Raw genomic sequence first — 288,358 nt, 5'->3', positions numbered from 1 at the left:
GTGTTACATGGGAGCTACGAGGAGCTCCCTCAATCCCCCGCGCGGCCGCATTCTGTACCAGTTGGAGCCTCCGGATGCTCTTCAAGGGGAGCCCCATGTAGAGAGCATTGCAGTAATCCAGGCAGGAAGTGACGAGGGCATGAGTGACTGTACATAACGAGTCCCAGTCCAGGAAAGGGCGCAATTGGCGAATCAGGCGGACCTGATAAAAAGCTCCCCTGGTGACGGCCGTCAAATGGTCTTCTAAAGACAGCCGTGTGTCCAGGAGAACGCCTAAATTGTGCACCGATTCCCTGGGGGCCAACAATTCGCCCCCCACAGTCAGCAATGGGGTAAGCTGACTGTGCCGTGATTCATCTTGCCCCCATCTTTCTCACAGTGTGCTCTACATATAAATTAAATAAGCAGGGTGACAATATACAGCCTTGCCAGACTCCTTTCCCAATTTTGAACCAATCAGTGGTTCCGTGTCTAGTTCTCACTCTGGCTTCTTGACCCGCATACAGGTTTCTCAAGAGACAAATAAGATGGTCTGGTACTCCCATCTCTTTAAGAACTTGCCACAATTTGTTGTGATCCACACAGTCAAAGGCTTTAGCATAGTCAATGAAGCAGTAGATGTTTTTCTGGAATTCCCTAGCTTTCTCCATGATCCAGCGTATGTTGGCAATTTGATCTCTAGTTCCTCCGTCTCTTCAAAATCCTGTCTGTACTTCTGGTTGTCCACATACTGCTAAAGCCTAGCTTGTAGGATTTTAAGCATAACCTTACTAGCATGTGAAATGAGTGCTATGGTGTGATAGTTTGAACATTCTTTGGCATTGTGTTTTTTTGGAATTGGAATGTAAACTGACCTTTTCCAATCCTGTGGCCACTGTTGAGTTTTCCAAATTTGCTGGCAAATTGAGTGTAGCACTTTCACTGCATCGTCTTTTACAATTTTTGAGTAGCTCAGCTGGAATACTGTCATCTCCACTAGCTTTGTTGCTCAGATTTCCTAAGGCCCACTTGACTTCACATTCTAGGATGTCTGACTCGAGGTAAGTGATCACCCCTTCGTGGTTATCAGGGACATTAAGCTCGTTCTTGTATAGTTCTTCTGTATAATTTTGCCACCTCTTCTTAATCTCTTCTGCCTCTGTTATGTCCCTGCCATTTTTGTCCTTTATCATTCCGATCTTTGTATGAAATGTTCCCTTCATATCTCCAATTTTCTTGATGAGATCTCTGGTCCTTCCTATTCTATTGTTTTCTTCTATTTCTTTGCACTGTTCATTTAAGAAGACATTCTTATCTCTTCTAGCTTTCTCTGGAATTCTGCATTCAGTTGGGTGTATCTTTCTCTTTCTCCCTTGCCTTTCGCTTCCCTTTTTTTCTCAGCTATTTGCAAAGCTTCCTGAGACAGCCATTTTGCTTTCTTGCATTTCTTTTTCTTTGGGATGGTTTTAGTTGCTACTTCATGTACAATGTTGCAAACCTCCATCCATACTTTTCAGGTACTCTGTTTATCAGATCTAATTCCTTAAATCTATTTGTCATATCTACTGTATATACATCAGGGGTATGATTTAGTTCATACCTGAGTGGCCTAGTGCTTTTCCCTACTTTCTTCAATTTAAGCCTACATTTTGCAACGAGAAGCTCATGATCTGAGCCACAGTCAGCTCATGATCTTGTTTTTACTTCACTTAAAATTGAATTATTTGTTCTTCTTGTGGTCAAAGGGATTTTTCAACAAATTTCTCCAGGATCATAATTCAAAGGCATTCATTTTATTTCATTCAATCTTTTTGATGGCAAGCTTTCATAATCACATGCTACAAATAGGAAAACCATGGTCTTGTTAGTATTGACAGCATTTCAATATTTCGTCTAAAACTGTCAATACAGTTAACCCAAACCACAGAAATATATTTATTTCATGGTTACAGCCCCCATCCTTGAATATTTTTGTGCCTAGGGCGATAAAATATGTTACTAATGTACTTACTTCTCCCCTATTTGCACTGGGTTGTTGATATAATCTTAATTTGTTAAAAAATATTCAGCAGCAGAGCAACCGAAGAGCAGCTACTTAAAACTAGAAGAAATAAATATTTACTGAAAGCCCTAATAATGGAGCAAAAAACACATAAAGAAAAGGCAAGAGTCTTTGGAAAAGACCTGATGCTTGGAAGAATTGAAGAATCAAATCAAATCAAATCAAATCGAAAAAGAGGGCAATAACTGACAAGTACCTAGAAAACTATCGCTGATTGCACAAGAATTATTTTAAGGGAATTTTAACAAGCAGTTCCTGGCAGACAATCTCGGTAAAATTATGTCTGTTGGAACATGAGGCAGAACCAGCTAAATGAGATAAATTATATGTCAATTGTAGGTCAAATATTAATTTTTTATTTTGATTGATTACAGATACTCCTTCATTTCTAGCCACAACTGAATCCAAAATTTCCTTTGCAAAGAAAGACAGTTAAGTGAGTTTTGCCCCATTTTATAACCTTTTCTTGCTGCAGGTGTTAATCCCTGCAGTTGTTAAGTTAGCAACATGTTTGTTAAGTGAATCTTACTTCTACATTGACTTTGCTAGTCAGAAGACTGCAAAAGGTGATCATATGGCCCCAGGAAACTGCATGTGTCATAAATACATGCCAATTGCCAAGTGTCCAAATTTTGATCACATGACCATAGGGATAAGGGTGAAAATCGGTCATAAGTTTTTTCACTCTCATGGTAATTCCAAATGGAATTCTAAATGAATGGTTGTAAATCAAGGTTTATGTGTAGGTGTCATCAAGTTGGGGTCATCTGCTAGCTACCAAATGGATAGATTTTCTTTGTGATCTTTCCATAACCTGGTTTTTCCAACAGTATGCCCATCGCCACTATACCTGAATCCCTGCACTTTGTTTCTGATCTTCCTATTCCCTTTTCTTCCACCTTTCCCATCACTAGACCCTTCTCCAGAGATTTAGATCTTCGTATAAGGTGTCCAAGGCAAGATACACTTCTTTATTTCACATCAGTAAAACCTGGCTGATACCACCTGACATCACTGTTACTCATTAGAATAGAATAGAATAGAATTTTATTGGCCAAGTGTGATTGGACACACAAGGAATTTGTCTTGGTGCATATGCTCTCAGTGTACATAAAAGAAAAGATACGTTCATCAAGGTACAACATTTACAACACAATTGATGATCAATATATCAATATAAATCATAAGGATTGCCAGCAACAAGTTATAGTCATACAGTCATAAGTGGTAGGAGATTGGTGATGGGAGCTATGAAACGATTAATAGTAGTGCAGATTCAGTAAATAGTCTGACAGTGTTGAGGGAATTATTTGTTTAGCAGAGTGATGGCCTTCGGGAAAAAACTGTTCTTGTGTCTAGTTGTTCTGGTGTGCAGTGCTCTATAGCGTCGTTTTGAGGGTAGGAGTTGAAACAGTTTATGTCCAGGATGCGAGGGATCTGCAAATATTTTCACGGCTCTCTTCTTGATTCGTGCAGTATACAGGTCCTCAATGGAAGGCAAGTTGGTAGCAATTATTTTTTCTGCAGTTCTAATTATCCTCTGAAGTCTGTGTTTTTCTTGTTGGGTTGCAGAACCGAACCAGACAGTTATAGAGGTGCAAATGACAGACTCAATAATTCCTCTGTAGAACTGGATCAGCAGCTCCTTGGGCAGTTTGAGCTTACTGAGTTGGCGCAGAAAGAACATTCTTTGTTGTCCTTTTTTAATGATGTTTTGATGTTAGCTGTCCATTTGAGATCTTGCGATATGATAGAACCCAGAAATTTGAAGGTTTCTACTGTTGATACTGTGTTGTCAAGTATTGTGAGAGGTGGAAGTATGGAAGGGTTTTTCCTAAAGTCTACCACCATTTCTACGGTTTTGAGTGTGTTCAGTTCCAGATTGTTTTGGTTGCACCACAAGGCTAGTCGTTCGACCTCTCGTCTATATGCGGATTCGTCATTGTCTCGAATGAGACCAATCACTGTTGTGTCATCTGCGAACTTCAGTAGCTTAACAAATGGATCATTGGAGATGCAGTCATTGGTATACAGAGAAGAGAAGTGGGAGAGCACACAGCCTTGGGGCGCCCCTGTGCTAATTGTACAGGTATTCGATGTGATCTTGCTTAGCTTCACCTGCTGCTTCCTGTTTGTTAGGAAGCTTGTGATCCACTTACAAGTCTGTTCCGGTACCTGTAGCTGGTTTAGCTTAGTTAGAAGAATGTCTGGAATGATGGTATTGAATGCTGAACTAAAGTCTACAAAAAGGACCCTTGCATAGGTCTTTGGAGACTCAAGATGTTGTAGGATGTAGTGCAGAGCCATATTAACAGCATCATCTGTTGATCTATTTGCTCGGTATGCAAATTGCAAGGGGTCTAAGAGCGGATTCGTGATGGTTTTCAGGTAGGAAAGCACTAGCCTTTCAAAGGTTTTCATGACTACAGATGTTAGAGCAACTGGTCTGTAGTCATTAAATGTCTGCAACTGGTCTGTAGTCATTAAATCCTATCCATTATTGATTGCTACTGTACATTAACTATTTCTTCTTTCATATATTGTCTGCAACCCATCAGATCACATCAGGATGTTAATATCTATTAGATTCCATAAGATATTCCTATAAAATAATCTACTAATGGTGTCAAGAATTAACTGTTTTAAGTTATTTACTGCCAGACATGCTACTGCATGTGAGTTAATGTTTGTCAGAGGAGTTATGCCTCATTTAACATTACCTGTTCTGTTTATCAAGCATTTTCAAGAATATGTTTAGAACATAATTTTAAGAACAATCTTTCAGAACAAGATTACATATGCATTTCTTTATATCTTACCTTGCTGACTTTGGAAGGCCACATAAACATTGTAGGTGGGGGTGGGCAGATGGGGCATGTCCCAAGAGCTTCCAGAGTCTAATTGTTATTACTTTTTCCTTTGCTGTATTGTTTGTGTTATCAGCAATTCACATGCACCGCACCACTGTACAGGAAAATATTTCAGCACCTGGCATTCAGCTGGTATCCTGTCTGAAAGGCTTGAATTGAACAATTCAGCCGACACCTACCATACACTCCTGAGGAGGAAACCTCAAGAAAATGTACAATTGATGGAAGATACACCGTCCACGCATTGAAATAACAAAAATCAGGTTAACGCTGAGGTCCTAGCATTCCCTGGAGAGAAAGAGCCACAGCATAGTGACAGACAAGTAACTCCGCCTCCAGAAGATTTCAGGCTCAGTCCCTGAGCTCCTTGATCAAAAGTGATTCTGGTGGTACAGCTAGGAAACAGTTTTGTGGGTATTCAAAATTTTATTTTGAATATAGCAGCAGGTTGTAAACAATAAAGATGCAGGGTTTGCAAAAATGAGCATCTTCCAACACACCAAGAGAAGGAAGTGGTCCTTTGACCAAAGTTTTTTCCCTGGAATGACCAAATGAATTCTCCACCCAGCTTTGCCCCAGTAGGCATACATTTGATATAGCATCTGAAAGTGGCACTGACATATCTAATGTATGTTCATAGGCAATGCAGCCAGTTCAAATCCCTGCATTATCAATGTTCATGATCCAGATACTTCACTTTGCATAGGCAATTAAATGCAAGACACCACTCTCTGGACATCACACCAAATGTAATATAAGATGTAAGCGATAGTTTGGCATAATAGTTAAGGCACCAGGCTAGGAACCAGGAAACTATGAGTTCTAGTTCTGCCTTAGGCATGAAAGTCAGCTTGAGCCAGTCACTTTGGAGGAGGAAGGAGTTTTAGGTATGTTCACCATCTTGAATTATTTATAAAAATAAAGAGGCGGGAAAATAAATACATAAATTGTGGGTTGGTGGTATGATGGTACTTCCCCTTCTACGTATTTTGTATAGAACTTGAAGGTACTTCTTGGAACAACCTCCTTCATTATTATTCTGAAAATAAGTTTAGAATAGACAATGGAAGAGTGCAGCAATACATATGAAAAGTTAGACTCACACTTTGTTACAGTTCTCTCTGAGAAAATTTTCCTGTCCCCCTCCCCCCACACACACATACATTTCATTTTGGTCTTCAAGTAATGCCCTTCAGACAAAAACAGTGCTCCATGTAGAAGTCTAGCATAACATATTTTTTTTAATTTTGAAGTATCTTTGTGAGATCTCTACTTAAAATCTTTAATCAATATGCCTATTCCATCCAACTGTGCCTGGACATCCTGGTCTGCATAGGGTCAACAGAGATAGATACGGTACTCAGAAAATCCTGAATGGGAGACCCTAAATGCTGGGAAATAATTTATCTGGACAAAGTACACAAATTTTTGTTTGTCTGCCTGCCTGCCTGCCTCCCTTCCCACCTCTCTCTCTCTCACACACACACCTATCTATCATCTATCTATCTTATTCTCAAGACAAGTTATATATTGGCTTCATTGACACATTACTGATAAGTTGTCCTTTCTCAATTAAAAGTGAAATTGAAAAAAAATTCAGTTCTTCCATTGGTTCATTCCATTCCTCTTGGCACTATCCAGCTCAAATCACTTTCCTTGACATTATGTTGACATGATGACTTTTCTAAATCTCCACAGTGGGTTCCTGTTTGTTCCCATGTCTCCTAATTTTGATTATCCCATCATAATCCTCCAGAGTTTCCCTTTCCCATGTTTCTCTATGCTAACAGTGAAATACTTTTCCATAATTCGCCACTCTTAGGATGACATACATCCAGAGTTTATTGCTCCTGCTTTTAGAAAATACTTTGCTTTGTTTCTTGTTGCACTACTCCCAAAGACTTGGAAGATGTCAGCTCTCACCACTAACCCAACCTTTCCCAAGAAGCACCCCATTAACTGCAGTAACAGACCCTGAATTCAAATTAAGTTGCATCTGCTCAGAATCCCAGAATTACAACATTGGAAGTTTCCAGTTAGGCCACCAAGGCCAATCCTTTCTCAGTACAGAAATCTAAATTAAAACTTTTTAAAATGATTAAAATTAGAATTAGAATAACAAAGTTGGAAGGGACCCTGGATGTCTTCTAGTCCAACCCCCTGCCCAGACAGGAAACCCTACACCACTTCAGACAAATGGTTATCCAACATCTTCTTTAAAAATGTCCAGTGTTGGAACATTCACTTCTGCAGGCAAGTTGTTTCACTGATTAATTATTCTAACTGTCAAGAAATTTCTTCTCAGTTCTAAGTTGCTTCTCTCCTTGATTAGTTTCCACCCATTGCTTCTTGCTCTACCCTCAGGTGCTTTGGAGAATAGCTTGATTCCCTCTTCTTTGTGGCAACCCCTGAGATATTGGAACACTGCTATCATGTCTCCCCTAGTCCTTCTTTTCATTAAACTAGACTTACCCAGTTCCTGCAACCGTTCATGTTTTAGCCTCCAGTCCCCTAATCATCTTTGTTGCTCTTCTATGCACTCTTTTTAGAGTCTCAACATCTTTTTTACATCGTGGCAACCAAAACTGAATGCAGTATTCCAAGTGTGGCCTTACCAAGGCATTATAAAATGGTATTAACACTTCATGTGATCTTGATTCTATCCCTCTGTTTATGCAGCCCAGAACTGTGTTGGTTTTTTTGGCAGCTGCTGCACACTGCTGGCTCATATTTAAATGGCTGTCCACTAGAACTCCAAGATGGCACATGTTGGCTGTGTAGCCTCGACTAGAACCCCCCCCCGCCAAAAAAAGGGAAGCTCGCTGTTTCAAAGTAATAGGTTTCATTCTTGATCTGCTCTTACTATAGAAGTAGTTTGTAGTGCTCAATCGAATTCTGCCTTCTTATTACTTAAATTCATTGTAGTCAATTCTTGACAGAACGGAGATCAGAATTTTTGTTGCTAAACAAGATGATTGTTGAGTGAAGTGTGTACCTGATTTTGCAATCTTTTTTGTCATGATTGTAAAGCAATTCGTTGCAGTTGTTAAGTGAATCACATGGTCATAAAGCAAATCCAGCTTCCTCTATTGACTTTGCTTGTCAGAAGCCAATTGAAAAGGTCACAACTGGAGGCTGCAACTGTTATAAATACACGCTGGTTGTTAGGAGCCCGAATTTTCATCATGTGACCATAAGATGCTTTGAGGTGTTGCAAGTAGGAGGAACAGTCTTAAGTCATTGTAAGAGTCTTTGGAGATTCTCAGTCATCCAGGTCATGATGGTCCCAAAGGTGCTTTTTCAAGTGGCAACTGGACTTTCTGGTTTTTCTTTGAAGACGTTTCTCTTCTCATCCAAGAAGCTTCTTCAGCTCTGACAGGATAGTGGGGAATGGCTGAGCTGAAGAAGCTTCTTGGATGAGAAGTGAAATGTCTTCATAGAAAAACCAGAAAGTCCAGTTGCCTCTTGAAAAAGTGTCTTTGGATCATTTTTCAAAGTGCCGTGGTAACTTTGAACAGTTACTAAATGAATGGTTGTAAGTTGAGAACTCCCCGTGTTGCATGTCCTATTCTTTGGGATCCCAAAGGTGCTTTTTCCAAAAGGCAATTGGACTGCCTTGGGGTTTTTTTCCCTTTGAAAATGTTTCACTTCTCACTAGAATATTTTCAATTCTACTCCATTTTCTCATCATTCTACTTAAAGTGTGATTCGGAATAAAGGAGAATAAAGTGAAACAGTTATCTCCTGTCATTTGGAACTTTACTTTTGTTGCTGCAGCTCAAAAGAGCATTTGCCTTTTCTTCAGCTACCTTACATCGATAATCCCCTATTGCTTTTGTTAAGTACTTTTCAAGATCTTTTTTTCACAAGCATCTTTACAAAGCTGAATAATGATAAGTTCTAGTAAGTTTGTGGTGCTTTCTAGCTTTTTCTGAGATGCCAGTGTTAAAATTTAGCTTGGATATGTCCTCTTAAAAGGCAGAAAATATCCATATATATATTGATGGTGCTTTATTAAAAATGGTAAATCATCAACATTATCTTAACCTTTTTTTGATGATGTAGAAGCAGAAAAAACAATTGCTACCAACTTGCCTTCCATTGAGGACCCGTATATTGTGTGAGTCAAAAAGAGAGCTGTGAAAATATTTACAGACCCTTCACATCCTGGACATAAACTATTTCAACTCCTACCCTCAAAACGACGCTATAGAGCACTGCACATCGGAACAACTAGACACAAGAACAGTTTTTTCCCCGAACGCCATCACTCTGCTAAACAAATAATTCCCTTAATACTGTCAAACTATTTACTAAACCTGCACTACTATTAATCTTCTCATCGTTCCCATCACCCATCTCCTTCCGTTTATGACTGTATGACTTTGTTGCTTGTATCCTTACGATTTATATTTAAATTGATTGTTTCCTGATTGCTTATTTGTGACCTCTGACTATCATTAAGTGTTGTACCTTAGAATTCTTGATGAATAACATAACATAACATAACATAACATCAGAGTTGGAAGGGACCTTGGAGGCCTTCTAGTCCAACCCCCTGCCCAGGCAGGAAACCCTACACCATCAGTCAGATGGTTATCCAACATTTTCTTAAAAATTTCCAGTGTTGGAGCATTCACAACTTCTGAAGGCAAGTCGTTCCACTTATTAATTGTTCTTTTCTTTTATGTACGCTGAGAGCATATGCACCAAGACAAATTCCTTGTGTGTCCAATCACACTTCGCCAATAAAAAATTCTATTCTATTCTATTCTATTCTATTCTATTCTATTCTATTCTATTCTATTCTATTCTAATGCTTTCAGTCCTCAAAAAACATGGAAACCTGATTCTGCATCAAATTCTGAATTCTTTCTTTTTGCACCTCCTTTTTGTGTTCCTTGCTTGCTTCTTTCCTCAACCAGACTACACAACCAGATTGCTGATTGGCAACTTATTAAATCAGATTTTGGAGGGTTGGGTTGAGGGGAATTGATCAGTTTCCTTTCAAGAGGGAAAATTCCCCTCCCATTTATGTATTTATTTAGACCAGGAAAAGGACTCTAAGCATCCCTTTTGCATCCTGATATTGCAAAATAACTCCTGATGGAATAATGGCAAAATTTGGACTAAGTGTTTTCTTTATTCACTACCACCACCCAAACTCAAATTAAAGATGATAATGGGAAAGGGGGTGATTTCTGGTAAGTACCATGAACTTACCATGGTAAGTTCATGAACTTGCTTGCTTCCAGGATTGTTGGCCTTTTAGAGGCCTTCTACTCCCAGTCTTTGTTTTATTTTATTTATTTTGTCAGTCATGTATAAGATAACAGATATAAGTATAAACATGGTTATGAATACATGGAATGGATATGAATAAATGGGGACAGTAGGACAGGGACAGTAGGCACATTGATGCGTTTATGCACGCCCCTTACAGACCTCTTAGAAAGGGGTGAGGTCAACAGTAGACAGTCTAAGGTTAAAGTTCTGGGGGTTTGGGGATGAAAACACAGAGACAGGTAGTGCATTCCAGGCATTGACCACTCTGTTGCTGAAATCGTATTTTCTGCAATCGAGTTGGAGCAGTATACCTTAAGCTTATATCTATTGTGTGTTTGTGTATTGTTGCGGTTGAAGCTGAAGTAATCATTGACACGTAGGACGTTGTAGCCGATAATTTTGTGTATACATTCTAAATACATACATATGATACATTCTAAAACTATGTCTGGGCTATAAAATATTATTATTGGTCACACAGTCTGCCAGTTGTTTAGACTGGATTTGGCATTTTTATCCATCCATTAAGTCCTTCCCAAGGACCTGGGATAGACAGCAGTAGATACTTGATGGTGTTGAAAGTATTTGTCAGGAATGCCTCCTTTCAATACTCAAGAAAGAAAAACCCCAACTCCATTGTTTGTAGAGAAAGGTACTTTTACTGAGTAGGAATTGAAAGCAAACAAAATGAAAGCAAGCTCTGAGGTATTTAGCGCGGAATACACATATAAGAAATATGCCTCAAGCCCTCCTCCCTGTAGTCCAATCAGTCTTGTCCAATCCACGTCCCCCCTAGGTAGTACATGGGGTGCATCTTCAGATGGTTTCATCCCTCTGGCATGCTCAGGCCGTTAACCTTGACTGTTATCAGCCTGCTTTCCAACTGCCGCACAAATTTGAAGAAAACTCTCCATTTCTCCTCCAGCACTCCTTACTCTCCCCCCCCCGCCCCGTTACCATGACAGCCGTAGCAAGCAAAGTAATAAATGCACAAATCAGGAGACAGGCTACTCAGAGCAATAAAACAATAAACTTGTAGAGAGCGGAGTCTGACAGTATAGTTGCAGGTTGTAAACTTTTCTAAATAAAGCTGTTTTTTGCAATTGACTGATGGTCATTTTGTTAATACCAATAGTATTCAAGTGGTAACCCAGATGTTTTGGAATTGCACCCAAGGCAGCTATTACCTATTATTACTAGTATACTTTTATCACAGCTATTGGTCAACTCAAGTTGGCTAATTTATATCTCCCTACCTCTTCTAGAGACCTCATCTTATCACCAGAGAATCTTTTTCATCTCTCTAGAATATGAAGAGGCAGAATGAAAGATTCATGTTCACCATCCTTCACCAGAAATTTCATTGTGCTGAGAAACAGACTGGTAGGCAATGCCGCTGTTGTAACAGAGAAGCCCTTTATTCTGTGCATCCCGCCTGCTCAGTAGCATAGAAGGTGCATTCTGGACCAACAACAAATATCTTTTAAAATGTTGCAAAGGCACCTTAGTCAAGGTGGCCAGACAAAAGTGTGAGTCATCATGACCAGACCGGAGATGACTAGGAATGGGTACAGTTGAGGCACCAGCTGTGCAAATATACTCCATCAACTTGGCACAAGCGGGCTTCCTGTTTCAAAAATGGCATCTGGAATCCAGAGCCATTTCATATGGCCAGGCTCCACATGTATAGACCAGTGATGACTCTTCCCTGGTACAAGTAGCTATCGACTAATTACCCAATTAACTCAGAATCAAGTGATAGTTTGATGCCCTCTAATTGCAGTTCTCAAATAACTCATTGCAGAAAGTAACTCAGCCGTTGCAACTGCAGCAAATCTGGCATGTCAGTATGTGCTTCTTATGCTGCAAGTGATCTATGGAACTGCATTTGGATTAGCCCAACTGGAAGAGGCCATGTATGTTTATGTGGCAAAGAATAATTCTTGTTTAGTAATGTAGTTCATTTTTTAATTGATTAAATGAAAACTTTTCTAACCACTTTTCTATTTCCTTTTATCTTTTTTTTTTCTGGGCAAGTGATGTACTTCAAACAAAAACTGGAACTGGGACAGCCTGCTAATTTTAGATTGTAAGAATGAAGATGGCACTGGGTGGGTGCTTTGCTTTTCGGTATCCCAGCAGTATATGTATATGCGTATGTGTACATACATATCCATGTTTCCCTGAAACTACGGCCTTCCCCGAAAGTAAGTCCTAGCTTGATTTTTACACATGAGCCCAATATAAGCCCTACCCCCTCCAAATAAGTCCTAATTAAGACCCCACCCATTCCAGGGTGCATAGGTAAAAATTAGGCTAGTGTGGGGATGGGGGGTGGAGCTGCCCTACTACTTACCTTTGGACAGTTGCAGCCAGTCCTTGCACACCCCGACACCTGCCTTGCTGGCCCAGTTCTTCTGCAGCTCACAAGGCTTTCCCGAAGGCCTCTGCAGCTGATAACAGAGCTCTGGATCAATGTGGAGCTCTGTTATCGGCTGCAGAGGCCTTCAGGAAAGCCTTGCTGGTCTTGTTGGCTGCAGAAGAAGTTCCTGAAGGCCTCTGACAGTGAAAAGGAGGCTGGGGGAGAAGCACACAAGTAAGGTGAGTCAGTGGAAGACACCCCCTCTTGAAAATAAGTCCTGGCGCCTTTTATTCGTGGCAAAAGAAATATAAGACAGGGTCTTATTTTCAGGGAAACACGGTATATACATATACATATCAGAGGTGGGTTTCAGCAGGTTCTGACCAGTTCTAGAGAACTGGTAGCGGAAATTTTAAGTAGTTCGGAGAATCGGTAGTAAAAATTCTGACTGGCCCTGCCCCCATCTATTCTCTGCCTCCCGAATCCCAGCTGATCGGGAGGAAATGGAGATTTTACAGTATCCTTCCCCTGCCACGCCCACAAAGCCATGCCACGCCCACTAAGCCACACCCACAGAACCAGTAGTAAAAAAAATTGAAACCCACCACTGATACAGATATATATATGTGTGTGTGTGTGTGTGTGTGTGTGTGTGTGTGTGTGTGTGTGTGTGTGTGTGTATACATACAAACATATAAAATGGTTATCCAAAGAATGCAGAGCCAAATGGGCCCAGGAATTTGACAGGCACCCAAAATGGTATCCAGAAGTATCTTGGTGTCCAGAAGCACTGAGTTGACTGCCCTTGAGTTATCCCAGTGGTAGTCAACCTGGTCCCTACCGCTACTAGTAGGTGTTCCAGCTTTCATGGTGGGCGGTAGGGGTTTTGTCCGATACTGAAGCACTTTCCTTTTTTTTCAATTTAATTGACTTTTTAAAAAAATTTCATAGCATTATTTAAAAACATTTTCATAAGGTTTTCATAAAATTCCCCGTGACAATTTAAAATTCTGAAAATATACTATTTGTATCGCCTGTGCATAAGTTTAGTTCGCGTTACGTAAATGAAACTAAATGGCACTATAGTGCAACCGCAAACAAAAGAGCCTCATCCCAGAATAGCTTGCGCATCTCCCCCCACACCATCCAGCTGTAACAGACAAGCAGAGCTGGTAGCCAGCACCCCCCCAAAAAAAACTCAATCCACAATGCACGAGAGGCATGCGCAGACAACAATACACAGCACATCACTGTGGAACCGGTGGGCAGTTAGAAAATTTTACTACTAACAGAGATACAAAAGTGGGTGGTAGGTATAAAAAGGTTGACTATCCCTGAGTTATCCTATTATGATTCTAACAAATAGGCCCAGAAAAGTAGGCATCGTGCAGCATGCCCGATGGGCGAAGGGTTGGAGAAAGTTGTTCTGGAGAGTAAACAGACCTGCCTTGCTTTTTATTTTGGTTTAGAAGGAATATTCAGAAACTTGGCAACAAGGTTGCAGCTAATAGATTTCCGATTTCTGGTACGGATTCTCTCACATACAATGGAGTTCCTTTATACTGCAAGAGGGAGCAGGCCGCTTCCTGTTATGAAAACACAGCCAAAAGCCTGACATTCAGAAGGTCTATATGAGCATTGGCTCAAACAACAATACTGATTAAGATCTGCAGGGGAAAAAATGAAGTTAGTATCACACATACACACACACACCCCAACAATGAGAAGGAGCAGCACTTAGAGTGACCCCGAGTCCATGGACTGTCCACAAACATTGTTTACAATAATGGACAATAATTATACCTCTTGAACACCTCTTTGGGGAACTAGGAAAGCCATTTCTCCTAAAAATAAAAACCTGGGACCATACCTCGTACTGTAAAATACAATGACCAGCAAGGTGTATGGGATTTATATGTTTATATTATATTTATATGTTATTATGAAAGCAGACCAGCACTCTGGGGTCATGACTGGCAGGGAAGCTGCTGCTGAATTGGGATTCCATCAACAACCTGTGCACAATATTTCCTGTCATGAGAATCAACAAGAGTAAACTAAAAATAAATTAAAATATGTGTTGGGTAATGCTGTGCCATGTTCGTAAATGGCACTGGCACACTTAAGCACATCAAAAATAAAATTGCTTTACATGAAAATGCCATACCCACATTTCATAAAGCAAGTTCAGTTCCATATGCTGCACACAAAAAAGTAGAAACTAAGATGGGTCAAATGGAAAGAGAAAGTGCTTTCTAAAGTTGATTGGAGCTCCTATCACACTTGGATTTCCATAGCTAAGAATCAGAGCTTTGGAAAGATATTACAGTATCTTTGAAGATGAATATCCAGCCTCAGGATGGAAAACTGTCAGGATATCTGGTGATTTACCATGAATCCACTATGACAGGCCAAGCAAAGCCCCTGAGGACTTTTCTAATCTCATCAAGGGACGGCATTTTAGTGAAATAGACCAAGAAGACTCTTATTTACAGATGGAAATAGAGGTATTTCTTACCATGGTTATACACAAGAGACTATATCAGAGGTCTTCAAACCTGGTCGCTTTAAGACTTGTGGGCTTCAACTCCCAGAATTCTCCAGCCAGCATATCCTAGCTGGCTGGAGAATTCTGGGAGTTGAAATCCACAAGTCTTAAAGCTGCCAAGTTTGAAGACCTCTGGACTATATAGTTATAACAACATTATTTATGGAGTGTCATCCAAACCAGCACTTTTAGATGAAATGCTTTTGGAAAACCCCAAAGAAGCACTCAAAGAAATATTGGCAGGTTTTGGGCTTCAAACATGACACATCATGAGGTTTTTTTTTCTCAAACTAGAACTACATACTACTACAGACATATGTAAATATGTCACATCACTGATGCATGAGTCCTACATTAAAATGTAGAGAGAATTCAGATTGTTATGAGACCTTCAAATGTGTCACAGATTTATTTATTTATGAGTGTCAACTTCTGCTGTCTGCGTGAACTAATCCATGCAGTTTTCTGGGCAAGAATTCCAGATGTAGTTTGCTCTTGCCTGCTTCCTAGGGATGAGAAGGAGTGACTGGTCAAGATCACTGAGTTGGATTTGCACCTAAGGCAGGACTAGAACTCACAGTCTCCTGGTTTCTAGCCTGGTGCCTTAATTACTACACCAGGCCAGCTGTCGTGATTCTTTTTAGAATTAGTTGGGAGGGATAGAGTGTATTAGATATGTGGAAGATTAGATATGTAAAAGAGAGTGGAAATTGGTCTGGACCTCTTTTTCCTTTTTGTGCATACAAGATTTAGCCAGCTAAGCCAATGTACATGTAATTTAACTTAATAAGCTTGTACTGTAGATTCCTCCACATATAAACTGAGAAAAAGTCACTCATTATACTGTAAATCACACTCACCCACAAGTCTTTTACCAGTGGTGGAATTCAAATTTTTTTACTAACGGTTCTGTGGGCATGGCTCGGTGGGTGTGGTGTGGCTTGGTGGGCGTGGCAGGGGAAGGATACTGCAAAATCTCCATTCCCACCCCACTCTGGAGCCAGCCAGAGGTGGCATTTGCCGGTTCTCCGAACTACTCAAAATTTCCGCTACCAGTTCTCCAGAACCTGTCAGAACCTGCTGGATTTCGTCCCTGCCTTTTACCTGTATTCATACTTGTAACTATTGAATTAAAGAGAACAATACAGGTTCCGTACTCTAAAACCTATTAAGGGGAGAAAGAGCCATGGTTGCACACTAGAAATATTTTTCATTAAAAAAAAAATCTTAGCAAAAGGTGGGTTCACAAGTTATTGACCAGATATGACCTCCAGGTGTTGTCAATCTTTATCATAGAATCAATTGGGTTCCCATGGTATTGGGCAGAGTTGCCATTCAGACTTTCCCCAGGTACTGTCTGTCTTACTTGAAAATATCTCAGCTGATTGAAGTCATGAACAAGCCACTGATAAGATGTGCTATCAAGCTATCTTCGGGTATTATCATAATAAATGCTTCTTTAAAAAAGCATTACAAAATGGCAAAATTCCAACATATTTGAAACCCAAAGGCCTGGGAAGAAGAGGTGCTGCCTAAGAATTGCCCAGCTCTGGTAGTAAAATCTGCTGCTATTTCTCTGGTTTCCTGACAAGCTGAAAAATTTAAAATTTTTCTCTGTATATTTTTCTCTGTAATTCTCTTGAAATCTTATTTTGACATTTCATCTTGCTCTGATGAAAGTTTTAAAATTCCAAAGAACCAGCTGTCTCCTGATTGGTCACCAGATGGCAGCACAAAATGATTGCAATCTTACTCTATTGCTCAGTTGCCTTCAGATGCTTGCCTATGCAGTAACATTGGCATATTATTCACTGGGGCTAGTTCTTTTGAAATGTGAATAAAATGAGCAGCAGAAAAAGCTACCCCTGACACTAGGAGCATCTACTGGTATTTTTACTATCAGGAGAAACGTTGATTGGCTGATTGATTGATTATGTGCCATCATTGTTATTGTTGACTCTCAGCAACCATGTAGATTCCCCTCCCAATGATTGCTTTATTGGGGTGAGGGGACAGCATATAAATTTAATAAATAAAAATAAATAAAATACATCAGTCCTTAACCTGGACTTTTAGGTCTTCAAGTGGTGAACCCCACTATAACTGGATCATTTATCTTTTTATCTGTTTGTCTATCTGTAATTTATTTATACAAATGAATAGAGTCACCCAATTCACACACAATGATGCCTTGCTACTGGTCCTCCTCCTCTTTTCTTTCCTTCCATCTCTCCCAACATTGCAGCCTTTCCCAGATAGCTGGGTCTTTGCATAACACATCCAAAGAGCGGTAATCTGAGTCCAGTTGTGGTGGCACAGTGGTTAGAATGCAGTACTGCAGGCTACTTCTGCTAACTGCCGGCTTCCAGCAGTTTGGCAGTTCGAGTCTCACTGCCTTAAGGTTGACTCAGCCTTCCATCTTTCCGAGGTTGATAAAATGAGGACCCAAATTCTTGGGAGCAATATGCTGACCACTTAGAGAGGACTGTGAAGCGGTATATATTTATTTATTTATAAATTTAATAAATAAATGAATAAATAAATAAGTATATATGTCTAAGTGCTATTGCTATTGCTAGTCATTTGTGCCTTATCAGTAGAACGTCACAGCACATAAATTAGATTGCAATCTTAATTCTACAGGACAAAATTTAACCCATTATGGTCCTCTCACCATCGGAAAACCAGACTATTTGAAAAGCACACCATTCTACAAATTTACCAACCACAGTTTAGCCTGAGATGATGTACAAACCCAGTCCAGGTGTTTTATGTCATGTTGTGCTAATCCAATAAATTGAGCTGACCAGGGAAACAAATATTACATTAACTAAGATAACCATGGTATGGTATGGCCAATGTATAGTATAATGGTTAAAATGTTGGACTGGGACTGGGTCAGATTTGATCATAGTAACTATTCTTATATCATATATATCATAGTATCTTATATCATATATATCATAGTAACTTATATCATATATATCATAGTAACTATTCTACAGCTCACCTGTCTGGAACCCACACCACATCTCTGACATTAATACAATTGAACGTGTCCAGAAATATTTTACAAGAAGAGTTCTCCGCTCCTCTGAAAACAACAAAATACCTTACACCACCAGACTTGAAATCCTGGGATTAGAAAATTTAGAACTCCGCCGACTCCGACATGACCTGTGTTTAACGCACAGAATCATCTATTGCAATGTCCTTCCTGTTAAGGACTATTTCAGCTTCAATCACAATAATACAAGAGCAAACAATAGATTTAAACTTAATGTTGACTGCTTCACTCTTGATTGCAGAAAATATGATTTTTGTAACAGAGTTGTCAACGCTTGGAACATGCTGCCTGACTCTTTGGTCTCTTCTCAAACTCCCAAAAGCTTTAACCAAAAACTGTCTACCATTGACCTCACCCTATTCCTAAGAGGACTATAAGGGGTGTGCATAAGAGCATAAAAGTGCCTACCATTCCTGTCCTAATGTTTCCTTTCATTATATCAAATTAATACAATTATTACATACTTTTGCTCATATATATACTTATATGATATTTTGCTGATTAATGTTGATGCTTGTGTATACTGTTGTGACAAAATAAAAAAAACAAAAAAAAAACTAATGGGATGACTAGGGCCAATCATTCTCTCACAGCCTAACAAATCTCATCACCTGGCATTTTGAGGATAAAGTGAGCCATTTTAAATTCTCAAAGGGAAGATAAGATAGCAACCTAATCAATAAAACGAGATAAGTTTTTTCTTCCTTCCTACACCAGCCATTTCTAAAGGCATTCTGTTCCCACTAAAATTGGAAAAAAACTATTTTAAAGCAAGATTTGCATTGTTGGATTCCATGGCCAAATATGGGCTCGTCCATCACCTGCCACATCATGAGGACATGACCCAGCCATTTAAGATATTGCTCATGTGTTGTTCAGCCATCAACTCTATACCCTTATAGCAGGGATGAAATGCGCCCAGTTCTGACCGAATCTCGCGATCCAGTAGTGGTCGTGACCAGTGGTTGGGCGATCCGGTAGTAATGTGCTTTTTCCGCATGTGCAGAAGGTCTGCGTGCACGTGATGTGCAGCGTGCACACTTCTGAGCCGGTAAGGAAGGTAAGTAGCTTTCACCCCTTCCGTATAGGCCTAAATATTTAACATCCCTGTTTGAAAGAACAGCCCGTGGGAACCTGAATCTCACACTGTCCTATTTATTCCTGGGCTCTGTAAGCAGAACTCCCACATTTATATAGTCAAGCAGTTTAAATAAGAACCCATTATATTAAACACATTTGGGGCATCATGTAAGAATGATGTACTTATACGAAGGCTGATTATTTGTGTTTATCATCTATGTATTTTATTACTGTATTTTCTTTCATCTATTTTGTCTTGAGATTAGATCCTGAATTTTACTTTTCTTTTCTTTGATATGGTGATAGGGCTAATCAATTAACTATTCTCCTACTACAGGTAGTCCTCAACGTACAACTACAATTGACTCCCAAATTTCTGTTGTTAAGTGAGACATTTGTTAAGTGAGTTTTGCCCCATTTACAACCTTTCTTGCCACCGTTGTTAAGTGAATCATAGTAGCTGATAAGTTAGTAACAGAGTTTATGTTAGTAACACAGTAGTTAAGTGAATCTAGCTTTCCTTTTGATTTTGCTTGTCAAAAAGTTGCAAAAGGTGATCACATGACCTCGGGACACAGCAACTGTCATAAATATGAACCAATTGCCAAGCATCTGAATTCTGATCACATGATCACGGGGAATGCTACAAAGGTTGTACGTGTGAAAAACAGGCCGTCAGTCACTTTTTTCAGTGTCATCATAACTTTCAACGATCATTAAATGAACTGTTATAGGTCGAGGACTACCTGTACTATTATTTTCATACCCTGACACTCTTTTATCATTCTCTTCTGTGTTGTATAGTATTTTTGTACTGTTTGCTATTTTTGTTTTATTTGGCTTGTACGATTTGAATCCACTTGTCTCTCAGCCCGCTAATTATGCCAATTAGGCAACTTTTTAAAAAAAAAAAACACGTAGCAAACAACCAATTATCCATAGGAAACACCGGTGAATCTCAGTTGTCACGTAAAGTGTGAAAAAAGGATCTGCGTAGTCTACTGAAATGGCATTTGTGTTTTCAGAAGGGAAGCAGAGAGCTCTGAGAAAAAGAACCCAAAACAAACAAGCTAAAAATTATAGTAGGCGCACACAATTGCAACATCTTTTATATGCGAAACATAACTGTGATAATGAGTCACCGGGGAATCTAGTTTTTTGTTTTTTTTTCAAAATATCCCTTCAGTTGAGAATATGGAGTCTTGGCTGTTCTCTATTGGCATCGGGCTGGACTGGATACGGTCTTCTTCTCTTTTTTTTGCCACAAATGAATGCAGAAGCTACCCACAAGGGGAAAAGGAAACCCCTAATGGAGTTCTGAATAGACCTGTGAAAAGGGATAATAAAAGTTGTCCTGGATTTCCTCTCCCAGCAGGTGCTTCCTTTGGCCCTTCTGTTCATTCATAAGATAGGTAGCCACAGGCTGCCAAGATTGTTCTTTCAGCCAAAACCTGGTGCTCTGGCCAGACGGTGAGAGAAAAAGCCCTTTGTTCAGTGGGTCAGTGACAGCCTCCCCACCAACATTAACAGAGAACCTGTTAAAGTGTGAGTGTCAATAACCTGAACAGAACTGAGCCCAATTGGAGTGTTTTCTCCCTTCTTTCAAATATACTGGTATACCTCTTAATGTTGGAGTACATGTGTCAGCGTTCCAGAAAACCCCCTCCTGCAGAAAAGACTCTGAAGCCAACATCTTTCAAAGTTCTTTTACTAGCATAGGTAAACTGGCACAACTGGGGAAACTCCGAATCTGGGGATCCGGGTTTTTCCTCAGTAAGAAAAACTGCAAAACCACCACCCCTTGACCCCTCTGCCGATTACATGCTCCAATCGCCAACCGTCCCATCTCAAGACATCACTCCGACCATTCCTTCTCCAGATGCCTTAGGCTCGGCCTGACCTTGACCGGCAGGAAGAATGTTATTATGTCTAATGGCCCCTTCTACCAAATCCCCCCTCCTACTCTCCCACACATGGGAAAGTGGCAGTGCGGAAGCCTCCAGCATAGTATGGCTTCCAAACCTGACAGCATGTAGAGTAGTTAGTAAACTGCAGTGTATTATGTACTTTGTAGCAGGTAAGAAGGTAAATATTCACTTACCTTCACTACTGGTTCATAAATGTGAACATGTGCGTGCGTGCACTAGCATCGCTCACACGTGCCACTTCCGCACATGCGCAGAACATAAAAAATATGATGTGATGATGTCATTTTGGGCAAACCGCCGCTACCAGTTTGCCCGAACCAGATAGAACTGGCTGAATACCACCACTGCTTTGTAGTTTTAAACACCCAGGGAGGCCTCCAATCATATAATTTCCTCAACAGTGGTTATAAATGTTTGAAGGCACAAGTGTGTGAAGATTAAACTCCTCACTTTATAGACCTTACTTCTAACTGGTCTAGAAACGTGTAGAACTGACAACTCTATGAGGCTTCCCTGCAGAGAGAACCAGCAATTTTGGTGGACTGCCAGCTCTGAACTGGCTCCATCCATCTGGGCAGTTCACTGGTTCTTCATCTGTGCCCTTCACAGACAGCTTCCAACAAGCAGAATCAATGGAAAAGCTAGCAGTAAAACCACAAGTTGTGGCCATTGGATGTCTCACTGAATGACCACATCCCTTAACAGCAGAATTTTGAGTTCCAATTGTAGTTGTTAAGCAAGGACTACCTGTGCAGATCATCCAACAAGATGGCAAGATGTCTACATGCCAAATTCAGAACTATATCTGGACAGGAAAGGCTGAAGATAATCACTTTCCTGGAGATACAATGCTACTATATGCTTCATAAATTTAACTAAATATGGCATATTGGCTACTGGCTTAGGTATTGAAATCATCTGTCAACCCTGACTGAGGCCATTTTGAGGCTTCAGGGCTGCCACAACTGGAGGTAAGGGATAGGGAGGGGGGAAATAGAGATAGCTGGGGTTTGTAGCCAAAACAAAATATTTTCTCTTGGGAACCAAGGACATTTCAGCAGGTGCTTGGAAAGAGGGGACTGAGGTCACCTAGCAACTGGACTGTATCCTGATTGGACCATGTGACTGATTGTTTTGAGAAAGTGAAAAACTTCTACTTTTAATTAGGTGAAAAGCATGGGAACATTTAGAGTTGGTTTTCACCAGCCTGTGCCGATAGCATATCCAAAAAAGGCATTCTTTGAGGAATCTACATGCCATGGAGTTTTGTTTGCTGTGGATATGTTACTTGGAACCTTGACATTAGCACTGCCAGTGAAGGTTGCTCAACCAGGGGTCTTTTCACGGCTTCCTTTAAAGTACTGGGAAACTCTACTGATAAATACTGATCATTGACAAGATACAGTAACAACTCTTAAAAGCCAGGATGGGGAACCATCAAGTCCTCCCAAGTCAAGCAGAGATGGGTTTTCAGGGCTCACTATTTCTACATTGTTAAACCATGTTTACTGAACCACAATTTATTAAATAAATCCCATTGAGATGGATTCTCACAACACCCTGAATCATAAACCATAGTTTATCAACTGCACTAGGTTGATTCACTCATTATGTTAAGCAAAGCTAAACGCTCTTCATAATTTTACACATTTATTCTAATTTATTCTGCATGGTGGAATTGTTTATTCTACATGGCTTAAAGAAATGCTAAACACATTTCCAATTTGCATTTATCTTGGCAATGAAGAAGACTAGAGTTTCTGTCCATGTCAGAAGTGGAGCACTGTAATCAAAACACCTGGTCTCAGCCCTACTTTTGCCATCCTCTTCTCCTACCACTGAACCAGTGGTTGATTATTGGAGATCCAAAACATCCAACAAGGACTTCAGCATCTCATGACTGACCACAAGGGGGGAAGTATGATGTAGTTAACTACTTTGTGTTCCTTCTATCAATCACTCTGCCTGTTTGTTAAAATATTGTTAATCTTAGGTCAGGTTGTCCTGTCTTTCTTTCTGGGTACACATGCATGGACCATATGTTCTTCTCCTGGAAGGATGTAGGCAACTAGATGCTTGGCAGTGCCTGTTCCTCTGATATATTTCCTATAAATAATCTCCTTGCTGTTGTAGTTATAACATCTGCTTCACCAAAAACCTTGTTCAGATTCTGCTTTCAGTAACTTTCACAAGCACATATGGCATGCTTCAACCTCCAACAGAGAGAATAAGGGAAAGCAACGACTGCTGTATTCCCACATTGAAGTTGCACTGAACTGATCTGGCTGCCCTTTACTGAAGTTGCCTATGGTTCATCTTCATTGTGGATTTTGTAGTTCTGATATTATATAATATAATAATCAACTGGGATGCACATCACTTCAAAGCTGCCAACAGAAGATGCAGCCAAAAGCTCCACAGTGAAACATTGTGTAACCTAACTGTGGAGCCCTTCCATTGACAACCCTGCAAGGCTGCATGGAGAGACTGCGCAAGCAGCTCCATAGCAAAAACGCATGTGGCTTTGATGAACCTGCACAGAATATAGAAAGGCCATTCATGACTTAGATCAGGGGTGTCAAACTTGATTTCATTTGAGGGATGCATCAGGGTTGTGTTTGACCTTGGGGGCCAGGGTCAACGTGGCCAGGGTGGGCATGGTCAGTTCAATGTCACTCATGTCGGGTGCGCCTGTGGAGGCCTGAGCACTCTGTTAGCAAAAATGGGCTCCTGAGGTCCGTTTTCGGCTGCAATGGCCTCCTGCAACCCTCTGCCAGTGAAAACGGAGCTCAGGAGGGTTGCACGCAGCCCTCCCAAGCTCCATTTTCACTGACAGAGGCATGGCGGCCTGGTCCTTCACTGTTTTCAGGGCGGTCCTGTGGGTCAGATCTATGCACCCTGCAGGCCTGATCGGATCCCCAGGCCTTGAGTTTGGCTTAGATCAAAGATCTACCGGTAACTACTGAAATGAGTCATAATAACAAATTCCAAAAAGAGTCAGGGAGAAACGGGGGAGAGTGGTTCCTTTGCTGCTGATTTTTTCACCCCATGGAGATCAAAGAACTGACAGTAGAAGCTCTGCGTCCTCTTTTCCTCTTCCAAGGGTCCTTTGCATCTAAAGACACCTTGGTCTGATTGATCAGCATGGCTTGTATAAACAAGTATGGGGAAACATCACTTTTGCAGCAAAGCAAGAAACAACAAGTACAGTTGGGGCAACTGCAAGTGGGTCAGAAAAGCCAAGAGGGCAGCTATTAGAAAAATTGCACAGTTCTGGCCTTCTTCTTGGGATTTTTTTTTTAACCATAACCACCACCCACAGTGGAAGCTGTTTTCCAGGCCTGAGGTATGTTGAGGAGAATGTTGTACATTCATGTCTTCAAGAGTTATGAGTGTCTTGATGCTGGGGCAGGCAGAACAGGGAGATGAATCCTCAGGCATCCTCTCCTGCTTAATCCACATCCAAATAAAAGGACGAGCCCAGCTACCACCTTCCCTGAAGGCCTTCCAACCCCTCCTGAAATACGCTCACTTCCCATTCCTCAGTGAAGCACTGGAGATACCAAAACAGCCACTACCTCTGTTGGCTTGGTTACTAGCTGGCTACAACTAACCTCTTAGCATGATAAGGCAATCTTGAAGTTAAAATAATTACAGGCAGACCTGTTATTTTATTTTGTGTTGAGCATGGTTTCCATCAAACCCATGGACTAGAGCAAAGACTCCCCCACCGTTTGGGCACCAGGGACCGGTTCTGTGGAACCAGGTGTTTCCCTCGACCGGAGGGGGCGTGGTTTTACAGGCTGCCTGCATCCCAGGGCTGGGCTTCACTTGTTTGCATGGCCTGGTTTCTGGCATGCTTCAGCCCAGTGCGGGTCCACAGATGTGGGGGTTAGGGGCCCCTGGACTAGGGTGTTAAGTGTTATAGCCTGGCATACTTGGAGGGTGCCCCAACTAAGCCAATATCTATTGCTTTAATAATTATTGGTATGTGGTTTCTTTTTTCTGTTTTGCAACAGAGAAGGGAATGACGGCCAAACCCAAGAAAGGATGGGGAGGGGTGCATCCATGCAGATGTTCCCCGGGAAGGTGAGATTCCCACACTGGGTAGGAAATGCTCCTTCTTTTGTGGAACCCTGAACTCTGTTTGAGGAAGTTGCAACAAGTCAGTTTCTCAGAGGCAGAGATGAAGGTAGAAGGGAGTTAGGGAGGCCTGGCTATTCTTAGAGACAAGAGGAGGGGAGGCAGAGCAGGGTGAACGGAAAGGGGGAAATTTATTATTGTGAGACTTTTGTTTACTTCATGAACTGAATGAATGAAATGACCTTGTTATTGTCCAAAGCCTGAATGGAGAGCAAGGTGCGAGGTGGGGGGGGAGCAATCCTGTAGGATTGTTAATTCACAATTTCTTCTTTCCTCTTGTTCATATTATTGCCAAAGTGAGAAATGGATCCCTTCCTCCGTCTATCTCAAAGCAGGAAGTTCTTAAGAGACACTTTCCACGATAGTCACAGGGAATGTTGCTATCATCCTGGAAACTCTGGGTTCAAAAGCTCAGCTCATTCTGAAGCCAGCCAAATGTCCCTGGGTGGACACCGTCTGCTTTCATGTTCATCTATTGATCAATAAAATGAAAATCTGATGAAGAAATGCCCCATGGCTCCGTGGGTGAAGCAAGATTAAGAACAGACTAATAACAGATTCTCCCTCTACTCCTCCTCCCCTCCCACCCCCCACTCATCTCATTCCTTCCTTTCCCATCTTTTAGTTAGGGGTTGTGCATTTATCTTTTTTTATTTAGTTTTATTTAGTTAGTTCCTATTGTGTATAGGTTTTGTAAAATTTTATCTCTTTAATATTGTAATATTAAATATAATAATAATAATGTAAATCATAAATAAAATAAAATAAAACAAAACATAAAAAAACAAAACATAAAAAAATAAAATAAAATAGAATAAAGTAAAATAAAAAGAGCCACAGTGGTGCAGTGGTTAGAAAGCAGTACTGCAGGCTGCTTCAGCAGTTTGGCAGTTTGGGTCTCACCGGCTCAAGGTTGACTCAGTCTTCCATCCTTCCGAGGTGGGTAAAATGAGGACCCAGACTGTTGGGAGCAATATGCTGACTCTGCAAACCACTTAGAGAGGGCTGTAAAGCACTGTGAAGCGATATATAAGTCTAAGTACTATTGCTTTAAACAAACAAACAAACAAATAACTCAAAACAAGTTCTCAAAATTCCAAATATGCCCACCTGCTCGGGAAATCAAGGATTAAGCCAATTGCGAATTATATATCCAATATGGTTGCCACTTGCTTAGATAACATTGGTATCTTTTTACTGAAGAAGTTTTACTTTTTATTAGCAGTTTTCTGTAGTTAATGCCATCGTGATCTAGATTCTTAAGTGAAGGCTTAAGAAAAACAGAGTGAGATGACTCCGTATGGCCCATCATTGTTTTACAGTGCTCATGAGATTAGTATACTTTATGTCAATATTACAAAGAGAAAGGTTATCTTTAGCTAGAGGTGTTTGGCCTCAAAATGGCAGGTCTAACTTGCTAATCAAAGTTCCTTTCCTTTTTAATATGTGTTGCATGCATTGCACACATAAATGGGAGATGAAATCTTAATTATCTGGTCATGCATCCAATTCTGAAGCTGGTGACCAGCACTGTGGGTGCCCCTGTCTCTGGTTAATGTCTTTTATGAGTCAGAAACTGTGGTCTTCTAGTAGCATGCCAGGGAATGATTGCTCTCTAAAAATTTGGTGGACCTTGAGCTGCAACAAAATTTGATTTCAGTAAGGCTTGGATCTGAGATTAAAATCAAATAAATATATAGGGAATATAATGCCATAGAAAGTAGAAACAGTGGCTGTTCTCAAAAAAAACTCAGTCAGACCTGGTTAATACAGAGCACCAGAAAAACCGAGGAGTGGACATTGAATTGGAAAGCTGAAACAATTTCTTCTTTCTGGAATGTTAAAAAGGTAAATTTGGCTACGATTACTGGAAGGGCTCTTAAGGTGCAGCAAAACAAGTCCATTGAGAGCTCAGATCTAACATATTGTATTGCCGTAGTCTACAAGCCACAATCTTTCCTAAAATGCCACTGTGATAGACATTAGCTTATCCAGTTCCCAGGGAAAGTCTAATCTGGGAGCCAGATCTGGCTTGCGGGTGCTTAGATCTGGCTGAGGGGCTCACCCTAGAAACAATGACGGACCAACCCATGGGGCCTCTGCCAGCAAAAACAGAGCTCAGGAGGGCAGTGTGGTCTTTTTTCGCTGGCAGAGAGTTGCAGGAGGCCATTCCAGCCGAAAACGGAGCTTTTCACTGGCAGAGCGCTCAGGCCACCACAGGTTCTCCCAACACGAGTGACGTCAAGCTGGCCACACCCACCTTGGCCATGGCCACCCCAGCCCCCTGAGGTCACACACAACCCTGATGCATCCCTCAATTAAATCGAGTTTGACACTTCTGGTCTAAAGGATATAATGTTAGCCTGGATTGTGAGGTCTGCCAAACTCGACATTTTTAAAGAAAAAAGCATCAGTTTTGAAGAAATTATTCGCAGAGAATTTGATTCAGGGACTCATCCAACTCTTTTGGTTTGCAATTTTGTACACAATTGAAACAGTTGTCTTCAACTCCTAGCTGGAATCAAAGATGGCTGAATGACATTTGAGGAGCTCACAAAAGGTAGCCCATATGTGAGTCAATGCAGGAAGCATAAGAAAAGAAAGCAATGCTGCCACTCAGTGGTCTTGCTAAGGAACTGCTGCCTGACCTGTTAAAGACAGTGAAATCTGCAGCCAAAGTCTTGGATAGACTTGGATAGTTATTGGATAAACCAATCCTTCCAGCTTAACTCTTCCCTCCCAAAGCTTTTGAATTTCTAGCCATTCCGATTTTGGTGGGGGAGGGGGGGTCTATGTTTCTTTACCCATAAGAATTCTGTATATCATTCAGTTATATAATGCTAGCCCCCAAATCAATATCCATTTAAAAGAGCTAGAAAATTTAGTAAATTAAGGAGCTGCTAAGCAAAAAAAAAACCTACCCTCAGAGCAAGATTAATTCCAAAGTACTAGTTCCAAACTCTCACACAAGTTGAACAAGGGTGTCCACCCAGTGTCTGTCTGTCGGTCTGTCTGTGTCTCTCCCTCCCTTTCCCTCCTTCAGTCCTAGGAAACAGGCAATGGCAAACCGCTTTTGAAATCTTACCAAGAAAACTTCAGGGGTTTATTCAGGCGGTTGCCAGGAATCAACACTGACTCAAAGGTGCACAAGCACACACACACCCAAATACACAATCATGTGTAAATTTATTTCATGATGAAAGCAAGAATAGAATAGAATAGAATAGAATAGAATAGAATAGAATAGAATAGAATAGAATATTGTCACTTTGAATATACACTAATCGGCATACATTAAAATGAAATTAGGTTGCATACAGCTCTCGAAGAGGTGTTATATACACCTCTAATATAAACATAAACATGACAAGATACATAAATATAAAATTATGCATGTACCCACATATATTATATGACACGGAGAAACATCAAGGCTGAGTTTTTATATTTTGGTAGAACAAAAAATGATTGCTTGTATCTTCAGGCAACCCAGAAACCTAGCTGCATTTGATGGATCAGCCTGGTCCATTGCCCTGGAGTGCCTCTGGAAGTCCCCGAGCAAAATAGGGTAGCTTCTTAATACTTCCACCCAAACAACAACAACAACAAAAGAGGACGCAGCTTTACTTAAAACGGGCATTTGCTAATTTGTACATTCAAATGCAACTTTAGAAGGGCTGGCTTCTAAACCTTGTTCCAGAACATTACATTTAAGGATTCAGACAAATCCTTCAATGGTTTCTGCACTAAAGTATTCAGGAAGCTGTTTATAATTAGCTTTTGAGAAGATAATAGAGAAATGTGATGATATTCATGCAACAGAGTTATTCCTGTTTATTTTAACTCCTGTTTGCTGAGTTAATCCACCTTTTAGGCTCACATGTCATACCAAACTATCCTCACAGCTTCAACTTATTAAAGCATCTGCATATTCTTTTATCTTACATAAGTTGGAAACTCTTCGTGGGTTTCTTCAGATTCCCAGCTAGTCCAGGCATCAGTTGCAGATAGACAGTTTCAGCCACCTTACCGCCTCATGGGTCTTTATCTTTCAGCTAGCCTTGACCTGGATAGACACCTGCTTCTGGCAGCCCTTTAGACAACTGAGGTTGTGATCTAACTCATCAGAAGGATAACATGGTGGGAAAAGATGAGATGGAGGATGCCCTCAAATACAGGGCTTTCCTTTGTCAAGGAAGACACATGGGCCTCCGAAGCAGGGTGTCAAAGCAACCAGCCCAGCAACTGGTATTCAGGGATATTTGTGTCTCTTAACACTAAGGCTACAATTAGTCATTGTGACACATGGCTACTGAAAAACTGAAATGAATTCAATAGACCTGACCTCCCCTGGTTGGGACGATAAGATCCAAACATGAGATCCTGGAAGCTCCAGAGGATGGGTCCCTGAGGTCTGGCCTTCAGAAACAGAAGAGATAAAATTCAGCTGATGTATATTTCAGGGTTGGAGAAGGCCACAAAATGTGCAAAGCAACACTGTCTTCTTTTGCTATTGTGTTCCTTCAGGAACATCATTCCTATTGTTCAGGATATTTAATACAATTAATACAATACAATGAAAGGTGCTGCTAAAAAATTGTGTGGAAAAGGAAAAGGAAACGGAACCCTCAGCTTCATAATCTAAAAACATACTTTTCCAAATGTCATTATCCAAAGGAGAAAAATATTGCTTTGAATGATGTAACACAGAAGCTGAGGTAAACTTAAGGGAATTAATAACGTTGGTGCAAGTTCATATGGAGGGGATGTCATGATAAGCAAGGAAATAATCTGGATGTTAGAAATCTGAGTGTCTAAGCAGAGGTAGATGGATATTTCAATAAAGAACAGGCAATAGGTAAGCTGATCATATGCTAAAATACAAAGATTCTCGCCAGATAGTGGGAACCTCACAAATAAACCTGAACTGGGACTTTCTATTGGGAGTAGGACATCTCCCATAGTGTTAACAGAAAGAAATGAAATTTTGATTGCAGGAAATATATACTATGTTGGATTCAGAGGAACATATCTAGGGACCTGATCGAAACAAGCTTTGACCCAGAAAAACCAAGCCTGAAAGAAGTAACTAGAAAAAAAAAAGGAAATGAAGTAATTAGCTTAGGAAAACAAGCTGAGGAAATAAACAGGAATCAGACATTTAAAGTGAAAGGTTAGCTGAGAGTAAAGGAAAAAGGAGGCAAGTGAGAGGGAGGTTTCTCACGAATCACTCATAAAACAAAACGAGAGAAGGAAAGGATAATGTTGTCAAATTTGGTGACCCAAGGAAGAAAATTCAGACACAAAAGGGATTTAAGGGAGCTGGATAAGTGGACAGGTTTCCACTGTGAGGAGATTCAATTCAAATTGCAGGACTTGAGACATCAGCAAGATTGTTTATGTCAAGATGGTAGCTACAATGGAAGCCCTGTCCCCTTTAACATGCACCACTAGGCATGCCAGAGATGGGGTGAGTCCAAGAGACTGAGGACTAGCTTGATGTATGATTGCTGTCATGATTGGAAAAAGCAATGTTCTAACAATCCAGATTTGGGTCAGGGTCAGGAGGGAGGGGAGAAACAAGAGGAATCAACTAGAGCCAAAAGAAAGATAGAAGAAACAAGATGTTTGCAAGTCAACTAAAATGGACTTTTTGACATTTTAAAGCTAATGGGTTTTGAAAAGCACCCTCTCTGATTGTTGGGTGACAAAGAGTGAGAGAGACAGAAGGACTACATTTTCTTAGCATGCATCTCAGGACTGATTTTTTTTCCATAGCTTCTGCTCTGTAAGATAATTCTCATATTTATATAAATCATGTAGGTCTGTGAGATTGTAAGAGTTCTGCTTTCAGTACTTGCCTTAAGCAGCCATCTTTCATTCTGAAAGCAAGAAATTAAAGTGTGTTATTTATTCATAATCAGAATGTCTTGAATCTTATTTGATCTAGGCAGGTGCCTTTTACTTCTCATCCTGTTGGGGATAGGAAAGAGTAGGAACCTTCAACTGTAGGACTTCCTTCTGGGGTGCAGTTTCTCAAACTCAGGATTAGCCTCAGTAGATATAACGGGCCTTTCTAAAATGCTGGTATAAAGGGCATGGAAGAAGACACACAGAGAAGTAATTCTTCACTCAGTTAAAATCTATTTTTTTTGTACAATTGTTTTAAGTCACAAATAAATAAGAAAGTATCACTCAATAGAAGATTAATAATTGCATTATCAATTAGAGAGTCAGTTAAAGGGCCTATAGAGAAAAACTTAACATACAGGAAATCAAAGCACTCTTACAGCTGAGATGACAAGCTGTCACATATAAAAACTATCAGACACACAAAATAATATTCAGAGAACAAGCTCTTTGGACCATTCTTTTCAATCCTGTGTCCTCCAGCTATGTTGAAATATGTCTTCTGTTTTCTTCAGACTTTTAAATAAACAACTGTCACTGGACTGATGGGAGAGTTGTCTCTATTGCCCTAAAGCATTGTTTCTCAACCTGGCAAGGGGGATGGGGAAATGGTGAAGCAACATAGTAGCCAAAAACAAAAGCACATTTCAGACATATCTCTCTCAAGGTTGTCTCCCAGGGTTACCCACAGCAGCCAAAGGAGAGTGATCTCTCCAACCTGTGAAATTGCTCCATTGGTGAATATGACTGATGACACACCGAGGGGGAAGGAGAGAAACAGGGTCAACCCTGGGTCATAAATTATGTGGGGTCAGAGTTGGCTTCACTTGGAACGTGCAGACATGAAGCTCCTAATAAATAATTAGATGTCTTTTGAAGCTTGGCTGGAGGCTCATGATTTAATTAGGGTATCCATTGAACCCTGACATCTGACAGACACGAACGTACAAACTTTGGTTGGGAAATTATCCTGATTCTCCTCCTGAACTATCTAACATCACATCCCTGGGAAGTTCTAACTCTTCCACCATGGTTTGAGAAGCAGGTGGCAGTCAAGGCTAGGAGAGCCTTTGCACAACATTGTGTTGTGCACCAGTTGCGGCCATTCCTGGATCAGGATTCCCTGCACCCAGTCATTCAGTCCTTAGTCATCTCACAGTTGGACTATTATAATGCGCTCTACATGGGGCCACCCTAGAAGACCATTCAGAAACTACAGCTGGTGCAGAGTGCGGCAGTGCGAGCAGTTTTTTGGGGGGCAACAATGGCCCCTGTAATACCACTGCTCTGTGAACTGCATTGGTTGCTGGCCTACTTCCAGGTGCAATTCAAGGTGTTGGCGATCACCTTTAAAGCCCTTTATGGCATGGGTCCAGGTTACTGTCTCACCCCATTGGAAATGGCCTTCCTCACTTGTGCCAACTTTTGTAAAGACCTAAAGACATGACTCTGCTAATTGGCTGGGGCCCCAATGGAGGAACAGCACACTGGAGGTGGTTGATTGAGTAACAACAGATCCCACTTTCCCCCACTCCACCCCCGCCCTCCCCACCTGTCCTTAGATTTTTAACGTTTGGCTTTTATTTATTTCTGTTTCGATTTATATGATTAGATTTTTATGACTGTGAACTACCCAGAGTTATCCTATGGTGAGATGGGCGGCCAATAAAGGAATAGGTAAAGGTTCCCCTCGCACATATGTGCTAGTCATTCCCAACTCTAGCGGGTGGTGCTCATCTCCGTTTCAAAGCCAAAGAGCCAGCACCGTCCAAAGACATCTCCGTGGTCATGTGGCTGGCATGACTCAATGCCAAAGGTGCATGGAACACTGTTACCTTCCCACCAAAGGTGGTCCCTATTTTTTCTACTTGCATTTTTACATGCTTTCGAACTGCTAGGTTGGCAGAAGCTGGGACAAGTAATGGGAGCTCACCCTGTTATGCAGCAATAGGGATTCGAACCGCTGAACTGCTGATCTTTTGATCGAGAAGCTCAGCGTCTTAGACACTAAGCTCCCAAGTCCCCGGGTGGCCAATAAATTTTATAAATAAATAAAACTGTCTACGGAATTATGGGAGTTGAGGTCTACACATCTTTATCCTGCCAAGATTGGGGGAAAATCTGTCCTAAGCTAAAAACCAACATTCCTATAGTTTGTAACAGGGCTGCAAGTATCTCTTCCGTACAAATACAGCAGTGGGAGGGAGTCTCATCTGAAAGTGTTTTCCAGAGACCTAACAACTACCTGCAGGCAGTCCCTGGAATAACAGGCTTCTGCATAAGGCTGGCTGTTGGTTCTACCTGCAGAGAGTCATTTAAGGAAAGTGACTTTCCCTTTGATTTAAGGCAGATTTTAATGGAAACCGCAATATCTTGGGACTAGGAATCCATATCACCCTCACCCTCCTAAGAGATCGACAGTTGTTGCAGGACAGCTTTTTCAGCCCCAAACTCTTCCCAAAGTACAACTTCATACAATGATCAACATTTATAATAGACAAATACCTTGGGGCCATATCTATGATGCTACAATACCCACAGATCAAGACTGATTCTGGTCTAAGTTACCAATCATGATAGTGCTATTATGAAAAAAGACCAAGCATAATAAATTCTAGAAGGCTTCCCAGAAGGAAAAGCAGATGTAGGATCACCCTAAATTGTCACCACAGAGTCTGTGGTGAAATCCAATTCTTTTTACTACCGGTTCTGTGGGCGTGGCTTGGTGGGCGTGGCAGGGGAAGAATACTGCAAAATCCCCATTCCCTCCCCCCTCCTAGGGGAAGGATATTGCAAAATCTCCATTCCCACCCCACTCTGGGGCCAGCCAGAGGTGGTATTTGCCAGTTCTCCGAACTACTCAAAATTTCTGCTACCAGTTCTCCAGAACCTGTCCGAACCTACTGGATTTCACCCCTGCCGCAGACGTTTTTTATACACGTACCGGTAAATATTCCTTGAGATCTTTAGTGTCTTGCAATACCTAGTGTGGCCACAGGATGTCTCCCTATCTTGCACAAAATATACACACGGGTCCCTTTTAATAACTAATAAAGATAATGCTCGTTATTGTGCAGAAAGTGTTCTTACTTCAGTACAAAAACCTTTAATTCTTTTTTTTTAAAACTATTTATTATACATGTATAATAGTCCGAGGAGGCTCTGCTGAGAGTTATAGCTGCTTCCAGCAACCTTTTCCAATATTTGCTTTCCAAAAATATCAGATAAACAAGCTCCGATCATCCTTCTGGCAGAACAGGAATCTTTGTCCAATGCATTAGGATGGTGCTGGATTTGGGGCAGATCAATGCACAATATCAGAATTTTATAATAAAACGGAGTTCAGTTCAGTAAACTGGATCCATCAGTAGCAAAACTGGAGCGATTGCGCAGGTCATTGAAAGGAGGGGAGAACCGGAAACAGAATCTGGGATAAAGACTTGACTGTAAGGTCCAATGTCATCTGCTCCTTCAGGAATAAAGGGCTTTCCTTCTTGTGCCGTGGCCTTTTGTATCCAGTCAAGGTAGCTGAAGATTGCAGTGTAGACTGTGGGGCTTGCCTCTGGGTCACAGTTACCGCCCCAGCTTGCTATGCCAACCACAAACCATTTCATGTTGCTTCCAGAATCACAGAACAAGGGACTCCCACGCTCCACCTGGTGAAATAAAAGTACATCTGAAATAGCCCAAATTCCTATGCAAAAGACTTTGAAAGGTTCAAAACAATATGTTAATCGTACACAATCAAACGTGTCTTTGTCATATTGATTTTTGCCCCAACAGGCAAATATCAGCTTTCTCCTCCTTTTTTATACCAATCTGTCAAAATTGTAATGAAACTTTACTCAAGTGAAAAATACATTCTCTCCCTATGTATTCTAGTCTCGATTTTAATTTCCATGTCTTACTTCTCCTGGCTTGGATTTTGGATTGTAAACACCAAAAGGGATAGTCTTGTATAATAAAAATGATTTAAAACATAGTTTAATCCTCCAACCACTGCCCTTCCCCTGGTCTTCAATTTTTTCTTTAACTGTCAACTGCCTATTTCTATTTAACAACAATCAAATAATAATAACAATCTCCTGAAACTTCTGAATTCTTCCTCTCCCACACAAAATACACAAGTTCTGTCTGTTGTAGCAAACCTCTTGCTCCCATTTTTTTACTTAAAGCAGGGGTCTCCAACCTTGGTCCCTTTAAGACTTGTGGACTTCAACTCCCAGCTTTGCTGGCTGAGGGACTCTGGGAGTTGAAATCCACAAGTCTTAAAGGGACCAAGGTTGGAGACCCCTTAAAGGGCTAACAAACAAATCAAAGGATAACAAAGATATCAAAGATGAAAGAGAAAAGGGATGGGAAAAGCAGAAGAAACACAAGCAAAGAAAATAACGAGGTGTCTTTTCTCTTTTTCTGAATATCTGGTCTCCGATATTGCGGGCTTCAATTTAATATATCCCTATGCACTAAGGAACAGTTTTAGCTTGATACTTTCCTAAAATATCTTCCCTGAGTGTTTGACAGTTGAATAACAAAAAATAGGCATGAATCTGTTGTGCAAAAGATATTGGGGTCTTCTAGTAGCTCAAGATGAGATTAAACATACCTCACAGTTCTCCTCCATGTTTTCCTTAGAAACCGCACAGAAGACATTCCCAATTAACCCTTGGATTTCTTTGGAACACACGTCTCTGTCAATTAGAGTTACTTCTACCTTCGTTAATATGTGGGTTAATTCCTCAACATTATCTGCAGGCAAAAGGAAAGGGTGAAGGCCAAGTAACAATTTAGAATCAACCAATAATGGATAGAAATCAGCTGCGCAGCGTTTCACAGGGCAGAATATATTAAGAAACGTAACTGTCCTGACACCATAAACAAGGAGCAGCCCTGCCAATTTCATGGAATTATATCAGAGATGCCAGATTTTCTCTCATGTGATAGAAAAGGATCCTGGTCTATATTATGAAGGAAGGGGAGGAAGAATTAGGAATGGGTGCACAGCTTGAAGTGGGTGGGCAGCGTGTTGTTGCCCTAATCCCCTTTTTGTATGGTCCCTGCAGAGCCACAAGACAGTGCTGCTGAAATCAGCCAGTCGGAGAAACTTTCCAACATTTTCTGGAGCAGGGTTTCTCAACCTTAAGATACAACGACCAACTTCCAAATTTCCCCAGCCAGCTTGCTAGTTGCTAGCTGGGGAATTCTGGAAGTTGAGTTCATGCATCAAAGTTGCCAAGGTTGACAAATACTGTTCTAGAAAAAAAAATACGTAAGGAATTAGATTAGATTAACTCATCTGTAATGAGTTAGATTAGATAAAATCATCTGTAGAAATCCTTGAAAACCCCTTAAAATTAAGCTCACTCTTGAAAGTATAAATACATATACATGTCTATAACTGTATCTTATACCAGTTTTCAAAGTAGAGTTAAGGCATAGATTTTCCTTTCATCTTCAAACTGATGTCCCACAGTGGGTGAAGAACCAAAACTGAAAAAATGAACAGCTCTTTCAATTAGATAACAATCCAAAGCACATCTCCAAATTAACTATGAAATACAGGAGCAAAGGTAAAGGTTTTGAAAAGGCCTCCACAACCTCCATATTAGAGACTTTATAAAAATTCCCTTACAATATTTCTAAAATGAAAGTGTTTGGTGCAGAAGGATGGGAAACATTCTAAAACTAAGCAAGGAAGATTCTTAGCTGGCTCCAGGAAAACCTCTTTTTTTTCCCCCACAAAGGAAGGGTTCACACTGCACCTGCCACATAGACAGTTTTCTTATTCTGAATCTGTAAACAAGTGCCAATAAATAATATATATGCATCCAAATTGATTATGGTACTTTCTATGACATGGAGATTATATTAGCTTCTATTCGTTTAGAGATTCATAGAAACATATACCGTATTTTTCGGAGTATAAGACACTCCTTTTTACCCCAAAAAAGAGGGTGAAAATCTGGGTGCGTCTTATAGTCCGAATGTTGTCCCACCCAGCATTTGAAACAGAGGTTCGGAGGCTGAAAAAAAAAGCAAGGTGCAGAATTCACAACCAATGAACCTGTTGCTAAAGTTCACCTCTGGGAACAGCCAATTGGGGGTATTCCGGGAGGCCAATCCACCGGCAATCAGCTCTTTTCTTATTTTCCTCCCAAAAAACTAAAGTGCATCTTATACTCCAGTGCATCTTATAGTCCGAAAAATACGGTATATTAATATCTAGACCATTTATCCAATTAAGTGCAGTATTTGTTTATTGGAGAAAGTCTGCCTTTCCTCCTGTATAAGCGCTCAAATGGCAGCTAGTCCCTATGTGGGCCAATGTCTGATGAGGATCCCCACCACAGTCACGTTCAGGGAAGGGTTCTCTGTCTGACGTTTATTCTATTCTTATTAATTGATGTATTTTAATATGTAACCTATAATGTATGTGAGGAAAGCGGTGGCTCAATGGCTAAGATGCTGAGCTTGTCGATCGAAAGGTGGTCAGTTCACTGGTTCGAATCCCTAGTAACACATTAATGGGGTGAGCTACCATTACTTGTCCCAGCTTCTGCCAACCTAACAGTTCAAAAGCACGTAGAAAAATAGGGACCACCTTTGGCGGGAAGGTAACAGTGTTCCATGTGCCTTTGGCGTTTAGTCATGCCGGCCACATGACCACAGAGATGTCTTCGGACAGCATTGGCTCTTCATCTTTGAAATGGAGATGAGCACTGCCCCCTAGAGTCGGGAACGGCTAGCACATATGTGCGAGGGGAACCTTTACCTTTACCTATAATGTATATACAATTTTTTGAATTCCTGAAACCTTACAAAACCCTATATATTTCCATCATACCATAGTATCAATAAAGGAGACTATTTGTAAGTTCACCATAATATTATGTGCTCTTTCTACATATATTTTGACTGTTGTCCATGAGCTCTATGACTATAGGCTAAATCAATCAATCACAGAACCATACAATTTGACAAGGGTGCCTAATCATTTGTATCTAACTGTACATGAATATATATGCATACTCTTATGTGCTGTACTTACACACACAAATGCATGCACACACACAGCTACAAAAATGGCCTGCCCTAATTAATAGTTGATTGAGGGATCGGTATTAAGGAACTCTTCCCTTTAATCTTGTCTGCAACCTAAGTTGGGAAAGAGAAGAGAAGTTGGCTGTTACTTTACTCCTTTCCCTTTCCTTGGAGTCAGAGATCACACCAATGTTTATTGTTAACCCTCACAGTAGCAATAGTAATTAACCAATGTTTAAAAGAATGGCTGGGGGAGCGGGGAGAGAGATTTTCAAGATCCTATTTCTAGACTGAATTCATTCAGGGAAGGGCCACTGCTCATGAAAACATTTTATTTCCGCTCTTGATTTTTTCTTTTGAAGCTGCTCATTCATCTTCCCTGCTACTATGGACTGTATTTTTTGTAAAGACTCTTTTTACCCCTCTTCCTCTCTAGATAACAAGTGTTTGCTTTTTTCATAATCCCTTAATTTTGAAAGGGGGTGGGATGGCCATCAAGGAGTTCAGTAACCTTTATGTAAATACCACTTTAGCCGGGATGGGGGAAGGAAGTGGGGAGGATATGTGGGAGAGTGAGAAAAGCAATTCAGAATTTCTCCATCTTAATTCTCTTTAGTGTAAGAGGTATAATCTGTACCCAGCTTTCAAGAGTCTGTCACTCTACCCTATAATAATAGAGTGCCAGTAGCTGGTGTGAGTTTCCTAACCTGATCTACTCCAAAAAGTTGACTCAAGGCTAACTAACTTGGTTTCAAGCCAAATTAGAGTAAGAAGTAGGGTGCAATTCTTCTTGCCCTTCCTTTGATTTGGTTTCAAATTTCATGGTTTTGGCCATGAAAAAATGGAAGGCAGAGTTAGAAAGTTTTTCTTATTGGAAAAGACCAAAAAAAAAAAAAAGGAATTTTTTCCCCCAAAGCACAGTGCAGTGGGAGAAGCGAAGTCATCAGTAGCAAAAGTTTAAAAAATCCCATCTTCATTTCTAAAATTCCTCCCTAAATTGAGATTGTAGACAAACTGATAAATTTAGGGGAAGGCCATTTGCCTCATGCTTGTATTAGAAAATGCTGTACCAGCCATTATAGTCTTCCATGTGGCAACCCAGCAGTCGTGCCATATGCTGAGGTCCTGCAACAAGGGCAAGCAAATTGGTGTCGTTTTTTCACTGAAGTTGATGGGAGAATCCAATAAGATCAAAGCAATATTGTTTCTCAGACTGGTACTGTTGAAGTCTTCATGGATGATCACCATGTCCAGCTTCTTTTTCTCTGAAGGCTTCCCATGCAAGATGACCACTATGGGAAGATCTAAAGAACTTGGGAACAAAGATGGAGGCAATTAATGTATTTTCTTGTATTTTGAATTAATGTAATATCTGAAATGTATTCAGACCCTAAGAGCTGGCTTGACGAATCAAAAAATACCATAAGACATACTGTTCAGTTGGGCCAATGCTATATTTAGTGCAAAATATTATAAAGGATGAGTATATATGTTGTTTTGAACCTATACATCAGCTACAAGTTCCCAACTCTTTTTTCAAAATCCCTTGAATTCCCACCTTGGAATGGCCTATGAATTGGTGTACCTGGGACTTTGAACAGAGAAAAAGAGGTCAACCTAAATTGCTTCAAGCAACAAAGTAGAGCAGCCAGGATAATTTGAATTAGCCTGCTGTAGAGGACTGGTGGTGAGAATATGAATAAGATGATGATGATGATGATGATGATGATGATGATGATGATGATGATGATGCTTATATTTATTTTATTTATTTATTTATTAAATTTTTATACCGCCCTTCTCCCAAAGGACTCAGGGCGGTGTACAGCCAAAGATAAAAAGTTGATATACATACAATTTAAAACCAAGATTTAAAACTAAGCAAATTACAAAAGGCCAATATTAAAATTTAAAAATTTAAAAAACCCTAAGACAATAAAAACCCAATTTAAAATTAATAACACTATTATGCCAGTCCCGCTTGAATAAATAGATGTGTTTTCAGCTCACGGCGAAAGGTCCGAAGATCAGGTACTTGGCGTAAGCCAGGGGGAAGTTCATTCCAGAGCGTCGGGGCTCCAACAGAGAAGGCCCTGCTCTTGGGGGCCGCCAGCCGACATTGTTTGGCGGACGGCACCCTGAGAAGACCCTCTCTGTGGGAGCGTACGGGTCGGTGGGAGGCATAAGGTAACAGCAGGCGGTCTTGTAAGTACCCGGGTCCCAAGCCATGGAGCGCTTTAAAGGTGGTGACCAAAATCTTGAAGCGCACCCGAAAGACCACAGGAAGCCAGTGCAAACTGCATAGTAGCGATGTTACATGGGAGCCACGAGTGGCTCCCATTACTACTCGCGCAGCCGCATTCTAGACTAACTGCAGTCTCCGGGTGCACCTCAATGGCAGCCCCATGTAGAGAGCATTGCAATAATCCAACCGAGACGTAACCAGAGCGTGAGTGACCGTGCATAAGGCATCCCGGTCAAGGAAGGGACGCAACTGGCGAACCAAGCGAACTTGGTAAAAGGCCCTCCTGGAGACGGCCGCCAGGTGTTCATCAAAGGACAGCCGTCCATCCAGGAGGATGCCCAAATTGCGTACCACCTCCTTTGGGGCCAATAACTTGCCCCCAACAGTCAGCTGTGGGTGCAACTGACTGTACCGGGGTGCCGGCATCCACAGCCACTCCGTCTTGGAGGGATTGAGCTTGAGTCTGTTTCTCCCCATTCAGACCCGTACGGCTTCCAAACACCGGGACAGCACTTCGACAGCTTTATTGGGGTGGTCCGGGGTGGAAAAGTACAGCTGAGTATCATCAGCGTACAGATGATAACTCACCCCGAAACCACTGATGACCTCCCCCAGCGGCTTCATATAGATGTTGAACAGGAGAGGCGAGAGAATCGACCCCTGAGGCACCCCACCAGTAAGGCGCCTCACGGACGACCTCTGCCCCCCTGTCAACACCGTCTGCGACCGGTCAGAGAGATAGGAGGAGAACCACCGATAAACGGTGCCTCCCACTCCCAATCCCTCCAACCGGCGCAGCAGGATACCATGGTCGATGGTATCAAAAGCCGCCGAGAGATCTAATAGGACCAAGGCAGAAGAGCAACCCCTATCCCTGGCCCTCCAGAGGTCATCTACCAACGCGACCAAAGCCGTCTCTGTGCTATAACCGGGTCGGAAGCCGGACTGGAACAGGTCTAGATAGACAGCTTCATCCAGGTACCGGGGAAGCTGCCATGCAACCACACTCTCTACAACCTTCGCCACAAAGCGAAGGTTGGAGACTAGACGATAATTTCCTAAAATAGCTGGGTCCAGGGAAGGCTTCTTGAGGAGGGGTCTCACCACCACCTCTTTCAAGGCGGCGGGGAAAACCCCTTCCAACAAAGAAGCATTTCTAATCCCCTGGAGCCAGCCTCGTGTCACTTCCTGGGTAGCCAGCACTAACCAGGAAGGACACGGGTCCAGTAAACATGTAGTTGCATGCAACCTCCCCAGCAACCTGTCCATGTCCTCGAGAGCCACAGAATCAAACTCATCCCAAATAACCTCTACAAGACGCGTCTCCATCATCTCGGTTGGATCATTGCAATTTTGGTCCAAACTATCCCGAAGCTGAACGATTTTATCGTATAGATAACCGTTAAACTCCTCAGCTCGTCCTTGTAAAGGGTCATCCCGTCCCTCCTGATGAAGGAGGGAACGGGTCACCCGAAACAAGGCGGCCAGGCGGTTATCTGCCGATGCAATGAGAGTGGAAACGTACGAACGTTTCGCCTCCCTCATTGCCACTAGGTAGGTCTTAGTAAAAGACCTCACTAGTGTCCGATCAACCTCGGAACGGCTAGACCTCCAAGTGCTCATAGGCGTTTCATCTCTCTCAGCTCCTCGGAGAACCAGGGAGCCAATTGAGATCTACGCCGGGTCAGAGGCCGCAAAGGCACGACACGGTCCAAAGCCCCAGCCGCGGCCCGTTCCCAGGCCGCAACTAGTTCTTCAGTCGTGCCATGGGCAAGATCCTCAGGGAACAGCCCAAGCTCCGTCCGGAACCGCTCCAGGTCCATCAGGCACCTGGGACAGAACCAACGCATCGGCTCCGTCTCCCTGCGGTGGTGGGCGGCGGTCCGAAAGTCTAGGCAAAGAAGAAAATGATCTGACCATGACACCGGTTCCATCACTATATCTCCTAATTCCAGATCATTAACCCACTGACCAGAGATAAAAATCAGGTCTAGTGCGCCTCCCACAATGTGTGTAGGGCCATCAGTTAATTGAATCAAGTCCAAGGCCGTCATGGAGGCCTGGAACTCCTGAACCACTGTCGACGACAAGCCGGCCGATGGCAAGTTGAAATTCCCCAAGACCAAAAGTCTGGGAATCTCAACCGCCACCCCAGCAAGCATCTCTAGTAGCTCAGGTAGGGCTGTAGTCACGTAGCAAGGAGCCAGGTACGTGATCAACAGACCCATTTGATTCCGATGGCCCCACTTCACAAGGAGGGATTCACAGCCAGCTATCTGAGGTACAGTGGACTCCCTCGGCTCCAGACTCTCTTTAATCACAACCGCCACCCCCACCCCTACCTTGGGCCCTCGGCTGATGGAATGCACGGAAACCCGGAGGGCACAGTTCAACCAGGGGTACACCCCCCTCTGTGCCCAACCAGGTCTCCGTAATGCCCATAAAGTCCGCGGACTTCCTCTGAATCAGATCACAAATCAGGGGAGCCTTATTAACCACGGACCGGGCATTGCACAGCATCAGCCGAAGACCCAAGCTCTGAGGGTCCTGACCATCCGGGGAACGAGTAAGGACTGAGGGGCCGGAGCACGTGATCGCATTTAGACATCGAACACGTGCTCCCAAAGAACGATACGGCCCCTTGCCTCCGCCATATCTGCCTCTCCCACTTACCGTACAGATGGAATAACACTCTCTGCTCTGCTCATTCCCCTCCCCCCCTGTCTTCGGACCAACTAAAGTAATGCAGTGAGCGCGCACTGGGACTGGACATACCCCCCCCGACGGGTTCCCCCCAACACCCATCACTACCCTCCCCCCCTTAAAAAACCTCTTTAAAAACCCCCAAAGGTTCTTCTTTGACGCATGCCACCTTTCCGGGTCCCAAGACCCCTTGTAGAGGTAGGCCCTCTATAGAGAGGAGGGCCATTCCCGCGAGATGGGGGAATCCCGCAGGCCAAGAAGTTCAGTCGGAGTGTAGCGCATATAACGCAAATCGGCATACAAATGAGTTCATCCCTATTGACCACGATGTTAAAACAGTCCGGATTGAACTGATCTTAAAAGAACCAGCGTTTGATGTCATCAGGATGGCAGCTCCTCCATGGTAGGCCCTCTTCAGGCCAGCATTCTCCACCCTACAACCCACTCCACAAGAAGGGGGAGGGGAGCAGGTCCAGGCAGGCACCGGGGAGTAGTCCTCAACCGGGTCCTACAGATCTTACGACCCTAAGCTGGCAGTCCTGATCGTCAAACCCTCCCTCAAACCCCAGAGTCCAGACGCCAACACAGAATCTGGAATCCAGAGTCCAGGGGGAGGAAGGAAGGGAGACCACTGCAGGAGGAGCACACCAATTCCTATACCTCGCTCCCAGCCTGGTCCATTTGGTCCAAAAGTCCGGACTGTAGGCAAGCAGATAGCAACATAAGGTCCAGGTGGAAAATATACCAAGGGGGAAAGGGCGAAGAGGAGGTAATTAGCCGAATCCACAGCCGAGGGAGCTTCACCGCCGCCATCACCACCCAGAGGCTAATTAGCCCGGATGATGCTGCGGCCATCTTCACCACCCCAGCTGTGGCCTCGGTATCCTCCCCTCCAACACGCTCTCTCCACATGGGGGGACCTTACAGGGGCTGCCTCCTCACCGAATCCGTCGCTGCTGCCCTCCATGCTGGACCGGAGGGCGCCGTCGTCGTTGCAGGCAAAAAGGCCGGGAAAAAATGCTGCTGTGGCAGAGTTCAGCCTCTTCTGCCTCCTCCGCCCCCGCAGCCCTCCACGATGGACCGGAGGGCTCCATACATCATTCCCGGCAAAAAATGCCGGGAAACAACTCCGTTGCGGCGGTTCTCGGCCGAGACGCCGCCCCCTCCAGGCCCTGCGCCAAAATGGCTGCCGCCAGTCACCGTTCACTCCCCTCGGCCTCGTTCTCGGCAGCCGCGGACCCTGAGAGGGCAAAAAACCTCTCCCGCGGCTGCCTGAATGCTCTTATCATTGGGCCTGAGGGGAGAATCGGCCAGGTCGGTGGCCAAGATGTTCCGTCAGCCGGGAGTTGCTCATTCTGCCACTCCGAGATCTCAGCAAGCGGCCATCTTGGACATGCGCAGAAGAAGGATTTATTTATTTACACAAAATGACATTATACACAGCAAATGAGATAACTATGCTGGATTTCGTATCACAGATCACTAGTCGAACACTTCCCAAGCGTTTAGGACTATGTGATGTATCGGCGAATTATGCGAGCAGATCCCAGTAAGATGGCCTTCTACAACTGACCAATGGTGATCTTGTCAGCACCAATTGCTTTTAAGTGCTTGCCTAGGTCTTTAGGCACAGCTCCCAGTGTGCCGAATACCACTGGAACTACCTGCACTGGTTTATGCCAGAGTCTCTGCAATTCGATTCTTATTTTTATTATTATTATTATTATTTACCATGTGGGTGTTCCTGTTCAAAGCTCTATTCCTAATTCATTTTGCTAGTTCTCCTCTGCAGTCAGCTAGCATCCACATCTATTTAGCCTCCTTCAGTTCTCACTCAATTGCTGAGTCTGTGTGACCACTCCTTATTTTCTTGAATATATTGGCATTCCCCTCAAATGTATTAACATCTTTCTTACATCTTCTCTGCGATACTCACAGGTCCTCCTTGAAGCAGTGAGCTGCAGACAGGATCCACCAACTGCTCAGAATTGCTCCTCGGCAAATAACCTTGTCTTTGGTTCGAATGCTGACCTGCCAGGGTAGGGCTTCAGACGTCCTTGCTGGGGTTCCTTCTCTGATTCTTGGTACTGTCCAGGAAGTAGCTCTGAATTTGGAACTCAGGCCACAGGAAGAAATCGGAACGGTAGGCAATATTCTTAATTCTGTTTTAAAAAAGTGGAATTCATTCCTCTCAATTTGTGCCCATTTTCTAAGTGTGAGAAAGTTAAGTGTAAGCTCAGTGGAACTCTATGCCTTAGCCCAAGGGTCTGCAAACTTGGCTCTTTTAAGACTTGTGGACTCCAACTCCCAGAGTTCCTCAGCCAGCTTTGCTCTGGGAGTTGAAGTCCACAAGTCTTAAAAGAGCCAAGTTTGCAGACCCCTGCATTAGCCAGTCCTCTGTGATAATACAGTGTTACGTGGACAGTCCAAAATTATGGTTTTTCTTCTGGGATATATGGAATAAACACATTAAAAAAGGATTCCACCTACTTGTATAAGATACAGTCATTGAAGAGACCAGAAACAGAAGTACGAGCAGCTGCATCTTGCTCTCTTTCTAAAGGGGCCTTCCACGTTTAAATTGAATGCTGAACGAAGAACTTCCTACAAATATCACCGTGTAGCTCAGAAGAAATGTATTTGCCTAGAAGAGGCATGACCCACATTTCCTCTGCCCCATGTGACCTCATGCACTACCTAAATCACCTGTGGTGATATCATAATGGAATCCTGGGGTTTGCCTGGTATTTGCAAGTCCAGCAACAGGGGGGTGAATGTGGGTCCCAAGTTTCTGGTTCTCAAATTTCAAAGGAAACCAGGGTTTGTTTGTTTTTGAATGGTGAAAGGATCAAATGTGGCAGATACCCAAAAAAGGACTGATGTGAGTTTGAGACTGAGGGGTATCTTTGATCTTTGACATGAGTTCTATGGGTTACATTCCAAAAAGTAGAGGCTCGAGGACAGGGGTGTCAAACTTGCATCGTCACATGACATATCGCGACTTTTTCCCCACTTTGCTAAACTGGGTATGGGCGTGGCCAATGGGTGATGTATCCAGCCTGCGGCCTGAGAGTTTGACAGCCCTGCTCTAGGAGAAACAAGTGGGCCGAATCAAGAAAAAAAAATTAATTTTGATTTTACTTATAATTTGGCAGCAATGTTGGGGGGGGTGTTTTCTATATAAAACCTTTCAAAAAATGAAATAATAATTGAATTTAGGATTAATAGAAGCCTTTGATTTAGTAAAAAGATAATGAGTTCGAATTATATCAAATGAGTCAAAAATGTTTTAAATTACATTATGGAAACATTATTAAAGCAAGAAATACTTGGTCAATCCATGTATTTAGCTAAACAGCAGGGATAAGTGACTGTCCCCAACCTGGATTGGACAAACTGGGTAGGAAAACAGGAAAACTAATTACTGCACATCATGCTATTTACCAAAGAAGTGGCATTCACAAATTATACATATCCAGAAATAGTGCTAGTAAAATATGACTCTGGTTGAAATCTGGAATATATTAAAGAAAGAAACTGCAGGAACGATCATAGCAGTTCAAGAACAAATCCTGCAAAGAAATGCCAGCAAAGCCAAAAGGGCCAGTAATATAAAATAAACTAGGAGATAATCTCATTAGTGGCTGTAATAAAACCATTGAACAGAGTGAACAGTTCCAGGGGTTCCAGGGGTCTCCAACCTTGGCAACTTTAAGCCTGGCGGACTTCAACTCCCAGAAAGCCCCAGCCAGCAAAGCTTTCTGGGAGTTGAAATCCTCCAGGCTTAAAGTTGCCAAGGTTGGAGACCCCTGGAACCCCTGGAACAAAGTATGTTCACTCTGTTCAATGATTTTATGCTCTGTTCATACTCATACTTTGTTCTATGATATGCATTAAAATTATCCTCTGGGATTTATGTAGGAAATTTGGCTTTACTGTTCGTAAGAATCACTGGGAACTTGTGCCTAAAAAACTTTTGAAAAATGAAAAAATAAAAATGTTGTGAGATTTCAAAACTGATTAAAAAAAAAAAAACCTGATAGGAACTTAAAACATAATATACTATACATTTCTCTCATAGAAAAGCATGCTAAAAATTAGAGTCCCATTTTAAATCACTCCTGACATTTAATTTTACATACTAGGCATTTGTAATTCCTGCTCTAACCTTAAATTTCTGAGCACTATGGTCTGTTTATCACATACTGAACTTTATCCACATAATACTTTGCACACAAGTCATGGGGATCTTTGAGATATCCCCCAGTCTTGCTTGAGAGGCAATTTATCCTCCCTTCACTTAAAAGCATCGATCTCTCAATGATATTGCAGAGATGCAACAGTAGCATATAATTAAGATTATTTTTGTTGCCATCATCACCCCCAAACTATGATATCTCATTTGTCCTCAGTGAAACTCAAGCTTTTTCCACTGTTGCTCTAGTTGTATTTTTACTTGCTTCACTATTCCCAGCTCCCTAATTAATTGTGGTGTGTGCATGCTTGTGAGTTCTGCTATGAAGAATAAATGCTGAAGAGTGTTATGTAAAAATTGCTTGGTTCGTTTCCAGGTTCCATTAATTAAGCAAGTGTTGGCAGAATTGACAGCCATCTATCCACACCAATCTTCAAGGGCAAACCAAATTCCTGGAGGATAAAGCTATCAATGGCTACTAGATCACAGGGATATTTTCCTCAGTACTGTAAAACTGCTCTCATATCCTGCTGGCAGTCTTCCCAATGATATCTGGTTGGCCAATATGGGAAAAATAATTTTGGATTAAAGAGGCTTTTGATTTAATCCCACGTGCTCTTTGATGTTCTTACTGAACCTTAGATAATAGAATTACTTCTCATATATCTCAGAGAGGGAGGGAGGGAGAGAGATATTTGGTTATGCCGAATCTTGAGATTTGGTTATCTCAAGAAAATTTTATTTATCTCTAAATAAATACACCAGAATGCCCTTTGACAGTGTAGAGAAACCCAGCTAGCACCAGAATGATGTCAAAGAAGAACGCGTGAAAGAAATCTATACCACTATTTTACAAAGGGTGCATTTTCTTGAAAGCAATTGGGACGCCCAAAGGAAAAATCTGAGTGAAAAAGACTGAGTCTACAACTTTCATTGAAAGCAGATAGGTATACACAGATATATTGTGGTTTATATATTACAGCCAGGTATATTCTGGCTAAAGATCATATTGTATTCATAAATGCCAATAATGAGGAAGAAAGGCTCACAATAGGGGGGGAAAAGCCTGGGTTTATATGTTTTTTTTAAAGAAAATAGCAATTATAGGGGATAATATAGATTGGAAGCTCTTAATATGAAGGAAAAGGTTTGACCTTCTCTCCACAAGCTGTTTTCTGAATGAACCCTTTTCTCTAAACTCTAAATTATTGCTATTTGCCACAATTGAGCTAACAAGCAAGCCACCCATCTCTTTGACAGACATAAAGCAAAATGGCATGAAATGGATACTGACATTTTGCCATTCTCTTGCATCTCTTCCTTAATTATTCAGATACTAACGAAGTTGTACACAACAGGAAACTTTTACCAATATGTTACTCCTATGAAGAGAAGGTCTCTAAACCTAGGCCAAAATATACACTTACAGTTGCTCTTTATTGAGAGGAAGAAAAGTGTATAAATCATGCATTCATTGGTATAAGTTAAATAAAGTTACCACCAGAAAAATCAATGAAAAATTGAATTGTAGATCCAATTTGGATATGGCATAAGTTCTATGGGTGGGATAAGCAATTATCACTAAAATGTAAGAAACACAAAATAATAGCTTATTTCACAGAAAATGCTTTGAGTTACCCTAATATCACTCCTATTTGCCTGTTCCACATAATGGAAGTAGTTAAACTGATCAGGAGACCATTATTGATTATAAGAGTTTCCTGTTACAATTCAAATAGACTTCCTGGATTGCTGTGAACCAGAATTCAAGAATAAAACTTGGTTCAAAATTCCATCTTATTAAGAAGATACTCTATTAGTGGTGAGAATGGTACCGAAGAGCTGTTGGCTAGTTGAAGGATGCCCATTTCTTCACTGATAAGAAAACAATCCTTGACACACTGATGTCATTTTTTCCCTTCTTTGATAAACGAAAATCAGGAAAACAAATCATAGACAGTGAGTACAGAAATAGTTACCACAATTACAGTCACCTCTATAAAGGAGCTGAGCACAAAGTGGATACTTTCAATTGCTAACAAATACTCTGGCATTCAAACTTCAGGAAATATCAGTGGGATGAGTAAATATGAATGTGTAGGCAGGTGTCCTGTAAGTTCAGTGAGGCATCAATATCACTTTTATGAAGGCATTCTATGATGGATCTCAAAGTCTCCCTTCAGAACTCGCAATGTCTTTTGTCACAGTTCACTTGCTCCAGTCAGGATAATGTACCATCTCTTGTTTTTCTTGGTACAATGAAAAATATAGAATAGGAATAAAAGAATCTCTTGCCCAGGATTACGTATTCAATGATTTGTTTGGATAAGGTAATTGATGACTTTCAGGAAAATGTGATTAATTTTTGTCACCTTGGGTGTCCAAAGGAATGATGAAATCTTTGATGTGACCATGTGATATCATCTTAAAGACCTATGAATCTGGTGTTATATAAGTGGACAAAGATCAAACCTGCCAATCCAGAAGCAAAGACTGTTGTTATTTGTATTACTTCTTTGTTAGTAAGGGAACATGCTTCCTCTAGATCAGGGGTGTCAAAGTCAAGGCCCATGGGATGCTTAAATCTGGCCCAGGGGCCATCCTGGAAACAGCGAAGGACTGGCCCATGGTGCCTCTGCCAGTGAAAACGGAGCTTGGGAACCCATTTTTGCAGGCAGAGCACTCGGCCCATCACAGGTGCCCCCAACATGAGTGATGTCAAGCTGGCCACGCCCACCCCTGGCCACACCCACCCCATCCCCCAAGATCAAACACAACCCTGATGCAGCCCTCAATGAAATTGAGTTTGACACCCCTGCTCTAGATTCAGGTTGAGGATGGAGTGTCCCACAGCTTGAAGATGATCCATGTCTCTTTTAGTCTCAGAATCAACTTTTGGTGCAAGGCTTTCATTTTGTCCTTCATTCTGCTTAAGATCTCGTCTAGAGACCCCTTACAAGCAGCTTAGTCCCTTTGAAGGTGCCTGATACTGGCAGCCATCATATGACACCTTTGCCTGAGAATTAGGCATTATCCAGACTTGCATCCACCATGAAAGTAGCAGATAGCATGGATTGGGCATCGCTGGCTTTGAACCCCATTGCTCCTCAGATTGTGGCAAGCAAATGCTTTTTTTTCTGTCACAGTGCCATTATTATGGAACAAGCTCTTATTGGAATTAAGGCAGGCACCTACCTTTTTACTATCTGGGAGGTGAGGTCTGCAATTATTACACTTCTCTACAAGTGTTATATATAGGAGGAGGACAGAGAGTGCCACCCAGATCCTTTTGGGAGTGGAAGGAAGGCAGGAAGACAAGTATTTGTTTGTAAGTTTGTATGTAGTTGATTATGGAGTTGAAATGCCAGATACTCTGTCTGAAGGGCACAAGATAATGGCAACTATCAATAAAAGAACACAGCTATAATTTAAGCAAGCCAGAATCTGTTTTTATGTGTTGATTTTAGAATTACTGGCAATAGACAGGCTCCATTTTTTTTTTAATTTAGGGGAAGGTTAGTAAGAAGCTATAGCTCAAGTCACTCATTTTACCCTTTAACCTTATCCAGAATAGAAAAAATTACCCCAATTTTGGGAGGAGTTGGGGTTTTTAAAATGAGTGATGGGAAGCCTTATATCTCTGCAAGACTATGGTTGTCTATAAGACTGGTATTAAGTCTGTAAGACTGGTATAAGACTTGTCTATAAGACTGAGTTGTCTATTAATCTCCCTAAATATCAAAATTTAAAAGCCCTCTCCAGCACTAGAGTGGTATTTTTCATGCACCTGATATTCACATTTGTCAATGGCTATGTTATATAGAGCAGGGGTCACCAACCTTTCGGACCTCAAGGACCACTAAATTCATAATTTTAAATCCTGGGGACCACTAATATGATTTTTTTAAAAAAAGATAAATAGTATTTAGTGCAATATAAAAAAATGGAAATAATTTTTCTGCAGAGCACCAAAATTTGGTCCACTGGTTGGTGACCACTGATATAGAGGGTCTTTCTCCACTGATGAGCTGAAGCGCTACTCAGCCATACTTGAGGTGGCAAAAAATGCAATATTGAATTTTGATGTTCCCATTGTCAAACTCTAACCTGCCTGTATTCTGAATCATTTCTATCACTTGACTTCCCTCCAAGGTTACTGGTGACAAATCCCAATAGATTTTGTACCATTTTATATCTTGGATAGTGTTGAAATGGGGGAGGAGGAATACTACTTTAAATCTGGTAGGGATAGGAATTATTTAAGCTGTCTCACTCATGGTTTGAAATAAGATAAATGTAACATCAGGGGAGGGGACATGGTTGGCAAACGATGTTGCCAAATATGTTTATACTGTGATTGGGAAGAAATGGAGTCAGGCCATGATTCTCTTTAAGGTACCAGAAGCCTCTCCAGTTTTCTCGCAGGAGGCAAATGCAGCAGCCCATTTGAAAATAAAGTTATCCTATATTTGGTTTGGTTAGATCACATTAACATATAATGACTAAGGAGGCAAATTATTCATTACCTCTAAACAAAGAGCACAAAGGTCAAGAAGCCAAAAGCAATGAATAGATCAGTAGCATTTCTAGGCAATACACAAATAAATACAATCTTAAGGCAGGCTGGGCAGGACCTGTTTGAAATGAAGGTCCGACAGCATTACATTTAGCAACCACTATGAGAAATAAGTTTCCTGGTAGGAGAAAACCTCTCTTGATGCTTTGCTAACCCCAAAATCAAATGGTATCAAGATGTGCTAATGAATACAAACTCCAACAGCACTCTTCATCTTAAACAATGATTATTCTAAAGCTGTAATTTGTGATTGCTCCTTGGCAATGAATGCTGTTTTGCCAAAGAGATCCCACTCAGTAGAATACCCACACCCACACCAACCAATATTAGCCAGAAGCAAAGATAGCAGGAGTAAGGTACCAACATCATCATTATACCCGTTCTCCCTTTCATTTCCTTTTCACCAAGTGGCTGGGAAATTATAGATAGTGCTGGTTTCCTTGACAGTGAACAATAGAACAATTCAGAGGTATAATACTCAACACAATACATTCTGTTACTATAGGAACTAGGCATTTCAAGTGGTGGGGGGAATCCAAGAGGGAAGGCAGAGTTACACATTAAGACCTTGCCAATGGCCGACACTGATATGTTTTGCTGATTTCCATCACTGACCAACAGGATGAAAAGCAAATAGCTAGAAGTGATTGTGTGAGTGTGGCTTAAAGGATGTGACCAGTTCACAATTTCACAATTTTTCTTGGTTATAAGAGAGCATTTGGAAGAGAGATGCACCACAAAGATTGAGGCTACATATTTATAGCTATGTGGAGACCTCCAGGAAGGAATATCTGATCTATAGTTACCAAGCTGTGAGCCAAAAGTCAAGTCCCAGACCTGGATTTCATATACAAGATAACAGCACAAAGAACCATTATCTATATTTGCAGCCCTTTTATTGTTATATATTTAATACAGTTTCCCTATTAATTAATACAGTTTCCCTACTAATTCAGACCAATTCTCAGGTCAACAGAATCTACTTTGCTTCTTCTGCATGTGATCCATTCTCACTATTGAGAAACTCTCTCTGTATGTGTGTTGGTGTAAGAGATTGCGACTGGTGAAAGAATTAGGGAACACCTTCTTAAACATGTTTGTATGAAACAAATAGAATAGAATAGAATTTTATTGGCCAAGTGTGATTGGACACACAAGGAATTTGTCTTGGTGCAGATGCTCTCAGTGTACAAATATTTGGGGCATGAAAGAAATCTGTGAATGGAAAACTTCATAAAACTTCAAGCTTTCTTTTTACATTTCAGAATCAAGCTGAGAAATCAATTAAGAAACAATATCAATGTTCTCACATCCCTCACTTTCAGCAAATACCCAATTTCTTGCAACATGTAATAGTTTTTAAGGGTAGTTATAGCTACATAATGTTCCCACTTGAAATTTATTTAGCAGTTGACTTCAAAAAGCATATATAAAATGGTACCACAACCTGGGGCAGAGCTATCAGGCTAATAGCTAGTTGTTAATATTGTATCTCTGGTGCTAATTTATAAAGTGAATTGCAAGATTGGATATTTTGAGTAAAGAAATGGGAGAGGTGTGGAGATACTAACCCTGCCCTTGCCTCCTGTTTCTCAAATTCAATTCATTCCCAGGAAACATTCCCCCCAATAATTTTGCTAATATCCTTTCTTGTTACTTAAACTTGATATGCGTACATTTGCCTTGACTCTTCAGCTTATAGTATTAATGTAAAAGTTATGTTACCTTATATTATAAAAAGTCCCACCAAATCTTATCCACATGGCACTAATGGGATTCTGATGCATACATGTTCAGCAAAATTATAAGTGTGCAAAATTACAGCCTATATGTCACATATGATCATGACCACTTTTGCAAATCTGGCCAATGAACAGAGCCAAAAAATTAAAACTGTTCCTTCTCATTTTAGAGGTTGAGAGAGTGCTTAAGGAGTGAGAATTTCCTTAACATTAATCCTTGCAATAGTTTGTGCATTCATTTGTTTAAAAAATCATACATCTTTTAAACACTGCACCAATGGCTATTGCACATCTGGAGTTTAGCCCTCAACGTGCCATAGAAAGACCATTATAGCCTTCATGGCTTCAGAAATTGCATGTCTCTGATATAAACCATCATGGACTGGGCCACTTCAGATGTTCCTATATTTTTAAGAGTAATCCTTCACAGTTTTAGGAGGTTATTCATCTTCTGAAAAGGCAGAGAGTACTATGTGTAAGCAGAAAATCCTCCTCCCCTGTGCAGATTTTCTAAATGTAATGAATTTATTTCTATTTAAAAATGGTTTTTTTCTCTCTCTAAACTCAAAAGGATATAGTCCAAGGAAGATTGCACAATTAATTTTGCATTACTTGATACTATGCCTTTCCTTGAGAATAAATGCCACTGATTTCATATTTGTGAAAGTTACACTGAAGTCTGCGGTAAAAATCCAAAACACATTTCTTTAAGTTGGACATGTGGTTTAGGGAATGATTGCCCTGTGAGTAAGGATCATCCTTTAATACCAATAGGACAGGAAACCCCTGTGCCTCTGAGTCCACAGTAACCATTAGGGTGCTTGCTTAGGTACTGCTGATGATATGCTTCAGCATAATAGAACTCTGGAGCCTCGCGGATTTCAGTTGTGATGACCCCGCAACTATTCTCTGTCAATGCCTGCCAAAGACAAAAGAAAGAAAGAGAAGGAAAGAATCTTATTAGGAATGTTTACAAGAAGTCATATGAATGATTAATAACAGAACTTTGAACTCGATAAAAAAAGAAAATATGTAACAGTTTAATGGAGAACATGCTTGGCTCTTAATCTAGGGTTAATGTGAACTTGAGCAAATATAGCATGATGGATAGAGAATTAACTTAGGAGTGGGCAACCCAAATTCAAATCCATACTTGTTAGAAGCTCCCTAGATGACATTGGTCTACTCACTGTAGAAAGGGAGACATGCCACTTTATAATAGTCAAAAATCAAGGATTAGTTAATCTGAATAGAATCCTTCAGATTATAAATCTAATCAATATTCCTGAGCCCCAATTTTTGCAGGTGACTAGATACAATTGTAGAAATATGAATATTGTATGTATATATATATATATATATATATATATATATATATATATATATATATATATATATATATATATATATATATATAATTTATATAATTTTGTCATAACAGTATACATAAACATTGTCATAAGTAAAAAACATATCATGAATATATATATATGTATATATATATATGTAAATATAACCCCCCCAAGCACATCCTAGATCTGACCAACCACTGCCTATCCAACACATACTTCATCTATAATGGACAAAAATACAAACAAGTAGAAGGAGCACCCATGGGATCACCCCTCTCACCTGTCATTGCCAATCTCTACATGGAACACTTTGAAACCCAAGCTCTAGAAAAATCTGATCACAAACCCAAACTCTGGCTCAGATATGTAGACGACACCTTCATAATCTGGCCACACGGGAAAGAAAAACTTGACAACTTCCTCACACACCTCAATAGCCTACACCCCAAAATACAGTTCACCATGGAAACAGAAGTTAACAACCAACTTCCTTCCTGGATGTCTTAGTCTACAGAAACCCAATGGCTCCCTAGGACACACCATCTACCAGAAGAAAACACACACAAACCGCTATCTGCACGCACTCACACCACCACCCAGCACAGATCAACTCCGTAGCCAAGACACTCATCTCCAGAACAAAATGCTTAGCTGATGAACAACACCTAAAACCGAACTAGACACTCTCACTAACGTACTAACACACAATGGATTCCAAAGAAATAAGATTACCAAGATAATCCAAAAGAACCCCCCACTAAAATCCAAAACAGAGAACAAGAAAACGGCACAGCCCTCCTCGCATATATAAAAGGCACCACAGACAGAATCAGCAAGATCCTCCACAAACACAACAACAAGACAGCATCCTGCACAAACCAAAAAATATCCACCATCCTAAGAAACCCCAAAGACAAAATTGAGTTAGAAAATCAAGGAGTATATGAAATCCCATGCACCGCCTGCCCCACCACATACATTGGACAAACCAACAGAAGAATAAGTGCACGCATTGAAGAACACAAGAACTCATTCAAAAAAGAGGAACCAACTTCTTCCCTGGTCCAACACTTTAAAGTCACAGGACAAGATATTGACTTTAAAAAGACCAGAACTATCGCCAAAACTGAACACTTTAACAACAGAATAATCAGAGAAGCCATTGAGATAGAAATACGCCCACACAGCATGAACAAACGAGATGATACCTCCCGCCTACCAGCCATTTGAAACCCGCCTTATTGACAAACGAGTCCCTAACACGAGGAATGACACCAGACCCACACTCACGAGGTCCACACAGGATGTCACCACCAGCACAGATCAACTCCGTAGCCAAGACACTCATCTCCAGAACAAAATGCTTAGCTGATGAACAACACCTAAAACCGAACTAGACACTCTCACTAACGTACTAACATCCAATGGATTCCAAAGAAATAAGATTACCAAGCTAATCCAAAAGAACCCCCACTAAAATCCAAGACAGAGAACAAGAAAAGCACAGCCCTCCTCCCATATATAAAAGGCACCACAGACAGAATCAGCAAGATCCTCCACAAACACAACATCAAGACAGCATTCTGCACAAACCAAAAATATCCACCATCCTAAGAAACCCCAAAGACAAAATTGAGTTAGAAAATCAAGGAGTATATGAAATCCCATGCACCGCCTGCCCCACCACATACATTGGACAAACCAACAGAAGAATAAGTGCACGCATTGAAGAACACAAGAACTCATTCAAAAAGAAGGAACCAACTTCTTCCCTGGGCCAACACTTTAAAGTCACAGGACATGATATTGACTTTAAAAGACCAGAACTATCGCCAAAACTGAACACTTTAACAACAGAATAATCAGAGAAGCCATTGAGATAGAAAACGCCCACACAGCATGAACAAACGAGATGATACCTCCCGCCTACCAGCCATTTGAAACCCGCCTTATTGACAAACGAGTCCCTAACACGAGGAATGACACCAGACCCACACTCACGAGGTCCACACAGGATGTCACCACCGCACATCCACCCAGAAAGCAGACCCAAACCCACACTGATCATGAAGCACGACCAAGGACCAGAAGCCAGACCGCAGCTGCAACATTAGCCATTTCAAACCCCTCCAATCCATACATGCAGCAGACTGACACCCACTATGAAGATGTAGCACCACCACAAAGCCAAACAACAGCTATGCAGCTCACCAGCTCAAATCCCCCTGCAACACAGACTAAATTGAGCACAACCAAGCCCCCACCCAAACAGGACACACCCCCAGCCAATCAGAGCACAAAAAAACCTCCATCCAATCAGAGCACAGCCAAGCTCCCACCCAATCAGTTCAAACCCCCACTAGCAGTTAAAAGGAAGAAACAGCTGCGATCACACATTGGTCCCAGAAGCACGAAGGTGAAGCCTGAAGATGACGAATGAGAGTTCGACGAAACGCCGCCAAGACATTTCCAATTTTACGGAGAAAACCCAACAACCAAAGACCTACATATATATATATATATATATATATATATATATATATATATATATATATATATATATATATATATATATATATATATATATATATATATATATATATATATATATGTTTTCTGAGGTTTTCACGGGTGTTTGTATATAGGTCTTTGGTTGTTCGGGTCCACACAGGATGTCCACACAGGATGTCACACAGGATGTCACCACCACACATCCACCCAGAAAGCACACCCAAACCCACACTGATCAGGAAGCACGACCAAGGACCAGAAGCCAGACCGCAGCTGCAACATTAGCCACTTCAAACCCCTCCAATCCATACATGCAGCAGACTGACACCCACTACGAAGATGTAGCACGACCACGAACACGAAGCCAAACAGCAGCAGTGCAGCTCACCAGCTCAAATCCCCCTGCAGCACAGATTAGACTGAGCACAACCAAGCCCCCACCAACACAGGACACACCCCCAGCCAATCAGAGCACAGAAAAACCCCCATCCAATCAGAGCACAGCCAAGCTCCCACCCAATCAGTTCAAACCCCACTAGCAGTTAAAAGGAAGAAACAGCTGCGATCACACATTGCTCCCAGAAGCACGGTTGAAGCCTGAAGATGACGAATGAGACTTCGTCGAAACGCCGCCAAGACACTTCCAATTTTACGGAGAAAACCCGAACAACAAAGACCTATATATATATATATATATATATATATATATATATATATATATATATATATATATATGTAAAGAATATGCATTAGCTATATTCCATTGAGGACCTGTATACTGCACGAATCAAGAAGAGGGCCGTGAAAATATTTGCAGATCCCTCGCATCCTGGACATAAACTGTTTCAACTCCTACCCTCAAAACGACGCTATAGAGCGCTGCACACCAGAACAACTAGACACAAGAACAGTTTTTTCCCGAAGGCCATCACTCTGCTAAACAAATAATTCCCTCAACACTGTCAGACTATTTACTGAATCTGCACTACTACTAATCGTTTCATAGTTCCCATCACCAATTTCTTTCCACTTATGACTGTATGACTATAACTTGTTGCTGGCAATCCTTATGATTTATATTGATATATTGATCATCAATTGTGTTGTAAATGTTGTACCTTGATGAACGTATCTTTTCTTTTATGTACACTGAGAGCATATGCACCAAGACAAATTCCTTGTGTGTCCAATCACACTTGGCCAATAAAATTCTATTCTATTCTATTCTATTCTATTCTAATAATAATTATTAGCTATTATTAGCTAATATTAGCTATATTAATTTGATATAATAAAGGGAACAATAGGACAGGAATGGTAGGCACTTTTGTGCTCTTATGCACGCCCCTTATAGTCAATTCTTTGGACAAATGATCTAAAGACAACAGGAAAAGATGGTTCTGTGATAGCTTTCGTTTACTATAGAAGAATTACAGGCCTTGCAATGGTCTTGCAAAGAGATTTAAGATAAAATGTGGAGAGTATTAATACTTTCCTATCATTTATAATAAAAAATCCTCAGTAAAATATTTTCCTATATTTTGGTTGAATGAAAACTAAAGCATTCATCTCCATAACTTTAGTTTAAATGGAGATATTTTAATAAATGAAATGGGAAAATAATCCTTGGAATGAACTCTCTTATTATCAGTATTTACTTTTCTACATAATTGCTACCATTCACTGCATACTTTTTACCACGACAATTAAAGTAATCTGAAAGAATTCAACATTTTGTTTCTTCAGTCAGATCCTGACAGTCATTTCCACCTTTTCATTTGCAAAAAAACAGGTACCCATGGGGATATTCCTTCAATTTGGAGAAAATATAGAAGTTTCTCACAGCAAGCCCCCTTGAACTGACGTGAGAGAGAAAATGTCAGAGCATTAATACATTGGTACTTTTGTCAATATGCAACATTAAAGGGATTACTTTTCATTCAACCCAATATGCCACTTTACAAAAACAAGAGATGGGGTGATAAGCACCCAAAGGTGTGAGATAATTAGAAAATTGGATATATTCTGGATATGTACAGTATATTTGCTTCCTCTAGAACAAGGGTGTCAAACTCATATTGGCACGGCGGTGTCACATGACACAACAGAACTTTTCCCCCTTCGCTAAAATGGGTGTGGCCAGCACGAGACATATCTGGCCTGTGGGCTAAGAGTTTGACAGCTCTGCTCTAGAAGGAACAGAAAGAGATTCTGCTTGATCACGGGGTTGGATTAGAAGACATCCAAAGTTCCTTCCAACCCTATTATTCTGTAAATTCTGTAAAAATCTGATAACGGCTTTTACCATTAAGATGCACAAATATTAGGGAAACTTTTCCCAGATGGGCATCCTTGAGACATATAAACTTCAACTTTCAGATTCTCAGAACTGCCTACATTGGCAGTCTAGCTTTAATTTTGATACCAATTAAATGTGTTTGTGCTTTTGATGCCAGATTTCAGTGGATCGGGGAAGCAAAAAGTAGAATTTGCTTGAAGCTGGGTTGCTTCTGAGCAACATCTAGAATAATATGATATGGTTTTGGAAAGTTCAAAGTCTCTTCTCCTAGGGACCCATCATTTAAGATTGGAGATGCAACTTGGTCCAGCGTCCAGATCCAGCTGGCAGAAAAGATTCTGTCAGCTTATAATTTTCCTAACAGATAAAAGCCCACAAGTCCCCATGCTGCAGGATCAACTTTCAATCTTAGTTTGCAAATATGTTTTTGGCATCAAATAAAATTGGGAATTTTATTAGATGCCAAGAACATATCAGAGCTAGCTGATTTCCATGCTCTTCCTCACAGGGATCTGCTAGCAAAACAATTACTAAAATATCTGCAATGAATTATGATTTCCATGAGCCATTGAGAACTTCAGACAATTCTTTTATTTACAAAATCAAAGTTCACATTATGCAACTTTTTTCAGCTATCAAAAATTAAGAAGAATCTATAGCACTTGAAGCAGAAATAGTGCCTTTAAACATCTAAACATCACTCTGCTAAACAAATAATTCCCTCAACACTGTCAGACTATTTACTGAATCTGCACTACTATTAATCGTTTCATACTTCCCATCACCAATCTCTGTCCACTTATGACTGTATGACTATAACTTGTTGCTGGCAATCCTTATGATTTATATTGATATATTGACCATCAATTGTGTTGTAAATGTTGTACCTTGATGAACGTATCTTTTCTTTTATGTACACTGAGAGCATATGCACCAAGACAAATTCCTTGTGTGTCCAATCACACTTGGCCAATAAAAATTCTATTCTATCTAGGGTTCTTATTAAACTTGGTGACAGAGAATTTATTTTAAAAATAATTTAAAAGAAAAATAGCATGTTGAAAATTTTTCCATGGGTAAGGTATATGGTTCTTAATTTAGCTATAAGGTAGCCATGGGGTACATGTGGTGGTCTAATTCTCTATTGTACAATAATTTTTCCAGTAGTCTGTAGTTTCACTGGCATTCCACGCTTCTGTTAAATTCCCCTCCACTAAAAAAGGCAAAATCTTGAAAGAATTCCTTCCATTGGATTTTTTCAGCAGTCCTACACTCACTTCTCTAGGTCATCTTCTCTTTGAGAAACTGTTGAAGTTTTCCTCTTTCTTCTACGGTCTGTCTGTCCTCCTAACCTGTCCAAGAATTAAGTTTCTGTTCTCCAAAGCACATCCAGGTGAACCTGTTCTGCTGTGATTTCTCCAAGAAGGGGTGGGAGTGACTATGTCTTCTGAGGAGCATCATTGAGCTACTTGGGTCATTGATCTTACTATCATGAAGCAGCTTTCTTTGTTCTTCACTGAAATTTGTTTATACGTGTATACATATAAAAGTAATAATAATAATAATAATAATAATATTTTAATTTGTATACCGCCCTTCTCCCGAAGGACTCAGGGCAGTGAACAGGCAGATAAAATACAGACATACACAATAGTTAAAACAACCCTTAAAAAACTGATTTAAATTTGCCCAAAAATTAAAATAATATACACCCCCATAAAATTACAAAAATTTAAAAACCCATCAAATTCAATTAAAATTAAAGGTAAAAATCAAGCTAGTCCAGCCATACGAAATAAATAGGTTTTAAGTTCGCGGCGAAAGGTCCTAAGGTCAGGTAGTTGTCGAAGCCGAGGGAAGTTCGTTCCACAGGGTGGAGCCCCACAGAAGGCCCTCCCCTGGGGCCGCCAGTCGACACTGTTTGGCTGACGGCACCCTGAAGAGTCCCTCTCTGTGGGAACGCACCGGATGATGGGAGATAGAGGCCGGCAGTAGGCGGTCCCGTAGATAGCCCGGTCCTAAGCCATGGGCGCTTTAAAGGTGGTAACCAATACCTTGAAGCGCACCCGAAAACAACAGGTAGCCAGTGCAGTCTGCGCAGGATAGGTGTTACGTGGGAGCTCGAACCGCTCCCTCAATAACCCAGCAGCCGCATTCTGGACTAGCTGAAGTCTCCGGTGCTCTTCAAGGGAGCCCCATGTAGAAACATTGCAGTAGTCCAGGCGAGAGGTAACGAGAGCATGAGTGATCGTGCATAAGGCATCCCGGTTCAGGAAGGGACGCAACTGGCGGATCAGGCGAACCTGATAAAAAGCTCTCCTGGAGACGGTCGCCAAATGATCTTCAAAGAACAACCGACCATCCAGGAGCACGCCCAAGTTGCGTACCTTCTCCATCGGGGCCAATGACTCACCCCCGATAGACAGCCGCATCTGCAGCTGACTGAACCAAGGTGCCAGCATCCACAGCCACTCCGTCTTGGAGGGATTAAGTTTGAGCCTGTTTCTCCCCATCCAGACCCGTACGGCTTCCACACACCGGGACAGTACTTTGACAGCTTCACTGGGGTGGCCCGGGGTGGAAAAGTACAGCTGAATGTCATCAGCGTACAGTTGGTATCTCACCCCAAAGCCACTGATGATCTCACCCAGCGGCTTCATATAGATGTTGAACAGGAGGGGTGAGAGAATCGACCCCTGCGGCACCCCACACGAGGCACCTTGGAGTCGATCTCTGCCCCCCTGTCAACACCGTCTGCGTCCGATCAGAGAGGTAGGAGGAGAACCGCCGATAAACGGTGCCCCCCACTCCCAACCCCTCCAACCGGCGCAGCAGGATACCATGGTCGATGGTATCAAAAGCCGCTGAGAGGTCTAATAGGACCAGGGCAGAGGAGATCATCCACCAGTGTGACCAAAGCTGTCTCCGTACTGTATCCGGGCCGGAAGCCGGACTGGAACGGGTCTAGATAGACAGCTTCATCCAGGTACTGGGGTAGCTGACATGCCGCCACACTCTCTACAACCTTCGCCGTGGCGAAGATTGGAGACTGGCGGTAATTCCCTAAAACAGCTGGGTCCAGGAAGGCTTCTTGAGGAGGGTCTCACCACCGCCTCTTTCAAGGCAGCGGAAAGACCCCTCCGCAAAGAAGCATTTGTAATCCCTGGAGCCAGCCTCGTGTCACCTCCTGAGTAGCCAGTACTAACCAGGAGGCACGGATCCAGTAAACATGTGGTGGCATTCAGCCTACCCAGCAACCTGTCCATGTCCTCGGAGTCACAGGATCAAAATCATCCCAAACCACCTCAACAAGACGGGTCTCGAACCTCGCCTGGATCTACCCAATTTTGATCCAATCCGTCCCGAAGCTGAACGATTTTATCGTATAGATAACCGTTAAACTCCTCGGCACGCCCTTGTAGGGGGTCCTCCCGCCCCTCCTGTTGAAGGAGAGAGCGGGTCACCCGAAACAGGGCGGCCGGGCGGTTATCTGCCGACGCAATGAGGGAGGAAACGTAGGAACGTTTTGCATCTCTCAATGCCACTAGGTAGGTCCTGCTATAGGACCTAACTAGTGTCCGGTCAGCCTCAGAACGGCTGGATCTCCAGACACTCTCTAGGCGTCTTCTCCGGCGTTTCATCTCCCTCAGCTCCTCGGAGAACCAAGGAGCTGGTTGAGACCGACGCCGGGTCAGAGGCCGCAAAGGCACGACACGGTCCAAAGCTCCAGCCGCGGCCTGTTCCCAGGCCGCAACTAGTTCTTCAGTCGTGTCATGGGCCAGGTGCTCGGGAAACGGCCCAAGCTCCGTCAGGAACCTCTCCGGGTCCATCAGGCGCCTGGGACGGAACCAGCGCATTGGTTCCATCTCCCTGCGGTGGTGGGTAGTGGTCAGAAAGTTTAGACGAAGGAGAAAATGATCTGACCATGACAAAGGTTCGACAACTAAATCATTTAAAACCAGATCATTCAACCACTGGCCAGAGATAAAAATCAAGTCTAGGGTGCCTTCCCCCGACGTGGGTAGGGCCGTCAATTAATTGAATCAGGTCCATGGCCGTCATGGAAGCCATGAACTCCTGAGTCGCCGAGGATGCCACGCCGGCTGATGGCAAATTGAAATCCCCCATGACCAACAGTAGGGGTTTCAACTGCCAACCCGGCCAGCAACTCCAACAGCTCAGGCAGGGCTGTTGTCACGCAGCAAGGAGCCAGGTACGTGATCAGCAAGCCCACCTGAGTCCTACGACCCCACTTCATATAGAGGGATTCACACCCAGCTATCTGAGGCACAGTGGTTTCCCTCGGTTCAAGACTCTCCTTAATAATAACCGCCACCCCGCCACCCCTATCTGGGCCCTCAGCTGATGGAATGCTCGGAAACCTGGCGGGCACATCTCCACTAGGGGAACCCCCCCTTCGGTGCCCAACCAGGTCTCCGTAATGCCCATAAGGTCCACGGTCCCTTCCTGAATAAGATCTGAGATCAGGGGGCTTTATTAACCGCGGACCTGGCATTACATAACATCAGCCGAAGGCCCAAGTCCCGAGTACTCTGGCCACTCGGGTCACGGGAAAATCCTGGGGAGCAGGAGCACGCAATCGCTCGTAAACAGCGAGAGCGAACCCCCGAAACCTGATGTGCCCCCCCTTCTGTCAAAGTGCTGAATATACTTTTTTTTTTTTGAATTTGTGCAGAGAGAATGTGCTTCAGTGACTGTTTAAGGGCCGTGTTCCCAGAATTCTGCTATCTTACAATTTTAAGCTCTTCATCTGAACCTAATTTATCCTTCAATGCTTACAGGTACTGCCTCTTTGGCAGAAATGGTTTTCTTTTGTGGCATGATCTCCTCATGAGGGCTGTTAGATCACCTCTTAGGCTCTTGTTTTTCTCACTAAATAGGGCCAGCCCTTTGAGAAGTTCTTTACATTTTTTTTAAGCAGCTTCGTATGTACCTCAGAGGCACTCCTTTAGTATACTGGAGGAAAGGAACAAAACCAGTGGAAGAGGGAGAGACAGGGAGAGAGAGAGAGACGTGAAGAATGCACTGTGCCTTTCCAAGAGAACTTGGCATCGGTAGAACTCTCTCATCCATGCTAGCTATGGAACAGCAATGACTTGGCAAGAGTCGAAGAAGCAGATGTCAGCCTCATCTGGTTGCCTCGACTCCAGTTGTTTGTTTAAAATGAACAGCAAAACCAAGCTAGCATGGGGATCTTGGTGCCCAGGGAGAAAGGAAATGCACTAACCCCTTCTGGTCAGTTCTTTTTCCTCTGGCTTGAATAAATGTGATGTAGCCATGGAGGAAAAAAATACTCCAGGAATCGAAGCTTAAACAAAGAAGATTAAGGTACACTTGAATGCAAGCTTCTGAGAAGGTATCGGCACTTAGCCAACGTGATGGTATGTGGGAGACCTTGTTATGACCTTGGGAGACACACACACACACACACACACACACACACACACACACCTACAGCCAGGACAACAAAGGGAACAAAGTCCACAGATGAGGGAAAAGCATGGGAAACATTTCAGAAGGGATCCTGTCTAGTTTCCCAAGAAGCTAAAAAGAGAGGATGAGAGAAATATTTTCAGTCTGGCAAGATTCTGTTTAATGGTTTCTTATAATAAAGTTAGTGCTCCTGGTTGTGCTCCTTGTCTGGATGAGCACAATTTGACTGACCTCAAAAAAGGTAAGCAGAGTTAAATCTGGTTAATGGTTGAATGGAGGATCACTCCAGAAAATCCCAGTGATATAAATTAAAGTGGAGGACTGAGGGAAAAATCCCTTCCAAAGGCAAAAGAAGCCCCTTTTCTACTGTTGACCAGAAACTGCATGGGAATGCCAAAGGAATGGAGTTCATCTTGAGAATCATTATGGTTATCTGATGGTATGAAGCAGATATGGTCTTTTAGCACATTCCAGAGCTGAGGTATTCAGTCTCTGGAGGTACTAATTGGCGCCTTTTTACACAAACTGGAGCCATTAGTTTAGATACCAGTGACTTCAGAGCAACAGGGTCCTGAAAGAAAACCTGCTGTGAGGTATGAAAAGGGGAAGCAAATGGTTCAAGTTACACGTACACTACAAAGCAAGAGAGGGATTCCATTTTTAGTTAGCCCTGTGTCTAACTGCTTCAGTTGACAGAATAACACAATGAACACTTCTCTTCCCTGTGCATCCCATGTTATAACTGCTTCAATTTAAGCAAAGGAATAAAAGCTATTGTTATTCTCTCCATTTCCACACTTCGCAGAGCATGCACCTATCAAGACCAGATGCAAAATAATTTTCACCACCCCAATGGCCAGAGTTTCCCTTGATGGACTGCAAAACAATTTAAAATATTAAAAGTACCAATACTAAAACTGTAAAAAGAAGCACAATGCATTTATAAATAATACAAAACAAAAGATGCAAATAAAAATTTACATAAACCATTATTCCAGGTTAAATTAGGGACTAAAAATCAAAAATAGTTAGTTGGGAATAAGTACCATTTAACTGCAGAAGAGGATAAAGTACTTTTACAGGCAGGATTGTAGAATGATGGAAACATTTGTAGAGAAAGGACATATTCAGAATTGACTACTAAAAAGTGAGGTATGAAAAGCTATAGACCAGCTGTCAAGCAGAAAGCACTACCAAATTGTTTGAAGCTGTATGAGAAGAGGTAGCTAAAGTATTAACAGTTCTGTGCCAAGAGGTAGCTATGGAACAAAACAGTGTGGCCTAGATATTAGGGGAAAATGGTTTGTATATTTGTGCGGAAGAAAAAAAGATACAAGAGAACAGATAAATGACTAAGAATTTGTAAATCATTATATAAACAGCTTATTGAAGATCTTACAAAGAACAATGGAGAGAAAAATATTAAATGAATACATAGGTTTCAAAAAAGGGGCATGAGATCAGTTGGCCGCCATAAGATAGAGGTTTATCCATGCTTCATTGAACTCAGCAATGCCTTTGAATGTTTAGATCATGCTACAGTGAATAGTTTAAAGCTAATGGTTATGCTAAAACACTTGAAAAGGCTGAATGCTCCCTTGAGATGATGATAAGCAGGAAAAAAATCACACACTTTTTGTGGTTGATGCCTCTATACTAAACTACTAAATCTGAACTTTATTCTGAATGTGTTAGAAAGAGACTCCAGTTATGTCACAAAAGGTGGCATTTTACGCTGTTTGCCATTATATAGTATTCTGCTATGGAAAAGTCAGTACATGCCACACGGAAACAGGCGTATCTATGAAACCAGAAAGTCAGCTCCATGAACACAAACCATGGTCAAAGATTGAACAGATGCATTTGCACGACACATTAAACTGATTAGTAGTAACGTGGTTGGTTTCTTTGTAACTCAGCACGTTAAGCAAATGAAACTGTATAGGCTAGTCTCTGGGTTGGTGTAATATATGATTTATTTATTAGAAACATGTTCTGTTTAGTTCAGTTAGTAACTTAGGGCAAGTTACAATTTGCAGAAATAAAAAAGCAAGACATTAAAAATACAATAGAGTGTTATAAACACTATTTCTTATTTCTATTACATTATCATGTATCAAGAACAGCATTGACCAAGGTCGACCCACACATATCTCATTCAACAGAAATTTCAGCACCATATGAGACAACAAAAGTCCCATACGTGTCTGTTGGGCTCTGCTTTCTTTTCTTTTGTAGCTACACTTTTAATTCTTTGGTTGAGTGTTTTCATTACAAAGCAGTGTTGCTTTTTAAAAATGAGCTTGACTTCTGATTTGCCACTGTTACCTTCTGGGATATTTCTTCAATTCTCCAATCGAGCCTGCCATCCCAGAATTTCCTGCCGGATTCATATTCCAGTGCTAACCAGAAAGCTCAATCTTTTGACACCAATCAAGATTAGCTAGGTCCTCTTTCCTAGCTGACATTTAAAGTTGGTATAGTAAAAACTCCAGCCTATAGCAGAGGCACTTCAAGAATTTGACTCATCAGAATGACAAAGCAAGCACTATTCAATGGAAAGTCTGCTCTTGGCATATGTCATGGCACACACACAAAAAAGGGGGGAGATTGCGTTGTAATGTTACAATGCTTATTTCATCATGTACCTCCGCTTTCTCCCCTCCCCATGCTAGTGACTAGAAGTCAAACCTTTAATATACCATTTGGTGCAAATAGGCTATCTTTTCAATCTGAACATCCACTGCACCAAATTTATGTTACTGACCATCTTTTACATTATTTGAGTAATTGTGTACTTACATCTATTGCATCAATTTTATGTCATTTCAATATGTAAATAAACAGGCACACATAAAGCATCATTTATGTAATTATACCCATGAAGTAAATTGATATATATTATATCTGTCTATATTTTGTCTGTCTTGAAAAAAAACAAAAACAAATTTAGTCCATTATACAAGGAGTTGTAATTTAAATAACATTTTGTCCATTGCATTGACCATCTGAAGAAGCAGGCATTTCCTGTACTATTTATTATTGCTGACTACTAATAAATGGCATAAGCAGATACAGTATTTGAATATGCAGCCAATCATCGTCTAGCCTTCTTTGCCAGGTTTAAAGTCTCTCACTGAGGGGAGAAAGCAACTGATAGCCAATGATGGGCAAATCAGTCTCTTTATGGCTATTTATGGGCTGTGTCATTTTCAACCTGAAATTAATTCTATTGAATTCCCACTGTAATGGGGAATTTAAAAAAGGATTCGGCATATCTGTACATGAATATGTTACTTCTATATCTATTTTCTCACTGGAAATATATTTCTTAGCATATTTTAGCTACATATACAAATTTGTGAATACATTTAAGACAAAAATACAAAAACTTCCAGAATATTTCTTAAATTAAGAACTGCACCATAAAATTAAACAAATACAGTAAATGCAAATTTTAGATCTGGTAGTTCTAACCTCACAGAACAAGATAGTTCACATCATAATTTACAAAGACCAAATTCTGTGAGATCCTCATTAATGGGTACCAAAGATAAAAACCACAGACTGATTACAGAGATACACCACTCACTTTTTTTTACTTGATCAAATAACTTGCTTTTTGGATACAGGAAAGGGCAGAAGCATGTATCATTTAAAACAGAGGTCCCCAACCAGGCTATGTGAGCAGCGGGCCAGCACGCATGCATATGCACACACAGGTCAACTTGTATAAGTCGAGCTGTGCACAGATGAGTGTGCAGGATGACCCACTGTTTGCACATTGAGTTGTGCGCCCACCTGCCACTTGCCAGGCTCAGCTCCCCCCTTCCTCCACCCCCGGGCCATCAAGCCACAAAACTTGGGGACCACTGATTTAAAATGAAATGTGGGAAAGGGGAAATTAGGCAAAACAAGTAAGCTACAATCAATATTACCCAGGTTGAATTGCCTATTTCACTCTAGGACCAATCTCAGTGGACCATGTTTTTAATGTCTGTTTGCTGAAGAAAGTATCTCTGATTGGAATAAACTGCACTACCTCTTTTAAAAAAAATTCAAAACACTCAAGCTTGAATATCAATCTAAAGATATTTCATTGTTTATTAAGGGCCCATCAATACATGTTTCTTTAAGTGAATTGGATATCATAGTAGGGAAAGCCTGAAAGCATTTGGTCTGGTCCTTAAACTACAACCCTTCTCAGATCACAATAGTTACCAGGCCAAGTCAGAGCCTTCCTCTCACTGGCCTTCTATTGCAAACTGAAGTGCTCTATAGCAAAAGAAATTGGGTCTGACTGAGTGTGACACGTTGCATACACATCAATATGTGTGAGAAGAAGGGTTGCTCTGCAGAGGCACTTGCCAACAAACTCACTTTTGGTGCCATCTGCTCTAAAGAGAGCCAGCACCTGTTCGGAGCAGCTGCCGATTGCAAAACGTAGGTAAGAGAAAAATCAGGCTCATTCTCGACTTGGCCGGCTGCAGGTAACACATGGCCCTCACCAACGGGAATGCCAACTGTTCCCTTTAAAGCATGTCCTAATTAGGAAACGGAAAGCATTGTGAAATCTCAAAACTGTTCAGTTATATGATCACAGGAAGTTTCCAGAAACAGGAAGTTTCTTCCCTCTCCTTTAATGTCAGGTTCAGTTGAGTCATCAAAGTATTGGAGTATTCTAAAGGTGGGGGTGAGATGGGAAATGAAATGAACAGTCTAATTTTTCTCTCTCCATCTTTTAACAGAGCTTGGCTTAACCTGGGGATGAATGACTACTCACATCACTTGTCATGTAGACTGACTGCAGGAATCATGAGCCATCAGGAACCCATCAGGAAGGCATCAGCTTAGAAAAATCTGTCCTGATCTACGCCTCTTTTTTTTTCCTCCTTTGGGGGCAGCTTCCCTCATTATTGTTCTTTTTCAGCCATTAAAACATAACACGTTCCCCACGCTTTTCATTTATAAGCAGCTCCCTTGCATCATTTGATAGTTTTTCTAGATATTAAAAATAGGATCTCCTCACGTCAAAGACAACATTTCTACAACCTTTTAGAAGGCTAGGTTTAAACAAAAACATTTACCTAGCACAACCAAATACCTCAATTTCTGAAAGGACACAAAAGGCTTTTTTACCACCTAAAAAACCTAGACGAACAAGAATATAAAAAGTATCCTGCTGTATTAAATCAAGGATTCAAGTGAATCCCTCAAAGGACTCCTGCCCTTTAGAAGCACCATAATGAGATTGCTTGTTTACAAGCCATAGCTTTTTTAAACTTACTGCATCATCCAATAAGTAGACTTCGATAGTTCACCAAAGAACATCCCTTGATTTTGTTTTTAGGAATGCTCTTTAGGTTAGTTGTGACTAGAAGGAACCTGTGGATGACATGATAAGTTTAAAATAAACAGATGGATTTTTCCCCAACTGCACAGCTCCACATGAAACATCTGATGACCAACAGCCCATTCATAATCCCTAGCCATACCTTGATATTTTTCTTTCCCTTTATTACTGTAAAAAAGCAGAAAGAGGATAGAAAGAAAATAGTCTGTCTCTGCAAAGTGTTATCCTTACTGTTGTTACCTATTAACATTTAGTCTCATTCTCACATTCCACTTAACCTGCTATGAAGATGCTCACCAACTATTCCATTCCCAGCCTGCTGTAGTGGAAGCCTGAACTTGTCTGTAGTTGTCCACTGTTAAAATTGTGCTTTCCTCTTTATCCTGCACAACACATGCTAAATAGATGATCAACACTTTCATTATAGGGCAGGTGATAATATACTCCAAGGCAGGGATCTGGCAAGTTCCTAGTGGCTAACATTTACTATGAACATGACTTGCTTGCTCCATCTAGTCATTTGAAGCTAACCTCTATGGTTTGGACTGAGGAAGAGATCACATACCTGGCTTATATAGTGGATAGTTTGTTTTTGACACAGAAATATCAATCTAGTGGAAGATTAGCACAATGTAGTATTCTGCTGACACAGGATGATAGGTCTACACATTAATATTAACATACGTAGAGATGGGGAAACTGCCTGGTGATGTCATAATATGCACATACATAATCTCAGAGATCCAGTAATGTTGGCAACAACCCTGTAGACAGAAACTCTTACAAAGTCCTTCAGTTTTGCTGTTCTTCTTTCAATTTGCAACTATTTTTGATTTATTGCCTTCTCTGAGAAAATAGATGGGCATAAGAACAAGTAAAGTAAAGTAAAGGGATTGAGGAAGCAAAGGAGTGCCAGCCACTGTCAGACAAATGAGAAAGTTCACAGGTAGGAAGTTAGAGCTTCCCTTAGTTTAAGAGCCCCCTACCACTCAAGCCATCAATTCATTCTCTCAGTGATCCTCTTCCTTGAGAAGAATTGAAATTATAAGCCAGTTTATGTTGTAATGTATAACAGTATAAAAATGTTTGCACCAGGCTTCAAAACAATTACCTGAGAGCAAAGGACAAAAGCAATACCACAATAAAACAAAGCCATTTAAAAAGAGTTTTACTGATGAGACAGAACAACCAGGTCTGGAACACAAAATTTCAGATGGCCCCAGCTACTCTAATTCAGTTTTTTATAGTCCAGACCTGATAGCATTAGAAAAGGTGTGTGTATGGAAATCAGTGTAGCAGGAACCTTTCTCTTCACACAGGTTCCTCTCCTCCCCTCCCCTCCCCCTGTCCATTCATATGAGCCTGAAAGTCCCAAAGTTTGCACTATAAGGTCCTGACTATTTCTTTGCTTCTAACCACAGGACCGCATAGCTCTGCCCAACATTGTTTATGCTTTTCAAGCCAATTCCATTATTTCACTAGGACTCCCTGGTATACATGAAAAAGGTTTCCCTTCACTGAAGTGTACAGGCAATATAACAGCAGGGAGGGACAGAAAGAAATCTCCTTATTTTGCAATAGGAATTGAGCCTAACATACTGTCATGAAAAAAAAAAAGTAAACCGACTTTGAGTTCTATAGTTTCATATATCAAGACATAGTAAAAAATTATCTGGTCCTTAGCAGTTCTTAAAAGTGGGTAAATACAACCTCAGATGGACAACAACACATGAAATATAACACAATGTCATCATTTATTTTACAAAAAGAAAGACAAAATGGATTTTAACAGATTCAATGGATATTTTTCTAACCACTTTCCCCTTTCTTTTTATCTTTTTTCTTGGGCAAGTGATGTACTTACTTCAAACAAAAACTTGGACTGGGACAGCCTGCCTAGTTTAGTTTGTAAGAATAAAGATGGCACTGGGTGGTGCTTTGCTTTTCAGTTTCCCAGCTGCTAATATATATATACAAACATATCCAAAAAATGCACAGCCATACGGGTTCAGGAATTTGACAGACACCTGGAAAGATATCTTGGTGTTTAGAACCACTGAGTTGCTCTGACTTATCAAAAAGCTTGAATTTTGTTTCATCTGTCCAAAGAACAATCTCCCAAAAGCCTTGTGACTTATCAACATGGATTTTAGCAAACCTCAATCTAGGTTTTTGTGCTGGCTTTCAGAAGCCTAATCTTCCTGGGTCTTCTACCATGGAGGCAGTTCAACAGTAAGGGATGGTGGACTTGATAACAATAACAATATTTCTTGATCTTAGAGGTCAGCTAGGATCTCTTCTCCAGCATTCAAGCAGGGGTGAAATGCTTCTGGTTCAGTCCGGTTCGTCCGAACCGGTACTAAAAAAGGCTATTGGTTCACCGAACCGGTAGTAAAAATTGTAAAAAAAAGTTCTGACGATTAGGTGAGCGATGCCCAATTGTCTAAACTTTTTCTTACTTTTTAAGCATTTTTTTACTACCGGTTTTCCAGAACCAGCAGTAAAAATGCTTTAAAAAAAAAAAAAGGCTCCGATGGTCATAGCTGTGCTGCGTGATCATCAGAGCCTTTTTTTAGCTTTTAAAAGCATTTTTTTACAACCTATTTGCCCGAATAGGTTGTAAAAAAATGCTTTTAAAAGGTTAAAAAAAAGATTGCGCGCCACAGCTGATCACACACACCCCGTGCGCTGTTCTACTTACCTCATGCCTCCTTTTGGTGTGAACTGTGTGCGTGTGCACATGCACGTTGTAGTTGGTGCATGGTGTGCAGTGGGCATGCACATGCACATGCAGCCAGTGAACCGGTAGTAAACCAGTTCAAATTTCACCAGCATTCAAGTTTTCATTCCATTCAGTATGGTGTCAATTTTCCTCTTGTGGCCATGTCCAGGGTGGGTGGCCACAATCCCATATATCTTAAACCTTTTAATAATCATGGTCACAGCAACATGAAGCTCTTTGGAAGTAGTTTTCAAGCCTTTACCTTCACAAATCAATACTTTATTTATGTATTATTTATTTGTTTGTTTGTTTATACAATGAAGAGCAGCTACAATCTAGAACTAAGGAAAAATTTCCTGACAATTAAAACAATTAAACAATTATCCTATCTACTTGTGTCAGTTTCAGTTCATTTCCATGGGAAATTGGGATTCTCTGGAGTAAAGTGTTGTGAGGGAAATGCCCGCTTATATTAGGAACCAAAGGAATTTGAGGAAGATGCAACAAAGGGTTGTTGTTGTTGTTTTGTATGCACACCATAGAGATGACTAGGCTCCTCATCAGAAAACAGAAACCCCAAACCAACAAGGTTATAAGTTACATATTCTCTGAAACAGTATATAAGGCTTGCAAAAGCATGATAAACCTGGTTCTGCCAGTGGGCCTAGGGAACTCTGAGAGGGATGGAGCCCATTAATAATGATAATATTGAACTGTAATATTGAACTGCAAACTAGGGCATACAAAACTTTTGCCAGACCAATTCTTGAATACAGCTCATCTGTCTGGAACCCACAGCATATCAGACATTAATACAATTGAACGAGTCCAGAAATATTTTACAAGAAGAGTCCTCCACTCCTCTGCTTGCAACAAAATACCTTATGCCGTCAGACTTGAAATTTTGGCCTTAGGTAACTTAGAACTTTGCCGTCTTCAGTCTGACCTAAGCATAGTACATAAAATCATCTGTTACAATGTCCTACCAGCCAATGAATACTTCAGCTTCAGCCAAAACAATACAAGAGCACACGATACAAACTCATGGTAAACCGATCCAAACTAGACTGCAGAAAATATGACTTCAGTAACTGAGTTGTCAAGGCCTGGAATGCACTACCTGACTTTGTGGTTTCTTCCTCAAATCCCCAAAGCTTTATTTTTTATTTATTTTATTTATTTTATTAAATTTTTATACCGCCCTTCCCCCGAAGGACTCAGGGCGGTGTACAGCCGAAATAAAATACAGAGTATATACAATTAAAAGAAATTAAAATAAACTATTACTAAATGGCCGGTAATTAAAAGATTTAAAAATTTAAAATATTACTAAAACCCCAATTTAAAAACCACTATTTATGCCAGTCCTGCTTGAATGAATAAATATGTTTTTAGCTCACGACGAAAGGTCCGAAGATCAGGCACTTGACGTAAGCCAGGGGGGAGTTCATTCCAGAGCGTCGGTGCTCCCACAGAGAAGGCCCTACTCCTGGGGGCCACCAGCTGACATTGTTTGGCGGACGGCACCCTGAGAAGGCCCTCTCTGTGGGAGCGTACGGGTCGATGGGAGGCATAAGGTAACAGCAGGCGGTCTCGTAAGTACCCGGGTCCTAAGCCATGGAGCGCTTTAAAGGTGGTAACCAGGATCTTGAAGCGCACCCAAAAGACTACAGGAAGCCAGTGCAGACTACGGAGCAGTGGTGTTACATGGGAGCCACGAGCGGCTCCCATTACCACTCGCGCAGCTGCATTCTGGACTAACTGCAGCCTCCGGGTGCACCTCAAGGGCAGCCCCATGTAGAGAGCATTGCAATAATCCAGCCGAGACGTAACCAGAGCGTGAGTGACTGTGCATAAGGCATCCCGGTCAAGGAAGGGACGCAACTGGCAAACCAAGCGAACTTGGTAAAAGGCCCTCCTGGTGATGGCCGCCAGATGTTCATCAAAGGACAGCCGACCATCCAGGAGGACGCCCAAGTTGCGAACCACCTCCTTTGGGGCCACTAACTCGCCCCCAACAGTCAGCTGCGGGAGCAGCTGACTGTACCGGGGTGCCGGCATCCACAGCCACTCCATCTTGGAGGGATTGAGCTTGAGTCTGTTTCTCCCCATCCAGACCCGTACGGCTTCCAGGCACCGGGACAGCACTTCGACCGCTTTATTGGGGTGGTCCGGGGTGGAAAAGTACAGCTGAGTATCATCAGCGTACAGATGATAACTCACCCCGAAACCACTGATGACCTCACCCAGCGGCTACATATAGATGTTGAACAGGGTAGGCGAGAGAATCGACCCCTGAGGTACCCCACAAGTGAGGCACCTCGAGGACGACCTCTGCCCCCCTGTCAACACCGTCTGCGACCGGTCGGAGAGATAGGAGGAGAACCACCGATAAACGGTGCCTCCCACTCCCAATCCCTCCAACCGGCGCAGCAGGATACCATGGTCGATGGTATCAAAAGCCGCTGAGAGATCTAATAGGACCAAGGCAGAGGAACAACCCCTGTCCCTGGCCCTCCAGAGGTCATCCACCAACGCGACCAAAGCCGTCTCCGTGCTGTAACCGGGTCAGAAGCCGGACTGGAACGGGTCTAGATAGACAGATAGATTTAACCAAAGACTATCTACTATAGACCTCACCCCATTCCTAAGAGGTCTGTAAGGGGTGTGCATAAGCGCACCAGCGTGTCTACTGTCCCTGTCCTAATGTTTTCTTTTATTCGTATCCTTTACATGTATTTATAATTATGTTTAGACTTGTAAACATAATTATAAAATAATTATACATGCTTGATGAAATAAATAAATAAATACATAAATAATAATTAAATAAATAAATAAATAAATAAATAAATAAAATGTCTTGTGTGATTGGCTGTCACTGGGGCAGGAGGTGGGGAGTGGGGGGTGAATTTATTACATTAATTTATTTGATTTATTAGTTTTACTGTTTCTAAATGTGGTTTTTATATTCTGTAAGCTGCCTTGAGTTGCCATAAGCAAATAGGCGGCAATATTAAATAAATAAATAAATAAATAAATAAATTAAAAAAAAAAAAATTATAGCATAGCCTTTAAAGCTGGAATGTAGCATCTGATAAGAACGATCAGGTGACCCTAAATTCTGTGTTTTTAAGGAGGCTCTAAGCCCACCTTTTCTAATAACACCTTCTTATATAAACAATGTTCTTTCACACCAAGAAAAAAATGACAACTTGGTTTCTTTTCTCTATCTCGTTCACTTCCAGGGTCACCGGGCAGTTTCGTTTTGCTTGGTCTTTCTGCTGTGCAATTCAAAATCCCTCACAGCAATCAGGAAGGTAGGAATGGAATACTTGCCCCTCACTTCAAACTTGTACAGGGTTAAGGTGGGAAGGGTCACAGTGATGAGGCAATTTGTGCTACCAGCAATAGGGTAAGGGTTTGATTTGTTTTTTCTATTTATTTATTTTTTTAAATATAGAAAAATGAACTGAGCAGAGGAAAGGGAGTCTTTCTGTTACAAGGAAGAACCTTTGGTTTATTTTTAAAAAAGATGGCAGAGTGCTAAATATTGCCTCTTCTAATGTTTCAGCTGAATTGAAAGATGCTTCCCCACCAGGCTGTTACAATTTAACTTCTGCTGGCATCTCTATTTCCAAGAGGAAGACAAGCAGGAAGTTGAATGCTCCACAGCTGAGAACACGCAGATTTGGAAGCAGCAGGCTGGACCAGATGGAAGAGTGATTACTGACGCTGAAAAGTTATCGTCTTTCAAAAAATCTTGGCATTTGAAATGACAGGATGGGAAAAAAAATAAATGAAAAAGAGAACATAAAAGTGGGTTAGGCTTGTTGCTGGAAAGTTTTCTTATCACACTCCCTTCCAACAGCGTGAAGCTGAGAAAAGTTCCTCTACTTAAAAACAGGCCATGGCAATAAAGCACCCTTTCTCTAAACTGGTTTCCTCTCTGAGCAGCGTTTTCTATCCTGCTGTGGTCTGGAAGTACTGGACTACAATCTCCATTATGGCTGTCTGGAGATGATGAGAGTTGCAATTCAGGACCCTGGAGAAGCAGCAGGCTCATATGTTTTTTAGCCCCTCCTCACCCATTCCTGCATTTCAGGCAGCTTCTAAATATAACACAAATCCAGGTGTGTGGTGTTTTTTTTTTTAATGTAACTGGTGACACTAAAACCAGAGTAAAACAACAAATTACAATAGATCAATATGGGATCTAAAAATCCCCATATTGAATCATCTCAACATATATATTTTCTCATAAAGCAAGGCTTTTCACAAAGTTGAAGAAGAGCAAACCAAGCAATTGCTACCGAAGAAGTTCTTGAAAGTTGAAGCATAAGCGGAAGACATCAATGGAGAGAAATCACAATGTAATAAGGCCTTTAATCATGCGGCAACTGAAAAGATGGGGTACCAAATCTAGACTGCAAAAATCCAGATAGATAATTACTGTTTTCTGTATTTTTTTGCTCCCACCTTGTTGCTTGGATTTCTGAAATGCAGATATAGTAACCATACTCTTATTTATTCCATACCCACAGGTTTCACTGGCATCAACTCAGTGCTTAAAAGTACATGAAGGTTTGTGATATCTAAATATTACAGAATTTGCTTCCTCTAATTTGCTGATAAGGAAACACTTTCTCTCCCAACAAGGGAAGTAAGGCCAACAACAACAACAACAGTGAAAGCCTACATAAACACACAGAGAACATGGAAGTATTACATATACATGGATATCTAAGGATATGAGTCACTCTGGGAAATTTGGATAAAATAAGTGACGTAACAGTCACACAGTTGCCAATTCCAAATAAATTAAAGCCTTTGATTTGATATATAAACATTTGTGCCAGTTGTTCACACTGGCACACTGTTCTTTCAGCCTTGCATCTTCAGATCTAGTCTACTACATGTCAAATATGAGGTATCAGAAGAGGGAAATTTCTAGAGAGTATGGGTAAGTAGGAAGCATGCTGAGGTGTTTTGTTTTTTTTTCATTCTATCATCACTATCACATTCCAGAACTGTCTATATCACAAACCTTGGCCAGCAATAATCATGGGCATATAATTTTCCTGGCAATTCTCATTTCCTAGGCTTTTAATCATGGTATCACTATAGACATTTTTTCTTGGCTGAAATTTCCAAAAAACAAGTAATGGAGTAAACAAAGGTTCCTCCAATTTTATTCTGAGACTCAACAACTTAACCCTCTCATACACCAATAAATCTAAGAGTGTGATGAATGTCAGCGTTAGCAGATAAAAAGAAAATCCTGTATCTTGGAGATGTACCACTTACACCAAGGACAAACATTGTTAATGGGCACAAATGAAAGAATTTTCCCAGGCAATTTAACTGGATTCAGAGCAAGGTAACCTAAACCATAGTTAAAGAAATGCCACCTGATAAATACACGTCCTTGGGATAGGGGTGACTAATCAGAGATTGAAGTATTTGCTGTGTAATGGTGAATAGATTGCTGTGGCATTGTGCCAAAGAATAAAACATTTCAGGAGAAGATGACAAGAAATTCTTGTTTAACAGTAAATGGAATTAGCAAAGGGAGACACAGGGAGTAGAAGCTTAAGAGGACAGAAATAACATCAGACCCTGAGAATTAATTTCCCTGAGATGTCTTGTAATGCAGAAAAAGCCAGTTTGTTTTCACAGTAGGTTTCAGGTTAAATGCTATTTAATGAACTAGTGAAAGCAAAGCTTTCAAAGCTTCAGAATTCTGTAAGCCTACCTAGATAGCCCACTTGATAATGCAAACTAAATAACTGAAATATCCAAGAATTGTCAATTATATGAAGCTTTCATTGTTTAAAAAAAAAGCCTCTGTGATAAGATATTAATTTCTATTCTCATTTTCAACTAAGAGATACTTACAGATCAAGGAGAGCTGCTAGCCCACTTGCATGTACAAAGGAAGGGCCTTGTATCATGTTTGATTACTGGGCCACCTAGCTTGGCATTGTCGATACTGATTGGTAAACATTCACCAAGGTATCAGGCAAGAATCCTGCCTGATTTTATCTGGATATTCCAAGGACTGACTGCATGCAACTTCAAAGGAGGTCTGAAAAGACAAACCTTATTTTTTAGCTACCTCTACAACCATTTAGGACCATGCTTTTAAAAAAGAAAGCAAGAGATAAAGAACTAAGAGAAGGGGGGGGGTAGGAATGCTAGTGTTGTTGCTAGAGGAGACAGAGGAGAGGAAGAACAGAGACAAAAGCACAATGGAGGGAATAACATCTGAGATCCTGTGGCCAGATGCAGCTGATGTCTGCAGTAGCTGTGAGATACCAACAACCCTCAACAGCTTTATGGTGTTTCTGCTATAAGCCAACCTGAGCAGAAGGACAAATATAATTTATCAAAAGCTTTAAGCCCAGCAGGACTTCTTGTTGACAATAGGAAGAAAGACAACACAAGGCATTATGTGACTGAACTAAAGAAGAAAATCTATTGCAAAGAAACCCACAGTAAAATACCTCCTAACCCAGCAATAGCAATGTGTGTGGAATGAAATATAAACATTAAAACGTCAGAATAGGACAGCATAGCTTTAATGGAAAAACAAAACCACAGACTGGTAATTGAACTTCTTTTCCCTACTGGTATTGCTCACCAGTGACTGTTTTAAAGAAACATCAAGTCACACATATAAGCATTGATACAGTATCAAACTCCTGCATCAGCCATTCCAACTTTATGTGGAACCTGAAGATGTCTGAGGCATTATTTAAACTCCATCTATTTATCCATGCTTCCTCTAAAGGTCATTTTTAAAAACATTATAAATGAATAAGAAGGTTCTATTGCTGCCATCCGAAACGTGAGGTAAATTCCATTTCAAAACACTGTTTAAGGGAGAGATAGCGCAGAAAGGAGAATGGATTGCTTAGGTACAGTTTGCAACTCTTTCCTCTCTGCAGATGCCCCTAGTAGTGTTGGGGAAACTGGCAGGAAGTCAGAAGTCGTGGTCACATGAAATTCTCACTTAATGACCCATGCAGTCCTCATTTAACAATGCTGAGAATGCCAGAACTGCTGCTGACACAGGACAATTAATCAGTGGAACAGTTTGCTGTCAGAAGTTGTGGGTGCTTCATCACTGGAGGTTTTTAAGAAGAGACTGGACAGTCACTTGTCTGAGATGATATAGGATCTCCTGCTTGAGCAGGGGGCTCGACTAGAAGACCTCCAAGGTCCCTTTCAGCTGTATGCTGATTGATTTAATTGCTTCACTTTGTGATGGAAATTTGAGCGCCAATAACATTAAGGGAGTTTACTTGTACACATAAAACTAGTTGCATTTTGCTATCTGTGCTATTGAGTTCATACCAACTGAGTTACGCCATTTATTTTACCTTGCATAAGTAGCCTTATTCCCTGTAGGACACACAGAAAGAAGGCTAAGCTGTTAGCTCAGAGTTTACAATCAGAACAACAAAGTACAGGCTAATGCCCAAACAGTGGTACTATGCCTATTTTCTATATAAATCAAAATCTGCATTTCATTAATTAATCACTGGAAAGAAAAGGCACTTCTCTGAAAAAAAGAGTCTATGGATGATTACCCTTAATACAGATAATATGCAAATGATGCCAACAGCCTGCAAGATAGATGGGGCTGAGAGAGAGTGACTGGCCCAAACCTACCTCTTGAAATTTCATGACTGAAGGTGGATTGAACCTGGGTCACCCCAGTTGCCAGCCAATATTTCATTACCCACACTTTTTCTTTATAAAATTTCTAACTTAATGTTTCAAAGCAAAGCAGTCCCTTGCACTGCCCTCTGAAGAGTCTGCTGCACTGTAGCTGCAGGAAGAAAAAAATAATAGGATGAATCAAAGCAGCATATATCCAGATGATGCAATATGGCAACAGTCTCTAGAAGAAAGTGATGCTGGATGCTGCCAAGTTTCAAATTAGCTCCCTGCTTCATTAAAAACAGCAGTGCTGTTGACAAATTAACCCCACGTCTTACCACCCACATCATCCAGTGGAGGCAGAGAAGCCCAACAATTGTTTATTTCTGCTGCCTCCTGCTATTTTTTCTTCTTCTGAATTTTTTTGCCTTCTGAAAAGAATTTAGGAGGGCTGAGGACTCCTGTTAACATTAATTCCGAGGTAACAGCTAATATTCCGACTGTAACTGAGATCTTTTGTTGCTGTATATCAGATGTGTACACATTTTCCAAGCCATAGTCTGGCTTTGATCTCTAAGTATTGTATTGATCATGCAATACAAAATTTAGCGTTATGCCATGCAATTTAACATTAGCATTTGATTACATTAATGAAAGCAACATGATTTTCCCTCAAGCACTGATGGCAACTTTTAGAGGGTATCTGCGGGCTTGTCCCAAACCTCTCCACAGACTGCAGTTGTTGTGCTGCCGTGTGTGCCAGCAGCCAAAAAAGCTAATACAATCCTTGGTTGTATAAACATAGGCATAGAATCAAAATAAAGTATTATTACTGCTTTATAAATTCTTAGTGAGACCACACCTGGAATACTGGATCCAGTTTTGGTCACATTACAAAAAAAGATGGTGAGACTTTGGAAAAACTGTGAAGAAGAATAACTAAGATCATTAAGGGCCTGGAGACAAAAGCATAAGAAGAATGGATGCATTAATTGGGTATGGCCAGTCTAGAGAAAAGAAGTACTAGAGATAACAGTATTCCAATATTTGAGGCACTGCCACAAAGAAGATGGGGTCGACTTATTTTCCAGAGCACCAGAAGGCGAGACAAGAAACAATGAAACTATTGAAGGAGAAAAGCAACTTGGAATTAAGGAGAAACTTCCTAATAGTGAGGACAATTAACCAGCAGAATAGCTTGCTATCAGAAATTGTAGGTGCTTCATCACTGGAGGTTTTTAAGAAAAGACTGGACAGCCACCTGTCTGAAAAGGTATAGGGTCTCCTGCTTGAGCAGGGGTTGGACTAGAAGACCGCGAAGGTCCCTTCCAGATCTATTCTGATTGATTGGTTGGTTGGTTGGTTCTAAAATACCAGTTGCATAGGTGGTCTGTAAATAGTCTGGAAGAGTTTCCGAACCTCCCACTCACCTCAGTATATACATATCTAGATACACATCCATCATGCTGTTCTCTTCCAAAGTATTATGCATAGCCCAGAAATGGAGTAAGTAATAGAAAACAACAGGCATTAAAGATATGTGATAAGAAAAGAAAATATACACACACTCAGGAAACAAAAGGAGTAAAAGTACAGAGAGGAGAGAAGGGGGGGGCAGAAAAAAGATAGAAAAATGTTACTTCTGACTTTCTTTAATAAGATACAGATGTCAAAGTCTTTTCATTCATGAAGATTGTCAATTTTTCCACCTCTAATTCTCCAGCTTCACAATTTATTCTACCACAATTTATTCAATTTGTTGGTATTTGTAGATCTTCCACCTTTGAGCTTATACAAGTCTTGCTATATTTAGCATACATAAAAAAGAGTCCCATAACATTTTTCTATTTGTTTATTCATTAACTTCAAAAGAAAAGCATCTGGTTTCAATTGTATATTCACTTTTAAAATCTTTTGAATCAAAATACTTTATATACATGACCCCAATATTATGTAGCTTTTTTTTTTGAAAAAAATTATTTATTTTTAAACATAAAATTAAAAAAACCTCATCAAATCAATTCCATTACAACATGCTGTAAGGGTGTTAACATATCTTCCTGTGCATTCATAAAATAATAATCTCTTCCATACATATATCTTATACTCATTTTTCCTAACATATCTTTCCATTTAACCAATTATAGAATAAATCCCATATTTTATAATATTGTTTATCTTCTTGTTCTCTAATTTCAAATGTTAATTTACTCATCTCTGCACATTCCAACATTTTTCGAATTATTTCATCTTGCAAAGGTAACTTTTCATTTTTCCAATTTTTTGCAAATACAATCCTAGCTGCTATAGTAATATTCATAATCGAATATTTTATATCTCTAGTATATATCTCCGGTATAATTCCCAACAGAAAGATTTCTGGCTTAAAGTCAATATGCTTTTTAATCATTTTTTCCAGCCACGTATGTATTTTAGTCCAATATCTTTTAGCTTCAATGCATGTCCACCACATGTGGTAATATGATCCAGGTATCTGATGATATTTCCATGTAGCTTTGTTACATGTCCATCCACCAAAGATGAAAAAATGTTCCCTCAGTTTGATTACATTTCCTACAAGTATTTGAAATTTCTTATATATTTCTGACAATTTCTCAGGTATCCTTTAGATTGTAATTCAGTATAACCCTTTCTTCCACATACTCTCCCATATGTCCAACTATATATCACACTTATTTGTAATATAAATTTACATTTTTTAAAATTGCTGATTTTATCATTCAATCTTTAACTTGTTCGGCCTCTATTTCCATTTTCAATAGAAGTTTGTATACTTCTTAGGAATAATATGGCCATTGTTGCTACACAGCTCTACAACTTTTTCAATTTCATCTTTTTCAAATTCATAATTATCTGAGCATAAGAAAACCAGCGGCATGTAAAATCTTCCAACTCCAAGTTTTCTTTTTATGTTAAAGCTTCTTTGGGAAAAATGCAGCATAAGTTAATCTTTTTTGTTTAACTATCAATTCCCTTCTAAAAAAGACTTCTAGGGGTGACAACTATAAAGAGATTTTAGGAGACATTTTTGCCTTATACCTGTTCCAAATTCTCAATATGGTACGTCTAATAAAATTGATTTTAAAACCTACATTCACTTGAACTTTGTTGCAGCACAAATAACTGTGCCATCCTAACTTTAAATCATGCTCTTCCAGTTCTGCTGACCTCCTATTTTTTAAAGTCACCCATTCTTTCATCCAAACTAAACCACAAGTTTCAAAACACAATTTTAAATTTGACAATCTTAAACCACCACCCCCTTTCTTTAGCATTGTGCAGGAGTTTGTATTTAATTCTCAGTTTCTTGCCTTGCCAAACAAATTTAGAAATACCTTTTTGCCATTGATTATATGGTACCTCAGTCATCAGGTTCTGTCTCAATAAAAATAACATTATAGGTTATTTTTATTTATTTATTTTAATTATAGGAATTCTTCCCAACAATAATTGTAATTTTCCCATTTCAGTATAACCTTTTTTAACTTCATTTCATAACTTCACAAAATTATTTTGCAACAACATTCAATTCATATTAGTCAAAATAACACCCAATTATTTAATTGTCCCCAAATTTAAAACCACATTTCTTCGTTAGAGCATCTTGATTTCGTGTAGTCATATTTTTAACCAACATCTTTGATTTCTGTTTATTAATCTTAAAACCCGCTAACCGACTAATTCAAAATATTACAATTTTTTCATCAAGGATTCATTCCCTTGCAAAGGGTTCTGTAAAATCTAAACCAAATTGTCAGGAAAAGTTCTCAATTTTAAAATCTCATTTTTAACTTTTAGACCTATTATCTGCTCATCTTGTCTAATAAAAAACTTCAAGAACCAAAATAAATAAAAAAGGGGACTGGATTTTCTTGGTTTTTTTTTCTCTTGAAAATATTTTGCTTCATATCTAAAAAAATTCTTCAGTTCTAATTGAATGGTGGAGAATGGTAGGTTCAGTTAGAACTGTAGAAACTTCTTTGATGGGAAGCGAAGTGTTTTCAAGGGAAATAAAATCCAAGAAAGTCCAGTTGCCTTCTGGAAAACCACCTTTGGGACAATCATGACCTGGATGAATGAGAATGTCGATAGATATAACATATGAATGAGTCAGATGACAGTGAAATAGGTGGCAAGTAAATAAATAAATAAGAATATAGTCACTATGATTTGTAGATTTGCCTGTTCTATAAAGCAGATCATTATAGCTTATTTTTATAACTGAAATAAATCTCTGTTTAGAGAAGTGGTTTGATTATGATGTTGGCTTAGAAACCAGGAGACTATGAGTTCAACTAAGTGACTTTGGGCCACTCACTCTCACTCATAGGGTTGTTGTTGTGGGGAAAATAGAAGGAGGAAGATGTGTTGGATATGTTCACCACCTTGAGCTATTTGTAAAAATAATAAAGTGGGGTGCAAATAAATAAATGATAAGTTATGTAAAAACCTTTTCTACAACATTCCAGGTGGGACTCTTTCAGATTTATCTCAAGGGGTCAAGGTTTGGTGGGATGTTGTTGTTGTTGTTTTGTATTTTATTCATTGAATTTGTTTTCTGCCCATCTCACCACAAGGCAATCCCATTGATGTAGCCCAGAAGGCATAATGCATTTACCAAGTTGACATATTCATCATTTTTATGCTGCATGTTTTTCCAAGAATTGGGTAACTTGAGAAAAATAAAATAAAAGAGGATAATGACAATATGATTTATTCCATTTTTATTCAAACAAATAAACCCTTTGGGTTTTGCCTCCCATAAAACTTTCTTCCTGTTTGTAATAGAGTTTTAGTTGGTAGACAGATGATATTTCAACTGAACGATGCAAAGGAGTATGCTTTGGGGGGAAACAAACGTAAGAACTTTAAAAAATCTGATGGCAGACAAGACAATAGGCAATGTTATTTTTATCTGATGAAATAAATAAGTCTAATAAAATGAAGTAATAAAAATATGGTGAGATGGAGAGACAAAGAATTCTGCAAACCATGGGGTTCATCATGTTGCCCAGAGAGCCAACCCATCTTCCTCATCCCGATCAGACTTGGAACATGGGAATGACCTTGACAGAATACTCCTTTTTAATGCTTGAATGGAGGCTCAGTCCATCATTGATGAACAAATCAATAACAGCAAAGTTTCACACACACACCTTTCAAAATGGTAGAGATGAGATGTTTTCAAGGGCTCCAAAGTTCCTTTATCAATGCCTCCTTGAACTGAATAGCAAGATTAAAACATAGTACTCCTTCTGATAAATTTTTGTTAGTGCTGGCAGTGAATACAAACAAAGGCTTGTGATCTCTAGCATCCACCCTGCAAACCATAAAGAATAGATGTAGAAATATAAAGATGGCAGCTTTATAGGCAACTCAAAGGGATGAAAATGAGACTTTCATACCCAATTGAATTGCACCTATATGTCACATTCTCTTCTTTTTGATGGGCTGGAGTTAAAGCAAAAGGAATGCTAGATTACATTCCCATTATCCCTTCAAATTCATTTTTGTTGCCTTGCAACATAAAAACTGTATGAGGAAAGCAGAAAATATATTAATATTTGAAGGAATTTTACAATTTATTTTTATTTATTAGAGAGTCCTGTCCTACCATTCCTAATGATTTTGCATGATTCAAAACATTTTGTAACAATTTAAAGCTGTGATACAATATAAATAATACATTTAGTAAAAAGGAAATAATGTAAAAGAAGAAAAAATTATCAAGATAAAAACCACTATCAAAGGATCTGCATGTAGTAGACAAAGTCCTGTTGAAATAAAATGGCTCCCCACAACTTACAAAACAGACATGGGGTCATCTGTCAGTCATACCTATATTCTTTGTGGAAGACAGAACTTCTGATGAGGCGAGGAAAGCTAGTGGCTGCATTTTCTCTGCTCCATGCTGATAGCAGAGTATCCCAGCCTTAAAGACAGCCTGAAAAGAATGCGCCAGTTCTGGAAAAATAGTACTAATAGTAATAGGTGCCTTGCATGCAATCCCAAAACAACTGGAGCACCACTTGAACACCATCGACATTGACAAAATCATCATTAGGTCAATCGTTAAAGGCAGTTTTACTCAGAACAGCTTACATCCTACAATGATACCTTTAATACCATCAAACAACAATATCTTCATAGGGTGGGACTCAATAGGTGGATAAAAAGGCTACATCCAGTTTAAACATCTGACTGACTGTGCAATGAACTATCAAGCCCCAGAGAAAGCAGGATATTCAGGCTGTTCAAATAAGTATAAAGAGATATTGCAAGCTTAAAAATCTGACCTACTAACAGTCAAGAGAAATTAGTGGGAGTTAAAAATAGAAAGAAATTCAAGATGGGCTGGACTCATGACTGATGACATATTTGACCCCTCCCTCAGGCTCAGCCTAGTCATCTCAGCCTACATGAACCATAATAGTAACAACTAAAGAACTGGCTTGCATATTGGAGAATAAGACCACTCAGCACAATCCTTCTCCCCTCATTGTGTAACATCTTGTCTCTCTTTTTATTTTTCATTAAACTAGAAAAAAAATCCAACTAAAAATATATACCCATACAAACTTGGCAAGTTAGAAAAGTGAGAAAAATTATTTAGAAGAATACTGCAGAAAAATAGGTCATTTCATTTCATTTCATTCATTTCATTTATTTGATTTTTATACCGCCCTTCTCCCGAAGGACTCAGGGCGGTGTACAGGCAAATAAAAAACAGACAAGACAATATTCTATAAAATGCAAGATTAAAAAACTTATTATAATTTGCCTAAAAATTTAAAATATATAGAAATTAAAACCCCGTTTAAAATTAATAATAAAAACTATAAAATCCATAAAATTTAAGACAGCCCCGCGCAAATAAAAAGATGTGTCTTCAGTTTGCGGCGAAAGGTCCGAAGGTCAGGTATTTGGCGTAAACCCGGGGGAAGTTCGTTCCAGGTCCCTTTTTTCAGAGGAAATATTAGTACAAATTCTCACCTAGAACTCTCGATGGTTTTTTAATGGAAATATTTTGGTACAAAGTATATTATGATAACATACTTCATGAGTCAGGCAATGCACAGGAATGCACAGGAGCTGCAAACAGAGAAGCCTTTTCCTATGTAGGCCCCCTTATAGTGTAAATCTTCCTGCTTTCAGCCAGTTCTTTATCTCCATGGCACCAAAACTGTTCCAAGAAATGTCATTTTGGAATATCTGTGGTCTGTTCCCTTCATGACTGTAAAAGAAGCAGGTTTTTTTTTTCATAATTATGCTATCAAAGCAAGTTTTGCAGTAGAACCTATTTATATCTCTGTGGGGCTTGAAAATTTGATTCATCCCTGTTCCAAAATAGTAAACATCTGGGAATTTACATTTATGGATAGTCCCTGCCCAGAACAAATACAGGTAGTCTTTGAAATACAACCATTCATTTAGTGACCATTTGAAGTTGCAATGGGACTGAAAAAAGTGACGTATGATCAGTGGTGGGATTCAAGTAGTTTAACAACCGGTTCTCTACCCTAATGATTTCTTCCAACAACCAGTTTGCCAAACTGCTCAGAAAGTTAACAATCGGTTCTCCCGAAGTGGTGTGAACTGGCTGAATCCCACTACTGCTTATGACCATTTTTCACACCTACAACCACTGCAGCATCCCCATGGTCACATAATCAAAAATCAGATGCTTGGCAATCGTCAGGTATTTACGACGTTGCAGTGTCTGGGGTCATGTGATCATGTTTTGAAATCTGCTGAGAAGCAAAGTCAATGGGGAAGCCAGATTCACTTAAGAACCATGTTACTAAATTAACAACTGCAGTGACTCACTTATATGGGGGTCAGGAGTTGTCCAACTTGTTTTACGACGATTATTTTAATCACTCATGAACTTGCACTTTCAGTTATAGTTTTGCATGTGGTTGACCAACTAAACTTATTTTATTTTTAAAACCCAGCTTTTATAAAACAAATAGGTAGAAGATTCTTATATTCTTATATCATATTATAAACTGTCAGCTTAGATCAAGTACTGAAAGAAGTAACCAAAAGCAACTACTAAACATTGCAACTATAGAACCTACAACTTAATAATTATCTACACATTGTAACTCAGTTTGTTCTCTGGATGTGTCCTAGATTTCATCTATACTGACATCTACTATAGTTCCTGTTCCAAATCCGTATGTCCTTCTGGAGGATGGCTGATACTGAGCTGTCTTTCCATCACATTGTCGCAAACCTTCCAAACATGGACTGACTCAATACTCGCTTCCAATGTTTGCTGCTGCTTTGGCAGTGCAGAATTGAACAATACAGGTGGAAGTTAAAATGCTGCTAACTTTGAGAGAGAAAGTGAGTGAGTGAGTGAGTGAATGAGTGAGTGTGTGTGTGTGTGTGTGTGTGTGTGTGTGTGTGTGAAATCTCTGCTTGCACATGCAGTATTTGAGAAAGCAAGGTAAGTTACATCTTCTCTTCTCCCCCTTTCTCCATCTCATTTGCAAAGTGAGATGCTCAGCAACCCACCTTCCAGGCTGCAGTAAACAGAGAAAGAATAATTTGTAAACGACATTGTGCCCAAAATATAAAAGTACCTATAAATACCAAACAATATCATATTTCTTTCCCACCTATTTAGATATAGCCTGGCATGCTTGCATGAGTCTCTGCAGTGCATCTGCCCTTTGTCTGTGTAGTATTATGGTCCAGATTTTGCAGGATATATAAACTAGGAATGATGGGGAAAAGTCCTGCATCCTTGAACTTTCTGCTATCTTTTTTCTTATTCTGGGTTTCTATAAATACATAATACAGACTGCAAGGAGAGGGGGAAAAGCAAAACAGACCTTTCAATTCTTTAAAGGTGTCCCTAAGTTTTTTCTCTTTCTAGCAGATTTGGTAGGTCTATTCCTCTATTGCTCTCTCTTTTCCCTCTTTTAAATTCTGGCTGACTTTCATCACTGAAACCTGATGCAGAGAGTTACTTTGTATTCTAAAGGCGTTATTTTAAGAAGAAACAATGCAAATTTTGATTTGGATGGCAGATGGCTGGCAGTTCACTGCTTGGCAGTGCAACATGTATTCTGTGTTAGAAAGTCAGAGCAGCAGGTAGTGCAGCTCCATTTGAAACAATCACAGATGCTAGGAAAGGAGCGGGGGAGGGGCACAAGCTGGTCAGGAAATTAAGAACAGTAGTCAGACTCACAGGGGGAAAGAGAGAGACCATCATTAACTGAAAGTTTCTTTTTTCAATCAGCACTTTCTTTTTTTAAAAAAAAAGTGCATGCACACACAAAAGTGAACAGAGTGGTGGAAATCAGACCTCCTTTGAGTTCAATGGCTGGCAAGTTGTTTCTAGAAATCTGAAGTCTATGCGCATTCAGGCAGCCTTGCTTTTAAAAGGGTGGTATTAGCACCAGGGATGGAAATGTTTGGGACAATTCATAGATAAATAATGAGGATCAATTTGGAAATGTTCCTGTGATCTATTCCTCTCTGAAGGCCCTTTCTTACTGAACACAGAACATAGAATAACAGAGTTCTTCTATTCCAACCCCAGAGGTCTTCTAGTCCAACCCTTGCTCAAGCAGGACGCTCAATACCATTTCAGACAAATGGCTGCCCAATTTCTTCTTTAAAAATCTCCGGTGATGGAGCAGCCACAACTTCTGAAGGACAGCCATTCCACTGGCTAATTGTTCTCACTGTTAGGAATTCAGTTGCATTATATGTCTGGACAGATCCAAAGTAAATCTGTTTTGCGACAGAGATTCCCAGGTGTTTTTGAAGTACAGCACTACAAATGATGTGAGATTGAAGATGGCAGAGCTTTAGGAAGTGGATAACACTTCTCACCATGTGCTGCATATACTCCCACCAGCCTTGAAGATCTCTGAGGGAAGTTCCTGGAAGCTACTTTTCATGTATAATTTTGATTTTTAGGGAAGAATGTGGTTAAGACACTGGACAACTTGATGGTAGCAGATTGGAAGTGTGCAAATACCAAAAGCACAATTTGGTTTTGAAGCCATCTTGATTCAATAGGATCCAATTTAAAATGAGAATAATTTAAATACCTCCGGAATCAAGGTTAAATAGATCTTTTGAAAAGAATGCAGGTGGATGGAAAAATTTCCATTGGCAATGGGAGTCAATTTATATATTTCTTCTGTAAATATTTAAATGTAAATTCATTTCTGTGGTAAGTTCACTTATCTGGCAGTGATTTGATTGAATTTCCTCACAAATGCAGGAAAAGATATGATCAACTTTCATGCAGATTCCAGATTGATGGAAGATGTTCGTGGATGAAGAAAATACACCGTCCAAAAGAGACTATGACTCATTTCTGAGACCCTGCTACTTGCACCTAAATTAACCCTATTTTAACTAGTTAATTGCACTATCCCTTCCAAATACTGATAAATTGACAGGCATTGCAAATCACATTTTTCTCACTACAAAGTTTTTTCAATATTCAAGCTAGGGAACACATTTGGAATTGCAATCTTTGTGTTTTTAGATCTGGAGAGGAGTAAGATAGCTTCTCAGACCATTTTTTTCCTGAATGCTAAGTACTAATAATACTTAGGGTACTTCTGATTAATATTTTCAAGCTAAACTCTCCTTCTTGAATATTAAGAACGATTTACCTAAATCATTCACTAAAATGATTTTTTTAAAACCCACCCCCCATTATTTGATGATTTGTTTGATGAAAAATTCAGCTGAACTTGAATTTTTGTGCCTTTTTTGCGCCATTTTAATTAATCACAATGGCAATATTCTCATATTGTGGCTGTTGGATGCCAAATATTTTGTGGGAATATATTCTGGACATATTGTGGGAATTAAATAGATATTTTCTGTTCCATTGCCATTGCACTGGCATAAAAATTAAGACAACTATGGAATCTGATTAGGATGCTGTAAATTGCTATAGAAGTCTGGTTTTTAAATCCATTTTTGAGTGAGAAATGAGAAAAAAGGTTTGCAGTGGATCAGGGGTGTCAAACTCACGTTGTCACGGTGGTATCACAATGGACTTTTTCCCCCTTCGCTAAACCGGTCATGGGTGTGGCCAGAGCATGATGCATCCGGCCCACGGCATGGAAGTTTCAGCCCTGGCGTAGATGAAGAAGTAGAAGCTACTATACTGTACTTGTTTGGAGCCCCTCAGCTATTTCCTAATGCTATTTCCATTGGGGAAGCCTGATGATTATTTGTTGATATTTTTACAATGTAGCTACCAAAACCAACCATTTTTTGCAATAAAAGTGTATGCATGTAATAAATTAACACTGATTAGTTTCAAAGTCCAATGAAATTAATTTCTTTCTAGTGGTAATATCCTACTTTCATCAGAAATACTTTAGAAGTATTTTTTAAGAAAATAGGAAACATTTATTAGCCCTTGTGTCTCAATCATGCCCATGGACAATGTCAGAGACCCTTCAGAATTTCAGATAAATATTCTCCATTAGAAGACATTGGAGACATTAGGAATTGAATCTGTGGCAATTTCTAAGAAAAGTGTTTTGTGGAGCCATTGGTATTCGCTGAGCTTCACTACCTGACTTGGTAACATTATCAGTGGTACTAATTGTGATATTTGCTGTTTATATACAGTAGCTTTCCCAGCCATTGTTTGCTGTGAAATAAGTTTTTTTCCTTGGTAGTTCCTTGATTAGGGTATTGTTTTCTGTTTGATTGTCTGGTGCTAATCCCTATATATCTAGGTGTTGTCTGCTGGAGACAATGTGTTCTGGTCTTCTTTGTTTCCTTCTTACCTTTTTTATTGTCCGTTTTCAATAATGTGTAAATGTGGTTTATTTATGGTTGATTGGTCTGAATGCCAAGTTTCTGGGAAGTCCATAGTGTTTTTGGATTTGACTTGGTCTAGGATATGCACAATTTCCCAACTGTAACTATGGTTGAGTCTATGTGTGGTTAAGGAGATTTCAGCCTGTCTTCTTACCACTAGTTGGTATTCATAAATGTACTCTGCTAGTCTTTTGCTCGTCTGTCCTGTATAGTGGCTGTTACATTCCTTACACTGTGGGTTGTAAATTTTTCCTGGTTTTTCCCCAACTTTTTTAACTATTGGATCTTTTGGTTTACTTAAGTTGTATTGCCATCTGGTTGTAATACTCTGCCGTTTGTTTCTGAGATGTTTTAATGTATGGCAGTGTTATCCCTTTCATAGTTTGTACTGGTTGTGCTGTAGTGAGTTGAGTGGTGAAGTTGCATGGGTATTCATTTCATTGGAAGGTATGTATAGGTTTTTATCAATCATGTTGTAAATGTATTAGTTTCTGAGGAAATCATACATGTAGAATTCAGAGCTTTTAAATGTTAAGGTATAAACCTTAATTGTTGTCTTTTAGGACTGGGTATATCTTAGTAATGGTTATTAGACTCTAGAGCTCAAAACAGCTGATTCCAGAATTATAAATACCAGCAATTGCCACACTGAGATATGCAGTTCAGTTAACAAAGCCTGAATATCTCAAATCTAGAGATTTGTAGGATTTATTTCTTGGCTCGGCCATCAAAGGATATTTGAACAGGGAAAAGCCCAGGAATTCCATTGCCAAATCAGTAATGAGCGATCTGGTTTTCTCCAGCTGTTTAGGGCTACAAGTTCTACATGCTGCCTGGAGTTAGTAGGGTATAAATTCTAAACATATATGGGTACCAGTTTGCATACCAAGCACAAATGGAGCATGGTAACTATTATTTCATATATATTGTATATATAGTACATGCATTCCCATCTAGAGGTAAGCAATATTATGCAAAATATAAAAAGGGAAAAAGCAGTAAAGCCAATAAAATTAAGGGCAGAAGATTAAAAAAAAAGAAAGAACATGAAGACTAGCTGAAACAATTCACACCAAGATAATTCACTGTAGCTGTTCTTACCTCTCAGTCCTTTTCTTGCCAATCCATTCACTTCTTCCACTCTTAATTTGATCTTCATTTTTTCATCATATATGATTAATTCACCTCAGTTGCTCACTTCTCTTGCAATTGTAATTAATTCAGCACTCATTTGTTATTGACACTATTTCTTCTTGTTTCATTACACAAGCATGCGAATTCACACTATACTGTATTTATCTTTATGTTTACTCTGGCATATCTACCTCTCAATTCATATAACAGAGTAGACAAAATCATACAATGTCATTTTTGCTTCCTTTAACAAACATTGATCATGCATTAGCCATAAGCATCCTACCAATATTTGCACATCTTAAGCATTCTCTATCCGTTTTCAAAATTTTAATAAATAATATTTTACCTATGTATATAAATTCAAATGTTTGATTCTATTTTTGTCAGTTATGTGCAATTTACAAATTGTTCACTCTATTTTCCTACTGTCAGTATCACACAACCTAGTTAGCATTCATTGTTAAATTCACAGTCAGTATGAAGTATTTGAACATCCAGGTTCTCTGCACACAACTGTATTTATGTATGTTCATGTTGTCAACCAATATATTTTTAATATCGTTACAAACATTTTTGAATTTTATTTATAAATACATTAAATAAATCACTTGTCCCCTATTTTTTGCTAATGGAGGTCTCATATACTTTCACTTTTTTTCTTCCAAATCCAATTTTTTCTCAAGAGCTACTTCTTACACCGCCAAATAATGGCCTGTCACCACATGCAGAACTTTCTCCTCCCTTGACTCCTTCACTAATTCTCCTAATCTTTAATCAGAAATAATCACAGTCATCCATTTCAATTCACTCATTTGCCATAAGAACATATTAATATTTTTCCCATGAATCATCTTTATTCAGAATATTGCACAATTTTTCCAAAGTGCAATAATGATCCTTCAATTGTTATTATTTACTGGAGATGCAATTGTCACAAACATATGGATTCTTTCTTTCAAGCATGCCCACATCTACCTAGATTACATCAATTCAAATTTTCTGAGACATGTTATAGCGGTTTCATGATAAGTAACCTAACTTACACCTTCAGTTCCCTAGATACACATTAGTCAACTCATCCTACAAGATGAGACTACCTTCATTCACATCAATCACTCCTTTCTCAGTTCTTAGTTCCACTCAGCCTATTTAAATTTCTCTCTTTTACTTCATTTGCTAATACATTCTAATTATCATGCACTCTTCCTATATTATAAATGGTAGCATTATGCTGCTGCCCATCGTGGTTTTAATCAAATAAAGCCTTCAATAACTTTTATTTTGTCTTAAATGTTCAGTGTTATATATAAATAAATAACAGAATACAGAAAAGGGAGGGAGGGAGGGAGGGAGGGAGGGAGGGAGGGAGGGAGGGAGGAAGGAAGGAAGGAAGGAAGGAAGGAAGGAAGGAAGGAAGGAAGGAAGGAAGGAAGGAAGGAAGGAAAGAAGAATCTCCAGCTCAGTCCAGTCTGTAAACTTGTAGATGTTAAATGAGTATAATTTTCGGAAGCCTCAGCTACAACACTTACAGTATATTGGCAGAGGCTGCCCTAACTATTATCTTTGCAAAGTATTGTTTGAAATGTGTGGGTCAGGTGAGGGAAGCAGGCTAATGATACAATATCTGTTGCTCCCAAGCTCTGTAGTGTCACCCTCTAAGGAGTGGTTCTCTCCTTCAAGTTTCTGTTTATAAGGAAACATTCTTTTGCCTTTTCAGTTTGAAGGAGTCGATTATGACTTTAACTTTTAAAAACTTTTAAAAACTACTTTTATTGTCAGCTATCATGGGCAGAAAGAGAGATATACACTGTGTAAATAAGGACGTGGAGAAGGTTACAGATAGGGCTATGGTTCAACAATGAAATTTTTGCAAAAACGTTCTTAACATTTCATGGAACCCAGTTAAAAATGTAATACAGGTAGCCCTTGACTTACAATCACAATTGAGCCCAAAATTTCTGTTGCTAAGTGAGACATTTGTTAAGTGAATTTTGTCCCATTTTATGACTTTTCTTGTCACAGTTGTTAAGTAAATCACTGAAGTTGCTAAGTTAATAACATGGTTGTTAAGAGAAGCTGGCTTTCCCACTGACTTTGCTTATCAGGAGGCCACAAAAGGTAATCACATGAGTCCAGGACATTGCAACAGTCATAAATATGAATCAGTACCAAGCATCTGAATTTTGATCACATGACCATGGGGATGCTGACATGGTCATAAGTGTGAAAAATATTCATAAGTCACTTTTTTCAGTGCCGTAATTTTGAACTGTCACTAAATGAACTGTTGTAAATCAAGGACTACCTGTAGTAACTTTAAGGGTTGTAGTTAGTTACTTCATATATTCAGAAGCATTTTAAAAATATTTGTAAGTATATAATTTGATTATAGAAAAACATAGTTTTTCTCTGCCATTTGGGGAGACAGGAGAAATTGTTTTTTAAAAAAAAGTTCAGAAAAAAATCTAGGAAAGGAATACTCCCATTCCTGTAGGCCCTTCTGTATTATTCTGTCATTTTCAATGGCTCTTTCTTGACATGTATTGTAATATGCACAATTTCTTGGTTTTCAGAAGGAACACTAAGGAAAATGAAGAAAAAGACTGTCACCATACAGCTGCTTTGGGTAGTTAGAATTAATAAGACAATCTTGCCCAGAATGCACTTTTCTATGACTGACATGATATCTAGCTATTGTTACCACACCGGATTATTGCTTGACCCATGGTGGCAGTTTAGATACTGTATATATGAAGGCTGATGCTGCAAATTGGATCCCGTTAATATAAAAATTATTTTGAAGAGATGCTGAACTCTACATTTTTGTTTCTTTTCCTAGACTATTTTCTTGCCATAGTTTTGTCTATCATTTTGCTGCTAATGCCTTTCCCACACATAGCTAGAAAATCAGGACTATTAAAATGACTGTGCTAAGTATACGGTATTGGCATGGAAACTGTATCTTGGCTCTGCAGAACACTTCTCTTATTCACTTATGTTTCTTGTTCCCCACACCTATAATTACAGTCTTCTGATCATGACATCACAGTTAATTACCATAGGAATGACTGATGAGAGAAGGAGGGAAAATTCTGATCCTCCAAACAATTATTCCAGTGTGGTTCTTCCTGCCTCCCACCAAGGTCAGGATAGTCAATATTATTCAGAATACAGCAGGTTTGTAAAACTAGCCTCACTACATTGCTGAGTTGGAAATTGATTCAAAGAAATGAGACCGCTCCACAAAATGTGGTTGTGGATAATGTTTTGCTTCCAAGCAGTTATTGAATTTACTACTGGGATTAGAAAACCAAGTTTCGAGTTTATTGGGCCACATGAATGTAATCACAATGGCTTATTAAACAGATCATTGTAAAAAAAATGAGAGCACAGATGTGCTAATTGGACTTTTGCAATTAGCGTGTCCCTACAAATACAGCTTATATATGTGTACAGTTTAAAATATTTAATTAAGGACAGACAATTGAACAATGGCTAAAGCAATATAAAAGCACAAAACTTTAAATGAGTATAGGATGACTTTCCATACAGAGAGGTTTTTCTTCCTGCTACAGTACATGGACCATTTCATTTGAGGTAGAAAGCAGAAAACTCCCATTCAGCTCAGTTTTAACCTGCCAATAATAAAGCTGAACTGCAAAACCATTTACATATTCTGTAAAAAGTACACAGATTTACGAGATAGTAGCTGCAGCCCAGATATGCTGTAAAAGAAAGATAATTAAGAGAAGGAGAGAAAGAAAAATATCTATGCAATTAACTGCTGCCTATCCACCCCAGGTCCTCAGTATAGGCCCTGGCACCTCTCCCCATCCCTGGAGTTTGGTCCATGTTTTGATTCACAGACTGCATCATGTTTGTACCAGATGGCCCAGAGTTAATGAACACAAACTCATCTCTTTTGTTCACCAGGGAAATGTGCAATACTGTACAAACTGATTCATACATGATGGCTAAAAATATCAGAATATTTTAGGAAGCATTTTAACTGCTAAAAGGTGCTGCTTGAGAGGAAAGAGTTAAAAAGGACATGGTGTGCTTATGCAACATGTTCACATTGTGGCTACGCTGGAGAGCTGGCTTTTGATTAGTTTTTGTTTAACAGCAGCCTCAGATGAAGTGCTCAAATCTGAAAAACCTGCCTGAACATGTGCCATACCATAATAGGGATCATATGGACCACTGGCTGTGTTGGCTGAGGATGATGGAACTCATACTCCAGCACATCTGACAGCAGCAGGTTGAGAAGGCTGCCATAGAAGGAAAATTCTCACTGATGCTTCAGGATTTTAAACATACTGATATTTATCTAATTCAACTTCGAGATAGGAAAGCCTTATTGTTTAAAATTTATTCCATAAAAGAATCAAACTATATTGGCAGATCCATAGGAGGTCCATTTCAACTCAAGCTACAAAGATCTGAGCAGTTATGACAAATTTTATAATAATCCCCATAGTGAAAAGTGGGAGGAAAGATAGACACACCATGTTCTGTTAATTTCCTCCACTTTTAGTTTAATACTAGCTATTTTTTTTTACAAATATATCTTTGAGATATGACGCATTTTCCCAAAGTCCCCAATCAAGATGGACAAGATGGACTATGAATGTGCCCAGGTTATAAACTTTCGCTTGCAGCTATTTTACTGGCATACGGCAAGAGTCCTCTCACTAGAAATAAAACAATAGAAGAAGATTAAATTAAATTATTAAACAATAAAATACCCTATCCCACCAGACTTGAAATCCTAGGCTTAGAAAACTTGGAACTCCGTCGCCTTCGACAAGACCTAAGTTTAACTCACAGAATCATCTATTGTAATGTCCTTCCTGTTAAAGACTACTTCAGCTTTAATTGCAATAATACTAGAGCAACTAATAGATTTAAACTTAATGTCAACTGCTTTAATCTAGATTGCAAAAAATATGACTTCTGTAACAGAATCATCAGTGCTTGGAATACTTTACCTGACTCTGTGGTCTCTTCTCATAATCCTAAAAGCTTTAACCAAAAACTTTCTACTATTGACCTCACTCCATTCTTAAGAGGACCATAAGGGGCGTGCATAAGCGCACAAACGTGCCTACCGTTCCTGTCCTATTGTTTTTTTCTTTTCTTCTTCCTATATATATATATATATGCTTATACCTCCTTATATTTACTCATATATGTGTTTATATACTATATAATCTTTTTTTTGTATGATACCTGACAAAATAAATAAATAAATAAATAAGAGTTTATATCAAGCAAGTCATGTTGCATGATTTTTTTAACACCCACATTTTTTTAACACCCACAAGCAATATACAAGGCTTCATCAATCCCTTCCAAATGCCCTGATGAAAAATAGCAATGTTCTTTCTTGCCACTTCAAGGATAAAAACACACAAAACAGTTGATCAGGGTAAAAAAAGAAGCCCACAGAAGCTCCAAAGCCCTGACTATCTCAACTCCAGCCATTATGCATCATGGCTTCCTAACTGCAACTGTCATTTTCCTAAAACATTCATTATGGACCAGTTGAAGCTTCTGGTTAGTCTTCAAGGTCAATACGTTCTAGAGCTCTTTGGAGCAGTCCAATTGGAAAATAACTAAAGTGTAAGTGAGCATAAATGGGGCCTCCCAGCCCAGGAATGAGTGCAACCACCACAGAAGATGGATCTATGCAAAACCACCTCCTAGCCAAGGATTCCACTGGCAAGAGCCATGAGTCCAGGAGGGCCTCTTAGCTTTCTGGAATTTTAAGACCTGACTGTTGCCCTGGGTTTGGCCAGGATGGGGGCTGAGCAAGAGCATTGTACATGGTGTAGAAGTGCTATGATGCTTGGTTGTATGCAATGATTTTAATTTTCCTGAGTATTGTGATTTTGGTATGTTGTGATGAGCCTCCCAGAATTACGTTGCATAGATGAACAGCATATAAATCTTCTAAATGGATAAATTAATGAAAAGGAGCATAAGGTACTACTTTACACAAAGTTTGGAGCAGTAAAATGTCATTAAGCAGTTTTCTTAACTCTACAACACAGATACTGCAGAAAAAATAATGTAATAAGACTAGAGATTAAGACTGTGAAATAAGAAGCCTCTCATTCAAATCTTCCCATAGGCATTAATTCTAGTGGAAGGTCTGAGAACATGCTGCCTTTTCTCATTAGCTTACAATCAAAGTAACATCCCTAGAGTATTAGAGAATAAAGCATGATGATGCATATTACATATTATCCCTAATAGTTAGATTTCTTTAAATCATTTGTTTTATAGCTTCATGCTATCGAGCAGAAAGGCTGGTCATAGTAAATGAGTTACCATAGCATGATCCAGGTTCCATCTGCTAAGGAATGTCAGGTATTAGTAGGGTTCAGAAAGAGACCCTTCTCTGAAATGACACTATCCCCTAGACTATCACCCCTCTGGGGTGATTGGCCGTGCTTCATTGGCCTTGACTTGGATCTGTGCTCAAGCTTACTGTAGGTCCTGACTGTGTGTTGATGGAGCCATTTTCTTGGCTGTATCAAATGACCGACTAATGCAATTTTTGTAATTTTTCTGGTCTTTTATGTCTTGGAGGAAAGATTGTATATACTTTTATATACTTTTTAATATTATTAGCTGTCCATAATCATGTACTTGAGATGGGTGGCCATATAAATCTAATAATAAATGAATACAGAAATACAGAAAAATATTAATAACCTACGGCATGTTTCTTCCAGAAGGTCATAGCATCCCATGTTGCATGAATGTGAACCTTATAAAAGTGAATGGCCTAAAATTATAGAAAGGCATATTTAAAATAGGGTCTCACTAATCCTATTTCAAAACCCTATTACATTATTCCAAATTCATGTATTTCTTTCATAGATCATTAAAGCTTTGCACTTGTCATACGAATCCTGATGGCTTACATGGGGATAAAAACAATTTTTAAACAATATTACTTTAAACAAAAAGAAAACCAGCCCCCATCCCACCCATATACCCAATACCTAGGAGTGTGCTGCACAAACATTAAAACAGCCAAACACAATATTCAATTTGATTCTTGGCAATGTGGTACTAAAAGAAGGTTTGCTAATATTCGGAGAGAAGAGATTAGTTGGAACTGGGCAGCTGGGCTTCACAGCTGCCAGAATCACACCAATAAGCAGCCTGTGCCAAATCAATATACAAAATATAGGAAAAGCACATTCTTCCTTTCCCTCCATCAGGAGGAAGTCATGCCAGGCAAATACTACTCTGAAGTGTCTTTTTCAGATCTATAGACAATGCTGAAAACAACACACAACATGGAATTTAGTTTATCTTCTTGAGGAATATTCCCCAATGCAAAAATAAAAAAAAAGCAAAGCATTTCCATTATTTCTGTTTGAAATAATTTTGCAAGCAAGAAAGGAGAGCCTACTAAGAGCTCAAAAGACACGGTAAAATTACCGTTATCACTAACTAGAAAATGTTATCCAGATATCTGTGTCAGTATCTATTTCTCTTTTTCCCTATCTCTATATAAAGTCACACGTATCTTCAATATCTCATTGTGCAGATTAAACAATTTTAAGCTACAACATTGGAATTACAGATGAAGCTGTTCGAGTTAGATTTGCCAGAGTTGGCTGCTGGAGGATATAAACAGAAAATTAACCCATATGTGAAATGGACTGGAGCGGACTAGCATGCTTCATGTAATGGAGAATGTATGTATTAACACTTTGTTTCTCAAACCATCTCATTTTATCAGCTTGCTCATGGGAGGAGGGGAGAAATTTATCTAATAGACCATCCTTATACTGTATGTACTTTTTAAATACATTTTCATTTTCCCTCTCATTCTAGTTAGTTGAATTTACTGGCTCCATATTCTGCTTTTCTCTCAGGAGATGGTTCCTAATCAGGTGGTTCTCTTGGATTGACAGCTTCTGCTAAAACAGCTGGGGGGAACTCCAGCTATGAGTGCTCCAATGCCTATTACACTGTTCCTATAGTGGAAAACACTATCAAGTTTCACTCATACTTTTATCATTTCTCAAATGGACTTCCCTAGGACTAGCCCTGAAATCACTCTAAAGCTGGGGCAGAATGCAACTGTCTATATAATAATGGAAACATCTCAATATTGCCATATAACACTTGTACCCCACAGCACACGTTGACTACTGGTTAATTTCTGGATACACTGAAGGGGCTGATAACAACAACATGGCTTGGGACAATGGGATATGAATCTATTTATTTCAAGAAGAATCTGCCCATCCCTGATAGAAAGTCTTTCCCCTCTCTGTGGTCCAGCGAGAAGGAACTTGAACCTGAGCATTCTCTGCCAGAACTCCCGTTATGCTGAATTTCCTTCCCATGAAATAAGATCTTCCTTATTAATATTTAGAAGATTTAGATTTAAAGGATTTGTGAAAGATATGGTGGATGTATGAGCCTAGGAGGAATATGGGCTTTCCTAATTATGATTTTGGTAAGCAACTGAGATTTGTTTCTTGACCAAAGCAATAGAAAAGCATACACACTGAATAAACAAATGCAATATTGATATTTCATTATTATATTGGTATTATTTATATTGGGTCTTGCCTGATTCAAATTTATCAAGCTGGTAAATTCATCTATATTGGACATATAGAATTAGAAATACACTGCTAGTTGAAAAATGAGTCCTAAAGAAATGTTTACAGAATCCTGAGTGGAGGAATGGACGTATAGATCACATCACTGCAAATTGGAGTTTAAATCATGTTCAAAATCTTACTGCTAGAATCTAAAGCCCAAAACCACTTGGGACCAAATTATCTTCCCTGTTATAAAACTGAGTGATGGCTATAAAATTGATTTTTGGAGGCAGCTTTCCTGATTATGAATATAACATTGAATTATGAATGTAATTTAATATAACTTATTATGAATACTTGATAACTTACAATTACATGTTCATTTATCATTTATCATATATCAATTACCGGTACATCTTTGGAATCTTCTCTCTCTCACACACCTGGTATTTAGGAAATTTCAACTTTGTACTGCCTTAAACACCTGCTAAAATATATCTCTTTCCTGAGGGTTTCTTTATATGCATGCTAAATATGTAGTTTGTTTCTTAAATAATTTATAAATGATGATTACTTACTTCTTCCTCCATTTTCATTATTTCATATTTATGTATAGCATTTTAATTGAAGTTTTCTAATATCAATATGTTTGTTTTAATTATTTTAATTTCTTATACGCTGTCTTTGAGAAAATAGGAAGCCATTATAAATTCCTTAAAGAAATAAATATTTAAAAGAAAATACAGGAAATATAGTGCTCAATCCATGTCATATCTTGCTATGCTTCTTTAACCACAATCATGAAAATAAAGTTATGTATTATCTATTTAGCAAATCAAAGATGATACAGTTTCATAAAGGCACGATGCCATTTATTTATTTATACTCATGATATATCTACATCTTTAAAATATGAATTATTACAACTGTCTCACCATGTATTATTAAATAGATGAAATATGATATATATGCTTTGATGGTAAGCTCTAAAATGATGATTTTACTATTTGAAATTTCCTCTGTATTTGTTTTCATATTGAAATTCTTGTAGCTGCCTTCTTTTCCTAAATATAAGTAACTGCAAGAACAAGGATGTATATAGTACAGTGGTGGGCTAATGACCTCTTTTTCAAACATTTTTAAAATAAGAATGTCATTTGTTTGTTTTTTGAAAAATTTTCTTTTTCAAGCATGATTGTCCCAGAGTAACGTTGAGCAAGTTATTTTTTAATCCAAACCAACATTCAACAAGGTGGCAACTACAGAGCCTATGCATCTGTTCCACTCTAAAATGGCAATGGCAACTCACCCATCCTCATACATTGGCAGAATGTGCTACAGCACACACTTATTCATTAAGATATAAAAGATGCTGTCCCTGAATTATTTTCAGATGAAATATTCTAATTCCATACTGTTCTACACAGGATCTATTGCAGTACAAACTGACATGTAGTATCTGTCTGCATTCAGCAGGAAAAAAAGTATTGGTTCAAAGAAGTACAGTACAAATGTATTATCAATGTACATATTGGAGAAATTGCCTTTAAGAAAGCATAATGTAGGGGAAGCTATGCACTAACATGGTACAGGTAGTCCTCGACTTATGACCACAACCGAGCCCGAAATTTCTGTTGTTAAGTGAGTCATTTGTTAAGTGAGTTTTGCCCCGTGTTGTGACTTTTCTTGCCACGGTTGTTAAGTGAATCACTGCAGTTTATAAGTTAGTAACCTGGTTAATAAGTGAATCTGGCTTCCCCATTGACTTTGCTAGTCAGAAGGTCGCAAAAGGGGATCATATGACTCTAGGACACAGCAAAGATCATAAATATGAACTAGTTTGCCAAGCATCTGAATTTTGATCACATAAACATGGGGATGCTGCAAAGGTTGTAACTATGAAAAACAGTCATAAGTCACATTTTTCAGTGCTGTTATAACTTTGAACGATCACTAAACGAACTGTTGTAATTTGAGGACTACCAGTATATCTGCTCTACTAGGCCCATGGGGTACAAAGGTATTGCCTTTGAGGATGACCAGGATGCTGTAAATGGTAGAAAATGTGGCAACTTTTATGCTTATGGACTTATAATAGTGACCATCGATCACTGGGAACACATGCCAGTCTTGCTCATGTAATGTGGTCATACTGCAAAAACCACTACTGGTTGGTTTATGGATCACTGTACATCAGAATAGAAGTCTCTTTCCTCTGCATATTTTCTAATTTAAATGTCCCTTTCTTTTTCATTTGAAGGAAATTACATGTACGTCTTGATGCTGTAGTTGAACTGTTAGACTGGGCTACTATGACTCATTAGACAGATGTAATCTATGCCCTTCCACAAGTTCTATTCAGTGTAGTTTACACAAAGAATCTGTGCTGAGCAGAGTGTATTTTTAAAAGCCAGCAATGCAAAAAAGCCACTAGTGGATCTTATAAAGAATCAAAAGATGAAACTAAACATCAAATTAACATCCTCCTCCACTTCCTCCTCCTCCAAGGTCTATAGACATTTCCCAAAGCAAATATATAGCTGTGATGGCAGAAATTTCCCTCCCTGGAAAAAAGGGAGGGATAGATTAAGAATGGAATGCTAGTTCCATTCCATCTTTCTTCTTCTTGGAAGAATTCGAAGTACTTTTATTATAAGTACCGTGTTTCCCCGAAAAAAAAGACCCTGTCATATTTTTTTGAACCCTAAAATAAGTGCTTGGCCTTATTGCCATGCACTCAAAAGCTCAAAAGCATTTTTTTTATTGGCCAAGTATGATTGGACACACAAGGAATTTGTCTTGGTGCATATGCTTTCAGTGTACATAAAAGAAAAGATACATTCATCAAGAATTCTACGGTACAACACTTAATGATAGTCGTAGGGTACAAATAAGCAATCAGGAAACAATCAATTGGGCTTATTATCAGTGGATGTCTTATTTTGGAGGAAACAGGGTACCTTTATTTTGTTTTTAGCTACATGAGACTACCTGGAAATTAAATGCGTCTGTTTTATTTTCATTTCTGATTTTAGTGGTTTATATTGGTTTACAGCACTGATAAATCAAGCATAAATTCAGCTGCTTGCTTTGAAAGGGGGCAAGAAAGGTACACATGCCTTAGGTTGTCCAGCTTGGCCTTCCCATAGCAAATTCTAAGCCCATTTGTGGAGGAATTGAACTTTGAATGAAGCTGGAGAGGGAAAACAGTTGCCCGACCCTGGAAAGTAGAAAGCTCAAGAAAGATTCAGAACAAACTCTTCCTTGACTTAGTTGTTCTTAAAGGAGTCAGAGAAAGTTTTGGACAGGCTTTCAAGACTGTGTTAATATACCCTACGACAATAAAGTAGTGACCCACCTGAAATCCCTGCTTCTCTGTCTTTTGACCTTCCCTACCTTGAAGAGTTGACACCATGGCTTTGTAGTGGACAGGGTTACCAACCAGCAGGGCAGCAAGAACTCAGGAGAAAATCCATCAAAGAGTCTGATTTGGAGGAATCTTAAGTTCAAATAGCCTTTGAAAGCTACATTTGGGTCCCAACCTCATGACACTGCAAATGTATCTGCCTGTAGCAGAAGGAAACAATTTTAAGAAGCTTTTTCACATATTTCCCTTCTGCAAGGCCATTTTGCCTAAATTCTCCAGGGTATCTCTGTACTTCTCTATCCCATCTACATTCTGTTCACAAATAGGATCTCCCCTCTTCATTTTCTTTTCCCCAACTCCCTGTTCTTGGGATTTATTCTCTCCTCTCAATTTCCTGTCTACCTAATATAGCTCTCTAGTTTAAAGTCTTATTAGTATTGCATTAGAAGCACAAAGACTAGCACTGTCATAACAAAGAGACAGAGAGCTTGTAGGCCCACTTTGCAAAGGGATTAAGAGAGAAGCAAGGTACCTTGTTGCATACTAATGATGCTTAAATAATGCTATTCTAGCACCCTTGTGGCTATGTTAACAGTATGTATGCTGCACAATAAGCAAGGAATGCAATTTGCATACATATAACACGTTAAGATAATGGGCAAATGTACAATTCAGCCAAACAACTTTGCCATAAACAATACTATGTCAGAGACGAAAAGCTCTCTTTGTTTCATTTTGTTCACTTCCTTCTTTCCACTTACTATATTTTTACTTATGGATTAAATGAGATTTTTCACAAATTTCTCTGATTCCAGCTAAAGAAATAACATTGCCAATATGTTTCACATCAATAGTTTGAGAGGGATTTTTTTTCTTGAAAATATGTACTGTTTTGTGGGTTAATTATGATGTGTCAGGGTTAAAATTTGCCATTTTTTAAAAGTAATACTATGCGAAAAGAATTAAAAAAAATCCTTGCATATCTTTTGTGTGTATGGAAGCTCTCAGAATAAGAATGATAAGAGGCCATCTGGATCATTTACAATTAAGGGAATCCCACAGATGTGGAAGAAATTGCTGCACTGTTTCTTGATTCACTGATACATTCATTCAAAGATTTAATGCCCCTCCTTTCAGAACAATGTTTTTCAAGGTCAAGTACAACAAAAAATAATGCAATGTTTTTAAAAAAGAAAAAGAAATCAACAATTAAAATCAGACACCCCTACATAAGTATCAGTGTTCAATAATGTACTAACTAAATTAAATATGGTATCTAAGTAAACAGGAAAATCTTTGAGGCCTGCCTGAAAATATGTACTAGTCAATAAATGTGTCCATTTTTAAATGTTAAACAAAACAAAACACTGAGGATAAAGACAATATGGTCATTTTAAAAATTTGAAGGAGCCATTTAAATTATGAAGTCCAACTACCTGCTCATTGCTAAACTTTCCAATGAAGGCATCTCTGACAGATGATTGTCTACCTTTTCATATCAAGGGAAGAGGAGCCCACCACTGATAAATTACTATTATGAATGGTTTTTTCAAAAAACCATTCATCAGAATCTCATTTCCTGTAACTTATATTCATTATTCTATGTCCTGCCACTATGAAACAATAGTCTACAATAGTCTTAAAGACCTTCTGCTGTGCAACTATTTGAGAGCTATTACATGCTCATTTATCAGCTTCTAGTCCCTCAACTAAATATTTTCACTTGGTTTGTATTAAGGTTAGATCAAAGATGACTTATGTCAACTGTGCCTCCTCCCACCCTCTGAAGGAGAAAATTGTTAACAGTGCAGGTAAGGAAGGATCATGTTTGTCAGTTTTTCTCCAGACAGGTGTCAAAGTAATTAAAGACTCCCATCACTACTGCTACATGACTTTTGGAAAGACAGTTATAACAGAAACAGGAAAGACAGATATATCCATATCTTTTAATCTTAGTCATTGCAAATTAATAGACAGGTAAGCAAATAGTTGAAGTGTTGATGAATAAATTGTAGCTATAGTCAAAAGAAGAGGCAGGTAATACTATGCTGCAGTGATTGAACAAGCAAAAATAAAGAACCTTAATTTCAGCAGGATGCTTTCGGCTAAGTTCTTGGAATGTGTGTGGGGTGGGGGGGGGACTGTCAACTCAGATGCATCTCTTGGCATATCTGAGTCAAAATAGCAATAATCTTGGAATTGCTGCTTAAAAATTTCTTATTAGCCTGAAAATAAAGCTTTTCCCTCTCTCTAGTTTGACTTTGAGTTAATTTCATCTAATGCCAGAAATGAATAAAATACTGCTACTAAAGTTTCAGTTTCCCCTTGTTGATCCCATTGTCCCATTTCATTAAAGAACAGGTAGTGAAGTCTTTTATTTGCCTTCCTCTAATGTCCGGGAATGGCAAACAACCTTGTCTTGTTGGAAGACAATGGCTCCCAGCTCCTGATAAAAATGCTTTTGCTCCCCGCAGCATGACCAGTAACAATCTGCACTGTGTTTTAGAAAATATTATCTTCGTGTTCTCTTTGGCTAAGTGGTCAACTATAGGCACCAATAAAAATATACCCTTTTTTCATTACTCACTTATTTTAATCCAGATGCTTTGTACATGTCAGCCCTTCAAGGTAGACCCGACTAAAAGAACCAAATCATGTAAATCAATATTGTTTGTGTGTTTAAATTTATTGGCTGCCCAATTCCAGTGTACCTCAGGTGGCATACAAAACTAAAAACCTCATAATAACAGCAAGAAAAATCAAATCAATAGGCAGCCAAAACTAAAATATTCTACTAAAATCGACAAAACAAAACAGGGGTCATTAAACAATGACAAACATCAGTCCAGGATGTGGGTTTTTTTTATTATAAACATATAGTAATAGAATCTTGAAAGTCTGAATATATGTCTCCCTCCTTCCTTTTATCATCATGTGAACTAGGAGGGGGCTAAGATATACCTTATAATTTTACATCAGATTCAAATTTTTTAAATCTAACCTGTAGCTCTTCCTCCTATTCCTCAAGACTTCTATAGTACAGTAGTGTTGTGGTCCATCAACAGCCTATGGAGCTGGCAATGGAGTCGGACAGCGATGAGGCTGAGGTGAGGCCAGGGCCAGCGGGAAGTAGAGGTGCAGACTCCAGAGCCTCCAGAGACTGATAGTACTGAGGCAGAGGAACAGGAGGAGCCTGTTCCTAATGCACGCCTGAGAAGAGCTGCCAGAAGGCAAGAGCAGCTCAGGCAAAAAGGACAACTCGAGAGTAGGGCCAAGATATGATTGGTCCCTCCCATAAGGCTTAAAACAAACCAGCACCGGTGTTTGAGCTTTGCCGGAAAACAACGTTGGTAGCTTCATCTTCTGCTTCGTCTATGTCTTGCCTTTATTTTTGTGACTTATGAACGTTTGCCAAGAAAGGCCTTTGGCAGTTTGACTAATTGGACCAAGGTTTGAGAGAGAACTGAGAAATTTGTGTTGGGAGGCATTTGTTTTAATTTGAGTTGAATGACACTGGTAATGAAGTAATTCTCAGCTGTTCGAATAAAGTTTGTCTGTTTTTTCACGGACTGAGTTTCTTATTACTTACTTGGGCCTGGTTCACAACAAGTATTACTTGCATGGACTTCTGAGCAAATGTAGATACTTCAAGTTGCAACTTTTTTCTTTCTGTTGTTTCCACTTCAATAAACTGAACCTCAGGGATGCATTAATACAAGATGTGGTCATGGGCATCAATTTGGAAAAGGAAAGTAGGTACGAAGTGTGGATCTATGAAGAGTCATAAGCCTTAAAATTCAGTATGACCGTGGAGTTGGGGGAGGGGTGGCGGCGCAGCAACAGGAAATGGATATACTGTATTTCCAGACTCTGCTTGCAAGCATCCCATTGGCAGACAACTATGAGAAACAAAATGCTGAACTAAGATGCACTTGCCCTGAAGTACGCTACATCATGTTTACAACAAAAAAATATATCGGGAGAAAACAAAGTACTACATTAGACCAAGAGAAGCTAAAAATAATAGAATCACTGTTGAAAGAGATCTTGGACATCATCTAATCCAACCCACTGTTCAGTGAAGGATTGCCTGCTTGCGCAACATCTCTGATGGAATCATATTATTGTAATATTTGTGATAAATCAACATATCAAAATACCAGAAATGTCAACTTCTAAGGAAGAAATGGCAAACCTTTGCAAAAAGCAGTACCAATGACAGACAGAATGATTAGCTGGCAAGTAGATCAGCTGTTCCTAATTCCTCTCTTGACAAGGAGAGGACTGGAGATCACACACAAGTGTTCAACAGTTGCTCCTTGTGAGACACAAGACACTGGTTTCTGGCATGTTTAAAGCTCTGGGGAGAAAAAGGGAGTGGCCATTTTGCTCAAATCACATCATTGCCTAATACTGGATTTGCATATTTTCTTTTCTAATCACTTTTGAAAATTGCTTATTACCGTAACTGCTTTTCAGCTATTAGGAACCTTTGGGTCAAGAGGTTTTACAGGTCAGTTTCCTTCAATATGTAGCAAAGGAAATTTTAAATACATATTTAAAAACTTCTTTAAAATCTTGGGGAATAAACAGCAATTACAACTTTGATCAAAGTTGTTTATATTTGCGATGATGAAGGGTAATAACGTTTATATATATTCTATTTTTTTGTGTGTGTGTATTAATTTTTATTGTAAATATTAGTCTTTAATAAAATTGATTAAAAAAACAAAAATTGCATAAAGTCAGAAATTAATTGCTTTCTATAACTATTGAATTGCATTTTTAAAGCCATCTCCTTCAAAAATAATAGAATGACTGAAAGAGAAACTCAGGTATACTTGTTTTCAATAGGCTATTTTTTATAATGGCGGGGGGGGGGGGAGAGGAACACTCATTGATTTTTCTAGATGCAGTTTGATGAGATTTAGTTGGAAGCCCATTAACTGGGCAGTTCCAGTTTATTCAGAGCTGTTGTTCCACAGCAGGACCAGGCTTAACAAAAAAAGAGCCTTTTTATTTCCTTGAAACCACGCCTTTTCTGCTTACTGTTCTTTTAAAATTTCTGTAATTCTTTCTTAGAAATTTGCATCTCATCCATTTCTTTCTTTCATCATGTGTACATCCTGGGGAGGAAGCTGTAATAAGCATACATGCTGGCAATGTTGTTTGGTTGTGGGGTGGGGTGCAGTCGGGTGGAGAGGGGAGGGGTAAGAAGGAGTGGGGAAGGGAAAGAGGAATGGAAATGTAAGCTGGTTCTCTAATTTGAAGGAAAGGTATCTCCATTTATGCTGGTGGATTAATTTAAAACAGGTAGTGAAATGCTTTAATGGATAACACCAAGAGTTTAAAATGTATGAGACATAGCTGTTTAAAAGTAGAGGAAGGAAGACTGAAAACAGTGCAAAATGGTAGTTTTTTATTTTCATCACACCAATGGTGACCTTTAATCAAGTTATCTTTGTCGGTCAATTGTAGGCAATCTGGTAACTCCAAATCTGTTGAACTACAGTGGCCAGAATCCTGGCATGCTAATCAGGGCTTCTGAAAGTTACAGTCCAATCTAGACAATTCCAATTATTTTCCTCCTAGATTCTTTCTCTTTTTTGTAAAGTATTAAAACTTCTAAAAGTTGCTAAAAGATTTCCAGATTTGTTGATATGGTTTTCGGTCTCTATACCTCACCAAGGAAAGCTTTCTTCTAAGAAATGCAGAACCCTTTCAACAAATAAGGAGCAAGAGGTTGACAGATTAGCAGGAATGCATCTATCTTGCATGTATAAAGCAACATATTCATATTAACTTTAACATATTCAGTTAGCATTGTCAAGCTCAGTTTACATGGACAAGATCCTAAATTTGTTCAGTCACTTCCAACTCCCCATTTCAATTCTTAGCTATCCTACCTACCTTTAGCAAACATTTCTGTCTCACTCAAGACAAAAAAAAATGCTGTGCCAAAACATTATTTCAATGAAAACAATGCTCCTATTCACCAACAGTGGAGAAAACCCAGGAATTTTTTTTTCTTTTCGTTTTTAAAGCAAGTGCCAATACTTTTATCACCTCCCGACTAAAGGCCAACTTAAAATTATCTTGGTTTCTTAATTATGCTACATAAAGACAAAAAAAAAATCTAGAAACATCATTAAGCGGAGTAGTCACTAAGCAAAACAGCAAGACGTATGATCTTACTTCAGCTTTTCTTTGCTTTGCAGACCTGCAAATGTTGCAAATGTGAGGGCTGGTTGCTAAGTTTTCATCACCATCCTAATTGCAAATGATCATTAAATGAGTCAGTCATTAAATGAAGACTGGCTATATCAGCCTGGTTAATACTATCAGCAAGCTGTACTATAGACACTGAAAAACTTAGGGATGGCTTGAGCTAAAAAAATCTGGCTGAGGAGAGAGGCAGATCCACAGTAGACCGATGCTTTATGCTTCAGCATGGGTGTCAAATTCGCGGCATCACATTGCTGTCACATGGAACTGTAAAAGGGCTGGGATTGGATAAATTCAACAATGAATATAGATTAAGCTTTGCAAACAGAAGTGTTTATTTTCGGTTGATTATAGCATAAATGTGTATTCTACATTCAGACATCAGCAGATGATAACATCAGAATCAAACTATCTATTGGAAACAGAAGGAAGTGAAATCTAATCGAAAATTTTCAGATGCTGACTATAAAACAGAACATGACTTATTAGTGTCATATGTAGAAATTAAACTTAAAAAAATTAAGGAGACCAGGTGAGCCTGTAAAATTTGGCTCAGAAGACATTATCAAAATGTGTTAACATATGGAACACTTCAATATACTTATGCAAGAAATTTGAGAAATTATGGAAAGAGGAAACGGCCAGTATGAAAATGAACTGGAAAAAATATTCTAAAATTTCAAAGAGGAAAAAAAATCAAAGTGTTTTTCAAAATATACTATCATAAAGACTAGAGAAAGACGGATGAGGAAAGCCTTGGGCAACAACAAGAAGGATATATAAGAACTATACAGACTTTGAGCATGAAACAAGAGTAATAATTCATTCAGCTGATTACCACAGTGATATCAAACTAAACAAAGAGAAACTTTTACCAGCTAAAAGATCTGGCCTCACAGGGTTCCATTCTATGTTTCGCTCTCTCATCCTGATGTTGCAAATAAAGTGTAACCACCCTTTTCTCAGTTTTATGTTACAGCAACAGGATAGGTGTTCAGGATAAACTTTGTATTCCTATCCTTCCCTCTTTTCAGTTTGCTAACTTCAATCCTGGCATTACTTCCTTTTCCAGCTTCATCCTTCCCTCCTTCTTTAGATCCGCAGAGGCCAGGAGATTTTCATTCTCCTCCTTTCTTCATTTGTTTTTTGACATGTTTCTCTCTCTTCAAAGGCACTATTACCAGTACTTCTTATCTTGGCTGGGGTGGGTAGGTGGGGGCTGTTAATGTACATTTTTGTTTACCAGTCTATATCTCTTCTGCCTTCATAGCATGGGCACAACAGGGAAGTGGGGACTTTAATTTCTTTAATGGACTCCAGGCAAGAGAAAACCCTCTATATCTTCATCAGTAGCTTCTCTCACTCCAATACCTTTCCCCTCTAATCTTGAGTAGCGCCATCTTTACCTTTCTTTGGGTAGTAGAAAAACCATTCCCCCCTCCACAACCCCTATCAGAATCAGCTGATTGCTGGTGCAGAAAACAGACTGCAGGACAAGTCCATAAGGTTGAACATATGAGGGCTAGGGAACTGATTTCACAAGGAAGTAATGTATTAAAAGCATTGAAACAGCCATAAAATGGAGAAGGTCCAAGCCTGAAGAAATGCTTACTGAACTGTTTAAAGCTGAAAGAGAAAAGGTTACTAAAAAGTTAACAGTTCTCTCAGCTAATATGGAAATATTTGCCTAGACTCTAGAGACTGACAAGGATCAGAACACCTATATAAGAGATGCATGTGAATCTGCCTTGTATAGATCCATTATACTTAGTCCCCACATAACAAAAGCAAGACTTTTCTTCTGTAGCTCACATTCAAATGTTAATACTAATAGGTGGTTCATGAATCTGTTTATTCTTCTAAGGATGCTTTGCAGCGAACAGTGAATTATCGTAAGAATGATGGGATTAGAAAAGATGGCATTTGAAATCAAAATTGGAAGCCAGAACACAAACAATTTGAAATATAAAATTTCCACTTGATTCAATTAACTGAAAGTAAACAACCACGTAGATATTATTAAAGTAAATATAGAAATCTGAAATCATATCAAATATTAAAATAAAAGTAATGTTGACCAGCAGGTCAACGAATTTATCGCTGATGGTGACAAACTATTAGATCATTTCATTTTCTTCAGCTCAAGAATAGATAGATGGACAGTGTGCTGGAAGCCTAGGTCCTTAAGAATGCTTCTGTGTTAATACAAATATGGAAATAAACTTTTCCCCCCAGTGGTAATGTAGGACTGAAAGTTGGACACTGTAAGCAAAAAGTTTAAGGTAACTACTTTTGAATTAGGTATTTCAAGAATCTAAAAGATTCTCAATCTAAAAGATTACTAAGAGAATCACAGACTATGAAAGAACCACTCAGTTGATCCTAGATGAAATAAAAATCAACTGCTCTCTTGAAGCAATGATCAACCATTAGAAACTCATATACTTTGGGCATATGATGTGAGAAGCTATTGAGAAAATAACTGATTGAGAGAAGTAGAAGCAGAAGACAATAAATTAAGTAGATGGATGGAATCTGATATCACTGAAATATCCTTGGAACAGATATAAATTATCACTGGAGAACAACTGAAATAATGGGCCTTTCTTCATACAGACACAAAGGATGGGGCTCAGCTGAATTACATCTAAGTGTTAAATATTCCCCCAACAATTTTTAGTCTTAAAAAACATCTTGATAGCATAGTGTTGTAAAATTGCCACACACACAATACAGTGAACATTAAAATGATTACAGAACTGGAGGTGGAAAGATAAAAATCATAAAAATGTATAAATGAAATCCAACTTTTTTTGTTTTCTGGCAGAACAGAACCTTTCAGTGGAACAATTCTCATCTGTTCCCTAAAGCTTCATTGTTTTGTAAGATTTGAAGACTGCAAAGAAGCTCAGGCTGTTGTATGCCAGAATGCTAGAAGTATTAAGATTGAGGGTTTTTTATACTTATATTTAAATATTTCTAATTTTACAAATAAAACACCATCAGAATCTATATGTATGTGTGGGTGTATATATGTACATATATGTGTGGAGAGAAGATCAAAAGAGAACCAAGTTTAGAATTTAATCTGGTCCAGGTGCAGAATAGCCCTCTTGGTTGCGCAATTGTCATAGCAATTCTGATGACAGCTGTGCTGTAAATGGAAGTTAATTATAATATCTGAGGCCTGTCATCTGCATTTCCGTTATTTGAACTGGCAGGAGGAAAGGCCCCACTTGCAACTGCATCTGAATCCTAAACAGTTCAAAAGGAAATGTGGCAAGATGTTAGACAAAAGAAGTTCCCTGCTTGCATTTCTCTGTGGGACTCCTGTTCTTTGGCAACATCCACTTCCAAAGGTCAAACTAATGGTATTGACCCAGGGAGAAGGGAAGGGGCTCTTAGTGACACAGCAAGGCAAGTAGGGTATACAGCTGGCAATTCAACACACCTCCGGGTGTTGTCCTTTCTTCTTCTTAATGGGTTCTGAGCTAAGAGTTGATAGGGAACAATGCTTGGTGGCTTTTTTTTTTCTTCTTCCTCCCAAAGATGCATCCAATGGACATGGTTTTTAGGCTGGTTACTATGGTAACCATAGCTAATTCTGCAGCATATTCAAGGTGTCATATGGAAGAAGATAAATGTGTTGCATGTAAGGGTGGATGCAGAAATGAGAAGAGGGAGGCTGAGTAGATCAGATTCAGGATTATACATTCTCAGGAGCAAGGAGCAAGGAGAAGGAGCAAGTCTTGTTAAAGTGCTCCATTTCTGTCTTCTTTATAAATTTCACCCTGCCAACACAACAAACTTACCAATATTTTTAAAGAAATGTAGTTTTCTCAACAGGACATGTGCAGTCTCTCTTTATAAAAGAAAGGAATTCTTTTAGTTAATTCAATGTAAGTCTATCATGTTATTTTTAGAAAAAAGAGGGGAAATGCCAGTCTCTTTCATAGAAATATACTGTTTAGAATTTATTTCTGTTCAAAAATTAATAATATGTGAAACCAAATTTTCTTCTCTACTTTTAGGAACATTTCTTTCACTATTGTATATTACTTATTGTATATTATTCTTTAGTGTACAGTTATTTATGAGAACCTTGCCTAATTGTCTAATTTTAAAACTGCAACTATAGTGGTTTGATGTTGGGGCATCAGGCTAGAAACTGAGAGACCCGTGAGTTCTACATGGAGGGAAGCACGCAGTACGATTCTGTCTTAAGCCTAGTTCTCTTCAACATCTTCATAAATGGTTTAGATGAAGGCTAGAAAAGGAACTCATCAAAGCGGCAGACAAACCAAGCTTGGAGGAATAGTCAACACTTTAGAAGACAGGCTCAAGATTCCAGAACAATCTTGACAGACTTGAATCTTGGGCCTAATCCAACAAAATGCAATTCAGTGGTAAGAAAAGAAAGGTTTTACACTTAGGCAAGAAAAACCAAATGCATGGGTATAGAATAGGTGGTACCCAACAGCAGTAACTATGAGAGATCTAGGAATCCTAGTAGACAACCAGTTAGGTATAAACCAGCAATGTGCTACAGCTGCAGTCCTAAGCTGCATCAACAGAGGGGTAATATCAAGATCACGCAAAGTATTAGTACAACTCTATGCTTCTTTGGTAACACCACACTTGGAATATTATGTCCAGTTTTGGTCACCATAATACAAAAAAAAAAGACATTGAGACTCAAAAAAGAGTGCAGAGAAAAGCACAAAGATGATTGGGGGCAACATATGAGGAAAGGTTGCAGGAACTGGATAGGTGTAGTCTAACGAAGAAAAGGACTATGGGTAACATGATAGCAGTCTTCTAATATTAGTAAATATTAGTCTTCTAATATTTAAGGGCTGTCACAAAGAAGACGGAGATGACACTTCTCCAACACACTTGAGGACAAGACAAGAAGTAACAGATGGAAATTTATCAAAGAGAGATCCAACTTAGAACTACCGGTAAGCAGAAATTTCCTGTCAGTAAGATACAATCAGCGAAATAGCTTGCCTTTGGAAGTTGTGGATGCTCCATTTTTTTTTTTTTTAATTTGCATTTATATCCCGCCCTTCTCCGAAGACTCAGGGCGGCTTACACTATGTTAGCAATAGTCTTCATTCTATTTGTGTATATATATATTTGTATATATATATATATATATATATATATATATATATATATATATATATATATATATATATATATATATATATATATATATATATATATATATATTATATATATATATTTGTATATATATATATTTGTATTATTGTAGGTTTTTAAGAAAAGGTTGGACAGCCATTTGTCCGGAATTGTATAGGTCTCCTGCCTGAGTAGGGGATTGGACTAGAAGACCTACAAGGTCCATTTCAACTCAGTTATTCTGTTGTTCTTGTTCCATCTTAGACATAAAGCTACTTGGGTAATCTTGGGCCAGTCACTACCTCCCAGCCCTAGAAAAATGGCAACAGCAAACAACTTTTAAAAAAACCTTGCCAAGAAAACTGTGATGAGATGTCCAGGCAGTCATCAGAAGTTAACACTGACTTGAATGAAATAAACCAAGTTCTGCCTTGATCAAAATTCTTAATTTCCATACTATTTCTTGGAGCTGGCAAGTCAGTCACAACAGTATTTCTTATTTTTGCAGTAACAAAATGCCATTGAGTAAAGTGGATGTTTATTTGCTGCTTAAGTTGACATCCAACACCAATTTAAACATGTGGAAGCGCTATTAATGAAGTTGGAGTGGTGGATGATCTGTCAAAATATAATTAACTGAAATAGTTTAAAAAAGAAGTTATACCAACACGAAGAATAGGGAATGCAACACCTAATGCCATTGTAGAATGTAATACAAATACAAAGTGCAGAGATGTTAAACCAAGGATACAGTCCACAAAATGTCCTGACCATTCTGTTGTCCCAAAATTTGGGTCTTAGCCTGGCGCTAAAGCCGATGAAGACAACCAGACATGAGGTGCAGGATTGATTTCCTTCTGTTGAAGTACTTCAGCAAAACGGGTCCCGGCCAAAAAATGCCAGTACACAGAACAAAGGATTCAACAAGGATTTTTTAAGGGTGGGATAAAGAACCTGTCTAATAGGTTTTTTGAAAGTTATCAAAAGCGTATTCTATCAGCTCCACGCCATCCCTATTTCTAAGTCTTAACTAATAACCACTTCAAAAGTTACCTGATAAGTATTCTATTGGCTCTACTTCAACCCTATTCCTAAAAGTTAACTAATAGGCATCCTAGAAGACTTTTAGTAAGTCTTCTATTGGCTCTGTCTTAGCTCTTGTTTCCTACTTTCAGGGCCCCACTTGTCCACACTCCCTCTTCTTCCTTTATCTTTGTTATGCAGGCTTTGCAGATATACATCTCCTCCCTTCCTTCTGAGTTCATGCCATAACCTTGCATTTTTACAGCAAATAGCCCATCAATTCAAACCCCAATCAATTATAGCACTTGAATCCTGACTTATCCTAATCATGTATTTGGATTGGGAATTTTTATCTTTTTGTGATCTACTTGCAATGTATTTTTCTGTTGGCAATAGTTAGCTATTAGACCATAAACACCTATGAATTGATCATTGTTGCAATATGCTGTGCATCTTTTACACATAGCAGCAATCCTGATAGAACATTGCAAAATTAGTCCATCTCTGAACCTTTTAGAAAGACTATATTGAAAAGGCTGGAAAATGCAATTTTTTCCTCCCTATGTATAAAGAGAAGCACAAGTGTATGTGAGAATTTTTCCTCTGTTTGGTGCTTTTTGGAGAGAAGCCAAGCTTTTGGAATATAACAAATTATTTTTTGTATAGTAGACCCACAACTGTTCTAGAAAAAATAGGAATGTCTCTATGTTCCCTGCCTACCTGCAAGTGATAACTAGAATTCAGAAGCAAAAGATGGCTGCAGATCAACACTGCTTAATGGCTAAGTGACTGTGATGCTGGAGTGTGGAGCGTGTTAGAGACAGGACTGACATTTTTGAGCTTACAGCGTATTTGTTTTAGAAAAGAGAAGACACAAGTCCATAAGAGAATGGTGTGTGATAGCCAGAAGGAACACTAATTTGTTATGGGGTAAAAAAAAGAAGAAGAAGAAGTAGAGTCAGCTGAGAGCTATTTTAAGAATAAGCAGTCTAAAGTCTGAGGATAAGTAAAGAGAGAGAGAGAAAAGCAAGTGTTTATACCATGAACTGGGAGGCTAAGAAAATACTGCACAGTGTGTAAAGGGCCTGTAAAAGTAAATACATTTTGGAGAGAATGGGGAAAAAATTCTACTGCTCTTAGAGGAATAGAGTTGGAAACAAATCCAGAGACTGTTTGTGAGCTGGACTCACTCTGTTTTGCAAATGATGAAGAATTACTGAACATGTGTGTAAATAAATTAATAGATCTATAGAAAATAAATAGGATGCAGAATAAATTAGACATAAGAGTATGATTAAGTTGATACATAAATAAAACCTAAACACTACCAGTGAAACAACAAACAAAATATTTCACACAGGCAAAACATATGTAATTATGTGCCTGCTTTCCTTTGTAGGAATGATCCAAAACAATTATGTGGCAAATTCATACTCTCCAGAGTTTTCTAAAGGCAAGAGGCTGGCAGCATAACTCTGTAGAGACCCCTATTTCCAGACCTAGGAAAAATTACATCAATGAGGGAAAATACCCACATAAAGCTTATTTTATTTAACCATATAAAATGATTGGCAGTTCCCCATTGTGCTTTTACATCTACCAAACAACAACTAAATAAAATAACTGTCTAAAGAAATTGCTCGCGGAATATTACAGGCTGAATATACATAAAAGTTATTTTAAAACAGCTGGATTACAGAGAGATAACGTGATTTGAATTAAATATCTAAAGCTTAAATCCTATACTGCCAATCCCCAGGACAAAATTATTTCAATCTCAATAAGACTTCTTTTCTGAATTGTAGTCCCTATTATTTAAATTCGATAGACACAACTGATAATGTAAAAAATTATATGAATAATTCTCAGTGATCTGACCTTTTAAAAGCTTCTTGCATTTGTCTGGAGAAACTAAGATGTGAAACATTAAGCTATATTGAGAAAAAGAGATGTGAAGAAAGGATATGATTAGAATGCCTGGAACTACTTCAACTTTTCTATTCCTCAAAACATCTTAATTCTTTCCATTTAAATGGTCAAAACCTACCCATAAAAATTTATTTATGAAAAACTAGCACATCAAGAATGAAACAACCAGAAAGAAAAGAGGGAAAAGTATGGAAAAACAAAAAAATTTATTGGTCCTGATTAAAGGACCAATACCCCGCATGTTGTCAAGATCACAGATGACATTATAACCAGTGGTGGGATGCTGATGGTTAAGACCGGTTTGGGCGAACTGATAGTTCTGACCAGCGACTGGGCCCGCCCACCCTGCCGCTATCACATCCTGTATAATTGCTGGTTTTTTATGCTGTGCACAAGCATGGAAGGCGCGCACTCACATTTTCGGTTCTGGCTGAACCGGTTGTTACAGTATGTGACGCCCACCTCTGCTTATAACAGTCAGTCACAAGATTGACTTCTTTCTCCAAGTTGACAGACCAAAACAGACAGACAATGATAGCATGATAGGCTGTGGGCTAAGCCCAGGATGAAGTAGAGAAGAGTTGCTGGCATGAAACCTCAGTTATGTAAGGGCTAAAGCGAGATTCAAGTTTGCTAGTTTGTAAAGTGTAAACTTAATACGCTTTACTTTTCACAGAATATTGCTGACAATCTGTAAGAATACAGATAGCAAGCCTTCCCCCATTTTTAAAAAAACTTCCTTTCAATATATAACAGAAAAGATTTTCTGGGGCAAGAAAAAAAAACCAGACATTTTTCAACTTTAAACCCATCTCCCAAAAACTGCACATAAAACTAGAAGAAAGAAAACAATATAAATTAATGAGAACCATCCTTAGTCCTCTTGGGAGGGGGAATGAATAATAATGATACAGGTATTCCTTAGAATAAAGTTTATAGTTCACTGGAAAGTAATGAGGAGACTTTGGGAAAGGACATTAATATAGTAGCAGACCACCATTTTTTTTCAAGCCTCTACCTGCTGCTATCTCTGCTGTTTCAGATATAATCAATATATTCAGGGTAAATACAAAAACTAAAAGTATATTAATTTTAGAGTTTATTGTGTCACTTGACTTGATTTATACAACTGTATGTGAGCTTGATTTGGAAATATCCTACATTTCTAGCTATGTAAATATAAATTATTTTATACTACTTCACAAAATAAAATTGTTTGCAAGTGAATAAACAACTCAAGCTTGCAATTATGAGAGTTACATGCACTGTCTTCCATTCTTCTTTTCTTTATATCTAACTGATGTGAAATCATTAGCCAACAAATCTCCCTGCTGATATTTTATTTTGCTCGCTATCGCTTGCAGAAAGAGAACTCAAAGGTAGTGATGTCAGTCATTACATATTTTATAAAGAGTCTCCAGCTATTAGCTATTCAAACAGACAGCAAACAATACTGGAAGATATTCACGGTTCTGAATGGAGTTCTCCTCATTATGAATGATAGCATGAAAAAGTACAGCAATGCCAAAACAATATCTGATATAAATACACTGACCTTAACAGTGAGATTGGAAATAAAATAGGTAGCTAATCTTCAAGGAGTCGAAAAAAAACCTCTTCTCAGCAAAGTACAGGCTAATGCAAACCTGGGCATTTTACAGCCTGTGGGCACAGGTGGTCCTAATCTGATCCATGGCATTGATGGCAGAGAGTGGGCATCAGCCGCATCAATTGCAGGACAGCATTGGCAGGTGGGGTGTAGAGCAATGTCAGCATTGGGGCATCGGGGCAGCATTGGCAGAGGACAGCAGCTTCGGAGGCAGAGTGTTGGCAGTGGTGGGTGGGGCAGCAGCAATCCTCCACAATAGTCCCAGGTTCTCATCTAACCCTTTTAGAAAATAATTGCCCATCCCTGGGCTAATGGCTACAAAACTGATAAAGGTAGTGGATGGCACACAACTAGTAGTTTAACAACCATTTAAAGTTATGAAGGCATTAAAGGCTGCTTTACAGTCTGTCAAGCACTTCCTGCCATCATAAAACATGTGAAGCTTTGTGGCTTTGTGTTCATGAAGTGTTTGTGATCTTGGGTGCTTGGCAACATTGCATATTATAATTGATTGCCAAGTGCTCTATGGTCATGTGATCATCATTTGCAATCTTCCCTGCCAGCTTCCCCAGAAAGTCAATGTGAAGCTGACAGGGAAGGTTGCAAGCTGCTACCACATGCTAAAAAATCCCTTCTCCTCCATGCCGGGCAGGAGAAGTCCTTTGTTGAGCTGCACGATCCCCATCATCTCATCTCTCTAGCTCAGTGCATGAGTTCCCTTCTGAACATAGAGAGAGAGGAACCTGTGCGCTGTAGTGGAGAAACAAAGTAACAATCTTCGTGATCCCTGCCTCATTTCTCCAACCCAGCATATGAGTTCACCTTCATGCATGAAGAGGAGCATGCCGTTTTTCAGCAGGCAGCTGTTTCACTCTACCTGCTTAACAACTGCAACAGGGAGAGCAGGGACTGAAGTCATTGAGGGAAGCGGTCACATGGATGTCTTTCTTAATTACCTTACCTGAGACTCCGGTTCCAATTGTAGACATAAGTTAAGAGGATAAGTTGTAATGGCTTTTCTCAGTCTGAATGTTGTAAGGTGACCTGGAAGCACTTTAAGTTTATCCTTACCTTTTGGTAATCATTTTTAGATTTCAAGGCAGACTCCATTTGTTCTGGGGTGAATGTATAGATGGCAGACCGATATTGTGTCCCAGCATCATTTCCCTGCCGCATTCCTAAAAATAAAAATAAAGGAAGGGATAGAATGTTTAGTTACAGAACTCCAGTGTAGTTCAATAATAATAACAGTGGAATGCCAGAACTCCAGAGTAATGGATCCTATAAGATAGAAATCCATATGACTTAGAACTTCTTCTAGAAACCCCCTGTGTCCCCTCCCCATGGTCTTACTTCCTGCTTTGGGCCAGAGCCTTATGACTTCCAGTTGATACTATATCTCCTCCAGGGGTCCCCTCAAATGGTGTTCACTCATACCTTCTTGTGTGAGAAGGAAACTTTCATAACCTGTAATGTTTTTCTGGTGATTAAAGGATAAACATGCAAAAAGCAAAAAAAAAATATAGTTCAGTCATCTTTCTATGTAATATATAAACATGTGAGTAGAGAATTTAGTCCTTTTTTCTTCTTCTGGGAGGCAGACTAATCTCAAAGACGATACACAAAATCAAATTTTATTATTAAAACAATAAAGCAAACCTGAAATAAAATCAGTTTTAATACCTAAAATGCAAATGTAAGGTTTTGAAGGAGATAAATTCAGAACTGATTAGATCATGATTAGCCATTTGGTTAAAATTACAACAGAAAATGCAATTCTACAGCAGATCACAAACCGATAATCTTCAGATAGAAATATTATTGTTACATGAAGATTCTACCAAAAGAGATAGGGTTTGGGAAGGAGAGTTGGCTCTTGGCCTCCCTATCCTAGTGGAGGCTGTGTGGCACCTTCCTGGAAGTGGGTGCCATTTTGCAGCAGCCACAATTCATTCCATCTGCTTCCAAAATGGTATCCTCTTCTGGGATGGCACCACACAGTCTCCACTGGGCAGGAAGGCCACATGGTAGAGCAACTGCTTCCCAAAGACCTACCCAAAAAATAAGTGACGGAGCCATGATGGGAGGGGTGAGGAGGAGAGTGTGAAACCACTAGGTCAGGAAGCTCAAGGCTTCCAGAGATCCACCTGCCTCTGTGAGGTGGGGCGGCTTGAGTAAGAGTGATTGTCCCAATGTCATCCACCAAGCTTTCATGCCTAAGGGAGACCTAGATCTCATAGTCTTCTGGTTTCTAGACTATACCACTACATCAAACTACTACAGGTAGTCCTCAACTTATGACTAAAATTGAATCCAAAATTTCTGTTGTTAAGTGAGACACTTGTTAAGTGAGTTTTGTCCCATTTTACAACTTTTCTTGCCACAGTTGTTAAATGAATCACTACAGTTGATAAGTTAGTAACCTGGCTGTTAAGTGAATTTAGCTTCCCCATTGAGTTTGCTTGTCAGAAGGTTACAAAAGGTGATCACATGACCCTGCGACACTGCAACCATCATAAATATGAGTCAGTTGCCAAGCATCGGAATTTTGATCACATGATCATGGGGATGCTGCAACAGTCGTAAGTGTGAAGAGCAGTCATAAGTCACTTTTTTCAGTGCTGTTGCAACTTTGGATGCTCACTAACAAAATGTTGTAGGTCAAGGACTACCTGTATTACAATTTAAACCATTATTAAGGGGCATGCATAAGTGAACCTGCATGCCTACCGTCCCTGTCCTAATATTCCTTTTTACTTACTCTTTTCATTATCCAAATTATGTTTATACTTTTACCTGTTATCTTATATATGATTGACAAAAATAAATAAAAATAATAAAAAATTAAAATTGAGCATTAACATCAAAAGCAGAACAGCTCTGATTACTAAACCATAACAAATAGGAAGAATAAAATGTTTTTCAGTTATCCTGGAAATCATTTGGGATTTCACACAGCTCCTCATACCCTGTATTTTAAAATCTTAGAAGAGTTTTCCACAGAGAAGCAAATGGATATTTTGAGTACTATTGGGACTAGTATAACTATTATGCAAATTATACTGGTAAAATTAGTACGGATATTAAACTGTTTAACATGACAAGCTATTTGTCATTTAGGTATCATGCAAATATCATAGTAACATTAACATGATATCAAATAAATATTTTTAAATAGAATTGGTCTTAAATAGCTGGGCCTTTTAAAAGTATAGACAAGAAAGCAGAAAACTGTGAACTAAAGATGCTGTACAAATCTGAATTATCTGAAATTTAATAGTGAAACTGAGGTACTGATACGTACTGAGACCATGATATATACTATGAAGCCTTCAACCTAATGAAAGGAAACTGTATGAAGAAACCAAGTAGATTTTTACTACTGTATTATAGGAAGCAGATTTGTTGATAACCTGTTACTGTGCACTGACCCATGTAGAATAAGTGTTAAGTTCGGGAAGTAACGAGGCTGGAGACCAGGGTAGTGACAACAGCTCTTTAATATAGGGTGAACCCAGCAACAGGCTGGGGCAAAAACCTCTCCTTTTATACAGTTCTGCTGGAGGCTTCGTCCAATCAGCAACGTGCTGATTTCCCGCTCAAATATTTAAAGGCACAACTGTTAATACATAACACTCCTCCCCTCCCAGAAAACACTTGGTCTTATTTACATATTTATTCACATGTTATTTTTCGACGTAGTCACGCAAATAACCTGGGCGTCTCCTAGTTCTTTCTGACCTGCGGTTCAGTTCTGGGTGGTGTTTTGAGCTGGTCGGAGGGGCTGTTTCTCCTCCCAGCTCTTTCTCTGGGCCATCGGGCTCTGGATTATTGGCCGACTCTTTTCTTGGCCATCCGGCCTTGGATTAATTTTGGAATTTTCCTTGCTGTTTCCCTCGGGGACCTGATGGCGTCGCTGGAACTCTGGGACCTCAGCTAAGTCTTGCGCCTCCCGGGTCATTGTCAGCTGTGGATTCAAAGTGGTATTGGTCATTACCTGTCTCTGTTGGTTTGGTTTGGTCAGTTATTCGTTTCCTTAACTGATCTATGTGGCGCCGCCACATTCGGTTGTCTGGTAGCTCTACCACGTCGATTTTGGCCCTGTTACTTTTGTTACTTGTCCTGCGACCAACTAGGGCCGTCCCCATAGTTTCGGGCCCACACCCGTCGCCTATGCTCATTTCCTTGTTTTTCTAGCTCCCCTTGTAACCCTCGGGTGTGTAATGGGGTTCAAGCGTCAAGTGGGCACCGGAGTTTCCGTCCCATTAGCAATTCGGCTGGGCTTTTCCCAGTGGCTGTGCTTGGGGTTCTGTGCTGGACGGCTAGGAAAAAGTCTATTTTTGTTTGCCAGTCACCTGGCTTGAGCCTGGACAATGCCTCCTTAGCGCTCCGGACGGAACGCTCTGCAAGGCCATTCGTCGCAGGGTGGAAAGGTGCAGAGAGGGCATGTCGGATGCCTTCCTCTGCCAGGTACTCTTCAAACTGGGCTGCCGTGAATTGGGGCCCATTGTCGGACACCAGAGTGTCCGGCAACCCGTGAGTTGCGAATAGGTGGCGCAGGGTTGCGATTACTGCTTCGGCTGTGGTGGACTTCATAAGTATGATCTCTAACCATTTGGAAAATGCGTCCACCACCACTAGGAACGTTTGGCCGTGAAAGGGGCCAGCAAAGTCAATGTGGATTCTTGACCAAGGCCCTTGGGGCTTTTCCCATTCTCTGACTGGGGCTGTTGGGGGTAGCGGTCTGGACTCTTGGCAAGCTTGGCATTCCCCTACCCTCCCAGCAATCTCTGCGTCCATGAGTGGCCACCATACATAGCTTCTAGCTAACCCCTTCATCCTTACGATGCCTGGGTGACCCTCGTGGAGGAGGTCCAATACCTTGCCCCTTAACTTAACAGGAATTATTACACGATCACCCCATAACAGGCACCCCCCTTGAGCCGAGAGCTCATCACGTTTCTTAACAAATTCTTTGAACCGTTCGCCCGGCGCAGCGGGCCACCCTCTCTGTACCCAACCGAGTACAGTCCTTAACACAATGTCCCGGTATGATGCCCGAGCCACTTCCTTTGATGTGACTGGGCCAGAGTCCAACGAGTCAATAAGGAGGATGGGTGTCCCGGGTGGGGTCTTGATCGCCCCTGGCAGTGGGCATCGGCTCAATGCGTCTGCATGCCCCACTTCTTTCCCCGGTCGATGCTGCAGCTTGTATGAGTAAGCGGCTAAAAATATAGTCCATCGAGTCAAACGTGGCGAAAGTGCCACAGGCGTTGGCCGGTCGCCAGCCAGTAATCCCAGTAACGGTCTGTGGTCAGTCACGATTTCAAAATTCCGCCCAAAGACATACTCATGGAATTTTTTGACCCCTGATACAATGGCTAATGCTTCTTTGTCTAATTGGCTGTAGTTCCTCTCTGGGGAGGACATCGTTCTAGAGTAGAACGCTATAGGGGCTTCTGTGCCGTTTGAAGTCTATGGCTGAGTACAGCCCCACCCCATAAGGGGACGATCGCAAACCAGCACTAGGGGTAGTGAGTCGTGATATTGGATGAGCAGGCTATCACTTGAGAGCAGGTTCTTTACTGCTTCAAAAGCCCTATTTTCTGACTTTCCCCAAGACCAAACAGTATTTTTCCCTAAGAGCCTATGCAGCGGTTCCATAGCAGTTGCTTTGTTCTTTAAAAGACCGCGTAAAATTAACCAATCCCAGGAATGCCTGCAGCTCTGCTTTGTTTTTGGGCGCTGGAGCCTTCCTAATTGCCTTAACTTTGCTCTCAGTAGGGTGAATTCCTTTCTTGTCTATCCGGTAGCCCAAGAAATCGACCGATTCGACCCTATCTGACATTTATTTGTCTTGACTTTTAATCCGGCTGTCCGGAAAATGCTCAAGACCTTTCTTAACCGCTCCCCAATTCCTCCATGTTTTCCCTGAAATTAGGACATCATCAGTAGGGAACTACCCTGGGAGCCCTTGCAGTAGTCGTTCCATCAGGTTTTGGAACAGCCCTGGTGCCACACTAACCCCAAATTGCAATCGGTGCACTTGAATGCCCCCTGTGCGTCACAATCGTTTGGGCTTCGGCTGTGCGGGCGTCTACTGGCAGTTGTTGGTAGGCTTGGGCCAAGTCTAACTTTGCAAAGACTTGCCCTTGCCCCAAGAGTGCAATAAATGTTGCACTACGGAACCGGGCAGCTTTTCTGTAAGGCTTTGTTAAGCGTCGCCTTGTAGTCAGCGCAAATTCTAATTGACCCGTCCGATTTGATGGGGTGACGATTGGCGTCTCCCACTTTGCGTGATCGACTGGCACCAAAACCCCTGATTTATGAGCTTGTCCAGCTCCTTATCAATTTTGGTTTTAGGGCAAAGGACTCTCCTCGCCTTAAGCCTAATGGGGGCTACCTGGGGTCTAAGTTGAAGGAAATAGGGGTCCCCTTGTACTTGCCCAGGCAGTCCTTGAAGACATCTTGAACTCGTTAAAGAGAATGTCTTTCAAATTGCAGTCACTTCTGTAGATGCCAGTCACTCCCATGCCCAGGGCACGAAACCAGTCTAGTCCCAACAGACTGGGCAGAGTTCCTTCGACGATCGTGATGGGCAGGGTCTTTTGTGAGGGCCGTACTCGACTCGGACGGAGGTGGTCCCTCGAACAGGGATGCGATTCCCTGGTAGTCGTGCACTCGTAGCCGCTGTGCTTGCAGATGGCGCTTGACGGACGGCAGCGACTTCGCCAGGGTGTCCCAGGACATGATGGTGATCGCTGATCCCGTGTCCACTTCAAGCCTGCACCGTACTCCCTCGATCTTGGGCTTTGTGAAAATCTTCTTTTCCACTTTGGTTGAGGCGCGGCCTATAATGACAGTCGTTTGGTTAGACTTCGCGCCTTTCTTGTTTGAACCAATCGCGGGCCGCCTTTCCGGTTCCGCGTTTTGATTGGCCGATTTGAATTTTCGGCGGAAGGTTGGGCGCTCTGCAAACCTGAGCTAAGTGTCCTTTCTTCCCACACCGCCGGCATGTTGCGTCTTTAAACCTGCAGCGTTGGCGCTGATGCTGCCCTCCGCAGCTTCCGCACTCGTCACGGTCCTCAGTGTCGCGTTTCTCGGTCCGGCAGACCCCTTCCTCATCCTCGCCCTCACCTTCGGATTCGGACTGAATCTCCTCCTGGTGTACTGGCGTTGGCTTTGCGCTCGCCTTGGATTGAAGAGGCTTTTGCAGAGTCTCTGCTGCTTTAGTAGACATTTCGTGTGCTCTGGCCTCGTCCAGAGCGGTGGCTAGTGTCAGGTTGCTCCTGGCTAGCAGTCGTCGCCGTAGGCGGATGTCCTTGACCCCTCGGATGAGTTGCTCGAGTAGCACTTCGTCTAAGTCTCGGTATCCGCAGTCCTTGAAGACATCTTGAACTCGTTAAAGAGAATGTCTTTCAAATTGCAGTCACTTCTGTAGATGCCAGTCACTCCCATGCCCAGGGCACGAAACCAGTCTAGTCCCAACAGACTGGGCAGAGTTCCTTCGACGATCGTGATGGGCAGGGTCTTTTGTGAGGGCCGTACTCGACTCGGACGGAGGTGGTCCCTCGAACAGGGATGCGATTCCCTGGTAGTCGTGCACTCGTAGCCGCTGTGCTTGCAGATGGCGCTCACACGGACGGCAGCGACTTCGCCAGGGTGTCCCAGGACATGATGGTGATCGCTGATCCGTGTCTACTTCAAGCCTGCACCGTACTCCCTCGATCTTGGGCTTTGTGAAAATCTTCTTTTCCACTTTGGTTGGTAGCGGCCTATAATGACAGTCGTTTGGTTAGACTTCGCGCCTTTCTTGTTTGAACCAATCGCGGGCCGCCTTTCCGGTTCCGCGTTTTGATTGGCCGATTTGAATTTTCGGCGGGAAGGTTGGGCTGCTCTGCAAACCTGAGCTAAGTGTCCTTTCTTCCCACATGTTGCGTCTTTAAACCTGCAGCGTTGGCGCTGATGCTGCCCTCCGCAGCTTCCGCTCGTCACGGTCCTCAGTGTCGCGTTTCTCGGTCCGGCAGACCCCTTCCTCATCCTCGCCCTCACCTTCGGATTCGGACTGAATCTCCTCCTGGTGTACTGGCGTTGGCTTTGCGCTCGCCTTGGATTGAAGAGGCTTTTGCAGGGTCTCTGCTGCTTTAGTAGACATTTCGTGTGCTCTGGCCTCGTCCAGAGCGGTGGCTAGTGTCAGGTTGCTCCTGGCTAGCAGTCGTCGCCGTAGGCGGATGTCCTTGACCCCTCGGATGAGTTGCTCGAGTAGCACTTCGTCTAAGTCTCGGTATCCGCAGTCCTTGGACGCTCTTCTTAAAGCGGCCATGTAGTCACCGATGGACTCGCCCTCCATCTGTCTACGTTCTCCGAATTCAAACCGCTGCACGTATTTGGACGGCGTCGGTGCGAAATGGTTCTTCAGCAAAGTCTGCAGAGTCGGCCATGATACCGATTGTATCGGCGTTGGCTCTGCCAGGGCTTCCGCAATCTCGATTACCTCCGGCCCGCAATGGCTTAGGAAGTAAGCCCGCTTTGCGGTTATCAGGGATCCTGTAGTTCGTTGGCTTCTAGAAAGCTTTCAAACGGGTCATATATGTTCCCCATTTCTCCTTGCCCGGGTTGTACGGTGCGGGTGGCGTGTTTGCCATTTCCGCGTTTCTGCCCTGAGTTTGCTGGGTTCGGGACTAGCGTGCTTCAGCTCGGTTCTGGTTCTCCTTAGCCTCGAAATCCCACCTTCGTCGCCAATGTTAAGTTCGGGAAGTAACGAGGCTGGAGACCAGGGTAGTGACAACAGCTCTTTAATATAGGGTGAACCCAGCAACAGGCTGGGGCAAAAACCTCTCCTTTTATACAGTTCTGCTGGAGGCTTCGTCCAATCAGCAACGTGCTGATTTCCCGCTCAAATATTTAAAGGCACAACTGTTAATACATAACAATAAGACTCTCATAATTTATTTAGTGTTCTCATTATTGTCAAGAGTTAAGTATTTCAATGTAGGGAGTTTACTCCAGTGTTGATTTTTGTATATTTTTTTCTGATTTAAAACTTTTATGCTATTTCCTAAGTCTATGGAAGAGAATGAGTTCTCTTCCTCTTCTCTTGTCCTTCCTGATTTTCACTTATGAAATACCTAGTTCTCTCATCTTTCTTCTGTATGTGTCTCTCCCTTGTGCTTATATTTTATTGTTTGTGGTTAGGCTAGTTATTCCTGATATATGGCATCCTGTCCTTTTATTAAAACTGTAAAATAAAGCTGAATATTGGCAAAAGAGATAGTTACCTCTTAATCAAAGCCACCAGAAACATGCAAAATATGTTTCGCAAGTCAAAAAGAATTACTAAATTTTGGTACAACTCAGAGGAATGCAAAAACCATATTACACTGCAATAAAGTTTGCATCTAGATGAATTTATTTTAATCTGTCAATCTCTCTGTTGAGGTTATGGAATTCTCATTTTTTTTCTCCTTTCTAGTATTAAGGTGTAATGATATTTTGAGTGTCACACCTGTAGCATTTCTAATTTCCTTCCCATAAGTGACAAGAGCTAATGGTTCTTTTTTCTAGTCTTTCATTCCCAAAGGAAATTATACTAATAACGGAGACAAATTACTACTTTCTGAAACTCTCTTTGGTGTGGTGTAGTGAAACTGTAAAGGGCAGCTCATAGTTTCTTAGATTGTAAAAAACAGAGCTTTGATTTACATTTTCTACATCTGCCATTTGCTTTCTAATATATTGATCCACCATTTTCTTTCTCCACCCCAATCAATACCTGCTGAGTTAAGACTAATAAAAACTCCTTTCCTGCAGCTCCTCATATTATTATCTAGCAAAAGTTATCTATATTGTGTTGCCCTGGTTTGATCTCATCACTCACTATAACGATTATGTGAACAAAGCTTAAGAGTTGCCAAGGGAAAAGAAAACTGAAAAGAAGGTCATAGTATGAAAATCAGCTAGTATGGTAAAGCCATTTGTATGGCCAATGCAACTCAGAGGAATGCAAAAACCATATTACACTGCAATAAAGTTTGCATCTAGATGAATTTATTTTAATCTGTCAATCTCTCTGTTGAGGTTATGGAATTCTCATTTTTTTCTCCTTTCTAGTATTAAGGTGTAATGATATTTTGAGTGTCACACCTGTAGCATTTCTAATTTCCTTCCCATAAGTGACAAGAGCTAATGGTTCTTTTTTCTAGTCTTTCATTCCCAAAGGAAATTATACTAATAATGGAGACAAATTACTACTTTCTGAAACTCTCTTTGGTGTGGTGTAGTGAAACTATAAAGGGCAGCTCATAGTTTCTTAGATTGTAAAAAACAGAGCTTTGATTTACATTTTCTACATCTGCCATTTGCTTTCTAATATATTGATCCACCATTTTCTTTCTCCACCCCAATCAATACCTGCTGAGTTAAGACTAATAAAAACTCCTTTCCTGCAGCTCCTCATACTATTATCTAGCAAAAGTTATCTATATTGTGTTGCCCTGGTTTGATCTCATCACTCACTATAACGATTATGTGAACAAAGCTTAAGAGTTGCCAAGGGAAAAGAAAACTGAAAAGAAGGTCATAGTATGAAAATCAGCTAGTATGGTAAAGCCATTTGTATGGCCAATGCAACACAGAGATGAACCGCCCTTCAACAGCCAATGGTTGCTGTTTTGATTGCTGGATGTATACAATGGATTTTATAATTTCTTCAACAGGACTTGTTATTGAACATAATGGAACATAATAGATTTAATAACAGGACTAACAACAGTAAATTACCAAGGTGTGAAAATAGACCCAAACCTCTCCAAAACTTGCTAGTCTATTTTGTAAGCTGCCCAGAGTTGCTTCATTAGTGAGATGGATGGCATGTATATTTAATAAAATAAATAAATCCTATGATAGTCCAGATTAGAAACCACAGGAAGACTATAACTCTACTTTATTGAAATAAGCCCGGGGTGTCAAACTCAAGGCCCGTGGGCCAGATTCAGCCTGTGGGGTGGTTAAATCCGGCCCGTGGCCCATTTTCAGCCTCCCTGGCCTCATGCAGCACTCTGCTGGCCAAAAACGAGCCATGTGGAGGGCTCCCGAAGTCCCCATGCGGCCCATTTTTGGCCTTCCCTAACTCCAGCAGCACTCTGCCGGCCAGTTTTGAGAGGCCTCCGCGCGGCCCGTTTTTGGCTGGGAGAGTGCTGCTGGAGGCCATGGAGGGCAAAACGAGGTTCAGGGGGTTTTGGCTGGTAAAGTGCTTCAAGAGGCATGCATCCCATCTTCCCCCCCACTCCCGCCGGCCCACAGAGGAGAACTACAATACTGATCCAGCCCTCAAAGAAATCTAGTTTGACACCCCTGAAATAAGCTATAGGAAAAGAATTTTGTAAGTCTGCTTGTATTGTATTTCCCTCCCTCTTATTTCCCATTGAGTCAGAGAAAAGTATCCTAACAGCATATCCTTACCCAGAATCTAAAATAGCACTTCTCTTTTATTGTTCCTGAAACAATTTAAGAATATTCCCTTCAAAGCCATTCCTATGGCTTTTGCAGAATTGTTGTGATGCCTATCAATTTTAGCTGATAGCTTACTTCGTCTTTTTAATATAATTTTTCAATTTTTTTTTACTCATTGAATGTAATCTTTCAAAGTTCCTGTAGCATAGGGAGACTACCAGAAGACTGGAAAAGAGCTGATGTGGTTCCTATTATTATTTTTATTTTTTTATTTATTTGATTTATTTGATTTTTATACCGCCCTTCTCCCGAAGGACTCAGGGCGGTGTACAGGCAAAAGTAAAAACAGACAATACAATATACAGTTTAAAATGCAAGTTAAAAAACTTATTATAATTGGCCTAAAACTTTAAAATGTATAAAAAACTAAAACCCCATTTAAAAATTAGTAGTAGAAAATTTAAAATCAATAAAATTTAAGATTTAAGCCAGCCCCGCGCGAATGAAAAGATATGTCTTCAGTTCGCGGCGAAAGGTCCGAAGGTCAGGTATTTGGCGTAAACCCGGGGGAAGCTCGTTCCAGAGTGTGGGAGCCCCCACAGAGAAGGACCTTCCCCTGGGGGCCGCCAGCTGACATTGCTTGGCGGACGGCACCCTGAGAAGTCCCTCTCTGTGAGAGCGTACGGGTCGGTGGGAGGCATGTGGTAACAGCAGGCGGTCCTATCTACAAAAGGGGAGAAAATGGATTCAGGAAATTATTGGCCAATCAGCTTGATCAATATCTGGGAATATCCTGGAAAAGATAATCAAGAGGCAGATTTGTGAGCATCTAAAAATGAACAAGATGATTATCAGAAGGCAGCATGGGTTTGTTAAAAACAGATCATGCCAGATAAATCTTTTTTTTTTTCTTTTAGTGGATTAGTAGATCAGGAAAATGTTGTAGACAGTATAATTGGACTTCAGTAAAGCATTTGACAAAGTAGACTACAGCCTGCTTCTTGCTAAGTAGAACAAAGTGGAATAGACAGTGCCATTGCCGGATGGATTCACAGTTGGCTGACCAACTATACCAGCATACAGTCCTCAATGGAACTATATTTACATGAAGGGAAACATGCAATGTCTCTCAGAATTGCGTTCCTCAAGGCAGCGTTCTCGGACCAACACTCTTCATACTGTACATAAATGATCTCTATGACCATATCTCAAGTTATTGTGTTCTCTTTGCTGACGATGTTAAACTACTTAACACCACCAACAATACAACTACCCTTCAAAAAGACCTTGACTTTGTATTCGATTGGTCTAAAACTTGGCAACTCCAAATCTCAACCAGCAAATGCTCAGTCTTACATATTGGAAAAAAGAACCCAAACACTAAGTATAAGCTTGATGGACATTACCTTACTGATGACCCCCACCCTGTAAAAGACCTTGGAGTTTTCATATCAAATGATCTAAGTGCCAAAGCCCATTGCAACTACATAGCAAAAAAGACTCTAAGAGTTGTAAACCTAATTTTGTGTAGCTTCTTTTCCAAAAACACTACACTACTAACCAGAGCATATAAAACATTTGCTAGACCAATTCTTGAATACAGCTCGCCTGTCTGGAACCCATACCACATCTCTGACATTAATACAATTGAACGAGTCCAGAAATATTTTACAAGAAGAGTTCTCTGCTCCTCTGAAAACAACAAAATACCTTATACCACCAGACTTGAAATCCTGGGATTAGAATATTTAGAACTCCGCCGACTCCGACATGACTTGTGTTTAACACACAGAATCATCTATTGCAATGTCCTTCCTGTTAAAAACTACTTCAGCTTCAATTGCAATAATACAAGAGCAAACAATAGATTCAAACTTAATGTTAACCGCTTCAATCTTGATTGCAGAAAATGTGACTTTTATAACAGAGTTGTTAACGCTTGGAACACACTACCTGACTCTGTGGTCTCTTCTCAAACTCCCAAAAGCTTTAACCAAAAACTGTCTATCATTGACCTCACCCCATTCCTAAGAGGACTATAAGGGGCATGCACAAGTGCACAAAAGTGCCTACCGTTCCTGTCCTATTGTTTTCTTTCATTATATGTGCTTGTATATAATGTTGTGACAAAATAAATAAATAAATAAAAAATAAGAATTCTGTTTTGGGCCCAAAACTCTTCAACATTCATAAATCATCTAGAGGAAAGTAGAAAAGAGGAACATCAAAAATTTCAGACAACATCTGAAAGATGTTACCTGGAGGAAACTGTTTATCTAGACCCGTGCCAGTCCGGCTTCAGGCCTGGGTACAGCACAGAGATGGCTTTGGTCGCGTTGGTTGATGATCTCTGGAGGGCACGGGACAGAGGTTGTTCCTCTGTTCTTGCCCTGTTAGATCTATCAGCGGCGTTTGATACCATCGACCATGGTATCCTGCTGCGGCGGTTGGAGGGCTTGGGAGTGGGAGGCACCGTTTTGCGGTGGTTCTCCTCCTACCTCTCCGACTGCTCGCAGACGGTGTTGACAGGGGGGCAGAGATCGGCTCCTAGGCAACTCACTTGTGGGGTGCCGCAGGGGTCGATTCTCTCGCCCCTCTTGTTCAACATCTATATGAAGCCGCTGGGAGAGATCATCCGTGGTTTCGGGGTGAGCTGTCAGCTGTATGCTGATGACACTCAATTATACATCTCCACCCCGAACCACCCCAACGAAGCCGTCGATGTGATGACTCAGGGTCTTGAGGCCGTTCGGGTCTGGATGGGAAAACAGGCTCCGACTCAACCCATCCAAGACGGAGTGGCTGTGGATGCCGGCATCCCGGCACAGTCAGCTTACTCCATCGCTGACTGTGGGGAGCGAATCGTTAGCCCCCAGGGAATCGGTGTGCAATTTAGGCGTTCTCCTGGATGCACGGCTGTCTTTAGAAGACCATCTGACAGCCGTCGCCAGGGGAGCTTTTCATCATGTTCACCTGATTCGCCAATTGCGCCCTTTCCTGGACCGGGATGCGTTATGCACGGTCACTTATGCCCTCGTCACTTCCCGTCTGGATTACTGCAATGCTCTCTACATGGGGCTTCCCTTAAGGAGCACCCGGAGGCTCCAACTGGTGCAGAATGCGGCCGCGCGGGGGATTGAGGGAGCTCCTCGTAGCTCCCATGTAACACCTCTCCTGCATAGGCTGCACTGGTTGCCGGTGGTCTTCTGGGTGCGCTTCAAGGTGTTGGTTATCACCTTTAAAGCGCTCCATGGCATTGGACCGGGATATTTACGGGACCGCCTGCTGCCGACAGTTACCTCCCATTGTCCGATACGTCCAGTGCGCGCCCACAGGGAGGGTCTTCTTAGGGTGCCGTCAGCTAGTCAATGTCGGCTGGCGGCGCCCAGGGGAAGGGTGTTCTCTGTGGGGGGCCCGGCTGTATGGAATGAGCTGCCAGTGGGACTCCATCTCCTCCCTGATCTCCGGACCTTTAAGCGCGAGCTCAAGACTTTCTTTTTTCACCAAGCGGGGCTGCCCTGATTGATTTTAGTATGGGGATTTTAGTGGGTTTTTTATAGGGTTTTACCTAGGTTTTAGTTTTGATAAATTTTAGCTAATATTTTAATGTTACAGCGATTGAATCAGTTTTTAAAATTTGATAGTGTATTTTAAATTTTTGGGGATTCTTGTTGTTTTATTGGCTGTACACCGCCCTGAGTCTTCGGAGAAGGGCAGTATAAAAATATGAATGAATGAATGAATGAATGAATGAATAAATAAATAAATAAATAAATAAATAAATAAACAAACAAACATCAAGCTGGGGGAAATTGCTAACACTTCAGAACATAGACTGAAGATTCAGAAGTATCTTGAAAGACTTGAGCAATGGGTCCTATCCAAGAAGATGCAGTTCAGTGGTAAGAAAAGTACGGCCCCACACTTGGGCAGGAAAAAACAAATGCATAGGTATAAAATAGGCAGTACCTGACTCAATAGTTAAGCCAACTGTGAGTTGGACCTATGTGTTCTGGTGAACTGCCACTTATGGGTGAATCAGCAACGTGCTGCAACTGCCAAAAATGCCGAAGCATCTTTGGGACTGCCACTGTCATAGCCTGCATCAACAGAGGGATAGCATCTAAAAGTGATAACTGTTGTGACCCAGGTTTCTGGACCCGGACTCCTGGACTCGGATGATTCAGAAAGTGAGGGAGAAGACCTGGCAAGCCCTGCTTCTCTTTTTTTATTTATTAGATTTATAAACCGCCCTTCTCCCGAAGGACTCAGGGCGGTGAGCCCTTTCCCTCCCTGGCACCCACTCAAAGGGAGGAGGAGGGGCCGGCAAGACCTGATTCTCTGGAGCCTTCTTCTGATTTTGCAACGCCCCAAGAACAGTTTTGGAGTGATGCAAGACTGCGCAGGCATGACCGGCGCGCGCAGCAGAAGCAGCGTTGGGATAAAGCCAAGTCATAATTGTCATGCAGTGACATCTGCAGAGACTATAAATAAGAGGCGGGACTTCCTGGTTTTTTGTCTTGGACAAAGCAATGAATTTGCGCGGGCAAACTGTATCAATGGAGGGAAGAATATATTCGTGAGTAATTCTGGCCTTATCTATAATTTCCTCGTTATCTCAAGAAATTTGGCAGGCCCGTGGGTAGACGTGGCCAGGACATCTATATATGTAAATAAAAGGAGAAAAGAAGGCCTCTGACTGACTCTTTGCTGGGAGTATTGGGGGGAGGGAAACAGAACAGATAACACTGTTTTATACCACATTAGTGAGGCCACATCTGGAATACAAATCCAGTTCTGATCACCATGAGACAAAAAGACGGTGAGACCCTAGAAAGTATGCAGAGAAGAGCAACAAAGGTGATAAGGAATCTGGAGGCAAAATCATATGATGAACAGGGACCTAGGTATATCTAGTCTTTTGAAGAGAAGAATTGGGAATGGCATGAGAGCTGTCTTCCAGTATTTGAGGGACTGTCACAGACAAGAGGAGATCAACTTATTCTCCAAAACACCAAAGGATAGGGAAGAAGTAGTGGGTAGAAGATTGCTAAAAAGAGATCTAACCTAGAACTAAGGAGAAATTTCCTAAAAGTAAGATCAGTTAATCAATAGAATGGCTTGCCTCCCAGAGTTGTTTGTGCTCCATTGCTGGAAGTTTTCAAGAAAAAACTAGACAACCATTTGATCAGAATGGCATAAGGTCTCCTGCCTTGGATAAGGGACTGGACTACAATACCTCTAAGGTCCCTTCCCACCCTATGATTCTATGTTCTAGGATTATGTCAGTCCCACTTGGTAGACCAGACCATGAAATCAATTCCATAGGAAGTCTAAAAATACTTTTATTGAGATCAGCTGTTCTGTAATATCAGAGGCCATGGCTTCTCACTAGCCATAAACTGAAATATTGGTTGAAACAAGAAATTATGTTTTGTGTGACCTTGTTTGTCAAGTCTGCAGATAGTACTTATCTCAGTATTCCTCTGTATCCATAGAGAAGAACAGGTAGTCTTCCTTGATGGACTATCTCTGCAGGACTACTTATGAGCTAGATTTGAGACGCCAACAACCACACCCCATCACACAATCACATTTTGGGCACTCGGCAATTGGCCCATATGTATGGCTGCTTGCAGCATCCTGAAGTCACGACTGATTTACAATGTTTTTTTGGTAAATATCATAAAATTGGTGTAGTAACATGGTGACATGATGACTAGCTTAACGACTGGCACAACTGTAATTCTGTGCTCAATAATGGTCGTAAGTCAAGTACTACATCTAGAGATGGTCTTGAGGGATGGTCCTAAGGGAAATATGCTGCAAACTTTGGAAAAACATGAACTTCATTTGTAAAACAGGAAGGTACGAAAAGAAAATGAAAATTGTCTTGCCCTCTCTTTGGTAAAAGAGGGAGGGAAACAGAAACTTGACAGGCTTTCAAGATTCTTTTATTATTGCTTATAACAACAAAGTAACTCCCAGCATTTATTGCGCTATTTGCTCACTGATCTGGTATACATTAAAGAGCTGATAGTATCAGTTTAACTTTGGGGAGAAATTGTATCTGCTTAGCAATACCTCTGATCTAAAAGCAAAATGTCTAAGATTCATTTATAATTCTAGAATTAAAAGAGTCAGCAACAGGGAGTGGGAAGGATCTCTCTCTGCCTAGAGAGCCAATGTCTATTAAGGGATGCTTGCATAATACATCAAGCAACAAAATTAGACAAACCCATTACACCTGATAGAGTGTGAGAACCTGACCTATGTAGTTAATAATGCAGAGTATCATACAAATCCATAAAACTGGGTTGACCAAACCGTGGTACACTTAGACACAATGAACTAGATGGATGAGTTGCTTTCATACAATATTTATTTATTTATTTTTATTTATTAATCATATTTATATACCGCCCTATCTCCCAAGGGACTCAGGGCGGTTTACAGGCACTAAAAACAGATAAATAGAATATAAATACAATATAAAACATTTAAAAAACTTATTCTAAAGCCCGTCCAATTAAAAATAGAAATAAAACCCAATTTAAAACCCAAAATTTAAAATCTAGCTCAGTCCTGCACAATTAAATAAGTATGTTTTAAGCCCGCGGCGGAAGGTCCGAAGGTCCAGCTGACGAAGTCCGGGGGTAGATCGTTCAGAGGGTGGGAGCCCCCACAGAGAAGGCCCTTCCTGGGCGCCGCCAGACGACATTGCCTCGCTGACGGCACCCTGAGGAGACCCTCTCTGTGAGAGCGCACGGGACGGTGGGAGGTATTCGGTCGCAGTAGGCGGTCCCGTAAATAACCCGGCCCAATGCCATGGAGCGCTTTAAAGGTGGTCACCAAAACCTTGAAGCGCACCCGGAAGGCCACAGGAAGCCAGTGCAGTCTGCGCAGGATAGGTGTCATATGGGAGCCACGAGGGGCTCCATCTATCACCCGCGCAGCTGCATTCTGGACTAACTGTAGCCTCCGGATGCCCCTCAAGGGGAGCCCCATGTAGAGAGCATTGCAGTAATCCAGGCGAGACGTCACGAGTGCGTGAGTAACCGTGGCTTCCTAATGCTATTTTTTTTACTTATGCACTGAATCACTCAAACTGGCCTAGATTACAGCCTACTAAGGATTAAGACTTCTACAAAATTCATAGAAGTGTCTTATGTTATCATTAAGGCAAGTTATTACCGCATTACATTTATAGGATGGTAGAGGTAATAGGGAAGAAAATGCTGTTTCAGGAAAAAAGGAGAAAGAGAAAATCAGGTTTGACCTCTTGTAACTAATTAGACATGAAATCAAAGATTAAAAGCCTACTAATAATCCATGTAGCATTTATGCAGCATGTAAATCAAACTGACCAAAGGAATGCAGTGTTCACAAACTGCCATGAATAATGCATAAATAACGAAGGGGCTTATTTTGTACTGGATGCAATCACTGTATCACATCTCTCCCCAATTCCCTGGTTAGCAAAAATGTGAAAACCAGGTCAGATTATTATAAAAACCTTCTGAAAAACCAAAATTATCCTGGAGCTTATTGGTTACACTAGCTGAGTTTTATTTTATGGACTACAGGCAACTATTTTATTTCCTGCTTGAAATGACGAGATGTATAATGCTCAGAATTCAAAACCTGTCTTGGTAAAAGAAGCTTTGACCTTGTGTTCAATGTACAAAATAAAAATGTCACTTGCCTTATGTGATAAAATGTGTTGGAAATTGGGGAGAGATAATAGCAGCTTTTGATGGGCTTCACCTGGTATAGAACCTGGCTATGCAGAACATTTCCTAAAAAGTGCTAGTGATTTAGTTTGACTAAAATGCATGACTGTGCCATGCAGCATGGAGGGAACAACAGATGATGAATAGTAGCAGGACAGAATAGAGGAAATAAAATAATGAAGAACATCCTGGAGGAAGTGCAAGAAGAGAAAGGGCAGAGCAGTGTATCTGACAAAGATGGAAGCAAAGGATAGGGGACAAAGTGCAGGTGAATTAGGGAGAAAGGAGACATGTGGAAACAAAAACCTTACATGAGGCATATCGGGTCACTCAAGTCCTGTCACCTCTAGGTGGACTATTGCAATGTGCTCTATATGGGGCTACCCTTGAAGGGTATCTGGAAGCTTCAGATGGTACAAAATGCAGTGGCACATGCAGTTATCTGTGCCCTTAGAATGGCACATGGCTAGTCTGTTTCCAGGTCCAATTCAAGCTACTAGTTTTGACCTTTAAAATCCTTCTTCATGGACCAGGTTATTTTGAGAAACTGTTGCTTCCTGATTACTTCAACCTGTTTCAGGTTCTGTCTGCTAATGAACTATATTTGGAGGGACCCCAAAGGGGGGGCTCTGCTGCAGTTGTGCCTGAATTGTGGAACATTATTCCTCCCACTCCTGAGGTGAGACCTACCCTTCTTCAACATCTTTCCAGAAGTCTCTTAAAATTTGATTATATAACAGGCTTGGGAGTCTTGTGGAAATGGGATTGGAGAGGTGGCTTCATTGTGTGTAACATCTATGTTCTTTTTACCCTTTTTAAAGCCTTTTTAAAATAATGGTAATATTTATGCTTTAATTTTGGAGTGGTTTTGTAATTATTGTTTGTATGTTTTTATCATACACCATCAGAATCAAATTCTGTAAGATGGGTGATAAGTATTAATATGATAAATAAATAGTATCAGTGCTACAGGCAAAAGATGGAAGAGTTCGAAGGCTGGGTTCAAATATTAAGACAAACTCTAGACTTGAATTTGTAGAACCTTCCCTATGTTACTTAATATAGTACCTTACTTGTTAAATGATGGCTTAACACAATGGCATGGTTCATACAAGATGTTAAGATAATGATTGGGTTCCTATTACATATTGAACAAATACAAATCAGTGAACCCTATTTTAACGTGCTGTTAATGTGCTAGCACAGGAGCTTCCCTAATGGTCATTTTTCATACAGTTTGCAGCTGCTTAATTGTCTAGATCCAAATATTGTATAAAATTGTTCTTTAAATTTTTACTTTGAAATTCCATAGACATGGGACAAGACTGATGATTAAGGACAATTTCTTCCCTATTGCCTGTTTATTTTGTGAGGTTTTTAATTACGGCTTGCTTATTTCTTTTGCCCAATGAATGTTTCCCAACACAAATACATGTACATAAATACAGACAAATAACTTTAGAGAATAATTTGTGGAAACATCATTTGCCGGCAAGGAAATTAGGGAATGGAATTAGAACTTCCAACTCACTCTCCTGTTGATTTTATAGATGCTTCTCATAATTTTTAGTCTATTTAAGGCCTTTAATTTTCAGTTAGATTTGCTGAGCGGGGAAAAAAGAAAGTCCTATCCTCCCACTTCCCTACAAATAGTTGTCTTTTGAAAAAAAGCTTTTATGTCCTACTTGTAAGCTTCTCAAAAGCCTCCATTTGACCACTGTGCAAAAAAAACAGTGCAGGGATATCTTTTGTCTGACCCAGAATGGCTCCTTTACAGCTGAAGCAGAAAAGAATATGTCATGTCAATAAATCTTGGTAAATAGGAAGTACCATCCCAATAACTGAATTTACTCCACTTCTGCAAAGGACCTCTGCTACTGAGGTCTGGATTTCCTATATATCTTTTTTCAAAGTTCTGGAGGAGCCATCTTGAACAATTTATACAATGATCCTTTATGTAATGACCCATTTGACATTATAAAAGTAGGTTTATCACAAAACATGCAATGTTGGTTTAGGCTTGCTTTCACATTTGTATATGGGTACAGCTGTCCTCCTTCTCTAAGTAGATACATCTGCTCATTAGAAAAACAATGTAATTTCTAGTGTCTAATTCTAATTATTTGCAGATGATAGATTCCTTGTGCAGCCTCCATAAAGGGCTCAGCTTTCCCCACTCAATGACTAATAACCAGGGCCTTTAGGTAACAAGAACCAACGCAGTAAAGACCTGATACAAATTTGTGTCCATTTCTGTGTGTATTGAATGTGGCAGTTACATCTCAATAAGAAGAATGAGGAATCTTCTGATCTACAGCCTTGTAGTATTTGATATTAGCATCCTAAATTAAGCAGTTTCATGCACTTGACTTGGTTTACAAAATCCTGTAGTCTTCTGCAGTGATAATTTATTACCACAGATGCCAAAGGCACTCAAACAGCTGGGAAGTACCTATTCCTCCCTGACTCTCTTTTTGTTTGTGGTCATGTGTCAAATGAAACCTTTGTTGATGGGGAAGGTACCAGAGCTGCATCCTATTTGGGCAGAAAATAACCGCTCATCAAAACAACATCCTATGCTCGCGCTCGCTGCACTGGTGATCCTGACCCAAAGTGAAAAAGAAACAGCACAGCATGAAATACTCCTATCTAAAAATACAGGACAGGCAATGGATCCCTGGAAGGAAGATCAGCAGTTTGCAGAAAAGATATAGGGAAGGGAAGGGATTCCAAAATGAACAAGGAGAAAGACAGACAAGGAAAGAGGTGGCAAAAAAAATGGTATTTTGCTTAAATGCTTTGATTCCTAAGTCCCTAATTCACTTCTCTATACTTCAGTGATCTTCTTAACACTTTACAGTGACAGAAACTGCATTTCTCTCTCTGTTCAATGACAGCTAAATAAAGCATATCATATATTTAAAAGCTCCCCAAAACTTTAGGATCAGATACTGCGTTTGATATTTTGAGAACATCATGGATACTCTCATAAAATGGTTACTGAAGGAAGCTTAAATTTTTCCCAAAGCCTGAATTTCCCCTTAAATTTTCCTCAATCATGGAACTGGAAGGGATTTTGGAGGTCTTTTAGTCAGGGGTAGGCTGCTGGAGGTTTGCAGGGGGTTGGGAGAATCTCTAGCTAAGATTCTGTGCAGTTCAGAGAACCCGCAAATCTCCCATCCAGGAGTTCCCACATGGCCCATTTTGGATGCAGGTAAGTGCAGGGTGCGTGCAGAGGCTCAGGGAGGGCGAAAACCAGGCCTACTGGAAGTTCAGGAAGGGCAGAAATGGGCCTGTTTCAGCCACCAGAGGGCCTCCAGAGCCTAGGGAGGCCATTTTCGTGCTCCTGAAGGCTCAAAGAAAGCCTCCAGTGCCCGGGGAGGGCAAAAACGCCTCCCCCCCCCATGGTGCAGGAGGCCGACTAGGCCATGCCCACCATGGCCACACCCATCCAGCAACCAGGCAGAGAAACCCTTGATAACATTTTTGAAGCCCACCCCTGCTTCTAGTCCAACCCTCTGCCCAAAGCAGACCTTATTGCGTGCTGGACAATATTTTCTTGAAGACCTCCAGTGATGCACAACTCTGGGAGGCAAGCTGTTCCATTGATTAAATTATTCTTATAGTCAGAAAATTTCTTCTTAGCTCCAGATTAGATCTCTCTTTAATGTGAGTTGGTATGTGCACACTGTTATACATGCAATTTACAGGTTTGCAATATAGTCAACAGGAAATAAGCCTCTTAAAAAAAGAATGATCCAAAAGGCTGAAACTATATTTCTCTCTTATGTTTCAATATTGTATTTGAAAGAGAAGATGGCTGGAGAAGTATTTCAATGAAAGATCCTGACATATCTCAAACTTCTGCAGGAGAAAGATGTCACACCCTCATGTTTTCTTAAAGGATGGTCCAGTAGTAGCCTGTCAGTGACACTTATAAATTGGGCTTGCAAATAAAAAAATATTCAAATTTTCTGAATACAATCACCCCAATCTAAATATTGGAATATTTTTTGAAATGTATCAAGAAGAACCACTGGAAAACAGGATTGTGGGGCTAATTGTGATTCTGCTGCTACCGAATACCTCTCACCGACCCGTGCGCTCTCACAGAGAGGGACTCCTCAGGGTGCCGTCGGCGCGACAGTGTCGTCTGGCGACGCCCAGGGGAAGGGCCTTCTCTGTGGGGGCTCCCGCCCTCTGGAACGAACTCCCCCCAGGACTCCGTCAACTTCCGGACCTCCGAACCTTTCGTCGCGAGCTTAAAACTCACCTATTCATCTGCGCTGGACTGGGTTAGTTTTTTAAACTTATGGGTTTTTTTAATGGGTTTTATTTTAAATTTTTAACCGTGGCCAATTCAATAAGTTTTTTAATTATATTTTAATCGTATGTATATTGTATTATTTTGTATTTTTACCAGGCTGTGAACCGCCCTGAGTCCTTCGGGAGAAGGGCGGTATAAAAATTTAAATAATAAATAAATAAAATAAATAAAACCATTGCTGACCAATTACATACAATGGCAGAGTATAGATGAAGGTTGTAGAGCTCTAATCTCTCTCTAAATATATTTAATGATTTATATTAACAATATAAATTCCTGAATATTATTATATGTTAAGTTACTTCAAAATCTCTCAAGAGGTTTTTCTGGGATTTTGCAAGAATTCAGCATTTTCACATGAAATTGTGAAATGAAATATGTGAAACAGAACTGTGATATTCTAGTCCTGCCTTCTGCATGAAAGCTGGCTGGGCAACTTTGGCCTGGTCACTCTCTTTCAGTTCAACTCATCTCACATGGTTATTGTTGTGGGGAAAAATAGAGGAAGAAGTAGTATTAGGTATGTTGACTGCCTGGAGTTATTTATGAAATAATAATAAAAACAGGATAAAAATAACTGTTATATTAAATCTCACACAATGTTGGAGATTTAGCCATAAATGTATGATCATGCCATCATGAAATCATATGACAATATTTACCCTTCGTAAAGGTGCCAAACTAAAACATTTTCTTGCTTCTGTCATGCTAATGGCATTTTTATTTATTTATTTATTTATTTATTTATTTTTGTCGCATAGTATATATAAGCATAAGCATGAAACAACTATACAGCACATAAGCATATGTATGAGTATGAGTATGTAATAACTATATTAATTGGATATAACGAAGGACAACAATAGGATAGGAACGGTAGGCACGTTTGTGCTCTTATGCACGCCCCTTACAGACCTCTTAGGAATGGGGTGAGGTCAATGGTAGATAGTTTTTGGTTGAAGCTTTTGGGATTTTGGGAAGAGACATATTATATAGAAGACATACTATATTATAGACATATTATATACAACCTGCAGAAACCTTCAAGGTGTCTTATATTATATTATATAATAGTATATAATAGAAGCACGAAGCTGATAACACCAGCCTGAAGATGACAAATGAAACTTCATCGAAATGTCGCCAAGACACTTCCAATTTTACGCGGGAGAAAACCCAAATAACCAAAGACCTACATACAAACACCCGCGAAAACCTCAGAAAACATTATATAATATAATATATACATATATATTATTTATATATTATATATTATATAATATAATATATAACATATTATATTATAGGCATATTATATACAACCTGCAGACACCTTCAAGGAAGAACTTGTTACAGCAAAATACTTATTAAAATCAGTATTTTGCATATATTTTTATTTAAATATTTTTTTCTCAGCGTAAAAGTTACTGCAAAAATTTTTTTGAAATAGACCAAACTCACAGAGCAACATTATAATTGAAATGATCAACTGTATATATTTAGGAAGAAGATCTTTAACTTGAAAGGCGAGAGATTGCACTAAGGAAAAAAGCATAATAATCCAAAGGTGAGAAGAATTTCTATTGTCTTATAAGTCTCTCTGTGGGAATTTTCACAGCAGAGACATCTATTGAGAGCCGTGGGGAGGAGGGAGGCTTGTGAAATTCTAGTTCCTCGTGCTTCCCATCCCATCAATAAATGCGTGCAATCATACTCTTGAGCTGTGGTGTGATTTCAAGGTTCATCTCTTCCAAGCAGCTCAAACACTAATTATCCCAGCTGTAATTAGTAAGATAATTAAATACTGGCTCACTCATCACTCTACCTTGTGTCGGGTCATGACTCTCCCAGAAGACCTTGAGCAGTTTCTCAAAGCTGATGGTTTCTGGCTGAAATACCACTCGCACAACTTCAGTGTGGCCAGTTTTGCCTTCAATGAAACAATAAGAAACAAAAATATTAATCACTAAAACCAATACCAAAAAAATGGATTTATTATTCCCCAGTATGTTAAACAAGTAAAAATATGTGAACAGAAAAAGACTGGTGATTAACAGTTGTAAGCCATGCCACTTTTTCTGGTAGTTTCAGAAATGGCAATGCTTTATTCCATTAGGAAACTGTGCTTTTTTTGCAGCTATGCAGGGCATGGCAATAAAGTCATGAGATCACATGGGTGACCGGGAGGCTCAGGAGGAGATGGCAAGAGACAGTTTCAACTCATTTTTGTACTAGCTCTGTCTTTACTTTTTAGGGAGTGGGTGAGTTCATTTTTGAAAAGAAAATTGATATGTTACATCTAGGATATAACTCTAGATTAACTCATGTTTGCTAGTTTCTTCTAAAGCAGGGGTGTCAAACTCAAGGCCCGTGGGGCCACCCTGGAAACAGTTAAGGACAAGCCCATGGTGCCTCTGCCATCAAAAACGGAGCTTGGAAGGGCTACACACGGCACTCATGAACTCCATTTTCACTGGCAGAGGGTTGCAGGACGCCATCCCAGCTGAAAACAGAGCTCGTGAGAGCCACGCCCCGAGCTCTGTTTTCACTGGCAGAGGGTTGCAGGAGGTTGTTGCAGATGAAAATGGAGCAAGGGAACCCGTTTTCACTGGCAGAGCACTTGGACCACCATAGGCACCCCCGACATAAATAATGTCATGCTGGCCACGCCCACCCCTGCCATGTCCACCCCGGCCCTCCAAAGTCAAACACTACCCCAATGTGGCCCTCAATGAAATCGAGTTTGACATCCCTGTTCTAAAGTAATAATAAATAAACAGAAAAGCATTCTGCCAAATTTTCTGAAACTGGACTTTCTTGTTTTTCTTTTGAAGATGTTTCACTTCTCATCCAAGAAGTTTCTTCAGCTCTGATAGGATAGTGGGGAAGAGAGCTGAAGAAAAGAGAAGCGAAACGTCTTCAAAAGAAAAAAAAGGAAGTCCGTTTGCCTCCTGAAAAAGCACTTTTGGGACAACCACAACCTGGATGACTGAGAATCTCTACAGACTTTTCTTAGCACAATTTTCTCTATTTCTGAAAGTGGCATATAAAGAGTTAGTAGTGACAGGCGTCTGAAGGTTGTCCATCCCTGCCAACTCACTGCAGGGCAGTTGAGCTGGAGAAAATTGCTAGAGGACATTTAATAAGAATCATATATCATAGTTTGTGGGCAGAAACAGCTTTATTGGTTTAATATTTGTTCTTATTACTATCAAAGTGCTTTCCATTTTAACAGCTGCCTGGTATTCATATTATTTTAGCAAAGTTTCTTTTAACCTCTATTGCTTTTTGCTTTTAGCTTGGCCTCACTATTCTCAGCTGTATCACCTCTGATTAAAGAAGTAGGCTATGAAAACAAATGTACTTTTATTTATAACATTATAATGTCATAAATTAAAAAATAGCATTGTTATGCTATTTCTGATGGAATAACACTGATATAAACTTCAAATAAAGTAATACAGGTTTCCTTGGCCAATTTCAGTGGTAATGAGAGAAAGAGGAAAATGATATTTAGAGGATGCATTAAACAGAGGATTGCGGCAACATCCAAGAACATAAGCCTTTGGCTGTACAAACAGCACAAGCTTTTGGCAGGGAAATTATTCTTTAGCACTATGTTTGGCCATGTCAAATGTCAACACAAAAATTAGGAAACATTTGACAGAGCCCTAACTATCCATACCTATAATAATGACCTGTCTTTTCAAATGCCCTAGTGCTTCTCTATTAACACTTAAAATGAATCTCCTGCCGTGCCCAGTTCTACCCTTTACTGTATTGTCACTTTTTCGGTGCTAAAAAAAAATCACTGATTTTTCAGTCACCTAGCCATGTGCTGACTGTGGCATTCAAAATAATGAACAGGCTTCCTTCTCCATTTAGATTCATTCCAAACAATATCATTTTGATGCAGTGTTATGTTTTGACATATATGGCAGTGGTGAAATCCTACCAGTTCGCACCGGTTTGGGTGAACCGGTAATGATAAAAGCTACCGGTTCAATGAACTGGTACTAAAAAAAAAGCTACTGGATGGTCCAAACCAGTATTTCCGATGATCAGCTGTGCCGCGCGATTTAAAATCGCTAGAAAACAGGAAATCCTGCTTTCTAGTGAATCTAAATCACACAGCACAGCTGTTCCCCCCTCATTGTCCTTCTTACTTCCCAATCCTCCTTTTTTTATGCGAAATGTGCATTTGCCGTGTACTATGCATGCCTGCACAATGTGTGTTTCACACGCACTGCACAGCATGTGCTTGGCACACACTGCGCATGCGCGGGCAGCAAACCGGGAGCAAACCGGGGAGGATTTCACCACTGATATATGGTATAGTATAAGTTGCTCTGTAAAAAGTCTCAAATGTCTTCTCCTGGTACAAACAATTAAAGGATCTCAAACTACAAGACTGGCTGAAAAATTGCCCAAGTCTTTTAACAACAGAACAGTTGTGGACAACCTAAGGCTAATTTCCAGCTCAGCTTAGAACATACCTAACAGGAGGTAAACATAAAAATGCTACTATAAAATGCAGCATATAATAAATGTCAAATGTATCCTTCAAGATAAAATGTAACGATGATAGATTCCTGGATGTGAGATAGACGGTACTATGTTATAGTGATTTTGGATATAAGAGCACGATTTATTAATACAAACTACCTTCTACTGGACTAGATCACTTTTTTTTAGTTCATGTGAGAATGTCTCCTCTAATCAGCCACAAAATAAGGAATAATTCTATTACCTAGAATTGTTTGCAATGCAGAGTAATTTTTATTTTCTGGTTTAAAAATAATTACAAATTAATCCCTTGTTTTCATTTACTTAACAACTATTTATTTATTTCAGTTTATATGACCATCCATTTAAAATTCATGACCTTATTTATTTAATACATTTACATTACCACCCATTTTCTAACCAACTTTGAGCAAGCTCCAATCAAAAGTTAAAATTATAAATAATATCATATTAAAAATATAAAACTAAACAGATTAAAATATTAAAACTTTGGAGGGCTGAAAGCAATTAAAAACTAAAAATTAAGAACTATATACTGGTAAAACAATATTTTTTTAAAAAAAATACACATACACAATTAGCAGCTAAGGTTAAAAAAAGCCACTAACAGCAAATTAACACAACTACTGCCTAAGCTCACCATGTTATCTTGATCTTCAAGTCCAGTGACAAATTCATGTCTTTAAGTCTTGCAAAAAAAAGGCAGCAGGGTTGGGGCCAATCTAGTCTCTGATTGAGATGATGGTCAAAAGAGTGGGCAGCATGATTGAAAAGGCTCTACACCCAAAAAATTAACAATTATAAGTTCTAAAAGGACATATTACTTGTACTACAAAGTAGAACTGAGATATGATAGAATTGTTAAAAAATACTAAATATTCTGTCTTTCTCCTTAAGCAGAAGCAAAATCAAGAGCAAAATCAAATCAAGAACTCTAGATAATTCTTCCTCATGGAATAATGTACAGTAGTAACTATGGAACAGTTTTTCAACATGTAAAATAACCATAACAATATAAAACAAGTCCTAAGATGTTTCATCTTAAATGGTTTCCTGATATAATACAATAGGACTTTGTGCATATGAAGATGGCATGGTTTCTCAATGCTTTATGTTTTGTAATTAATCCATTTTCAGTTCATCCCTGAGTATACAGTATACTATGGTAGGATTATTTGTTCAAATAATGTGTACTTGAAATGAATCATACATAAGTATTTATTTTTCTGATGTGGTAACACACACAATTTGTTATATGAGTGTTATAATACAGGATTACCCAACCAAATGTCATGCTCCCCTTGATCAAATTTTAAAAACACAAGAATATAAAACCCTGTTCAATTAATCCATAGCCTCATCGTCTATGCAGATTATCAATTACATTAACTTTCAGTTTGCACAGATTCTCAATGTGCACCTTTGGGATAAACATAGGATCATCTAATCCAACCTTCCATGGCCAACTAGGAAATGCGCACAAACCTGAAACAGAGCAGTAGCAGTAACATTGTTTCTTCCCAACAACAATATTACAACACATTGTGTATGAATTGGAATTTCAAATTTCTATCAGTTTTAGTGGCCACTGATAATATTATCTTCCTCAAACAGGATTTTATCCTCCTTTCAATTTTTTGACAATCATTCAAATTTAATGCCATTATCCCAACAGCTGGTAATAAATTCTAGTATATATGATGGATATGAAAGTGTTTCATTTTATTAGTCCTGAATTCCTCTGAATGTAGTTTCAGTGAATGGTCTCGAGTTCTAACATTAGGAAAGAGGTAGAAAATATACCTGTCTCAATACTATTTATGATTTTGTACATACCATATCTTCTTTATCCTTTGGTTTGAAGCTAAAAAAAAAAAGCTAATGCAGTTGCCTTCCTTCATAAAGGAGTTCCACCACTTCCCTAATATTTTTTTATTATTTGTTTCACTCTTCATAGCACTGCAGTAATCATTAAGATGTAGTCAGTAGAACTATCCATAATCTAACATATGTGCCTCTCACACATATTTAATGGCACTGCTATAGTGACAATCCCATTTTCAATTCTCTTCCTAATGATTGTGGTCATAGAATTTTTCTTGTTTATTTGTTTCTTTATTCCATTTTTATAGCAGCTGTATGCTGGATTGATTAATTAGTTAGCCCATTTATATACTCATATCTCAGCCAATAGTTTAGCCCACAATATTTTCAATGAATTTTTACTCTAAGTACTATTTTCTGGTCAGCCACTGAGCTGTTCATTAATGCATAAGTGAAATCTGACTTTTTTTGTTGACATAGAAAGTAACACTGTGAAACTCATTACAGTAGCACATAATAAGGTTTGGCCTGATTTAGTAAGCCCTGCCTTCCTGAAATGTACTATTTGCTGTATCCACATTCTAAAACATACAATCTTCTTCCATAGATTTGCAAAATATTAAGTCATATTCAAACTGAAAATTATAGGGATTGGGCATGTGATCAGAGATCAGAAAAGTTATAGCAAAACCAGACTTTATGTGTTGGAACTATTCAGTGTGTTTATTTTAGAGGTCATATTTGATGACACAACAATTAAATACAAAAGTACTACAAAGAATTTGAACTTCATGGCCAGAAACAGATACAAAAATTTCATTCAGGAGTGTCTCAAAACTTTTTGATTGAATAGAAACAATGGGTAAACTTTTGAACTAACCCTGCAAAATGTGACATGATGTGAATTCCAGATGGTATAATCTGTGTATAGAAGATACACACATTAAGAAGGACTGGGGTGACATGATAGGAGTGTTCCAATATCTCAGGGGTTGCCACAAAGAAGAGGAAGTCAAGCTATTCTCCAAAGCACCTAAGGGCAGGACAAGAAGCAACGGGTGGAAACTAATCATAGAGAGAAGCAACCTAGAACTAAGGAGAAAATTCCTGACAGTTAGAAAAATTAATCAATGGAATAACTTGCCTCCAGAAGTTGTAAATGCTCCAACACTGGAAGTTTCTTTTCTATTCTATTCTATTCTATTCTAGATACAGTGTTATGTATTTTATGTATATGTATTTTTTCAGGTAATGTAATGTAATGTAATGTAATGTAATGTAATGTAATGTAATGTAATGTAATATAATATAATATAATATAATATAATATAATATAATATAATATAATATAATATAATATAATATAATATAATATAATATAATATAATATAATATAATAACAGAGTTGGAAGGGACCTTGGAGGTCTTCTAGTCCAACCCCCTGCCCAGGCAGGAACCCCTACACCATCTCAGTCAGATGGTTATCCAACATTTTCTTAAAAATTTCCAGTGTTGGAGCATTCACAACTTCTGCAGGCAAGTCGTTCCACTTATTAATTGTTCTAACTGTCAGGAAATTTCTCCTTAGTTCTAAGTTGCTTCTTTCCTTGATCAGTTTCCACCCATTGCTTCTTGTTCTACCCTCAGGTGCTTTGGAGAACAGTTTGACTCTCTTCTTTGTGGCAACCCCTGAGATATTGGAACACTGCTATCATATCTCCCTAGTCCTTCTTTTCATTAAACTAGACATACCCAGTTCCTGCAACCGTTCTTCATATGTTTTAGCCTCCAGTCCCCTAATCATCTTTGTTGCTCTTCTCTGCACTCTTTCTAGAGTCTCAACATCTTTTTTACATCGTGGCGACCAAAACTGGATGCAATATTCCAAGTGTGGCCTTACCAAGGCATTATAAAGTGGTACTAACACTTCACGTGATCTTGATTCTATCCCTCTGTTTATGCAGCCCAGAACTGTGTTGGCTTTTTTAGCAGCTGCTGCACACTGCTGGCTCATATCTAAATGGTTATCCACTAGGACTCCAAGATCCCTCTCACAGGTACTACTATTGAGCAAGGTACCACATATACGGTACCTGTGCATTTTGTTTTTTTTGCCTAAATGTAGAACCTTACTTTTTTCACTGTTGAATTTCATTTTGTTAGATAGCGCCCAATGTTCAAGTCTGTCAAGATCTTTCTGTAACTTGAGCCTATCTTCTGGAGTGTTGGCTATTCCTGCCAGCTTGGTGTCATCTGCAAATTTGATGAGTTCCCCATCTATCTCCTCGTCCAAGTCATTGATGAAGATGTTGAAGAGTACTGGGCCTAAAACAGAGCCTTGGGGTACTCCACTGCATATTTCCCTCCATGTGGATGTAGTTCCATTGAGGACTACACGTTGAGTGCGGTTGGTCAGCCAGTTACGAATCCATCTGGTGGTGGTGCTGTCTAACCCACATTTTTCTACTTTATCTAGTAGTAGGTTATGGTCTACTTTATCAAATGCTTTACTGAAGTCCAAGTAAATTATATTGACAGCATTCCTCTGGTCTACTAATTTTGCCATTTTGTCAAAGAATGCGATAAGATTAGTCTGGCATGATCTGTTTTTGACAAACCCATGTTGGCTTTTGGTTATTACTTTGTTTGCTTCTAGGTGTTCAGTGATTCATTGTTTGATTATCTTTTCCAGAATCTTCCCCAGTATTGAGGTAAGGCTGATAGGTCTGTAGTTTCCTGGATCTGTTTTTTTTTTCCTTTTTTGAAGATGGGAACTACATCAGCTCTTTTCCAGTCCTCTGGCAGCTCCCCTGTGCTCCAGGATTTTTGAAAGATATAGTTCAGTGGTTCTGAGATCACATCTGCCAGTTCCTTCAGAACCTTGGGGTGTAATCCATCCGGTCTTGGTGATTTGAACTCTTCTAGGGTAGACAGGTGTTCACTTACCATTTTCTTCCCTATTTTAACTTGTGTTTCTAATCTGTTTTTGTAGTGCTGTTTTTGATAGGTTGGATTGTTTTTTCCTTTTGTGTAAAGACAGATGCAAAAAATGAATTAAGTAGATTTCTCCCTGTTGCTTGTCATCTTCTTGCCATTTTTTCCCAGCAATGGGCCAATTGTTTCCTTTTTTCTTGTTTTTAACATGTTGGAAGAAGCTTTTTTTGTTATTTTTTACTTTTGTCGCTAGCCTTTGTTCATTGTGAGCCTTAGCTTTCCTCACTTCATCTTTACAGGCTCGGGCTATTTGCTGATATTCTGCCTTAGTTATTTGCCCCTCTTTCCACTTTTTATACTTGTCCTTTTTGTCTTTCAATTTGTCAGATAGTTCTTTGTGCATCCATGCTGATTTCTTTTGAGATCTATTATTTTTCTTCTTCATTGGTATTCATTGGTATATAGGTACTTCCATAGTAATAGCTCCTAACATTATAAATCAAAATAACAGTATACCTATTTTACTTTTGCTTCTAGACTGCATTGTACGACAGTGCTTCCCACCATCCAATAAAATAAATGAAGCAGGACTCTTGTAAAATAAAACCTTCATCTGAAAACACCTTTGGAGTTTATGGTGAAGCAACCACTGAGACCATAATAAAAAATTAGTTCTGAAATGCTGCAGAACATCTTATTGTTGGTGGACACACCACTGTTTTTATATTAAATGTAACTTTTAGCATAAAAATAGAAACAAACGCTGCCCAACAAGTAGTCTAAATGTGAAGCAGGGAAGCAAAACAAAAATATTTGTTTTGGCATGTCTTTTGCCTTTAAGACAAGGAAAATGAATGTAATAATTGTATACACTGCTAGGAAAGTGGTGGGAATGTGCATAAAAATGTGGTCATAACCACGGGTTCTATTTAAGTGACATTAATGTTTGCGTTAAAGGCCAGGTTAGGGACAGGCCATCATAGAGAAAAACTATGTGATTGCTAAGAATCAACATAGTAACATTATCAATGGCACATTATCAATACATCAAAAAATCCATATCCAGTTACTTTTTATTTTTATGTCATAATTTACTTATTTTAAAAGACTATAGAGAAGAAAGTATCAGGCTAAATTTGGAATTGCTGGAATTTCTTTCCCCAGTAATTTAAGTGGAAATTCCCTCCTAAATTAGCACTCTCGGGTTTTCTTTTAGTTTTTTTCATCCACTTATTATCTCTTTTTTTCAGCTTAGTTCTGGCACTCCAGTTCGTGTTTGACCCCCTATTGAAAATACATCTTTAACTTCACACCTGTAATATATAATATCCTTAATTTATTTATTTAAATAAGACAAAGACTCTTTTTCAATTTGCCAGTGTTTGCTTCTATGCTAAATATCAGAAGGCATCCTAAAGTAAAGAAAAATTGACCCAGTAATGTAACTTCCATAAAAAGCTAATAATTATATCAACATAACCATGCATATGCATATCAGTTTCATTTCATGTGCAGATAACATGCAAACCTATCAGAGTGTTACTCTGTAACTCAGAGTGTTATCATACATGTTACTATGGACCAGTACAAAAGGGAGCGTTGGCTTACCTGAACGTCCCTTCTTGGAGAGGGGAAAACGGCCGTCAGGACTGGGTTATTTCTTCTCGTTGTTGATTGGACCGAGTCTTTTAAATTGAAGTTTGTGGTCCCCGCCTCCTCTTGTTTCCCTCCAGCTTTTTCGGCGAGGATTCAACTGTAGGCCGGCAAGTCTCGCTGAAATGATAGAGAATTAGTGCCCTCCCGCCCCTGAACCCCGCATTGATAGACGCCATGGGTGGGGCTGACGGCCGTTTTCCCCTCTCCAAGAAGGGACGTTCAGGTAAGCCAACGCTCCCTTCTCCCAGTCGGGGAAAACGGCCGTCAGGACTGGGATATACCAAAGCCCCCATGTCTTACCGGGAGGGTAGATGGCGGCTAGTCATTGTTGAGAAAGAACCGTCTGCAGGACCCGCCTGCCAAACGCCGCGTCTGCTGAGGCGTAGGAGTCCACCCGATAGTGTCGAATGAACGAAGAAGGGTTGGACCACGTCGCCGCTCTGCAGATCTCTCGATGAGGCCTGGGCTCCCAGGCGGCAAGAGGCTGCACTTCTGGTAGAGTGTGCTGTAATCTTATGGAACCGCAGAGATTGGCTCTCATATGCTGTGGCAATTATGCCCTAATCCACCTGGCCAGAACCGACTTGGTCACCTTCTGACCCAGAGACAGTGGTTGAACGACACGAAAAGGGCCTCTGTTTTACGGAAGGATGATGTCCGCTCAATGTATATCTTCAATGCCTCCACGTCCAGAGTATGCCACAGTCTCTCTAAGTGATGTCTAGGAGATGGACAGAAATTAGGTAGAACGACTTCCTGCATCCTATGGAATTGGCTGTTAACCTTCGGGAGGAAGGTAGGGTCTAGACGTAGTACCACTCTGTCCTTGAAGAAGGTGCAGAGATCCTGCCTAATTGATAAAGCCGATAATTCCGAGATTCTGCGGGCTGAGGTGATGGCTATCAGAAAAACCACCTTCAGTGACAGAATACGTAGAGACGAGTCTCTAAGAGGTTCAAACGGTGCCTTAGTAAGAGCATTGAGTACAGCATTTAATCGCCAGGATGGAAAGCGGTGAACCACGGGAGGGCTGACGTTGTTAGCACCCCGGAAGAATTGTTGAATGAGCGGCTCCTTGGAAAGGGATATAAGTGAACCACATCTCAAGACTGACGAGATCGCCGCTACCTGTCTCTTGAGTGTATTGGTCGCCAGTCCCAAATCGAGACCTCGCTGCAGAAATGCTAAAATGTCTAAGACAGAAGCTGAGGAAGTCACAATACCCTGAGGTGCGCACCACCTTTCAAATGTGCGCCACGTGGCCTCGTAAATCCTCTTGGTAGAGTCTCTGCGAGAAGCTAGCATAGTGGGGATGACCTGACCTGGAACCTTTGCTCTAATCAAGACGCTCCGCTCAGTCTCCACACGGCTAGGCGTAGCCATTGTGGTTCGGGGTGTCGAACTGGTCCCTGGAGCAGAGACACCTGGTTGTCCGGGATCCTCCACGGTTCCCGAACTGACAGAGTCAACAGGTCTGCGAACCAGGGTCTCCTGGGCCAGAATGGGGCGACCAGAATCAGTTCTGACTTTTCCAAGAGAAGCTTGCGTACTACTCTGGGAATCAGTGGGATTGGTGGAAAGGCATAAAGCAGGTCCTGAGGCCATCTGCTGCGCAGAGCATCCACTGATTCCGCTCCCCGAGAGGGAAACCTTGAGAAAAACCGAGGCACTTGATTGTTGGTCTCGGAGGAGAATAAGTCCACCTGAGGGAGTCCGAAGCGGGAACACAGCTCCCGGAAATTCTCTGGGGACAAGGACCATTCCGATTGGTCGATAGTTTGGCGGCTGAGGGAGTCCGCTGTACAATTGTCCGTCCCCGCAATGTGTTCCGCCTTCAAAGAGCGCAGGTGGGATTCGGCCCAATGCCCTAGGGTGAGGGTTTCCGTCATCAGCGAGCGAGAATGAGTGCCCCCCCATCTGTTTATGTGCGCCTTTGCCGTCACGTTGTCCGTTAGGATAAGGACGTCTCTGCCCCGGATGACATCCTCGAAGGCTAGCAGAGCCAGACGGATGGCGCGCAGCTCTAGGAAATTGATGCCGTGATGGACTTCTGAGAGTGACCACTTGCCTTGAGCTAGGTGTTGGTTTAAATGTGCTCCCCAGCCCGAGAGACTGGCATCCGTGGTGATCACGTCTCTCACAGGTTCCCTGAAGACCGAACCTCTGGTCATCACCTCTGGATTCCACCAGTCTAAAGAGTCGATCACCTCCCGCGGGAGACTCACCCGCCGCTTGGATGAACTGCACCGTTTCCTCTGATGTGGTAAGAGGAACCACTGAAGTGGCCGACTGTGGAGGCGAGACCACGGAACAATATCGTATGACGACACCATCTTCCCCAGGAGTTGGGAGAGTCGATCCAAGGGGACCGACCGAGAAAGCCTAGAGCTGCTAGCTAATTCGGCTAAGCTGACCTGACGTTCAGGCGACAGAAAAACCATCGAACTAAGGGAATCGATCTGTGCACCCAAGTGTACTATGGAGGTAGAGGGGGTGAGATGGCTTTTATCCCAGTTAATCGAGAACCCGTGAGACTGAAGTGCTTCAATGGTTAAAGATATATCTCTATAGGCCGTATCCTGGGAAGCTGACAGAATGAGAATATCATCTAGGTAGGCCTGGAGTCTAACCGGAAACCTCCGAATGTGGGCCATAAGAACTGTCATGATCTTTGTGAAGACCCTGGGGGCCGAGGACAACCCGAAGGGTAAGGCCCGGTATTGATAGTGAGAGCCATTGAAGCAGAACCGTAAGAATTTACGGTGATCTCGTCTAATGGGAATATGTAAGTAAGCTTCCGTTAAATCAATAGAGGCCATGAAATCACCCTGTCTAATGCACTCCAATATGGAGCATGTGAGTGCATTTTAAAACGGTGGTATACAATGTATTTGTTAAGGGCCTTGAGGTCTAGAATAGCTCTCCAGCCCCCCGACGGCTTGCTTACGACGAAGAGTCTGGAATAGAATCCCTGTTTAAGTTGATCGGGGGGAACCAATTGAATGGCCCGAATGGCCAACAGATGATTAACGGCAGACTCCACCTGAGAAGAGCCAGAGCTGCGACGAGAAACAGGACAGGGAACGAAAACCGTCGGGGGGGTGGAAAGGAATTCCAGAGCTAGGCCGTGTCTAATGGTATCCTTGACCCACCGGTCTGAAGTGGAAAGGTCCCATTGGGTGGCAAAAAGAGCCAGCCGGCCCCCAATGGGAAGGTCTGCTGCGGGACTACTTGAAGCGGTTGTACTGCTTGCCCCTCCCCCCTCGGAATGGTCTACGGCCCGAGAATTTGACCCCTGATCTAACCTGATCGGCCCGTTGGGAGTTTCCTCTGTACGATGGGAACCTTCGTCGAAACCCCGACCCTCCGGATTCCTGGCCACGAAAGGAAGAGGTAGACGAAGATGGTGATGGTGAGGGACGAAAATAAGGTTGGTGCCGAAGTTCTCCCCGTCGGGATAGAGAGGGCAAAATCTTCTTCTTGTCCTTGGTCTCTATTAAGATTGGGTCTAGAGATGCACCGAATAAGTTCGTGCCCGCATAGGGAGAGGAGGCCAGTCGCCATTTATTTCTGGTGTCCGCTCGCCAGTGACGGAGCCATAAAAGTCTGCGCGATGTCACTGTAGACCCAATGGCCTTGGCCGAAAAACGGGCTGCGTTCAGAGTTGAATCCGCGGAAAACTCTAAGGCTGCGATGACCTTGTTAAGGTCTTGATGGGCTCTCACGTCAGAGGATGGTAACCGACCTTGAAGTTGCCTGAGCCACATGATAGATGCTCTATTGAAGAATGAGGAAGCCATGGAGGACCTGACCGACCAGGCTGAGGCCTGATGGGATTTGACCAAAGATTGGTCAGCCCTTTTGTCCTCCGGACGGAGAGCCTCGTTCTCTGGGCCAGTGACATGAGAGGATGCCGTTAATGCCACTACTGGTGCATCCACGGTGGGGATTTGCAGGATATTTTCAAGATCTGGAGCGCAATTATAAAACTTTTTGTCCGTGGTATTGGGACTGGCTCCCGAACCCGGATTCGACCACTGACGCTGGACCACGTCAACAAACATCTTGGGAGCGGGAATCGTCTCTGCAGGCACCGTGGGCTCCACAAAGAGGTTGGATGAAGTGCTTGGTAGGGAAGGGGGGTTAGCTGGGGAAACTGGGACCCCACCTAGCCCCGTGGTAGCTAGGGCCTTGAATAGAAGCGAACGAAACAGGTGGGGCTTAAAGAGTCCCACAAATGAAGGCTGGTCAGGTCCCAGCCCCTCGTCTTCTGACAAGGCCTCCCCAGTATCCTCTTCCTCTGACACCGAGGCCTGGCTGCCCTCCTCTGATGAGTTTTCACATTGAGAACTGAACAAAGCTGGTGCTAAATTAGAGGATTCTTTCTTTTTGTCCCTCTTACTGGACTTGGCATAAGTAGAGGACTTATTTTGCTGTTGAAAGGATTGAGCCAACTCCTGACGTATGGCCTGTTGGATCATCAGACTAAACGAGTCAGGCAGTTGAAAAACTGGTATCTGGGGCAACCTGGCATCTGGTTGGGCCAAGGGAACACCCCCCCCCTGGGGCCCCCCTATCACTTGGGGCTCCCTAGACGGTTGAGCTTGCGAGGGACCTGGGGAAATTGAAAGTTCCATCTCAGAAAGGGTACGGAACAAAGGGGTAGTTGCAGCCTGAGTTGAAGGCAAGGGGGAAAGCCTGTCTGGAGACCAGGATCCAGACCCTTGGATGGGCTGGGATAAGACATCCGGGCCTTGAGGTTCAGGAAGGGCCCCAGCCTTTTGTTTTCTCCCTTGTTTTGGAGAAGGGGAACGATGAACCTTCCTTGAGGCCTTGGTGAAAACCCTTTCTAGGGCCCTGTGCCGCCTCTCCTCAGCTCTTGCCCCCTTCTTGGTCTTTGCCCTTGTTACCTTTCTCCCCCTGGAAGGGGAAACTTGGAGGGCTGTAGATGGACCCTCCCCTGGGTCCTCCCGAACAATCTCCTCCTGGGTGGGAGCCGGCAAGGCGGTCTGAGAAATAATGGCGTCCGCCATTTTGGAAGGGGCCTTTCCCGCCAATTTAATGCTGCTTCGGCCTACTCACAGTTTCCCTGGAGCGCCTTGAGGCCTGCTGCTGCTTGAGACTTCGACGGTCCCACCGAATTCTCTCTCTCTCTCTCTCTCTCTCTCTCTCTCTCTCTCTCTCTCTCTCTCTCTCTCTCTCTCTCTCTCTCTCTGGCCGGTATCCAGCGGCCGCCTGATGCTAGCCCAAACGCCCGAAAAAGAAGGCCGTCGCTGAATTCTCCCGCGTCTACCCGAGGCCTTCACGCAAAAAAAAAAAAAAAAAAAAATATTTCCAGAAGCAAGGCCAGATGATACCGCTCGCCTCCCGGCTTTTGAGTCCTGCCGCGGTTGCGAGCGAGACGGGGAAGTCGAGAGAGAGAGAGGAAGGTCGAAGGAGGCTGGAACGACAACGAGCGCTTCTGGGGCGACGCCCGTGAGCCGCTCGTGTCAGCCAGATATTTTCGGCCGCTCTGTGCGCCTCTGGGACGAAACCCGTGAGCGCCGTCGGCTCTGGCTAGCTGGCGAAGTCGCCCGGGCGGCCTCTGTGGGTTCGGGAGCAGATCCCTGCTCTCCGCTCTCCACCAGTTCAATTCAAGCAAAAATAAAAAATAAAAATAAAAATAAAAATACAAATAAAATTCTAAAGGAGGCACTGGGAGAAAAAGGAAAAACCTAAACTCCAACTAAATCTAACTGACCACAAACATAAACCTTCTAAACTAGAATAAACTAGCCTGAGGTACCAAAAAACGCTCCGGTCCTAACAAAAACCGAGTCGAAAAAGCTGGAGGGAAACAAGAGGAGGCGGGGACCACAAACTTCAATTTAAAAGACTCGGTCCAATCAACAACGAGAAGAAATAACCCAGTCCTGACGGCCGTTTTCCCCGACTGGGAGAAAGTATGGGGGAGACTTGTTTGTGATTTGCCAATATCTCTTGAAGTTAAACACTTTAAGCCTTTGGCATCTGCGGATGTTTGTAGAGCTTTTAGAGGCAAAATGGATGCTTTAGGTTTTGGACTCTCCCCTAAACATGGTCCTTTGACTTACCTCACTTTTGAATTGTGGACCTCACGTTCCTCAAAAAGCAAAAACCTGCATGAAAATCAATAGCTGCATGAAAAAACTGACCTTATGAAGTGGATCTCCAACAGAATACAGTAATGTGGATTCCTCCTCTTTAAAGAGTTCTAGTTAGTCATGCCCTCTTGCAAGATATTCTACCATATTCCAATTTACTTCCTTTTTCTACCTTCCACTGTCAATGATTGATCAGGATTTTGTGATCGTAAAATATAGGTAAAGGTAAAGGTTCCCCTCGCACATATGTGCTAGCCGTTGCCGACTCTAGGGGGCGGTGCTCATCTCCGTTTCAAAGCCGAAGAGCCAGCGCTGTCCAAAGATGTCTCCATGGTCATGTGGTCGGCATGACTCAATGCCAAAGGTGCACGGAAGACTGTTACCTTCCCACCAAAGGTGGTCCCTATTTTTTCTACTTGCATTTTTACATGCTTTCGAAACTGCTAGGTTGGCAGAAGCTGGGACAAGTAACGGGAGTTCACCGCGTTACACGGCAGCACTAGGGATTCGAACCGCCGAGCTGCCAACCTTTCGATCAACAAGCTCAATGTCCTAGCCCCTGAGCCACTGCATCCCTCTTGCAAAATATACTTAACTCTAATTACCTGTTTGGAGGCTTCCTTTTTCTTTCTTTCTTTCTTTATTAAATTTATATGCTCCTGATTTCACTCTCCCAAACGAATTTGGTTGGCATCCCTCATAATTATTTATAAATTATGTAAAATTACATATAATTATTTTTTTCCAAAATATGTCTGCATTTTTCAAGCCCTTACCCTGTTGCAGATCTATCATGCATGTTTGGCTACATAAGGATCATCGATCAGAAAATGAATTTGTATTAGTTCATAGTATAACAACTTCAAAGTTATCATAAATCAAAGCACTCATTAATATGTACAAAGATAAAATGTAGTCCTAATTCTTGCTGCAAGATTTCCTGCTCACTGAGGACTAGAATATTATCAAGAATATAAATGAAAAATTATATTTTATACCTTTTTCCTCTCAAAGACTGTTAATCACTAGCAAATGATCAAACAGCAGCTTCTGTATTTCTGTTGGGACTCGACCCAAATTTAAACTCCCAAGTTTAACAGATAAAATACTGTATACATCAATCATTAAGCCTTTAAATAAATCTTCTCAGGGTTTTTTGTGATAAACCTTTTAGAAGTCATTAATTCCCATCCCTTTCTTAATGAATTGCTATGCTCATATTTAACTTCAGGAATCCACATAAAATAAATTATTACTGATGATTAATTATGCTGTAAGGGACCAATAAGACTAAGTTAGTTTTGAGCATACAGGGAATTAATTAAATCTGGCTTTGGTAAACAGTTTGCGATTTACCTGCCCCTTTTCTAGAATAGAAGATTGCTTCCCACACCCTGCTATAATCTTTCCTTTTTGTGAACACGAGGCAGATGGACATCATCCTCAATGGTGATTGCTTGTCTTTTTGGAATTTCATATTCACTATATTTTCACATTCACATTTAGAAAGGTTCTAAACTAGAAACATCACTAGGTATGAATTCAATTCACACAAAAACTGCCTTCATCCATATTAATTTTCTCTCTTGCGATCAAGGTCACTAGTCATTGGGGGAGAAAAGGAAATGAAATGCTCATGGGGAAACAGCTGCTCTTATTTTTGAAGTGCAAAGTCTGCAGTGGTACAGGGAAAAGAATTGGAGAAAGGTATGCTTCTGCATCTGTTCATCAAAAGGATGGGTTTTGTTATTGTTTTGCTTAAAACAAGACAGCAAAAACTGCTATGAACCAAACCTTTGTGAACTCAAGCAACCAATCATGCAGGATGTGTGAGCTAATTGACAATCAAGGGGTGGCACCACTCATCACTGCAGTGATGATGAGAAGAATGATATGTTGGTCCCTTGCCAAAGGGATTTCTGAGGACAGGAAGTTTTTCCTACGTTCATTTGGTCAATAATAATGTTTCTTGCAAATTTATTTACAATAATTCTTGCAAAAAGAATCAAGATGTTTACTATGGGCTGAATGTATTATACCAGGGGTCTCCAACCTTGACAACTTTAAACCTGGTGGACTTCAACTCACAGAATTCCCCAGTGGATGAGCTTTGCTGGCTGGGGAAATCTGGGAGTTGAAGTCCACAAGTCTTAAAGTTGCCAAGGTTGGAGACCCCTGTATTATACCATGCACTAATTCCAGAGCAAAAGGAGTAAGCTGTGAAAGAGATTAGCCTTCACAAACACAGTGATGCACAGTGCCTCCAAATGTGATTGTGTGAGGATCGTAAGACTTCAGGCCCTCTTATAACCTCTTAAAAACTTCAGCAGAATTCAGACAAACAAAAGTTTCAAAAGGAGCAATAAAGATGATTGGGAATCAGAAATTAAATCCTATGGGGGGAAAAAAGATTGAAGGAACATTGTAATGATCATCATCATCTTTGTCATTTGGACTTATATTCACATGCAGGTGCCTTCCTTCTTTTTAACTCCAGAACAGCAAACTTATATTGGGCTGAGGGATAGTAATGGGCAAAAACTTACCCGGGGAATATCTATGGCAGATTGGAGACCAGTTTGGTGGAGCAGTTAAAGCTAGAAATTGGGAGACTGGAAATTCTAGTTTTGCCTACACAAAGCCACTTGTGTGATCTTGGACTAGCCACTTTCTCTCAGCCATAGGAAGGAGGCAATGGCCAACCAATTCTGAAAAATATTTCCAAGAACACTGCAGGGACTTGTCAAGGCAGCCTCTGAGAATCAGTCATGACTGGATGGGGAACAGGGACAGACACAGATTAAAACCTGGGTTTCCTCATAGTAGCTCATCAGTGTAATGATATCCCATTAGCTCTCAGAGTATAACTTTGAAAAGACAACACTGTGGATGTGAAGAATTGAATAATACTCTTCAAACAGAATGAAATGCAAAATTAGTGAGGAACTTTGTCCATTATTCTGAAGTTCAGGACATAAAACGTTGCATTTGATTTATAGGAAAGCAAATTTCATTTGAATGTGAACATTCCTATACAATATAGTGGTTTAGACTCAATGGCCTAAATATCCCTTTCTTACTCCATATGAAATATGTTTCTAATACAGGCAGCATTTGGTCCAATTTAAATCATTATACAGCAGGAAAAATAGCTAGTTCTTTAAGAGGAAATAAAACAGAAGTCTTGCAGGATGCAAACAAGACTGCAGAACCTGAGACAAAAGCAAAGAGTTACAATAATTAATAGGCAATCCATTGCCCTGTGAGCATATATCCACAGTTCAATGAATTGGAAATTATTAGCTTATTGAGATGCATTGAATGAGTACTTTCCAGACTTAAGGATCTGTCAGCTTTGGAAGCCATACTAGGCCGGAAGCTTCCGTGCTGCCAGTTTCTCATGTTTGGGAAAAGTAGGAAAGGGGATTTAGTAGGGGGGTGGTCATTAGACATAAAACATTCTTCCTGCCGGTCAAGGAGACTTCCTGCATCTGGCGAAGGAGTGATCAGAGTGCTGTCTCGAGATGGGAAGGTTGGCGATTGGAACATGTGATCGACTGAGGAGTCAGGGGATGGTCTTGAGGGTTTTGATTTACTGAGGAAAAACCCAGATCTCTCAGATTCAGATTTTCCCAGATGTGCCAGTTTACCTATCCTAGTAAAGGAACTTTGAAAGTTGCTTGCTTTGGAGTTTTTACTTGGAGTAGGGGGTTTTCTGGAACGCTGACAGGATCATCCTTAAAAATCAAATAGCTGCTGCCATGAAATACATTCATATAAGCATTAGTTAGGTTACCAACTAAAATGGATTTATTTAAAAAGAGACTGGTATAAATACAATGATTATCCTTGCTCATTGTGCACACTTGCTCACAGATAATACTCACTTTGAAGTTCTAGAATAAAAGAAATAGCCAGATTTCCAGATTTGTTAAAATTTCAACTTCAGGAATTATCTAGGCAGCATGGCACTTACAGAAAAGTCATGATACAATGCATTCTGTTCAGTTCAGAAAGTTCAGCTGTATATACTTTATGGAAATTGATATTGGAACAGAATCATTGGAAGGCTTTTCAGCCACAATTAACATTTGATACTTCTTTGGAAAGGAAAGACAATTAATTTCTTATTTTGCCATTTCAGTGAGCAAATACTGTCTTAAGCCAACTGGGAAATCCAATACAAAGAAATAAAACTTATAGGAAATATTTTTTGTTTGTTTTGTTTTGTTTTTTTTTGGGATGAAATGGAATGGGTGGCAAACAAAATAAATAAACAAATAAATAGCTTGTTGGCTTATGCTTTATTCTGTACTATTAGCAGTACTACTAGTAGTACTATTCTATACCACTTGTGTAAGCCAGAGAAACATGAGTGGATGGACCAAAATGCCAATATCTGATCAGACTTGGCAATGATTGCCCAATAGTCAATCCTTTGCCCACCACATAACATCTTGAATAAGGTAGTGTTTTCCATGGCAGTTAATGTGATGACCCCCATACATTTGAGCCAGAGTTTAACTGGTATTATCTTCTCGAAGATGAGTTCTGTCTTGTTGGACTTCCCTCATCCTGTTATGAAGGGGAACTGAAATTTAACAAAACAAACTTATGCCAAACATAAATATTGCAAATAATGCTGGCATATTGACGGTTTTTTTAATTATGTTTCATGAAAGAAAATAAAATGTAAAAGAACAGGTTTACTTATCTTACCTAAATGTATGCATTATGTTTAGGAACTTATGATTTCTTCAAAATATACACAGAAAAAGACCTTTGAAATCCCAAGAATTCACACATGGAGTTTATCTTTCTTATTTACATGAAACTAGGATAAATACAGAATTCACTATGAAGGCCCGCTAATTTGAAAATAACTGAAAATCATTATCTTAAAGTGAGAGAAAATGCATTCAGCCATATGGAGCTTTTGTTCTTTGGGAATAAGGTAAAGGTAAAGGTTCCCCTCGCACATACGTGCTAGTCGTTGCCGACTCTAGGGGGCAGTGCTCATCTCCGTTTCAAAGCCGAAGAGCCAGCGCTGTCCAAAGACGTCTCTGTGGTCATGTGGCTGGCATGACTCAACGCCAAAGGCGCACGGAATGCTGTTACCTTCCCACCAAAGGTGGTCCCTATTTTTTCTACTTGCATTTTTACGTGCTTTCGAAACTGCTAGGTTGGCAGAAGCTGGTACAAGTAACGGAGCTGACTCCATTACACAGCAGCACTAGGGATTCGAATTGCTGAGCTGCCGACCTTTCGATTGACAAGCTCAACGTCCTAGCCCCTGAGCCACCGCGTGCCCTCTTTGGGAATAGTGGCATATAAATGGTGGATATAATATTACAAACAGTAATTACTGGAACATCATGATTTCAGGGAAACAGGATATGTCCTATAAACATCATTATTGCTATTATTATTGCTCCTTTTTGATGGGTCATTAAACGAACCTGAACTTTGACTTTGAGATAGGAGAGGATGAGGGAGAAAACAAAGTATTAGTTTAACCAAACAAAACACTACAAATAATGAGAAAGATGTAAGCAATCTATATCAACTGTGGCCCTTTGTAAATTTGCATTTAATAGCAGTATTGATCATTCAAGATGCTCAGCAATGGTCATTTCTTCTTTCAGTACTAAGATTCAGGATATACCATTATATTTGGCTACTGGACCATTCCTATTCTTTTTATTCATCTCCATAGTAAATATGCATCTTTATTAAAATGTTTGATCCATTGCCGTGTTCAATGGGAAATTTAAAAAAACCAAATAATATTCAGATTAAAGTGGCTAGGCAAGCAAAATAATTAGCAGCCTAAAATTCAATTAATAAATAAAGCATATCATTTACTCAGAGAGCAGCATCAGGATTTTAGTCCTGGTATCATCATCTAGACCTATATGGTTGCTAAGGAACTTACACAGGGCAATAGTGGCAGAAAACAGCAGCAGAAATCTCTGGGTAGTTTGCATTATATCCACAAATATTTCCGTACAATTCAAATAGATTGCTGAAAAAATGTACTTCAGGGAACCAAGGATAAATTTGTGACTTATTACAAATTTTCGGGCTGAATATCAGTTCAGAAGGATCTTAAGCATGATATAAACCTTCCTTTTCTATTTGAGTCTGATCCAGAGGTGAAACGTTCCCAGTTCGGACTGGATTGGCTGATCCGATAGCGATGGCGGCGGCTGGTTCAGAGAACCGGTAGCAATAATCCCTTCCCCCTCATGCCCACCCAATCGCCCGGTCACCTGCTTGCCTGCTTGCTGCTTCTTTTAAAAAATGCTTTAAAAGATAAAAAAAAGACTCTGACAATCACAGCTGAGCCATGTTTTGTAAAAAATGCTTTTAAAAGTAAAAAACAAATTGCACATCACAGCTGATCATCCCCCCCCCCAGGCTATTCTACCCCATGCCTCCTTTTGGCGTGCACTGTGTGTGTGCACACCTTGCATTTGATGCGTGGTGCTCACTGCACATGCGCAGCCAGCAAACCAGTAGTAAACCAGTTCAGATTTCACCACTGGTCTGATCTATCTAATTTAGAAATAACCTCCCCCTTTAAGCCTGATAACTATCCATCCTAAGTCTAGGAAGACAAAGTAATGCTAATGATTAGGGGTTCAAAATTGTCCCAAGTGAATGGAACCTTAGAACATAGTTATTCTCCTAAGCCTACAATACATATTGTAGGGCAATGACAGAAAAAATTAAGCAAGTTGTCTTTCAAAGTATCTGTCCCCTTACTAATCTTTTAGTTAAAAAGAATATTTCCAAGGAATCAAAGTGTTCAGGATAGAAACTATTAGCAGTGAATGCTTTCTTATCGAACCACTTCCCTTGTTTACAATAATAAAATAATGGAAAATGAGAACTGCTATTATTCTATACTGTGCTACCTAAGATTCTTTCAAAGCATAGAGACTACTTTGAAAAACTGACCTGTATCTCTTTCAGCCCATGTGAACTAAGTCAACCATAGGTAAGTGACAAAATGATATAAGCCTAACAAGCAGAAGATTTTGGAATGAGCAAGGCTGCACTCTATACAGAAACTTTCCATATTAAAATCCTAGTATCCTGATCTTTTCAGAGAACCTGTAAGACAAATAGTCACAAATCTAACAGAAATCCATTTCCTTCACAATGAAAAAGTATGCTTCAACAAAAAAAGCATCAACTGTTATACTGCTGGAAGACTTCAGGCCTGTAATCCTCAGAGTTTGTTCTCACATCTAGTAGGCATCATTAGTAATGACAGAAAACAGGGATAATGTTTATAGTTTTATTATGCAGCTAAAGCATCTTAAAAAACTAGGCACATCTGTCAAGGTGAAATAATATCTCAGTTATATTAATAGGACAGTTATCTTTCTTCCCCTTCTAGCTATATCTACTGGTACATCAGATAGTTGGATATTTTAGTGCTAAAAATTACTACATACAAGATGAATGAAACTAGAAGAAATATTATGAACATCTCTTTTTACGAAGTATATTCAGAAAGACATAATTAACAAAAGATTGCTATGTATTTTCTTTAGAAAAAAGAGAAGTGATATGGAATCATAGAATCATGGGGCCATCAATTCCAATCCCCTACCAAGTGCAGAACTCCACAGAAGTTTTAATGTATTTTTCCTATAATTTTATTGCTCTTTGTTTTTAGTGTTACATGCTGAATAAAATAGAACTCGGAATATACATTTTTAATAAATGAACAACAATCAACAAACTCTCAGACAATGAACAGGATAGAAGTGTGCATGAAATTATAATAGTAAAGAATCACTTCTCAGCTGTCTCAAAATTTTAAAATTGAAGGAAACTTTTTTAAAAAGCTAATTCTGAAACAAGCGTAATTTCTTAAACAAAACTGTAGGTATCATGGCAACAAATCTAAAAATAGGCATTTTTTACTGCCCTTAATTTTCAAAGATCATCCACGCATATTAAAAAACAAAGTGACAGCTGCTGAGGAAAAAACATTACAGGGTCCTCAAATACAAACTAAAGGACTTTTAGGGTACGGTATCTAAATAAGAAATAATGTTCAAAACTCATTTTCCTCCATATAATTATATTTTGAAAGGCTATCCAAAATTTCAGATAATTACTTGGTTACATATTTTGAATCAGAAATATAATGTAAAATATTTTGATCAATTATTTATTATTTATTTATTTTATTAGATTTTTATACCACCCTTCTCCCGAAGGACTCAGGGCGGTGTACAGCCAAATAATAAAACCACACAATATACAAATTAAAACAGAAACTTAAAACCAAGCATATTACATAGATGGCCGAAATTTAAAACAATCAATTTAAAACCCTAAAATTCAAAAATAGCCCCAATTAAAATTTAGTAAACTTTTAAGCCAGTCTCGCTTGAATAAATAAAGGCGTTTTCAGCTCACGGCGAAAGGTCAGGTAATTGGCGTAAACCAGGGGGAAGTTCGTTCCAAAGAGTAGGAGCTCCAACAGAGAAGGCCCTTCCCCTGGGGGCCGCCAGCCGACATTGCTTGGCGGACGGCACCCTGAGAAGACCCTCTCTGTGTGAGCATACGGGTCAGTGGGAGGCATAAGGTAACAGCAGGTGGTCCCATAAGTACCCAGGCCCTAAGCCATGGTGCGCTTTAAAGGTGGTAACCAAGATCTTAAAGCGCACCCGAAAGACCACAGGAAGCCAGTGCAGACTGCGCAGGAGTGGTGTTACATGGGAGCAACGTGTGGCTCCCTCTATTACCCGCGCAGCTGCATTCTGAACTAGCTGAAGCCTCCGGGTGCACTTCAAGGGCAGCCCCATGTAGAGAGCATTGCAATAATCCAAACGAGAAGTGACAAGAGCGTGAGTGACCGTGCATAAGGCATCCCGGTCAAGGAAGGGGTGCAACTGGCGGACCAAGCGTACTTGGTAAAAGGCCCTCCTGGAGACGGCCGCCAAATGATCTTCAAACGACAGCCGTCCATCCAGGAGAACACCCAAGTTGCGCACCCTTTCCATTGGGGCCAATGACTCGCCCCCAACAGTCAGCTGCGGTTGCAGCTGACTGTACCGGGGTGCCGGCATCCACAGCCACTCCGTCTTGGAGGGATTGAGCTTGAGTCTGTTTCTCCCCATCCAGACCCGTACGGCTTCCAAGCATCGGGACAGCACTTCGACAGCTTCGTTGTTCGTTCGTTGTAGTTGTAGTTCAAGCAAACTACATGGGATGAAGACAGAAGCTAACAACTACCACAAAGCAGTTGTTGAATCAACAAGTTTTTCTTTCCATCAGGCCTCAGTTCCACGATATATGTGCCAATCTGAAATCACTTTTGAATACACTGATAAATAAAAAGTTGTTCTGAACATCTGTAAGCAAACTATAAAGAGATATTTCATAATGAATGAACATCATGAATTTTATATAATACTAGCCAAACAAATGTGCATTTGTCTATTGAGTCAAAGGCACTGGAAATAGCCCAAAACATTTATCCATTACAAATATCTTTTCAAACATCCATCTGTAAGAAAATTTACAGAGATATAAAAATAATTTTCTATCAGGGTATTTATCTTCAAAGTCAGAGCAATTTGATTATGATTTTAGCTCAGAGCAACATGGTTTGTATTTTGCTAACATAAAAGGTGATAATCATTCTTAAAAGCGTAATACATAATTCACAAAGATTTGCTTTTACATTCTGCTACTAAAATACTATAATCCACAAGAAGTCAAGTAATCTGTGAAAGAGTTCAAATTGCTGTGGATGTAATTTGATGCACAACGAATCTTAAGAGAGTTTTGCAGTGTTTGGTAATAAAATATCTCATCATGAGATAAGGCACATTCTGCAATAATACTCCATTGCACCAAATGGCTATGTTTGCATGAGCTGCAATATTATATTATGAGGTCCCTTGCTACTTTGTGGCCAGGAGCAAGTTGAATTGGACACAAGTTTCCAAACATTCCACAGACTTTTAAAATCGAGTTTTTAACATTACACTATTACATTAATGCAAATACTGTTGATGTAACTGATTACAAAACCTACAAAGATCCTTAGGATCTGCAGAAAGCACTGCATTGGGGTATACAATATTGTATCATCATCAAAGAACCCACAAAGAAATCACATTCTGACTAACAAGAGATAATGCAGATATTACCTTCAGTTTTATTTTCATGGGGAAGAAGTGAACTTAGAAGGCTGTTAAAAGAGCAAAAGGAACTGTCATAAAGGAATATAAAATTCCTTTATTCTTAATTGTACAGAAACTTGGTTAGCCCAAAATGAAAAATACAAGCAGAAAACAGCAAATCTAGATCATAGTCTTACTTTTGCTTTCAAGGAAACAGGGAAAACCAAGGGCTGCAGCTTTGCCCACCAGGTCAAGGAATGTATTATCATTTTAAGATCCTGATTAGTGTTAGGAAACAACATTTGGATAACTACTTGCAAGAAAAAATAGCTTTCTTCGGTGATGGCATGGGGATAGGAAAAGCAATAGCTTCAAAGGGGCAATAGATTTATTTAAAGTGGGTGTAAAATCAAAGAAATCTCAAAGGAAAAAAATCTATTTCAATGGGTACAAGATTAATTCATTTCAGAGGATAATTAGTACTGCAGAAAAAACAATTGCTACCAAACTGCCTTCCATTGAGGACCTGTATACTGCACGAATCAAAAAGAGGCTGTTAAAATATTTACAGATCCTTCACATTTGGACATAAATTGTTTCAACTCCTACCCTCAAAACGACGCTATAGAGCACTGCACACCAGAACAACTAGACACAAGAACAGTTTTTTCCTGAACGCCATCACTCTGCTAAACAAATAATTCCCTCAACACTGTCAAACTATTTACTAAATCTGCACTACTATTAATCTTCTCATTGTTCCCATCACCCATCTCCTTCCACTTATGACTATAACTTTGTTGCTTGTATCCTTATGATTTATACTGATATTGATTGTTTCCTGATTGCTTATTTGTAGCCTATGACTATTATTAAGTGTTGCAAGTGTTGTACCTTGATGAAGGTATCTTTTCTTTTATGTACACTGAGAGCATATGCACCAAGACAAATACCTTGTGTGTCCAATCACACTTGGCCAATAAAAATTCTATTCTATTCTATTCTATTCTATTTCAAAGGGGGAAATAACAACATTGTTTCAATGACCACAAATCAAACGATGTTTCCAAAATTTGCACCATCTGTGGTCCTAATAGGTTTTTTTTAAAACTAGTGGCTATTTTGGAGTCAGAACATATAAGAGAGCCCATGAGATGATTATCCTGATGATTGCTTGTGGTTTTTATCCCATATATTAATTATATATTTATTTTTATGTCGGTGTTATGCTGTTTTTTAAACTGTTTGCTGTTAGGCAGAGTCATAATGTTGAGATGGGAGGCCATATAAATTGAAACAAATAAAACAGCCCAGTTCAATTTAAAAAGTAAATTTTTAAATGGAATGGTGGAAAGTTTGTGCTTGGTTGTTGTTTTTTTAATTTTTATTCTCACTATACATTGTTTTTACAAATTTATTCAGGTATTTAAGTTGTCCACTTAAAAATATTTTGTAAACACAATATTTCTTTCCTTTTTTCTTTCCTTCATTCTGTTCTTGAAAAATATGCTAATATACAGTCCTCAAGAAAAAAAATATTGGACAATGACTGTCAGTAAACCAGGCAGGAAACAGGACTAGATGAACAAATTCTACTTTATTGTAAGGCTACTTTAACAGAATATTGCAAGTCTGTTGGCACAAATATCCCAACACCATTTTTATCTGCTTGATCCATTAGGGTTGGTCCTTCCCACTTTTTTTTTTTTATGAAGTGGGCTCCTGCATCTCTCGTCCGATTGGTCCCTAGACAGCATCAGTTCCCCTTGTTCTTCAAAGACATCCACACAATCAATTACAAGGACTGAATGCATAATATGTACAATCCTGCTACACTGGATATTATAAATAATGTAGTTTGCATAAGAAGGAGGATACTGATTCAGTCAATCATATTGACCTGTAGGACTGTCGAAGTTTTACAGAGAAGGAAACATGAAGCACAAATAAAATAGGTAGAAAACAATTTCATAAATTTATATGCTAATAACTTCATCTGTATAGATTCCTCTTAACCTCTTGCATGTTATTTTCTTTCTTGACTTCCTGAATGTTTGTTTCTTCTATTAATTTTGTCAGTAAGAAATATCTAATCCATAAAAATATGAACCTTACCTGAACAGACTTCTTCATATGTGGGATTTGGGGTATATCCTCCTGCATAACCTACTTGAGTAGAGTAGACTCCTTTCTGCTCCCAGAATTTCTTCTCTGCTCCCCAGAAACAGCCCATCCCTGCAATAAACATAAACAATTATAATACGAATGAAGCTGAGTAGTTTACATTATATATAGAATAAAATAGAATTCTTTACTGGCCAAGTGTGGCTGTATACACTAGGAATTTGTCTCCCGTGCATAAGCTCTCAGTGTACATGCGAGCAATAAATCATGATCATAATCATAAATACAATCATACATCATAAGATAAAACCACTCAGTGATAGTCATAGGATACTAAATAAAACAATCAACATAAATCATTAGATACAAACAAGTTATATATCAAATATATAAATGATATAATAATGCATTTATTCTTAATAGCATATAGTGATACTGTTCATTTTGTCTCACTAGAGATTTTTATATCAGTGTATTAAAAGGTATGTGTGCTCTCTTTGTGTTTACTGAACAAACAAAAATAAAATATTTATGACAATTTAACTATAGACCCCTGTTTTAGGAAAACAATGATATTTGGCTTTCCCTTTCAACTAAATTAAAATGTTACTATTATGGTATTTCAAAGATTTCAATAAAAAATAATATCTTGACCCACATGATGCAGATGAAAATGTTCTTTGAACATCAAGTAATTCGTGGCAAAACTCTTTTTCTGAAAAAGCACCCATATATTCAGTAAAATGTCTTTTCCTCTTTTTTATTGCCTGACAAACTCACTCTTTCCTTTGTAATTCACAAAAGCTCATGCTCTTTAGTAATGTTAGTGTTTAACACAAATAACTTAGGCTAGTTAAAGACATGACAGTTAAACAACATGTAAAAATTGACCAGTATTAACCTAGATGTTTGTACCTTAGGGTATTATACAAATTTGATTAGCTTATTATCTAACATACTGAAATGAAATAAAATACATTTATTCCATTATCAATGGAATTTGATAATGTGGTAATTTGACAACTCTACATTTAAATTTGATTTCTGGATTGAAATATGAAGCTAACTGAATCGGAAAAATTTAAAACGCTTCTCATAAACTCAAATATTAAACGTGCTGATACTCCCTAATTTTAGATGCTGCACTTTATCAAAAATTGCAGAACCTTTAGTGAAAAGACCACATCCATATAACACCTTTAGGGTAGGTTAAAAGGCAATCATACATATTTTTACAGCATAATTTTCTTTTAGTTGATTAGCAAACTGTCAAAACACAGTAATCTGTATTAATGGCAAACATTCATTTAATGTTCTGCTTCCTGGCATCTGCAATCTTTAGAGGTGGCAGAACAATAATTAACTAAATTAGAGCTCATGCAGGAAGGAGGTGGGAAAGCCCTCTCAGCCTAGTCAATTCATGTATGCAAATAATATATAAAGTGCATACCAAAATGAAGTATTTATTCACTGACATGACCAGTCTGCAGGTATAAGTTGGCAAATAACCTTCTTATAAATGATCTTGTAGCCTCAGAAATCATTCTATGAAATTGAAATCTCCTAAATGGTACTAAATTAGCAGCAAGCAGAAATAAGAGCCTTTCTGAATCCATATTGCATTGACAGATGCCTGGTTTTCCCCAAAAATAAGACCGGGTTTTATTTTTTTTTGGGCCCCAAAATAAGCACTAGGGCTTATTTTCAGGGGGGGTCCTAGTTTCCTCCCATGTACGGGAGGCCCACATCTTCTGTTTGCTCGCTGCGGGGCAGAAGGCCATGCAATGTGCTAGTGCCACCACCATGAGGGAGGAGGGGTGGAGTTGCCCCACATGCCCTGCACCAGCTTACCCTCAGGGCCCCTCCAGCCAGCCCACCCATGCCCTCACCTAATGGTCACGGCATCAAGACACCACTCAGCTTCCTGCTCCATTCCAGCCACAAGCAAACAGAAGTGAGCTGGCAGCCATGAAGGCTCTTCCTCCACATGATTACTGGTGCTGCCGCCATGAGGCAGGTGTCAGGGTGTGGATGGCATGACTGTGGGGGCCCTGAGGCAAGCCAGTACAGGGCATGTGGGGCAGTTCCACCACCACCCTGCCTCACCTCTTGGCCGCGGCACGGTGAGCAACCAGGCAGAAAGCCTGGGCAACCAAATGTGCAGGGTATTAAGTAGGGCTTATTTGGGAAGTAGGACACACTGCAGCTTACTTTCAGGATAAGTCTTATTTTCAGGGAAATAGGGTATTAACATTTTTGGGCTAGAAAATATATACCAACAAGGAAAATTCATAAAACGTACCAAAAACAGCTTCATTTAGTAACCATTAAAATTATCTTGAATGTTCTCCCAAACAAAACTTGTGTCAACATTTTGCAAGATATCCGTTTCTCCCTAATCTGATTTAAAGTCTTGAGAAGATCCTAAAAACTGGGAAGTGCAGAATTCTTTGGGATAACCAAATAGCATTAAAACATACTAGCATTTAAAAAATCTGCAGTTGGAATTGAAGAGATTGCATTTTCTTTGTGGATTTGTGGATCAAATGAGAAACTGTCCAAAGGAACTAGAAACTGATTATTGACATTTGCATTGTTGAAACAGAATCATTATGTTGTCATTTGATATAATTGTTATCATGCTGAAATGTTTCATGGCAATTAATGCTTTGATGGGTCATTTATTTATTTATTTATTTATTTATTTATTTATTTATTTATTTATTTATTTATTTTTCACATTTTTATACCGCCCTTCTCCGAAGACTCAGGGCGGTGTACAGCAAATAAAACACAAATACAAAATTTTTTAAAACACAATATATAATTAAAAATCTAATTCCATGAGCTGAATATTTAAAATACATGGATAAAATTATGAAATAAAATAACCCCCTTTAAAAACCCTCGATTAAAATTTATCATTAGGCCAGCCCTGCTTGATGAAAAAAGAAAGTCTTAAGCTCGCGCTTGAAGGTCCGAAGATCAGGGAGTAGGCGTAGCCCCACAGGTAGTTCATTCCACAGGGCAGGAGCCCCGACAGAGAACGCTCTTCCCCTGGGGGCCGCCAGCCGACATTGTTTGGCCGACGGCACCCTAAGGAGGCCCTCCCTGTGAGAGCGCACAGGTCGATGGGAGGCTACTGGTGGCAGCAGGTGCTCCCGTAAATATCCTGGTCCCATGTCATGGAGTGCTTTAAAGGTGATGATCAAAACCTTGAATCGCACCTGGAAGACCACCGGCAACCAATGCAGCCTGCACAGGAGATGTGTTATATGGGAGCTACGAGATGCTCCCTCTATCCCCCGCGTGGCCGCATTTTGCACCAGTTGGTGCTCTTCAAGGGGAGCCCCATGTAGAGAGCATTGCAGTAATCCAGGCGGAAAGTAACAAGGGCATGGGTAACTGTGCATAGAGAGTCCCGATCCAGGAAGGGGCGCAACTGGCGAATCAGGCGAACCTGATAAAAAGCTCCCCTGGCGACGGCCGTCAAATGATCTTCTAAAGACAGCCGTAAATCCAGGAGAACGCCTAAGTTGCGCACTGATTCCCTGGGGGCCAACGATTCGCCCCCCCACAGTCAGCGATGGAATCATCTGCTACTAAATCCTATTTTTTCAGACCACAAAGCCTCCCAAGATTGGGCCACTGAAATATGAAATGGCATGAATTCTTTTTTACAATGTAAATTTTAAAAAAACAGGTGCATTATTCTTCAGACTTTAAAGCACTCTTTTTTCCTATTCCTTCCACCTAATAAGCAACCCTGCCCACTCTTATGACAACAGTAACTGGCAGGATGACTCCTGATGGCCATGATGCCAGTAGCTATAAAAGTAAAATAAAATTAAAATAACAACACTATGATCCCTAGACAAAGTAAATCACTCATCTCTTTTACATAAAAGGAATCACTGACCAAATATTTTTGCAGTGCTAAATATAGGAAACAGTGTCTTCTGTATGTGTATAAATACTGAACAAAATATAGTTTATATGCAGACCATTATTTTCAGTTAACACAAGGCAGCTTCACACCTTCCTATTTCCATCATTAATATCAAAGTGCAATAACATCTTAAAGTTAAGCTCTTAAATTTCATTAACAGTGGAGAAAGTTTTTTCATGTGAAATACAGGATACTACCTATCTTTATTTTTATTCTCCAATTTTAGACAGATTTTTTTTCTTCGACATGTTTCAGTCCAAGTCCTGTCAAGAAATGAATCAGGACACCTCTGCTACCTCCTGTCATTTTCAACATTTTTCTTAGAAACACAGTTAATAGAATAAAGCCAAAACTGTCATCAAATAGATCACAAAGCAATGGAGTTTTTTTGAATCTTCAGAAACCAATTTCAAACTAAAGGGATGTTCTCTGACCAGCTCTTATCTATGTTACTAGTATAGAAGTACTAAAAACAAAATTTCAGTAGTCTAAAAATAATTCCCTGACCTTCGGACCTTCAGACGTGAACTGAAGACTCTATTATTTCAGCGCGCGGGACTAGCCTAAGAACAAAAATGTTTTAAACAAATTTTAATGGGGGTTTTATTGGTTCTTATTGTTTTAGTGATCAGGCCTTGATAATATTTAGTTTTAATCTGGGTTTTAAAAGTCTATTTATTATATTGTTTTATATTGTTTTAATATGCCTGTGAACCGCCCTGAGTCCTATGGGAGATGGTGCGGTATATAAGTTTAATAAATAAATAAATAAATAAATAAATAAATTATACAACCAGAATAAATCTAGCAATGGATAAAAGTAAAACTGTGCAATTATGTCCTGTATCTTGAAACCATTCAGTTTCCAGTTTACTTGTTGATTGAAATTAGAGGAATTGTTATTTTCATATAATCATCTTCATGACTGTAGAAGGTGTCATACATTCTAAATTCTTCCATACTTCTTATGTGAACTGGAACTCATGAAAAGCAGATGGTATTTATGTTTCTTGTTTAATATGGTCCATATTCTAGAGCAACATAATTTAAAACAATCATAGACTCTAGAGACTCCAGATAGGAACGTGAGAGCCTAGGTCAATTATTGTCCCTATCTATCAGATACAAATATTAGAATTAAAAGGTTTTGAAGTTGGGATACTCAGAAAGTATGACATGGTTAATTTTCTCCATGGACTCCAAAGTTTTCTCTTGCTGACATGTATGTCTGGACACAAAATTCTGCCTTGTTTAACAGACAATGGCCAAAGAGAACATATGATAATAGATCACACAACTGGAATAATCATTATTTATTTATTCGTTGAATTTATTTACATATACCATTATCAATACAGGAAGAGTTACTTGGGCATATAAGAATTGCTCCCCTTTTAACTTCTACATGATCTTGTTGCCCCTTCTTTCCTTCCTTCCTTCCTTCCTTCCTTCCTTCCTTCCTTCCTTCCTTCCTTCCTTCCTTCCTTCCTTCTTTCCTTCCTTCCTTCCTTTCTCTTTGAATGAGAGTTCACTTGTAGCAACTGCCTGAACAAGTCCCTGCAGTTTTCTTGGCAACATTTTTGTAAGTGGTTTATGTCAGTGTATTCATGAACTGGAATAGCCATAACAACAAGTCCCAACAATGGGAACTGTTTGGTGACTGAGACACAGGATTTGCTGTGAGCCATGTGAGATGGCTCAGAGCCTGGGCGTGGCTTGGCTTAACTGTTCTGGGTATATAAGAGTTTGTCTTTGCTTGATTGCTTCTACTTCTTGTCCTTGTAATTGTTAATTCTTCTTCTCTCTACCACGTTGCAAGAGCTGCATGGGTATTGTAAATATGCATCATGTTTTATACTATTGTATATAAAGAAGTTTCTTCTATAAATGAATCCTGCTGAATTATTTACTTGTGTGCTGGCTGGATAGCTACAGACTCTGACACTTTGTACTGCCTCCTTCCTAGGGAGAGTGACTTGGGCCAAAACGGCCCAAGTGGTTTGTACAGCCTCCTTCCTAGAAAGAGATTGAATGGCCCAAAATCATTCAGCTGGCTTTATGGCTAAGGCAGAACTAGAACTCAGGGTCCCCTAATGTCTAGCTTGGTGCCTTAACTATTATACCAAACTAGCTCTTATTATTTATTTATTCTTTTATTTATTTATTCAATTTCTATAGCTGCCCATCTGAATCCAATTTTTCTTTAGTGCTCAATATATTATGCACAAGAAATTAACCATAAAAAATAAGGTACATTGTATTAAATTCTGAGCTAAGTGCCAGAATTTCTACTATTCGTTGCTTTAAAAAACAAAACAAAAAGAAAAACTACTAAAAATATTATAAATATTTAATTTCTAACTTTCCCTTTGTTGTACTTGACAGATATATAATATCTCTAAACATTTAAATGTTTGTACATTTATTAATTCAGTTCTTTCATCAGTTCTTTTTTCCCTTAATCGCCATATTCTGAATACTTATAATTTACCTGTGGTATAAGTATGGAAATAGTTCTTGCTTGAATGAGGTAAAACTTCTGCTAGAAGTTTTGCCATTGCTACATATTCTCTAACTTTTAAGTTCTCAATCTATTTAAGTTTAAATTCTGAATTATCATCAATAACTCTTTTCTAAGTTTATCCCTGCAGCTATGAATATTTATTTAGTAAATTGTGATATTTTTGTTAGTATATTTAAGAATTATGCCTAGTAAAAAGAATGTGGTTTCATTTCAAATATGATTTCTAAAATTCTCTGAATAATGATATGTATTTCTTTCAAATACTTTGGAGGGGGCTTACCATATATAGTAAAATATATATATGGTGTGTGTATGTATGTGTGTGTGTGTGTGTGTGTGTGTGTGTGTGTGTGTGTATATGTTTTCTGAGGTTTTCGCGGGTGTTTGTATGTAGGTCTTTGGTTATTCGGGTTTTCTCCTGTGTAAAATTGGAAGTGTCTTGGCGACGTTTCAACAAATTTTATATACATATATATATATATATATATACATACATACATATATATATATATACACATATATATACATATATATATATACATACATATATATATATATATACATACATATATATATACATACATACATATATATATATATTAATAGTAAAATGTTCCTTATGTCTCATGGCATTTCCAGCATTTATTATTTTATGACTTAGCAATTATTGATGGGGTTGTATACCATATGTAAAACATTTTATATTAGTTTCCCCTTAAATGTTAAATTGTACCCTATGACCATCATTTGTGTTGTAAGTGTTGTACCTTGATGAAGGTATCTTTTCTTTTATGTACTCTGAGAGCATATGCACCAAGACAAATTCCTTGTGTGTCCAATCACACCTGGCCAATAAAATTCTATTCTTTTCTTTTCTTTTCTATTCTATTCTATTCTAAATAGTAACATGGGGTAAATTTTATAAATTTGTTCCATAATTCTTCCCATTATTGTGTTATGACTATTTCTTTAAAAATTTGGCATCCATTTTATCACACTTAAAAAAAAGAAAGTGCTCGGTTTCCATGTCCCAAAGGTGATTTTCCAAAAGGCAACTGGATTTTCTTGGTTTTTTCTTTGAAAATGTTTCACTTCTCATCCAAGAAGCTTCTTCAGTTCTAAATGCTGGTGGAAAATCATTAGAACTGAAGATGCTTCTTGAATGAGAAGCAAAATGTTTTTGCTTCTAAAACCAAGATAAAAACCAAGAAAATCCAGTTGCTTTTTGGAAAACAACATTTGGGATAACCATGACCTGGATGATTGAGAATCTCTATAGATATTCTATCTCCATGTCATATCTGAGTGACAGTTCAACTAAACAACCTATTAGATGGTTTTGAATCTGTATGAACATTTCAAATTAAAATTAATCAGATTGACCCCAACTACACAAAGCACTGGGAAGTTGGCGTTGATTGGGTTTTTTGGTATCAAGCCTTCAAAGATTTTTATTATTTAGCTTACCAAATATATAAGGAATTGTACATTATAAATGCATTCAACTATTTCAGAAACTAATGTTTTATTATTAAAACTACATTATCTTTTATGTATTTTCTATAAATTATGTAGAATATATTCAGTCTAATTTCTGAGGTAGTCGTCAACTTACAACAGTTCATTTAGTGACCGTTCAGTTACAATGGTACTGAAAAAAGTGATGTAGGACCATTTTTCACACTCATGACCATTGCAGCATCCCCAGGGTCACGTGATTTACATTCAGATGACAACTGACTCACATTTATGATGGTGGCAGTGTCCCGGGGTCATGTGATCTCCTTTTGTGACCTGATAAGCAAAGTCAATGAAGAAGCCAGATTTACTTAATAACTGTTACTAATTTAACAACAGCAGTGATTCACTTAACAAATGTGGCAAAAAAAGTTGTAAAATGGGGCAAAATTCACTTAACAAATTTTTTCATTTACGGTAGCAACATAAATTCTGGGCTCAGTTGTGGTCGTAAGTTGAGGACTACCTGTATAGTAATATCATTCTATTCTAAATTTTTTTATAAAGGAAGGATGCGTACAATTACCCCAGACATAGATGCACTATGCATATTAGGGGCCGGTTTAGCTCACGCTGGTAAAGCCTGTTATTAAGAACACAGTAGCCTGCAATTACTGCAGGTTCGAGCCCGGCCCAAGGTTGACTCAGCCTTCCATCCTTTATAAGGTAGGTAAAATGAGGACCCAGATTGTTGGGGGGGCAATAAGTTGACTTTGTAAAAATATACAAATAGAATGAGACTATTGCCTTATACACTGTAAGCCGCCCTGAGTCTTCGGAGAAGGGCGGGGTATAAATGTAAACAAAAAAAAAAAAAATTATATTTACGGGAGCTTGGACTGATTGAGATGGAGGATTTAATGGAGATAAAAGATCAAATGCTTAAGATGGGTGGAACATACGCGGAAACATCAACCCCAGAAGAAGAAAAAGGGGCTATTGGAGGGCAAGACTCTAAAGGGTTAAAGAGGAAAGAAATATCACCTGTGTTGGTTGAACAGAAGAAAAGTCGTGAGGATACAGTAGGAGAAGAAGCAGATAAGAGTCTTGGAAAATACGAAGCCGAATGCGGGAGAGAGCCATCACTATCTTTTTTCTTGAGTGATGAATTTAAATAGACAGCCCGAAAGAAGTGGCCCGGACATTGGCACGTCCCCTCTCCCCCATTCTCTTTATAGAGGCGAAACCGATGAGGATGTGGGGGAAGAAGATTGTTTGTATTTTATTGTTTGTCTTGTTTTTTGTTTTTTTTTTGGTTTTCTTATCGTTTTTTATATGTTAAATGTTGGTTATATGGGAGTTTAATGTTGGGTTGTGGGCACAGAAAGGAAGATGCGGGGATAGGATTGAAAAATTTATATTTTAAATGGGAGTCATAAAAATAATGTCATGGAATGTGAAGGGTACAGGGAATCAGATTAAAAGAAGAAGATTGGAACTTAAGATTAAAAGAGATTTACCAGATATTTTATTTCTACAAGAAACCCATCAGAAATCTGAAGATTCAAATAGAATGTATATAAAAGGTATGCAAATATATGAAAAAGCATTTGGAACTTCAAAAGCTAGAGGAGTTGCAACACTGATATCAGATAGGGTGTATTTTGAAAACATCAGGTAATTTTGGATGAAGATGGAAGATATGTAATAATTGTTGGAAATCTTAATGAGGAAAAAGTGACACTTGTTAATTTATATTTACGAATGAACACAAAGAGAATTTCTTGAAAAAATAACAAAAATTTTGGAGAATGAAAGTGTAGGGAAAGTAATTGTGGCTGGGGATTTTAATTTAATCAGAGATAAAATAGACAGTACTAACCCCACCCGCTGTGGAGGAGCAAATAAAATGGGGATTTTAAATACGTGGATGCTTCGAAACGGCGTGGTGGATGTGTGGAGAGGTCAAAGGAATTGAAAGAGTATATACTTTTTTCTCTAAGATATATAATACATATTCTAGAATTGATTATATTTTTCTTTCTAAAGATTTGTTGAATAATGTGGATAAGGTAGATGTGGGAATTTTTAAAGATTCTGATCATGCAGAAGTTATGGTGGATTTAGATTTTAATTTTGAGAAAAAAAGAAGCTATTGGAGATATGAGGAGAAACTGTATAAAAATGAAAAGGATAAAAAATGGATACTTAAAAAATTGGAGGAAAGTTGGAGATTAAATGATAACGGGGAGGTTAAATTTGAAATTGTTTGGGATGCGATGAAAGCGGTGTTTAGAGGGGAGAGTATTAAATTATCAAGTAGGAAATATAAAAATTATAAAATTAAAATGGAAAGAGATAAAAACCAGATTAAAGAATTGGAAAATCAATTTTTGCTTACTAAAGAAAAAAAAATTCTTCAGGAGCTTAATATGTTAAGAAATAAAATGATAGAAGAGGATACAGAGTTAGTAAAAAGAAATTTGAGATATTTAAATAGGAATTTTTTTGAATTTAGTAACAGAAATTCTAAGTTATTGGCAAAGATGGCGAAAAATAAAAGAGAGAAGAGAGAAATTGGAGCTTTGATAGATGACAGAGGTATAAGATGTTATAAAAAATTAGAGAAATGTGAAGTGGTTAGAAATTTTTTTCAGAATCTATATTCAAAGAAACCAATTAATCGGGGAAAATTGCAAAGCTATTTAGAAAAGTATGTGGTGAAAATTGATCAAACATATAAGGAATTGATGGAAGAAGATATAACACAAGATGAGATTAATGGAATAATACAAAAATTAAAATTAGGGAAAGCTCCAGGTGAGGATGGATTACCTGTTGAGTTTTATAAAGAATTTAAAGAATTAATAATACCAAGATTGCAAAAATTATTCAATGGAATATTATATGGTGGGGAAGTACCTTCGTCATGGAATAGAATGGTGATATCCCTAATTCCTAAACCAGATAAAGATTTAGAAAGGATTGAGTCCTATCGGCCCATTTCTTTAATTAATCAGGATGCAAAGATATTTACTGCTATTATAAGTAATAGATTAAATAGATTTATAGATAGATATATAAGTTACAACCAAGTAGGTTTCGTGAAGGGTAGATACATGAGTGATATTGTTAGAAGAGTATTAAATATTATAGATGTAGCTGAACATAACGGTGATAAAATTGGTATAGTATCATTGGATATTTTTAAAGCTTTTGATTCCGTACAGTGGGAAACTATTAAAGTAATTGTGGAGGCTTTAGGCTTTGGTAATAAGTTTATACATGTTATTTCAAAATTGTATCAAAAAAGCAGTGCAAGAGTGAAAGTGAATGGAATATTAACTGAAGAGATAAAATTAGAAGCAGGTACGAGACAAGGATGTCCCTTGTCCCCAACATTATTTTTATTGGCTATGGAAATTTTGACAAAAATGATAGAAAAAGATGAAGAATTAGAAGGATATAAGGGGTATAAGATAAATTTGTATGCAGATGATACTTTAATTATTTTGAAAAATGTAGAGAAAGACCTGAAAAAGATATATAAGCATTTGATAGAATTTGAGGAAATGACAGGATTGAAAGTAAACTGGTCAAAGTCAGAATTATTGATGGATAGTAATGGTAATGAGTCTGAGAATATGCAAGAGCAATTTGGGATAAGGATTAAAAACACATTGAAATATTTGGGTATAGTGCTTTCACTCAAGGTTAAAGAATTGAAAAAACTTAATTATGATGTGGTGATTAATGAAATTGAGAAGAAGATAGATAAATATAAAATGTTAAAGTTGTCTTGGTTTGGTAGAATTGCAATGTGTAAGATGATGTTGCTACCCAAGTTCAACTTTTTATTCGAGATGCTACCACTAAATTTGACAGAGAAAGATATTGAAGGATATCAGAAAAAACTGGATAAATTTTGTAATGGTGGCAAAAGACCTAGATTAGTGAAGAAAATGTGGTATCAAAATCAAAAGGAAGGTGGATTAGGAATCCCCAAATTATTTAATTATTACTGTGCGTATGGTATCCGGATAGTGGTAAAAATATTTAAAGGTGAAGATAACTATTGGAGACTTAGAGTTAAGGGATATAGAAATTTGGATCAAGGTGGTTTTTAGATAAAGCAAACTAAAATGTGTAATTAGAAGTTATTGGTTAAAGGGATTAAGTAAAATGTGGAATAAATTTGTTAAAATTTTAATTCCGGATATAATCTTTTTGGGGGAGACAATTGGAAATTGGCCGATTAAAAATAATATAAAACGTAATGAAGTGATTAAAGAGGAAAATATAGAAATTATTAGAGATTGGATAAAAGTTATGGAAAATGAAAGGAGGAATAAAGAAATTATTGAAAAATTAGGGTTAAGTTGGTTTGAAAAAATACAGATAGAAAAATGGACAAAAAAATTAAGGGAAAATTATTCGATAAATAGATGTGAAACTGAATTTGAATATTTAGTATCTCGGATTATGAAAGATGAAATTGGGCTAAAGGGACTCGTTAGTAGGGTTTATAAGATTATAAATTCTGATGAAAAATTACAAAGAGTGATGAGGACAAATTGGGAAAAAGATCTTAATATTGAAATACCAGAGTCAGATTGGAATGTGAATTGGAATAGTAGAATTATGAGAACTTTATCTATAAGGATTAAAGAGCATAATTATAAAGTTGTTTGGAAATGGTATTTGACTCCAGTAAGATTGTCACAAATGGATAAAAAAATTAGTAAAAAATGTTGGAGATGTGAGATGGAATTGGGGACTTATGAACATATGTGGTATAAATGTGATAAGGTTAAAAAGTTTTGGCAACAATTGGAGAAAATGATATTTGAAATGATGGAGAAAGTAATAATATTGAGAGTGGAAACTATATTATTGTTGGTAATTAAGGAAATAGAATTAACAAAATATGAAAAAGAATTGATTAGAATTATGATTATAATAGGTAGAATTATAATAGCTAGATATTGGAAATTAGATGTGATTTTTAGAATAGAAGAGTGGAATTCTGAAATGTGGAAATTAGCCTTAAATGATAAAATGACATGTGATATTAAAATTAGAAGTGGTGTGTATAAAGAAGATATTTTCTGGAAGACTTGGAAACCATTCGTGGACTATGCGCTTGGAAAATTGGACGCTTCGGTACCTGTACCTCGAGAACGTGGATTTTGGCAATCATGAGGATATATCCGAAGACCCAAATCTTCCTTTTTTTTATGTATAGCACAAGGGTGTAATAATGTATTTTCTTTTTTGTTTGTTGGAAAAAAGTAATAAAAAATTTAAAAAAAAAAATGTGGCAAAAAAAGTTCTAAAATGGGGCAAAATTCACTTAACAAATTTTTTCATTTACGGTAGCAACATAAATTCTGGGCTCAGTTGTGGTCGTAAGTTGAGGACTACCTGTATAGTAATATCATTCTATTCTGTATTGCTGATCTCTATATTTATTTTGTCTTAAACTCTTTATATCCCTGTTATCTCTCAAGAACTATATTCCTTTTTTATAGGGTTCAACTATATATAATGGGATATGGGAATGACCTGGGGGTGGGGAGGGAAGACATGCTTCCTGGCAAACAGTCAATTAAGTGAGGCAGGAAACCTTAATATCTTATGAGATATTAGAGAAAAAGAAAGAAATAATGGATCAATCAGTTAAAAGTGGTGGCAGGAAGTTTGTACTTCCAGACTTGCAAGATTCTGTAAACATAGTTCATCCAGATGTGTTTCCTGCCTGGTTTACCTGGAAGGTTTTATACTTCCTTTCTTTTTTAATTTTTGTTTTTTATTTCTGTTCTGTCAACGTCTTTACTTTTTCTTTGGCTTTTCTGCTTGTTTTTTCCTGCTTTGACTGTTCTCCTTTTCTACTTTTGGCCCCAGCTGAGAGAAATAGCTACCAAAACTTTTAGTTCCCACCAGGTCTGAGGGAGGAAGAAGACTGTAGAGGCAAATATCCAGGCAAATATCTCAAACCCCCACTCCTCTCTTCTCCTCAACCCCACCTAAATGCTGTTTGATTGGCAGCTGCTGGTTCATCCTGATACTCAGGAAGGGAAGGAAGCACTACAGGACAGGCATTTGTAATCTGCTCAGGCAATCTGTGCTTTCCCAGACCACTCTGTGGTGTCATAACATGAGCTATCAACCTAAATAGTTAATTAATAATCTGCTTATTCCTATGATAATGCACATGACACCAAAAATAGTACGATGGCACATAAAAATAGTTGACAGCTAAAGCTCAGGAGATTCTTTCAGTGTTGTCTAAGTAATATCAAAAATATTCTTTCTCCAAAAAAACCCACCAAACTCAACACTATTGTGTCAAATCCCAGCAATTTTATTTTATTTATTTATTGAATTTGTTTGCTGCCCACCGCACCATAAGGTGAAAATAAGAATCTGCTTTTTAAAGCAAGAGTTATATTTTACTTTCCTGAGGGACCAAGGACATTTTTATGGTAATTAATCAAAGGCTCATGTTCCAAAGATTATGGTAAGATTAATTGACATGAAGACATATCGCAATAATTCAGAAATGATTCAGTACTTCAGAATACTTGTCTCCTTGTTATGCACTATAAAATGAAATAAACCAAATTCTTATCTTTACATTTTACCTTTTGTCAAGAGCTAAATAGGAAGTACATAGCACCATCCCACAAAATAACTGTGTAAAATAGTTTAGTCTGAGAGCAGTGATTTCCCCAAGTTGTGCAGTGAACTTGTATTGATTAGTTTCCTCATTTATTTTTCATACCAAAGTTTGAACTGTAGCTTGCCAAATATCAAGGTGGAAGATCCTATCAAGCTTTAGCCCCACTATGAATAATAGCAGACGTCTGTGTACTTGTTTGTAATTTGGGGGAGTGGGAGCATGATGCACCGATTCTCTTTTAATTCTGCTCAATGTGTTTTGCTTTGTTGTATCTCACCCAAAGTCTTATGATTGTGGCAATGAACAATATTGTAAATAAATATATAATAAGTCTCTCATAATTACAACTAATGGTTAGCACCTACTTGGAATTAGATAAGGGTCAATGAAATTGAAGGGGAATTGAACCTAGTCCACTGGTGACTATGTAGGGATTCTAACCTGATTCCTCTTCTAATTCTGCCCACAACTTCTGCCACTCTTTCTCCTATAAACATAATCTTAATTCTCTACAAATTAGATATTTAAAAGTTCCATTCAACTGTCGAGTTATTCCATAAGCCTTATCATAACTAAATTCTTTACAAGACTATAAATTACCATTAAGATAATAAAACACAAATCCCTTTTGAGAAACAGCTAAATCAGTGCAAAGCATTGACTAAAAATCCTTAATCATAAAAGTATATTAGATTTCTATTGGTTTCTAAGAACCATATTTATATTTGTACCCTGTAATGTTTAAAATGGCTTCTGGCTAAACACAATAATAATCAATATCTTTTGCCATTCCCTTCTAAAAAAATTAAGTAGGCACAATAGTGAATGTATTCTTTATTGCAATGCAGTAAGTTTGAGCTTTAATCTATTAGTATGAATCCTTTATTTAATTTTGTGCGTGTCTACCTTCAGATCAGTTTTTACTCCTGGTTACTGCATGGAGATGTCCCTCAGTTTTCTTGGCAACATTTCAGAAGCAGTTTGCCATTTCTTGCTTCCCAGGCCTAGGAAAGGGTGGCTGCCCTAAGTTGCCCAGCTAGCTTTGTGCCCAAGGCAGGCCTAGAACTCAGTCTCCCAGTTTCTAACCATTATACCAAACTGGCTCCCTCATTCCATATCGCAATCTTCACTCATTTTTCATACCGGGTACAATACCCATATCCGTGTGTATTGGAGGGATCTTTCTATTAACAAATCAAAAGACTAGACTGGATATTGAAAATTTGAATTCATCCATACCTGGATAAGTTATCATTTTAAAAAGAGATAATAGTGATAAACAGTTTTTCGAAGCAAAAATTATTCATTAATATTAATAATAGAAAAACAGCATAATTTAATATAAATCTAGTCAGAAATAAAGTCTCAATATTAGACAAATTGAACTTACCAAATATTGCCATGTGCATTCTCTCTGGAAAGGGTTCAACCATACTGTTCCCATTCACATGATGTTTATCTGAAATCAAAGCAACATTACCTTATCAAATAGAAAAGTTTGTTTGACTTATATGGCTCATTTTATATACCTGGGGATCTTCAATTGGGCAGGGCCCATTCACCAACTGTACCTATTTGTTTTTTGTTTTGCGTTTTACCTTGGCTAAATATTTGAGATGGATCATCATATAAATTGAGACAATACATACGTACCATAATTCTAGCTGGCTCATAAAGCAGCAAATAAAAATATAACAGAAAATCTAAAACTAACATTGAAAACAACTCTCAATTTCCTAAAACAATATCCCTCTATATATAAACAGCTTCCCCTAACTTGAAGTTGGGAATCGAACCAGCTTTTCAAGATTTTCTAGCGAACTAATAGGATGATCTCAGTTTTCCACAGGGCAGGGATTGCTACCAATCTCATGTTTATTCTCTACTATATATTTCTGCCACGAATCTCACTCACATTATCAGAGATCTATTATTGATTTTTAAAATTTATATTGCTGCTATTATTCTGTTCAAAATGGGTATCCAAAAAATAAGATATTCTGTAATTCTACATTAATATACTGCATGTAAATTCTATTTAATTTAATGGGTCTTACTTTTAAATACAATTACATAGAACCGATCAATCTCACAATTAAAAAATGAACAAAACCACAAGATAATATTCCCAAAGTAGCAGCAATTAATCAAAAGTTCAAATAAATTGGCCTTAAATTACCACCTAAAAATGGAAGGACTGATTATGTGCCATCAAGTCATTTTCAAGTCTTAGCAACCACATACAGTAGGTATCAGTTTTTTTTCCTTCTAAAATGGAAGGAACCAAACTGATATTTTAAACAAATGCCATTCCATCGAGTATCTTCTGATCAGAAAGGTGAAATATAAATCAATCAAATAAATAACTACAGATTAGACAGGCCTTTACAAGAGGAAGTGACCAAAAAGAAAGGCTTTTGAAGTTTAACCAAGTCACTGTAATATGAGAAATCCCATTCTGTATAGTATCTTGTTCCATATAAGTTATTAAATGAGCCCATTATTTGCAATAGCCATTTTTTTTAATGGAAACAGGAAGTAAAGGCTGTTTTCTGGCAAGAAAAGTTATAAATTGTGAAGTCATGTGATTGCACGACTCTGCAAATGGCCATGAATGCAGAATAACAGAGTCAGAAGGAAGCTTGGAGATCATCTAGTCTACCCTGTGCTCAAGCAAGAGACTGAACATCACTACTGATAAACGACTGTTCAGTCACTTCTTAAAAGCCTCCAGTGATGGAGCACTCACAACTTCTGGGGGCAAGCCATCAGTTTTTTTTTGTCCTATCCTCTAGTGCTTTGAAAAATAGATTGAACCCTTCCTCACTGTGACGATCTCTCAAATATTGGATCTTTTATGTCACTCTTAATCCTTCTCTTCATCAGATTTCCTGCCACCATTCTTCATATGTTGTAGCCTCCGGCTCCCTAATCTTTGTTGTTCCTTGTTGCAAATTATAAGAATGTTTTCACTACCTTGCATATTGCAAAGAGGAAGAAGGCTATATTCAGGAAGCCATGTTCCAGAGCATAGGAGCCACTACAGAGAAGAGCTGCCATTCACCCAATTACTTTAGGAGGCTCTCTCAAGATGTTCAGACTAGATAAGCAGAATCAGCCCCGTTGAGCCCAGTACCTGATGTACCAAAATATTATGTCGGAAAGGGCTTTGAAGATAAAAACCAGCACTTTGAATTAGACTTAAAAGCATATTAATATCCAATGTAATGATCTTGTAATTGATACTAGCTGTAATTGTGAACTTATCTGGCCAGTTATCCAGTTATCTAGCCACTGCATTCTGAAGTTTCAATTTCTAAGGCATCTTCAAAGACCATGGAGAATGCACTGCAGCATGGCAATTAAGGCTTGAGTAAGCTGATAGTGGAGCAGAAAGGGTTGCACTGGCATGCCAACTATTCCTGGGTAAAGACCTCCTTGGGCACAACTTTCACCTGTTTAAATAGGAACCACAAAGATCCGGATGAGCTCCAACTCACAAAGCAAATTCTTTGTCCATATCTAGAGTGACTATCAGCATCCCTTTTATCAGATCACTCTAATATGAATTGACGGAAAACAACTTGGTCTTGATAAAAATTAATCTGAACTGATTAAATCAAAATCCTGGATCCATCCAGATCCTGACAGATACTAATTCAACCTTTCCAGGGCAGCTCTGGTTTGGCCCATGATGGCAAAATATAGTTAAGTGTCATCAATATATTGAACTGACAAATGACCTTTTCCACCAGCTTCATACACTGTAAATATTAGATAACATAAGGAAAAGATCTCTGTAGCATATCACACTAAATTAAAGCAATCAGAAATGTAAGTGCTGCTTATCCACAATTCAGATAAAAGCAAAACTACTCTCAAGCAATGCCCCCCAATCGCCCCCCTTGCCAATGATTCAGCAAAATACCATGAGCGATGATATGAAATGTCACCAAAAAGTCCAAAGAGACTAAGAGTGTCTCTATATTCAACTATATTTCAACAAAGGTCATCCACTACAGCTAACAATGTCATTTTTGCCCCATGATTTGAGGATGAATTCAGAAATACAGATAATCTGTTTTTTCTCGGACCTTCAATAACTGGGTTCCACCAAGGTAGGTAGCATTGTTCACACTTTCAAAAAAGCATTGACAGTCTCCTTATCTAGCCACTCACACCCTACTGGCTGTCCAAAAAAGCTGGAGAGATATGGATTCAGTTCACAGGTATCAGGGTTCATACCACACCTAAACCTATTCATTTATTTGAACCCTACAATAATGAAAGGAATCTCAATAATACATGCCACAATATAAAAAAGATGTTGAGATTCAGAGTGCAGAGAAGAGCAACAAAGATGATTAGGGGAGAAGGACTAGGGGTGACATGATAGTAGTGTTCCAATATTTCAGGGGCTGCCACAAAGAAGTGGGAGTCAAACTATTCTCCAAAGCACCTGAGGGTAGGACAAGAAGCAATGGGTGAAAACTAATCAAGGAGAGAAGCAACTTAGAACTAAAGAGAAATTTCCTGACAGTTAGAACAATTAATCAGTGGAACAACTTGCTTCCAGAAGATGTAACTGCTCCAACACTGGAAGTTTTTAAGAAGAGATTGGATAACCATTTGTCTGAAGTGGTGTAGGGTTTTCTGCCTAAGCAGGGAGTTGGACCTCCAAGGTCCCTTTCAACTCTATTATTCTATTGTATTCTGTTCCATTCCATTCTGTCCCATTCCACCTTGTTCATCACAGTGGACTCTGTCCAATTGGTAGAGGAAATTCAAGCAACTTTATTTACCAAGAAACCCACAAATTCATCCATCATGCTTGAAGGAGCTTTGTCTTACCCATCTTTTCTTAAAAGAGTTTCAATAACTCTGAATAAGGTTTTCAGGAAAGAGTATGCAGATGCAATAAGTGGAGAAGAACGATCTCATCATGTGGATGACATAATGATGCAAATGATGAATTTCCATCAATTATGTCACTGCAATGAAGTGCTATTTGACTGAACAGACTTTAGGGAATTACAGATATCCTGTGCCTCACTTAGTTCTGCCAAACCAGAACTATATTATAATTTATAATTATAATATATAAATCTATTCTGACCATATTTATATATCATGCTAAGCTGCCTGGCAGACCTGGCATTCAGAATAGCTTTCATTTCATATCTTAGTACTCTTCAGCCAGCTTGATAGTGATGGACACTGCAGTAAAATACAGGTAATCCTCGACTTACAACAGTTCCTTTAGTGACTGTTTAAAGTTACAACGGCACTGAAAAATTTAAAACAGTAGTGAAAAAAGTGACTTTCAACTGTTGTTTTTTTTTTTCGGAATTAAAACCTCTGCAGCAGCCCCACAATCATGTGATCAAAATTCAGATGCTTAGTAACTGGTTCATCTTTATGACCTTTGTTATGTCCCATGTGATTATTTTTGTGACCTTCTGACAAGCAAAGTCAATGGGGTAGCCAGATTCACGTAACAACCAGGTTAGTAACATATCAACTGCAGTGATTCACCTAACAACTGTGGCAAGAAAGGTCGTAAAATGGGGAAAAACTCACTTAACAACTATATCACTTATGTTGGGCTCAATTGTGATCATAAGTTGAGGACGACTTGTATGTTTGGAGATACAGGAATATATTTTTTGTTTCTTACTATTTTGAAGATAATATGAAACTTACACATTTGAACTGAATATAACAACATATTTTTCTGGCCACTGCAGCTCTTCACTTTTAATGAAAGAGATAAATATACCATGGCTATTAGGCTATTATACCATAGCTGTTAAGCTATTCATGTTTTTTACCATGTATAATTAATATTTCTTTCCCAGATACGTGGTCTTTACAATAAACTATTCTACTTCTAAAATACTTTCAGTTACGCTTATTGGAATAAAATTCACATCTACATTTCAAAACCAATTTCTCGTGTTATTCCTATATGTCTTAAAAAGATTAATGGTTCTCCCTCCTTTCTTTAAACCACTATCCATTAAGTCACAGAATTAAAATGCACAACAGCTCCAAGATGCTACATTGTTAAATACATATATTTCCATGCTGGTACCTTTTGTTTGGAGTAAGCAATGTTATAAATAATACAGAGCAGAATTAAGAAATAAAAAGCCCAAGATATTGAAGCTGTGACATAAGAAAAGGAAACAGTGATAAATTCAAATTATACCAATACTATTCATTTTACCTCTCCATAGCTTGCTTCTCTTGCAAACCATTTCTGCACAAGAGTCATACATTGCCTTTTCTTCTTTAAACCTTTCACCTTTTTTGAGGATCTCATAGATTCCGTACAACCTTTATCCTCTTCTCCATCTATTCATTCTTCATTCATACTGTATATTTTTTGTGTGATTCAATTCTCTTATATGACTAAGCTATCTCAACATACTTCTTTCACAATGGTCATTCACTTTTGCACTCAGTGTACATTCATTCAGCACGCATTCATTCTCAACTCTTTCTTTTCTCATTTTCTCATACAGACTTGTTTTAACCAATTCCCACTGCATTCAGCTTGCTTTTATGCTTCTTCTGACATACCCAGTTTTCATTTCCATTTAATTAAGTAAGAAGAAGCATACTGTTATACACAGGCTTTTCTCTTTTTTCAACATTCTACTCAACATAATATCTATTACCATTCTACACAGCTTGCATTTCCTAAAAAATTCCTCATTCATCTTCAGTTGTCTGTAAAATTGTATCAAAGTATATAAATTCACCTATTTATTATAGTTTGGGGTTTCAGTGGGCTTTATTTATTTAGTCAGATTTATATATTGTCTATTCATATAACTTTATTTGCATTATAAACTGATGGAGACTTCCTCCCATTTTCTCTGTCAATTCCCAGTAAAATGAAATGGATTTTTAATTACACACCTAGTTGCATTATACTATTTATATAACATTTACTGTAAAGCATGTCAGTGTGTGAGAGAGTTCATGAATTAAAATAGGCATAGCAACAAGGTCAGCCAATGGGGGCTGTTTGGTAGTTCAGACAGTGAGGAGGCTGGGTGTGGCTCAGCTCAACTGTTCTGTATATAGAAGCCTTTTATCTATGCTGAACTGGCCTGTGTTTGCACCTACTTACAATCTCTCCTCTCACCACATTGGAAAAACCAACATGGGTATTGTATATATGCCTTATGTGTTATTATGTATATAAAGAAGTTCTGAATCCTGCTGAATTGTCTGATTGTGTATGCTGCAACAAACTCTGACAGGTTATGAGCCCAAAGCACACAGAAAGACTGAACTATAATTAAGCCAAGGAACTGCCTGTGTTAATAGAGAAACACAAGACAGAGAAGACTTGTAGGATGGCGGTTGTTGAATTTAAGGAGAGCTCTCTGCCTCGTTTGGGACAGAATGAACGTTGTACTTACCTGAACATTCTTTTTATGTGCGCTGCATGAGAGTCCAAAGAATGGGTGTTAACTTTGTCTGATTGGCCAGAGACTGAGTTAAGAATTGTTTAGTCACACCTCCTGCTCCTTGCTGGGCTTCAGTTTCTTTTGCGAAGGCTTGGTCCTGGAGAGGCGTTAGCTGTGAATGAAATCTACCCACTCCAGAGAACTGGATCCGTACGGACCCAAGGAGAGGTTGGAATCTCACGCAGCGTACATAGAAAGAACATTCAGGTAAGTACAATGTTCATTCTCCTGTGCACTGCTTAGAGAGTCAAAAAAATGGGATATACCCAAGCTAAGTATCCCTAGGGCGGGACACAAATGGGTCCAGGATCCAGTCAACTGGAAGCACCTGCTGCAGCACCCTCCTGCCAAACGCTGATGCAAATTTATCAAGCTTGTAGTTCCTAATGAAAGATGAGGGTGAGGTCCAGGTAGCAGCTCTATAGATTTCCAGGATGGAGGCTTGAGTAACCCAGGCCACCGTGGTAGCCATGCTCCGGATTGAGTGCGCCATAATATGGCCAGGCTGAGGCCTGATGTTCATAGGCCAATGCTATGCATACTTTGAACCAGCAACTGATCGTGGTTAGAGTCACCTTGGATCCCATGGATCTGGGCTGAAATGATACAAATAAAGATTTGGCTTTCCGGAAGGAAGCCATTCTGGTGATGTACTTGCGCAGAGCTCTGCGAACATCTAAGGTGTGCCAACGTCATTCTCTGGGATGTGTGGGGTTTGGACAAAAATTAGGTAGAATAACCTCCTGGGCCTGATGGAACCTGGTGTTGATTTTGGGAACAAACGTTGGATCCAATTGTAGTATGACTCTATCAGAATGAAATGTACATAAGTCCTTGCGAACAAAAAGGGCTGCCATTTCTGAAATCTGTCGAGCAGACGTTATCGCAATTAGAAAGGCAACTTTAAATGTCAAGATTTTAAGGCTAGTGGACCCCAACGGTTCGAATGGCAGGGAAGTCAATGCCTGCAACACCAGAGACAGATCCCACCATGGGTATCTATGGATTGGTGGGGGTCGTAATTTGGATGCCCTCTTTAAGAAACTACGGACCCTCAGGTAGTGGAAAAGGGTCGGATTGCCGTTGCTAAGTAAGACGGTAGCCAAGGCTGCTACCTGTCTGCAGAGAGTGTTGGTGGCAAGTCCTTTATCCAAACCTTCTTGGAGAAAATCCAATATGTCTGGGACAGATGCTGATGTGGGAACCAGTCCAGCCTTGGTACACCAACAATAAAAAGAGGCCCATGTGGATTCATAGATGTGGTTTGTGGACGGACAGTGTGAAGCCTGAATGGTAGAGATGATTTTTTAAGAAAAATGGTCCTTCCTTAGGATCTCCCTTTCAAATGCCAGATGGCCTTCTGGAGCCACTGGGGCTCCGGGTGGGGGATGGCCCCCTAGCTAAGGGAGATCCTGTCTGGAAGTATTTTCCAAGATGGAGATTTGGATAGATTCACTAGATCTGCAAACCTGACCCATCTTGACCAGTGAGGTGCCATGAGAAGGACCTCTGAACCCTCCCTTAGGATCTTGCGAATGACCCTCGGGATAAGGGGAAGTGGAGGAAATGTATATAAGAGGCCCTGGGGCCAAGGGCAGCAGAGCACGTTGGTCCCCTTGGCTCCTGGCATCTGAAACCAGGAATAGAACCGCAGAAGCTGTGAGTTCTCTGGACTGGCAAATAGGTCCACCGAAGGAAGTCCGAATATTGTTGACAGTTGGAAGAAGAGGTCTGGATGCAGTTTCCATTCTGTAGGGTCTATGGTGGACCTGCTTAACCAGTCCGCCGTGGTGGTGGAGACCCCGGAGATGTGTTCAGCCTGGAGAGAGAACAGATGTTTCTCCGCCCACAGTCGCAGGTCCGCAGCTTCGCGCATCAGAGTCCTGGAGTGGGTGCCCCCCTGACAGTTCACGTGCGCTTTGGTGGTAACATTGTCCGTCAACAAGAGCACATGGTTGCCCGACAACGGCTGTTGGAAGTGTCAAAGCGCCAGATGTGCTGCTCTCAATTCCAGCCAATTGATGTCATTTCATAGGTCCTCTGCGGTCCAACAACCCTGGATCACACTGCAATTCAGGTGAGCACCCCAACCAAAGAAGCTGGCATCTGTGGTCAGAACTAGCCAGGATGGCTCTATAAAGAGGCACTCCTTCTTCATGGCAGCTGATGTCCACCACCGCAAGGATCTGATTATCTTTTGAGGTACCTTGATTCTTGTGTTGGAGTTGCTGAGACTGGCTTTTTGAGATGGTAGAAGTAGCAACTGGAGGAGTTGAGAATGTAATCTCACCCAAGGTACTATTGCAAGGCAGGAGATCATTTTTCCCAGTAATTGGGAATGAAGAAGCAGTGGTACTCACTGGAGTGCCTTGACCCGTTTGACAGTGTACTGAATACTCATTAAACGGTCTGGAGAGAGAAAGACTGGACATCTCAGAGTGTTGATCCTCGCTCCCAAATTGATCAGATTGGTGGAGGGAGTCATGTGGCTGTTCTCCAGGTTCATGGTGAAACCGTGTTCATGAAGGATTTGAAGTGTAATGTGAAGGTCTCGTCTCATTTGCTGAGGAGATGCCAACTGTATCAATATGTCATCTAGGTCGCTAGAACATCTGGCGGCCGTCACCAGGAGGGCCTTTTACCAAGTTCGCTTGGTTCACCAGTTGCGTCCCTTCCTTGACCGGGAGGCCTTATGCACAGTCACTCACGCTCTGGTTACGTCTCGGCTGGATTATTGCAATGCTCTCTACATGGGGCTGCCCTTGAGGTGCACCCGGAGGCTGCAGTTAGTTCAGAATGCAGCTGCGCGAGTGGTAATGGGAGCCGCTCGTGGCTCCCACATAACACCACTGCTCCGTAGTCTGCACTGGCTTCCTGTAGTCTTTCGGGTGCGCTTCAAGATCCTGGTTACCACCTTTAAAGCGCTCCATGGCTTAGGACCCGGGTACTTACGAGACCGCCTGCTGTTACCTTATGCCTCCCATCGACCCGTGCGGCTCTCACAGAGGGCCTTCTCAGGGTGCCGTCCGCCAAACAATGTCGGCTGGCGGCCCCAGGAGTAGGGCCTTCTCTGTGGGAGCACCACGCCTGGAACGAACTCCCCTGGCTTACGCCAAGTGCCTGATCTTCGGACCTTTCGTCGTGAGCTAAAAACATATTTATTCATTCAAGCAGGACTGGCATAAATAGTTGATTTTAAATTGAGGTTTTAGTAATATTTTAAATTTTTAAATCTTTTAAATTACCGGCCGTTTAGTAATAGTTTATTTTAATTTCTTTTAATTGTATATATTCTGTATTTTATTCCGGCTGTACACTGCCCTGAGTCCTTCGGGAGAAGGGCGGTATAAAAATTTAATAAAATAAATAAATAAATAAAATAAATAGGTAATATTGATTCTACCCCACAACTCCTAACAGTTTGGTAAAGGTCCATGGGGCTGAAGAGAGGCCGAAGGGCAGGGCCTCGTATTGGAAGTGGGTTCCTGCATAGCAGAACCTGAGGAATTGTCTGTGAGATGGTCTGATTGGAATGTGGAGGTATGCCTCCTTGAGATTGATCAAAGTTAAGAGACTGTTGGGACAGTTAGGAATAAAACACAGACGCACTAATCCATGTACAGCAGCTGAGAATGGTGTAGCTGAGAGGCAGAATGCAGTCTTACAAACAATGAAGGACTCACTGCTGGAGGATTCGGGTATGAGCAGGTCATATTGGGGTGAAGTCATGTTAATTGCTAATTATTTAATTAATAGACTGTGGAGTTCCTCTATTAATGATACTCCTTATGTAGTGCTATACAGGAGGAAGCCATCTCTGGCACATTTAATGGTTTTTGGAAGCAATGCCTGGGTGCATATTCCAAAAGCAATCAGGAGAAAAGGTCACTAAAACTCTTCTGGCAAGAATATTGGTTGGAATTTTTATTAGGTAGTGTCCATGTCTGTTGGCTTTCAGTAATTGTTGACACTCTCTCTTAATTATTAAAACATCCAAAAATGGAAGTTTTCTTCTTCCATTATAAAATGAATAGTTAGGTGAATACTATTCAAATGCTGCAGAAATTTATTGAATTCTTGAGCCTGAAAAATTATTCTCATTTAGTTTGACCCCAAAGCATATAATAACTTTTATTTTTAATTCCATTCACTTTCCTGGATGCGCCTTCTTTAGCCCTCTATACCCATTTCAGATTTTTTAAAAATTTTCATTGAAAACATTCTGCATTTTTCACGCCTATTTTAATCTTAGCTGTTCCTTGCTCTGTTTGACTAGTTAATATACAACTTTTTCCCTCTATATGCAGATACAATCTTTCGCATTGACTATATTCTCCTACTTGGCATTTTTTCCCCTCATCCACAGCCTCTTTCACATCATCATTCAAGCAAGCATCTTGTTTTATAATTCCCATTAACATAACTACACACTTCAATAGCACTTTATAATGCAATTCTTTTTACTGTGTTTGAAGCAGCTTTCACATCTTTTTTACATATGACTACTTTCCATTTATTCTGTACAGAATTAATTTATCTTGTAATTCTTTTTGTACAAGAATAGTACTTTCTCTTCCAGAATTTTTTTTTCTTTTTAGTTTAGTTTAGTTTTTTCTACTAGTTTTTTCCCTTCTTTCACTTTTTCCCAAGATCCATTCCTGATATTACCAAAAAGTTCTATCCCTCATCTGGAACCTCTTATCATCCATATGAGAAAGAATATAGAGGTTCCCATGTTCTATTTTTCATCAGAAAGAATCAATCATGCTTTCAACTAATTCATCTGCCATGTAATGCAACATGAACAGACTGATGCTTAAATCACATAACTACAAAGCCATTACTACAAATGCAAAGTTCACTAAAGGACAGCACTTGGCACCTTGATCCCATGGTCAATCTAGTGCTATCGATGTTTGGTCTAGTGGTTAAGGCACCAGGCTAAAAACTGCGAGACTGTGAGTTCTAATTCTGCCATAGCCATGAAAGATGGCTGGGTGACTTTGGACCAGTCACTCACTTTCACCTCAACTCACCTCACAGGGTTCTTGTTCTTGGGAAAACTGGAGCAGGAAGGAATATTAGATATATTCGCTGCCTTGAGCTGTATATAAATAATAAAGGCAGGATATAAAGTAAATAAATAAACCAAAATAAAATAATAAATAATAAAGGTGGGAACAAATGAAAGCCCTTTCACATTTACTTGTGGAGTTACAAAACACAGTCTGAGAACTCCTATGTTAATTTGTGTTCTTTAAATTTATTTCTCTTAGGTTTGAATCATGTTAATAGGATGTGGTTAATGGCAATTTAACTAAACCAAACAAAGTTTATCCTTTGTCCCCTTTGCTATTTATCCTGGTTCGTGAAGTGTTGAATAGAAATATTTGACAAGATAAGAAGATAATGGGGCAAAAAATTAAAAATGAGAGTTTTACATTCAGAGCTTTAATGGATTATTTGGTTATGATCTTACAAGACTCTCGGAAAGGTTTTGAATTTTTGATGAAACTACCTTGCTTAGCAATGGTCTCAATCGCAGTCATAACCTCAATAATACCTGTACTTTTTGACCATATTTCCTCATCAAATAACTGCTAGCCCCTTTCTGGCTTTATTTCTCACCACGATTCCATGTAAACATTTTTCACTGCTATGAGCGAACATCAGTATAAATCTGTAAGCCAGTGGGTTACCTTTCAGCCTTTGTATAAATGCTAACCGATTTCAGCGTTATCATCAGATAGGTAATAATTTATCTGTCTTAAAATGTCAGGAAAAAATGTTCCAAATGCACACTGCACATATAGCAACAGCACTAAGCATTCTCACAATATGGTTGAGAAAGAACTAATGACATGCCAAGAAAAGAAAAAAGAAAAGGAAGTTGTGTCCACTTACTATTGCTGCTTTCCAGCTGAGTACTTTTCCTCCCAACAAAAGTCTCTAGACAACTTCTGTCTAGATAGAAAATGGTAGCCATCTTATAATCACAGTTCCAATAATTGTCCAAATAGCTTCACAAAGGCCTTTGAACTTTGCTTTTCAAAACATCAGCCCTTCATGCAACTGCACATGATATTAAAGGAAAATTGTGGGAAAGGGAGCTATTTAAATTTTTAAAAACTAATGTTCTCCATTTGGCAGCTGGCCCATTATTATTTTTATCAAGATAAATCCAGTAAATCACAAACAAATATGATTTTTGTCTCCAAATAATTCATTGGTATTTTTTAAAAAAAATCACTGGTAAAACATGGCTTGTTGAATAACCACTCTTTATGGCTCTTTCTTTGCACTAAGCCATAAAGCATGGTTTTAAAACCACAGATTTACACAACATGCTAAGCCAAAACAAAATGTGTTTTTTTTAATGATGTGGCTAAGTATGAGATGTGAATGTATCCAGCCTTTAAGCATTTTACCAATATTTAAATACTAAGGGCAAACAGAAATACAAAGAACATAATCTGAATCTGCAGCTTCTCTAGAACTAAATTACAAGATTAAATTAAATTGAACTACAACCAAGAGCTACCCTTAGAACTGAGATAGTTTCAGAGCACTTCAAGCAGTAAAAGCAGCAGCCACCTTTCCATTTGGAAATGGGGTCCCAAGCAAAGAGTTATATTTGCAGCTATTGTACTTTTCAGGGAGAAATAATATAAAGTAAAGAATGAGAAAACTTCCAGACCAACCAGGTGACTTTTCACCTAGTTAGATGGAGACTTATGAAAAACAACACGGTTTCAATTTATACTTCAGAACAAATTATCTTTAGGTATTAAAAGTGACAGTGACAAAGGGCACTGTGGTAAGTTTGAGCAATTTGTTCATATAGTTAATGTAGCACAATCTGACACCTCACATGCAATTGGATCTATTACAGCAAGAGTACTGACTGCATACTGATCAATATTACAAAATATGATGTATTTCAGCACAGTATTTCTTCAGATTATTCCAAAATTCATTTTAGAATGAGTTGAAGATATACCCAAATTCCTTCTGGATTTGTTTCTTTGTTTGAAAGCAGCTAACAAAACCAAAGAAAAATAACTTACAATATATTACTATCAGTGGGAAAATTAAGTGTGGAATAAAATAGCCAATACACTTTCAAATTACAGGTACTCGGTTTTTGGAAATCAAGAATACTTTCACAACATTACAGTCCATATGTTTATACTTCAAACAGTACACAACTAATCAGCCTCTACTGCACATTTTCCTGTTTTCATCTATTATTTTTATTTTCTCCTATACCATTTATTTTCTAGACAGAAGATACAAAACGAAAAGGAGCTATATAGATGTAGCTGAGAAGCAATTGTCTGTTACCTCCAATCACACGGTAGCCCAGACTCTTATCCGATTATTTTCTCCAGTCATGCGTTCATAAATCCAGGGCAGCTAGAGAAAAGTTTCTCATGAACATAGCACCATCTGTCACAATGTAAGACTTCAGAAAGTTTTTGGAAAGAAATCTGAAGGCCAAAGGCCTTCATTACTAAGGCCTACATTACTAAGGCATGATGTGGTTTAGTTTATGGCTTAGCCACGTGTACTGCAAACTCAGCAGCAGTGATTTATTCAGTAAGTCATAAAGAAACTAACATGGCATAGCATGATGTGCAAACACAGAATATTGTGGTGTTATAAAGGCATATAAACTCATAATTTATCTTCATTTATTTTTAATTCTTTAATTTTGATTTCTTTTCACAAAACAGATAATAAGGATAGACATAGTGTCCCTTCAGCCATTACTGGATTGCAGTTCCCAAACCTTCCCCATTGTCCAAGACATCCAGGATGATGAGCATGAAAGTTTGAAAGTATCCAGAAGACCACAGCTTACACTAGGTAAAATGTTTGAAATAACGAATTACAAATAAATTATATTATACAACTGAAAAAATAAATACCGAATCTCTATTTTTAAAAAGAGGCAATCAGGGCATATTACAGTATTAGATCACGGTCAGTCCATACTTGTACTACAGCTGGAGGTCGAAGTGGCAGAAAATAGGGCTTGTCTTATGAAATCAAATAAGTTCATAGCAGGGATGTGATCTATGATGAGGGATTTCCCTCATTAAACCAATATTAGGCTATCACCTGCTGACATTTGATGATTACCTCTGTACAAATGAGGACAAAAACATTCATATTTTGTCATCTGGATCACCTGTTGGCTGCATTATTATTTTAGAACTTGCACCCATATTTTCACTATATTGATAATATAGCACAAAAGTTGTGACCCACTTCTTCCCCAGTGACATATCTCACAAGACGCCATTGTTCAGATGTCAGTAGCTGAAAGCAATGTGCAGGCTGTGAATACCCTACATATACACACTGGGGCCCAACTACGCACACCTTGATGGCAGATTATCTGTCTAGAGGTTATATTAAAGTTTCATTCAACTGCCAGTCAACAGATGAGTCGCAATGGTTCACTGCTTCTCCTACATTTCTGTCCCTGCCCCCACTGCCTCCTGACAGTGACAAATGAGCAGAAGGAATGCTCAGATAAGCTTCATGGTAACAGGCCTGTCCTTTACAACATGTTTTAGACTAACCTCACCAGACTTAATCACTACAGATACCCTGCAGTGTTTCCAACATGGAGGAGTTCTTTGCAGCATTGAAGTTCAGCATATCAAATCTCTTTTTAATACAGTGGAATTTCTGCTTCTCACAACTGCTTTCAGAGGGTAGACTGAAGCTTGCATTGATCCATTAGCTCTGGGCAGTGTTATCTTCTGTTTATTTGTACGTCACTTTTCCATAAGAAGCCCAATGATTCATATCAACAACAGGAAAGTATGGATAATAAAATATAGAAACACACAAAACCTCTACTTTTGTCAGTCACAAGACTTTGTGACAGAGATTATCTTCTGGTTTTGGAAGACTGTATGCAAATATAATTACATTGTAACAGAACAGCAACTTCATCTATTAACTTCACAAAATTAAATATTTACTATTTATCAACTTTTTAAACATTTTCTTTTCATTTGGAAGAAAAATGTCTTTTATATCACTCCGCTATAAAAACACTTTTCAAAAGATATTTGTTGTGCCGAAGGCATTATAAAATTATGTATAGATGGTACACATCTCCAGATAAATTCGCTAATATGTATAAATGATTTCCAAATATTTGTTATAAAATTGTTTTTTATAACCTCAGAAGATGTCGGAAATCATTTGTTATATTTTTGTTTTCCTTTCTTTTTATATCTTTCTGCGTTCAGTTTCTTTCTCTATTCTCTTTCTGACTTCTCTTTCTTTTTTCTTTCTTTTTGATTTTGTGTATGTGTGTGAGAGAGAGAGAGAGAAAGAGAGAGAGAGAGAGAGAGAGAGAGATATTTGAAAATAATAACCAATATTCTTATATCTGCTTTATCTAACAAACATTTTCTTTTAATAAGGAAATGTTCAAGTCTACAAATTCAATATGTCCTGCTCTGGATAACTTAGATGTGACTGGTTTCATTAAAAGCCCATTAAACTAGGCATTCTCCGGTGCTCTTTAGAGGGTATCCTCTAAATTTCTGGGAGAATTTCTGTAATTTCTGGGAGAATCTACAGTAGCTTTGTTTTCTCTACCAATGGCAATCATTTAAAAGTCAGTTTCTCAGCAGTTAGTAAATATACTTCATCCAGTTAAACATTTGCCTGACATCACATAACTTTCTCAAGGTATTTATTAAAAATCCTGATGTAGCAGAATGTAGCTAGCAAAATCTCTATCAGATGTTGCCAGATATTGATTAGAAGTTTACCAGATAAAACATTACCTGTAAATCTAACTACTGCGTCAAAAGGAGGTACTTCACTTGACCACCAGGCTGGCTTAACCACTATGGGCTGGTTTTGCTGGGAGTGCACATATAACAATGATGATTAAACAATGATAGTTAAATAATTTAAACAGATCTAAAACAGAGGCAATTCAGCCTGCTTCCCTTGAGTCATATACAACTTTCAGGATGACTGTACAGGGCCCACATGTACTTCTGGCAAAGGCCATCTGCTCTTTCCCTGCAAATTGATTTGGAAAGAGAAGGTATCAGAGAGATCATGGCTATTGGCTATCTCAAATTATTTTGGGTTCTGGCCCAGGCCCATGCACCATGTTGCTTTTGACATACCCACCAAAATTATTTACCTGTCATTCTGATCCATTCTCCATGCAAAATCTAGGTGAGTTAATGTTATGTAAAATCATAACTATGTTCTGTTAAAACGATGTTCAAATATTAAAATTTCTTCCAGACTTGCCCAAGTTCTAATTGTCAGTATGCAGATCTTCAGCATATCTCTCTCAGTTTCAGTGAGGCAGTAAACAACTATCTGGCTGCATTATAAACTATAATACCTGGACTCATACCACATAATAATCCAAAACCAGAAAACTATCTTGTAGCTAAGAGCAATACGTGAACCTAATCTTGACTCTTTTTATTTTACACAGCTATACATCTGTCTAATGGCCTGGAACACATTTTCCTCTCCCTATTTGCTTAACAATATAAAGGCAGGTTGTTCCTAATCTTAGAAAGATTTAACACATGTACATATTAAATTACTGCCATCAAACACAGAAAAGGCAGATGGGCAGCATTATTCTTTACCCTCCTCTCTTTTGGGAGAAGAATCCATTAAGGCAGATATTAAGATAAAACAGAACAACTCTCATCTTGAAAAGAACTCAGTCCACAAGGTAGCTCCTTAGAGTATGGAAATCTGACTTGGAATCCAAACTCATTTCTTGGAACTTTATCTGCTCTTCAAGCTACCATGCATGTAGATTTTCTTTATAATTATACATAAAGTACTATTTATAGAAAAGTGGCAGAACCAACGAATAGAAAATAATGGACAACTAGCTAGAATAATAATTATAGTACCGTAGTGCATGAATTTAAGACGACCCTCACCCTGTCAAAGATCTTGGAGTTCTCATATCAAATGACCTAAATGCCAAAGCCCACTGCAACTATATAGCAAAAAAGGCTCTAAAAGTAATAAACCTAATTTTACGCAGCTTCTTTTCCAAAAATTCTACACTACAAACTAGAGCATACAAAACATTTGCCAGACCTATTCTTGAATAGTGCTCATCAGTCTGGAACCCACACCACATCTCTGACATAAATACAATAGAACGCGTCCAGAAATATTTTACTAGAAGAGTTCTTCACTCCTCCGAAAACAACAAAATACCTTATACCACCAGGCTTGAAATCCTGGGATTAGAAAACTTACAACTCCGTCGACTTCGACATGACCTGTGTTTAACACACAAAATCATCTCTAGCAATATCCTTCCTGTAAATGACTACTTCAGCTTCAATCGCAATATTACAAGAACAAAAAATAGATTCAAGCTTAATGTCAACCGCTTCAAACTTGACTGCAGAAAATATGACTTCTGCAACAGAGTTGTTAATGCTTGGAACTCATTACCTGACTCCATAGTCTCTACTCAAAATCCCAAAATCTCCAACCAAAAACTGTCTACTATTGACCTCACCCCATTCCTAAAAGGACTATAAGGGGCGTGCATAAGAGCACAATAGTGCCTACCGTTCCTGTCCTATTGTTCCGTTTATTATATCTAATTAATATAGCTAATGCATATTCTTTACTTATATATATATATTTTTGTATGACTATAACTTGTTGCTGGCAATCCTTATGATTTATATTGATATATTGATCATCAATTGTGTTGTAAATGTTGTACCTTGATGAACATATCTTTTCTTTTATGTACACTGAGAGCATATGCACCAAGACAAATTCCTTGTGTGTCCAATCACACTTGGCCAATAAAAATTCTATTCTATTCTATTCTATTCTATTCTATTCTATTCTATATATTTTTTTCATGATATGTTTTTTTACTTATGACAATGTTTATGTATACTGTTATGACAAAATTAAATTACCGTATATACTCAAATATAAGCCGATCCGAGTATAAGCCGAGGTCCCCAATTTTACCCCAAAAAACTGGGGTAAACTGGGGACTCGAGTATAAGCCGAGGGAAGGAAATGAGGCAGCTACCGGTCAGGGAAAGCCTCCCTCCCTCAGCCGAGAAGGCTGGCGGCTCCCGCCCGCCTCTCACTGCACCGGCAGGGCTTCCCGCTAATGCAAAAGCCCGCCAAGTTTGCACCATCCGGTATAATGTGAAAAAGAAAAGAAAAAACTCGAGATAAGTCAGAGATACTCGAGTATAAGCCGAGGGGACGTTTTTCAGCACAAAAAACATGCTGAAAAACTCGGCTTATACTCGAGTATATACGGTAAATTAAATATTCATAGAATTAATTTTAACATACCAAAAGCCTTAATTTTACTACACTGTGGGAACATAAAATATTTCATTCTGTCTCCAAATGCATATGTTTTGATGTAAATCACATTGCTTTTTTGGAACTTGCCTTCAAAAATATAAAACTAAGATCAATGTATTTTTCTTTTTTTCTAGAAGGATTGGTAGTATTAATTTATAATTTTCTTAAAATGCTCTTGAAAATTTTCTGATCCGAAAAAAAAAAGATTATGCTCTTTTCTTTCGAACTAAATAACACACTTCTATATTAAATACAGATTTCCATTATTACTGACCTAGTAAGCCTATTGTCATTTTGGCTATCAGCAACTCAATAAGTAATTATCATTCACCTTAGGCTGTTCCAGTCCATTAGACCAATACTGATGACTCAGGAGAAGAGAAGAGAATAAATGAAGAGCAGAGCACTGATTAAAGATCAAGGAAGAACCATAGCAATGGGAGGGAGAGGGCGAGGTTAGGTAGCAAATTTGGTTGCTGCAATATTCTAATTCTTGGATATGTTTGCTGGAAGTCTGTGTAACAATGAATATTAAATACTTTTGCTTCTCACATTTGAAAGAAGTATCAGCAGATCTGAATAAATGGGATACTTAAAAAAATAAGTCTTGGTATAATACCGTAAGAATACTGTTCCAGTCCTACACTCTTACATAATATAGTTGCTGTAAGAACCTTATCAGTAAAGAAAAGCCCAGGATTAATATAAATATTCCTTAGTCTGCATGACAGAGCAAATGGTGATGCCCTCCAAGCTATCACATGGTGTGCGTTAATACTATCACATATTAAGGTTTTTATTTTATTTTATTTTGTCACAACAGTATACATAAGTATCAACATAAAACAACATATCATATATATTTATATATATAAATATATATATATAAATATATATTATATATATATATATATATGTATGTATATATACATATACATACATATATATACATTTATATACATTTATATACATTTATATATATGTGTGTGTGTGTGTGTGTGTGTGTGTGTGTGTGTAACATATAAAATATATGTATAAGCATACATATATTTTTCATCATATGCTGCACTGTCACTATCTACCAGCAACCATATTTTAACATGAAATACTGGCAAAGAATAGGTATTGTAAGGAGAGGTCAGGGACAGGTTTGCAGATGGCTTTCTCATGTGAATGCAGGAGGCTACATTAATAGAATTCTCTGTCATGTGAAAATGATTATATGGAAGGAGATTTCAGGTAACAATAGCCTCAGATAGACGGTTCCAATTTAGAAGAGAAAAATACTCCACAACACAGTTCACATGGAATACGTTTTTCAAAAATTCCCATAGTTTAACCGCAGTATACAATCCATACACATGACATTACTTCTGCTGCTGCTGCTGCTACTACTACTGCCTAAACACCCAGCAACTCTGGACAGTTCACAAATGAAGGTTCTTCGCACAGGCTTTCTGCTAGGACAGAAATAAATCCAGCAAAAGTAAGATAGAGAGTATATAGGATGCTGCATTTATTGATGACCCGCTTAAACAATGGCACAATTTATGACCATAATTCCAGGCTCAATTACAGTCATAAATCGAGAATTACCTATATTATCGAACTCATAATTGGGAAACACTGATGGAAGGGTTTTTTTAAAACCAAGTTTCTTTTTAAGTAAAGTTTTCAATCCAAAATTAAGACTGATCTGTTATTTTTAAACTGTACTGTGCACTTTTTCTTAAAAAGGGAAAGAGGTGAAGTCACACATTTAAATTAAGTTGCTTGGTATTTTTCTTTTGTTACACATAAAAGTTGAAAATGTAATTTTTCTCTCAGATCAGAACCTATATGAGGATGCAGCATGACTATATAGATAATGCAGCAAGACTCCTAAACATTTAATAGACAATCCTGCAGAAATAAAAGGCAAAATGGTTCAGAAGAGAATTAGGAATTAATAAATATAATTACAGCAATATTCCCAGCAATATTCATTGGACCCTATTTGAATCAAGATCGCAAAATAGACAGAATTTGGGAATTTCTACAGGCTGCTATTAGTGTTACTGTTTAGTTTCATCTTAGAAACTGAAAGCAGAGCAATTCAAAAATTGGAGAACAAGGATTGGATTACCGTATATACTCGAGTATAAGCCGAGTTTTTCAGCACGTTTTTTGTGCTGAAAAACGTCCCCTCGGCTTATACTCGAGTATATACGGCTTATACTCGAGTTTGTTTTTTTTTCGTTTTTTTCACATTATACCGGCCGGCGCGAACTTGGCGGGCTTTTGCTTTAGCGCGGGGAAGCCCTGCCGGTGCAGTGAGAGGGCGGGGCGGGGGAGCCGCCAGCCTTCTCGGCCGAGGGAGGGAGGGTTTCGCCGACCGGTAGGTGCCTCATTTCCCACCCTCGGCTTATACTCGAGTCCCCAGTTTACCCCAGTTTTTGGGGTAAAATTGGGGACCTCGGCTTATACTCGGATCGGCTTATATTCGAGTATATACGGTAGTTCTTTTTACATCAGTTGCTATGCTTGAATATAATAGTTTGCAGTAATTATATCAAAAATAGTTTATTTGTTCGCACAGTGATTCAAACCCTAATTGGTGCCATTGAAAATAGCTAACCAGTAAGCAAAAGCCACAATTTTACTATTACAACTTTGGCTTTTTAATGGAACTGCCTTGATGTATTTTCCAGGTGACACATAAAAGAATTTTGAGATATTGAGATATTGAGCTATGAACATTGCACAATTAGCTACGTTTTGGAAAATTCCCATAGTTTAACCGCAGTATACAATCCATACACATGACATTACTTCTGCTGCTGCTGCTGCTACTACTACTGCCTAAACACCCAGCAACTCTGGACAGTTCACAAATGAAGGTTCTTACAGGCTTTCTGCTAGGACAGAAATAAATCCAGCAAAAGTAAGATAGAGAGTATAGGATGCTGCATTTATTGATGACCCAAACAATGGCACAATTTATGACCATAATTCCAGGCTCAATTACAGTCATAAATGGGGCAAAACCCACTTAACAAATGTGGCAAAACAGTCATAAATGGGGCAAAACCCACTTAACAAATGTGGCAAAACAGTCATAAATGGGGCAAAACCCACTTAACAAATTTCTCACTTAGCAACATAAATTCTGGGCTGAGTTGTGGTCATAAATCAAGGACGACCTGTATAGTATAGCTTTATCTCATATTTTAAGCAAAATAAGTAACAATTTAAAGTTAAAAACAAACCACCTATTTTAATTTGGACAATTTAGCCTCTAGCTTGTGGCTTTGTAAATGCATTTTAGAAAAGCAGGTCTGAGATATTTGAATTACAAATGATGATGGAATTTAGAATCTTTCTTGGGAGGTATGGCACAAGCATCTGAAGCAGCACTTGCCAGACTTTTAAGCATCAATGCAGCAGAAAACCAAACGATTTCTGCAAAAGGAACATTCACACATTATTCTTTCATTAATTAGGCAGAATTTTAGGAAGAGATTAATTCTTTATGTTCTTTGCAGATTAGAACATAAAAGTGAATAAGATATGCTGAATATAAAATAATTCTAAGACAGGTGAATGTTTAGATAATAAAATATTAATATTTACATAATTTTATCAGCATCAGATTACTAATTGAATTCATACAATATATTAAACCAAAACATACTATGGCTGGGACATTGTGGTTTTTTAATTTATTTATTCATTTGCCCATTTTTCACACTTATGACCATTTTTCACACTTATGACCATTTTTCACACTTATGACCATTTTTCACACTTATGACCATTTTTCACACTTATGACCATTTTTCACACTTATGACCATTTTTCACACTTATGACCATTTTTCACACTTATGACCATTGTCCCATCCCCATGGTCACATGCAGGGGTGGGATTCAGCCTGTTTGGACCAGTTCAGGCGAACCAGTAGTTACAACCAGCGGCTGGGCCCACCCACCCACCCCGGCACTATCCAGTCTTATACAATCACCATGTTTTTGATACAGTGCTCATGTGCTCAAGGTGCACGCGCACGAGCGAAGCAATCGTGTGTGCGCACGCTCTCACATTTTTGATTCTGGACAAACCGGTTGTTAAATTATGTGAAGCTCGCCTCTGGTCACATGATTTACATTCAGATGTTTGACAGCTGGCTCATATTTATGATGGTTGCAGTGTCCCACCTATTGTGACCTTCTGACAAGCAAAGTCAATGGAGAAGCCAGAGTCACTTAACAACTGTGTTACTAATTTAACAATTGCAGTGATCCACTTAACAAATGTGGCAAAAACAGTCATAAAATGGGGCAAAACCCACTTAACAAATTTCTCACTTAGCAACATAAATTCTGGGCTGAGTTGTGGTCATAAATCAAGGACGACCTGTATAGTATAGCTTTATCTCATATTTTAAGCAAAATAAGTAACAATTTAAAGTTAAAAACAAACCACCTATTTTAATTTGGACAATTTAGCCTCTAGCTTGTGGCTTTGTAAATGCATTTTAGAAAAGCAGGTCTGAGATATTTGAATTACAAATGATGATGGAATTTAGAATCTTTCTTGGGAGGTATGGCACAAGCATCTGAAGCAGCACTTGCCAGACTTTTAAGCATCAATGCAGCAGAAAACCAAACGATTTCTGCAAAAGGAACATTTCACAGAATAATTTATTTGCTATGGCAAAGCTGTATGTTGTATAATTTTCCGCTGTTGCTATGGAAACTCATTTTAGTGTTGCAGTGATTCAAACCCTAATTGGTGCCATTGAAAATAGCTAACCAGTAAGCAAAAGCCACAATTTTACTATTACAACTTTGGCTTTTTAATGGAACTGCCTTGATGTATTTTCCAGGTGACACATAAAAGAATTTTGAGATATTGAGATATTGAGCTATGAACATTGCACAATTAGCTACGTTTTGGAAAATTCCTCTGCATGACACCTATGGTAGCAATATAACAGCAGATATATTGCTCTTAATGCCCACCAAGTTCCCCAATAAATGTGACTTAAAAAAGAAAAAAAAATGTAAAAGTAGTGTTTTGCAAACCATCAGATTAAAACCCAACATCCATTCACAACAAGTATCCCATGGGTACTTTTAGAGTCTCATATACAGAACTTGAGAAAACAACTGGTAGGCTACTTATTCAGATCTGCTAATAACTCTTTCAAATGTGAAAAGCAAATATTATTACTTAAGGCTCAGGAGGCATTTTTTAACTGATAGGAAACAGATAAGGAAAATGGGATATTCAGAAGTGTAACATGGCTTTGCATGAAAAGGTCCATAATATATTGCTGAGACCTTTAGTTACAAGGACCAGGATAAGACTGAAAAGACCTCCAATTATAGTGTGTGAAGATGTTCATGTGCATGCAGTTGGAGGAGAGGTTATATATGTGTGTAAATGTAAATACATGACCACATTTGTATCTATGAGGCTATGTGTGTATATGTGTTTTGGAGGGAAATTATAAGACGATTTATGCTCACTCATATCTGTAGTGAGAAAAAGCCTGATGTGGTACCATTGTACTTCAAATGTTTGCTTATTTCTATCATCTTTGCACACCCTTCAGTTCAGGAAACAGTGTAAGTATTATAGGAATGCTACCATATAAGGTATGCTATGGAATGCTACCATATAAGGTATGCTATGGAATGCTACCATATAAGGTATGCTATGGAATGCTACCATATAAGGTATGCTATGGAATGCTACCATATAAGGTATGCTATGGAATGCTACCATATAAGGTATGCTATGGAATGCTACCATATAAGGTATGCTATGGAATGCTACCATATAAGGTATGCTATGGAATGCTACCATATAAGGTATGCTATGGAATGCTACCATATAAGGTATGCTATGGAATGCTACCATATAAGGTATGCTATGGAATGCTACCTTATATGGTTTTAAGGTATAACAATATAATCTTAAAAGCCTGTCAGAGTTCCCCTCTGCACATAACCTCTGAAAACTTCATAACTGGGGGTATTTTAAATTTCTTTATTTTCTTTTTCTTTTTCCAGAACTGAGTTGTCTCTTACTTTACAATAACTGTCTTTGCAAACTTGTTTCAGGATATCCACACATACATCTTTTTTTATCTTCCAAGCATTTCAGCACAAGTTCAGGGTCTGGAATTTTTGTTTTTGTTTTTCAGATCAACTATTGGTCGGGACAGGAATTAACTGACCAGCTTGTACCAAAGGTGTTTTTTCAAGAGGCAATTGAACTTTCTGTTTTTTCTTTTGCCAGATATGGCTAGTTTGATGATTGCAAATAAATCTAAGGAAAATGGGATATTCAGAAGTGTAACATGGCTTTGCATGAAAAGGTCCATAATATATTGCTGAGACCTTTAGTTACAAGGACCAGGATAAGACTGAAAAGACCTCCAATTATAGTGTGTGAAGATGTTCATGTGCATGCAGTTGGAGGAGAGGTTATATATGTGTAAATGTAAATACATGACCACATTTGTATCTATGAGGCTATGTGTGTATATGTGTTTTGAGGAAATTATAAGACGATTTATGCTCACTCATATCTGTACTGAGAAAAAGCCTGATGTGGTACCATTGTACTTCAAATGTTTGCTTATTTCTATCATCTTTGCAGTGTCCCACCTATTGTGACCTTCTGACAAGCAAAGTCAATGGAGAAGCCAGAGTCACTTAACAACTGTGTTACTAATTTAACAATTGCAGTGATCCACTTAACAAATGTGGCAAAAACAGTCATAAAATGGGGCAAAACCCACTTAACAAATTTCTCACTTAGCAACATAAATTCTGGGCTGAGTTGTGGTCATAAATCAAGGACGACCTGTATAGTATAGCTTTATCTCATATTTTAAGCAAAATAAGTAACAATTTAAAGTTAAAAACAAACCATCTATTTTAATTTGGACAATTTAGCCTCTAGCTTGTGGCTTTGTAAATGCATTTTAGAAAAGCAGGTCTGAGATATTTGAATTACAAATGATGATGGAATTTAGAATCTTTCTTGGGAGGTATGGCACAAGCATCTGAAGCAGCACTTGCCAGACTTTTAAGCATCAATGCAGCAGAAAACCAAACGATTTCTGCAAAAGGAACATTTCACAGAATAATTTATTTGCTATGGCAAAGCTGTATGTTGTATAATTTTCCGCTGTTGCTATGGAAACTCATTTTAGTGTTGCAGTGATTGTTAATAAGGATTTGTAGTTATATTATTTTCATCATAGGACACCACATCGTTATAGATAGAACCATGGTTTTCTTTGACAATAGCACAGATCAAACCCTTATTGCAAAATATTAAATTGTATTACAAGAAAACAAATAAGCTCAGAGAGCACCAAAGACCCCTTAAATCCTACCAGTTTTCCTGTCATTTTAAAATCATTGTTACCAGAAACAGTTTTCATGTTTTCTGGTTCCTTAAAGTCCATAAATATCCTTAATTCTTGCAAGATTCTGGTATGAACAATAGACTGATTATGTAAGATCTTCCCTTCAGAGGAACATAACTTGAAGGCACAGGATGCCTTGGCTGCTCTGTGTAAGTAGAAAAGGGTTTCAGGTCACCTCATGGAACATTCACACATTATTCTTTCATTAATTAGGCAGAATTTTAGGAAGAGATTAATTCTTTATGTTCTTTGCAGATTAGAACATAAAAGTGAATAAGATATGCTGAATATAAAATAATTCTAAGACAGGTGAATGTTTAGATAATAAAATATTAATATTTACATAATTTTATCAGCATCAGATTACTAATTGGATTCATACAATATATATATATTCATACAATATATTAAACCAAAACATACTATGGCTGGGACATTGTGGTTTTTTTTAATTTATTTACATTTATATCCCGCCCTTCTCCGAAGACTCAGGGCGGCTTACAGTGTATAAGGCAATAGTCTCATTCTATTTGTATATTTACAAAGTCAACTTATTGCCCCCCCAACAATCTGGGTCCTCATTTTACCTACCTTATAAAGGATGGAAGGCTGAGTCAACCTCGGGCCGGGCTTGAACCTGCAGTAATTGCAGGCTACTGTGTTCTAATAACAGGCTTACCAGCCTAAGCTATTACGGCCCTTCATGGTTTATATACCATGAAGTACAGTTTAATGAAAGTTGACCTCATGATGCAATTGGTTTTAATAAATTAATTTATTTATTCATTTGCCCATTTTTCACAAGGAAACTCTGGGTAGCATGTAATAAAACCAGTAGTTAAAACATATCACAAAGACCGCTTAATAAAAGTAAATGAGCCTATTCCAGGCCCATTCTTGATCACCATCGGAAAAATCCATCCCTATGATAAAATCCCATAGGGCAGAGTCATGCAGCTATTGGCTGTTTTTCTTTTGCCAGATATGGCTAGTTTGATGATTGCAAATAAATCTAAGGAAAAATGGGATATTCAGAAGTGTAACATGGCTTTGCATGAAAAAGGTCCATAATATATTGCTGAGACCTTTAGTTACAAGGACCAGGATAAGACTGAAAAAGACCTCCAATTATAGTGTGTGTGAAGATGTTCATGTGCATGCAGTTGGAGGAGAGAGGTTATATATGTGTGTAAATGTAAATACATGACCACATTTGTATCTATGAGGCTATGTGTGTATATGTGTTTTGGAGGGAAATTATAAGACGATTTATGCTCACTCATATCTGTAGTGAGAAAAAGCCTGATGTGGTACCATTGTACTTCAAATGTTTGCTTATTTCTATCATCTTTGCACACCCTTCAGTTCAGGAAACAGTGTAAGTATTATAGGAATGCTACCATATAAGGTATGCTATGGAATGCTACCTTATATGGTTTTAAGGCAGGGGTGTCCAAATTGTTACCTGAGCCTGATGTCATGAGCCAAGAGAAAGTGATTGATCCAAAGTCAACCAGCCAGTTTCATGCCTGCAGCAAGACTAGAACTCTTAAGTCTCCTGGTTTCTAGCCAATGCTTTCATCACTACCCCAAACTAGCTCTCATATCGACACATACTATACCATCTTAATATGACTACATGTAGACTTCTCAAAATTGAAGTAAAATACCCACATTCTTACATATTGCTTAACCTTTCTTCTAATGATTCCAGAACTCTGAGGTCATTGCAATTGGAATTAAACTGAAACTAGGATCCTGAAAAAAATTATATAAAATGTTGAACATTCTCTGTGTATTTATACCATTTGCTCTGTGCATGTATGCCAAATGAAACTGCCTAAGATCATAAAATACTAAGCTAAGAGGAACAGAATCCTGCTGTAGGTGGATTCTGTAGGGCTAACCTGTCAAAGTTGGGTTATAATTCAAGTGACCTAGGAAAATGAAGGACAGCTCTATGTGGATTTGGAAAGATTTATTTTATTTTATTTTATTTTATTTTTCACATTTATATACCGCCCTATCTCCCTAGGGACTCAGGGCGGTTCACAGGCACTTAAAAATACATATAAATACAAACTAAAATAACAAGTAAAAAACTTATTCCATAGCCGAATTGTTAAAACCATATAAATAATAAAAATAAATAAATAAATAATAAATATAAATAATAAAACCCATTTAAAACCAATAAATTTAAAATCTAATCCAGTCCCGCGCAGATGAATAAGTGTGTTTTAAGCTCGCGACGGAAGGTTCGGAGGTCCGGAAGTTGACGAAGTCCTGGAGGGAGTTCGTTCCAGAGGTGGGAGCCCCACAGAAGGCCCTTCCCTGGGTGCCGCCAGACGGCACTGCCTAGCTGACGGCACCCTGAGGAGTCCCTCTCTGTGAGAGCGCACGGGTCGGTGAGAGGTATTCGGTAGCAGTAGGCGGTCCCGTAAATAACCCGGCCCTATGCCATGGAGCGCTTTAAAGATTGTCACCAAAACCTTGAAGCGCACCCGGAAGGCCACAGGTAGCCAGTGCAGTCTGCGCAGGATAGGTGTCACGCGGGAGCCACGAGGGCTCCCTCTATCACCCCGCAGCCGCATTCTGGACTAACTGAAGCCTCGGATGCCCCTCAAGGGAGCCCCATGTAGAGAGCATTGCAGTAATCCAGGCGAGGCGTCACGAGGCGTGGTGACCGTGCATAAGGCATCCCGGTCTAGAAAGGCGCAACTGGCGCACCAGGCGAACCTGGTGGAAAGCTCTCCTGGAGCGGCCGTCAAATGATCTTCAAAGACAGCCGTTCATCCAGGAGGGCGCCCAGGTTGCGCACCCTCTCCATCGGGGCCAATGACTCGCCCCAACAGTCAGCCGTGGACTCAGCTGACTGTGCGGGATGCCGGCATCCACAGCCACTCTGTCTTGGAGGGATTGAGCTTGAGCCTGTTTCTCCCCATCCAGACCCGTACGGCTTCCAAACACCGGGACAGCACTTCGATAGCTTCATTGGGGTGGCCCGGTGTGGAAAAGTACAGCTGGGTATCATCAGCGTACAGCTGGTACCTCACACCGAAGCCACTGATGATCTCACCCAGCGGCTTCATATAGATGTTGAACAGAAGGGGCGAGAGAATCGACCCCTGCGGCACCCCACAAGTGAGGCGCCTCGGGGCCGACCTCTGCCCCCCTGTCAACACCGTCTGCGACCGGTCGGAGAGATAGGAGGAGAACCACCGATAAATGGTGCCTCCCACTCCCAATCCCTCCAACCGGCGCAGCAGGATACCATGGTCGATGGTATCAAAAGCCGCTGAGAGGTCTAATAGGACCAGGGCAGAGGAACAACCCCTATCCCTGGCCCTCCAGAGATCATCCACCAACGCGACCAAAGCCGTCTCAGTGCTGTAGCCGGGCTGGAAACCGGACTGGAGCAGGTCTAGATAGACAGTTTCATCCAGGTGCAGAAACTGATATGCCACCATACTCTCTACAACCTTCGCCGCGGCGGGTTGGAGACCGACGATAATTACCTAAAACAGCGGGTCCAGGGAGGGCTTCTTGAGGAGGGGCCTCACCACCGCCTCTTTCAAGGCGGCCGGAAAGACTCCCTCCAACAAGGAGGCACTCATAATCGCCTGGAGCCAGCCTCGTGTCACCTCCTGAGTGGCCAGCACCAGCCAGGAGGGGCACGGGTCCAGTAAACACGTGGTGGCATTCAACCTACCCAACAACCTGTCCATGTCCTCGGGAGCCACAGGGTCAAACTCATCCCAGACAATATCACCAAGACCACCCTCAGATGCCCCATCTGAATCGCCGCAATTTTGGTCCAGACCGTCCCGAAGCTGAACGATTTTATCGTATAGATAACCGTTAAACTCCTCAGCACGTCCCTGCAACAGGTCATCCCGCTCCCCCTGGTGAAGGAGGGAAAGGGTCACCCGAAACAGGGCGGCTGGGCGGTTATTTCAGCAATATACAAGAAGCGAAGTATTTCAGATTAAAATAATCTGAAATCAATGGTTTATGTGAGACTGCAGAGGCTTCCTTCATTGTTGAAAGGGTGCAGATATGTTTTCTAAGATGATGCAGTTTAGTAGTTTTATTGTATTTGTTTTATTTTAATAAGAAAGGAATTTAATTTTTTTTAATAAAATCAGAATAAAATAAACTTCCCCATCACTGTAATGAAAATTTGGAGGCATTTGTTCTGGAGATGATTCCTCCAGTATGTCTTTCTTTGGTACTATCTGATTTTTGTCCTCACAGTTTGAGACCTGGTATGTGGCAGTGACAGATGGGCAGCAACTCCTCCGTACAGCAAAATTATCATCGACTCCGCAAAAAATTAAAAGCTGTGCGGTGTCTGTGGCGTCTGTGCTCTCATCGCATGCTATCGAGTAAAAATCAAAAGCACAAGCTTTCTCTCTCAGCTGAAGTTTCAGGTTAGCTGACAAGTCCTCGATTCTCCGCACCACTGTATTTCTGGGTAAGGTCACGTTGTTGAAATCCTGCACTTCTTCCCGGCACATTACTTCTGTGACTTTGATGAGGCACTGCTTTATGAAATCACCGTCTGAGAACGGTTTGCCATGCTGGGCAATAAGTTTTGCGACTTCATAGCTTGCTGCTGTGGCGTTTTCCTGTATTTTGTTAGCACGAAATAAAAACTGTTGTTGAGCTTGCAGGCTAGCTGCCATTTGCTTGAATTTCTGTGCTCGTTTGGCACCTGTGTACGATGCGTAGCTCTGATGCTTGGTCTCATAGTGCCGATGGACATTATACTCTTTCATCACGGCAACATCTTCATTGCAAATCAAACAGACACACTTTCCGTTGATTTCTTTAAAGAAATATTCATTTTCCACCGTGTTTGAAATCTTCTACACTCACTTGCTATCTTGCGTTTCTTCGGTGCTGCCATTTCTGGTGACTCGTGGTAAATAGACTATATCAGAGGCCTGAAAACCTGGGACATTACAATACAGATGGATACAGTCAGTCTACTAAAAAGCAACAATATGTGGATATCATCTTCATTTAAGGGGGGAAAATGTTTCATATTCATTCATCTTGGCAGGGTGTCAAACTTGGTCCCTTAAGACTTGTGGACTTCAACTCCCAGAGTCCTCAGCCAGCAAAGCTGGCTGAGGAACTCTGGAACTGAAATCCACAAGTCTTAAAAGACAAGTTTGGACACCAATCTTAACTTTGTTTTGTATTTGGTATGAACTTGAAACTCCCTTCGTTATTCCCTGCCCAAGGGGTGGAGGCGCGAGGAGCCTCACCAGGCGGCCCGAGGAAGGCGAGGACAGAGCTGCTGGGCCGGGCACGGCCAGCAGCCTCTTTCGCGCTTGCCGCCGCCTCCCCCCTCCCTTCGTTATTCCCTGCCCGAGGAAGGCGAGGACAGAGCTGCTGGGCCGGGCACGCCAGCAGCCTCTTCGCGCTGCCGCCGCCCTCCCTTCGTTATTCCCTGCCGGAGGAGGGGGAGGACAGAGCTGCTGGGCCGGGCACGGCCAGCAGCCTCTTTCGCGCTTGCCGCCGCCTCCCCCCCCCCTTCGTTATTCCCTGCCCGAGGAAGGCGAGGACAGAGCTGCTGGGCCGGGCACGCCAGCAGCCTCTTCGCGCTGCCGCCCCCTCCCTTCGTTATTCCCTGCCCGAGGAAGGCGAGACAGAGCTGCTGGGCGGGCACGGCCAGCAGCCTCTTCGCTTGCCGCCTCCCCCTCCCTTCGCTATTCCCTGCCCGAGGAAGGCGAGGACAGAGCTGCTGGGCCGGGCACGCCAGCAGCCTCTTCCCTGCGCCGCCGCCTCCCCTCCGTTATTCCCTGCCCGAGGAAGGCGAGGACAGAGCTGCTGGGCCGGGCACGGCCAGCAGCCTCTTCGCGCTGCCGCCGCCTCCCCCCTCGTTATTCCCTGCCCGAGGAAGGCGAGGACAGAGCTGCTGGGCCGGGCACGCCAGCAGCCTCTTCGCGCTGCCGCCACCTCCCTTCGTTATTCCCTGCCCGAGGAAGGCGAGACAGAACCCTCCTCACCTGTTTCTCGATGGCGGCCCGAGGAAGGCGAGGGTAGAACTGCTGGGCCGGGCACGCCAGCAGCCTCTTCGCGCCGCCGCCTCCCCTCCCAATCCCTCCAACCGGGCGCAGCAGGATACCATGGTCGATGGTATCAAAAGCCGCTGAGAGGTCTAATAGGACCAGGGCAGAGGAACAACCTGTCCATGTCCTCGGGAGCCACAGGGTCAAACTCATCCCAGACAATATCACCAAGACCACCCTCAGACGCCCCATCTGAATCGCCGCAATTTTGGTCCAGACCGTCCCGAAGCTGAACGATTTTATCGTATAGATAACCGTTAAACTCCTCAGCACGTCCCTGCAACGGGTCATCCCGCTCCCCCTGGTGAAGGAGGGAACGGGTCACCCGAAACAGGGCGACTGGGTGGTTATTTCAGCAATATACAAGAAGCGAAGTATTTCAGATTAAAATAATCTGAAATCAATGGTTTATGTGAGACTGCAGAGGCTTCCTTCATTGTTGAAAGGGTGCAGATATGTTTTCTAAGATGATGCAGTTTAGTAGTTTTATTGTATCACAGCTAAGGAATTTACATTTGTCGATTGTGAGATTTATATAATGTATCAATAATTACACTCATGTTGTGGTATAGTGATCCCTGTTCACTGCTTCTCCAATTTCAAAATGGTTTAAAAGAGCCAAGGACCTTCATAAAATAGTTTATATTTTCTAAGATGATGCAGTTTAGTAGTTTTATGGTATCACAGCTAAGGAATTTACATTTGTCGATTGTGAGATTTATATAATGTATCAATAATTACACTCATGTTGTGGTATAGTGATCCCTGTTCACTGCTTCTCCAATTTCAAAATGGTTTAAAAGAGCCAAGGACCTTCATAAAATAGTTTATATTTTCTAAGATGATGCAGTTTAGTAGTTTTATTGTATCACAGCTAAGGAATTTACATTTGTCGATTGTGAGATTTATATAATGTATCAATAATTACACTCATGTTGTGGTATAGTGATCCCTGTTCACTGCTTCTCCAATTTCAAAATGGTTTAAAAGAGCCAAGGACCTTCATAAAATAGTTTATATTTTCTAAGATGATGCAGTTTAGTAGTTTTATTGTATTTGTTTTATTTTATTTTATTTTATTTTCACATTTATATACCGCCCTATCTCCCTAGGGAGATAGGGCGGTTCACAGGCACTTGAAAATACATATAAATACAAACTAAAATAACAAGTAAAAACTTATTCCATAGCCGAATTGTTAAAACCATATAAATTTGCTGCGGGCCAAAAAAAACTGACCCGCGGGCCGCAGTTGGCCCGCGGGCCGTAGTTTGGACACCCCTGTTTTAAGGTATAACAATATAATCTTAAAAGCCTGTCAGAGTTCCCCTCTGCACATAACCTCTGAAAACTTCATAACTGGGGGTATTTTAAATTTCTTTATTTTCTTTTACACAAGATCTTTTTGGATCTCTGAATGATCTAAAAATTGGTAAAATCTTCCTGCGCAACTAAATTTCATATTCATCAGAATTGTTACTAAGGGCTGTGAACCTTTGGCTTCAGAGGTGTAAGCAGCCTTAAAGACCCAAGCATTCTTTCTGGCTAAACTACAAATGTGGTAGCATGACTACATAAAATTACTAGTGTGGTATTGTGGGAGTTTTTGGGTTGTTTTTTTTCAGGCTGGAAATATATAAGAAAAGCATAGCATACAATGGAAAATGGAAAATGGAAAATGAAACTTTTCAGCTGCATATCCAAAACTCTTGAAAATGGAAGATTCTATTCCTATTTACATACATAGGAGGCTTCACACTTCCTGCATCATTGTCCATCCAGTGCAGCCTTTAGCCACCAAATGCAGTTTCCAAGAGTTCGTTAACAGCAGTATTGGACTGGCTTTAAGATTTGAAAGAGTGCCAACAACTGTCTTCTTAGTATCTTGTCTCCACAGCCTAGCTGCCTTCTTACTGGAGTATTAATGATAGTAGGTGGATGAGAAGCGGGACACACGTCTTACCTTTCAAACTCTGTTGATTTCCTCACCATTGTGTCCAGGGAAACACGCTGTAAAAGAAAGCCTTCTCATGAGTTCGAGAAGTTTGACTGAACTCGTGAGAAGGCTTTCTTTTACAGACCTAGTTGACAAAGGACCCTGTTTGACTTATGAACAAATCAGGCATTGGCAAAAAAAATTGAACAGACTATAATTAATATGCTTCTAAAATATCTATTATTATTATTTGGCTTCTGCAAAGACCAACTACATATTGTAGTAGGCCTGGTCTTGAAATGTAAGTCTGGAGAGTGAAGGGAATTTCAGATAAAGAAGTAAAGGCAGAAGAGCGTACTAAACTGTTCCTGTATCCATTATTTATTTATTTATTTTATTTATTTTATTTTATTTTATTTTATTTTATTTTATTTTATTTTATTTTATTTTATTTTATTTTATTTTATTTTATTTTATTTTATTTTATTTTATTTTATTTTATTTTATTTTATTTTATTTTATTTTATTTTCTTTACACAAGATCTTTTTGGATCTCTGAATGATCTAAAAATTGGTAAAATCTTCCTGCGCAACTAAATTTCATATTCATCAGAATTGTTACTAAGGGCTGTGAACCTTTGGCTTCAGAGGTATAAGCAGCCTTAAAGACCCAAGCATTCTTTCTGGCTAAACTACAAATGTGGTAGCATGACTACATAAAATTACTAGTGTGGTGTTGTGAGGGTTTTTTGGGGTTTTTTTTTCAGGCTGGAAATATATAAGAAAAGCATAGCATACAATGGAAAATGGAAAATGAAACTTTTCAGCTGCATATCCAAAACTCTTGAAAATGGAAGATTCTATTCCTATTTACATACATAGGAGGCTTCACACTTCCTGCATCATTGTCCATCCAGTGCAGCCTTTAGCCACCAAATGCAGTTTCCAAGAGTTTGTTAACAGCAGTATTGGACTGGCTTTAAGATTTGAAAGAGTGCCAACAACTGTCTTCTTAGTATCTTGTCTCCACAGCCTAGCTGCCTTCTTACTGGAGTATTAATGATAGTAGGTGGATGAGAAGCGGGACACACGTCTTACCTTTCAAACTCTGTTGATTTCCTCACCATTGTGTCCAGGGAAACACGCTGTAAAAGAGTGAGTTCGAGAAGTTTGACTGAACTCGTGAGAAGGCTTTCTTTTACAGCGTGTTTCCCTGGACACAACGGCGAGGAATGTGACAAAGCTGGAAAGGTAAGATGTGTGTCCCGCTTCTCACCCGCCCTACCTGCCACCCCCAAATTGCATCCCTAAAGGGGGCAAGTGGCTAAGTGAGGGGCAGGAGCCCTGTCATGCCCAGCGAGGGGGGGGGAGAAGAGATGGCAATGGGAGCCACGTCTTGTTCCATGTGTCTCGCTTCTACCCTGCCACACCTGCCACCTCTCTCGATAAAGAGACGGCGGAGAAGGGAAGCAGCTGTTGTCATTGGGTGGGGTGGGACATGTTGAGCCGCTCGGCCAGTGCAAAGAACAGTTAGGGGAGGCAATAGCAGCGAAAGGACATCCAACCCCATCCTCGCCACCTCATGCACCCCCAAAATAATAAGATTCCCCGATAATAAGGCCAAGCCCTTATTTTGGGGGGGGGTCCAAAGAAAATAAGGCCACCTTATTTTCGGGGAAACACGGTAGTGATTTTACACTCCAATGTTTGATTAACTAAAGGCAGAATTTTCAAGGTAGTTTTCATTTTTTTTGTGAAACAATGGAACATATTAGAAAAGGAAACTGCTATTTTATTTAATTCATTGTAATACTAGTTGCCTTATTGTATTTGTGCCTTAATAGTTGAATGTTTCCATGCTTCACGTTAGACATAATTCAACTCCACCTGTCAGAATATCCTTTCTATGTCCTCTGTTGTTTACTGCTTATTTTCATCCAGTCTGCAGGGCAAGATCTCTTGCTTTTGTTTGTTGGATTGTTTATAATTTGTTATGGTATAAAGATGCTGCTTGCTTAGGTTTGTTTGAATATGCTTAGCTTTATATTTTGGGAAAGCATTGACCTTTACGTGTCTTTTTAGCAGTTGTGGGAGATAACAATTTTATTTATCCATTATGACAACAAGTTTTGCTTTTCTGAAGCTGGAACTCTGAAGACAAGTGGTATAGAAAGTTTGATGTATCTGAGAGATGTTCATTGATGCTGATGTATGCATGTAGTTTAGTGTTACAGTCCTTGAATCATTTATATTGGACTATGCAGAAGTTTGCTTTATCCTGCCATGACAAAAGAAATACTATTTGCACAGGAGACATTCAGCTATTATGACAATTTTTTTTATTTTGTCACAACAGTATACACAAGCATCAACATAAAACAACAACACATCATATAAGCATATATATAAGCAAAAGTATGCAATAACTATATTAATTTGATATAATGAAAGGAAACAATAGGACAGGAACGGTAGGCACTTTTGTGCTCTTATGCACGCCCCTTATAGTCCTTTTAGGAATGGGGTGAGGTCAATAGTAGACAGTTTTTGGTTGAAGTTTTTGGGATTTTGAGAAGAGACCACAGAGTCAGGTAGTGTGTTCCAAGCATTAACAACTCTGTTACAAAAGTCATATTTTCTGCAATCAAGATTGAAGCGGTTAACATTAAGTTTAAATCTATTGTTTGCTCTTGTATTATTGCGATTGAAGCTGAAGTAGTCTTTAACAGGAAGGGCATTGCAATAGATGATTCTCTGTGTTAAACACAGGTCTTGTCGGAGTCGGCAGAGTTCTAAATTTTCTAATCCCAGGATTATGTTAAATGCTAGTTGATAATTTGTGGATCACCCCTGGCATAACTGAATCATTAAGTGTTAAAATGTACTGTGGAAACTAACAAAGAGACAAGCCAATGACTGCCTAGATTTCTTGTGAATAAGCAAAGTATCACTTTCAGCATGTGCTTTGTAAATTAGATTTCCTATCAGTTTCCTGCAGTTCCTCAAACAGTTCTGTCCCCAGCCTTTCAACTACATAGAAACTTGCTGATTCAGAACAAGAAATAAACAAATTAAGATAAGAAGAGAGCCATTCTGAACTGGTGACTTGAGATGAAGGTGAGTGCCAGCTGAGCTTCTACTCTTATTATAATGAAATGATCTTTTGCGCCACTGCCAGAATGCAATTAAAAGATTAACTGGACACTTCATTGTAAGGAAGGCAACCAGGGGCTAAGAAAACTTGGGGCATGAGAATTAAGAGAAAAGAGACAGAAGAGAGTTCAATAATCTTGAGAGGATGAAAAGGAAAGGAAAAGAAAATGGCCAATACAGGCAAAGCAAAAGTATTTGTTGTTAGCTCTTGTGATAACCTAAACAGAGGTTCTGTCATTAAGTACGGTGAAACTTTTTGTATGTATCTTTTTAAAGAAAAATTACTTGTATCCCATACCATTTGTACTTATAGTATTATTGTTAAATAATGTATTTAATGTTCATGATCGGCTGATCGACTGAGTAAATGAAAAGTGGATGATGAAAATAATTCACAAGAGCACACCTTAGTATAAAAACTGATTTATTGTGCACTGCTGATAGTGCCGTCTTTGCAAAGAAGCTCAGAAAAAGTGGACTACCTAGTTAGTTGTTGCAAGATCACACAGACTGATTACAAAGTACAGTATGACAACATTAGCAACAATGGTGTATTGGAATATTTCAAGAAATACCATTTGCTTGCAAGCAAGAACTGGTGGAATCACAGAATAGATAAAGAAACAGAAAATGAAGAAGCTAAAATGCTCTGAGACTTTAAAGTACAGACAGAGAAGCACCTGCTAATAACACTCCTCTCTTTACAACTGTTGATAAGAAAGACAGACATGTTTGCATAGTGGATGTGGCAGTATCTGGACACAGAAGACTAGAAGAGAAAGAACTGGAAAAAAATAATAAAAGCCAAAATCATGAAAATAGAAGTAAAACTATAGTGGCAAAAGAAAGCAAAGATAGTACCAATAATGATAGGTACCTTCACTGCAATCCCAAAACATTTAGAGCAGTGCTTCTCAATCTTTTCTTCACCATGAACCCCCTTTAAATACCTTTTGTGGGCAGAGATCATGGACATGAAACCCCAAGACTTAATTCAAGATTTAAATCATAACATTTCTTCAAGACTTTGTGCATCCCCTCGGACATCGCAGCCCCCCAGCCTTCCACAAACCACTGATTGGAATCACTGTTCTAGAACATCATTTGCATACCATCAACACTGATAAAATCACTATTAATCAATTGCAAAAGACATCTTAACTTGAAACAGCTTACAACCTGTGATAATATCTTTAACACCATCAAATATCATCCCCCTATCCCAGTCCTTGGGAAGGAAGGACTTGATAAATAGATAAAAATGCCATTTTAAATATCTGTCTGTCTATGTAAAGAGTTATTGTTGTTGTTGCTGCTGCTGCTGTTGTTATATTTTTATACCAAAAGAAGCAATTATATCACTTTTGACCAAATAATTTTAGAAAGGAAGGTGGGTCAGATTCACCTGATGATATATAAACTGATTTGACAATTCTGTATTTACTTAGTTTTTCACTGCCAGTTTTCTGGCAGATGTAAGACATACAAGTCATATATGAATGTAGCTTTCCACAAGGTTAGATCAAATGTTTTAATAAGAACAGAAGTGTTAACAGGGACAATTCACAAAGGCTCTTCAGAAAAGTTCAAGTTTCAAGGACCTTTTTTCTCCTTGGATGAACAATGCAGTACATTTTTAAAGAGGAAAATGAGTTTGGTTCACAGAAAATAATGTTAATGCCTAGGTTAAACCATTGTGTTAATTATATGGAGGTCATTTGGAGAAAATTGCTACCAAACATAGTGAAAAGATTTTATATTCTTGCAGAAATAGTGATCATCTGTTTCTATGGAAACAAGATAAAAGCTTTTTAATGGAGGTCTACAAAAGGTTAACACTGAGAAATTTTGCAACATTCGTTTTTTAAAAAACAAAACAAACAACAATATAAAGCAATTTTTAATGTTGGGAGTAATCTCTCTTTAGTAAAATAAGAATCTTGTTTAGCTTATTGTGGCCAACATTACAATAACTAATTGTTGTTTCACAATATTTAGATCTTCACTCCAAAAATGTTTCATTCTTGCATAATTTCTACAGCACTTTTGAGAGGGATAGGGACACTGTCTCATTATTCTATTCTTAACATACATAAAAGCTGTGTAAATGAGACATCAGAAATAAATTGCAAGTTTTGATTCTTGGATACATAATCCAAAAGATAATAGTATGGGGAGGAAGGAGAAAAATCCAATAATGAGATGTTTAAGTAGAAAAGTCCAGCAGTCATAAATATGCACCTGAATATAACTGGAAAATTGATGCTTCCTATTGGTTAGTAGCTGGAGGGAGTTGCATCCAATCACATGATAGCCTATTGTTACTTTGCGCCCTTGAGATAAACTCAATAATAGCAGTTAGCTGCCAATTACCTAACTCTCAGACATGCATGAGAGTATGCTGTTAGAAGCAGAACTGCAGAACAAGACAAATTCTCAGCCCCTTTATCTAATATTGAGCAAAGAAAAACTCAGTTTTGTGAGTTTGGGCTGGTAAACATATTTGGAATTTGGACTGGCATGATGTAGATATTCTCAGTAAGGGCTGAGCTGATAGGTATTGGCAACTATATAATACAATTTATCAGAAGATTAGCTGATGATGTCTTCTCCCACTCATGTCCTATGTTCTCTGGTACTTCAGCTTACCGTTGCTTTTTCTGGTCTGTAGCCACATATTCAAACAAGGCCCCTGACTAATAACAATGTCACCACAAAATAAGTATCATCCAATGAAAAAGAAAATAGCTGTAATGTTACCAACATTGCACAAGTTATTTAAGTTCCTTGTGGTAGCACTTATATATTGTATCAGCATTATGTGCTTGATTTATCAGCTCAGAGTCACTTAGGTGAGATGGGTGGTAGAAAAGTGACAAAGGAATAAATAATGCATCTAGTGGAGAACTACCACTTTTCCCAAAGAAAAAATAATAGAATGAAAAAGCATACAATTTAAGGTCAGTAGTGGACAAAGCATGATGTTTTTCACCAGAAATCGTTTGAATCTTAGAGGCTGCTCATCAGGTAGAATGAGGGGAGTCCTGCCAGCAGGCTATTCACTCCATGGGATGATTCAGGGTGCAGAATTCACAGAGAACAGAGGAGGCTAATGGTGCAGTAACCAAAGTGCTCATTTTACCTTCTGCTGTCCAAATGCTTGCTGGCATTTGTGCACATAGGCACTTAAGTAGATAGCCAGACAGGCAGGATGAATAAATACACTGGTAGGAGCACTTAGGAGCACTTCAAAGTATAGTGCTAGCCTCCAACAACTAGCTGTCTTTATTCACCCAAATACTTTTGAGCATAAAGTAGACTTTAACCATTCCTTGGAAATAGGGAATGCTACCAATAGTTTATTAAGGAACAAATACTACGGTCCTTGCCTGGTTAGAAGAAAGGAGATTTCAGTTTGACCATAGGAAAATCGAAAAAGGACTCAAGTTATAGGGTAAGAAAACAAGGGACTTAGTTGGGACAAACAAGGAGAATGCACAGTAACTGGGCCTAAACAAAAGAAAAGTATGGAAGGGAAGGAAATTATTTATGACAGTGTAAGAGAAAGATAGGATTGGAGTTAGGGTTCACAGTCATAACCAGCCTGCTGAAATTCTGTGGTATAAATCCTGCATATGCTTATTATCTATGTTGTATGGGGTTACATATTTTTCGGTTTCAGCTGACTAGGAATTGTAGACTGGATCAGATTAGAGAAGAATGAAGGGGGCTAGCAAAAGATTGGCCTAGACTGCAATATTTAATCAGAAACAGGAGGTAAAGTTCAGTGGGTGCTCAACATTTGCTCATCAAACGAGTGAGATCTCAAGTGGTTTACTTGAGATTCTGTCTTAAGCCCTATGTTCTTCAATGTTTGTATTAATTACTTGAATAAATAAGTAGAGAAAATTTGCTGATGACCCAAAACTGGGATAGCAATATGGGATCATTCTGTGGGCATATCACACTTCAAAAGATCCAGGCACTAAATGGATTAAAGGACAATTATCTGATCTGTCCATCTGTGCAGGCAAATGAAGTCCAGCAAAATTAAACACCAAGAAACTTATCAGGAGGTGAGTATCCCTTCTCAGGCAGTTTTTCCCCCCTTTCTCAGGCAGTTTCCATTTTGCCTTTAACTTTTGGGATTTGTGTTTTCAACTCTGAGGCTGATAGAAACCAGAGTGAGGGCAGAAAATTACAAATGAAGTAAGGATCCAGATATATTTGAAATAAAATTTTGGAATTTATTATGGAGAGTCCTTCCCCTGAGAAAATATTTTTGTTTTGAATTTTAAAAAATGTAAAAAGATTATTTTAAAAATTGGACATTTTGGGGAACTAAAGATTACAATTAAAGGAATACAACACCTAAACTCAATTTAATGAAATGAAATATTCTACATTGGACATAATGGATATTTTTGAAAAAAAATTACTCAGAATATTAATAGTGTCAACAGAGATATCTGACTCTATGTAGAGACGGTGTCTAAAAGATGTTATGGAAGAGGAACAGGTTTTACCTGTCAAGTTCAGGTCTGAGTTGAAAGTGGATTTACAAATGACAGGTTAAAAGAATGACATGGAAAACTATGTTACACTGGACATACAAAAACTGGCTGATTTTGTAATAATTAAAGGAATATATAAACAATAAATCAAGAGAATGACTTGGATAATTTTTCCATATTCAATTTACAAAAAAGGATTGTTAAAATTTTGAAAACTGTTTTGAGAAGGGACCAAGAAAAATGGGGGAAAATCAAGTTCTGCAATATTTTAATGGACGAAATGTTAACCCTGAATCTGACCTGGCCGAAGCCATCTTGGAGCTTCAGTGTTGCTACACTGGAGCAAGGGATGGGGGGAGGGTTTAGAGATAGCTGGGGTTGTGTAGTCAAAATAAAATACTTTTCCCTGGAAACGAAGGACATTCTCACACCTGGCCGGAGGAAGGAGGGTGATGTCATCAGACCTGCGGACATTGCCATGATTCTAAAGATTGTTAGGAGTAAAAGAAAAGAATATAAAGATGATTTAATTGATCAAGATTAACATAGATATATTGCTATTTCTGGTAATCGTTAATGGACTTTCACTGATGCCAGGACTGAAATGCAGACAGGTTCCAAGTGCCCAAAACATGGTCACAAGACCAGTAGGATGGCCACTGCAACTTTGAAATAGTGTTGTAAGTACCTTCTGGGGGTCCATCAGAATTTTGAATGATTGCTAAGTGAATTATCATAAACTGAGGACTACCTGTGGTAAAAATTCAAATAACTAATTAATATTAGTTGAAAACTATCATGAATCTGCTGTTAGACCCCTTGCAATTTGCATACCGAGCAAATAGATCAATAGATGATGCTGTTAATATGGCTCTGCACTACATCTTACAACATTGAATCTCCAAAGACCTATGCAAGGGTCCTCTTTGTAGACTTTAGTTCAGCATTCAATACCATCATTCCAGACAGTCTTCTAACTAAGCTAAACCAGCTACAAGTACCTGAACAGACTTGTAAGTGGATCACAAGCTTCCTAACAAACAGGAAGCAGCAGGTAAAGCTAAGCGGGATCACTTCAGATAGCTGTACAATTAGCACACACCCCCCCCCAAGGCTGTGTGCTCTCCCCAATTCTCTTCTCTCTGTATACCAATGACTGCATCTCCAACGATCCATCTGTTAAACTACTGAAGTTCGCAGATGATACAACAGTGATTGGTCTCATTCGAGACAATGACGAATCCACATATAGACGTGAGGTCGAGTGACTAGCCTTGCGGTGCGACCGTAACAATCTGGAACTGAACACACTCAAAACTGTAGAAATAGTGGTAGACTTTAGAAGAAACCCTTCCATACTTCCACCTCTCACAATACTTGACAACACAGTATCAACAGTAGAAACCTTCAAATTTCTAGGTTCTATTATATCGCAAGATCTAAAATGGACAGTTAACATCAAAAACATCATCAAAAAAGGACAACAAAGACTGTTCTTTCTGCGCCAACTCAGAAAGCTCAAACTGCCCAAGGAGCTACTGATCCAGTTCTACAGAGGAATTATTGAGTCTGTCATTTGCACCTCTATAACTGTCTGGTTTGGTTCTGCAACCCTACAAGAAAGACACAGACTTCAGAGGATAATTAGAACTGCAGAAAAAATAATTGCTACCAATTTGCCTTTCATTGAGGACCTGTATACTGCACAAATCAAGAAGAGGGCCGTGAAAATATTTACAGATCCCTCACATCCTGGACATAAACTGTTTCAACTCCTACCATCAAAACAACACTATAGAGCATTGCACACCTGTATGACTGTAACTTTTTGTTGCTATCATTAAGGGTTAAATTGCAACCTATGACCATCATTTGTGCTGTAAATGTTGCACCTTTGATAAAGTTTTTTTTTCTTTTTCTTTTATGTACACTGAGAGCATATGCACCAAAACAAATTCCTTGTGTGTCCAATCACACTTGGCCAATAAATTCTATTCTATTCTATTCTATTCTATTCTATTCTATTCTATTCTATTCTATATAGAGACTAAATAAGGCTGGTTACTTGCTGATAAAAGCGAACCATATCATTAAACAGCAAACAGAACAATATAACACCTTATTTTTTTTATTTTATATCATACACAGTGGAATCAGTTACAGTATTTAGGATAGAAAGCTTCTTAATTGACTAGCACTGTACTGACTATTCAGCACCATTCCCCTTCAAGAAAATGAAACCATGTTTTCAAAACTGAATTACCTCAAAGAGGAAGAAAAACACCAGTAAAAAAGTTGGGAAGTTATTTTTTAGCATAAAAAATATGAATGCATCAGAAAATAAATCAGGATTTACTGAAATAACTATAGTGTAAATACAGTGAAAGATCATTCATTTTTTTTCCTTCCAAAAATGGCCAGCAGACCTTGAATACAAATGTCTATGATGAAACAATAGTTTTCAAAAAGCATACAGCATGCCTATCTTGCTCCCTATAATTATGCAAGAACATAAACAAAAGCACACTAGGAACAGAATAGTAACACATAACTGCATCTCATCAGGGAGGTAACATAATTGCTCTAGGTCAGTTCAAGGGGAAAAGCATAGGGGAAGAAGCCACTACAGTGCCTTTGTTTTGCAAAGCTCAGAATACTTAAATGTGATTTTCCCCTGCAACCTTGGTAATAAACGCACGAGACAAAGATGATTAACAGAAATATATTATTAGAAGGGCATTCAGATTCACAATGCAGAAACAGGTCCAAAGTGGCACATGATTTTTCTTTTAATGGGCAGTGACAACAGAGAAATAGGGATTTGTTTAATTCTCTTTTAACTAAAGAAAATATGGTAACAACTTATTATCTCTCAGTAAAGAAAAAACACATCAAATGGAAAAACGGTCTCAAATTTTCAGTACTTAACTTGAGGAATTTGGGCTAAAAGCTATAAAGATATTTTAACTCTTAATTCCATATTTAGAATTGAAGGGAAATTGCTTTCCAAAGAAGAAAAGTTGAAGGCCTGCTTTAAAGAACTTGACATAGTAGTATGAGTATGCTACTTATCTTTTTCTAATCTTAATCCATTATCATTTACATTCTAAATAATTTGGATTTTATATTATATAAATGATCCCTTTCTTCCATACTCCTCTGCTCACACACTGGGACCTGTTTCAGTGGCATTTTTATCTTTTATCACACAGCTTTTTTAGATTATCTTGCAAGCCATGGCCTGTTTATTACAGGTAGTTGTTTACTGATCACAACTGGAACCAGCAGCTGTGCATTAAATGAAGCAGTCACTGTGGGAAATAATATTATTTAATATATATATTATTAAATATATAATAATACTATATATATAATAAATAATATTGACCAACAGAGTGGTCAGCGCCTGGAATGTTATACCTAACTCCGTTGTTACATCCTCAAATCCCCACAGCTTCAACCTTAAACTGTCTACCGTGGACCTCACCTCATTCCTAAGAGGTCCATAAAGGGGGCCTGCATAAGCGCACCAGCATGCTTACCGTCCCTGTCCTACTGTCCCCATTTATTTGTACTCATTTCCTATGTTCATGTCCATGTTTATACTTATACCTGTTATTTTGTACTTGTTTGACAAACAAACAAACAAACAAACAAACAAACAAATAAATAAATAAATAAATATGCCAACAATAGAGCTTTCCTTTTCCTCATTCCCCCATCCTTTTCAATGCTTACTTACCAAGACAGTGGAATAATTATCAAGAAAGGAAGTAATGTTTATATCATCATTTATTGGAAAAGAAAATGTGTGTGAAAAACAGGCGAGAAAAAAAGGTGTTTTTTTTCTTTTTTTCTCCCTTGTAGAGGGGAGAGATTGAAGAACACAAATGGAAAGAGGGGAGAAACAATAAATGATTTCTGTAGGCAATCTCTCCTATGCCTGACTTGTTTCCTCCCATCCCCTTACAAAGCACAGAAAGGAATTACAAGAGAGTAAGCAGGCACACAATGGGAAATGCATCGGATTGTTTCAGTAGCATGCTTGCAGCCGGCAGCTCCCAGCTCCAAACACACTTCTATATTACTAATATTAAAGAATTAAAATTCAGTAGTTTTAGTTAATGATTTGGATGGAGTTAGCAAATTAAAGCTTTAATTATATTAAATGTTAATAAAGGTCAAGTTATCCAGTGAGATCCAGGACTTTAAACAAAAGAGAAATTAATTCCATTTTAAGATATATGAAGCAGACATGCAGTATGTAGCTAAGCAAAATCATGTACCTTCATGTCTGAAAAAAACAATCCTGGAGGATGTGAAAACAACATGTATGGTTCACATGAGTGACAGATTTGATTATTTTGGATCCAGATTTGGGAGTAACCCATAGTTACAAACATTACAGTTGACATATAAAACTCCTAAGATCTTGTGGCCAAGATATCTTGGCAATAGTCTCTTGTGTGAAGCTAAATTATTTCCAATCAGCTGGGGAGACCCTCTTAATTGTATATTTCATATATGACAGTTGAAGACCTGGACATTCAAATAGAGGTTAAAATGCTTCTGTTCAGAAATTCTGCTGCTTCCTTGACACAAAAGATCCACTAAAACTGATCCCAGTATCTTCTTAGAAAGCCATATACACTTCTTTAAATAATTATTTTGCAATACAGGTGTGTTGAATTTCAATTCTGAGCATGAATAAATGAACTAGAAATCAAAAGAAATATGAACATTTACTTTCTTTTGAACAAAAGATTTAATTAGAGCAATAATTAAAGCAGTAACACCCCAAATTAAGTTCAGTGGAAATGAACTTCAGTTAATATTAAGCCAGCTTTAACTGACAATCATATGTGGGGGGAAGAGGAAACAGTTGGAGTTCCTAAACTCATGCTGAAAATCAAGCAACTAAAATTATAAAATTATATTTGCAATTATTGGGGGGAATCATTATCAAACTGCTGATTAGCACTCAGTTTGTAATCAGCTACTAATGTGTTTCCTCAAAAATAAGACCCAATCAGAAAATAAGCCCTAGCACAGTTTTTAAGGAAGTTATAAGCCCTGCCCCCAAATAAGCCCTAGTTAAGATCGTCAGCCAGACGGATGCATTTAGTAATATATTTTCCCCAAACTAAAACCTAACTACATAATAAGCCCTAAAGTGTCTTTTGGAAGAAAAATTAATATAAGACCCAGTCTTATTGTCGGGGGAAAACAGCATTTCCAATACAAATATAACCAGCAGCAAGGTAGATAGTCAGTTACAATGGTGGTGACTGCACCATTGGAAGACCTGAAAGACCAGGTTAAGGATAGGAAATAATATACACTAGGAATCCAAAATAACTTGAAAGTACATAATCTATCCAGATTTCTCTCACAACAAATACTATTAACCCAAATACCCTCCACTTGCATATTTAGATCCTGTTTCCTAAATGAAAAACTTTTAACATTTTCTCTACTAAATTTGTTATTTTTGGCTTTTTTTCCTAATAGATTCAAAAATAACTAATTCCCATTTTTTTAAAATGTTAACAACTATTTTTCTAATTTTTAATTTCATTTTGATCTTCTAAGAATTAGCTATTCCATAACCCTTTGGCCTATCTACCAAAAACATTGAGATACTATTTTGCAAGATGCTTTGTTTGCATTATATTTTTTCTTCTATTTGCTGTAATCTTAATGCAATCTTAAATATGAACACTGGTTACCAAGAAACTACATGGAAGTAATTATTAAATTTCTTTCTCTAGGAAAAAAAACTAATTGCTATGTATCATTGCTGTACACCATGTTAAACCATTGGTTTCTTAAAATAAGCTAAAATAGCTGACATACAAATCATGCTATGCCACAAACCATGTTTTAAGAACAATAGCTGTTAACACAAAAATGATTTTCATTTTTTTACCATGATAAATGAGTTCAGTCACTCACACCTTCCACTTATATGTACAGTGACCATATTTCCTTGAAAAAATAAAGGATAAACCTGAAAAAGAGCAAAACTGAAAGAAGTTCATAAGGATTAAAAAATATTCATGTTTATACATTATAAAGAGCAAAATAAAGAAAAACTTTACCAAAAAAACCCATATTCTAATAAAATATCTAAAATCTAAATAGTATATGTAAGTTTATTTTAAAAATATAATTCAGTTTCCATATTTTTCACACGAATGTGGTGGTGAAGGTGATAGTTTGGAAGGAGAAAGTTAAATGACCAAAAAAAGGACAAAAATGAATATTTGAACAATAAATAAATTTAAAGGACAGATTTCTGAAATAAAGGACTGTACTTTATAATAAAGGACATATAGTCACTGCACTTATGTCACATATTCCCAATTAAAAATAGTATATCACCAATTCCTACTCTGATTGTTTAAATGTATGATTGTTTAAATGACTATATATTCCCTAAAATGGATACATATGAAGAAAAGTAATAGAAGGATGGGTTCAGTTCTTCTGCAGTATAGATAGTTCTCAATTTATGACCACAATCTCAGTTGTTAAACAAAGATCCCATTAAGTGAGGTGCCCACATGACTGCTTTGTTCTATGACTGCAATCCGAGAATTCCTGGTTGTGGTCATTAAGTGATCTGGGTTGTTAAGAAGATGGAGCAAAAGCATTGCCTGTGGGGAGGCAATCTCAGTTCTATGTGGAGCCAAGATTCCCTCCCAGCATGTAGCTCTTTCGTCCTCTTTCAGCTCTGAGAGTCCCTCTTGGAGGGCAACCTTTCACTCTTCTTTTAGCTCCAAGATTTTCTCCCAGCAGGCAGCTCTTTTGACCATGCCTCAGAGAGGAAAGGGAATTCTCTTGGTAGTTGACAGCAGTTTGCAACCTTCCCTGCTGCTTCTCCATTGACTGTCTGGGGAGGCCTACAGAGAAGACTGCAAATGGTGACCACATGATTACAGGAAAAGAGGAAACCAGTTATAAGTGCAAACATTTTGCCAAGAGCCTGGATTATGATCATCTGACCTCAGGTGGAGATGTAAGATTGTGCGACAGCAGAAGTGCCAAGGTCTTTCCGAGGCCGTTGTAATTCCAGAACATCATTAAACAGTCATAAATCAAAGATTACTTATATGACAGTAAATCTCTTTAAATGAGTTATCTGATTCTCCATAAGACAACAGGAACAGGGCTATAGCTAAAGGAAAAAGTTATCAAGAATTTTATAAAATTTAAGACTGCAAACTGGCACTAACAATCACAACACAATTTCTTTATTATTGGCAATAAAACTAGCAATGCTCCTCAGGAAAACATACGATGGAATGTTAGATCTAACAGAATAGCATGGAAATCTACCAAATTTAAAGTTAAAAAATTCCTGAATATACAGAGAAATCACTGAGGAAGTCTCTAAAGCACAGATGTCAAACTCACAGCACCACGTTGCTGTCACGTGACATATCGCGATGTTTTTTTCCCTTCACGGAGCTGGAGTGTGCATGGCTTGCGTTGTGACGCATCTGGCCTGCAGGCCACCAGTTTGACACCCCTGCTCTAAAGGCATAAAAGAACACTTAACAACAATGAAAACAAGATTTCCTCCTTCTTGGACAGATCATACAGGTAGCCTTTGACTTACGACCACAATTGAGCTCAAAATTTCTATTGTTATGTGAGACATTTTTAAAGTGAATTTTGTCCCATTTTACTACCTTTCTTGCCACCGTTAAGTGAATCACTGCAGTTGTTACATTAGTATTATAGTTGTGAAGTGAATCTGACTTCTCCATTGACTTTGCTTGTCAGAAGGTCACAAAAGGTGATTGATTACATGAATACCTCAACCATCATAAATACGAGTCTGTTGCCAAAAGTCTGAATTTTGATCACATGACCATGGGGATGCTGCAATAATCGTAAGTGTGAAAAATTGTCATAAGTCACTTTTTCAGTGCCACTGTAACTTTGAACAGTCACTAAATGAACTGTTGCAAATCAAGGACCACATGTGTCCCAGTCTTTTAGAAAGTCACAGCAAACCTTAAAAAGACTTATATTGGTACCAGAAAAGCTGACTTCCACAAGCTTTGATGGAAAAGAAACAAATACCTGCCAAGATGAAAAATAAATAATAAATACTGTGAAGAAAATCATATTTTATATCCTGATCATGCTATTGAACAATAGATTAAAAAGAAGAAAAAGATAAACTACAAAAGATAAATTACACAAGTTCTATATAGAAGAAAAGAAAAATGGAGTCATAAAATGTTCTTTCTTGTTATAACTTTTCTAAATGATTAACTAGTATAAGATAATTCAAATTCTAAATAAGCCATAGAATCAAATATATGTTGCTAGTAATAGAAATATAGAGATATACAGCATTTTTGAGTGATTTTGACTCCATAAATCATATTTTAACACCAATGCGTGTGAGGTTAAACCAGGGGTGAAATGTAAAATTTGTTACTACTGGTTCTGTGAGCGTGATTTGGTGTGTGTGCATGGGGGTGGGGGGTAATGTGACTGGGTGGGCATGGCCAACCTTCTTTTTTTTTTAAGCATTTTTTCTACAACCTTTTCGGCCAAAGTGGTTGTAAAAAAATGCTTTTCAAAGCCTCTGATGATCAGGCACCTCAGCTGGGATCGCCAGAGAAGCCTTTTAAAAGCATTTTTTTCTACAACCTCTTCAGCCAAAGAGCAGGCAATCCCAAACCAGGAGCATTTCACCCCGACTAGGAGCATGTCCACCCTATCTGATCTGGGTTAAAAAAATCTTATTTTAAGATTAAAACTGTAAATTTGAAAGTATATTAGTACATTTCCTTATCTATAGCACCTCTGTTTTGTTTGGCGTGTCAAAGAATTCCACAGTCTGTAATGAGGAGGTGAAGGGAAGACTGTGACTGCCAACTGTATATTGAGAATATCTCGGCCCAAATCTCGAAATTTCTTTTCTAAAAATACTGACATGATATGAGATTGTGTCATAGCCACCAGCATCACCTTTTGTGGCCAATCCTTATCAACTTCTGTGGTGGAAGCAAAATCAAAGAAAAACTGTTACCAAAGCTTTGCCATAATTAACTTCTGCTATTTGAATAACTGATAATTGAACTTGGACTCCTCATCATACCAAGTTGAAATTGAAGCCTTCAATTTCAACTTGGTACGATGAGGAGTCCAAGTTCAATTATCAGTTATCTCTCCTGGCCTTCCACAAAGTTATCTCTCCTGGCCTTCCACAAAGAAGTCAAACTTGGCTCTGTGGCCTTGTATGGAGGGCACAGAGGACCATGCAACTGTTGACTGACTTCATGATTTCCCCACCACCACCATTTTTATCTTTTTGAAATTTTATTAAAAAAATTAAACCTTAATTTTAATATTTTAATGTGAATTTCATACATTGTTTATCTACACCACCCAGAGCCCCTCTCTGAGGAAGATGGGCAGGTTAGAAATATGATAGATAGATAGATAGATAGATAGATAGATAGATAGATAGATAGATAGATAGATAGATAGATAGATGATAGATAGATAGATAGATAAATAGATAGATAGATAAAATGTCCATTTTAAAAAGCATTTATTTTTAAAATAAGTGATGTTTAAATTAATCTTATAAATCCTCTTAATCTTTAGGAAAGAATAATTTTTTTTAAATTGATCACTCTGAATAACTCCCAAGTCATGTATATAGTTTTACATCTTCACTAAAGCCATATAATGTCTTCCAGCTCATTAAAAACCATATAGAGCTGTGATGTCATTAAATAAAACCATTATAAAATGTAATTTTAATTTAATTTCCCTTGTGGAATGTATATAATAGGAGGAAGGTTTTAAAAGGTGTGAAAACGCACCCGGAGAAAAAAGCCTCCTGATAAAATTTAATTAACTCTTTCATATTTCAACTAGATTTCAAGATCAGATTATTTTTTCGTCATGTTTTCCTTCCTCCTTTATTATGCAGCCAAAGAAACCTGGGATACATTCTTGCCAAAAGGAGGCAGTCCTCAGACTTCACAAAACAATTCTATTCATTTATTCAGCTATAACTCTATGTTCAGTGTTCTTATCTGTGCATAATTGTATATAGAATTTAGGTCTAAACCATTAATTATAATTACTTTCTGCTAAAATATCAGCAATTGAATGCCTATTTGCTCCACAATGGAGACAACAATATCAGAGAATTGCCGAAGTTGTCTGTGTTATCCATGAGACTTAATCTTGTGATCATGCAAAAGTTTACTGTACATTCTTCTTCTTGTGCCATATCCGTCATCGGACATTGGCGATCATGTTGGCAATCCTATTTTTGTCAACAGTCGCATGAAAAAGTGCTACTAAGTTTTGTCTAAACCAGTTCCTTAAGTTTTGAAGCCATTATGTTCTTCTTCTGCCTGGACATTGTTTGCCTTCAATCTTTGCCTAGAGGATTAAGTGAAGGATGTCATATTTTTCTGGGTGTTGCATCACATGTCCAAAATATTCTAACTTTTGCTTTTTCATGGCTTTGATGATTTCCCTTTGCTTTCCCAGGCAGCTTTTCACCTCCTTGTTTGTGATTTTGTTAACCCAACTTATATGTAACAGCTGTCTGTCAGAGACCAACTCTCTACTCTGTAGAGCAGGATAGAAAAGTTGTAACATGTGACAAGCCTGATTTTCAGTTTTAGGCTTATGTCGTGACTGCAGAAGACCTTTTTCATTTTGAAAAATGCTGTTCAAGCTTTCTCTATCCTTGTCTTTACTTCACTGATAATGTCCCAGCTTTCATGTAAATTAAAACCGAGGTATATGGTCCTTTCAACTTTTTCTAGTGATATTCCTTCCGAATTTATCAGTGGCAAATTAATGGGTTATTTACTGACAACCATGATCTTGGTTTTTGCGTTGTTAAACTTCAAGCCATATTTTTCAGTTATTTCTGAGACTCTGTTGATGAGGAGCTAAAGGTCTTCATGCTTACTGGCAAGCAGAACTGTATCATCAGCATATCTTAAATTGTTGATCTGAACATCATTTGAGGCCGACATCAATGTTTTCCAGTGCTTCATTGAAAACTGACATACTGTACATACTCTGTTACAAATTAACTGACTGAAATTATTCCATTGCAAACAACATCAATGAGGGCTACATGTGGTTTTCACTTAACCATCCTAATTAGGAGTAGAATTTTTATTGCTAAGCGAGCCATGTTAGACTATGATGACTGTACTACTTAGCCACTGAAGTTCTGGTAGATCTGGTTATGATTGTTATGCCAGGATTGCATATCATTGGGAGAGGACCTCATACTTCATGTTCATCTCTGCCTCAATTTTCCTCACCTGGCAGAGATTGTGGGATACAGCCAAATGGGAGGAATTGAAGTGCATTCTGGGATCATAAATGTAGGCACACTACCAAATGCCCAAAATTTGACCAGGGGCTTGCAGCAACGTCCGTAACTTTGAAATCCAGTCATAAATATGATTCATTCAGTGCCTTTGTAACTTCAAATGACTGCTGAACAAATCTTCTTAAGTAAGGTATTCATGAATTGAAAATTCAAAAGGCTTCACAAACTTAAGTACCATTGTACTTAGAAATTTTCACCAGTTGGATGCCTATTGTATTCCCACAACACCCTTGTCAATTTTCTTAAGCTAGGTAACAGTCAAGGACCTAAGTTTAGATGATGCAACATATCAGAGAATTTACAATTAATTCTAATCTGAAGCCATAATTATAAAACCAAATACAGACTCTACAGTCCATTACACTCTCCACTACTAATAGGCATACGATTATGAATTATCAGAGGTCATATTTTGTTCCTTTGTTGTCCTCCAAAACTCTCAGTACTTCCACAATAAATCTTGACAGAACTTTCATTAATTCTCTGCACCTGAATGCAGGAAATTAAAGGTCATAGTGCATGCTCCTTAATTAAACCCAATTACTTCGTATTTTTCCTTCCAAATATACATCCTCCTCTTGTGGAAACATTTTTAAAAAGAATATAAATTCTCAATCCCTATTTTCTAAGTCCACATTCAATGGGAGGTTCAGCACAGAAATTTCAGATAATTTCCCCTGTAGCAACTACAAAATGGTATTTTATAATCTTCAAAACACTGTGAACCTGCTTTTGAATTTCATGATCATGATCATTAATAGAGCTAAATATGTCCCTGAAATGCCTTTGGTAAAAGACTCTAGATTGCATTAATTAATCATTTAATTTTCTTTTGATTTCTCTTCTCCCATGGGCAATTCCTACACTTCAAAGGCATCTACATTATACAAGTTATGACTACAATTCATAGGGAACACCACAAAATGTGATACAGAAACACAGAAAGGCAGATGGAATCTATTAGGATTGTGTAATTATAACAATTCTGCTATTTTGAGTTATGATTTTAAAATGAACTCTAATTTATAGCCAATCTTAGTGCAACATATCATATAAATTTCAAACAGTCAATTAAGGACATCTAAAGTAATTAATCTTTAGAACTTAGTCCATTAGTTAATTAATCAATTAGGAGTTTCCAAAGTACTCAGAATACCAAGTGTAAAAATAGCTGAATACATAGGACTAATTTGTAATTTGTTTGTTTTTAAAGGAAAAAAAAGAAGCATTAAATAACTCAGATGCATCAATCTACTATTAAATTAACAAAGAATGTTTTAGATGTTTATCTAAATGGTTTCACTCCATAGAAGAATAATAGCTGCAGGCCATAAAGATTCAGTTTGGTCTAGTACAGGGGTCAACAACCTTGAACACTCAAAGAGCCACAAAGGTCCTAACCGGAAGCTCCCCTGTTCAATTCTGGAGCAGACCAGTAGTCCGGTTCCCCCACCATAGAGTCTCCTCCTAGCGTGGAGTCATTTTCCCTCTACTTGCCCTAACCAAAAGCCCTATCAATTGTGGAGCCAACCAGTGACAGGGAGCCACAGCAGAGGGATGAAAGAGCCACATGCGGCTCCAGAGCCGCGGGTTGCTGACCCCTGGTCTAGCACTTAAAGACACCAGGCTAGAAAACAGGAGAAAATGAGTTCAAGTCCTGCCTTAGCCGTAAAAGACAGCTGGGTAACTTTAGGTCAATCATTCTCTCTCAGCCCAATTTCATCTCATGGGGTTGTTGTTGTGAAGGAGGAGGAGGCAGGCATTTTGGATGTGTTTGCCATCTTGTGTTATTTGTAAAACTTAAAGGTGGGATACATATTAAATACATAAAAATAAACCCCATCTTTTATATAATTAAATCTACCCATTTGTGGGTTTTTTGGAACTCTTTTCTGATCTGGATAGATGGCTACTGCCAGGGGTGGGAGTCAGCCAGTTTGGACCGGTTCCAGCGAACTGGATGTTAATTTTAATTGTTTGCCAAACCAGTAGTTGCAAGGACTGGCTGACCCCCCCACCCCACCCCATCCCTCCCAGGAGTCTCCATGCAGCCTGTTTTGGACACCAGGTAAGTGCAGGACCCATGAGTAGGCTGCTAAAATTTTTCCCCACCCCTGGCTACTGCAGAGAGGTCTTGCAGCAATTGGCTATCTTGTTTGGATTTGGAAGCTAAGCAAATCTTTTTAATAGTTGGATAGCAGATGATCAGGGAATACCAGGCTGTAGGCTAGACTTATGATCTGATCTACTAGGCTGTAGACTAGATTTGTGATCTGATTTATGATCTGGTCAGTCCTTGGCTATGTTTTTGCTGTTATAAGTGAGATCTTCCTCCTCCTTGTACCAATAATATAGTCAAATTGATTTCTATATATCCCATCTGGTGATGTACAGGTCTATAAAGATTATTTCAGTTGCTTTAAGATTGTATTAGCAATGAAGTAATAATTGGCCCACCCTCCGCTCCCACTGGGTGGGCCTTCTCAGGGTGCCGTCGACCAAACAATGTCAGTTGGCGGCCCCCAGGGGGAGAGCCTTCTCTGTGGTGGCACCGCCCTTTGGAATCAGCTGCCTCCGGGGTTGCGCCAACTCCCTGACCTCCGGACCTTCAAACGTGAACTTAAGACCTTATTATTTCATTGTGCGGGACTGGCCTAAGCATAAATTAAATCGAAATTTTAACTGGGTTTTATGTCGGTCTATGACCGTTTTAGTTTGATTTGGCCCATTAAATATTTGGTTTTAATTCTGTTTTTAAATTTGCTGTTTGTATTCTGTGTTTTTAATATGGCTGTAAACCGCCCTGAGTCCTTCGGGAGAAGGGCGGTATAGAAATTAAATTATAAATAAAATAAATAAATTGGATTGGCAGAAAGTTATTCTTTTGCTTCATTTGTTTCCCAAATAACATAGTTCAAGCATAGTGTTTTCCTTCTTGCTGTTTCCAACTTAGACATCCCAATCGCCACACACAAGCAGCACAGTTCTTCAGCCAATTCCAAACTGGACTTGATTACTGAAGTTCTCTTCATCAATAGTTTGCAGATACTTGGCTAAACATATGAAAGAGTTGTCTGCATAGTCTAAATAGGATTTAATCATTAATTGCATTGTACCCAAATATCATTTTTGCTATAACTTTCCTGGCTATGAAAGCAATACTGTTCCTTCTTCATTTTTCATATCCTGAGCAGTACAATAATCCTGTTTACAAACATTTATTTAACAATGATATGGAAATATGACAGGATTGAAAAGGGTGCTTCATTAAATACTTCTAGCCATTTAAAGTATTACACTACTTCTCTCCCGGTCATGTGACTGCAATCTCAGACAAGATGGGCAACCTCTTCACACTTATGACCAATTGCCAATTGCCCTGTGACCATGTAATCAACACTGCAATCTTCTCTGCCAGCTTCCCTAGAAAGTCAATGGCAGGGAAGGTTGCAAGGAGGGAAGGTGAGATTCCCTCACATCTCTGGGGGCTGGCTGAAAGAGCTGCCTGCAAAGGAAAGCTGTACTGCTTCAGTGAAGAGCAGAAACAGAGCTGAAATACTTCTGTTCCTACACTTTGCCAAAGGAATTGCCTTTTGTGAATATGAGCTGAACTCTTCTGGTGGGGTACAGGAATGGAACAGAAATCTTCAGCATTTCAACTCCATTTCTATACCGCACTGAAAAGTTCTGTTCCAGAGAGCTGAAAACCTTCAGCAGGCAACTCTTTCAGAAAGCTGAAATCTAAGAAAAAAGAAAGGCAACATGGTAAGAGCACAGGCAAGTAATGGAAACCCTTTGGTCAGGAGCTGAAAATCCTGCTTGGATTTCAGCAAGGAAGACTTTCAGTTTCTGAACAGAGAAACAGCATAGTAAGGAGTGTAAAATGCAGGAATTGCAATAATTGAGAGAAACAGTCACATGGGCATCTTGCCTAATGACTGTTTCGCTCAATCGCCAAAATTCTGTTCCCAATTGTGGTTGCAAGAACTACCTGTTGACTAAAAATGTCCAATTCCATTCCAATTTGGTGGTATCACTGTATAGTTTATTTGTTTCATCTTTATTGTGTTGAACTTTCACGTGTTTCATGTTCCCTGCCTTTGAAGGTTTTCTGCATGGCAACAGTGGCAACCAGGGGTCCTTAAGACTTCAATCAAGCCAAAAGATTCTCAGCTGAGGGGCCTCTCATCTGGTACTAACATCATCATTTACTTTTTCTTGTCTATTGTATATGGTTTTCTGGTTAAATACAGGAAAAAATTACCATTGTGACAGTGCCCCATTGTCACTAAGTGATCATCTAGCTCTAGCATTGCTATTGCCTGATAGGTGTTTGTTTCATTTGGGCAACTGGGATGACCTTTGTGTCTTGGGTGACTCTAGTAGGAGCATATATTTTTGCCATGCATTCCCAACATTCTTCATTTATGGGATGACTATTCATAAATAGGCAAAGCCTTTAAATGATTTTTCTAATAAGAGGAAGACTAAACTGAGTTATATTTATAGTGTAAAACTCTTAACTATTTATATAAAATAAATCCCATTTTGAGGCATGAAAAAAATCCAAAAATACTCTAATCCAATAACAGCATTTTTCAGGGAGACTGCATTCAATTTTGTGGGTCACATCTTATAAGAAACATGTAATAATGTTTAAAATGTTTAATAAAATTGTCATTTCTTTATTTTACCAACTCATTAATCCAATAAAAATATATTTTAAGATAATATGCAAAATTCCTTATATTATTTCACTGGTAATTCAAGACAAGGGAGAAAGTATATAGCTATTGCAATTAGCAGCCATTCATAACCCCAATGAAGAGTGAATTCCTCATAAAATGTTCAGATACATCTATCAACCAAATTAGTTATCAAGGTAATGTTTCAATGGACAGATGGGATGATAAATCTAGTCTGTAACTTGAGACTTCCGCTTGGCGCCACCTTTCTCGCTGGGTGCTAATTTATGGCACTCCGCACTGGATATGGTAAAAGCCGGTGTAAACAGCTACGAACAGCTGTTCCCGACTCAATTTTCCCTCTCTGGTTGAGAGAGCAGGGGAAAGAGCAGGGGGGAGAGTGGTAGATTCCCCTAGGGGCTTTGTTTTTGTTATGCAAAGTCCCGAAAGGTCGAGTCCAATTGAATTCCTCCTATCTCCAGTATCCAGCGCGTCTCCTGCAAAAGCAGGAAAAGAGGAAGGTGTCCAAGTTCTGCTAACAATTGATTTCTTTTTGTGGATTCCTATAAGCAGACGGAAGAAGCATGAGTGAACAATTACTGGTTTGCAAGTATTGTTGATTTTCTGACTTCCTCCTTTTCTTAAAGAGAGAAAAAAAAATTTTTTTCCTTTTTTTAAAATGGCGTTTCAGACTAACTGCAAATAGACCGATAGCCTTGCTGCGAAATCGAAACTGAATGGAGACTTCATCTTATTGTGTTGGATTGTGGATTGTTGGATTATATTACGCTGTTTAAGTATTTCATAAGGGGATTTTCAGCAAGAACTTTGTCATGAAGGTTCTTTCAGAAGAATAGATTCGTGACTTTATACAGGATTACACAGAAAGAATGTATTTAATTATTCAAAAATACGAACTGATAAAAATGGGGACTTTTTGGATCAAGGCTTGGAGGAAATTAACCAGTGTGATCAGGACTTAAATGCAATGGAAGAGATACAAACAAAAGTGGATAAATATGAAGATTTGATCGTGAATAAACAAGTTGATGTAAAGAAGTTTCCTTTAAATAGTTTGGATGAAATGTCAGAATTTGTGTTACAGGAGGCTGTCTCCCGAACTGAAAAAACTTACAGGCTTAATGCTTTTCAAGAATTCTCTCTTTGGACTGATGGAATATATGGTAGTAATTTGTGGATTTTTGGACATAAGGAATTATTAGGCAATATTGTGACTGACTTTTCAAAAGGAGTAATGAAGGAAAGACAGAGATTAATGCATCAAAAAAAATGGCAAGAGACAAAAGTATTATCCTTGAAACGAGGTTGTTTTGAATTATTAACAGACAAAAATATTACTGTCCCTGAAAGACAATATGTGAGGAAGATCTGGAAGAAATGGGTTGATTATATGTTTTATATCTATCATAAAAGACTAGGTATTTGGATTTATACTGGATTTTGACGAGGAAGGACTAAATTTGAATAGCTACTGTAATTCTCGATATTGAAACTTTATAATGTGTTGTATTGTATTTTGAATAGAATATTTTTGAAAGAGTTTATGTAAGAAAGACTTGGGGGGAAAACTATATGGTTATAGAAGCTATAAGGGAGATATTCTTTGAATTGGATTGGATTTTTATGCTTTAGTTGGTTTTAAATACTTTAGGATTAATCTCTTCTATTGATTTATATATTTTGTTACTGTTAATTGTTATTTTTTTTTTCTCCTGAAGGATTTAGTTATGTTAGGAGGAAGTCAGAGCTAGAGAGGGAAAATTGGTATAATAGTTTTGGGGGAAAATTTTCTTAGCATATGTTTGTTTTATTTTTAACTATACCTTGTGCTTCATCCGGGAAGTCAGGGGGGAGGGGGGAGGGATTAGCGAATGGAGGGGGGTTGGGGGGAAAGGGGAGGGAAAAAAAATTTTTTTGTAAAACGTTTTGAATTAAAAAAAAATCTAGTCTGTAACTTTTCTTGAACAAGTTTCTGAAAAGAAAAAAAATAAATGTATGATAAGTAAAAATAATAAATTATTATTTACAAAGACCAGTGGGGTTTTATTGTTTCTATAAAAGCACATTTTTATCAAACTTTTGTTATCAAAATAGGGATTATGTGCCATCAAATTATCATTAATTCTTATTTATTTATTTATTTTTATTTATTTATTTATTCGTACTTTTATACCGCCCTATCTCCCTAGGGACTCAGGGCGGTGTACAGCCATATAAAAAACACATAAATATACAAAGTAAAACATTCATCTAAAAAACTTATTATAAAGGCCAAATATTTAAAATAAACATATAAATAATAAAACCCAATTTAAAACCAAATCTAAAATTTAGACATTTAAAAATTTAAAACCCTAGTCCAGTCCTGCGCAGATGAATAGATGTGTCTTAAGCTCGCGGCGGAAGGTCCGAAGGTCAGGAAGTTGACGAAGTCCTGGGGGAAGCTCGTTCCAGAGGGTGGGAGCCCCCACAGAAAAGGCCCTTCCCCTGGGCGTCGCCAGTCGGCACTGCCTGGCCGACGGCACCCTGAGGAGTCCCTCCCTGTGAGAGCGCACGGGTCGGTGGGAGGCATTCGGTGGCAGCAGACGGTCCCGTAAGTAACCCGGCCCTATGCCATGGAGCGCTTTGAAGATCATTACCAAAACCTTGAAGCGCACCCGGAAAACCACAGGTAGCCAGTGCAGTCTGCGCAGGAGGGGTGTTACATGGGAGCCACGAGGGGCTCCCTCTATCACCCGCGCAGCTGCATTCTGAACTACCTGGAGTCTCCGGGTGCTCCTCAAGGGGAGCCCCATGTAGAGAGCATTGCAGTAGTCCAGACGAGATGTCTTAATGACCACATAGATTTTCTCTATGATATGTCTCTAAGCTGGTTCTTCAGGTCTTCCAACAGTGCGCTTATCACAACTGTAATAGTCCATCCAACTTGCTGATGGGACTATAATGTTTTCATAATGTGTCTAATGTAGGATAATTTGAGCCTGGCCATTTGTGCCTTGAAGAACTCTGAGTTGAGTTTGTTTGTATACCAGCACCATGTATTTTTTTTGTAATTGAAAGATAAAAGTAAAATTAAAAAATGCAGGTTCATGGCTGTAAATTCCATTATTTTAACTATACTTTATGGAACAAGTGTTACCTCATATTTTCTGAAGTGTCCAACATTCAGCTCTTTTTAATCAGTCCCAATTCTGATATTTTAACATCACCTGCCTAATTTTATGCACCTCTATTATATACTCTTATGTGCTAGTTTCCTAACGTAAACTGTAAATATTGATGATGTTGGTTTTCCTTCTTTGAACTTGATTTCCAAGTTTTAATTAATCTCTGATTTCATTCTATTAAATGAGTCTTACACAAATCTTAATCATTGTTTTTTCCAAGCATTATAGAGAATAAGTATTAGGAAAAAATAATTTCCTTGTAAAGTATATGGGAGTTTAAAAATAATTTTCAGCCAATATCCTGTTGCTATTTTTGCCTTGTATAATGGTTTTCCACTTACTCTAAGCCAAAATTGGGGCATTCCTACTGAAGAAAGCAACACTTGTTAATCATAAAAATGTTTTACAGGTAAATTATTTTAAAAATGAGAATAGAGTAGAATAGAACAGAAAATATTCAGATATATGTTTGCTTTCATTCTCAAGTATTTAAGCTTGCAAATAAATCTTGAATAATGTGTATGACTCACTTTGTTGTTAAATGTTCATGACAAATGAATCAAACAGCTTTGCACCTGGAACCAATTTTGATTAAAATTTTAGTTCCTGATCCTAGTCCAACACTGCTGGACCACACTGGCTCTGTAGTATCACTATCATGCAGAGTTCAAGTTTATTTATAAGTGGTCTACATATTTAGAATAAGATATACTCAGAAATATTGAATTTAAGAAGATTGATTCTGATATTGGAGACCAGCGCATTCTACTGTAAAATCCATTATAAGCACTTAATTTAGAGTATATCAAAGCTGACGGTTAAGATTAAGAAGTTATCACTTCTATAGCAATTTGAAGCATAATTCTTTTCACTCTTGTTCCAAGCCACTTCCACAAAATACCTACTTTCCAATCATTTTGAGGGAAGATTGATCTACTTTCTCATATCTTCTTTTGTTTCCACAGTTATTCCTTCATATTTTTTTTTACTTTTTTCTTTCCATCACAATCTTTTTCACAAGATGTGTACTTGACAATGTCTGTCACACATTCCAATCCTCTTATCCTCCTTATCTTCTCAATCTTTCATAACAAATAATAAACTTAGTCTTTCATAATAAACGCCATTTCTCTGCTATGCATATAAATGAATATTCTCATGCTTAAAATACATTTTCAAAACATGCCCTTTTCTAAACAAATATTTAGCAAACAATCAATTGAATTTATTCTTGGGTCTCCAAATGGCCTAGTTAATTTTTCTATATTCTCTTTGACTTATTTAAATTGCTTGTATGCTGCCCATTTCCTCTGTTTGTAGGAAGCCAATATCCATTTATGTATGTTACTTCATGAAATAACTTTTAATTCCAGATTTGTATTGGAAATGTTTTACTATTTTCCCCCAAAACTCATCCTTTGTTCTCTTATTAACACTATAGGAGTATAACTATATTAATGCTCTAGGACCATCATTTTTTTTCCATTTCATTGGAAAAAAGTTGCCCAGAGTAGCCCCACAACTCTTCTGTTTGCTCAACTATTGTTATAGTGAATCGACTGCATGAAATATTACTTCCCTAAAAAAATAGGGTTTGTTTGGTGATAGTTTTTAATAAGATTTTACCTTGATTCATTACAGCTTTTGAGATAATTTCTACAAACATGTTTTTCCATATTATTAATTCTTTAGTATAGTACATTATATCACAATTGGTGCTGTTATACAATGTTATACATTGTATTATTGTTTTTTATCTGTAGCTATTAACTTTAATTTTTATAATAAAATAGTTAACATGACAGAAAGTTATCATATATATAAATTAAGTCTAGAAATAATTGTCATCCTGAATTAAATAAAACAAAAGCATCCAAGACTATTGTACTGTTCAGGATATGTTCTAAGACCCAGTTTGATCAAGCAGTTAAGGCAACAGGCTAGGAACTAGGAGACTGTGAGTCCTAGTCCTACCTTAGGCACAAAGCTAACTGGGTGATGTTGGCTAGTCACTCTACCTTAGCTCTAGGAAGCAAGCAATAGCAAACCATTCCGAAATGTGCCAAGAAAATTGCAGAGATTAGTTCAGGCAGTCGGCAGGACTGACTCAAAGACACCAAAAACAAAAAATGTCCTGGGATATAGACAAAACTTAGTTATAATGAAACCCTTTTCACAAATGATCTATAATGTTTATATCTGGCAATGCTAAACTAAACTAAATATAGAGGGGAAGTAGATTAAAAATTACATTTAAATTTAATTAAAAATGAAAAATAAAATACTTCTTTAAATAATAGAATATCGTTCAAGTATTATAAATATCTTTTTCTATATTAAAAATTAAAACTCAAATACAGGTTTTGCATGGGGTCTGAGGACTACATCAAAGGCATTTGAGGTCACATACTAGGCTCAGGCTGCAAACTGTGCATTCCTAATTTTGTAAATTTTGTAATTTATATAGGTTATAAAGGTTATATATTCCAAAAATTAAGGAGAAAATGACTAATAATTGTATCCAGATAGTACATTAACAAAGCTAGCAATGATACTTTCTATTAGAATAAATTATTCCTCTTTTATGTTTTGAAAATAGTTTTTAAATATACATGTTTATTGAGAGTTAAGTCCCATTCAGTACAGCTTGCTTCCTGACAAACTTAGATAGATTATTAGAGCTTAAATATTCAAAAACTTTGGGGGGCGTGGCCATGACCGTGGTGGGATAAGGACCTTTCCTTCACTTCACAGGGCTTATTAATGAAGATTTATGAGAATTTATGCCGTTTGGAATGCACTGTTATGGACGAAAGTTAATAAATCATGAACTGAAAGTGTTAACAGCCCAGCAGATTGAATTTAAAACTGGTAGGTCATTTGAAACGGCTTGAATTAAGGAGTTTCTACAGCGTGGATTGACCGAGCCGGCAGACAGGATAAGTTGGAATAAATTACTGTGTTCTGTTTTTTCAAAATTAACTATCTTGTTCTGTGTTAAAAAATTTTTATTTTACTGCTGAGGCTAAGTGAAGGACTGAATTTGATAATGAGAAGATTTTTTTGAGCCTTCGGAAGTTCAGCCAAGAAGAATTTATCTGCTTTGCTGTCGTGGAGGAAAAATGGCGCTGATTAATGTTAGCTGTGAAGTTTTGTGTTTCTTTGTGGAGTAATAAATCATGAACTGAAAGTGTTAACAGCCCAGCAGATTGAATTTAAAACTGGTAGGTCATCTGAAACGGCTTGAATTAAGGAGTTTCTACAGCGTGGGTTGACGAAGCCGGCAGACAAGATAAGTAAGTTGGAATAAATTGCTGTGTTTTGTTTTCCAAAATTAACTATCCTGTTCTGTGTTAAAAATTTTTCTATTGCTGAGGCTAAGTGAAGGACTGAATTTGATAATGAGAAGATTTTTTTTTTGAGCCTTCGGAAGTTCAGCCAAGAAGAATTTAATTGAAGAGAAGAGAAACTGATTTTTATTGGATTGTTTGGTAGTAAGAGGATTTTACTGAGCTAATTTTTCTTTATTTTTTTCTCTGGAGAGCAAATTAATAGCTTGTTTATATTACACAAAAAAAAAAAAAGGATTTTGCTTCGTTTAAGTTGGTTTGTTTTCCTTTCTGCTTTGCTGCCGTGGAGGAAAAATGGCGCTGTTTAATGTTAGCTGTGAAGTTTTGTGTTTCTTTGTGGAGAATCCTTGAACTTGAGAGATAACAGTGCAAATAAGCCGCTTCGCTTCAATTAAAAGACAGTCGTCCTTTGATCTTCACTAAGACCCTCTGTAAAATTGGTTTGGAATCCTAGTTTGGGAAATTTTTTGGTTTTTTTCAAAATGACTCAACAACTTTCAGAAACGCAGCAACTTGCTGCAGCTTTAAATAAAATTGGGGAAAAAATAGCAGGACTATCAGAGCGTATAGATAATTTGACATTGAAACTGACATCTGAAATGCAGAATTTAAAGCAAGAGATGAATGAAAACTTTGCAAAACAAAAGAGGAAATGATAATGATTAAAGATGAAATGGAGCAGATGCATGTGCATGAAGTAAAAGTAGATCGGCAAATTGGTAAAATATTTTATAAAATGAGCAGCAAGATAAGAGAATCTGTCTTTTGGAAGAAGAGATGAGGAAATATAATTTAGTTATCAGAGGAATCTCAGAAGAAAAGGAGGATAAATTGAAACAGCGGGTTTTGAAATGGATTAATGATTTGGATACGCAACTTACGTTCACAATAGCAGACCTGGCAAGTGTTTTTAGAATTGGATATAGAAGGCAAAATGGTTCTAACAGAAATGTGCTTGTCAGGTTCGCAAATCTTGGTGATAAGTTGGAAGTTATGGCCAAGGTGAGAGAGTTGGGAGATGCTTTGAAGTTCGAAGGGAAGACTATTCAAGTCTTCCCGGATATATCAAGAGAAGAAAGGGCATGGAGATTTTTTTTAAAACCAATCACAAAAGTTTTGAGGGATAATGGAATTAAATACAATTGGAGGCCACCACAACAATTGAAATTTTTTTATAAAGGAAGGATGCGTACAATCACCCCAGATATAGATGCATTATTATATTTACGGGAGCTTGGACTGATTGAGATGGAGGATTTAATGGAGATAAAAGATCAAATGCTTCAGATGGGTGGAACATACGGAAACATCAATCCCAGAAGAAGAAAAAGGGGCTATTGGAGGCAAGACTCAAAGGGTTAAAGAGGAAAGAAATATCACCTGTGTTGGTTGAACAGAAGAAGAGTCGTGAGGATACAGTAAGAGAAGAAGCAGATAAGAGTCTTGGAAAATCTGAAGCTGAATGCGGTCATCGTTATCTTTTTTTGAGTGATGAATTTAAATAGACAGCCCGAAGAAGTGGCCGGGCATTGGCACGTCCCTCTCCCCATTCTCTTTATAGAGGCGAAATCGATGAGGATGTGGGGAAGAAGATTGTTTGTACTTTATTGTTTGTTTGTTTTTGCTTTTTTCTGTTTTCTTATTGTTGTTTATATGTTAAATATGGTAGTTTAATGTCGGTGGTGGGCACAGAAAGGAAGATGCGGGGATAGGATTAAAAAATTTATATTTTAAATGGGAGTTATAAAAATAATGTCATGGAATGTGAAGGGTACAGCGAACCAGATTAAAAGAAGAAGATTGGAGCTTAAGATTAAAAGGGATTTGCCAGACATTTTATTTTTACAAGAAACCCATCAGAAATCTGAAGATTCAAATAGAATGTATATAAAAGGTATGCAAATATATGAAAAAGCATTTGGATCTTCAAAAGCTAGAGGAGTTGCAACACTGATATCAGATAGGGTGTACTTTGAAAAACATAAGGTAATTTTGGATGAAGATGGAAGATATGTAATAATTGTTGGAAATCTTAATGAGGAAAAAGTGACACTTGTTAATTTATATTTACCGAATGAAAACAAAGAGAATTTCTTGAAAAATAACAAAAATTTTGGAGAATGAAAGTGTAGGGAAAGTAATTGTGGCTGGGGATTTTAATTTAATCAGAGATAAAATAGATAGTACTAATCCCACCCGCTGTGGAGGAGCAAATAAAATGGGGATTTTAAATATGTGGATGCTTCGAAATGGCGTGGTTGATGTGTGGAGAGAGGTTAAAGGAATTGAGAGAGTATACACTTTTTTTTCTAAGATATATAATACATATTCTAGAATTGATTATATTTTTCTTTCTAAAGATTTGTTGAATAATGTGGATAAGGTAGATGTGGGAATTTTTAAAGATTCTGATCATGCAGAAGTTATGGTGGACTTAGATTTTAATTTTGAGAAAAAAAGAAGCTATTGGAGATATGACGAGAAATTGTATAAAAATGAAAAGGATAAAAAATGGATACTTAAAAAACTGGAGGAAAGTTGGAGATTAAATGATAACGGGGAGGTTAAATTTGAAATTGTTTGGGATGCGATGAAAGCGGTGTTTAGAGGGGAGAGTATTAAATTATCAAGTAGGAAATATAAAAATTATAAAATTAAAATGGAAAGAGATAAAAATCAGATTAAAGAATTGGAAAATCAATTTTTGCTTACTAAAGAAAAAAAATTCTTCAGGAGCTTAATATGTTAAGAAATAAAATGATAGAAGAAGATACAGAGTTAGTAAAAAGAAATTTGAGATTTTAAAATAGGAATTTTTTTGAATTTAGTAATAGAAATTCTAAATTATTGGCAAAGATGGCGAAAGATAAAAGAGAGAAGAGAGAAATTGGAGTTTTGATAGATGATAGAGGTATAAGATGTTATAAAAAATTAGAGAAATGTGAAGTGGTTAGAAATTTTTTTCAGAAACTATATTCAAAGAAACCAATTAATCGGGGAAAATTGCAAAGCTATTTAGAAAAGTATGTGGTGAAAATTGATCAAACATATAAGGAATTGATGGAAGAAGATATAACACAAGATGAGATTAATGGAATAATACAAAAATTAAAATTAGGGAAAGCTCCAGGTGAGGATGGATTACCTATTGAGTTTTATAAAGAATTTAAAGAATTAATAATACCAAGATTGCAAAAATTATTTAATGGAATATTACATGGTGGGGAAGTACCTTCGTCATGGAATAGAACGGTGATATCCCTAATTCCTAAACCAGATAAAGATTTAGAAAGGATTGAGTCCTATCGGCCCATTTCTTTAATTAATCAGGATGCAAAGATATTTACTGCTATTATAAGTAATAGATTAAATAGATTTATAGATAGATATATAAGTTATAATCAAGTAGGCTTTGTGAAGGGTAGATACATGAGTGATATTGTTAGAAGAGTATTAAATATTATAGATGTAGCTGAATATAATGGTGATAAAATTGGTATAGTATCATTGGATATTTTTAAAGCTTTTGATTCTGTACAATGGGAAACAATTAAAGTAATTGTGGAGGCTTTAGGCTTTGGTAATAAGTTTATACATGTTATTTCAAAATTATACCAAAAGAGCAGTGCAAGAGTGAAGGTGAATGGAATATTAACTGAAGAGATAAAATTAGAAGCTGGTACGAGACAAGGATGTCCCTGTCCCCAACATTATTTTTATTGGCTATGGAAATATTGACAAAATGATAGAAAAGATGAAGAATTAGAAGGATATAAGGGTATAAGATAAATTTGTATGGATGATACTTTAATTATTTTGAAAATGTAGAGAAAGATTTGAAAAGATATATAAGCATTTGATAGAATTTGAAGAAATGACAGGATTGAAAGTAAATTGGTCAAAGTCAGAATTATTGATGGATAGTAATGGTAATGAGTCTGAGAATATGCAAGAGCAATTTGGGATAAGGATTAAAACACATTGAAATATTTGGGTATAGTGCTTTCACTTAAGGTTAAAGAATTGAAAAACTTAATTATGATGTGGTGATTAACGAAATTGAGAAGAAGATAGATAAATATAAAATTTTAAAGTTGTCTTGGTTTGGTAGAATTGCAATGTGTAAGATGATGTTGCTGCCCAAGTTCAACTTTTTATTCGAGATGCTACCACTAAATTTGACAGAGAAAGATATTGAAGGATATCAGAAAAAACTGGATAAATTTTGCAATGGTGGCAAAAGACCCAGATTAGTGAAGAAAATGTGGTATCAAAATCAAAAGGAAGGTGGATTAGGAATCCCCAAATTATTTAATTATTACTGTGCGTATGGTATCCGGATAGTGGTAAAAATACTTAAAGGTGAAGATAATTATTGGAGAGATTTAGAGTTAAGGGATATAGAGAAATTTGGATCAAGGTGGTTTTAGATAAAGCAAATTTAAAATGTGTAAGTAGAAGTTATTGGTTAAAGGATTAAGTAAAAATGTGGAACAAATTTGTTAAAATTTTAATTCGGATATAATCTTTTGGGGAGACAACTGAATTTGGCCAATTAAAATAATATAAAACGTAATGAAGTGATTAAAGAGGAAAATATAGAAATTATTAGAGATTGGATAAAAGTTATGGGAAATGAAAGGAGGAATAAAGAAATTATTGAAAAATTAGGGTTAAGTTGGTTTGAAAAATACAGATAGAAAATGGACAAAAAAACTAAAGGAAAATTATTCAATAAATAGATGTGAAACTGAATTTGAATATTTAGTATCTCGGATTATGAAAGATGAAATTGGGCTAAAGGGACTCGTTAGTAGGGTTTATAAGATTATAAATTCTGATGAAAAATTACAAAGAGTGATGAGGACAAATTGGGAAAAAGATCTTAATATTGAAATACCAGAATCAGATTGGAATGTGAATTGGAAGAGTAGAATTATGAGAACTTTATCTATAAGGATTAAAGAGCACAATTATAAAGTTGTTTGAAATGGTATTTGACTTCAGTAAGATGGTCACAAATGGATAAAAAAACTAGTAAAAAATGTTGGAGATGTGAGATGGAATTGGGGACTTATGAACATATGTGGTATAATTGTGATAAGGTTAAAAAGTTTTGGCAACAATTGGAGAAAATGATATTTGAAATGATGGGGAAAGTAATAACATTGAGAGTGGAAACTATATTATTGTTGGTAATTAAGGAAATAGAATTAACAAAATATGAAAAAGAATTGATTAGAATTATGATTATAATAGGTAGAATTATAATAGCTAGATATTGGAAACTAGATGTGATTTTTAGAATAGAAGAGTGGAATTCTGAAATGTGGAAATTAGCTTTAAATGATAAAATGACATGTGATATTAAAATTAGAAGTGGTGTGTATAAAGAAGATATTTTCTGGAAGACTTGGAAACCATTTGTGGACTTTGCGCTTGGAACATTGGACGCTTCAGTACCTGTACCTCGAGAACGTGGATTTTGGCAATCATGAGGATATATCCGAAGACCCAAATCTTCCTTTTATGTATAGCACAAGGGTGTAATAATGTATTTTTTTTGTTTGTTTGTTGTAAAAAAAGTAATAAAAATTTAAAAAAATAAAAAAAAAAAATAAATATTCAAAAACTTTTATGTATTATTTAGTCCAAAACCATACTATGTCAGAAATGCAATCAATAATGCTGAAAATATTACTGATTTTCATGAGACTTGCTCAGAACTTATTCTGGTCATATTTCACTGGAAATTATATCTTTAAAAAGCATTTCACATTAAATAATGTAGTTCTACCTATTCTAATATTAAGAATCTGTCTTTTTATGCAGCAAAGTAATCAACTGGAGACTTGAACTATTGAGAATTGATCCCAGATCTTCCAGAATTCCAGAACATTGATATATAAAGTAGATTTGTGCTATTGTGCAATTTCCATTTGGAAAATCAGAATTACTCCTTAGTTCTGTAACCATTCAGCTTTCAAGGTGATTTAAAGGTTTTGGAAGAATAACAAATACATTAATACTTTTAAAATTAATTATCCAAAGTATATTTAAAACACATTCTTTAGCTTTAAAGTATTAAATAAAAGTAGATTTTTTTAAAATAATAAGAACATATTTCATTCTCTTTTTTGGGGAATTTGTATGCAAAACATAAAACATATCACACACACACCCAAAAAAACCAATTGAGTCAAGTAAGGATAATCTAATGCAGATCTTGGAAGTAATACTTCCCAAGTTTTAATCTCAGATAGATGGTTTATAAACGTGGCAGGAACTTGGTAATTATTAGAGAGTGGGTCCCACTGGATATAACGATATGTCGAATGCACAGAACTGAACTGTCAATCCCTTTCTTTTTAAAAATATGTTTAAACATTCAAATCAATAGAATTTTAAAGTTTAGACATGGACTACATTGAGTTAAATGTATATAATGAAAGATTAACCAAAACCTTAATTCCATTAATTGCAATATTCTTCAGTTCTAAAATATACAATAATACTCCATTAACAAAATCTTAATTTTACAAAATAAAGTAGAACATGAAATATATCCTTTTCAAAAACATATATGGGATCTATCTATTCAATGAACTATTTAAGAATAATGCTGTAATAATGTCTGGAAATAATATCTTTAAAAAGCATTTCACATTAAATAATGTAGTTCTACCTATTCTAATATTAAGAATCTGTCTTTTATGCAGCAAAGTAATCAACTGGAGACTTGAACTATTGAGAATTGATCCCAGATCTTCCAGAATTCCAGAACATTGATATATAAAGTAGATTTGTGCTATTGTGCAATTTCCATTTGGAAAATCAGAATTACTCCTTAGTTCTGTAACCATTCAGCTTTCAAGGTGATTTAAAGGTTTTGGAAGAATAACAAATACATTAATACTTTTAAAATTAATTATCCAAAGTATATTTAAAACACATTCTTTAGCTTTAAAGTATTAAATAAAAGTAGATTTTTTTAAAATAATAAGAACATATTTCATCCTCTTTTTTGGGGAATTTGTATGCAAAACATAAAACATATCACACACACCAAAAACCAATTGAGTCAAGTAAGGATAATCTAATGCAGATCTTGGAAGTAATACTTCCCAAGTTTTAATCTCAGATAGATGGTTTATAAACGTGGCAGGAACTTGGTAATTATTAGAGAGTGGGTCCCACTGGATATAACGATATGTCGAATGCACAGAACTGAACTGTCAATCCCTTTCTTTTTAAAAATATGTTTAAACATTCAAATCAATAGAATTTTAAAGTTTAGACATGGACTACATTGAGTTAAATGTATATAATGAAAGATTAACCAAAACCTTAATTCCATTAATTGCAATATTCTTCAGTTCTAAAATATACAATAATACTCCATTAACAAAATCTTAATTTTACAAAATAAAGTAGAACATGAAATATATCCTTTTCAAAAACATATATGGGATCTATCTATTCAATGAACTATTTAAGAATAATGCTGTAATAATGTCTGGAAATAATACAGTTAAGCAAGTTTTTAGCATTTTTAATCCAAATAAAACAAATCAATTTTCATACTATATAAATTTAGAAAATTGTCTATTTTAATGCTTTGTTTTAAAATTATATTCACTACTGTTTTAAGAAACTTAATTTTCATACATGAGGACACATCTATCATGTTTCAAAAATTAAACAGGATTAAAATAATTCAAGGACTGATTGACAAGATATTTTATACATGTGCTACAGAAAAATTATAAATTATTTCTTTTTTATGACTTGAAAACAGTCTCAAAAATATACATATTTACTGACCATTAAAATCCATTTAGTTCACTGAAACTTACGGTACTTCCTGCCAAATAGTTATAGATTCCACCTTAAATATTCAAATCCATAGTTAAAATTACAATTAATCTGATTTTTATCTATTGTTACTTAAACCAATAATTATTGTGGCACTTTTCTTTTAGATATAGCAATTACAGATACAACCAGTAAAAACATTCATCATCAAGTGATTAATTCTGCCACCATCTGAACACGAGAGAAGTAACTTTTTCTGTACTACAATTTTTATCCAGAAATAATATAAAAAGAACACTGATTTCACACCTGTGTTATAAAAGGTTAATTCCCAAACTTCTGGTAGGCAATAGTAGAAATCCCATCTTCAACACTGCTTGTTCCTTTTCAAGCACACAGTGGTTTCTTCCAATTGCATGTTCTGGTCTTTCCCACTGACAGTTAATAAGTGAAAGAAGAATGTAAGCCAGGAGAGGAGAAAATATAAAAATGTTTTTTTTAAATAAAATATTCTGATGTATTGCTTCACAGAAGATATTGGGATGCATCTTAGAAGGGGCTCTTTTAATAATATTATTTTATTATTGTAATTGTCATTTTATGATAATTAATAAGGAACTATCATTCCTGGTTTCCACTTTGACTTTTTAATCCATTTAAATATCATAGTTTTTAGCCTTTAAAATTTAATATCTGCAGTGTTATAAAGATAGAAAAAGAAAATGTATGTTTTTATGCCAAATTTTAAAGCATCCACCCAATTTTAAAAACAAATAAATCAATAACTTTTTATCATACAAACTAATAGCATTCTTTTCTATATAGAATGTTTTCATTTTTAGAATCCTTTTTGCCTCACCTCCCATTTTGAAATTTTATACATACAAAATTCAGATACCATATGTATTATCCTACATGTACAAAAAAACACTGTGATAGCTTCTTTTTAAAAAATGTTGTTTCCCAAGTCACTTATGAGCAAATTTAATGTATCATCTTTTTTAAAAAATCCCAAGCGACTTTAATATCATTCTAAGTTTGAATACCAGGAACTTCTGTTTTTTTCCTCTATCCCAAGATGGTTTTCTTTTCCGAAGCTCAAGCCGAGAAAATAGACAAAAGAAGCCGATTCACTGAACCTTGCCAAGTCTTGCCTTTTTTCCCCTCTTTTCTTCAGCTTACACTACTCGTCGCTCCCAGCATGGCAACCTTCCCAAGCAGTCTTGGCGGAGCTCCAGTCTGTGCTAACCTATCAGAAGTCCTTGTTTCTAATCGAAGTCCTTTGAAAATCAATATATTATGCATATACTGTACACAATAATCATTGCATAGTATACCAACCATGATATCTGAAAGACAACCTGGCTGAATGAATGGGTGCTGCTGCCAGGATATGGTTTCTGACCAACTCTACTGGTAGTCAGAAACCATATCCTGGCAACAACTTCCATTCTCCTGCCAAATTCCAGTACAGATTTCATAGATTTTATATTGTAGGATAGTAACTTTTTTTTTTTCTTTACTCAGTAAGCCTGGACAATTATAAGTAGCACTCAGCAATAAGAAATTTTCCTAGAAATGTCAGCAGAGAAGCTTTTCACATAGGAGGATCTTCCTATAGCATAAACAACTCAAAACACTTTATTAAGATTTTCTTGACACTGGCTGATGGGATGGGATAGAATAGGATAGGACAACCTTTATTCTCATGTTTTTTCTATGAACACACTGGCACATATTAAAAAATGACAATCTGATGCCTGTTCTCAAAAGAAAATAAGCTGAAATGTTGAAAATCCACCAAGCGAACAGCACTATCCAGGACAGAAGGCTTTATCCAAGTTTCTGTTGCAATGATGACACAGCAGATTCTCACTTGCCAGTTTGTTAGTAACTCTACCTTCATGTGCTCCATTTTAGGCTCTAAGGAGCACATTAGCAAACAAAATAGATGGTAATGACACTCTATATGGATTACCCTTTAGCCTAGTTGTTAGCCCTCCATGTTTGCCTCTTTCCTCTTTCGATCATATCGCCTCCTCCTCAGAAGACGCTCAGCACTAGAGATTTCCCTGCTGCAAAGGCTGCTGCTCCTGCTGCCTCTGCCACCGACAACTCTGAAACTGCTCTGCCAAACTTTCAGAGATTGCAATCGATTTCATACCCTCCACACAACCCACCGACACTTCTGCTGCTTCAACCGAAGCAGTCCGAAGCAACACAGACTCTCCAGAATAACTTTATCAATAGTTCCTCTCTTGCTAAACATCACCAAATTCAATACAGACTGACAGTCATAACAATTTTGTAATACAATTCCGCTTTCTTGTCACAATTCCCAAAGAATCACTCAAACCGGATGGCACTTTCACCTCCAAAACCCCAACACTCTTGAGAACTGAAGCAGCTACAGTCAAGCAAGAAGCCGCCATTTTAGAAAAGCACATAAGCCATGAAAATTCAGATTTTAATTTAAACTAACAACAATCTTAAATTCAAATTATATTCAAGCATTTTTCAAAATGAAGCCAATTTACCATATCAGCTATCTGGTTAGGTTTTTATAACCAAAATAAAACACTTACATTATGATTTAAGGCTACACAAAATATTTAACTGTTTATTCATGTAAATTACTATAAATTATGAATTATTGTTTATTAAATGCATCATAGTTACCTACTCCAAAAATATAGAATTAAAACAGTTAAACATAAAACAAGACAGCCTGGACTTTTAAAAATCATAAAAATAAAAAGATGACAGGTGCGCCACAGACACATTAACCCAGGAGCAAAGCCAGGTCTTAAGGGCCTTCCAGAATAACAGGTGATTTGTTATATATATCTCTGGGAGGATATGCTAAAGGGCAGGGTATGCTACAGATATGGCATATTTCATGGTCCCATAATATATCATGAATTCATGGTCCCATAATATATCATGAATTGAGGGGACCTGAAGCATACCCATTCTGCCCAAACATAGCAGACAGGTAGAAACAGTTGAAAATACGCACTATCTCAAATAACCAACCCCTATGCTATTATATAGTAATATTTAATATCATGTTATAATAATGTGAGAATAATGTAATGCATGAATATAACCATAGTGTTTTATTCAATACAAGTAGTCCTCAACTTACAACCACAATTGGGACCAGAATTTTAGTTGTTGAGTGAAATGGTCAATAAGCAAGTTGTTAAGCAAACAAAGGGAAAGAGAAGTTTACAAGGAAATGAAATCTGGGTCTTCACAATCCTCACTTTCTTTCTTCAGTCCAGTGGAGGAGTTCATTTCCCCTTGCCACTTACTCACAAGTTACTTCTTATTTACAAAGGACCATAGCAGCATAGCCTAGGTTGTCTGCTCAGACCCCTAGCATCTGCTCTGATTGGGCAGGTTTCTGTGGAGACAGAGGAAAGCCTGACCATACTGCATCTAGGGAAGTAGAGAGCACCACAGTATTCATAGTATTCTCCCAAGATTATTCCTCCTGCTGTACCCTTTCCAATCAATAATGAAGCACTCTAGATGACTCAATACTGATGGAAGTCCAGGATCTATCTGACCTCATGTTTCTTCAAGTTGTCTATCAACGTTGATGGAGATGATGCAGCACTGTTATGTGCCTGGTGTGTTGGCACATTTAGGACCAAAAAGGGAAGTGAATGATAGGATGGACCAAACAGATGAGTGGAGTTGGGCTTATACGGACAAATTTGATCTGTGCTCCACAGATTTCATATGACTCAGATTAGATTGATTACAAAATCATAGGGCAGGTAGAGGCACCCAGAACTCCAAAAAATGTCCATATCTGTCATCTTTCATTTTCATAAAATAACTTAACTGTTGACAAACAACTTTTATGAACAATCCATTGCTGCAAATCAGGCACCGATTTCTTTCTTCTTTCAGCATTAAATGTTAATTCTTTAAACTATCCTCCATGTCAAGAAATCCACAGGTTTTTTTTTTTAATAAAGTTTTATTTTAACATTCATATCCAATAACATATTTAATGTACCATCATATACAATTAATCGGACCTGCCCAGTCACCACCCCCTTCCTTTAACTCTCTTCCCTTCTCTACCTTCTTCTACTTTCCATGACCCTCCTCCCCTTCTCTTATCTACATCCTCTCCTCCTTCCTCCCTACTCCTTTCTTCTCCCTCTTCTATCCCTCTTCCTTCCTTTCCTCTTCCTCCTCTTCTCTTTCCTACCTCCTTTTCTCTTCTACTTCCTTCCTTCCCATCATTCTGAAATGGTAGCCAGGCAGCTCCGATCTTACATTGATTATACATCTTCAATCACCTCTGTACATTAACCATCAATCCATTTTCTACCTCATCCCCCCTCCCCCCCCCTTCCCCCCACCCATGGGAGTTCCCAGAACCGAATACAAGGCATAAAAATAACACACAAAAATTAAAAAATAACACAAATCATAATCCATAGTCACTCTTTAAAACCTCGACTCCCCGATCTCAGAAATTTCTAATTGAGTTCATATTTGTTCTTCATTAAAGTACATAGTTTTAATATCCAACATTCATCAATCAGTAACAAAACAACGTTCCATCTTCCAATATTCACCAAGGATTCTTCTGAAATGTCTTTCTTCCTTAAGCAGTCTCTCAAGAATAGTTCATATTTCCAACTTAATTTCTTAAATTTTACTGTCCAACCTCCAAAGATAAACAATAATCCATCTTTTCATATCTTTGGTATCATTTACATACATCAAATCAGATTACAAATATTATTATTAATCCTATATTATCTCCACAATATATCAATTGTAATAATTAAAATCTTCACTTTACCTTACTTATATCAAATAACATTATTAAAATTACACCTATAACTTATCCAAAATATATCAGTTATAACAATTAAATTCTAGTTAACCATATAACAACATTACATCCATCTCTCAAATATAATATTTAATCCAAATTAAATTTTACTATCTATCCTCCAAAATTAAACAATATTCCATCTTCCTATTCCTTTATACCTCAAATATATCAAATAGTACCCCTAAAATTACACATTTATATCCAAAATAAATCATTTACAAAAATTAACCATAATCATATATAATAAAATTAAACATTCTCACTCCCCTTATCTTCTATCTTACACATTTTCCACCATCTATTCACCATTCAACTTAACATCTATCGATAAAGGGTTCCCATTCTTTAATATATTAGTGTAGAAATCTCGTGCTTTAAGAAAATACTTTCTTCCTTTATAATTCACTGTTAAGCCAGCTGGAATCTCCCATCTAAAATATATCTGATGTTTCTTAAGCTCATCCACTAAAAAGGCAAATTCTTTTCTCTTTCTTAACATTTTAGGAGGAATTTCCTTCATCATTATTATATCTTGTCCTAGTATTTGAAATTTATTTTTATAAAATGCTTGCAAAATTCCATACCTAATCTTCTTATTTGTAAAATAAATAACCACATCTCTCGGTAAACACTTCTGCCTTGCCAACCAAGAATTAACACGATAAATTTTTTCAATATTAACTTCAAAATCTTCTGGTTCCACTCCATCTATCTGAGCAAAGGCCTGAATAAAAATCTCTTTCAAATTTTCTTCCTTACATTCTTTTAATCCTCTCACCCTTATAGCATATTCCATTAATTTATATTGTAATATAACCCTTTCTTCATCTGCCCTATCTACCTTAACCTGAATATCATCTATTTTATTTTCTAAATTCAAATTAATTTGAACTTCATCTATTTTCCTTTGCAAAACATATATGGGATCTATCTATTCAATGAACCATTTAAGAATAATGCTGTAATAATGTCTGGAAATAATACAGTTAAGCAAGTTTTAGCATTTTAATCCAAATAAAACAAATCAATTTTCATACTATATAAATTTAGAAAATTGTCTATTTTAATGCTTTGTTTTAAAATTATATTCACTACTGTTTTAAGAAACTTAATTTTCATACATGAGGACACATCTATCATGTTTCAAAATTAAAACTCAAATACAGGTTTTGCATGGGGTCTGAGGACTACATCAAAGGCATTTGAGGTCACATACTAGGCTCAGGCTGCAAACTGCATTCCTAATTTTGTAAATTTTGTAATTTATCCTAAAGGTTATATATTCCAAAAATTAAGGAGAAAATGACTAATAATTGTATCCAGATAGTACATTAACAAAGCTAGCAATGATACTTTCTATTAGAATAAATTATTCCTCTTTTATGTTCTGAAAATAGTTTTTAAATATACATGTTTATTGAGAGTTAAGTCCCATTCAGTACAGCTTGCTTCCTGACAAACTTAGATAGATTATTAGAGCTTAAATATTCAAAAACTTTTATGTATTATTTAGTCCAAAACCATACTATGTCAGAAATGCAATCAATAATGCTGAAAATATTACTGATTTCCATGAGACTTGCTCAGAACTTATTCTGGTCATATTTCACTGGAAATTATATCTTTAAAAAGCATTTCACATTAAATAATGTAGTTCTACCTATTCTAATATTAAGAATCTGTCTTTTTATGCAGCAAAGTAATCAACTGGAGACTTGAACTATTGAGAATTGATCCCAGATCTTCCAGAATTCCAGAACATTGATATATAAAGTAGATTTGTGCTATTGTGCAATTTCCATTTGGAAAATCAGAATTACTCCTTAGTTCTGTAACCATTCAGCTTTCAAGGTGATTTAAAGGTTTTGGAAGAATAACAAATACATTAATACTTTTAAAATTAATTATCCAAAGTATATTTAAAACACATTCTTTAGCTTTAAAGTATTAAATAAAAGTAGATTTTTTTAAAATAATAAGAACATATTTCATTCTCTTTTTTGGGGAATTTGTATGCAAAACATAAAACATATCACACACACCCAAAAACCAATTGAGTCAAGTAAGGATAATCTAATACAGATCTTGGAAGTAATACTTCCCAAGTTTTAATCTCAGATAGATGGTTTATAAACGTGGCAGGAACTTGGTAATTATTAGAGAGTGGGTCCCACTGGATATAACGATATGTCGAATGCACAGAACTGAACTGTCAATCCCTTTCTTTTTAAAAATATGTTTAAACATTCAAATCAATAGAATTTTAAAGTTTAGACATGGACTACATTGAGTTAAATGTATATAATGAAAGATTAACCAAAACCTTAATTCCATTAATTGTAATATTCTTCAGTTCTAAAATATACAATAATACTCCATTAACAAAATCTTAATTTTACAAAATAAAGTAGAACATGAAATATCTCCTTTTCAAAAACATATATGGGATCTATCTATTCAATGAACCATTTAAGAATAATGCTGTAATAATGTCTGGAAATAATACAGTTAAGCAAGTTTTTAGCATTTTTAATCCAAATAAAACAAATCAATTTTCATACTATATAAATTTAGAAAATTGTCTATTTTAATGCTTTGTTTTAAAATTATATTCACTACTGTTTTAAGAAACTTAATTTTCATACATGAGGACACATCTATCATGTTTCAAAAATTAAACAGGATTAAAATAATTCAAGGACTGATTGACAAGATATTTTATACATGTGCTACAGAAAAATTATAAATTATTTCTTTTTTATGACTTGAAAACAGTCTCAAAAATATACATATTTACTGACCATTAAAATCCATTTAGTTCACTGAAACTTACGGTACTTCCTGCCAAATAGTTATAGATTCCACCTTAAATATTCAAATCCATAGTTAAAATTACAATTAATCTGATTTTTATCTATTGTTACTTAAACCAATAATTATTGTGGCACTTTTCTTCTAGATATAGCAATTACAGATACAACCAGTAAAAACATTCATCATCAAGTGATTAATTCTGCCCCCATCTGAACACGAGAGAAGTAACTTTTTCTGTACTACAATTTTTATCCAGAAATAATATAAAAAGAACACTGATTTCACACCTGTGTTATAAAAGGTTAATCCCCAAACTTCTGGTGGGCAATAGTAGAAATCCCATCTTCAACACTGCTTGTTCCTTTTCAAGCACACAGTGGTTTCTTCCAATTGCATGTTCTGGTCTTTCCCACTGACAGTTAATAAGTGAAAGAAGAATGTAAGCCAGGAGAGGAGAAAATATAAAAAAGAAATGTTTTTTTTAAATAAAATATTCTGATGTATTGCTTCACAGAAGATATTGGGATGCATCTTAGAAGGGGCTCTTTTAATAATATTATTTTATTATTGTAATTGTCATTTTATGATAATTAATAAGGAACTATCATTCCTGGTTTCCACTTTGACTTTTTAATCCATTTAAATATCATAGTTTTTAGCCTTTAAAATTTAATATCTGCAGTGTTATAAAGATAGAAAAAGAAAATGTATGTTTTTATGCCAAATTTTAAAGCATCCACCCAATTTTAAAAACAAATAAATCAATAACTTTTTATCATACAAACTAATAGCATTCTTTTCTATATAGAATGTTTTCATTTTTAGAATCCTTTTTGCCCCACCTCCCATTTTGAAATTTTATACATACAAAATTCAGATACCATATGTATTATCCTACATGTACAAAAAAACAGTGATAGCTTCTTTTTAAAAAACGTTTCCCAAGTCACTTATGAGCAAATTTAATGTATCATCTTTTTAAAAAAATCCCAAGCGACTTTAATATCATTCTAAGTTTGAATACCAGGAACTTCTGTTTTTTTCCTCTATCCCAAGATGGTTTTCTTTTCCGAAGCTCAAGCCGAGAAAATAGACAAAAGAAGCCGATTCACTGAACCTTGCCAAGTCTTGCCTTTTTTCCCCTCTTTTTTTCAGCTTACGCTACTCGTCGCTCCCAGCATGGCAACCTTCCCAAGCAGTCTTGGCGGAGCTCCAGTCTGTGCTAACCTATCAGAAGTCCTTGTTTCTAATCGAAGTCCTTTGAAAATCAATATATTATGCATATACTGTACACAATAATCATTGCATAGTATACCAACCATGATATCTGAAAGACAACCTGGCTGAATGAATGGGTGCTGCTGCCAGGATATGGTTTCTGACCAACTCTACTGGTAGTCAGAAACCATATCCTGGCAACAACTTCCATTCTCCTGCCAAATTCCAGTACAGATTTCATAGATTTTATATTGTAGGATAGTAACTTTTTTTTTCTTTACTCAGTAAGCGTGGACAATTATAAGTAGCACTCAGCAATAAGAAATTTTCCTAGAAATGTCAGCAGAGAAGCTTTTCACATAGGAGGATCTTCCTATAGCATAAACAACTCAAAACACTTTATTAAGATTTTCTTGACACTGGCTGATGGGATGGGATAGAATAGGATAGGACAACCTTTATTCTCATGTTTTTTCTATGAAAACACTGGCACATATTAAAAAATGACAATCTGATGCCTGTTCTCAAAAGAAAATAAGCTGAAATGTTGAAAATCCACCAAGCGAACAGCACTATCCAGGACAGAAGGCTTTATCCAAGTTTCTGTTGCAATGATGACACAGCAGTTTCTCACTTGCCAGTTTGTTAGTAACTCTACCTTCATGTGCTCCATTTTAGGCTCTAAGGAGCACATTAGCAAACAAAATAGATGGTAATGACACTCTATATGGATTACCCTTTAGCCTAGTTGTTAGCCCTCCATGTTTGCCTCGTTTCCTCTTTCGATCATATCGCCGCCTCCTCAGAAGACGCTCAGCACTAGAGATTTCCCTGCTGCAAAGGCTGCTGCTGCTGCTGCCTCTGCCACCTACAACTCTGAAACTGCTCTGCCAAACTTTCAGAGATTGCAATCGATTTCATACCCTCCACACAACCCACCGACACTTCTGCTGCTTCAACCGAAGCAGTCCGAAGCAACACAGACTCTCCAGAATAACTTTATCAATAGTTCCTCTCTTGCTAAACATCACCAAATTCAATACAGACTGACAGTCATAACAATTTTGTAATACAATTCCGCTTTCTTGTCACAATTCCCAAAGAATCACTCAAACCGGATGGCACTTTCATCTCCAAAACCCCAACACTCTTGAGAACTGAAGCAGCTACAGTCAAGCAAGAAGCCACCATTTTAGAAAAGCACATAAACCATGAAAATTCAGATTTTAATTTAAACTAACAACAATCTTAAATTCAAATTATATTCAAGCATTTTTCAAAATGAAGCCAATTTACCGTATCAGCTATCTGGTTAGGTTTTTATAACCAAAATAAAACACTTACATTATGATTTAAGGCTACACAAAATATTTAACTGTTTATTCATGTAAATTACTATAAATTATGAATTATTGTTTATTATTTGCAGATCCCTCGCATCCTGGACATAAACTGTTTCAACTCCTACCCTCAAAACGACGCTATAGAGCACTGCACACCAGAACAACTAGACACAAGAACCGTTTTTTCCCGAAGGCCATCACTCTGCTAAACAAATAATTCCATCAACACTGTCAGACTATTTACTGAATCTACACTACTATTAATCGTTTCATAGTTCCCATCACCAATCTCTTTCCACTTATGACTGTATGACTATAACTTGTTGCTGGCAATCCTTATGATTTATATTGATATATTGATCATCAATTGTGTTGTAAATGTTGTACCTTGATGAACGTATCTTTTCTTTTATGTACACTGAGAGCATATGCACCAAGACAAATTCCTTGTGTGTCCAATCATACTTGGCCAATAAAAAATTCTATTCTATTCTATTAAATGCATCATAGTTACCTACTCCAAAAATATAGAATTAAAACAGTTAAACATAAAACAAGACAGCCTGGACTTTTAAAAATCATAAAAATAAAAAGATGACAGGTGCGCCACAGACACATTAACCCAGGAGCAAAGCCAGGTCTTAAGGGCCTTCCAGAATAACAGGTGATTTGTTATATATATCTCTGGGAGGATATGCTAAAGGGCAGGGTATGCTACAGATATGGCATATTTCATGGTCCCATAATATATCATGAATTGAGGGGACCTGAAGCGTACCCATTCTGCCCAAACATAGCAGACAGGTAGAAACAGTTGAAGATAGGCACTACCTCAAATAACCAACCCCTATGCTATTATATAGTAATATTTAATATCATGTTATAATAATGTGAGAATAATGTAATGCATGAATATAACCATAGTGTTTTATTCAATACAAGTAGTCCTCAACTTACAACCACAATTGGGACCAGAATTTTGGTTGTTGAGTGAAATGGTCAATAAGCAAGTTGCTAAGCAAACAAAGGGAAAGAGAAGTTTACAAGGAAATGAAATCTGGGTCTTCACAATCCTCACTTTCTTTCTTCAGTCCAGTGGAGGAGTTCATTTCCCCTTGCCACTTACTCACAAGCTTATTTACAAAGGACCATAGCAAAGGACCATACCAAAGGACCATACCAAAGGACCATAGCAGCATAGCCTAGGTTGTCTGCTCAGACCCCTAGCATCTGCTCTGATTGGGCAGGTCTCTGTGGAGACAGAGGAAAGCCTGACCATACTGCATCTAGGGAAGTAGAGAGCCCCACAGTATTCATAGTATTCTCCCAAGATTATTCCTCCTGCTGTACCCTTTCCAGTCAATAATGAAGCACTCTAGATGACTCAATACTGATGGAAGTCCAGGATCTATCTGACCTCATGTTTCTTCAAGTTGTCTATCAACGTTGATGGAGATGATGCAGCACTGTTATGTGCCTGGTGTGTTGGCACATTTAGGACCAAAAAGGGAAGTGAATGATAGGATGGACCAAACAGATGAGTGGAGCTGGGCTTATACGGACAAATTTGATCTGTGCTCCACAGATTTCATATGACTCAGATTAGATTAATTACAAAATCATAGGGCAGGTAGAGGCACCCAGAACTCCAAAAAATGTCCATATCTGTCATCTTTCATTTTCATAAAATAACTTAACTGTTGACAAACAACTTTTATGAACAATCCATTGCTGCAAATCAGGCACCGATTTCTTTCTTCTTTCAGCATTAAATGTTAATTCTTTAAACTATCCTCCATGTCAAGAAATCCACAGGTTTTTTTTTAATAAAAAGTTTTGTTTTAACATTCATATCCAATAACATATTTAATGTACCATCATATACAATTAATCGGACCTGCCCAGTCACCACCCCCTTCCTTTAACTCTCTTCCCTTCTCTACCTTCTTCTACTTTCCATGACCCTCCTCCCCTTCTCTTATCTACATCCTCTCCTCCTTCCTCCCTACTCCTTTCTTCTCCCTCTTCTATCCCTCTTCCTTCCTTTCCTCTTCCTCCTCTTCTCTTTCCTACCTCCTTTTCTCTTCTACTTCCTTCCTTCCCATCATTCTGAAATGGTAGCCAGGCAGCTCCGATCTTACATTGATTATACATCTTCAATCATCTCTGTACATTAACCATCAATCCATTTTCTACCTCATCCCCCCTCTCCCTCCCTTCCCCTCCCTCCCCCCACCGCCCCGGGACTTCCCAGAACCGAATACAGGGTATAAAACTAACAGTCAAAAATTAAAATATAACACAAATCATAATCCATAGTCACTCTTTAAAACCTCGACTCCCCGATCTCAGAAATTTCTAATTGAGTTCATATTTGTTCTTCATTAAAGTACATAGTTTTTAATATCCAACCTTCACCAATCAGTACCAAAACAACGTTCCATCTTCCAATATTCACCAAGGATTCTTCTGAAATGTCTTTCTTCCTTAAGCAGTCTCTCAAGAATAGTTCATATTTCCAACTTAATTTCTTAAATTTTACTGTCCAACCTCCAAAGATAAACAATAATCCATCTTTTCATATCTTTGGTATCATTTACATACATCAAATCAGATTACAAATATTATTATTAATCCTATATTATCTCCACAATATATCAATTGTAATAATTAAAATCTTCACTTTACCTTACTTATATCAAATAACATTATTAAAATTACACCTATAACTTATCCAAAATATATCAGTTATAACAATTAAATTCTAGTTAACCATATAACAACATTACATCCATCTCTCAAATATAATATTTAATCCAAATTAAATTTTACTATCTATCCTCCAAAATTAAACAATATTCCATCTTCCTATTCCTTTATACCTCAAATATATCAAATAGTACCCCTAAAATTACACATTTATATCCAAAATAAATCATTTACAAAAATTAACCATAATCATATATAATAAAATTAAACATTCTCACTCCCCTTATCTTCTATCTTACACATTTTCCACCATCTATTCACCATTCAACTTAACATCTATCGATAAAGGGTTCCCAATCTTTAATACATTAGTGTAGAAATCTCGTGCTTTAAAAACTGTATTAAGAAAATACTTTCTTCCTTTATAATTCACTGTTAAGCCAGCTGGAATCTCCCATCTAAAATATATCTGATGTTTCTTAAGCTCATCCACTAAAAAGGCAAATTCTTTTCTCTTTCTTAACATTTTAGGAGGAATTTCCTTCATCATTATTATATCTTGTCCTAGTATTTGAAATTTATTTTTATAAAATGCTTGCAAAATTCCATACCTAATCTTCTTATTTGTAAAATAAATAACCACATCTCTCGGTAAACACTTCTGCCTTGCCAACCAAGAATTAACACGATAAATTTTTCAATATTAACTTCAAAATCTTCTGGTTCCACTCCATCTATCTGAGCAAAGGCCTGAATAAAAATCTCTTTCAAATTTTCTTCCTTACATTCTTTTAATCCTCTCACCCTTATAGCATATTCCATTAATTTATATTGTAATATAACCCTTTCTTCATCTGCCCTATCTACCTTAACCTGAATATCATCTATTTTATTTTCTAAATTCAAATTAATTTGAACTTCATCTATTTTCCTTTGCAAATCTAAATTAATTTGGTTAATTTCTTCCAGTCTTTCCTCTGTTTGAATACTAGATAGCAATAATGGGTTAATTGATTCCTTTAATTTTTTCATCTCCCTCCTCTGTTCTTCCACCATATCTTTAAAATCCAATATTTCTTTCTCCATTTCATCAAATTTTTGATCTATTTCTGAAAGATGAACCTCCATAAGCTCCTATAAAAATTCCTTAAGCCATCTTTAATATCTTCTTTCAATTTCTGTATCTGAAGTGAGGAAATTTCCAGTATTTTAGAAGTAGTTAAATCTCTTTGCTTGAAAGCCATTTTTAAACTAAGTAATACCAAGAAGAAGGAAAGAAAAGAAAAAGAAAAAGAAAAAAGAAAAATTCAATAAACTTTTCTTCTTAAACACTGTAATAAAAAGATAAAAAAGGATAAAAAATAAAAAATAAAAATTCCATTTAAAAAAATATCTTGTTATATTCTTCTTAAAGGTTCCACGCCAGCAATTGTGATAAGCATTTCCTTAACTTTCACTTCCAATACACAAAACGCCATTTCCTTTCATCATCTCCGATCTTGACTACAAATACATTCTCTATCAGGGAGTTAAAATCTTGTTACAATCAAATGCTAACGCTCTAGTTTTCAGCTCTGTCCATGTTAGAGTCCTTCAGTAATCCATTTCAGTCGCGGAAATGGACGCTGTGTTTTGTTCTGCCATTTGGCAGAAGCGTTCCGGATTCTGGAGCTTTTTTTCGGGCTATAGAAGGAGCGTTCCCATCAAGCCACCAGGAATCTTCCTGGTGCTTTCTTGTGGGCTCTACTTCAGCCTGAATGCTCACCTCCCCCTCTTTGCCCGAGGGAAGAGATTTCCAAGTCGCTTGACAGCAGATTAACGCTGTCTAAACGGCTCTATAGAATCACACGGAACTGGCGGTCTGAGATAGCCCGCCATTAACGAAGCGGAGCCACCCGGAAGTCCCAGAAATCCACAGTTCTTGAAGTTTTGATAGATTCCAAATACTGAGGATACAGGCAAGAGAACAGATAATGACTGCCTAAGAATCATATTGACAACTGATAGTCACACTAGACTCGGTCATAAAAAATCCAATATTTTGTATGTCGTAAAATCAAAGAGTCATACAGTCATTATAATTCAACGTAAACCACAAATTAAACTAATGACTTGAATGCAACTTAATTGTTAAGCAGCATCAGTTTTATTCACAACAGACATTACACTAAACTTTGTTACATATTGACAGTTTGCATAGCTTTTTGTCTGGTCCGTTGTTTGAGCGGGAAAACTATTCAAGCGTGATTGGCTGAACTCTCTGACAGCTCCCTATAAAAGGGCAAGCTGTCAGAGTAGCTGGATTGTACACAGTTGACCAAATAATAGAATAGAATTTTTGCCTCCAGTCTATTCCTTCACCCGATCTAACAAAATTGATAAGAAGTCTCCCATAACAGGGATTAAGAAATTATTATTATTCAATGTAATTCCTGTTACATGAGAAGTAGAGACACCATAGAGACTTAATTAAAAGAAGCAAACCCAGAAGCCATTGTGCACAAGATATAACATAATCTCTAGTATGCTGTTTTATTATTAATAACATTACTAAAGCTCTAAGCATGGTTTGGTATGCCACATCAACATTTCATCACCCAGTTATAACACATGAAACACTGTCCTTTTAAATAATATAATCATATTTGGGAAATCTGTATAGATGACTGCAAGATTTTTTTCTCACTTTGGCACTTAGTGCCACTTTATTCATGAGTAATATTATTTCAATAATATTTTTAAGATGTTGCTTTTGCCAGCATTTTTACATTTTCAATGTATTGTGAGTTTGTAGGAGGAATATAATACTGTACTTGGGTTCAGATACACATTGCATAACTCTATTTTGGTTTATTGTGCTCTGCCAGATGCAGTTGCTGTCTTAGTGTTCAATACTCCACCAAATGCAATTTACTTGAATAAATTATAGTTAAACAAATCACAAATTAGCCTACCATACAAACCTAGCCAACATTACATAGGATTCCTCACTAAGCATTGACAAAGTTCATATAGAATCTACTCCATATGATCGTTGAAACGGAGATGAATGTCGCCTTCCTGCAGTTGACAACAACTAACTGAGTAAAATCCACAGGGACTCCCATATGAATGTTATTAAAAATTATTTAATGTGCAATGCCATTGCCTAAGAAATATAGAGAGCATATTTAAAATTATCTCTGTCACTGAGTTCATGAATCCACAAATATTTTGATTCAAAAACAAGCTGTTGTATATTTAATCAGTCCACAAAAGAAGAAATTCTAGCATATAAATTGTGTTGCTAACATCCAAAATACAATGCCCAACAGTCAGAAAGTGAAATCCAAATAGCATCTATTTCAGAGTCTCCAAGCCAATACATCTAAATATTCAGTAGTCCCTTCAATTCACCCACTTTCCAGGATTTTTTAAAATATTCTGTAAAAATAGAATAAATTCTCAATCCAACACAGTTGAGAGAACTACTTGTTTTTTCTAGATCTCAACAGAGGGAAAATAAAATCCATCTCCATCTTTGCTAAAGTTAATGAAAAAATCAAAGTGCTATTATATATTCTTTTTTATAACTTTCTTGCTCTTGAGGAAAAAAGATTGTAAGAAACAAAACTATGTGATATTTTCTTTCAGCAAATGGTACTGATTACAAAGCCATCGTAAACCTTCTCAGAGAAGAAATTCAGCTTCAGAATTTCAGTATAATACAAACAGCAATGTAGGTAAAGTTAAAGGTTCCCTTCGCACATATGTGCTAGTTGTTCCCAACTCTAGAGAGTGGTGCTCATCTCCATTTCAAAGCCAAAGAGCCAGTACTGCCCAGAGATGTCTCTGGGGTCATGTGGCTGGCATGACTAAATGCCAAAGGCGCACGGAACGCTGTTACCTTCCCACCAAAGGTGATCCCTATTTTTCTATGTAAGAGGACCCAATAAGCAACTTTTCAAGAACTACAGGAATTGAACTGGAACAGAATCTTCTAAATGAGAAAGGCTTAACAATGAATACTGCAAGATAATAAGAATGTGCCAGATATTCAGATATTAACTCAGAAATTGTAGCTTTTAAGTATGTGCTTTGACATGTTGCTTTCTTTAAAGCTTTTATATTAAGAAATTCCAAGTGCCAGTCATAAGTTCTCTTTGCACTATTAATCCATAAAAACACATTTTATTTTCAACAAAAGAATGTACTGTAAAGATTGAGTGCATATGAATGAAATATTTTAAATATTTTTTAACCATTTATGTTTCCTACAATATAAATGCTAGAAGGCAGTGAACTGATTCATGGACTGTTAAGCTATAATGAGGTTTACTATATTCATAATGCATTATATGAACCCACCCACTGTATTTGTTAACCACGATTTAACATGTGTGAATCCAGCCAACTTGAACAAACTTCATTAAGAAAACCAGCTTAGTGTAATATGTGAAGCTAGCCAATTTATTGGCAATCTGGTCCTAAACATATAGATATAAATGGCTTAGAAAGCTTTAGAAAAAAAAATATCCTAAAGGACAGGCCACCTGTTGGTTACTACAAATGAATTGTAGTGTTTATTGCATGCATTGCATAAGGCCTCACTTCAGTGGTGGGATTCAAAAAAAATTATTACCAGTTCTGTGGGCGTGGTTTGGTGGGCGTGACAGGGGAAGGATACTGTAAAATCTCCATTCCCTTCCCACTCCAGGGGAAGGTTACTGCAAAATCCCCATTTCCTCCCGATCAGCTGGGGACTCATGAGTCAGAGAATAGATGGGACGGGGCCAGTCAGAGGTAGTATTTACCGGTTCTCCAAACTACACAAAATTTGCACTGCCGGTTCTCCAGAACTGGTCAGAACCTGCTGAATACCACCTCTGCCTCACTTCATTCACGTTCACTTCCATTTCCCACTTAAACTGAAAGGTTTGCTGGGGATAAAATAAATATGCTCTAGAGAATATGCCCAAAATTTCTGTTACTAAGCAAGACAGTTATGTGAGCTTAGCCCATTTTACGACCTTTCTTGCCACAGTTGTTAAGTGAATCACTGCAGTTACGTTAGTAACATGGTTAAGTGAATCTGCTTTCCCATTGTTTTTGCTTGTCAAAAGGTAATCACAATAGCCCCGGGATTCTGCAAACTTCATAAATACATGCCAGCTGTCAAGCATCCAAATTTTGATCATGTGACCATGGGGATGCGTCATGAGTGAGTCAGGACATTTTTTTCAGTGCTGTTCTAACTTTCAATGGTCATTAAACAAATGGTTGTAAATCGAGGACTACCTGTATGCATTTTCTCCCTTGACCTACCAGAAAATGTGCAATAAAAAAAACTTTCCTACCCTAGATTCATAACCTAACCTAACCTAGATTCAGTCTTAAACAGTATCTTAAAACATTCATAAAGCATCTTGTATTGAATTCCCTATCTATGTGCCCTGTTGACTTTGGCAATGCTAACTAAGGAAGCAGGAAGATGTCATTAGTATAGCCAGGTTCTGCTGTTACCAATAGTAAACAGATATAAAATGCAATTAAGAACACAAAAAATATTTCAAGAACCCTACAGTATTGGATACACAACTGGAGAACATAAAATGCCCTTCTAATAGACTTTATACTAGTTTATTTTCCTATGTCTTTAATAGCAAAATCTTGAGCTGGAATTGACTGCTAAAATCTCTACCTGCTGATTTCTGCGAGTGAAGCTTGTTACTGTAGGAAAGGCAGGCCAGGTGCTTTTTTCTCATTGTTTTTGCCTAAACACTTGACATTTCAAGTAAATTAAAAACATTCACTATGGAAAAAAAACCCTTAGCAATAATATTAAACCAAATCTGGTAACAAATGAATAATTCATTTACTGCAAAGTCAAAAATAGCATATTAATAAAAGCACAAATTAAACGCAATAGGCTAACCAAGACTACACGCACGAATAAGCATGCGCAATAGGCTGAACGGCTTTGCTTTACTTTTCCGGAGCAGTCACGCCATATCCAGCCTCACACTTAAAGGCGTACTGAAGCGCATGCGTCAAGCTCTACTCGGACGAAAGCAAGCAAGCGTACGCCCTCCAGACTTCAGAAAGCTCGTCGACGTTTTCCCCCCCCGTCTTTCTCAAAGCGCATGCGCAAGGAATTGCCTCACGCCAACAGTTGGATTAATTAGTGTTTTCTTTCTCCTTCTGCCTACCCGGAATACGGACGAGGCTCTGGTCTCTGCCAGGCAAAGCTGCTTCTTTGCTGGGGATTTTTAGGAAAACCGAAGCGGCTTCTCCCATGGTGGCGACAGTACGGAAGAGACGGCAGGCAGTAGCAGCAAAAAGCATTTGCCCCTCCAACCTTCTTTTAAGCCCCAAGGGCAAAAAGGAGGAAGAGGCGGTAACGAACTGCCTGACGGCTTGCGTAGGTGCCGAGCTCGAGACTTGGAGCACGTGGCCAGCAATCCGCGCGGGAGGGAAAAACACGGGAGCCCATCCAGGCAGCGGCACCGTAGCGTCGTTGCCTCTGATGATCCTGCTGCTGGTTATGTGTAACTTTCGTTTGCCTCATAGGCAATATTTACAACGGGATCTCTGGCCCATAGGAAGATATAGAAAAGGTTTGACCTTAAACCAGGCGTCTCCTCCAGCCTTGGCAACTTTTAAGCCTGGCGGACTTCAACTCCCAGAATTCCCCAGCCAGCTTTGCTGAGGAATGCTGGGAGTTGAAGTCCGCCAGGCTTGAGACCTCTGCCTTAAACTACGAGATAGTTGGCTGCAGTTTACCATAGTGGTATGGAAAAACAAGCACCCGTGCTTAGTTTGTGATTAAGTGTGTTGGGAGTACTCGGAAAATAGAGTTAATAGTACTTCGCAAATCTGGATAAATTGCTCAGAATTGGATAAAAAAAAAATTTCTTTGGGTAACGAACGAGACATGAATCCGTTCATTAACTAGTCACGAGGACGTTCAAATTGAAGTGTTTTACCTGGTTTTGGTTAAAAATGACTTTCTGATAAGCAGTTTTGTATAATGAAGGAAAAAGCTTGCGAACTACTGGAATAAACCATTGTTAAATCAGTCGTGGGGATGTTATTACTTAACACCACGATTGGATAAAAGTTTGTTATTGTTTTGCTTCCTCTGAAAAATGTGGATTATATCAGACAGTAATCTAAACTTTAATTAAGTATGATTTATGAAACAAGTGGCTGGCTTTGCACAATACAATGAATGTGACTGAAGGACATACTGCACTATAGTTAGTTTACTAATTTAGGAAGTTCACTGAACATGTAACTTGAAAATGCATATACTCAAGTTTCTGCATATTAACATTTGGTGTTCCAATAGAATAGAATAGAATAGAATAGAATAGAATTTTTTATTGGCCAAGTGTGATTGGACACACAAGGAATTTGTCTTGGTGCATATGCTCTCAGTGTACATAAAAGAAAAGATACGTTCATCAAGGTACAACATTTACAACACAATTGATGATCAATATATCAATATAAATCATAAGGATTGCCAGCAACAAGTTATAGTCATACAGTCATAAGTGGAAAGAGATTGGTGATGGGAACTATGAAACGATTAATAGTAGTGCAGATTCAGTAAATAGTCTGACAGTGTTGAGGGAATTATTTGTTTAGCAGAGTGATGACCTTTGGGAAAAAACTGTTCTTGTGTCTAGTTGTTCTGGTGTGCAGTGCTCTATAGCGTCGTTTTGAGGGTAGGAGTTGAAACAGTTTATGTCCAGGATGCGAGGGATCTGCAAATATTTTCACGGCCCTCTTCTTGATTCGTGCAGTATACAGGTCCTCAATGGAAGGCAGGTTGGTAGCAATTATTTTTTCTGCAGTTCTAATATATTCTAATATATATTCTAATATAACATATTATATTAGAATATACTAACATATTCTAATATATGCATGCACATACATATAATATGTGAATGTGTGTTTTAGTATGCACAGGTGTATAGATATGTGGTCAAAGTACCAGTTATCACCTTTAAAGCCTATAAAATTTGATTCCAGAAAAATTGAAGAAATGTTTTCTATATAATGCCTCCACATATACAAAAAATGCACACACACTGAAATCTTCAGAAGTGTTTTTGTTGAGTTGCCCAAGACCACAAGAATTACGAATGCTGTAAATAAATATCTAAAAGGATAGCTCAACAGAGTCTTGTGACACCTTCCATGGACCAAATAGAGTTCATATAATAAAATAGCAGACTCTCTTTCTTCAATTGGCAAAGGTTACAGGAGATTCAGCTGAACCATTAGTCACCAGTGCAACAAGAAGTTACAATATAAAAGTGGGGGTGCGGTTTACAACTCATGTAGTTTTTTGCAATATGAATGAAACAGAGGCTGAAGTGGAATTTTCTTGCCATTCTATATCCAAAGGATAACACTGATGTTATTAGAAGGACTCCCCCCACCCCCTTGGGGTTTATCTTCCTTCTAGGAAGTTTTCAGTTTTAGTTATGAGTTCTCCAAAGCCATCTGGTGGATTTCTAGAGGAAGCGCAGCAACGTGCTTCATGCTGGTTTCCATCAGGAAATTCTTTTAGATTTCAAAGCTTAAAACCAGACCCATCCAATGGAAGAAGAAAAGTGCAAGAGGATATATAATAGCCACTTTATAAGCTTTCTGGCCATGTTTTTTTTAAAGATGCATTTAGAATTATGAAAAAATTGCCATTCTAGTCAGACCAGTTTTTAGCATGGAACATGAAGATGGAGACACAACTCTTTATTGTGGCTACATTAGAGAAGAAGCAGATGCACACTGAAGCAAAGTTCAGAGTTAGCTTATGGATCCCTTGGCTAATACATTCAGGTCTTCAATGTAAGATGTTTATAGTTCTAATAAGTTAGGGGATAAGAGTAGGAGAGAAGGTGAGAAAGGAGGTAAAGAGAAGAGAGGGGGAGAGGAAAGGGAAGTAGGTACAAGGAGGGACAGGAGGAGGAAGAAGGTAGGAAAGGAGAAGAAGGAGGGAGGGAAAAGAGAAGAAGGCTTGTAAAACGGAGGGAAAGAGTAGAAGAGCAACTCCAAATGCAATTAAAATGTTTTATTTTTTGTGCTTTCTTTAGAGAGAATATGTATGATTATGAATAAGAAAATGTACATTTACAAATATGTGTATAAGAAAAGGAAAAAAAACATTTTATAAAAAAAATATTTATAGTTCTGGACAAGTGTCAGATAATGTGTACTTGATTGTTAATAGCAAGTCTGTTTGGCACAGAAAAGGAAATCCACCATTAAGAGTTATCAAAATTAAGAATTATCAGAATGGATATCTCTTGTCTGTTTACATGGTAGTCAGATTGGTATGCTTGCCACCAACAGTATATGCAGGAATTCCCTCTAAAGAATATGTTTTAACTGCACATCATCTAGTTAAAAGCACAGTTATTTTAGGCAAGATTGCTGAAGATGTGGCAGCAATCCACATTATTCTCTTGAGAACAGAAATTTCTTACTTGCATAGTTTCATAACTAGCCAAAATGAGCTGACAACAAGAGCAATGATGATTGGTGTTAATTAAACTGTACAATTCTCAGCCCCCTACATAAGCAAACCAGTAGCAATATTGATTTATTGTAAGCTGGCCAGTATGTGATCTGGGCAGCTATATATGTTCAATAAATAAATAAACATCTCAAAGTACTCTTGGACACTAATTCTGAATATATTATTTAAATAAATACAGGTAACATTGAAGTCTGCATATCCAATTATTCTAATGGAATATATTTATTGTGATAAAAGTTTATGCCTCAATCCTGGAAAAGAAATATGGACATCATTGCAAGCATGTAGACCTAGATATTTTACCTTCTGTTGCCTCAGGCAATATAAACATATTGATTAGTTGGGGAATTGCGTTTTTTTCTTGACTTAATAAAGTATATATAGTTTATTTTCCAGCAAATTACATATTACCATAGAAAATACTAGAAGGATCTCCCTCTCATCATTCTATATTGACAATATTCAACCACTTCTAAGTGTTCAAATGGGCATTACTCAGCATAATTGAAGTAATTAACTCTCTACAGGTGGAGATTGATTCCCTCTGTAATTATTACAGTAAGTATACGTCCATTGTCTTTCATGGTTCACCCTGTATTTGGCTGTATATTTTAAAAAACACTTCTGTAACTACTTATAATTATTATCCTTCTTTAGGTGGCAGCTCAGAATATGAAAACGCCATTTCATCTTTGAATGAATCCAAAGTAATACATGGCCTATAATAATTGAATCAGCCATCCTTGGCATATACTAATATTTCTCCTTTACATTTGCCAATTTAATTTCCTTTATTTATATGCAGTAGTGTATAATTATATGGAAAGAAACTAAGATAAGGGTTATTGCTCCTAAAGAAGCTCATTCACCAGATTTATTGACCTGAAGCTGTGATTTTTAGGCTAGCCTTTTCCAAGATATTATCCTCCAAATGTATTGGACAAATTTCCATGGTCATCCTGTGCTATCTGGGAAAGCATCATAGTTGATCAAACACATGTGGAGGATATCAGATGAATAATGTAGTTATGAGTGCTATGAAGTTAATTTTTTCACTGAAAGGTTGGCAAAGTACATACAGTTGTTAGGAAATTACACATATTGTATCCTTTAGACCAGGGAACTCACAAGATTCTTGGATGTCTTGGATGTTCTACAGCAAATAAAGAATTGAGAGTTCCAGCTATAGATAAAACTTTACATATTTCACAACAGGCCTGAGAAATTTATCAATTTATCTCTGTAAAACTTTTTCAGTGTTCAGAATTCCTTAAGATTCTTTGAGCCTACCGGCTCAATATGTTAAGAAAAACATATATTCCGGAACTTTCCAAAAACTCCTTAGCTTCCTTTCCATTTATGAGAGGATCAAGGAAAGGATGTATAAATGCAAATGATCTTCTCTAGTAAGAGTTTTACAACAATCTCAATATTATGTTGGTTACCAACCTACTAGTTTATTGGAAAGCAATTAAAAACTGCCCTGGAATAGATATTGATAAAGTCCCTTTTCCTATGGATTGTCTATTATAGCTTTTCTTCAGGGTTCCTCAGACTTTTTATTGCTGAATTGTTTTGTGGAGTTCTTGGTACTCTCTAGATTTAGTCTTGTTGTTGTCATGGGCCATTTTGAGCCTTGTTGGCTTGAGCAAGGTATAAATTGTAATAAATAAACCATCCCAAGCACATTCTCTGTCCTTACGATGTGGCAAAGAGATCCAGAAAATTAGGCCAAATAAGTGTGCCTCCATGAGAAGACATGGAGAAAACTCTTCAGTGTTATACACACTTACATAATCATATATATATATATATATATATATATATATATATATATATATATATATATATATATATATTTGTTTTCTGAGGTTTTCACGGGTGTTTGTATATAGGTCTTTGGTTGTTCGGGTTTTCTCCCGTGTAAAATTGTGCTCCCACCCAAACAGGACACACCCCCAGCCAATCAGAGCACAAAAAAAACCCCAGCCAATCAGAGCACAGCCAAGCTCCCACCCAATCAGTTCAAACCCCCACTAGCAGTTAAAAGGAAGAAACAGCTGCGATCACACATTGCTCCCAGAAGCACGAAGCTGAAGCCTGAAGATGACGAATGAGACTTAAACGTCGCCAAGACACTTCCAATTTTACACGGAGAAAACCGAACAACCAAAGACCTACATACAAACACCGTGAAACCTCAGAAAACAAATATATATATATATATATATATATATATATATATATATATATATATATATATATTTTGTTTTCTGAGGTTTTCACGGTGTTTGTATATAGGTCTTTGGTTGTTCGGGTTTTCTCCCGTGTAAAATTGGAAGTGTCTTGGCGACGTTTCACGAAGTCTCATTCGTCATCTTCAGGCTTCAGCTTCTGGGAGCAATGTGTGATCGCAGCTGTTTCTTCCTTTAACTGCTAGTGGGGTTTGAACTGATTCGCTGGGTGCTTGGCTGTGCTCTGATTGGCTGGGGTGTGTCCTGTGTTGGTGGGGGCTTGGTTGTGCTCAGTCTAATCTGTGCTGCAGGGGGTTTTGAGATCGTGAGCTGCACTGCTGGTGTTTGGGTTCGTGTTCGTGGTCGTTCTACATCTTCGTAGTGGGAGTCAGTCTGCTGCATGTATGGATTGGAGGGGTTTGAAGTGGCTAATGTTGCAGCTGCGGTCTGGCTTCTGGTCCTTGGTCGTGCTTCCTGATCAGTGTGGGTTTGGGTGTGCTTTCTGGGTGGATGTGTGGTGGTGACATCCTGTGTGGACCTCGTGAGTGTGGGTCTGGTGTCATTCCTCGTGTTAGGGACACGTTTGTCAATAAGGGCAGGTTTCAAATGGCTGGTAGGCGGAGGTATCATCTCGTTTGTTCATGCTGTGTGGGCGTTTTTCTATCTCGATGGCTTCTCTGATTATTCTGTTGTTAAAGTGTTCAGTTTTGGCGATAGTTCTGGTCTTTTTAAAGTCAATATCGTGTCCTGTGACTTTAAAGTGTTGGACCAGGGAAGAAGTTGGTTCC

At 38.5% G+C, this 288,358-nt stretch overlaps 2 protein-coding genes and 1 long non-coding RNA gene across 3 annotated transcripts; 1 reads left to right on the top strand and 2 right to left on the bottom strand.

Annotated features, from left to right (window-relative positions):
- Positions 1-34,396: 34,396 nt before the first annotated feature.
- LOC131189032 (serine protease 55-like) lies at positions 34,397-45,496 on the bottom strand. Its single transcript, XM_058164825.1, has 4 exons — positions 44,167-45,496; positions 39,347-39,588; positions 35,842-35,984; positions 34,397-34,891 (listed from the first exon to the last, which is right to left on the bottom strand). The coding sequence occupies exons 1-4, from the start codon at positions 44,316-44,318 to the stop codon at positions 34,583-34,585; spliced, it is 846 nt and encodes a 281-aa protein (XP_058020808.1). The 5' UTR covers positions 44,319-45,496; the 3' UTR covers positions 34,397-34,582.
- Positions 45,497-53,106: 7,610 nt separating this feature from the next.
- MSRA (methionine sulfoxide reductase A) lies at positions 53,107-282,203 on the bottom strand. Its single transcript, XM_058164824.1, has 6 exons — positions 281,990-282,203; positions 190,813-190,881; positions 174,801-174,920; positions 147,291-147,395; positions 123,026-123,132; positions 53,107-54,656 (listed from the first exon to the last, which is right to left on the bottom strand). The coding sequence occupies exons 1-6, from the start codon at positions 282,123-282,125 to the stop codon at positions 54,492-54,494; spliced, it is 702 nt and encodes a 233-aa protein (XP_058020807.1). The 5' UTR covers positions 282,126-282,203; the 3' UTR covers positions 53,107-54,491.
- Positions 240,121-273,385, top strand: LOC131189031 (uncharacterized). The gene is made up of 3 exons (XR_009152883.1): positions 240,121-240,306; positions 247,916-248,001; positions 273,179-273,385. It is a non-coding gene; the product is annotated as an uncharacterized LOC131189031 (long non-coding RNA).
- Positions 282,204-288,358: the final 6,155 nt, after the last annotated feature.

Source organism: Ahaetulla prasina, chromosome 1 (genome assembly GCF_028640845.1).
Source record: "Ahaetulla prasina isolate Xishuangbanna chromosome 1, ASM2864084v1, whole genome shotgun sequence".
NCBI lineage: Eukaryota > Metazoa > Chordata > Lepidosauria > Squamata > Colubridae > Ahaetulla > Ahaetulla prasina.
This window is presented reverse-complemented; position numbering and strand designations above follow the sequence as displayed.

Bases quoted from the DNA above. Each gene is read 5' to 3' on its own strand.
- LOC131189032 (XM_058164825.1), bottom strand. From the start codon at position 44,318: ATGGAGCCCTCCGGTCCATCGTGGAGGGCTGCGGGGGCGGAGGAGGCA. The intron at 39,589-44,166 runs GTGAGGAGGCAG...TTTGTTCCCAAG, and splicing joins GGGCAGCAGCGACGGATTCG to TTCTTTAGATCTTCCCATAG. The intron at 35,985-39,346 runs GTACAGCATTTT...TTTTGCCTGCAG, and splicing joins ATGGAAGACTATAATGGCTG to ATAATGTTGAGGAATTAACC.
- MSRA (XM_058164824.1), bottom strand. From the start codon at position 282,125: ATGCTTTTTGCTGCTACTGCCTGCCGTCTCTTCCGTACTGTCGCCACC. The intron at 147,396-174,800 runs GTAAGGTTCATA...GTTTCATTGAAG, and splicing joins ATATGAAGAAGTCTGTTCAG to GCAAAACTGGCCACACTGAA. The intron at 54,657-123,025 runs GTAAGGATAAAC...TGTCTTTGGCAG, and splicing joins CTAAAAATGATTACCAAAAG to GCATTGACAGAGAATAGTTG.